Consider the following 288,067-nt stretch of genomic DNA (forward strand, 5'->3'; position numbering starts at 1 on the left):
ATGTTATAAGCCCTGCCCATATACTGTAGGTCTGCCTCTGCTCAGGTGGGTGTGGGTGAAATATTACGCAATGCCATAAGGTGGCACGCACGCACGCACGCACGCACGCACGCACGCACGCACGCACGCACGCACGCACGCACGCACGCACGCACACACACACACACACACACACACACACACACACAGGTGATGGAACATCACATACCGACACACACACACACACACGTACATCACATACGGGTGTCTGTGATGTTGGGGGGGGGGGTGGCACAGCACTGCATATAAAACAACTGGACAATGGCTTTAGAGAAAGGGAGGAGGGGGTTTCGACAGAGCAGGACAGACATGAGGGCTTCTCTAGTAACTCTACACATGCACCTGCTTTCATACTTGATGTTGTTCTGTCATTCCTCCCCTCCTCTGTCTTCCTCTGCGCCCTCCTCTTCTTCTTGTGAGTTACAGGCTCAGTTTAATCTCAACAGAATGTACAAGCCTGGAGACGTGGTTCTGGGAGGGTTGTTTCCGATCCACTTCTCCTATGTGTTCCCTGAGCTGTCTTTCACCTCCGAGCCACAGGACCCCACCTGCTATGGGTGAGTAATCTGAGTATCACACATACGGTAGCAAGCAGGCGGTCCCGCCTATAGCTATAAAGTGGAGGAGAGAGAGCATATCCTAATTTAAAATGTGTCTAGTTCACAGGATTAGAAACAATGTAGCACCCAAATATGTCAGTGACTATACTTTTCAAAGGTTATAGTGATACTCACAGGCACTACACCAGAGGGAGCCCTACTGATTTTAAACCCTGCCATTTTCACAGAAATATGGGAAAAAAACATAATTTCTATACTCGGCAGAAGTTCAGTGAAATGGCTTGCCTTCCAGCCTCAAGTTGATCAGTTCCTTTGAAAACTTTAAAAAGATGGTTGCGCGATAACATGTCCTAATTTAAATGTTAAGTATACTGACATTTTTTGTGTAGAATATATAAATAACAAAATGGGGGGAAAAAAAGACAATCCAGTTTTATTTGGTCGGTTTTTCAATGAAATTGTTCTTTTTTTTGTGTTTTTGTTTTATGTTTTGTTTGTTTTTTGTCTCCTGGCAAAATACAAAGGTATCTTGTTTGTATCTGTTTTGTATTGTTGTTCCCCATCCCCTTTCCCCAAGAGGACCACAACGGCTTTCTTGTGACTCTATCCTTTTGAATGTATATTCAATAAAGTAAATCAATCGATCAATCAATAGCCAGACATCTATTCCACAATCTCTGAATGCTATTAGAGATTCTGGAACTATACACCTACTGAATGTTATTAGAGAGTCTAGACCTATACAACTCTCACTCCAGGGGGCCGCATTGCATATTACTGTCGTAGAAAGAATAGCTGATCTACAAGCTCAAAAAGCGTCGCACCGCGACGTATTTTGAGCTTCTAGATCAGCTAGTTTTGCTATATTTCAATTGAAATTCTGAATAATCTTTTGCTATTTTTTTTTAATTGGAATCCCGAAAAGTAATATTTGTATTTAATTTCAAATGCCGTTGAACTGCCTTAAATTATAGTTATGTTAACATTAGTACAAATGCATTGGACGTGAAAAAAACATTCTAAAACTACTCATTAAGCTAATTCAATTTAGACATCATTAAAGTCATGTTTTGCATGTTTGAAAATGTAACAAATTGAAATCAATCATCATCATCATCATCATTCGAGTGCCCTCGAGATCTGCGACACAAGCTGCTTCCACTGCAGGTCTCATTGTTGCTGATTGCCACACCAAGTTCATTCACAGTCAGTCCTGTGTCCCTGTACTACTCATTAAGCTAATTCAATTTAGACTAAAGTCATTAAAGTCACGTTTTGCACGTTTGAAAATGTAACACATTGAAATCAATAATATATCGCATAACCTGCGGGCCACAATAAGTGATGGTGGGGGGGGCCGCCATTTGCCCATGTATGCCATAGTTAGTATAACCATGTTGTTTATTTCCACAAAGGTGAAAGTGAAAAGACAACTGTAGTGTAGTGTAGTGCGTAGTGCATAGTGAAAAGATAACCGATAACAAGATTATTGCTTTGCGTTATAGTTTCAACATCGCCATGTTCAGATGGGCCCAGACCATGGCGTTCGCCGTGGCAGAGATCAACGAGAACCCCGGCCTGCTGCCCAACGTCACCCTGGGATACCGCCTCTACGACACCTGCTACACCATCGGAGTGGCGTTCGGCGGAGCGCTGTCGCTGGTCAGCGGGAGAGAGGAGCACTTCCGGCTGGACGAGAGCTGCGCGGGCTTTCCGCCGGTGCTCGGCGTCGTGGGCGACAGTTGGTCGGCGCAGTCCGTCGCCATCTCCAGCGTGGTGGGCTTGTACCGAGTGCCCATGGTGAGTTAGCATGCTTATGCTAGTCATCTTTATAGCGTGGTGGTGTGTCAGACTCATGACTGTATAGGATTGTTAAAGGGCAAGACCACTTTTTTAGAGGTTTGGGTTGTTTTCTCACCTTATTATGGGCAAATTATTACATTCCATGAGTTAATTCGCTTCCATTGTAGCGGGGAAACGGCTCTCAAAGTCACTCTTTTAGCACATAAACGAACGCAACAAAAGCTGATTCTGACAGTTTATGACATCAGGAAAGCTCATGCGGTTTTATTTTTAATAAAAAATGTAAACTTTGTCTTGTTTTGAGTAATTTGTGTAGAAAGAAGAACGGAGCGAAATAACTCATGGAATGGAATAGTTTGCCCATAATAAGTTAAGAAAACAACCCAAACCTCTCAAAAAGTGGTCTTACCCTTTAACACATGCACCCGTATGTTACAGTACAGTGGTGTGTTTTCCAGGTCAGTTACTATGTTACAGTGCAGACGTGTGGTGTGTTTTCCAGGTCAGTTACTATGTTACAGTACAGACGTGTGGTGTGTTTTCCAGGTCAGTTACCATGCCATGTGCTCCTGTCTGAGTGACCGGATTAAACATCCGTCCTTCTTCAGAACGGTCATAACTAACACCGTCCAGGTGAATGTTCCACACTCTCCACTGACTCCATGGCAAATTCTTAATTTTCTTGTTTAACACATCATTATATTAATGTTCTTATTTTGATATTGAATGTCAAGTCTCCAGGTTTTCTTAAGAATATATGTATGACACTGATTAACTACTATACGACACTATATGGCACATTAGTGCTGGTGGTTCTCAAATGTTTTATAATAAGGACCCCCTTAACTCAGATATTGTACAAATGGAACCAAATGGACACATAGATAAAAAAAAAATGCAGCCACACACAAAACATCAGTGACAAACAAAAATGCATAACAGAGGGAGACACAACACAGACAGACAGACAGACGGACGGACGGACGGACGGACAGACAGACAGCTATTTATTCTATTTCTTCATCCAACCAGGTGCAAGCTATGCTCCAGATTATGCGACGGTTCGAGTGGACCTGGTTCGGGTTGCTCTATCACGATGACGACTTTGGCCACGACGCGTTCCACATCTTCCAGTCCGAACTGGCTCGGACCGGATGGGGGTGCCTGGCCTACGCGGAGCCTATTCCCTTGGACAGCAATCCCGCCGGACTGCAGAGGATCGTCTCTGTGGTGAAGACCTCCACAGCGCGCGTGGTGGCCGTCATCGAAAACGGGATCCGTGCGATTAAACTCATGGACGAGGTTGGGAGGTTACATGAAATGGGTTATATTGGAGTGATGATTGAAACTCTTTATTATGAATAATAACCCCTCAAGATGTACTGCATAGCATCTTGCTTTCGAGGGGGTCCTCTACTCAAATTAAATGCTCAGTAATTATGTATATTTAACGTCTCTTTTAAAAAAAAAAAATTATCCCACGATTTTGTAACCCAGTTTTCTTTTCACCCAGTGCCAATTATCTAATGTAATCCTGGGCGCTACACTTCCTCTGCCAACCTGGGGGGGCAGCGGACTGACCTCATGCCTCCTTCTATGCATGAGAAGTCCAAGCTGCTTCTTTTCACCTGACAGAGGGGAATTTCCCCGGACGGACGTAGCGCGTGGAAGGGACACGTTATTCCGACCAGTTCCTTTCCCCTCCATCAGGCGCCCTGGCTGGCCAGGTGGAGGTAGTTTTAGAGACCAGGATTACAGCATGTTTTTGTGAGGGTATCTACCCTAGGGGACACGTGGAGAACATGCAAACTCCACACAGAAAGGCCCTATCGCCAACCCCCGCCTTGGGTATGGGCACTGATGACGCGGAGGAGGGAACACGCCGCCAGTGCCCACAGCGTCCCCAGCGGGAATCGAACCCAGGACCTTTTAGCTGTGAGGCGACAGCACTACCAACTGTGCCACCTTATTTAACGTCTCTACACAAAACAAACTTCCTTCTTTAATCCCCAAACATCTTGGCTCCCATCGACAGATGGCAGATTACCGCCCACCCTAGAGCCTGATGGGCCTCCCTGACGCTTCTTCCAGTTACTGTAAGGGGGAGTTTTTCGTTGCCACTGTCGTTAAAGCAATGCTTGCTCAGGGTGGGTCTCTGCTCTACATGTAAAGTCTCTTGAGACAACTTGTTGTCATTTTGACACTTGGATACAATTTAATTTAATGTAAGTAACTGCTTTCCAAATTTGTGCAGGCCCTGGGTAAGCAAACTGGCCTGGCGGGGAGGGGGCGCATGCATTGGTCCGACATACTAACGGTGCAAAATGTAACAGTCCGACACATGCGTGGCTCCCGACATGTGCTGCCGGTTAAGACACATACGTGGCTTCCCTGTGAGGTTGAGGTTAGGGTTAGGTTAGAGTTTGTGGTAGCCGGGGTGTCGGACTAAAATCAAGTTGTTGTTGTTGATGTCATAAATGTTCTTTCTTGTTGTTGACGATGATCTCAATCAGGTGGTGAGACAGAAGGTGACAGGTCTCCAGTGGGTAGCTGGCGTGCAGTTCATAGAACACTCCAACGACCACAGCCCTGGGGTCTACATCCCCTACCTGAGGGGCAGCCTGGGGGTCTCCATCCGCCGTGGAGACATACCAGGCCTCAGGGACTTCCTGCTGAAAATACGGCCCGGAAACGACCCCGACAACAGCCACGAAAACACCTTGGTGAGTGTTTGTTTGCTTCCAAAGCTCAAAGTGTTTCGTCGGGATGTCGCGCTTATGGTCAGTCCCCAGTGTGACAACCCACATAGCTATAAACATTTTGTCAGAATGTAGACTATAGAGCTTAAGAGTGTGATTGTCCTGGAGAGTCTATTGCCAGTCATGCCCTTGTGGCTGCGGAGTCTACAGCTTCTGTATTATTACATGCTGGCTGTCCCCAAGATTAACTTAGTATATTTAAGCTGACATTTCAATTGTATGTCCTTTTTTAAATATTGTTTCAAAGAAAGGAGGTTGCACGGCTCGTAGCCATGATGAAACAATTATTTTTTTAACCAGTTTTTTTTAAATATTCAACAAGGTATTATAGGTCTTGATTTTGTTTCTGCAGGTGAGGCAGTTTTGGGAGCACACGTTTCAGTGTAAATTTTCACCCCTTCCCCCAGAGTGGATGGATGCTGGTGGAAGGGTGTGTAATGGACAAGAGGACCTGGGGACAGCAGAAACTAAACTCCTGGATGTGTCTGACCTCAGGGGCGAGTATAATGTGTACAAGGCTGCGTATGCTCTGGCCCACGCCCTCCATGACATGTTGCAGTGTGTGCCAGGAAGAGGGCCTTTCACTGGGCACAGCTGTGCCACTTTACAGACAATACAGCCATGGCAGGTGAAATTACAGTTCGCTAGAGTTTCCAGTTGGAACACTTACTGACATACAAGGATGAAACTAGTAATAATCGTCTTGAAATGATGCAGGCCTATATACGTTTCTACTTTATGTATTTGTTTGTTTGTTTGTTTGTTTGTTTATTTAATTATTAAATGTTGTGTCTATCCATCCATCTTCAACCGCTTATCTAGAGTCAGGTTGTGGGATAGCTCCATACGTCCCTTTCAAGAGCAACATTAGCCTTCCTCCTGGGTGATCCTAAAGGCCGATTGTATCCACAGTCGTATTCTTTCGGTCATGACCTACACTTCATGGCCATAGGTCAGAGTAGGAAAGAAGATTGCTCAGTAGACAGAGAGCTTTGCCTTCTGGCTCAGCACAGCGACTGCAATACCGCTCTTTGTGCTCCGATTCTCTGGCTGTTCTCCTCTCCGTCCTCCCCTAAATCATGAACAAGACCCCGAGATACTTCTTTACCTGAGGCAAAGTCTTGTTCCCTACTTGGAGTGCACAATCCACAGTCCTGCTGAGAACCATGGCCTCAGATATGGAGATACTGATCCTCATCCCAGTATCCCAGCCCACCATTCGCAAAAAGCAGTGAAGCAACTCTTAGCTCACCAAACCGTATACCCTCTCCACCACGACTTTGCATCAAGATCCTGTTCATGAATATTACAAACAGGGACAAAGCGAAGCCCTGGTGGAGGCAAATCCCCACCAGAAATGCATCTGACTTACTACCGAACACAGCGACACAGCTCCTGCCCTGGGGAATATAATATTGGATTGCGCCCATAACAAGATCCCCCTCAATCCATATTGCCACAGAGCCTCCCTCAACATTTCCCAGGAAGGCTGAGTAATGTGTGATGTGTCTATAGTTGACAGACTCTGGTCCGTCTTTTTAAACAGTGGGACCACTACCCCGGTCTGCCACTCCTTCGGCCTAGACTTACACACAATGTTGAAAAGACGTGTCAACCAAGACAGCACGTCACCACCCAGAGACCTGGATCTCGTCAACCCCCCAGAGCTTCGCCACTGTGGGAGTTGCTTAACTACCTCAGTGACTTCCTCCCGGGAGATTGATGCCGGTCCCCCGTCATCCTCCAGCTCTGCCCCTGTCCGAGAGGGTGGATCTGATCTCATTGCGCTCAGGCGTGTTCCTCAAAGTGTTCCTTCCAGCGCCCGACAACTTCCTGATTGGAAGTTGTCGAGTGCCATCTCTTCTGTACACAGCCTGGATGGTTCTTCACTTTCTCCTCCTACCATTTCCGATAGTTTTCCAGAAGCACGTTGGTGTCGCTCAAAAGTCCTTCTCCATAGATTATCCGAACTGTTTTGCCTCTGTTACGGCCATGGCAGCATGAACATTGTCCATACCTATTTAAGGTCACCAACCTCCACAGGGATGTCAGAGGAGCCCAGCCGGAGAGGGGAGTTAAAGTCATTCCCAGTTCATTCGCGCTACACAATTGGGTTTGCCAGGTCAGTTCCCCCACCATCTGAACCAAGTGATAAGTTGACAGTTCAGCCCCTCTCTTCACCCGAGTGTCCAAAACATACAGCCTCAGAGAACATAAGATCTGTTCTTCCATAGCATACGGTCAATTTAAATCTTTGATTGCAGACTAACCCCCAAGTGTCTGCAACTGTTTTTAAACATGCATGCTACATCACACGATGAGGAAATGTTGCTGTTCTGTTTTTGTTTATTTCTTTGAAATCTTGTAAGATGTTGTATCTCGACAACACTGCAAATGAGGGTGACCTCAATGTCTTTCGAGATTTTTTTTTTCTTTTTTGGATGAATGAATGAGATCAGATACGATTACACAATCAATCATTTACCTTCGGCCTAGGATGCTATCCCTGCTCTGGTACCAGAGCATGAGTCTCCATGTTTGAATGTTTGGGGTTTGTTATAGTCAATCCATGACTAGCACAGAAGTCCAATAACAAGTCGCCACAGTGTCACAATTGTATATATATGGTACACCTTATAGTGTTTTTAAGTGTATTTTTCCTACCATTTGTCACCATTTATAGCTTGTGTATTACCTGCAAGATATCAACTTCACCACATCAGCTGGTGATCAAGTATCATTTAATGAGAATAGTGAAGCCTCACCAATCGTTGATGTCATGAACTTGGCGTGGCTCGCAGATGGAAGCACAAAGGTTCAGAATGTAGGTTTGTACAAGAAGTCAGAATCAGCAAGAGAAGAACTCATCCTCGATGAAGACAGAATCTTCTGGAACTCTGAAACCAACAAGGTCACTTTGGCTTTCTAAAATACCTGATGTTGAGCACATGATGTAAATGCAATTTAGTTTAGAGTTTAGACTGACACTGATCACTGTTGCTTTCCTCTGTAGCCTCCTCGGCTAGTGTGCAGTGAGAGCTGTTCCCCTGGAACCCGTGTGGCCAGAAGGAAAGGAGAACCTGTCTGCTGCTTTGACTGCATCGCTTGTTCTGAGGGAGAGATCAGCAATGAGACTGGTAGGTTCATATTATGTATGTAGAGTAGGTTATCTTCAGGCTGATACTGTCTCTTTGATCATCTTTTCTTTGTTAGACTCTACAGAGTGCACAAGTTGCCCAGAGGACTTCTGGTCCAGTCCCCAGCGTGACCACTGTGTCCCCAAGAGTGTGGAGTTCCTCTCCTACCACGAGCCCTTGGGAATCTCCTTGACAACCATCTCATTGATAGGCACACTATTCTGTGCCATTGTCATGGGCATATTCATCTATTATCGAGACACACCCATGGTGCGCGCCAACAACTCAGAACTCAGCTTTCAACTTCTGATGTCACTCAAACTGTGTTTCTTGTGTTCACTCCTGTTCATTGGCCGCCCCAGACTCTGGACTTGTCAGCTGAGGCATGCAACATTTGGGATCAGCTTTGTGCTGTGTGTCTCCTGTATCCTGGTAAAGACTATGGTGGTGTTGGCTGTGTTCAAGGCCTCCAAGCCTGGGGGTGCAGACATTCTGAGGTTTTTCGGCACAATACAGCAGAGAGGAACAGTTCTGGCTCTCACTTCCATCCAGGCAATAATCTGCATAGCCTGGCTTGTGTCTGCCTCACCGACTCCTCATAAAAACACACAATACAACAGTGATAAGATAGTCTATGAGTGTGAAGTGGGATCAACAGTTGGTTTTGCAGTGTTACTAGGTTATATTGGTTTACTGGCACTCCTCAGCTTCCTCCTAGCGTTCATGGCAAGGAATCTTCCAGATAACTTCAATGAAGCCAAGTTGATCACCTTCAGCATGTTGATCTTCTGTGCCGTGTGGATAGCCTTCATCCCGGCATATATCAGCTCTCCGGGCAAATATGCAGATGTGGTGGAGGTATTTGCTATTTTAGCTTCTAGTTTTGGCATCTTGGTGGCGCTGTTTGGACCAAAGTGTTACATAATCCTTTTGAAACCTGATAGAAACACTAAGAAGTCCATCATGGGACGCAGTGCCACCACGACGTAGAAGAAGAAATTCAATGATAAATTGATTATTATATTATATTATATTATAATGTTTATATAATATATTTGATTTCTGATCACCTTGTTATGTAGTAATATATTCTGTTTTTATTCAAAAAAATCTAATCAGAGATCCAAACATCTATTGTCTATAATTAAGAATGTTGAATTGAAAGGTTCAGCTTAGCCTTAAAGGCGCAGTGAAACGGAAATGGTGAACAACATGAAAATGGTGTTTCCACATGAAACACCGGTCTGAAGTTTCTGAACCAATCAGAGTGTCGCATCCCTTCAGGCGATGGGACGGTAGCTAGGGACGGTAGCTATGCTATGCGCTACAGCGTGGTATGTGTTTGTTTACAAATCAGACGGTCGCCCAGCACAACCAGTTTACTGTTATGTGGCTTATTTCTACCCTATAATGTTTTCAGAAACATATTTTAGCGTGATGATTAAGTTGAAACCGAGTAATACACTGTCTGAATGTTATCTTGAATGGAAATAAAAACGGAGTAATCTGTAATCAGAAGCAGCTGTGTTGCATGGATGCGCAGACATGGGGAATTAAACTGGTGAGCTTCATTTTTATTGGCTTTTATCGATGTGTATCTCTACACGTCATCACGCAGCACGTTTTCGTTTTAATAAATAAATAATACAATCGTTTTTATGGACCTTTGATATAAAAACACACAGAAATGAGAATTTTCCCATTTTTTTGGCATCCATTGTTAGGTATGCCCATATGATGACCACGGATATGGTCTAAAAGTGTGAAAAACGTCTTTTTCATTTCACTGCGCCTTTAAAGATATTTGTTGACTTTAGACCTATATAGATTGTAAAGAATTGCACCTCTTCATTATCTGTGGGTCAAATGGGAGACAAATTATGTATTTAAAATTTGCAAAGTTATAGCTATTATAGTCTATAACAGCATTATTTTTTTATTTTGATAGCATCTGTTTTCATTGGGTAAAAGCTGCTTTGTGTGATACCGTTTCACACCACTGGTCACAACAATCTGTGAATAAATTCCTTACCAAGAAATGTCTTCATCAATGTGCTTGTAAAGGTGTCTAAACACATCTCACAATATCACAAAGACTGAAATTCAGTTTCCAAATCTGAAATCTGTGACAGCTGCTGAAAGTTGGGGTCCCATGACCTTATGGAAAAAAGTAACTCAAATGTTTTACTTGAGTAAAAGTATCAATGCTGTAATATAGAAAGTGTACTTGTTGAGTAAAAGTACAAAAGTGTTGCCATGCATCAAAATGTACTTCAATTACCAAAAGTACAGAATGTCTCATCAAGTTTTAAAATAGGTTCAAAATAGCAGATCTACACGCTGGCTATTTTGAAGTGGTTAATGCATGGTTTGTAAATTGTAATAATAATCAAAATCTACAAAGTAAAGGAACTAAAGTTTTCAAATAAATGCAGTGCATTAAAAGTACAATATTTGTCTAAATTTACTTAGTTACTTCCCACTGCGTTAAATTAATGTGACTTATTGTGGCATATTTAAAACACACCTTTCATTTTTTAAGGGGAGCTAGCCCCTCCTATATACAGCTTTTGTCCTCGCACGGCTCAATATTTTGACATTGACAATGAAAGGAGAAATTAAGGTCAAATGTCAGCCAAATATTACTTTAGGCACGTGCCCACGGGCCCTTGGGCACAATTAAGGGGCCTAAAAAAAAGAAATGTCACTGCTAATCCGAATGAAATAAATGGTGTCTAAAAAGATTAGTGTTTTATTGTTGGTGAGAATTAAGGCAGCTGAAAAGTGCAACATGTGTAAAGCAGCAACAATGCGCTTGATTGGCTGTAGTTCAAGGTGGGTGGGCCCACTGGGCCAGGGGTTCTCAATGTTTTTGGCCGGAAATGCTTTGGCAATGACTCGGGACCCCCACCCCCCTCCTGACCCCCAATATAAATGGACTGCTACAATAACCTTAATAATAGAGACAAATAAATACTGAAACCAAATATAATCATTAGGGAAGGTGTATGCATGTACTGTGTACTATGTAAACTCTTCAAACTCTTCCAAAATAATTTGGCGACCCCCCGAGGGGTCGAGACCCACGGGTTGACCCACTTGACCTCATACTAGGCTGTATGAGGTCAAGTAGAGAGGTGATTCTGGTGCAATAAAAGACGTATACGCCCGCCATCCAGCATTGCTTTGTTTTCATTCTGCATGCGTATAGTGCGTCAGGTGGCTTGACAAAAAAAGCTAAAAACACTGAAATACACTGGTGCTTACTATGTGGGTCAAATAAAATTAATGTGTTCGTTACTGCCTGGCTGTCACTCTGGGGTGGTGTAGGCGACCGGGAATAGGCCAATAAAACAGCATAAAACCATGCCAAAACTGCCCAAAACAGCCAAGATTTTGTGCCGCGTGATACACGCGCACACAAAGATTTACACAAGCTTCAGTGCCCTGCAGGGGCCCTCAGAGGTGTTAATCCGGCCCTGCCATGGGCAACTTTGACGATGGAGAGGGCCACTATAATGCCACACTCACTCCAGAGGGAAACGTTGCTACTATTACTGTCGTAAGCAAAAATAGCCGATCTACAAGCTAAGATCAGCTTTTTTTTTCCTATATTTGAATTGAATTATTTTATTTGCTGGAATCCTGAAAAGTAACATTCTTATTTTATTTCAAATGCATTTATACTTGTGTTAACTTTATCAACTTAATGCATTGGACATAAAAAAGACAATAACAATTTCAAATACTATAGTCTTGAAATAGTCAAATAGTCATATAGACTGAAGTAATTAAAGCGGGTCATTGTAACAGCTGAAATCAATAGTATATCAGTGTTAACCATGAGGGCCACATTAAGTGAAGGTGAGGGCCGCATGTGGGCCCTGGGGCCGCCAGTTACCCATGCATGATGTGTACGATGATAAGAGCGCCCCTCACTTCACATCACACGGCTTGTATTTTCTTTATATAGTTAGCAACCGTGTTGCTATATGATGATTCAACTGTAATAAACAGACAGCTTATCAGACGTGAGAACACGACCGTACAGTACATCATCCCATGGTTTCTATCAACAGAACGCCTCGTAGCAACACTGACGTCCATCAGTGTGTCTCCAGAGAGACGACTGCTGCACGCTGTGTCCACGTACTCACGTCCAGCCTAACACAGCTTTCTCCTGGACATTCAAGTCTGATACTTTCTGCACCAAGGTTATAATAGTTGTGTATATGCTTCAGTTTTAGTTTAGTTTTGAATATGATTTTCATCTAATTTAGTTATTTTTGTTAAGGCAGCAGGTTTGCTAGTTTTAATTCATTTATTTATTTTGTTTCAATGCTTAGTTTTTGGTTTAGTTTCTATTAGTTGTAGTGGGTTTTTTGTTGCATACTTTGGTGTGTCAGGTGAAGGATTCAAAAAGGTCAGTAAATAGTAGGCCTATTGTGTAATAACAACTTAACAAAAGATACCATTTAAAAAAAGATATCTATTAAATTCGGTTACGGTTGGTAATGAGACTAAAACTAAGGCAAATTTGTCTATACTTCCTGTTTGTTTTAGTTACTTTAGTAAACACACTGACACAATACAGTTTCAGATCAGTTAGTTATCACTTTTGAATTTTTATTATAGTTTTTATTTAGTTCTTAGTTATTTTTTTGTTCTTTTTCATTATTGCGTGTTATGTCCACGTTCAGTCTAACTAACTGCTTTCTCCGGAACATTCAAGAACAGTCTGATATGTTCTGCACAGACAGGACGAGGATAATGTCCGCTGACAGAGTCCATCTCCTGGTGCTTTTGTGCTCGTGGATGATGCAAGGTGAGTACTATACACGCTGCTGGAGTGTATTTTGTATTTACTGTATAGGCCTATACTGTACTATAAAGGCATGTATGTGTACATGCTGGAAACTAAACTAATCCCATCGTCCCTAATAGGCATAATAGGTCATAATAGGCGAGCGTTTGTAGAAAATAGCCGTGTTGTGGCCTTGTAGATCGGCTATTTTGGGGCAAAGAGATTTGGGGCTCCATTTTCTTCACCGCTAAACCCCTTATCCCTAAACTTCTTTGCCTTTTTTTACTATTTCGAAAAACATTTTTGAATAGTTCAACTAGCCAATCTACATTGACACGTTGTGAGCTTGTATTGGCCATTTTAACTATTCAAAAATGTTTTGCAAAATAGGCAAAAAAGGTTTAGGGATAGTTTAGGGATAAGGGGTTTAGCGGTGACGAAAATGGAGCCCCATGATGGTGTATTTTGTATTTACTGTAGGTCTATACTGTACTATAAAGACATGTATGTGTATATGCTGGAAACTGTGGCCTTGTAGATCGGCTATTTTGGGGCAAAGAGATTTGGTGTAGAGGGGGAAAGAATTAAGGCTACAGACCCCGGTCAACTGGAGAATATTGAAATGTAGGTTTCCTCAAAAATGTAAAAAATTAATAAATACAAAATAAAATAAATAAGAAAGACAAAATATCTTACATTTTATGACTAGGGAAAATAGCAGATCTACAGGGTAATCAATGCAGATTTTTATTTTTTCCTATATTTTTATACGTGTGGGTCCCTACAGAGTAGAGTCAAACGTACAATATTTCTGTTTAATGTAAGTAGCGGTCATCAGCTTGCAAAAAATAAATAAATAATGATCGATTATTTTCCAGGCGGGGTTGCAGAGCTGTCTCTGCCGGGTCTTCCGGCGATGGTGAGCCTGCCCGAGAACAGTCCTGCCGGGACTCCGGTCCACGTGTTCCGCGTCACCGTGCTGACCCCGGGCGTCTCCCTGGAAACGGGCTTCCCTGTCATCGTCAACCCTGACCCGCTGACCACCGCCTTCACCGTGTCCATGAGCAACGGCTCACATGCTCTGGTGAGCACCCCGTTTGGTGGGGGGTAAAGTACCCACATGTACGTAACCCTAGAACACTAAACACGGGTGATTTTCACGTGGAGAATAAAATTTTGGTTATTGCCATAATGTCGCTGATGGGTGGGTCTTTCAGTCACTTCATGATGCTCAGTGACATCATAATGTTGCTGATGTCTGAGGTGGGTGGGTCTTTCAGTCACTTCATGATGCTCAGTGACATCATAATGTTGCTGATGTCTGAGGTGGGCGGGTCTTTCAGTCACTTCATGATGCTCAGTGACATCATAATGTTGCTGATGTCTGAGGTGGGTGGGTCTTTCAGTCACTTCATGATGCTCAGTGACATCATAATGTCGCTGATGTCTGAGGTGGGCGGGTCTTTCAGTACCTTCATGATGCTCAGTGACATCATAGAAGGTAGGTTTAGTTTCCCTGCCCACATCCCTGGTTTTTTCTACAGGCAGGTGTTCGGGTGAATTTCACCCGTGTTTAGTGATAGAGTGATAGAGAAAATATACACCCACTATGGACTTTTCTTTTTTTTCCTTCACCGGACCATTCTCACATGTCCCACGAATGGATGGACCAAAGGAGCAGTTCCCAGCTTTTTTAGGAATATATTTAAAATAATATGCAAGTTTTTCACTGATGTTGCCCCCATATGATAGGGCCCCCCAATGATACTATATTATATATATTTGTTTTTTTGTGAAACATCATTGTGGAATATTAAAGAAGAGTAGGCAGGAGAAGGGCGTACACCAATATTAATGAGGTGCTAAAGGCCTAAGGCGATGAATAACGGAAAGAGAAGAGCCGCACACTCATAGCCACGATGCTGGAAGTTTATTAACAGAAACCAACGTTTCGACCTGTAAGGCCATCTATTGCTGTATACATTTTGATGAGAAATATTTTTATGGAATATTGTTTAAGAGACCCCCAGAAGAGAAGGTTTTTTTTCTCCAAAAATAGTAGGTGTATAAGCTTGCAGCATGGCACAAAGCTTGATCTGCTATTTTTGAGTAGCCAACAAAAAAGACACTTGTTGATGCTTTTCCTCGTATGGCTGACTGTATAGGTGTCAGTGACGGGAACCTCAGAGCTGGACTTTGAGTCCTTCCCAAACCGCTATGTCCTCCACATGGTGGCGCTGGACAGCGGAGGGGACAGCGTCATGGAGACCCTGACCGTCGTCCTGCGAGACGAAGACGAACCGCCCGCCTTTCACCATGAAGGTTCTGTACTCACTAAACCTTTCACCATGAAGGTTCTACTCACTAAACCTTTCACCATGAAGGTTCTGTATTCACTAAACCTTTCACCATGAAGGTTCTACTCACTAAACCTTTCACCATGAAGGTTCTACTCACTAAACCTTTCACCATGAAGGTTCTACTCACTAAACCTTTCACCATGAAGGTTCTATACTCATTAAACCTTTCACCATAATATGAAGGGGAAATAAACACTCTATAGCAATGATTACTGTCACACTATAGAGCTTCACAGTCCCGACCCCTCCTGAGGACCAGAAGTGAATTCCCCGTACATTTTCCTCATAGAGTTTTAAAAAAGTATTTATATAAAGACGTTTACACCGTGGACAAAGCCAACTCGAGAAATCATGACAGTAAACACAATGTTTTGGGCCGATAAAATAATTTGTACGAATAAAAACATGGCAGTATAGAACACTTTTTGTTCCGTTTCTCGTCTTACAAATTATTTGATCAGCGAAAAACATTGTGTTTATTTGTCATGATGTGTCACAACTCGAGTTGGCTTTGCTTTTGTCGTAATTGTCTTTAATTGTCACTTCTGGTTCTAGCGTCGTCATGAAAGGGGGCAGACTGCGACGCTCTATAGATAGAGCTTCACCACTAGCTTATATAGGCCCACTGCATGTGCCATGTGCATCTGTGTAGTAGGTCACAGTGTCCATGCAGTGGCCAATACATTTCGTACATGTATTTGTCTTACAGAGACAACACTGTACATAGTAGAGAAATCTGCCCCAGGAAACCTCTACTGCCCCACTGTGTCCGACCCGGAGGACAAGCCTCTGACTGTAAGACTGACCTTTCATCACATAATGCATTCTATTTGTCCATTCCAAAATGTTGTGTTATAGTGTGTACGTACGTGCGTGCGTGCGTTTCTGTATGCCCGTGTGTGTGTTTGCGCGCGTACACGTGCGCGTGCATGTGTGTGTTTTTTTACAGTTCAGCCTGTCCCCTCCCACTCCTGGCTTTGACATTGACCCAGCATCAGGAGTCATTTTCACCACCAAGCAGTTTGACTTTGAGACAGACCCCACCAGGTAATATATACAGTTGGACTACCAGTCAGACCCCACCAGGTAAAATAGACACGGTCTGTCGTCTGACAGGGATTAGCTAGCTAGGGTCTGTGGTTACATGCGTTTGTGGGCATCCATGACATGAAACAGATGGATAATATTGCTCTCTGATCCACAGTTATGTATATAATAAACATCAGTATAAATGATGGAACCTGTCTGTCTTTCTGTCTCTCTCTCAGCTACATATTGAACATCAGCATGAGTGATGGAACTCACACCGTGTGGAAAATGCTGATTGTCCACGTCCTGAACAGGCACGACAACAAGCCTACCTTCTTAAAGTGAGTGAGTGGGAGATGGGTGCATGGGGCCGAGAAAGGCCCTTAAGCGAATAGTCTAATATTTTCGGTGGTGAGGTGACCACCGAACTACAACATGACGTCACTGAGCCGCAGTGAAGAGCAAACCCCAGCCCTTCCCTCTGTTCTTACTCACCACCGCTCCACGTTATTACAGCTCCGGTAGTCACCTCACCACCTGAGCGGTGGTCACCTCACCACCGAAAATCCAGACTATGAATAGGCCTTTATTGTTTGAGATAATAAGGATTTTTCATAATCTTCTATCATTTCCAACATTGAAAAAAAGAATCAAACATTTGATCAAAAGTAGCATAAATAGTAGATCAGTTATTTCTACTATTTTGCAAATGTTTTGGAAAGAAAATATATATATATATTAAAATGTATTAAATGTGTCAGCCATTTCTTTGTATATTTCAGGTGTTTGTCATGTCTGCCCCATGCAAACTGTAACGCTCCAATGTCCAATGCCAAGAAAACACAATTAAATTGCAATGTCATACGTCACAATTAATCGTCAACTTTGTATTCGTGACAGCTCTATCGACAAGCAGCTTAATTGGTTGAAGTCACCTATATTTTTGTTTCTTGTTTCTTATATTATGATCCAAAAGCACTGTGTACAGTACTGTGTGTGTGTGTGTGTGTGTGTGTGTGTGTGTGTGTGAGTGCATGTTGTGCAGTACGATTACCTCGTTCACCCTGCGTGAGGAGTTGACTCCGGGGTTCATCGTGGCGAACATCACGGCTGTGGTTCCTGATCTGGAGGACGGTTACATCACGTACACCATCACCGATAACGAGTACATGTCTATAGACACATGTGAGTCTGAACTGTCTACTATTAATGATAATAACTAGCTGTCTATAGACACATGTGAGTGAAGTGTTCACTATTACTGATAATAACTAGCAGTCTATAGACACATGTGAGTGAAGTGTTCACTATTACTGATAATAACTAGCAGTCTATAGACACATGTGAGTGAAGTGTTCACTATTACTGATAATAACTAGCAGTCTATAGACACATGTGAGTCTGAACTGTTCACTATGATAACAACTAGCAGTCTATAGACACATGTGAGTCTGAACTGTTCACTATGATAACAACTATATCACTATAACTGATGACAAGTAGGAAAGTCCGTGAAAGAATTCACTTAAATTGCACGCTCCGTTCATGATTTGAGGCTTTTTGTTCAAAACGGGCCAATCCTGCAAAACTTTGAAACCCAATGTTAGCCAACTAGGATGGAATCTGAAATACCGGACAGATCCGTCTTGTACACATGACTATAGAGATAAGTGTGCAACAATTTGCAATTTTTGGACAGAATAGTAATATAAAACAAGGTGTTTTTCAACAGTCGGCCTCCTGGTGGCGCTATAACAGGCCGTTCTGGAAATTTTGTTGGCATCCAGGGAGTGTGTGCGCAAAATTTGGCATCGACCGGATTAACGGTGCCGGAGATTAGCTGGTAACAGACAGAGGGAGGGACGGACACACACACACACACACGCGGATGGAGTGCTAAACATACTCTCTCCCCATACCTTTGGCCTGGTGGAGACAATAACTAGCATGTCTATAGAGTATAGACACATGCGAGTCTGAACTATTCACTATGATTGTCACTCTGACCTGAAAAATAGCAAATAAAGATACTGAAAAAGAATCTCCGGACAGTCCTTGGTCGGATGCAGAGAAGAAGTGGTTATTTTTATTCCAAATTTTCACACAGACGACCAGTGATCAAAATGGAAAATAGAACAAAAGTATTTACAGCACTATTACTGGTCAGCATGGCCCTCGGTCTTCACACCTAGCCTCTGTCCCAGTCTTAATCATCATGCGAAGAGAAAAAAACCTGGTCACAACCTTAGGCGCAGAGACGCTATCGGTCCTGAAGTATCGTTCCGGAACATCCGACAGATGTATTTCCCCTGGAAACGATATTATTCCGACCAATCACAACACTTGTTTCATTCACGGATAATGTAAACTGATTTGTAAAACGTTAACGTCATTTCCTTGAGCCGCACTTCCTACAAAATCCCACAACTTCCACACAAAACAAATGTACACACAGTGTCGCATATATTACTCAACAAAATACCCACATAATAATATGAACATGATAATTAGAGTACTGAATTTCCCTACTTTAAACAAACTAATGTTGGCATGTCCCCTACACAAACCCACATCAATCAAGCAACTCAAACAAGTTGAGTCTCTGCAACATAAACAAGAATTCAAACTTCAACCCTGTTCAATTCAGTGTCAGTAGTATAGGCTGAACTGCCACAAAAACTACAGTAGCTGTCTATAGAGCGTCGCAGTCCCTCCCCCTTTCAGAACGACGAGTGGCCCAGGAAATGATTCTACATTTATTTTCTCCATAGGCTTTTCAAAACGTATTTATTTAAAGACCTTTTAAGCGTCGTACGAAGCCAACTCTTGTCGTGACAAACCATGACAACACACACAATATTTTGGACCAAACAAATAATTACAAAGAAGAAAAACAACAAAAAAAGTGTTGTAACCTGCCGTTTTTTTCTACTTTCTAATTCTTTGTTTGGCCCGAAAAATTGATTGATTGATCACGACAAGAGTTACTTGTCGTGATCTATGAGGTCTATGAGGTCTATGAGGAAAATGAACGGGGATTTATTTTCCGGGTCTCTCTCGAGGGGGCGGGACTGCAACGCCGGCCCCTTTCAGAACGATGAGTGACCCAGGAAATGATTCTCCATTCATTTTCTCCATAGGCTTTTCGAAAAGTATTTATATAAAGACGGTTACGCCGCGGACGCTGCGGACTGCGACGCTCTAGTCTATAGACAGTATTAGACACATGTGTTGTCCTTTCAGGGAATTTCAGCCCCCATGCCTCTCTAACACTCTCTGCCCGATCCGTGTTCCAGACAGCGGCGTCCTGTGGGTCTCGGGCAGGATGGACCGTGACAGCGGACCCCTCAGGGACCACCCCACCCTGGCGCTGACGGTGACGGCCACGCTGGGGGGCCACTCTGAGCCCCGGCCCCTGACCAACACCCTGGCCCTGGAGGTCACCGTCACCGACCGCAACGACAACCCCCCCGCCTGTGTGCCTGCTGCCAGCAGGTTGCACTCATACACTATACTTAACACATTCCCCGGCAGTTGACGTAGATCTACATTATTCGGCGGTCTATACCGCCGTTGACGTGGATAGATCTGCGTCAAACGGTCCTTTATAGTGGTTCATGATAGCTCACGTTCATAATGCTACATACATGAAGCACGAAGTACAGTAAGCAAGGTCGATGGCCGCACGCATCGCACTCGTTGTTGTAAACATATTTTCAAATGCCTTTAATTAATGCTGGCAGAAGCAATATTACACGAGAGGGTGTGCTTTACCGTGAATCTTGGCACGACTTTAGGCGAGTTCTGTATTAGCAGCACTGAAGTGAAGTAAATGCTCTTGGTTACTTTACACCACTGATTATTTAAAGGTGTAGTGAAATGAAAAATATGTTTTTTTATGTTTTTAGACCACATCCATGGTCATCATGAGCATACCTAACAATGGATGCCAAAAAATGGGTACATTTGAATTTTTGTGTATTTCTATCACAACACATACTGTATATAATATCTGAAAACATTATAGTATAGGGTAGAAATAAGCCACAAAGCACTGAACTGGTACAGCTGGCCGACTATCTGACATGTAAACAAACATACTACATGCGTCCTGCGTGTAGCATAGCTACCGCGCCTAGCTACCGTCCCATTGCCTGAAGGGATGCGACGCTCTGATTGGTTCAGAAACGTCAGAGCCACGTCACTACACCTTTAAACATTTATTTTATTTTAGCGTTGTCTATTCCACAACGCGACTTTAACTCTGCTACATTTGAAATAGAAATATTGTACTTTTGTTTACATGTTTGCTAGTCTCCCTGCATGCCATTGTGACAGGGAAACAAACGCCATTGTGTTTATGTTTGTTTGTGTCCATGTCAGGGTGGAGCTTCTGGAGACAGCGGAGGCGGGGTCTGTCGTCACCACGGTAACGTGTACAGACAACGACGTGGAGCTCAGCTTCACGCAGTACGAGCTGACCGGACTGTCCTGTCTCGACTGCAAGATGATCTTTGCCCTGGACCCCAGAACACCCAATCACATTGTGGTAAATCCATTGATCGTCTTATCTCAAACTAAAGGGCAGTCCATACCGTCTCCGACCACCAAACTTTTCGTAGGAAAGATCAGACTTAAATTTTTTCTCCGAAGTAGAGTTCGGCGAGTCACAACATCTGGGAGTGCAGCTTTCAGAACAAAAATTCGGAGGAATGCGTTTCAGAAGTTGCGAGTGACGTCATGTTGTAGTTGTACCGGAGCTTTCCGACGAAAAGTTTGATGGTCGGAGAGAGTATGGACTGCCCATAAGGCTCCGTCGGACCCCCTGTGGGTGCTTGGAGCCACACTTTAGTCTAAATTTCATCATTCTTTAAGTAGCATGTGACGATTCTGAATCCATTCCAAACATTAGTTTCGCACAAATGTGCTGACCTCATCACATTTGTGATGACGGCTATGGCTGTTTTGTGCAAAACTAATGCTTGGAATGGATTCAGAATCATGAAAACCCCCTAGTTTCATTTGTCACATGTTACTTAAAGAATTATGAAATTTGGACTTTTAAAGGTATATATTCAGTGATTTCAAATTTATTTCAAATATCACTTATTTTTTTGTTTTGTTCTGATAATCCTCCCTACTATAGAGTGTGCTGACCATATAAGGAGTTCTTCCCTGTCCCCAGTTAACCCTATAGGTGGCCCAGCCTTCATCCAATCAGGATAGAGAGGGGCCTTCCGGCAATCATGATCGAGCAGGGGCGGGCCTTGGTGTGCGTACTGTTGGCCTGTCGCGTGTCCCCCCACTGTAATGAGTGCATGTGCATCTTGTTACCGGGGTGGACCGGGGTTTTTTCCAAATCACCCAAATCACTGAATACTCCTTTAATGGTATGGTCACATACAGTATTATGTAAATAACTCAAATTGCTCAACTTGCAACTTTTTAGCAACCAAGCTTAATCTCATCTGCTAAACTATAGGATGACAAAAAGTTTACATTAAACAACATTTCTGGGTCTAACATGGGACCTATGGGGGCTTGCCGTAGACACATCGATATGGGGTCCCTGGCACAAAACTATACTCCACACCAAAAAAGGTTTCAAATCAGCATTAGCCCCTCCCTGTCCACCTCCTCCACAGCTGGCCGCTGACCTGGACTTTGAGCTTGAAGCCAACCTGCTGGACAAACGCGAATACAGACTGATGGTCAGCGCTCGGGACAAGAACCACACCTCTCTGACAGGTAAGAACCTACACCTCTCGGACAGGTAAGAACCTACACCTCTCTGACAGGTAAGAACCTACATCTCTCTGACAGGTAAATAACCTACACCTCTCTGACAGGTAAGAACATACACCTCTCTGACAGGTAAGAACCTACACCTCTGACAGGTAAGAACCTACACCTCTCTGACAGGTAAGAACCTACACCTCTCTGACAGGTAAGAACACACCTCTGACAGGTAAGAACCTACACCTCTCTGACAGGTAAGAACTTACACCTCTCTGACAGGTAAGAATACACCTCTGACAGGTAAGAACCTACACCTCTCTGACAGGTAAGAACACACCTCTGACAGGTAAGAACCTACACCTCTCTGACAGGTAAGAACTTACACCTCTCTGACAGTTAAGAACACACCTCTAACAGGTAAGAACCTACACCTCTCTGACAGGTAAGAAACCAGGTAAGAACCTACACCTCTCTGACAGGTAAGAACTTACACCTCTCTGACATAAGAACACACGTCTCTGACAGGTACACAAACACACTGTTTCAAGTGCTCCAATGTCTGGCTTTCACTCATGATGTCATGTGGAAGCCAAGTCTATGGACTTTTAATGTTTGCTTTATTAAGCAGCCCACCCCCCGTTTTGAGCATCCCCACACCAGTGGTAGTCAAGTCTATATGGACTTGACTAAAATGTGACTAAAACTGAGTCTGTCTGTCTGTCTGTCTGTCTGTCTGTCTGTCTGTCTGTGTCATCGCTCTTCACAGGAAGTGCGTTTGTCTTCGTGACGGTGACTGCAGTGAACGAGTTCCGTCCTGTCTTCAATCCTGCAAGTGCATCGTATTTCTTCAGCGTCTCGGAGCTTCTCGACCGTACGTATAAAATCTAAAGCTCTACCTTGTCGATGGAAGCAAAAAATAATAATCACTTAAGTTCTTAGTCATCGGTATCAGAATGAAAACAATATTTCCCGGGCTTAGTTTTTTTTTTTTCTTACATTTTTTTATTTCCACCCATCTTCAACCGCTTATCTGTAGTCGTGTCGCGGGGGCAACAGCTCCACCGGAGAGCTCCGGACTTCCCTCTCCAGAGCAACATTAATAACTTCATTCCATAAGAGCTCCTTCATTCTGGGGGAGGCATTCCAAGGCTCGTTTGGAGATATAATCCCCCCCGTCTGATCCTTGGTCTGCCCCTGCAGGGGTCTCCTCCCAGTCGAGGACCTCCCTATAGGGAGACGCTCGGGGGGCATCCTAACCTAAGCTGGCTCCTTTCCAGGCGAAAGGGAAATGTCAGGCACCCGTTTGAGAAAAGTAATTTTGTCCGCTTGTATCCGCAACCTTATTCTTTCGGTCACATGAGCCACACTTCATGACCATTGGTGAGAATTGGAACGAAGATTGCTCGGTGATATTATATTATCACAATTGTTGCTGCCTGTAAATCTTAATGTATCAGAATAACCACAACAAGTGTCTGTGTGGTTTTTGTCCAATCAGGAGGGGCCGTGATCGGGTCTGTGTCGGCCACAGACGACGACCTCCCTCCCACTCCCGTCACTTACACGCTGGTGTCTGCAGGGGGCGCCGGCGCAGCGTCCTCCAACATCTTCTTCGTGGACCCCGGGCGGGGGAGCATCAGCCTGCTGACCCGACCCGACTACGAGACCACCCGATCCTACCGGCTGCTCATCAGGGCCTCGGACGGAGACCCGCACAGACCGCTGTCTGCTACCGCTACGGTGAAACACTGACACCCAGTGGTTCGATATGAACATGACACACACACACACAGACCGCTGTCTGCTACCGCTACGGTGAAACACTGACAGACACCCAGTGGTTCATTATGAACATAACCTCAATTTATTTCAATTCAATTCAAGGGGTTTTATTGGCATGAGGCAATATACTTCTACATTGCCAAAGCAAAAAGGGAAACAATTTTATGATCAAAACAAAACGTACCATGTACCGAAATCTCTCGATGCAGATTCATGCAAAGGTGGTTCTGTTCCACTTGATATCCCGCTCTGATATCACAGTTTTCAAACTCTCCTTTGGTGATATGTGTGTCTGATGTCTTGGTACAGTGGACAGACAGTATGTGTGTCTGATGTCTTGATACAGTGGACAGTATGTGTCTCTGATGTCTTGGTACAGTGGACAGTATGTCTCTGATGTTTTGGTACAGTGGACAGTATGTGTCTCTGATGTCTTGGTACAGTGGACAGTATGTCTCTGATGTTTTGGTACAGTGGACAGTATGTGTCTCTGATGTCTTGGTACAGTGGACAGACAGTATGTGTGTCTGATGTCTTGGTACAGTGGACAGACAGTATGTGTGTCTGATGTCTTGGTACAGTGGACAGTATATGTCTCTGATGTTTTGGTACAGTGGACCGTATGTGTCTCTGATGTCTTGGTACAGTGGGCAGACAATATGTGTCTCTGATGTCTTGGTACAGTGGGCAGACAATATGTGTCTCTGATGTCTTGGTACAGTGGACAGGCCGGCTACCTTACTTCGGTTTTTCGCTTCAGGTTACCGTTAACATCACCGAGGCCAACGACGAGCCTCCGCTGTGCGGGCCCAACCGGACCACCCTGATGGTCCCCAAAGGTCAGAGGTCAGGCACAAATGTCCAGGGCTTCATGCTGTCCTGCACGGACAAGGACTCACCCCCCCAGTCCTTCATCTACACCATCTCCGGTAATGTCACCACCACCAAATATTATGGTCATCATGCATCTATACGCACACACGCATGCACAACACCAGGGGAAACTAGTACAATAACTAGAAATGCACTCTGTCGAGCTGCCAACTTGCACTTTGCACACAAGCCGGCCTACATGAATGGCCTACTTGTGCGCAAGCAGAGCGCGCCATGAGGTGCGCTCACCACTGCTGGTACGACTGCTGCTCTGAGTCCGTCTATAGGTTTGAAATACAGCAGTGGTCAGTGGTCCCTCGTTGCCCGGTGGAGTACACCGACATACACACATACCCAGCCGAATACATATACCCCCTATTGACCTCATACCAATTTTGAAACGTACTTTAGTTACGTCATGGAGAACAGCGGCTTCTCATTGACTGGTGGAATGTACCGACATACTGTAATACCCTGATTGGCAGAGCGACACCACCGACATACACAGCCGATTACAAGTATAGAGCGTCGCAGTCCCGCCCCCTTTCATGACCACGCCAGGCCCAGGAAATTATTCCCAATGCATTTTCCCACATTTCAAAGCGTATTTATTTAAAGACGGTTAAACCGCGGACAAAGCCAACTCGAGTCGTGACAAATAATCACAATAAACACAATATTTTGGACCAAACAAATATTTACAAAGAAGAAAAGTTTTAACCTGCCGTTTTTTTTCTTCTTTCTAATTCTTTGTTCGGCCCAAAATAATGTGTTTGTTGACATGATTTGTCACAACTCGAGTTGGCTTTGTATGAGACTTAAAAGGTCTTTAAATAAATACTTTTTGAAAAGTCTATGAGGAAAATGAACGGGGAATCATTTCCTGGGCCCTGGTAGGGGGCGGGACTGCAACGCTCTATTGCGCAAGAAACTAGTACAAAAGGCCCGTTACAGAAACACAGAGTCTCAGATGAGTGTCGTATATGGTGTCGTCCTCCAGGGGGCAGCAACCTCAACAACCACTTTGTGTTCTCCCCGTCGGCGGGCTCCAACGTGACCAGGCTGCTGCTGAACGAGCCCTACGACTTCGAAGGCGGCGCCGACACCGTGTGGCGCTACAGCCTCACCGTGCTCGTGTCTGACGGGAACCTGAGGGCCGGGGGGGGTGCCCGGCGCTCCGTGGCCCCCCCGGGGAGCCCCGGGTACCGCGCCGCTCGGACGCAGACGGGCACGGTCATCATCGACATCCAGGTGTATGACCCGGACCTCGTTACGGTCATCACCACCACCACCGTAAGTCCGGGAGCAGCAGACACTAACTAAGTACATTTCAGTGAAATATTGGATTGAAAATTTCAGGCCACGTAGCAAATATTCTTTGACACATAATTTATGGGCATGATATGGGATGTCCCGAACACGTTTTTCTGCTCCCGATCATTTGATTTGGAGTATCTGCCGATATAGATTTTCCCCGGTCCAATATTTATCTTTTCGAGGGGCGCTAGGCCCTACTATGCCCAGCTTTTGTGTGTTCGTGTCAATCATAGCGATGATTTGATTGGCTGATCAGCTCACCCCATAGCAATGATTTGATTGGCTGAGCAAAGTAGGCTACGCATTGAGGATAAAAAGGTGACAGAAAAGTGAGGACGGAAAAGTGAGGACGCAAATTGTGATTGGCCGGAATGAGCTTGTTGTTCACTTCACACGGGTGTGATTTTTATAGAACACTTAAGCCATATCACAACATCCAGTCTAATACCATGATATGGTTATAATATTGATACTAGGGATGTCCTTTTTATTTTTTTGCTCCCGATCCGATTCAGATCACTTGAAAATGGCGTGATCGGCACAGATTTCCGATCACGTGGTCAGATCGGGACAAACCTAGTCATGATTCATTCACCAGGAGCCTGGATGGCTTGTTTCCAATGTCACGCTATCAGACATACGCCATGCTATAAGAACTATGTCACGCTAACAGACCTACGCCATGCTATAAGAACTACGTCACGCTAACAGACCTACGCCATGGTATAATAACTACGTCACGCTAACAGTCCTACGCCATGCTATAAGAACTATGTCACGCTAATAGACCTACGTCATGCTATAAGAACTACGACACGCTAACAGCTAACAGACGTAAGTCATGCTGACAGAGCTAACAGACGTAAGTCATGCTGACAGAGCTAACAGACGTAAGTCATGCTAACAGAGCTAACAGATTTGCATCGCGATAACGGTGCTAACAGATAAGTCATGCTAATAGAACTCACAGACATAAGTCATGCTAACAGAGCTAACAGATGTACATAACGGTTCCTCGGCAGCCTAGCGTGACCTACATCACGCTGACAGAGAACACGTTCAGCATGGCGGACTGGTACGTCTGGTTCATCATGGCTCTGGGCCTCATGCTGCTGCTTCCCCTACTGGTCTACCTGCTGTACTGCTGCTGTCGCTGGCTCTCCACCCTGGACCTCAGCTGCTGTGAGCCCAGGACAAAACTGTGAGTTTATATACAGTAAGCTGCAGTGAGCCCAGGTCATGTATTTTCGTACAGTAACTATGTATACCATATATCATGAAAGAGTGTTGCACAAAAGTAATGAAAATAGCCAACGCATTGTGGGCTTGTTGCTCGGCTAGTTTTAAAAGGCTTTTTTAATGTTTTTTTGACAATATATGTATTACCGTCACTGTATTAAAGGAGATAAGGCAGGAAACCTTTGCTACTAAAAGGTGTGTGAGCATAGCAGCAATGCAGCCAATGTGCATTAGGACATGTTAGTCAAGGTGCTATGGTGCTTCCAACTGAGTGCGCTGAGGAGACAGTGAATAGTAGGCCTACGTGGAATGATGGTTGTTGACACTTCACTTGTCCTGTTTTACAGCCTCACAGAAGAAGAACCTGGTAAGAGTGAACCTTAATTGTCACGCATGCACGCACGCACACGCACACGCACGCACGCACCCACGCACACACACGCACACACACACACACACACACACACACACACACACACACAGGATACTTCTATCTGACAGCGCTTGTTTCTGTCCCGTTGCAGAACCTATGCAGTCAGACGTCTTCCTGGTAAGAACATCGTCCTTGTCTCTACATGTGTTTACGATGTGTAACGCCCAGGATTCAACGGGGAAGATATTAGGCATTTTGTCATCAGTCTGAGACACTATATACTTACTGTACTGCTACTGTTATGGCCTGGCTCTAAAGCCCACAAGAAAAATGGGTAAATGGGTAAGTGTTTTATTAACAACAATGAATGAAATAAATCTTAGAACTAGTTTCCAACTGAAGCTATCGGGAAAAATTCTGCCCAAAACTGATATGAGGAGAAGGATCAACATATGGAATGTCAGAACAGCTCGGCTCCATATATGCAATTATGCATGAGATGTCGCGTATAAGGGTTTGAGGTCTGAGGTTAGATTTAGAGTTGCTGGCTAATTCTGATGACATCAGGCATCTCCATGTATTGGCATTCCCATATGGGCTTAATATGATGATGATGTCACGAAGCATGGCCATATATGAAGATATGGGGTGACGGACAGGACGGACTGTCTGATGGGAAATGCACGTTTTCATAGTAAATGCGACCTGGGGTCGCAATAACGTGATTTCACATACTTCCTTCCGTTTCAGGAAGTGACAAAGATCCACACAGTGTTTGATGGAGAGGAGGTGGATCCAGGTATATACACACAGTAGGCTACTATATTTCTAAGGTTATTTGAGTTCTAAATTTTAACCTTTGCGTACTAACTATTACACCTAGGACTTTTTGAATGAACGAACGAACGAATGAATCAATCAATCAGAGCTGTTTTACAAACCACCATTAGTCTGTGCCTCTGTGTTTTGATGTCCTGCCTCAAAAAAAAATGAAAAAAGAGAAAATGTCGTGTGTGTGTGTGTGTTTGTGTGTGTGTGTGTGTGTGCGCGTTAGTGTCAAACAGGGTGTATGAGTACAACAGCAAGTCTGGAGCGCGACGCTGGAAGGACCACAGCGTTGCACCCTCCCTGCCTGCAGGTGGCAGCACACTGATGACATCATCACGCAGCACCCTGATGACATCGCAGGCTGAAACGGGCCCCGCCCAGCAGCCACAGAACAGAAGTGGGGGGAGGCCGCCAACACGATTGGACGGCCCGATCACGTGACCGCCTCAGACGCGTGAACGTCACGATGACGTAAATAGAGCAGCGAAGTCTGACGCTATCCCCCTATGCTCAGCTTTGTGTGTGCGTGTGATATTTACAGATGGTTTGATTGATGAATGGTGAGGGCGGAACATTTAAGACAATTGTGATTGGCCAGAATGACAGAGAAGTGGAGAGAGAGCGAGTGCAATGTCCGGAACCAGAGTCAGCCCCTGGGGAACTCTTTTTGAGTGGTGCAACCACTCCTACATCCAGCAATGTCCGTGTACCTGTTTGTTTGTTTGTTTGTGTAGGTAGGTGAATGAGCACGAGTGGTGTGCGCATGCGTGAAATTGGAACGAGAGAAGTATGTGACATGGCTGCCACCTGCTGGACGCAAATCCAACTTCTGACTGCCACGGTCTGTGGGGGTGATTTAGAGGCTGCGCACGCAGCACAGAAACAGGATTGATATCCATAATAAAGCTAATCTGACGGAGCAGAGAGAGAGAGAGAGAGAGAGAGAGAGAGAGAGAGAGAGAGAGAGAGAGAGAGGAGGGGGGAGAGAGGGGAGTTGCACCACTCGGTTCACACAGGTGTGATTTTTTTTGTAAGTTTGGGTCCCATGAGTCCCTTCCTAGAAACGTAATGGAGTACAATATCTCTAGAGTGAAAAAAGAAATACTTTTATATACTTAAATACCATAATTTTATGGTCACGTCAGCTGTCAGTCTTGAATGAAAACAATGATTTGACTTGTTACGTTGTTTCTAATACAAAATAAACACGTAAAATAAATTAATGAAAACGTTTATTTCACTTCATTTACAAATTACAACAACTCCCCAAGTCAAAAGTTCATACAAAAGTTTTCATATCTGACTGGATGTAATTTCATCTGGAAGACAACTGAATCTATTACTTGTGATCAGCAATCAAATATCTATATTATAAATGTAATAATAAATTGTTTTGAAATGTACAGAAGATATATTATCATTGAATTGTCTTGGTGGCACCTCGACCCATGATGGATTTCTTAGTGTTTCTTTCAGGTTTCAAAAGCATTATGTAACACTTTGGTCCAAACAGTGCCACCAAAATGCCAAAACTAGATGCTAGAATAGCAAATACTTCGACCACATCTGCATATTTGCCTGGAGAGCTGATATATGCTGGGATGAAGGCTATCCACACGGCACAGAAGATCAGCATGCTGAAGGTGATCAACTTGGCTTCATTGAAGTTATCTGGAAGATTCCTAGCCATGAACGCTAAGACAAAGCTGACGAGTGCAAGTAAACCGATATAACCTAGTAACACTGCAAAACCAACTGTTGACCCCACTTCGCACTCATAGACTATCTTATCACTGTAGTAGTCTGTGTTTTTATAAGGAGTCGGTGAGGCAGATACAAGCCAGGCTATGCAGATTATTGCCTGGATGGAAGTAAGAGTAAGAACTGTTCCTCTCTGCTGTATTGTACCGAAGAATTTCATAATATCTGCACCCCCAGGCTTGGAGGCCTTGAACACGGCCAACACCACCATAGTCTTTACCAGGATACACGAGACACACAGCACAAAGCTTATCCCAAATGCTGCATGCCTCAGCTGACAAGTCCAGAGTCTTGGATGTCCAATGAATAGAAGTGAACACAAGAAACAGAGTTTCAGTGACATCAGAATTTGGAAGCTGAGTTCTGAGTTGTTGGCGCGCACCATGGGTGTGTCTCGATAATAGACGAAGATTCCCAGGACAATGGCACAGATGAGCGTTCCTAACAATGAGATGGTTGTCAAGGAGATACCCAGGCCCTCGTGGTAGGAGAGGAACTCCAAGCTCTTAGGGACACAGTGGTCACGCTGGGGACTGGACCAGAAGTCCTCTGGACAGCTGGTGCACTCTGTAGAGTCTGAGAGAAGAGAAGATTAAAGGGACAGACAAGTACATGACAATCGTAAAATAATAACCTACTGTTCTTATAGCTATATAATATGAACCTACCAGTCTCATTGCTGATCTCTCCCTCAGAGCAAGGGATGCAGTCAAAGCAGCAGACAGGTTCTCCTTTCCTCCTGGCCAGACGGGTTCCAGGGGAGCAGCTCTCACTGCACACTGACCGAAGAGGCTACGGAGGAAAGTAACAATGATCAGTTCCAGTCCAATCTAAATTACATTCACATCATGAGCCCAACATGAGGTATTGTAGGCTTTGTAGCCAGCCAAAATGGACCTTTTTTGTTTCAAAGTTCCAGAAGATTCTGTCTTCATCGAGGATGAGTTCTTCACCGGCGGAGGTCGACTTCTTGTAAAAACCTACATGCTGAACCTTTGTGCTTCCATCTGGGAGCCATGCCAAGTTCATGACATCACATATTGGTGAGGCATCACTGTTATCATCAAATGATACTTGATCACCAACTGATGTGGTGAAGTTGATCTTTCGCAAATAATACACAAGCTAGCAAAGGTGACAAAAGAAATTATGAAGACCAAGAGACACAATATTCAAACGTGAAATATATCCAACTAGAAACTCTAGTAAACTGTGTATTACTGTCACACCTGCCATGGCTGGACTGTCTGCAACGTGGCACAGCTGTGCCCAGTGAAAGGCCCTCTTCCTGGCACACACTGCAGCATGTCGTGGAGGGCGTGGGCCAGAGAGTACACAGCCTTGTACACGGTCACCTCTATCCTGAGGTCAGACACATCCAGAAGTTTACTTTCTGCCGTCCCCAGGTCCTCTTGTCCAGTACACACCCTTCCATCAGCATCCACCCACTCTGACGGAAGGGGTGCAAATTTACACTGAAACGTGTGCTCCCAAAACTGCCTCACCTGAAGAAACAAATGTAATATTTAAACATAAATATAATAATTGTAAACCATTACATTCTCCCATTCACACACGCACGGACACACACACACACACACACACACACACACACACACACACACACACACACACACATTCACACACCGAACACAGATGAGACCATGCAAGGCACGGTTATCTTGCTCAAGGTACCTTGTGAATATTTAAAACCAGTCATCAGATTGAAAGCTGAAATAGTCAATTAATCTTGTGAATAGACAAATGTCGACAAATGGACGTTTAGGTCCACCCATATGACACCTCCGTGACATTCGTAGCATTCTTGTGTTGACATCATCCAGAGCCTTTTACTGCTCTAATGTGAGCGTCCATGTCTCTGCCTCATACAATAAATACTGACTTCACTGCAGCTATGGACAGCCAACTCTTGAGGTCTTCTCCCATTTTTCCCCACACTCTCCTCATACCATGCAGGTGTTCCAGACAAGTAACCTCCGAACCTTCATATCCTGTTCTGTTGAAGGCAGAGATATCTGAAGTCCTCGACTGCCTCGAGCACCATCCCATCGGCAGTGGCACTGATGTTTTTCCATGTGTTAAATGCCAATACTTTTCTTGGCATCGAGCTTGAGGTCGATCTTCCTGCACTATATTCATCCATCCATCTTCAACCGATTATCCGTAGTCGGGTCGCGGGGGGCTCCACCAGAGCGTCCCAGAGTTCCCTATCCAGAGAAACATTAGTGACTTCCTCCTGGGGGACCCAAAGATGTTCCAAGGCCAGTGAGTCAATGTGTTTCCTCCAACTGCGCCTTGGTCTGCCCCGGGAGTCTCCTCCCAGTGGAACATGCCCCGAGGACCTCCCTAGGGAGACGCCCGAGAGGCATCCTAACCAGATGCGCGAACCACCTAAGCTGGCTCCTTTCCAGGCGAAGAAGCAGCGACTACTATATTTCTACTGCCAGTAGTAGTTCCTTTCTCTGCTGTATCCGAGACTAGGGCAAAGTCTGTAATCGTGATGGAATGCACTCGCCTAGTCTTCCTCTGAACCAGTGTGAATCCCGATGTGTCCTCCTTGTCACTGCGTGTCTCAGGACATGGTCCATTGCTACAACGGACTCTCTACGTGGGTCAGGGTGTCGCCTCGGAAGGATGCCCGCGATTATCTCAAACTCTTTGGTGTCACCAACTAGCTGTGGCTTGCCTCGATGATCGGGACCATCTGCCCAGGACCTCCCATAGGCCCGGAGAATGTTCATGAGTGAATGCTTGGGCCTGCACCATTTGGCTAGACAGAGGGCCCGAGATGGGATGGATGTGCATGTAAAGGTGATGCAATAGAGTAGTTTCACATTATGTAATTGGCATTTGAGTAGGACTTCATGAATGCAAAAGAGAGGATGCATCTAGGAGATTCAATAGCTCCAACAATCAAGTTGTACTGATACTGAACAAAGGTAAGCCAAATGTAAACCTCTGCTTCTCAAGCTTGTTTTCATTCCAAGGACCCCAAGCTAGTTGGTTGGCTTATTTGGATAATCATACTGTAGGTGGCCGTCACTGATCCAGTGATCCATTCCAACTGAAATCTCGTTTTTCCCTCACATCTTCTTCTCTTTCAACTCTGACCTCCATGGTGCTGAATATAAGTTATAATATAAGTTGCCAAATCAATGTGTTTTTGTATTTGTATTTTTGCATTACTGCGTGTGTGCGGGCTACGTGATCTGCACATTCTTTTTGACTAGACATTATGGAGTCTAAGCACCGTTTCAAATGCGACACGTTGAGCTGCGTTCCTAAAAAAAAAATAAGATCACCTTGAACGTTGATATTGAACAGGAAAAACAAAACCATGCTCACTATGATGTTCTGGTGGCTGTTGTCCATGTCGTTTTCGGGATGCACTTTCACCAAGAAGTCCTGTAGGCCTGGTATCTCTCCGCGGTGTATCTCGACGCCCAGGGTGCCTCTCAGGTAGGGCATGAAGCGAGGGTCCCGGAGGTTTGGGTCCGCTAAGAAATCCACACCGGCTACCCACTGTAGGCCGGTGACCTTCTGCCTCACCACCTGTTGATTGTGAAGTACGACCTTTAGAGCATTTTCTATTAGGGATGTCCCGATTTTTTTGTTCCCGATCCGATAACGATAGAATAATAGAGAATAATATTTATGATAATAAAAATAAAATAAAATAACTTATTTTATCTCGTGTTGTTAATAGCAGACTCCTCACTTGCAGTTTGGGCAACTCCAAAGGAAACTCCACATGACCCAATATTGTATTTACCTGCCATAGTGTCAACCCCTTACCCCCGTGTCAGATCTGTGGTTAAAGACTGGCATATTTGCCGATACCGATATGATCCGATATGACCAAAAAGGGCCGAAACTGATACTTTTTCCAATACCGACACAGTATCGGGACATCTACAAAAATTATATTGCAGTATTGCTGCTTTCACTTAAGTAAAGAATGTGAGAGTGATTTTTTTCCACCACTAGAGTTGCTCCAATCAATCAATCAATCAATCAATCACATCGTCATGTCATGGTCATCCCAACCTCGTCCATGAGTTTCAGCGCCCGGATGCCGTGCTCGATGACGGCGACCACGCGCGCCGTGGAGCTCTTCACGGCGGAGACGATGCTCCGCAGCCGGGCGGGGTCGCTGTCCCAGGGCAGCAGCCCCACGTAGGCCAGGCAGCCCAGGCCCGAGCGGGACAGCTCGGCCTCCAGCAGCTGGCCCGCGTCGCGGCCGTACGCGTCGTCACTGTACAGGAAGCCCACCCACGTCCAGCCGAAACGCCTCATGATCTGCAGCATGGCTCGCACCTGCAGAGAATGAATGGTATTGATTAATTGGAGGGAATTAAGTCCTTAAAGCTTCCATTATGTAACTTGTGTCACGGCCCCTTGGCCTGGCCTGCAGGGCCTATGCTGTCTATATGGTGTACTGCCCTGTCTGTGTATTCTCCCACAGATCATGTGGGCGTCGGCCCACTTGAGACAACTCGTTAGGAGCACCTGATCAGTGCTCCTGGAAATCCTATAAAGAGGGCTTGCCAGCCATTCTCTTGGTCCCACTCAGATGACAGCACCCTTCTGTTTACTGCTCCTCACCATTTGATTTACACACTACAACACACCTTCACCATATTAACCACACATCCACACTGACACCACTGATCTTACTGACTACCACATCTCATACATTCTGTAAGCATTATCATTTATATTAAGTATTATTAGTTATCTCTTACGAATAAATTATTGTTATTTTGAACACTGCTCTGTGTCCTCCTCAATTTGTCATGGCCCAACGGGCCGGGTTATGACACTTGACTCTTCTATATCCGGGATTTGAGGCTTGAGTGCTTAATTATTTTTGTTTTGCCATTGAGTTAATAGAGCCGGTGTGCTCGCTCAGGGGATACGTTGAATCTTGAGTGAAGTTGTTTTAGACTCAGATCCGGTGTCTATTGGGTTATATATTGTATAAATCACAATAAGTTATATTGTATTAACATACTCTACCATACTGATTGGACAACATTACATTTTATTCATGAAAAATAAGTTACGTAGTGCCACTTCACAGTGTGGTATACATCATTGACCTTTGACAACCAGATGTCAGTGAATCTCCTACCCAGATTCCACAGCGAAATGATCTAAAGATTATCTTACAGGCTCCAGAAGTTATACCATAAATTATCTAAAGATTATCCTACAGGATCCAGAAGTTAAACACACCATACTTATGGTTGCTGTTGGGCAGAAATCTCTTATCTCCATATTCTAACATTTTGTGTTGTTGTTTTTTGTGAATTAATGCTCTATTTGATCACAATACAAAAAATAATATAGCAGATCCACAAGCTCTGGGACGCAGCGCGAAGCGACGCATTTTGATCTTGTAGATCTGCTACTTTTGCCGTTTTAGAATTTGAATCCTGGTGTTTTGATTGATTGATTGATTGATTGATTGATTTACTGAAGTATGTATTAACAGTTTGCAGAATTACAGTACATTCCAAGCACAACTCAATACAAAACTGTGGACAACACCATAAAGCATTACACTTGTTTACAATAGGGTCCACCATTTTCAATTCATAACATTTAGAGGACAAAAAAACATTAACAGTGAGGGGAAAAGGGGTGGGGGTGGGGGAATTTGATTTTACTGGGGCCAGTTTCGAATTGCAGCCGTCCGTAGGAGCCCTTTGAGAGCAGTTTTGAAGGAGTCAAGGTATTTGCATGTCTTAATGACTATTGGTAGAGCGTTAACGGTTGTGTATTGAGTTGTGATTGAAATGTACTGAAATTCTCCAATCTGTTAATTAATACATTCTTCATCAATCAATCCAGTTAATGTTTCCACCTGGCAGAGGAAACATGAGGTGATATGCATCATGCAATGTCAACTCACACCCACTAGAGGGGGGTGTTTGTCAAGTCAAGTGTGTACTTGGTTCACCTGGATGGCGCTGCTTATGATGGTTCTGAAGAAGGAAGGGTACTGTTGCCGGTCGCTGAGACAGGAGCACATGGCCCAGTAACTTATCTGAAACACACAGGAGCACGTGGCCCAGTAACCTATCTGAAACACACAGGAACACATGGCCCAGTAACCTATCTGAAACACGTGGCCCAGTAACTTATTAAGTTTTACAATATTTGCCTCTGAGATGTAGTGGAGTAAAAGTAAAAATATTGGAAATCTTAGATACTCAAGTAAAGTAGCCTACAAATATACCTAAAAAAATTGTACAGTAAAATTGTACAGTAGGCCTATTCAAGAAAATGTATATTCTCCAGTCTCCACCACTGCCGAAAGACACACAATACCACACTCTATACAGTATGTGGTTCTCAAACGTTTTCATGAAGAACCCCCAGAATTATTATTTGTTTGGTCACGAACCCCCCCATCTGAAAATATGTTGTTCCAGGGACCCCCCCGGAAGCAAAGACTTTAGTTGAAAACACACATTTTCACGACTTTTCAAAAATCATGTTGAAAAATAGCAGATGTACAAGTTCATAGTGCGGCACGCTCTGCATTGCAATGCATCACACTTTTCTATATCAGTCAATGCAAGCAGTCAGTAGGCTACTGAACAACATACTTTATTTACAATTATATATAGGCCTACGCAGTATTATAATTATCTGTTATATATTCATATCAATTATATTCAGCCTTCGATTGTCGATTATGGCACATTGCTGCATTGCAGTGCTACATGGCCAAATTGCGATGCATTGCTGAATCATTTATTTTTACACCAATATACTAAACACACACTTGATACAAATACGTAAATGAATGAATGAATTCATGAATCAATCAATCCACATTATTGACTGCACCCTTATTTTCTATCGATGACAATTCATGGAGATTTTGGTTTTTTGTCACATTCCTAAACCAACATTTTGACCCTTTGACTCTCGCTTAGTAATGCAAAAAAAATAAAGGATTCATGCGGCATGCAATTGACCCTTTGCTATAAGCCCACCCAATTCACTCAATTGTTTCTCCCCCATTGAGATGCATGATAAATGACAGGATTTTTTTTGGACACAATTAAATCGTTAATCGCAATTATTCAGTGAGTTCAAATTTGCAATAGTGACAAAAACAAGCTTAGGTCAGGATTTTGAAGGCGTTCTTTGGATTGGCCTCAATGGGGGATGTCCCGATCATGTTTTTATTTTTTTGCTCCCGATCCGATGATTTTGAGTATTTGCCAATAACAATTTTACCCGATCCAATATTTATATTTTCATAGAACACTATGCCATATCACAAGTTTCACAACAGTATATACAATATCCAAAATCATGTTCGAATATATATACTTTCAGAGCGAACGTTTTTAACTCAAATCTTTGCTTCTGGGGGCGGGGGGGGGGGTCCCTGGACCAACATTTTCAGAAGGGGGTCGGCGGCCAATTACATATATTTGACATGAAAATGTTTGAGAACAACTGGCATAGAAACATGGGTTTTTCCTCAGGATTTAGAAGGCATTTTGTAGAATCGGTCTCGGTTCGAAATGGCTTCACTCACCAGGGGCACTCTGTACAAACCCACCACACTGGAGATGGGTTCACTTACCAGGGGCACTCTGTACAAACCCACCACACTGGAGATGGCGATGGAATTGGCCGAGGACTCGGCGCCAACGATGCCGAGCGCCGGAGGCGAGCCCACGCAGCCGCCGTCGACCAATCGGAAGCGCTCCTCTCTCCCGCTGATCAGCGAGAAGGCGGAGCGGAAGCCGACTCCGAGCGAGTAGCAGGTGTCGTAGAGGTCGTAGCCCAGGGTGACGTTGGGCAGCAGGCCGGGGTCACTGTTGATCTCCGATATGGCAAACGCCATGGTCTGGCCCTGTCGGAACACGTCCATGCTGAAGCTATAACGCAACAAAATGGCCACTTTATAAACAGGGCTGGGCACAAAGAAAATACCCATTCTTAACCCATTTAAGCCATTCCGGCCTGACGTCGAGATTATAAATGTCTTCTAAATCATGACAATTTTCTGAAAGATTTGAGGCACATTTTAACGATTTTTCAAAAATAGCAGATCTACAAGCTCATAGCGCGCCACCGAGTGGCGCGCTATGAGCTTGTAGATCTGCAATTTTTCAATAGCTAAATTATAACATAATGTTTGAAACACCAAAAGGGGTCTCCGCCCAGAATGGGTTTTTAATGTAAAATGTTAAAAATGTAATTGCAATGTTCAGAATTGATTTTTACCCGTTTTACCCGACTGACTTTCTGCATTGAACTGTATGATTATATTGTTTATAGAGAATTGTTTTAAAATGTTATAGTATTATATAGGCCTGGGCCGTGGGCTCAGCGGTCCAGGCACCTACTTGGCTGGTAATCCCTCCATAAAAAAATGCCGAAAGCCAAAAAAATAAATAATAATAATAGTTTGAGTATAATAAAAGCAGCTTGCTAAGTAAATTGCAATAAACTGCAATATCGAATCGAAACGAATCGAATCACAATATTATAATTAAGAATCGCAATATAATTAAGATTCACAAAGTAAATGGAAGGTATGGATATCGTATCGAATCGGGAGGTAAGTACCCCTATTTATAATCTTCACGTTTCTCATCTCAAAAACCAATGTAATATATGAGCAATGAAACAGCTGTACAGTCTTCCATCACAAATCACACAGCCAGCAAGTAAATCAGATTTTAACCCATGTTGGACTAAGGTAGATTAAAAAAATGTCTAAATCATGACAGTTTTCTGAAACCTTTTTCATGTCAAGGACACCCCGGATTATCTGTATTTGGCCACGGACCCCCATCTCAAAATATGTTGTTCCAGGGACCCCCCCCCCCCACCCGCAGAAGCAAATATTTGAGTTAGAAACGTTCGCTCTGAAAGAATATATATTCAAAGATTTGCACCACATTTTCAAGAAGAAAATGCAGATCTACAAGCTCATAGCGCGCGCTATGAGCTTGTAACATAATAACATAATGCTTACCAAAAGGGGTTCCCGTCCTGATATAGATTCAAAATAAATTAAAAAAATATCATCTAATATGTCATCTGCTTTTTGATTATGGATAGCACACACTGCACACTGTTTAAAATAAAGCAAGAAGCTACAAGAGAATGGCTGAGAGGCGCGGTGAGGCACGGTGCGGTGAGGCAAGGCAACATGTTTTTAATTTTTCAATAATGACATATATAGGCCTCCAAGACTTGCATATATGTTATTTTGCAGTAGCTAAAGTGTTAAGCGAAAAGGCCTTGTGCACGCACCTACAAGGACAGGTGCGTCGGAGCCGGCAAACCAAATCCGAATCATGAGAAGAAAAGCGTCCCGCACATCGTCTTCACTTATAGAGCAGTTGTTTTATTCAGATGACTAAAATAAATCTTAAATAAACCCTTTTCTTCTCAGTAGCTAAAGTTTAAAATAATGGTTAAAAGCTAGAGGTGACACACAGGTCTAAATGGGTTAAAGAGAAGGGGAACACATTTGAGAATGATTTAAAACAATGTGCTACACTTTAAACCCGTTAAACCAAAAATCACATGGCATTTTAGCCAACTATATAAACTAAAAACTAAACACCTTTGAGACGACTAAAAACAAAAAGATTGTCAAAAGGCTCGACATTTTGCTGTGTCATATATTTATACCCACCCATAGCAAACGGGGTCCTGTTGCTCGGAGGTGAACGACAGATCAGGGAAGACGGGTGAGAGGTGGAAATCAAACAACCCTCCCAGAACCACGTCTCCAGGCTTGTACATTCTGTTGAGATTAAACTGAGCCTGTAACTCACAAGAAGAAGAGGAGGAAGGCGCAGAGGAAGACAGAGGAGAGGAGGAATGACAGAACAACATCAAGTGTGAAAGCAGGTGTATGTGTAGAGTTACTAGAGAAGCCCTCATGTCTGTCCTGCTCTGTCGAAACCCCCTCCTCCCTTTCTCTCTAAAGCCATTGTCCAGTTTTATACGTTTTATACGCAGTGCTGTGCCACCCCTCCAATGTATATGTTTCACAACAGCCATCAGCAATGTGGCATCCCCTGTGTGTGTGTGTGTGTGTGTGTGTGTGGGTGCGTGCGTGTGCCACCTTATGGAATTACGTAATCTTTCACAACACACCCACCTGAGCAGAGGCATAGAAGTGGAGGCCGCCGGGTTTAGCATACATTATGTGCCATTTTCAGAACTCGACATGGCACGTCATGCCTTTGGCAAGACAGTGTCAGTAAATTGTCAGACGGTTTGTCAGTGAGAAAGGAGGGCATTTTGCAAAGGTGTTATGTATGTATATGATTTTATTTTACAATGAAAAGCAGTGTTGAAAAGGGACACTTTGTGACAAAAGAGAAGAATTAGCAAGGCTAAACTAGTATTTCCAGAAGAAAGTGCAAGAAAAGTACAGGAAAGACTGAAGGGTTGGAATGGCACATCTGCATTAATAATACATCAATTATATGATGATAATGATGTTGAGTGTCCTGTAATGCAGGCCCGGATTAGACACAGCCTGGCAATTCTGGCAGATGCCAGAAGGGCTCCGCAGTTATGGGGCCTTGGGCTGAGCCAAAAGAAAAAGTAATAAAAAAAGATGTGGGCCAGTGAAGACCATAAAATGCCAGGGACGATTTTCTGTGCCAGTCCGTGCCTGCTGCAATGTGTCAGTATATATATAGATATTAGGTTTCGTTTACATGGACAATATTCATTCATTCAGAATGAATGAATGAATTCCGAACAGAGGTTTGATTCATATTAACTGTTTACATGGAACCTGGATAAAAGTATTCCTCATTCCTCATTCGTTTACATGACCAAAGCATTGTGCTTTGGTCATGTAAGCACTACTAAATTAATGCATGTGTAACCTTGGCAGAACTAGACATAATGGACATATTCTACCGAATCGGTTCAAATTGTGTCACATTTGTATGCTATTTTGGAAAACCTTTTACCATATTCATGTTGCATTAAGGGACACATATTTAGTAAAGGCACACTCAATTAATCATTTATTGTAATATCTTTCCTCTCTCAAAATGTGTCACTACACTATTGACACGGACCCTGTATACCCAGGGGGCAAAGGGGGTTAACCTGTGTAGTCTATTAAGTGTTCATAATGGTGGATATACAGTATACCAGGCAGGTTTATAAGAAAGATAGGGTCCAGGCATTGTCCTTTTCTTTCCAATATAGAGTTTATTACAAGATCAGCCGAATCATGACAGACAGGTGAAAAGTTTCCTGAAAAGCAAAGTCCATTCAACCACGAGGCATCTTATATACTGAGTGTCTACATGCATGTAGCCTACTAGTGCATGTGAATCCCGTGCATGTGCGTGCATGTGTGTGTGAGAGAGAGAGAGAGAGAGAGAGAGAGAGAGAGAGAGAGAGAGTGTGTGTGTGTGTGTGTGTGTGTGTGTGTGTGTGTGTGTGTGTGTGTGTCCTAACTCAGGCCATAATTATAACCATGTGCTGGCATAGTCCGATAGACTTCCTGTGGGAGCCAACCACATGTTAACTCTGGCCTCCCCCTGTTGATCACTCAAGGCTCAAGCCATATCTCAAGAACAGGGGCTCACTTTAAACATGGACTATGTGAACCTACATCTAAACAACAACTCCTTATGTTGCACTGTGAAATACATGACATAACATTGTGATATGGATGTAAGTACAGGTGTTTCTATATGTGTATTTATGACTTGATGAGAACAGAAACATCTTAAGACATATAGTCAAGGTTTTGTAGTACTCCCTCTGAAGGGGGAGGGGTGGTTTGGTTTGTGAACGGTGATCCCCCTGTATGCCCAATTTGAGTCTATCCAGATGTTAGTTAGAGGCAGTCAGAGCACTTTGGGCCTCTCCACATCTCCTTAAAAAAACCCAAATATGTACGAGCTGCGTTCGCTTCCCGCGTTTGCGCGTCTTACTGGTATATAGATATGCCTATATGCATGTCTGGGCGCCAATATACTACACCTGCATTTGCCATGACCTCAAAGGTTGTCCAACAGAAATAATATCTATGACCCCGTAGGATCACAACCTATGTGGACAACCCGGTCATTTTTTTGCTTGAAATCCAATATGGCCGCCACAATATTAGACCGTATTAGATATAATGGGGATGAATAGGGCAACATTTTAAACTGAGGAATATTTCCACAAAACTTCAGGGGTTGATCAATGATATAAATACGAATTTATTTTGTATTGCAAGTTTCCATGAAATCCAATATGGCCGCCACAATATGGCCGCCATGATATTAGCACTCAGAATAGGTTTGGCTCTAACTTCTGAACGAGATGAGCTAGAAATGCAAACTTGGTGTCTATTTCATGGTTTCTGACCATGAGAGACTCAATGGAATACCTATTTTTATTATTGGGTGTGTCTGGACCCTTATTGTGCATATTTACAATATGGTGGCTACCCGAAATTGTGCTTTATCCATGATTTCTACCATGATTGTTGACTGTTTTGGTAAACACAAGCAATATTAATCCATTGGCTAAGATGTATGGCCCAGAAGGGAGTGGGACATATATATTTGAGCTTGCATATTGTCAATATGGCTGCAAACGTGAACAAGAAAAGATCCTATGTAGAGTTGTACAACTTCAGCTGTAGGGCAATCAAAATTCACAAAGAATCAATGCGGATAACAGGACATAAAGTGCAGTGTGTGGATGGGAGTGAAGAGGTTGGCTATACGGTCTTCATATTCACCTTTGTTGTGCTGCCCTGCCTGGTTCTATGGCCAGGTGGAAATAATCTATGAGAACTAGAGGAGTAATGATAAAGGCTGCAGGCTGCATATAAAACATTGCTATTCACAAATTGCTACTGCGCTAGAAGCAAACATTACGGAAGCACTGCACAACATCCTCATCAACAGACTCCATGAAACCCACAAACAACATCTTGATGATAAGGCTTGCAGCCAGAAAAAGCAGCACCAACAAGTCAAGCAAAAGCTTGGCTTGTCCTGCTCACTGACAATGATTACATCCTAGCATGCTGGGCAGAGCACTTAAGTGAACTCTTAAACAGATAATCCTCAATTTCCGAAGAGGCACGATACACCCCAGCTGCCAATCAATGAATGTCAACATAAATGGAGGAAATCCCAACATAAACAGTAGAACGAAACCAAAAAACCAGAGGAATGTCTTTCTGCAAAGAAACACCGCAGCACAATAATATATGTGACTAATAGAGGGAAATGATGACTAAATATTTAAATACTTATTTGAAATATGATATATGATATAGTAGGGGAGAGCCGCCTTGGATGTAACGCGTCACGGTTGTAACATGGACGTTATCTCTTGATTGGTCAACGCCACCATGACGCCATCGCGTCAGTATGTGTACAGCAACGTACTCTACGTGCCCAGGAAGTTTGAAGTGTTTACCTTCATCCTGCGGGGAGCTATTGGCGAAAAACTGACTTTTTTCAAAATGCGTATAATTTTACACCTAGAGTATTTGTGTGCTACAAGTTTTTTCTTTGGTGTTGGTGAATAAAAATCCACATGGATGTCTTCATGCTTATGTTCTTCATTAGTTTGCATCGTGTTTAGACGGAATTCACGTTCATTCTGGTCTGTAAGCAACGGCAAAGAAAACTTCGGAGGGAGGGTCAATTGTAACATGTGTTACAAATGGTCCGCTTCCATTCAATGCCATTATAAGTAATATTTACATATTTGACATATTGGCCAATATTATATGTTTTAAAATTGTATTGTATTGTGTAGTGTATTCTAAAATTAGTTTAGGGTTGTATAACATTGTACAACTCAATCAATCAAACGTTTGTTTAATCAATGTATTTCCCCATTGAACTGAAAAAAAATCCCAAACTGGTACACCCGATACTATTTAATATTTCCCAATATGTTTGATACATTTTCTTATCACATCCATGGTATGAAAACAATGCTAAGGAGTTGCTTCAATGAAATATAATTGCTTTAAGCTGAAAACGATATGTTTAATGGTGTTTTTTAGCGTTGTTACATTTATACTCCATGCTGTTACAATTAATCCGATATGCGCAGCAAATGTAACACTGAAACAGCGTCCACGTTCGGTTTAATAACTCCCGACCTGTTTTATCAAAAAAAAACTTGAAGTGGTTTATGGTAGCTGACATGTGTAGGTCCGTTGCCTGAAAATATTACATGTGTAGCTAAACGGATCTCCGAGTAAAAAAATGAAACGTGCAAAATGTTACATCCGTGGCGGCTCTCCCCTACTTTATTGTCAGTTCACACTGAAATTTGTCTTGCGACACAGCAGCCAAGTATGCAGAACACATATACAAATACAAAGAACAGGACAATTTACATACATAAAGACATGAGCAATATCCACCGCTTAGATTATCCTGTGGCTACTACATCTCCTGATTAAGCCTCAAGGTCGAATGGTAGACAAAGGACCTCTTTAGTCTGACCTTATTGTATGCTGTTACACCATATCTCCTTCCTGAAGGTAGCAACCTATATTCTCCATACAACACATGCTTAGTATTAGAGGTGATATTCCTTGCTAACCTTAGGATGCTGTCATCATAATGGATGTATAAAGTTTCTGAAGTTGTTGTCCAACAATCTTTGAACAAATGTTCAGTTGTTGCAGCAGTTGTGACTTTAGGGCTGCAGACAGACATCCATACCAGGTGGTACTACAGTACTGAAGAACACTCATAATAACAGAAGTGAAAAACAAAAGAAGAATCCGTCTACTAGCACCGAAGGATCTTAGACGGGAAGGAAGTAGATTCTTTGCTTTGTTTTCTTACACACTGAATCAATCTAATCTTTCCATGACAAAAGGTGGTCTATTACTACTCCTAGGTATTTGTACGAACATACCTGGTTGATCGGTTCACCATGAATAGTAATGGGGGATCTGTGTATCTCTGGTGGTGTACCAAAAACAATCTCTTCTGTCTTTTTTGTGTTAATGATGAGAGCGTTGTTATCACTCCATTCAACCACCTTATTTACTCTGTGTTGGTGCAGTCCAGGATCACTGGAACTATCTAGGAGAGAGATCAAAACTGTATCATCTGAGTATTTTAGAATGTATTGGTCTGGTGTGTCAGTGCGACATTCAGACAGGCATTCCTCAATACGACAGCTGTCAGTATAGAGGGTGAAAAGTACAGCTGAGCTCACACAACCCTGGGGAGCACCAACATTAGTAGTTAATGCTGATGAGAGGGTTGTGTTCACTTTCACTGAAGAAAAGTCTAAGAATAGCACTCTCGCATGATTCTTATTTGACTTATCTAGGTGTTTTGTAATTAAGTGGACCAGTGTCACAACCGCATCCTCTGTAGGCTATATCACCTTTAAGTCTCTCGTGGTCAGAAACCATGAGTTTGTATTTCTAGCTCACCTGGTTCAGAATTTAGAGCCAAACCTATTTTCTGGGTGCTAGTACTGTGCACCCATATTGGATGTCATGGAAACTTGCAATACAAAACATGTTTGTATTCATATCATTGATCAACCTGTGAAGTTTCGTGAAAATATCCCTCAGTTAAAAATGTGTCACCCCCATTATATACTGTATAGGCTAATGGGGGCTAATATTGTGGTGGCCATATTGGATTTCCAGCAAAAAATCTATACCGGTGTGTCCATATAGGTTGTGATTCTATTGGGTCATAGATATTATTTCTGGTGGACAACAAATTATGGCAAATGCAGGTATCCAAAAAAGGGGTGGAAAAGTAAAGTCTCATTTATTTTTCACGTTTGCAGCCATTTTGACAATATGCAAGCTCAAGAATATATGTCCCTTCTGTGCAATGAATCTTAGCCAATGGATTAATATTGCTTGTGTTTGTCAACTCAAAACAGTCAACAATTATGGTATAAATCATGGTAAAGCACTACTCCGGGTAGCCACCATCTTGTAAATATGCACAATAAGGGTCCAGACACACCCAATAATAAAAATAGGTATTCCATTGAGTCTATCATGGTCAGAAACCATGAAAAATACACAAAGTTAGCATTTCTAGCTCATCTCGTTCAGAAGTTAGTGAAGAAATACACTCCTCAATGTCAAATAGTTTTGTTAATGACAAAGATGAAGAAGCCCTGCAGTACAAACAAACAATCATAGAAAAACATTAACTAAAATAAGCAGGCTAATTATCACAAGAAAATGTATATAAGCAAACATTTACTCACATAAGAGTGTAAATAAAAGAAAGAGGCAAAAACGATATCATAGTTCCATAACACAAACAAACTTATAGTTATTAGGTGAAGAACCTCCAACCAACACAACATGCATCTCTGAATGTGAACATGAAACTGAAAACAAACAAAATGGCTCTCTACGTACCTTCACTCTACAGAACAGGAAAGCTAAAGAGATACTGCCCTAGTGGACGGCAGAGAACCCTTCAGTTAGAGCCAAACCTATTTTCTGGGTGCTAATATTATGGCGGCCATATTGTGGTGGCCATATTGGATTTCATGGAAACTTGCAATACAAAAAATGTTCGTATTTATATCATTGATCAACCTGTGAAGTTTCGTGGACATATCCCTCAGTTTAAAACTTTGCCCTATTCGCCCCCATTAAAACTAATAGGGGCTAATTGGGGCGGCCATATTGGATTTCCAGCAAAAAGAAAAATTGTGATCATAGATATTATTTCTGGTGGACAACCTTTGAGGTCATGGCAAATGCAGGTTTCCTAAAAAAAGGGTGGTTTTCCCCCTGGGTAGTAGGTAGTTCCACAATTAAATACATTTAAATTGATTACAAAATATGTTGAATTATTGAGAGTAATCTAAACGCAATATTCTTTGTAAAATGTATATAAAGTTGATTGTATTGATTTCAGCATTTTTTGTAGTTGGAAGACATGGCAGAAAGACTCAGGCATGGCAGGACACTCATAGGAAGACATATGTGACCGGTGTCAAGATAGGTTCCTTTTTTATGTTTTATGTTTTGCATATTGTATATCCGAGACTTATGATGATCCTTCCTTATTATATATATACTTACCACTGTTGATTAGATATATGATCCTGTATGTGAGCCAGGGGGGCAGTCAGACAGATATTTTGTGAAGCCACTAAGGAAATCGGGACTTCCTGATATATATAATGGCCTGTTGTGGCGCTGTCATTGGGCCCAGAAAAACCCATATCTCCATAGAGGTCCATGTATTTGGGCCCAAATTCACCTAGACTGTATTACCTTAATAAACATGGTCATGGATACTTTCTGCTTCCAGTCACTAGTTTAAAGTCTCATTTCTCATGTCATAATATTCTTTTTGGAAAATTATGGGACCCATTTATTTAAAAAATGACCATAAAGTCGAGTATGTTCTGAGGGGTGTGGCTACCGTTACAGTCTATGATCGGGAGCCACCCCCCGGTTCGAGTCAAAATAAAAACCAACGAAGAAGAATAGGGGAAGTCCCGCCTCATTGTCTGGGCCAGCCAATGGCCAGCTGGGCCTAAACGGATCTAGAAAGATGGCGATTTACAATTCAAGGACTGACCATAGAGTATTAAAAGGATAGAGACTGAACTGGCACGAAGCTCCGCCCCCTCCGCTATTCATGTCAGTGGAAGTTGCTCAGTGGCGTTTTGAAGCACCCGGAAGGCTGCCGGAAGGACCGTCTATTCCCGCATTTTTTCGCTGATTCAGCATTTGGACACCAAATTTTGGTGTCCAAATGCGGAAGTGCAGCTGGGCTTTAACATTGGGCGCTCGGTTGCACAGGGTTTCCTCGTCAAGAATCCACGGGTCCGCCTGCAGTCCTTCCTCTTACCACTAGGGCCCAGCGCTTCAACATTGGAGTGCAGCTGGCCCCTTGGGACTGACAGGCTTCATCTTACGTCCCCGGTCCATATCAGACCCGGATAACGCTTTGTCCATATTTTTTTTACAGTCTATGGTCATTCCCCAGTTCTGTTCTTCTCATTGCCTCCTGCACCTCCCCCCCCCCCCCCCCCACCCCATTTCTATCTCTGGGACCCCCAATTTATATTGTAAAACCAATGTTAATTTAACTCTGAGAGTGTACAAATGCAACCAAAACTATCATTTAGCACCCCCTGGAACTCTCTCAAGGACCCCATGGTGGTCCCCGGACCCCACTTTGGGAACCACTGCTGTATGCTGAGAGTGGGAGGAGAGTGGGCTGGTCCTCCTGCTTATGTAACTGTTCTGTTCTGTCCGGTGTTGATCTGGATTCTTGGGAGTTTAGCCAGGAAGCGGAGCAGAGGACTGTGGCTCAAGAAAGACCACAAAATGTCAGCAAGTAAAGTCACATCCCACTCGGTAAATGCGGGCCTTAAATGTGGACCGTTAAAGTGGACCGAAGGAGATGAACTATTTGAGGTTTTCAAAAGAGAGATGGCGTCCAACAGTGTTCCAGCCGCGGAGTCAGAGGAGCGACAGCCAGAGATCTACCAGGCAGCCCTTCTGAAGCAGCCTGTGATAAAGTTGCACATAGGTATGTGCATCTCCCTGTACACTTTATTTTTCATCTTCAACAGAAAAGCACATGCACACAAATGTTGTCGGAAATCGAAGGAGTGACGTTATATGGCTCTAAATCAACTGTTGATATTGCACAATGTGTGTGAGCGTCCGTGCGTGCGTGCGTGGGTTGGTGTGTGTGCATGCGACAGACAGAGTTTTGATTGATTGATTGAAATATTTATTAACAGTTTGCAGAATTTCAAGCACAAACTCAATACAAAGACTGTTAACTGAGTGGACGACCCAATTAAACATTAGGCCTACACTTGTTTACAACAGGGTCCACCATGTTCAATTCATCAAAACATTTAGAGACATACAAAAGAGACAAAGAAAGGAAAGGTAGGCCTGGCCTACTATGTTTACCCAGGGTAACTGGACTATAAGCATACTTGTTTACAGCCAGGCCCTGCTTATTTCATAGAACATTTAATCGTGTGTGTGTGTGTGTGTGTGTGTGTGTGTGTGTGTGTGTGTGTGATGGGCCAATGGTTAAAAAAAAAAGTTAAGCTTTGAAGTGAATAGTGACATCTGCTGGCGAAATGCTATACTGCATTTAATTTAGGCAGCAGAGAGTGAAACACTTACTACAGGACACAGCAAAACTTTAGTAAACCTATATTATTAGATTAGAATTTTTTTGTGAAATCTTAGAAGGAATGTACTCACAATAACACACAATAGTGTTTTGTATGGAGCAGTGTGATATACAGTATGTTCGTATGATGGGGAAATATTTGACACATCTAATGTATTGCTTATGGCCAATTAATAAATTCATGTCAGATTTAATTTAATACTTTGTATTGCACAGATGCACATTGCAATGTTGATTGAACGTATTGATTAAATAACGTTTAGTTACAAATATAGATGTTCCACTTTCGTCTACTGCATTGCATCAAAATAATTGCAGTACCCCACCCTAGGTTTGAACTCTCGACCCTCCGCTTACGAGTCCAGCACGCAACGGACAAGCCACGGAAGTAATTTACTGATAGGGTTTCCCTGTAGGTGTTATCATGGTTGCGCAAGCCGATCCGTGGCAACTCAAAGTATTGAACCAGTTCGAGGAAATGAACCAGTCACTGCTTCGGACGTCATTGGTCACGTGACTTTTTACTTACTGAAGCAAGCTTCGAAGCAGTGGTTCATTATGCAAATGAAGGTGGGGTTTGAAGCTTGTGTCGGAGCTTCAGTATCAGACGCCTATCACTAGTGTGTGTGTGTGTGTGTGTGTGTGTGTGTGTGTGTGTGTGTGTGTGTGTGTGTGTGTTTTCAAGGTTCAAGGTCTTTACAAAAAATACAGGACAACAAGAGACATGAGACACCATAGCATAAACAGAGGTCTGGGCGCATCTAGTGCAGGTATAGAATCAAAGATAAAAAATAAGAAAGGCTACATCAGAAAAAAGTGCTAGGATATAAAGTGCCGGCATAAAGTGCATATCATCACCATGTTACTGGCAGCGTTGACTGCACGAATCGAGGCAGGGACAAAGGAGTGCTTATATCTGTTGTTTTTGACAACGGGTGCACCCAGCCGACGGCACGATGGCAACAGCCTGTACTCTGAGTCGAGTGGATGGGCATTATCCTGCCGAATGGCCCTGGCCTTCATGAGCAGCTGTCTATTGTAGAAAGGCTCTCCAACTGGATGCCAGTAATTTTGGAGGCAGTTTTCACAACTTGTATCTTTAATGGCGAGGTTACCATACCAACAGATGATAGAGAAGGAGATAACAGAGTGTACATAGGCACTGTAGAACAGTTTCATCAGGTCTCTGTCGACATTAAATCTGGCTAATTTCCTTAAGCAGAAAAGGCGTTGCTGGCCCTTCTTACACAGCATGTCAGTGTTTACTAGGGATGCACGATAATTATCGTCCCGATAATTTTCGACCCGATATTAGCAATTATGACGTCATCCCGATAAATTCGATAACATTATAATAGCGCCGATAATATACTTTATATGGGCTCGAAATTGCGATAATTTTGGACGCAAATGCGCCTGAAATTTTATCTGTGCGACATAAAAATATAGTTGGTAGCAACTATGGGACTACCAATCATTTCTGTGGTGCGCCCAAACGCTCCCCGAGTCGCCAATCTCTCCGGAGGAACGGCTGAGACGAGAGAGAGAGAGACGCTTCTCCACTCTGTCTGTTGCAGTGTGTAGTTCCATAGCAGGCTAATAGCCCCACCTGCTTGTCCTCTCTATCTCCCCTCTCTCATTTCACTCACTGACTCGCATTCATACGAACGGTGACTGTCTGAGCTCAGCAGCTGACGTCTGACGAGCGCGTATTGGTGCTCGTTCATTCATCGCGCTGTTGAATGCGTGTCACTCGTTACCGGTTGTAGTTTATTAATTTGCTCCAGTTGTGTAGCATTGTGAAACGCGACGTGACTGTTTTGGTTGAGAAATGTAGAAGTAGTAGCTGTTTGGCTACATGATGCTACAGACCATGCTACAGACCATGCTAATGACTTGTATTGTATTGTATTGTATTGTATACTTTATTAGTCTCCCGAGGAAGAAATTTGTCTTAGACAAAGGGCCCGCATGCAAGCGTAACCCTAGTCCATGTCGCCACAGTGCAGCGCCAAATACATCTTTCTTGCATCATAGAAAAAAAGAAAGAAAGAGAGAATGGGGGATGGGGGGGGGGAGCAGATGGAGGGGGGGGGGGGTGAAGACATCATAACACATACAGTTGCATTGTGTAGGCACGGAAGCTTGGGTGGGGGGTTTGTTTAGGGTCGGGGGCTTGGGCCAGGCACAAAAAAGCTCTCTTCCTACGCAAGCCATCGAAGGGATGGGCTGCGCGGGGGGAGGAAAAAAAAGATACCTAGCTGCCGGGGGGGGGGGGGGGGGGGGGGGGGGGGGTAGAAGGCGGTTGTGTGTAAGACATGTGTGTCCATGAGAACAGTTCGGTGGAAAGTTCATTTCCCATGTGTTTGTGTAAGTGTGTGTTCCTGGCATATCTCCCCAAGGTCATGTCACGTTGCCTCAAAGTCCTGCGTTATCATGGCAGTTCAGTGGAAACGAACACGGCCCATAGTCTGAAGACACAACAACAGGTGTCAGGGAGGGTGGGGGTTGAGGTGGGGGGGGGGGGGACTTATATGCTAACAACAACAACGTCTATCACTGGAACTTGGATAGTGTTGTACTTGTGTTTACACACGCACACACACAGACAATAGTGGTTCTCAAAGTGGGATCCGGGGAGTCAGAGTTTACAAATGGAACGAAATGGACCCTAACAGGTCCATTTGGTTCCATTTGTACCCTCTCAGAGTCTCACATTGATTTTACGATATAAATAAAAAAATATAAATTGAGGTCCCTTGTGTAAATGGCATTAAATGGGGGGTCAGTATAGCCTAATGCATGTCAAACTGGGTGTCCTTGAAATAAAAATGAGAATCACTGCTAGAGCCCTGGCATATATTTTCAAATGGGGGTCTGTGGGCTAACAATTTGGGGTCCTTGCTCCTTGACATGGAAAAGTTTTGAGGCCAACTGACCGGACACACACAGACATTCACAGACATTATATTGTTGTTTTTATTAATTAAAAAAAATTCACACCTGTGTGAAGTGAGGGGCACTCTTATCATCATACGTCATCTGGCCAATCACAATTTGCTCTGGGACTCCCAATTTATATTGTAAAATCAATGTTATTTTTACTCTGAGCGTGTACAACTGGAAATGTTACATTTGTACACTCTCAGAGTTACAGACCCATAAGGGTCCATTTGGTTCCTAACTATATAATTTAGCTGGGGACCCCCTGGAACTCCCTCAGGTACCCCTGGGGGTCCCCGAACCCCACTTTGGGAACCACTGATATAGCCTACTATACTGTAATTGCTTAGGTCAAAGCTGTGTTACATGTACCGTTACTCACTAGTATGTATTTTTTATTCATGTCTATATATTTTTATTATCGGTTATCGTATCGGTATCGGTCTTGAGAAGCAAGAAGTTCTCGATATCGGTATCGGTTTAAAAAAAATCAATATCGTGCACCCCTAGTGTTTACATCAAATTTCAATTTGCTGTCAATAATCGTACCCAGGTATTTATAACTGGGTACGATTTCCACTGACTGGCCACAGATATCAGTGTTCTGGGTGGGATGGGGACCACGTCTGAAGTCAATACAGAGCTCTTTTGTTTTTGAGATGTTTAATTCAAGGAACGCATCATTGCAGCAGGAAAATAAGTCCTCTGTGACCTGGCCATGCCCAACCTCGTCATTGTCGAGAAGGCTGACAATGACTGAGTCGTACGCATATTACATAATAAAGCGGTTGTCGTGATTTCTGGGACAGTCGTCCGTGTACAAAATAAACAAAAACGCAGAAAGAACACAGCCCTGTGGCGAACCAGTGGAGGTGGGCAGAAGGCTAGACACTGTGTCATTCACCCTTAAACATTGAGATCTGATGGTTAAAAAGTCAAGGATCCAGCCCACCAGACATGGGTCCACACTGAAGGTGTTCATTCATTTCTCAACAAGAACATGGGGCAGCGGGGCTGGATCGTATCGTAACGTGTGTGTGTGTGTGTGTGTGTGTGTGTGTGTGTGTGTGTGTGTGTGTGGGGGGTCATCAGGCAGGCCAGGAAGTTAGTTAGTTTCTAGTTGCTGCTGTCATCCTAAATGTAGAACATTATCAGTTGCTAATACAACACAGCTTGCATGTTATTTTAAAACATGTTATGTTTTTTCTCTCTCCTCATTCTCCATCCCAGATGTCTGTCACCAGATAATTCATACAGGAGAGAAGCCCTATGCCTGTGACCAGTGTGGGACTAGGTTCAACCAGAGCAGTGCTCTCAAACGTCACCAGAAAATGCATATAGGAGAGAAGCCCTATGCCTGTGACCAATGTGGGACTAGGTTCAGCAGTAGGGGACATCTAGAACAACACCAGATAATTCATACAGGAGAGAAGCCCTATGCCTGTGACCAATGTGGGACTAGGTTCAGCACGAGCACTGCTCTCAAACAACACCAGATGATTCATACAGGAGAGAAGCCCTATGCCTGTGACCAATGTGGGACTAGGTTCAGAAGTAGGGGACATCTAGAACAACACCAGATAATTCATACAGGAGAGAAGCCCTATGCCTGTGACCAATGTGGGACTAGGTTCAGCACGAGCACTGCTCTCAAACAACACCAGATGATTCATACAGGAGAGAAGCCCTATGCCTGTGACCAATGTGGGACTAGTTTCAGCCAGAGCAGTCATCTCAAATTTCACCAGAGAATTCATACAAGAGAGAAGCCCTTTGCCTGTGACCAGTGTGGGGAACAGTTCAAATCGAGCGGTGAGCTAAAAATACACCAGATAATTCATACAGGAGAGAAGCCCTATGTCTGTGACCAGTGTGGGACTAGGTTCAACCAGAGCAGTGCTCTCAAACGTCACCAGAAAATGCATATAGGAGAGAAGCCCTATGCCTGTGACCAATGTGGGACTAGGTTCAGCCAGAGGGGACATCTAGAACAACACCAGAGAATTCATACAGGAGAGAAGCCCTATGCCTGTGACCAGTGTGGGACTAGGTTCAACAAGAGCAGTGCTCTCAAATGTCACCAGAAAATGCATATAGGAGAGAAGCCCTATGCCTGTGACCAATGTGGGACTAGGTTCAGCCAGAGGGGACATCTAGAACAACACCAGAGAATTCATACAGGAGAGAAGCCCTATGCCTGTGACCAGTGTGGGACTAAGTTCAGCACGAGCACTGCTCTCAAACAACACCAGAGAATTCATACAGGAGAGAAGCCCTATGCCTGTGACCAATGCGGGACTAGGTTCAGCCAGAGGGGACATCTAGAACAACACCAGAGAATTCATACAGGAGAGAAGCCCTATGCCTGTGACCAGTGTGGGACTAAGTTCAGCACGAGCACTGCTCTCAAACAACACCAGAGAATTCATACAGGAGAGAAGCCCTATGCCTGTGACCAATGTGGGACTAGGTTCAACAAGAGCAGTCATCTCAAACAACACCAGAGAATTCATACAGGAGAGAAGCCCTATGCCTGTGACCAATGTGGGACTAGGTTCAACAAGAGCAGTCATCTCAAACAACACCAGAGAATTCATACAGGAGAGAAGCCCTATGCCTGTGACCAATGTGGGACTAGGTTCAACCAGAGCAGTGCTCTCAAACAACACCAGATGATTCATACAGGAGAGAAGCCCTATGCCTGTGACCAATGTGGGAAACGGTTCATCACGAGCAGTGTTCTCAAACATCACCAGCTAATTCATACAGGAGAGAAGCCCTATGCCTGTGACCAGTGTGGGAAACGGTTCAACCAGAGCAGTGTTCTCAAACATCACCAGAGAATTCATACAGGAGAGAAGCCCTATGCCTGTGACCAATGTGGGACTAGGTTCAACAAGAGCAGTGCTCTCAAACAACACCAGATGATTCATACAGGAGAGAAGCCCTATGCCTGTGACCAATGTGGGACTAGGTTCAGAAGTAGGGGACATCTAGAACAACACCAGAGAATTCATACAGGAGAGAAGCCCTATGCCTGTGACCAATGTGGGACTAGGTTCAACCAGAGCAGTGCTCTCAAACAACACCAGATGATTCATACAGGAGAGAAGCCCTATGCCTGTGACCAATGTGGGAAACGGTTCATCACGAGCAGTGTTCTCAAACATCACCAGCTAATTCATACAGGAGAGAAGCCCTATGCCTGTGACCAGTGTGGGACTAGGTTCAACAAGAGCAGTGCTCTCAAACGTCACCAGAAAATGCATATAGGAGAGAAGCCCTATGCCTGTGACCAATGTGGGACTAGGTTCAGCCAGAGGGGACATCTAGAACAACACCAGAGAATTCATACAGGAGAGAAGCCCTATGCCTGTGACCAGTGTGGGACTAAGTTCAGCACGAGCACTGCTCTCAAACAACACCAGAGAATTCATACAGGAGAGAAGCCCTATGCCTGTGACCAATGTGGGACTAGGTTCAACCAGAGCAGTGCTCTCAAACAACACCAGATGATTCATACAGGAGAGAAGCCCTATGCCTGTGACCAATGTGGGAAACGGTTCATCACGAGCAGTGTTCTCAAACATCACCAGCTAATTCATACAGGAGAGAAGCCCTATGCCTGTGACCAGTGTGGGAAACGGTTCAACCAGAGCAGTGCTCTCAAATGTCACCAGAAAATTCATATAGGAGAGAAGCCCTATACTCCAATGTAGGACTAGGTTCAGCAGTAGGGGACATCTAGAACAACACCAGATAATTAATACAGGAGAGAAGCCCTATGCCTGTGACCAATGTGGGACTAGGTTCAGCACGAGCACTGCTCTCAAACAACACCAGATGATTCATACAGGAGAGAAGCCATGCCTGTGACCAGTGTGGGACTAGGTTCAGCACGAGCACTGCTCTCAAACAACACCAGATGATTCATACAGGAGAGAAGCCCTATGCCTGTGACCAATATGGGACTAGGTTCAGCACGAGCAGTGTTCTCAAACGTCACCAGATAATTCATGCAGGAGAGAAGCCCTATACCTGTGACCAGTGTGGGAAACGGTTCAGCCAGAAGGGTGATCTCAAAAGCCATGAGATAACTCATAGAGGAGAGAAGACCTACCACTGACAGTTGAGGAGTCCTACTACTCACTTAATTACCTTTTATTATTATATTATATCATAACTTTCAGCGACACAGTGGATTAAAGTTACCATGGAAATGTCATGATCGTATAATGTTGAATGTTGAAAACGTTGGTCTTTAAGGTCAGGTGTGATTATATGATGATAGTATACTTATTGTCAGTCTTTCTCTTTTTCTTGTATGCGTTGTGACCATCTGACCGTTGGTGTCAAAAAGGCAAGAACGCATATCTCAGGAAATAAATAATTATATTTATTTCCTGAGAGATGCGTTCTTGCCTTTTTCACTAGGTGTAATGGTGTAGAAATGCCATTCATATCCCACTTGTTTTTAAAAAATTATATTATTATTATTTCTTTAAGGCAGATAGATCTGTGATGGATGAGCAAAATGTCCCCTGTTGCCATCCTTACAGTCGATCCAGTGGCATGCCTCCTTTGTCCTGGCCCACATCTTCTCTGTCCATACAGAAAATGGCGAGCTCACCTCCACTTTGTTCGAGCCAGGAATCGTAGTGGAGGATGAGGGTAGAGGAATGCTCATTCCTCACAGTGTGCTCATGTGCAGCTACCATCTCTATGCTGAAAAAAGGAAACATTAGATACCATTAGAAACTGGGGCTGCACAGAGTTGTTTCAGCATCAACATCACAATATATCATGTGAAGGTTACATTTAATCCCCCCCCCCCCCCACACCTTTCTCCCCCTCACTGTATAATATGTATTTTCCCTTTTTACCTCCTTTATGATGAATTCCTGTTCTGTTCTTTGGCTATATATAGAAGTGTCTATTTGTACGTCTCTAAATGTTTTGATGAATTGAAGAAGGTGGACCCTCTTGTAAACAAGCGTAATGCTTTATTTTCACAGTTTTGATTGATTGAAACCTTCATTTCAGGGGAATCCAATTGAGACCAGTCTCTTTTTTTCAATTGCGCTCTGTATACAGACAAGAACCAATCACCAATGATTTCACATACATGACATGTACACAAGTTAACAGTAATTCTGCAAACTGTTAATACATATTAAATCAATCAATCAAACAATACCATGGTGCTAAAACGTCACATGAAGTCTGTGTGTCAATGTCTATAATGCATACTTGTACTGTAATGTATTGGCTTTAATACATATATTATGCTATACTAGGGCTCCCCCTGTTGACAACTGTTGTCATGTACTATAATTTGTTTATAACAATGCATGAATCATTACAATAAATAAGTACTAACAATCAATAACTTGTGCATTGTAATCTGATCACAATGAAGGCGACTAAGTGTGTTTTTATAAAGCTGACTTTGAAGGTCCAGTATCACAATATTGTGATATATTGTGTAAGTGGATTCCTATAGAGAAGTCCAGTCAGATTCTTAAGTTGGCAGAATTGTCCGTAAGCATGTTCTTATGATGATGAATCCAAATCCTCGTAACTTGAAGGGGTGTGCCAGTTCATTCAAATTATCATAGACGCACCACGTATCCTAATTAGCATCCTAATTACCATAGGGAACCACCCCACCAATCCCATATAAGGCATTGGGAATTCACTTTCCTTTTTTTTTTTTATATATATATTTTTTATCCCACGATTTTGTAACCCATTTTTCACCCCTGTGCCAATCATCTACTGTGATCCTGGGCTCTACACACCCTCCGCCAACCTGGGGAGAGCAACGGACTTAACTCATGCTCCCTTCATGCCTGAGTGTCCAAGTTGCTCCTTTACACCTGACAGGGGGGAGTTTCCCTGGTTGGACGTAGCGCGTGGAAGGAACACGTTATTCCAACCAGTTCCTTTCCCCTCCATCAGGCGCGGGAATTCACTTTCTACCTGTGTTCACCCAGGTGGGTGTGGTTTTGCATGACTCCATGGCCTTGCCTGCAGTCACACCTGTGTGTGATTGCAGCACACAGAAATCACAGGACCTCACACACAGAAATAAAGTTGAATGAAGTAAAGAATACCTAAACTAAAGTCTAAATATGGTGGAACACCAGATTCCAAACATTAAAAATCAATAGTGCTGTGGAGGTTACTGAAGTGAACAGACATTTTCATATTTTCAATATTCATGAATGTATTTTATTATTTATCTCACAATAGTCAACTTTCACCACTAGACATCAATGTAAATTTGGCTGATATTGGCATATTATCCATATGTCATGTTCAGAAGTAGTGGATAGTAGTGGATATAAAACATTTTAGCACTCGAGGGTGGGTATGGAGGGGCTTGAAGGCAGCAACTGCTTGGTATGTAATGGTGAGGCAATAGGGGTGTTGAAGGTGATATGGTGGTTGAGGGGTGGGATAGGGGGGCTTACAGGAAAATGGAGGTGGTGGCTGTTGGTATGGGGTGGGGGTGTATGGGGGGGGGGGGGAATGATGGCGGGTGGGGTGGTGGTGGGTATGGTGTGTTTGTTTGGGTTGGGTTGTAAACTCTAAACCAGTGGTTCTCAAACATTTTCATATCAAGGACCCACATTGACATGCATTCTGCAGACCCCCATGTGAAAATATTTTCTGCTAGGGAAATGTTTTGAAGATTTATCAAAAATGTTTCCCAAATAGCTGATCTAACAAGCTCAAAATGGGCAGTAATGGGACGCGTTTGTGAGCTTGTAGATTGGCTATTTTCAAAGTATAAAATGGGATTAAAGAGGTGAAATGTTCAATATTTTGCTGTGGACTGCCTGGAACTTCCCCAAGGACCCTTTGAGGTCCTCAGACCAAACTTTGAGCATCATGCAGAGGGTGCTGTTTTTCCTTTGTTTTCAGGTTGCTATAAGAACAAAAAAGGCACCCTAAGAGTTCTCCACAGTGTGCATATATATATATTCTTTTTATTTTGGGCATGGTGTTAGGTTAGGTATGGTATAGTATAAGGTTTTCAAAAACCATCGCAAACTAGTTGGGTTCGCCCCCTAGTGGACTTTTTGCAATGAATCTAATAATAAATGGGTCAGTACGGCCTATATGGTTACAAATGTAAATAATTGATAAAAGTGATTTTCCAATGGATTATATTAGTATTGGGTATGCTAAATAACATGCCTTTTTTGAAAACTACATAATTGTTATGATTTTCTATGTATTAAATCCCAGTTTATAGGCATTGTAAACTCACGGCAGCCATCGTGGACAATAAGTCCAATGCTCATAATAGTAGGCTATTATCTTTGTATGCATTATAATCACTGTTAATGTAGAGACTATGCTGTGTGATAATTTAGACCTGAGGCTGATTTTAAAAAATGGCTACGAAAATGGCAAAGATTTGAGTGTTTTTGTTCGCTCTGAAAGGATATATATTTACAGCTTTGCGCCACATTTTCAGAATTGTTCAAAAATGCAGATCTACAAGCTCTTAGATCTGCTGTTTTCTTTTTCTTTTTTATCCCACGATTGTGTAACCCAATTTTTCACCCAGTGTCAATTATCTAATGTAATCCTGGGTGCTACACTTCCTCTGTCAACCTGGGGGGGCAGCGGACTGACCTCATGCTTCCTTCTATGCACGAGGAGTCCAAGCTGCTTCTTTTCAACTGACTGAGGGGAGTTTGAGTTTTCCTGCCAGATGTAGTGTGTGGAAGGAACTTGTTATTCCGACCAGTTCCTTTCCCCTCCAGGCGCCCCAGTTGGCCAGAGGGAGGTAGTTTAGAGACCAGGATTACCGCATGTTTTTTGCGAGGGTACCTACCCTAGGGGACACGGGGGAGAACATGCAAACTCCACACAGAAAGGCCATTTCGCCATATGAGCACTGATGACGCGGAGGAGAGAACACGCCCCCAGGACCCACAGTGTCCCCAGGGGGAATCGAACCCAGGTCCTTCTAGCTGTAAGGCGACAGCTCTACCGACTGTGCCCCCGGCCCGATCTGCTATTTTTCCACAGCTAAAGTATAACATGATGCTTTAAACACCAAAAGGAGTTCCCGTCCTGAATGGGTTAAAGGTTAAAGTCCTACTATTTGTTACGTACGTTGCTGTATGCGAGATTTCTTCTCCGTAGTTGACACATCTCTTGGAGCGGTGAGCTACAGCCGTGCCAATCTCAGGAATCATTTGTAGTTGATCTAACCCCCCAATCCAACCCTTGATGCTGAGTGCCAAGCAGGGACTGAACCCCCAATCCAACCCTTGATGCTGATAGCCAAGCAGGGACTGACCCCCCCAATCCAACCCATTGATGCTGAGGGCCAAACAGAGACTGACACCACAATCCAACCGTGCCAAGCAGGGACTGACCCCCCAATCCAACCGTTGAGTGTGGGAGAGACATTGGGTCCCATTTTTATAGTCTTTCATGGTATGTGTACGGATATAATTAAACTTTGCTGTTTCATAACTTTGTCTAACTATTGATTCAACCCTCCGTAAAGGAGTTAACGAACAGGTATGGGTAATCCGTGATTTAACACAACCGTTATATTACTCAAACACACACTTCCTCCAAGTTGCAATAAAGGCTCGTGTGGCAGGATGGGCGTGAGCGTTCCCACGCTGTCACGTCCCATCCTCCGCCCACTGATTAGGGCTAGATTGTATCAGCGGCTTTATAAGGTGACGCGTCGGCCGTGTTTGTCAGCTGTCTGTCTCTCCCCTCTACACTGCTGGTGGGTGACACAGGCTCTACGGGTTCGAGTCATCCCCTGCTGTCCCGTGGCGTGTGGTGAAACAGCACCGCGCCACCTAGTATACTGCTTTACCTGGCTACCGCTGCAGTGGGTACAACGCCAGTGCACGTTGGTATCATTAACGCGGGGCCGGCACCACACCTGCTGCTTTGCTGCACCTATTCATTTGATCCACACTCGGACTGCAGTGTGTGAGAAGGCGCAACCCACGGCCACGAGTGGTCCTCTTGTTGATCGTGTTGACTCAATGCCCTGTTGATTGTAGCCCATAGCGGCCGTCTTCTTATTCTGCATATTATAACATATTCCTCTCTATATTGGCTTGTGTATATATATATAGATACTTAGTGCTGTATTATATATATTACAACTAGGCCCACTATAGGCCGGAGAGAGATCACTGTTATTATCCTGCACCATACTTGCCCCTGCGACAAGCTAATCTATCTATCCGTCTTACAGGACCGGTACCGGGGACAGCCACGCTGGAGCAGAGTACAGCCGTCCAGTGGTGGTGGTAAAGCCCTTTTCTTTGAGTTTGTTGTGTTGTGCTTTATTTTGAGTTGCTGTGTCGCATATTGCCACCACCCTGGATAGGTGAGCCTGCCAGCTCGCCTCCTCCCCCCGGTACTGGCTTGTAGTGGTGTGATATAGATATATATCACCCATTCTTGAGATAAGGGACAAAACTTTTTTCAAACTGGATTTTTTTTTTTTTAAGATACATTCAAATCAAATAGATGTATTTGTAGACACAGGTCTCAACTACCAATCTTGAGAAGGAACAGGTTTTTCGCATAACATTTCTTTCTAAAATGGGACATTTATGCACTTAATACCTGATTCATGTCAACTCCGTCAGACACACTAAAATCCCTTTTAATTGAATTTTATCATTTCAACAATAATATAAAGTCCTCAGTTATCTTATAATGGCTTTCAGTAATCAAGTTAAGTAATACAAATCTTTTAATATTATTTTGTTCCAATATCACACTATTATGAAATATCCAATTTCTCAAAACCGTCATTTCAACCTTTATTTTCAATATTATAACATGAAAACCATGTAAAAAAAAATAATAATAATCATTACGTATCATTTCAGTTGGTGTTTCAATACATAAGCACAAAAGATTTGACAGCGAATTTTCTATTTCTTTGGAAATTAACAAAAACATCACGGGACGAACGTCTGACGGAGTTGACGAACATCTGACGGAGTTGACAAGTTTAACTGATTTAGGTTCTAGACCACCTAGGATCTTGATTCTGGTGACTAATCCCACATTTTCAAGGATGAGGAATACAGTGGTACTATTTAGATTTGCCCTGCGAACATGGCAGCCATTTTTCAAAATGGCCGCCAACTTTCTGTTATTTCCCAATAACTCAAGTTCTACACCACCTAGGATCTTGATTCTGGTGACTAATCATACATTTTCAAGGATGTGGGATACATTGGTACTATTTAGATTTGTCCTGTGACCATGGTAGACATTTTTCAAAATGGCCGCCAACTTTCTGTTATTTCCCAATAACTCAAGTTCTACACCACCTAGGATCTTGATTCTGGTGACTAATCATACATTTTCAAGGGTGAGGAATACAGTTGTACTATTTAGATTTATCCTGTGACCATGGATGGTAGACATTTTCAAAAATGGTGGACCTGCTATTATTTTACCAATTTACTCAGGGAATATTATCAGAATAATATAAAATCTGTGAATACATTTCTTACCAAGAATGTTCATCACCAATGTTTGTAAAGGTGTCTACTAACATATCCCACATTGGTTTCTATTTGACCACCCTAGGGGCATGTTTGACAGCTGCTGAAAGTTGGGTACCATCAACAACCAATATAAGGCTAAATGTTCTAAATTTCATTATGCTTTAAGTAGCATGTGGCATGTCAAACTAGGGGCTTTTCATGATTCTGGATCCATTCCAAGCATTAGTTTTGCACAAAAAACACTACGTTGGCTAAAAACGGCCATAGCCATCATCACAGATGTGATGAGGTCAGCACATGTCGGCACATTTGGGCAAGTGGCTATGGCCAAACTAGGGGGTCTATGGCCAAACTAGGGGTCAAACTCCTTGGGCTAAATTCGGTGAGGTGAACAGTGAGCAGTGAACAGTGAGCGAAAGACTGAAGACAGAAGATTTGGCTTCAGGACCATCAGGCAGGATGTGCAGACACTGAAGGCATCAGTGTCTTTCTCTGTGTCCCCAGCATGTCAACCAAAGCAATGTTACCAAATCAAAGGAGCCTTCACCTCATGTCACCTGGGGCTGGGTGAGCAATCGTATCCTGTATCTAAACTCACAACTAAATATAGACACTTGGCCAGACTGCCGTTTGAAAGGGTCAAACCCCTCATCCTGATTGGGGAAGACCACCCCACCTAATCACACCAACCGAACAAGTGAGGTTGGGGCCTCCAGGTGGGCCAGCAGCCATCTGCACAAGACTGGGCTGGACCCTGCAGGAAAGCAATCTCCAGCCAAGACAATGTAAGTTGACTATAACAGAGCCCCAGAACACAGAGCTCAGGAGAAGGATGGAGAAACACTGGCAGGAGGCCACCAAGATACAATGCCCCAGAGACCCAGAGTGTGCCACCACTGGCAGTAAGGAGATCAACTGCTGCAGCAAAGATGTCATGAAAGGCAAGTCTCCACCAAAAAAAACCCTGAACCTAATCGGGGTGTCAAGAGACCAAAGTTTCTCCCCCACAGTTCCCTGCAGTGGCCAGTGAAGTCAAACTGTGCATCTGTACCTGAAAGGGGCAAGTCAAAGGCCAGAAAGCCCACCTCCTTTTAATGTCCTGTCAGTAGAAACTCAACCTGCACCTGAAATAAGCCCTTACCTCTCCCAGAGAAATTCATCCTTGAAAATGTAATGATTAGTCGCCAGAATCAAGATCCTTGGTGGTCTAAAACTTGAGTTATTGGTAAAATAACAGCAGGTTGGTGGTCATTTTGAAAAACAATGGCTGCCATGGTCACAGGACAAATCTAAATAGTACCACTGTATTTCTCATCTTTTAAAATGTATGATTAGTCGCCAAAATCAAGATCCTAGGTGGTCTAAAACTTGAGTTATTGTAAAATAACAGCAGGTGGCGGCCATTTTGGAAAAAAAATGGCTGCTATGGTCACAGGACAAATCTAAATATTACCAATGTACCCCACATCCTTGAAAATGTATGATTAGTCACCAGAATCAAGATCCTAGGTGGTGTAGAACTTGAGTTATTGTAAAATAACATCAGGTGGCGGCTCTTTTGTAATATGGCTGCCATGGTCACCACGAGACAAATCTGTGATGGCCCCATAGCCAAAAATGTTCCTTAAGGCATGCTCTAACTGTGTGGCAAATTGGAATACTGCCCATTATTCAAAAACAATAATTTTATTGTTTTAGGAACACTTTTGTCAACTCCGTCAGATACACGTCAACTCCGTCAGACACAAAATCTGACGGAGTTGACGTCTGACGGAGTTGACAAAATGGCATTTGTTTTCATCTTAACCCTCTTTAGTACAATGTAGCCATTTTGTTTTTGCTTAATTTTGTTAGCTAAACCTAACCCCTAAACTAAAATAATAAACATTATTTTGGAATTCTTAACAAAGATCATAAAAATGTGCAGACGGAGTTGACATGTAAAAGCTGTGACCACATTGTTATCAACATTGTTTGTTTAAAATATCAAACAATTGAATGCTTGTCAGACCAGGTACTCCACTGTTGCAACAACTATAAATGGGACTTGGAAAAGGAGTCTTCAGGCTAAATCTGTCGACAATATTTTCTGATTAATTTAAGACTTTTAAAAAAACCTGACGGAGTTGACGGAGACGTGGGACGAACATTTGATATGAGATATTTAATAGAAAATATAAATTAAAATTAACTGTGTATATTATTTGCTATGTTGTTGACAATCTACTTTAATTTAGTATGTATATTTATGTGATTGTGACAGTATTAGACACTTTTTTGGCAGTTTGAAATTGTGGCCACTTGCTGGGGACAGGCTAAATACAGGCCTTTTTGGGTACAGGGCCTGCTTTTAACTAATTCAGATGGAATATGAAAACAATTATAATGAAATTAAGGGCATAATAATACACAACTGTATTACACTTAACTTTGCAAGTGCTTTTATTTTTATGAATTAATTTATTTTTTTAGATAAAATAAGGCTCTTATGTGTGGGACATGTTTTTTCCACTTTTGTCCCTCATCTCAAGAATGAGTGATATATATATATATATATAAATGTATTTGTGTATTGCATATATATAATATATCTCCATGCTCTAGCACTTTATAACCCGTATAGCACTTTAGACCTTATTTATTGAACTGTATTCTTGCTACATGAAATACCTTATTTATTGAACTGTATTCTTGCTACATGAAATACCTACTTGATTGACTGTTTTATACCTTTTTATATTGTTAAAACCAATTAATTTAATAAAGACTTTTCTATATTGGTACACACGTTTCTGCCTTGCCTAATTATACGGTATACTGAACCTGTGTTTGGGAGTCATTACGTGCTCCGGGTGTCCAGTATTGCATTTAGTAAATATCTCCTGGGGCGCAATTCCCCAGGTGGCGTAGTTGGCTACCTTAAGCAATACCACCTTACCACACTCGCAAACAATCACCTATTTTCCGGCCATTTTATTACTACAATCTCATAACACACTCATACACGTACAAACACACTTCTACTAAACTTGTGTACAGTAAAAGCGTTATTTGCCTTGTCTGGCCCGTGTTTAGATATAGTTCAATAGCTTCCACAACTGATTGTTCTTATCATTTATCACAAGATTCAGAGGTCGCGACGTTAGTCGCGTTAGTGGCATTAGCAGGTAATAAACTGAAACACAAAGAAACACAACATATACTATTAATTCACAGATCTGACGACTGCACAAGCGTATCATTATGACAGAGTATTTAACCGTACTTATTAACACATTATAAAAACTTACGCAAACGCCATGTCTCCTGCTCATTACATTGTCTTTAGAATGAACTGGAAAAGACACGCGACTATAGTATATCCTGTTAAAAAGCACGCCTCTTGACATCAGATACTTCCTACCATTGTACCATTGTCATCAATCATTGACTTCACTGTGTCCCACTAGTATATGCACCGCATTCCTCTAGTCTAGTAGTAGCATAAACACATTTTACCTCCCAATTAACTGTATTAATATCTACATCCCTGAGATACTGTAATTGGTTGATAAGAGGATTTCTGTTCTTATATAACACAGAGTATTTTCTGTAGAGGCAGTGAACTTCATTAGTAGCACTAACATCTAACATATACAACACAACATGAAGTTACAAATATAAGCTGGGTCGGCACTTAATACTATAATGAGCCCACCACCCGGAATAAACGCGACAGTATGACTCTGCCGGGGATCGAACCCCGACCTCCCAGTTTCAGGGCAGACACTCTAACCACAAGTCCACTGAGCTGGTGGTTTTCTGAGTGTTTTTAAGTCAAGTTATAAATAGAAAACAATGTGTTATGCATGATAAAAGCATTGTAAGTATTTATGAGTATAACAGTTATACGATGCTATAGTTGCGAACGCAGTGATTGCGAACGCAGTGATTGTGAACGCAGTGAGCAGTAAGTTACTAACTACCGGTATATAAACTGGCCTAAACTGTTTGTCTGTCTGTGTGTCTGTGTGTGTGTCACGCTGTAACACCACCGGCCCGCCACCAGAGGGCACAGCTGTATCAAACACACAACATGTTTTAATCTATATATATAAAAAAGAGAACTTTAAAAAACCCTTAAAAGTATGTAATTTATTCTAATTGTTGTATTTGCAATTTACGAGCTGCGTTCGCTTCCCGCGTCCGTGCGTCTTACTTGTATAATGGCTTCATGGGACATATACAGTAACACAATTAATCTATACAGGCCAAAGAGTCGATGTGATGTCACTGATCACATGACCCCAAGTTCTACGACGTCCAGTTCTAGGCTAAACAGAACGCTGAACAGAAGGGGGGTTGGGGGGACGACGACGACTTAATTATTATTTCCGCACAACAACTCTATAGGTAACAGTATATATTAATGACATACTGTACGTAGTTCAAAAATGAGTGGTATTCCCCTTGAACTTCTCTTAACTCATAGAATGCTGAAAGCGTTTTTAAACGTTTTATTATAGCCAAGCGCAAGAAGCGCATAACGTTTTTATACGTTTTATGGTCCAAAAAACGTTTTTTTATTGATTACTATAGTTCAACTATATTTGCGCCCGGACAACTCATAATGTAACACCGATCGGCTCTAAAAAGAGTTAAAACCCCCCCCTGCTGAAAAGAGGTGTTGGTCTGAGAAGCGTCTGGCACCGCCTATTGGTTGGTCTATGCGAGGACGTACGACGTAATGGATACGGCCGTCCGGCATAGACCAACGCAGATGTCAGGGGATCTAAAATGGATGGGACAATGCTCTTGTTTGTGTGAATACACTCGATTCCCCCTCCCCTCCTGTTTCTACATGGTTTCTCCCGAGGGAGAATGGTGGGGGGGGGGGTCTCTTCCTCTTGGATCGCATTGGCAGTTCCCCCCCCACTCCCGAGTCCCCACTGCTTTCAACTGCAAGGCTTGCACTCTCATTGTCGGAACAAGATACAACGCGATTTGCTCTCTGCCCGTATATAAACCTGCAACGATCGGCATTTGATTTCATAACGTAACGTTTGCCAGACACATGTGGAGTTAGTCATGGACAGATTGCACATCATTATCGAGGGCCCGCCATGATACGTTGGTCGCTGATCGCAAGCCGTACTGCTGCTGCTGCTGCGCTGCTGCGCTGCTCGCATCCAACCATCCAATCCATCCCCCTTTCTCGTTACAACAGGCTATTATAAACTCACCGTCGAGCAGCCTGCCCTGCACCTAATGTGATAAAATGAACGGCAGGACAAAATCGGATCGATTATTATCTGTCTATCAGCAACATACGGGTGTTTGTCTTGCAACGACAGGTGGTGCTTTCTCGTTTTTTTTCTTCCAAATACGTTGACGTGCTGCTTCTGCTGCTGCCGCATCCATCTCGTTGTTTTTCTTGTTTTTTTTCCCAAACATGTCCAGACACAATCCGATCCAGTCTCGCGTCTCACCTTATAGATACGCGAGACTGGATCGATGAGGTTAGTGGTATGTCTGGACATGTTTGGAGCGGCACACGACAATCGACAATAATGTTGATTATGCAAGATCATTTCCTCAAAGCCTAGTTGCCCCCCCCCCCCCCCCCGTTACTGCGATTGTTTGTAGCTCGAATCACAGAATGAGTTCAATGAGCGTAGGGAGAGGGCACATATGGGGCTACGATTGAAGAAAGTTTCCAAGTCCGTTTTATGATCAGATAATGTGCATCAAGACTCTCTGCTTTCATAAGAAAAAAACTAATACTGTAATTGCGAATGCAATGAGCACTTACTATGAGACCTAGCAGATCACGTCTGTCTGTCTGTCTGTCTGTCTGTCTGTCTGTCTGTGTGTGTGTGTGTGTGTGTGTGTGTCTGTCTGTCCCGCTTACTGTATATGTGGACCTGGCCCTTTTGTGCCCATATATGGAGCTGAGTGATTTGTGAGTCATGGTGACATGAGTGTGATGGCGTGGTCCTGCTTTGGGGACTCCTTATATGGTTATGGCTGAGTCATGGTGACATGAGTGTGATGGCGTCTTTTGTGACCATATATGGAGCTGGCGTGGTCCAAGCACTAACTATGACACCCTGCAGATCATGTCTGTAATTTATTCTAATTGTTATTGCAATTTACGATCTGCGTTCGCTTTCCGCGTTCGCGCGTCTTACTCGTAATAATAAAAATCACACCCCTGTGAAGTGAGCAGTGCAATGTTGTGAAGTGAGCAGTGCAACATTGCACTGCTCACTTCACTGGGGTGTGATTTCTATTATTATTACAGTATTAGTATTTTTCTTATGAAAGCAGAGAGTATTCTGTTTCATACGGTATATAGTATGTACATGTCGCTATAGGCCTTATTTTGTGAATATTTAGTTGTTAGGTCCATGCTCTCTAAAATTATCTTTTTCAGAGAACTTTAGAGATGGCATGGGCCTGAATAACTATTATTCACAAAATAAGGCCTATAGCGACATGTACATACTATATACCGTATGAAACAGTCGACTCTCTGCTTTCATAAGAAAAATACTAATACTGTAATAATAATAAAAATCACACCCCTGTGAAGTGAGCAGTGCAATTGCACTGCTCACTTCACAGGGGTGTGATTTTTCTGGGTGGTATTTTTCTTATGAAAGCAGAGAGTCTACTGTTTCATACGGTATATAGTATGTACATGTCGCTATAGGCCTTATTTTGTGAATAATAGTTCTTCGGGTCCATGCCTTCTCTAAAGTTCTCTGGTGGGCGCAAGCTGCATTCAATAGCCAATTAGTGACAAACTGTATATGTGTACAATGTGTACTGTTTTCCTCCTAAAAGTAGACATTCAGGGCTTTCATTCGGTATATGGTTTGTATAGGATATTATTTGTGCTCAATTTTATATCGGTCTTTTGAACTAAAAAAACTGAACTGAAATGTCTGTCAACTTCAGGCCTCCATATCTCTGTTGTTTTTTTTCACAAGCAGCGTGCAGGCAAAAGCAGGTGTTAGAAAAAGGTCAATATCTCCAGAATGGAAGATGGTAGAATCATAAATTTTTTTTAAATTGAAGTGGACAAGTTGGGCTTTCTTTTTATTTATGCGATTGTGATTCTCGCTATAAGAGGCCCCTCGCTGTGGGCCCCCCAAAAAGCTCAAAAAGCCCATGTTAAGCCTTCAGCACCAGTAAGCCAGGGTCCGCTAGAACCTGTAGCAGTCAATGTGTTAAAAAGGAGTGTAACTGTAGAAAAGAGTCATCCTGGTGAGCAGCAACAACCCTCCCCTGGCCTTTTCCATGGGTTGGACCCACCCACCTCACGTGCTGTCACTCCCTCTCAATCACCAATCACACCTGCTCTCACTCCTCAATCAGTGGCCAGCTACATATACTGCCTGAGTGCCTGTCCATGCAGTCATTGTTTGGAAGCAGCAGCAGCAACCAGCTGAGAGCCCTCTGCTCTGGAGTCTCAGCAGGCCACGTTATGCGTCACTGAAGTGAGTCCAGTTAAATTCATGAATGCATATGTTGTACTTTATTGGGTTGTGATGACTAGATAATGACTATTATAGCTACTTGCTTGCCTTGAAGCTTATAGTATAGATGTGTTTGTAGCTACTTGCTTGCCTTGAGGCTCAGAGTATAGATATGTTTGTGTAATACTAATGCACTAATGTGCTTGGCCTATTGTGAGCTTCAGGGAAATGCAATGATCACAAACCTTAGAGAATATTCACCTGGTGTATTGTTTAAATGTTGTTGGATTGTATAATAATTATGTGTTTCTATCTTTCATAGTAAAAAACCATAACTGTGAAGCCTCACCACCTCCTTGCTCATCTCAAATGCTCATGTGTGCAACGGAACAATAAAAGGCTTTGATGGAACTCTTTGTATGCATTCTTGCCGATGCACCATGGTGATGCTAAATATCCTGTGAACCTAGAACTCTTATCTATTTAATAGTAACAACCTAGCTGGTCCCCCTGACAACACACGTTATTATGAAGATTTCCGTGCCCACCACAAAACAAACCAATAACGTCCATGACACAAATATAATATTTATATATATATACAATAATGAAAATAAAACACAAAGTAATGATGCATAATAATTCTGGGAGTTAAGGAGTGCATTATATACGATATAAATTGTGCGTTTTGTTTTGTGTCCAGATGCCGACCTGAAAATGTAGTTGAATGTGTGCGTGATGTGATGAGGAAAATGTATGTGTTGCACTCACCACGTACAGGCTGTTTTGTTTAGTTCAATGTTCAATTTGTGTTTGTGTTTTTGTGCAGTTCACTGGTTATTGTGTTGCATCTGTAGTAGGACGTGTGATCGTTCCTACGATAACGGTTGCACCGTATTATATTGTTCTTTATATTTAATTATCTTTGTTTGACACACTGATCAAAGTCCCACCGAGTTGTCGACAGCCGGGGAGAGTCACCCATTTGGTGAAATATTGAGAAAGTTTTACGTATTTAAACAGTGTAACAATGAACCTTATTATGTATGAATATCTGCATGTGATCCGTAGTATACTAAGGTATAACATGTGATCCGTATGTAGTAAGGTAAAACACAACACATGCATGTCCCTGTTTCAGAACGTCTATGCACCTTTTTAATCAAAGGTTACAATTTAAAAATGATCAAGAGAAAGAGAGAGAGCTTTGCTCATCACGATGATCAACAGAAGACGATGGTGTGTGTGTGTGTGTGCGCGCGCGTGTCCGTGCATGTGGCCCATGCAGGGATGATGAAACAGCGACCCAACAGGTGTAGGATGTTGGAAGATAATTAATTATCGACGTCTAATGACTGAGGGTAACGAGTCACTGGAGATCTGCTCAAAACACATCATTCAAATGAACGAACATGTTAACAGTTAAATAGTCATTAAATTAAATTAAATGAATGAACAACATACAGAGATGGACAGCAGTTACATATGAATTAAAGTAATAAAACATTTTAATTACATGTATGAACAACACGTGAGTGTCAATACAACACAACTATAAAACGTTTAAACGTCTAAACATTCAGGTCTGGTGAGCAATTTGTTGCTAACACCTGCATGCATGGGACAAGCTTCCACCAGGCTGCTCAAGTGGATCCGTTCTACACCTTCCACCATATATTGTTCTTTTCTGAATCCTATTGAGGAGTTATTTTCAGCTTGGAAAGGTGGAAAGTATATGAATGGAACCCATAAGCCGGGTCCCACTGCTCCAGGCCGGGTGCATGCTTTAGTTCCGACATAAACCATTGGTCCGAACGACAACCTATACGTCCTCAAACCCTGACCTAACCATAACTATGGAGCCATTTCAGGGCCAAAAGTTTTGATCATTTATTAAAAACAGTTGACGAAAAAACATTTAAATTGAAGTGGAAAAATAAGAATTGAAACCGAAAGTCTCACATTTGTATCTTGAACTTTGAAAAATAAAAAAACGTATTCAAAAGTTTTTTTTCAGTTCAAATGTATTTTTGATTTGAATCTAAATATATTTCGATTTTTGAGTAAATTATTATTTTTCAGTTTCAGATCTTATTTTTACGGATTCAAATCATATTTTTACGGATTCAAATCTTTTTTTTTCGGCTTCAGATTTTATTTATTTTTTCGCCTCTAACTTTTCTCACTTTCAGGTCGAAAACTTTTACGTCTTGTTTTGGCCCTGAAGTTGCCTGGGGGCGCGGCCTCAACCGAGAGGGGCGTGGAATCCTGATTGACAGGTCCCCCCCTGTGTAGAGTGTAGAGGCCTCTACTCTCTGTGTTGCTCCATGCCACCCAGCGTTGGGCAGAGGCCTCTACTCTGTGTTGCACCATGATGCCACCCAGCGTTGGGCAGAGGCCTCTACTCTGTGTTGCACCATGATGCCACCCAGCGTTGGGCAGAGGCCTCTACTCTGTGTTGCACCATGATGCCACCCAGCGTTGGGCAGAGGCCTCTACTCTGTGTTGCACTATGATGCCACCCAGCGTTGGGCAGAGGCCTCTACTCTCTGTGTTGCACCATGATGCCACCCAGCGTTGGGCAGAGGCCTCTACTCTGTGTTGCACCATGATGCCACCCAGCGTTGGGCAGAGGCCTCTACTCTGTGTTGCACCATGATGCCACCCAGCGTTGGGCAGAGGCCTCTACTCTCTGTGTTGCACCATGATGCCACCCAGCGTTGGGCAGAGGCCTCTACTCTCTGTGTTGCACCATGATGCCACCCAGCGTTGGGCAGAGGCCTCTACTCTCTGTGTTGCACCATGATGCCACCCAGCGTTGGGCAGAGTCTACACAGGGGGGGGACCTGTCAATCAGGATTCCACGCCCCTCTCGGGTAGAGGCCTCTGCCCAACGCTGGGTGGCGTCATGGTGCAACACAGAGTAGAGGCCTCTGCCCAACGCTGGGTGGCATCATGGTGCAACACAGAGTAGAGGCCTCTGCCCAACGCTGGGTGGCATCATGATGCAACACAGAGAGTAGAGGCCTCTGCCCAACGCTGGGTGGCATCATGGTGCAACACAGAGAGTAGAGGCCTCTGCCCAACGCTGGGTGGCATCATGGTGCAACACAGAGAGTAGAGGCCTCTGCCCAACGCTGGGTGGCATCATGGTGCAACACAGAGAGTAGAGGCCTCTGCCCAACGCTGGGTGGCATCATGGTGCAACACAGAGAGTAGAGGCCTCTGCCCAACGCTGGGTGGCATGGAGCAACACAGAGAGTAGAGGCGTGTGTGTGTGTGTGTGTGTGTGTGTGTGTGTGTGTGACAGACAGAGACAGCTGCAGTCATCAGGGAAGCCAGGAATGTTCAGCCAATCTCTGCCTATATATCGCTGTCGTCCTAAATGTAGAACATTATCAGTTGGTATATGACATATTTTCATATATTATATTTAACGCTACTGTGTTTTACCCTAAGTCAAGTGGAGAGCCATATATTTTCTGAGGTGGTACTTGGTGAAAAAAAGTTGAGCACCACTGCTCTACAGTATAAAAAGAGAGAGGTAAGTATTGGGTATGTCTTTTTTTCAACCAAGGTTCATGTTTTAGGTTGTTATTAGAGAAAGTAAAAGTTTAGTGTATTTTATTTTTATTCTTTTTGTTTTCTCCATTCGCTGCTATCTAGCTATTTTTAGCTATTTATGACAGGTGGCTATTAGCGTTTTTAGCTATTTACGTTTTGGGCGATTTCTTTATTGTTATTTACTATAGTCCTACTACTATACACCCAAGGAAATTACATCTGGCCACAGTATAGTTTTTTTGTTGGTGTGTCTGAACGAACACCTGGAACCGGGCTGCCATAATGTGTCGTATGCTCAATATGTCAGTTTGTCACGTCCTCCTTCACATTCAATAGACCTGGCAATCTTTTGTGGCCAGATGTAATTTCCTGGGGTCTTGTAGGACTATAGTAAATATTAATGAAGAGAAATGTAGCGGCCAAAAAATAATAATAGCTAAAATCGTTAAAACAAAAGAAAGCAGCCAATTAAAAAAAAAGAACACTCACCTTTTACTTTCTCTAATAACCTAAAACTTTTAGTTTTTAGTTACTATTACTTTGTATAGATTTTGATTATTATTACATAACATGCGTTAACCCCTATATTTAAACTTGGGCTATTTGCAAATAGCAGATCTACAAGCTCACAACACATTGTGACATGCATGTGTGGTGTCCTTGTAGATCTGTTATTTTAACGATATTTTTAATTGAAATTGAACTGTGAAATTGAACTCTGAGTTACAGACCCATAAGGGTCCATTTGGTTCCAAACTTATCATTTAGCTGGGGACCCACTGGAGATCCCTCAGGGACCCCTGGGGGTCCCCGGACCCCACTTTGGGAACCACTTAGCTTAGCTCTACCACTTAACTTAGCTCTACGCTGAGAATGGGAGGAGCTGGTCCTCCTGCTTATGTAACTACTGTTCTGTTCTGTCTGGTGTTGATCTGGGAGTTTAGCCAGGAAGCGGAGCAGAGGTCGTACTGTGGCTAAAGACCACAAAATGTCAGCAAGTAAAGTCACATCATCCCACTCGGTAAATGCGGGCCTCAAAAGTGGACCATCGAAGTGGACCGAAGGAGATGAACTATTTGGGTTTTTCAAAAGAGAGATGGCGTCCAACAGTGTTCCAGCCGCTGCGTCAGAGGAGCGACAGCCAGAGATCTACCAGGCAGCCCTGCTGAAGCAGCCTGTGATAAAGTTACACAGCATAGGTAGGCCTATGTGCATGTTTCTATGTCCCTGTACACTTTATTTTTAATCTTCACAGAAAGCAAATGTACACAAATGAGTTAATAGCTCATTTGTGTTGTGTTTGTGTGTGTGTGTTTGTGTGTGTGTGTGTGTGTGTGTGTGTGTGTGTGTGTGCATCTGTGTGTGCGTGTGTGTGTGTGCATGTGCGTGCGTGCGTGTGCGTGCGTGTGTGTGTGTGTGTGTGTGTGTGTGTGTGTGTGTGTGTGTGTGTGTGTGTGTGTGTGTGTGTGTGTGTGTGTGTGTGTGTGTGTGTGTGTGTGTGTGTGTGTGTGTGACAGACAGAGACAGCTGCAGTCATCAGGCAGGCCAGGAATGTTCCAACAGCCAATCTCTGCCTAGTTGATGCTGTCGTCCTAAATGTAGAACATTATCAGTTGGTAATACAACACAGCTTGCATGTTATTTTTTAACATTTCATGTTTTTTCTCTCTCCTCATTCTCTATCCCAGATGTCTGTCCTGCCAAACTCAAACAAATCAATAGAAGAAATGGACACCTCAAACATCACCAAGGAATTCATACAGGCTTGAAGCCCTGTGACCAGTGTGGGACTAGGTTCAGCACGAGCAGTGCTCTCAAACTTCACCAGAGAATTCATACAGGAGAGAAGCCCTTTGCATGTGACCAGTGTGGGACTATGTTCAGCCAGAGGGGTAATCTCAAACAACACCAGAGAATTCATACAAGAGAGAAGCCCTTTGCCTGTGACCAGTGTGGGACTAGGTTCAACCAGAGCAGTAGCCTCAAACAACACCAGATGATTCATACAGGAGAGAAGCCCTACCACTGTGAACAGTGTGGGACTAGGTTCAGCAAAAGCAGTGCTCTCAAACTTCACCAGAGAATTCATACAGGAGATAAGCCCTATGCCTGTGACCAATGTGGGACTAGGTTCAGCCAGAGCAGTAATCTCAAACTTCACCAGAGAATTCATACAGGAGAGAAGCCCTTTGCCTGTGACCAGTGTGGGAAACAGTTCAAATCGAGCGGTGAGCTAAACATACACCAGATAATTCATACAGGACAGAAGCCCTACCACTGTGAACAGTGTGGGGCTGGGTTCAGCACGAGCAGTGCTCTCAAACTTCACCTTCATAATTCATACAGGAGAGAAGCCCTATGCCTGTGACCAGTGTGGGACTATGTTCAGCCAGAGGGGACAGCTCAAACAACACCAGATAATTCATACAGGAGAGAAGCCCTTCCACTGTGACCAGTGTGGGACTAGGTTCAGCCACAGCGGTCACCTTAAACATCACCAGATGATTCATACAGGAGAGAAGCCCTACCACTGTGACCAGTGTGGGACTAAGTTCAGAACGAGTAGTAAACTAAAAATACACCATAGAATTCATACAGGAGAGAAGCCCTTCCACTGTGACCAGTGTGGGACTAGGTTCAGCACGAGGGGTAATCTCAAACAACACCAGATGATTCATACAGGATTGAAGCCCTACCATTGTGAACAGTGTGGGACTGGGTTCAGCACGAGCAGTGCTCTCAAACTTCACCAGATAATTCATACAGGGGAAAAGCCCTATACCTGTGACCAGTGTGGGACTAGGTTCAGCCAGAGGGGTACTCTCGAACAACACCAGAGAATTCATACAGGAGAGAAGCCCTATGCCTGTGACCAGTGTGGGAAACAGTTCAGTAGCGGCAGTAATCTGAAACGACACCATGTGATTCATACAGGAGAGAAGCCCTACCACTGTGACCAGTTTGGGACTAGGTGCAGCACGATATAATGTTGAATGTTGAAAACTGGTGTGATATATGACGAGTAAGACGCGCAAATGCGGGAAGCGAACGCAGCTCGTACATATTTGGGTTTTGGACGTATAGCTGCTTTGGGGACTCCTTATATGGTGCCCCTTTTGTGCCCATATATGGAGCTGAGTGGACCTGGCCCCTTTTGTGCCCATATATGGAGCTGAGTGATTGCTGATGCAACACACTCCATATTTGGATAGCGGGACAGACAGACAGACAGACAGACAGACAGACAGACAGACAGACAGACAGACACACAGACATGATCTGCTAGGTCTCATAGTAAGTGCTCACTGCGTTCGCAATAAACTAGAACTGCACTCTGCCGAGTGCATACTCGGTACTTTCGACCGCTACAAACCGCTACAAACTGTCAAATCTCAGTTTCTGCCTCTATGTATGTCATTTGTAAGTTGAATAGCGGTATACTGTGGTTACTTTGCGCCCTATGCACCGTCCCAGCCTTTTCGATGCGTATGCACCGTCCCATCAATGACTAATGACTAGACATACGTATACATATACATTATATGATTATACTATATAGAGTATGTAGTTGTAATTTGATTAGCAGTATACTGTGGTTACTTGGTGCCAAAAAGTGACAACTGTTTTTTTCAACCGTTTTTATGTGTATGCAAATCTGTGCCTGGTTTGCTGGGACCAGATACCACATTACGTCATCGTTGAGAGCTGGGACCAGAGTACATGGTGTGTATATGTATGACTAGCTCTCAGTGATGACGTAAGAGAAATGGTCATCTGTGTAATCTGGTTCCAGCAGACCAGGCACAGATTTACAAATTACAAATCACATTACAACTACATACAGAATATGTAGTTGTAATTTGATTAGCAGTATACAGTGGTTACTTGGTTCCAAAAAGTGACAGCCGTTTTTTTCAACCGTTTTTATGTGTATGCAAATCTGTGCCTGGTTTGCTGGGACCAGATACCACATTACGTCATCGTTGAGAGCTGGGACCAGAGTACATGGTGTGTATATGTATGACTAGCTCTCAGTGATGACGTAATGTGGTATCTGGTCCCAGCAAAACAGGCACAGATTTGCATACACATAAAAACGGTTGAAAAAGACGGCTGTCACTTTGAAGAGACCAAGCGAAATTATTACTTGCGCGCTCTGCTTGCGCAAGTAATACTGCTTACTGTCAGTCTTTCTCTTTGTCGTGTATGCGTTGTGACCATCTGACCATTGGTGTATAATTATTTCTTTCCTGAGATGTGTTCTTGCCTTTTTCACAAAGTGTAATGGTGTAGAAATGCCATTCATATCCCACTTTTATTTTTATTATTATTATTCTTTAAAGCAAATAGATCTGTGATGGATGCGCAAAAGTTGCACCCCAGTTTCCCTTCCTTACAGTCGATCCAGTGGTATGCCTCCTTTTTCCTGGCCCACATCTTCTCTGTCCATACAGAAAATGGCGAGCTCACCTCCACTTTGTTAAGGCTCATTCATAGTCTGGATTTTCGGTGGTGAGGTGACCTGCACCGCTCCCGTGGTGAGGTGACCACCGAAGCTGAAATAACGTTGAGCGGTGGTCAGTAAAAACAGAGGGAAGGGCTGGGGCGGTGGTTTGCTCTTCACCGCGGCTCGTGGTGTCATGTTGTAGTTAGGTGGTCACCTCACCACCGAAAAGCCATAGTATGAATAACGCTTCAGAGTCAGGAATTGCAGTGGAGGATGAGGGTAGAGGAATGCTCATTCCAGGTGTGCAGCTACCATTTCTCTGCTGAAAAAAAGGAAACATTAGATACCATTAGAAACTGGGGCTGCACAATATAGGCTATTGTTTCAGCATCAACATCTCAACACATGCAAAGGTTACATTTCATCCCCCCCCCCCCCCACCCCCACGTTTCTTTTCCATTTTTACCTCCTTTATGAATTCGTGTTCTGTTCTTTGGCTATATAGAATTGTCTATTTGTACGTCTCTAAGCGTTTTGATGAGTTGAACAAGGTGGAACCTCTTATAAAAAAGTGTAATGCTTTATTGGGTCGTCCACTCACAGTTATCGGTCTTTGTATTGAGTTGTGCTTGAAATGTACTGTAATTCTGTTAATAGATATTTCAATCAATCATACATTACCATGGTGCTTAAACGTCCCATGAAGTCTGTGTGTCAATGTCTATATTGCATACTTGTACTATAATTTGTTTATAACAATGCGTTAATTAATCATTATAATAAAAAAGTACTAACAATCAATAACTTGTGCATTGTAATCTTATCACAATGAAGGCGACTAAGTGTGTTTTTATAATGCTGACTGTGAAGGTCCAGTATCACAATATTATACCAGAGGGGAGAGTTTGAGTTTCCCTGCCAGACATAGCGTGCAGAAGGAATTCCCAGCAGTTCCTTTCCCCTCCATCAGACGCCCCGGTTGGCCAGGGGGAGGTAGTTTAGAGACCAGGATTACTAAATGTTTTTCGCAAGGGTAGGTTAGGGTTAGAACATGAAAACTCCACACAGAAAGGCCCTTTTGCCAACCCCGCCATAATATGGCGGGGTTGGCAAAAGGGCCTTGGCATTATGAGCACTGATGACGCGGAGGAGAGAACACGCCCCCCAGCGCCCACAGCGCCCCCAGTGGGAATCGAACCCAGGACCTTCTAGCTGTGAGGCGACAGCACCACCGACTGTGCCCCCGATCTGATATTTTTCAACAGCAAGGCCACTGAGCTGGTGGTTTTCTGAGTGTTTTTAAATCAAGTTATACATAGAAAACACTGTGTTATGCATGATAAAAGCATTGTGGGTATTTATGAGTATAACAGTTATACGATGGCCTACATGGGACGTATACAGTAAGTATTACCAAACAACACAATTACTCTACAGGCCAAAGAGTACATCGACGTGATGTCACTGATCACATGACCCCAAGTTCTACGACCTCCAGTTCTAGGCTAAACAGAACAACTAAAGATTTCCGGGCCCACCACAAAACAAACCGTCAATGAAACCAATGTAGCACCCCAACAGCCTGGCTAACTGGGGTGTGTTTGAGTTCGTAATAATGGACCCAGACAACGTGTTAAACCAAAAGGGAAAAAAGCACTTTAATTGTTTTTTGTCTTTTTTAGTTTTTATATCTATGAAGAAATCCCTTTTTTTAAAAGTGAAAGTGTTTTTTACTAAAGTAACAAAAATCGTAAACAAAATAAATAAAGAAAAGAAAAGACAGATCGTTATAAAATATTAGACAAGGCTTATTGACCTTCTAAACTAATACAATACACAATACTCAAACTATTAACAACTATCAAATATAGCTGGTATACTTATGTGAACTCTTTGACAACACAAAATGAAATAATATCTAACCCAATTCCTTTCAATTGTTTGCAAACCTAAACTGTTCCCTATCTCTCTCCCTGACTATGAAACCCAAAGGTGTTTGTAAAATGACCTTCTACCCATGAACTTAAACCATAACACTGAACCTTAGATTGAATGGGACGTTACGTGTAAGACAGACTGTGGGCCCACACACACACGCACGCACGCATTCACACACACACACACTACGTTGCAGGCCTGTGCGTCGTCACTCCCGCGATGCGATGATTCTGGTCCCCGCAGCAGCTCCAAACTGACACAGTTCAACTCACAGTTTGTTGTAGACTCAGTACTGGCAATGCACACGTTTCAAACGGCAACACAAGCTGGGCTCCCGGTACGGAACAGTCCTCTCCAAGCCGACGTCTCGACAATCGCGACTGGTTGTTCTCCGTCCAGTAGACTCCACGCTCGTAATAACAAACGCTGAACTCTCTCGTCCACAACGTTTGCGCACCGTAAACGTCTCTTACACTACACGCACATGATGTCCAACAGTAAACATATACTGGAGTTTGTCAGAAAACGTCGGTAACAAACTATTTAAATGTTTTGTACAGTTCTTAAATCTTTCTCTCTCCAAAAACGTCTCTCCTCGTTTCTCCTCCTTTTCCTTCCCCTCTCCACTTCCTCCTTCCTCTCTCTCGCCTCCTCCTCCCTCAAACCCACAGCCAATTGCCGTCGGTGGTACTCACTAAAACCTTTATTGTCCAATCTTGAACACCCACACATACCCACATTCACACAACATAAAACCACACTCTGTAGTCTTTGCTTAATTCTTATTAAAGGATTCAGTTTAACCCCTTGTTTCCCACCCGGGCTACACTCTCCCCTGTCTAAAAGATTTGATGTCCTCATCAAATTAAAGTTTTAGATCCCTGACCAAAGGAATTATTAAAACACTCAGGACACAAGGCAAGAGGATGGCACCAGACGGTTTTGCATGGGTCACAACTGGAATCTCTGTCGGTAACGCTTCCCACCAACACCTCGTGGCTTAGGACTGTCAACGTCTGGTTAGAGGGTGTCCCAAGTTCATCATAACACAGTTTTACTACTGGTTTCTTCACTCTCCGTGAACGTTCCACTGGAAACTCCTCTTCCTCTGCGACTTCATCCACCTGCACATCTGCTCCTCCTCCAAAATCTCCATCGGTTTCTGAATCAGAACTGGGAGTTAGGTCAGCATCCTCCGGTTCAGGAATAAGAATCTGATCACCATCCAGAATGTCTACTCCTGCTAGAGTTCTGGGTGGGGAAGCAACATGTACTTCATTTGTGACTTGACTTGGTTGTCTAGGGCAGAACTCAGGCTGTGACAACCAATCTCTCCACTCTGCTACTGGTAGGGATGGCTCATCATCATAATCAGACTCTGACCCGATAGAAACATCATCATCAATCTGTGCCGGACCTTGAGCTTGTCTCTGCTGTGCTCTAGTCACTGCTTTCGGAGGAGGCTCTGGCCCATTACTGTCCACTGGCATTCTCACTAGATAACCAATGGGTAACAGATGGTTACGATGCACTGTCTTCACTACCCCATTTCCAACTTCCGGTTTCACATGATAGACTGGAAGGTTAGGCATCTTTCCAACCACAATGTAGGGCACAGACCTCCATTTATCTTTCAACTTGTGCTTTCCAGTGATCCCGAAGTTTCTCAACAGCACTCGGTCTCCTTCATCCAGGACTTGTTCTTTAACAAGTTTGTCATGGGCATGTTTGTTCCGGTTGTGATTCTTGTCAGCAGCTTCGGTAGCAAGTTGATATGCTTTCTGGAGGTCTGCCTTCAACTTCGTAACATACTGCTGGTGCGTCACACCGTTCTCTCTGTCCTCCGCCACTCCGAAACAGATGTCCACTGGCAGTCGAGCCTCTCTCCCGAACATCAGCAAATAGGGGGAGTAACCAGTTGCGTCGTTTCGGGTACAATTGTAGGCATGCACCATGTGGCTGATACTCTGACTCCATTTCTGCTTTTGCTTCGGATCCAAAGTTCCAAGCATGGATAGGAGGGTGCGGTTAAATCTCTCAGGTTGAGGGTCTCCCTGAGGATGGTAAGGTGTGGTTCTTGACTTGCGGACACCCAACATCCTCAGCAGGTCTTGGATTAGCTTACTCTCAAAGTCCCGCCCCTGATCTGAGTGAATACGTGCAGGGAGTCCGTAGTGTACGAAATACCGTTCACAGAGAATCTTCGCTACCGTCGTCGCTTTCTGATCTCTTGCGGGAAACGCTTGGGCGTATCTTGTAAAATGATCCGTCACAACAAGGACATTCGCCAACCCCTGGGAATCAGGTTCAAGGGACAAGAAATCAATACAGACCAGGTCAAGGGGACCTTTACTGGTTATCTGGTTCAACAACGCCGCTCTCTGAGGGGGCGTCTTGCGTGTAACACACCGGCCACAGTTCCTGATGTATTGTGCCACCTCTGCTCCCATCTTCGGCCAATAAAACCGGTCTCTCACAAGTTCAATTGTCTTGTCCATGCCCAGATGTCCAGACTCATCGTGGAGAGATCTGAGCACGCTGGGAACATATTCTCTAGGGAGGACAAGTTGATGTATTTTCATACCAGCTGGTCTCTCCGTTACTCGGTAAAGCAGCCCATCCTCTATCAATAACTTGCTTGCTTCTCGCTGCAATAGTGCGATGTCAGGATCCCCGCCCTTAACTGAGTGGATCGGGTGCCCATTTTCGACTGCTTTCTTCACAGAACCGATGACCCTGTCTGTATCTTGAGCTCGTATAAGGTCTTGGCGACTTATCTGGGCCAAACTTCCAACCCCCACCCGGGTGGGAAAAGCATAACCCTCCGGGATGGCATCAGGGGACACTCCTAACACTTCTGCACAGTTGAAAAACTCTACCGGCACCTTTCCACATCTGACTGGTTTACACAGTGCTTGGACACTTTCAAGGGTAACATCCTGCCACTCAACATCTGAATCTGGCAACGGATTTCGTGACAGTAGGTCAGCGTCAATATTGCTGCTCCCTGGCTTGTACTGAAGGGTGAAATTGTACGTAGAGTGTGCAGCAAGCCACCGATGGCCAGTCGCATTCAGCTTGGCGGTGGTGAGGATATAGGTTAGAGGATTGTTGTCAGTCCTCACATTGAAACTCGCTCCATACAAGTAATCATGAAATTTATCAACTACCGCCCATTTAAGTGCCAAGAATTCGAGCTGATGGACTGCGTAGTTCTTTTCAGATGAGCTCAATTTTCTGCTAGCAAAAGCAACCGGTCTCAACCCTTCTGGGTGTTCTTGGTTGAGCACAGCCCCTAAACCCTTAAAGCTGGCATCGATGTGTAACACATAAGGCTTCGATGGATCAGCAAATGCTAGAACAGGAGCATTGGTGAGGCACTGGATTATTTTAGCAAAAGCCTCTGTGCAGGACTCATCCCACCGGTCACCAAAAGGTTCCTTCACTTTGTAGTAAACCTTTTCTGGTATCTTGGCTGCTTTCCTCTTCTTCTGGGTTGGAGGGTAGCCCTTGCAGAGCTCTGTAAGAGATCGGACTATGATGGAGTAGTTCTTAATGAAACGGCGGAAATATCCACAGAACCCTAGAAAGGATTGTAACGAGGGAAGATCGGTGGGTTGAATCCAGTGGGCTACTGCACTGGTCTTAGCAGGGTCGGTGGCAATCCCATTCTCAGAGACAATATGTCCCACATAGGTGACTTCTGGCTTGCAAAACTGACACTTGTCTATGGACAACTTCAGCCCCATCTCCTCCAATCTGTCGAGCACCTTGAGGAGTCTTTGTTCATGCTCTTCCAGGGATTTGCCGAAAACAATTAAATCATCCAAGTATACTATGACCTCCAGCATGTGCATGTCCCCCACTGCCTTCTCCATCAGTCTTTGAAAAGTCGCCGGGGCACCTGTAATACCCTGGGGCATTCGTTCAAACTGATAGAACCCCAGTGGACAGATAAAAGCGGTCTTCTCCTTATCCTCTTCCGCCATTGGGATCTGATAGTAACCACTGCGCAAGTCTAGGACTGAAAACCACTTGCTTCCAGCCAAACTGTCCAAAGCATCATCAATGCGTGGCACTGTGTACTGGTCTGGGATGGTTCTTCGGTTCAGAGTTCGATAATCGATGCACATACGCAACTGCCCTGACTTCTTCCGGGCGAGGACAATGGGCGAAGCATAGGGGCTCCTTGATTCCTTTATTAAACCTGCTGCCAGCATTCCTTGAAGGTGGCGTCTAAGGTCATCTAGGTCCGAAAGTGATATGCGACGAGACCTTTCTCTGAATGGGGAATCGTCAGTTACTCGGATACGATGTGCCACTCCCTTGGCCTTTCCAATGTCCCATTCATCAATCGAGAACACGTTGGACCTCTCAGAGAGTTTCCGGCTCAGTCGTTCTTTCCACTCATTCGGGATAGGGGAATCTTTCAAATCAAACGACACATCCAACGTTGGTCGAGTCTCTGCTTTTGGACTTGAACCTTCGGTCACCATATCGACTACCTGCAGATACGCAATCACTGTGCCTCGGGGAATGGAGGTTGTCTTTAAGGACTCATTCTTCAACAGCACTAGAAACTGGTTCTTGTTCATGTTCTTGGCAAACAGGACAGTCGGCTGTACGAACACACTGGGTGGAAAAGCTGGTGAATGAGCCCGTTCTGTGATGAGGATGCTGTCCTCTACAATGTGTTTCTCAATAACTCTACATGAAGCTATATGCTCACTGCCGGCAGGGATTACAAGGGGCCCAGGGCCGGGCCACTTCACTTCAGCTACGGGACCGTCCATAGGATGGACTTTGTGAAGCGTGGGGGCATGTAAGGGATGGTGCTGATCTGGAACACATACTCTTGCCAACCCAATGTTCGTGATGTCTCCAGTGGAAGTGAAAGGCCTGACTTTGTGCACATTGGTACCAATCAAAACAGGGACGTTATCAGAGCAACGGGGATCTGGGCAAACCAAGGCAAGAACTGGGACTGACTTGGCCTTGCCGGGGGTCTTCTCTGGGATCTCCATTTCAATTTGGATGTAGCCTCTGTAGGGATAGCTGCCCTCTGATTCACTAAGACCCCAGATGGATAGACCACTGACTGGATGCAGGGGGACATGTGACAGGTTCTTGACATACCAACTGTCAAAGATTATTGTGACTTGGGACCCACTGTCAAGGAGTGCAGTGCAGGTTTTGCCCTCCACTTTCACGCAAGCTGTGGAGGGCGGCCCTACTAGTCCCTCTGGCAGACTGTTAAACTGGGACTCCACGGCACTTCTCCGCACATTTGCATTAAATTGCGGCTGTTCTGCATTTGTAGCAGCCCTCGCCCCTTCATGGTTGGCCTTCAGCTGTCGTTGAGAACGGACTAATTTCTGTATCACTTTTTGATAATTTTCTGGAGCACTACACCTAGTGGCGACATGTCCATCTTCACCACATCGGTAGCAGAAAAACCCATCTGAGTCCCTTGGTGTCGACCCTCTCTGTCGACGAAGGCTGGGGGAAGGATCTTGATCTGGTTGTGCTTGTTTGACTACCGCAGTAGGTCGGACTGGCATAACAGAGACCTTTTTCCTCAGTCTTTTCACTTCCTTCTTTAGCGCTTTAAAGTCTTTATCTCCACCCGAGTCTTCCTCCTCAGTGCTGGCTGCCGATTCTGAGGCAAATCGTGTAGGAGGTTGTGAAAAGGACTGTTGGACTATTGGTGGAGCTGTAAGTTCAGCGACTTGGGCTTTCAGTTCTTGTATCTCTGCTCTGAGATCTTTTACTTCCCCGTCTGCTGGTGCTGTGATCGTTTTAACATGTACTGATTTTGTGGGGTGCAACTTGTGACAAGAAGCTTCATACTCCTCCTCAATGCGGATCTCATTTAACAACTGCAAAAAGGTAGGCGGGTTCACTCTGCGCTCTCTAAGGCGGAGATTTAGGAGCATCATGTCAGACCTAGTGGCTCCTTTGATCAGTTGGTCAAGGCGTGCTTTATCTGCTGAGACCGGTGGCAAACCTCCCTTTTGGATGACTTTTTTCAGAGCACCCTCCATTCGTCTCAGGAATGCTGAAAGCTTCTCATTTGAGTGCTGGCACAGCATTCTAAACGCAAAATAGAGTTCTTCTCCTGTTTCCACTGTGCCAAAGGTGTTCTCAATCACATCTATGTACTCAGTAGGAGTTGCATCAGGGTTGTTGAAACGAACAGCTTGCAAGATCTCCAGTGCAGGACCCTTTACACTTTCCATGATTTTCATTCTCTTTTCTTTGTTTGGTCGATCACACTCCTCAATCATGAGTCGAGCTTGTTCAATCCAACTATCCAGCTGCTCTTCTCCAGTGGGTGTGGGGAGGACACCAGAGAAGGGTCGCAGCCTCCGGTATGAACTACTGTCACTGGTGGATTTAGAATATGTTCTCAGCATTATGTCTCCCACAGCTCTAATAATATCTTCTGGTGTGGATGTTTGGAGTGTAAGAGCAGGGCCAGGTGACTGTAGCTCAGGGCTAACTTCAGGGTCAAAGGACTGTGGCTCTGACACAGCTCCTCCGGTTCCAAAGATCCTCCATGGCGTGCTACCACCTGCTGGTAACACATCCAATTGAAGCGTTTGTGTGTCGACTGGCTCCTTGCATTCACATAGGACAGTTAGTCCTTTACACTGAGGGTCAAACATCCTTCCTCTGACCCGAACACGTCCAAGAGCTTTTATGGACTGCAAGGTTGTTTCAATGGTATCGATCTCTGTGTTTTCTGGGACATCTTTGACCAATATGGCACGTGCAGGGTCAAGGCCTTCTCCTTTACACCAATGCAGTAGTTGTGCCATTGTGTCCTTTGTGTATAACCCAATCTGCACTGTACTGTGGTAAAGGCCTATTTAATTCCACGTTGTATTTTGGTAAGTTAAACCAACTTTTTTTTTTTTTTTTTTTTGGAAAAACTATGTAGTTGTCTGGGCCAGACTGTCTAATATTAATTTGATCTCAGCAGTGCCTCCATTTATGTAGCACCCCAACAGCCTGGCTAACTGGGGTGTGTTTGAGTTCGTAATAATGGACCCAGACAACGTGTTAAACCAAAAGGGAAAAAAGCACTTTAATTGTTTTTTGTCTTTTTTAGTTTTTATATCTATGAAGAAATCCCTTTTTTTAAAAGTGAAAGTGTTTTTTACTAAAGTAACAAAAATCGTAAACAAAATAAATAAAGAAAAGAAAAGACAGATCGTTATAAAATATTAGACAAGGCTTATTGACCTTCTAAACTAATACAATACACAATACTCAAACTATTAACAACTATCAAATATAGCTGGTATACTTATGTGAACTCTTTGACAACACAAAATGAAATAATATCTAACCCAATTCCTTTCAATTGTTTGCAAACCTAAACTGTTCCCTATCTCTCTCCCTGACTATGAAACCCAAAGGTGTTTGTAAAATGACCTTCTACCCATGAACTTAAACCATAACACTGAACCTTAGATTGAATGGGACGTTACGTGTAAGACAGACTGTGGGCCCACACACACACGCACGCACGCATTCACACACACACACACTACGTTGCAGGCCTGTGCGTCGTCACTCCCGCGATGCGATGATTCTGGTCCCCGCAGTAGCTCCAAACTGACACAGTTCAACTCACAGTTTGTTGTAGACTCAGTACTGGCAATGCACACGTTTCAAACGGCAACACAAGCTGGGCTCCCGGTACGGAACAGTCCTCTCCAAGCCGACGTCTCGACAATCGCGACTGGTTGTTCTCCGTCCAGTAGACTCCACGCTCGTAATAACAAACGCTGAACTCTCTCGTCCACAACGTTTGCGCACCGTAAACGTCTCTTACACTACACGCACATGATGTCCAACAGTAAACATATACTGGAGTTTGTCAGAAAACGTCGGTAACAAACTATTTAAATGTTTTGTACAGTTCTTAAATCTTTCTCTCTCCAAAAACGTCTCTCCTCGTTTCTCCTCCTTTTCCTTCCCCTCTCCACTTCCTCCTTCCTCTCTCTCGCCTCCTCCTCCCTCAAACCCACAGCCAATTGCCGTCGGTGGTACTCACTAAAACCTTTATTGTCCAATCTTGAACACCCACACATACCCACATTCACACAACATAAAACCACACTCTGTAGTCTTTGCTTAATTCTTATTAAAGGATTCAGTTTAACCCCTTGTTTCCCACCCGGGCTACACCAATATTATACAATAATGAAAATAAAACTGTTACGGTTCGCTCTCCATCACCTCCACATCCATGTGCTGTGATTGATCTGTGCCAGTCAGCGCCACTAGAGGGTCTCAGAGCACTTCACAGCACACCTCAACGCAGGTGTTCCCCAGCTCCTAGCTCCACACCTGAGGGACATCTGCAATCACCTCCTGAGGCTACAAGAGCCAGCCCCGCCCGGAGCTCTGTGCCAGTTCTTCCCCAGTCTACGGTTGGTAAAGTTAGACAGCCAGACGTATAGGCCCTGAGTGTTTAGAGTTAGACAGTTAAACGTCACGCGGTTACTGTGCCTTTGTTCTCTACTCTGTGGACCTGCCATTGACTCACCTTCTATTCTCCTCTCCAGTGTTTCCGGGTCCCGAGCTCTGTGAAGCAGCCTACAGACCCCTGCACCTCCTTTCCCCCCCCGTGTTTGTGAATAAAGATCCGCCCGGGTGGGCTTTACTCTGCTTTGCCTCTCCTTGTTGTGCATTTGGGTCACACCACACCGAGTCATAACAAAAACAAAGTAATGATGAATAATCATTATGGCAGTTAAAGAGTGAATATTATATTTTGTTTTCTTTTGTGTCCGGATGCCGGCCTGAACATGTATAGGAGATGAAATGTATGCGCTGCACTTTTAGTTAGTTTATTTATCTCAGTCATTTACAGTACAGTACATTTCAGAATGAGGGTTACAGAATAACAGTTTGACTGAAAAGGTTTGGGCTGAAGCCGAAGCTTATTATGCCCACCTTATTAATGATTCTCACCGCGTACAGGCTGTTTTGTTTAGTGATTTTTCTATTTTCAACTTGGTGTGTTTGTTTCTGTGCAGTCCACTGGTTATTTTGTTGAATCTGTAGTACTCATACAGAGATGGACAACAGTTAAATATATAATTAAATTAATTTAAAATTAAATGTATGAACAACACGTGAGTGCCAATACAACTATTCTAATGTCTAAACATTCAGGTCTGGTAAGCAATTTGTTGGTACCTGCTGACCACATAGATGACCCACAGTGGATCGATGTTTTCATCTGGGACAATGTGAGCTTCCACCGGGCTGCTCAAGTGTCCGTTCTACACCTTCCACCATATTGTTCTTTTCTGAATCCTATTGAGGAGTTATTTTCAGCTTGGAAAGGTGGAAAGTATATGAATGGAACCCATAAGCCGGGTCCCACTGCTCCAGGCCGGTTGCATGCTTTAGTTCCGACATAAACCATTGGTCTGAACGACGTCCTCAAACCCTGACCTAACCATAACCGCAAGTGTGATAGAGTGATATAGCTGGGATCCATGGCAGTGATCCAGATGGACAATTCATTTAACAAATAAATAAGCCTTCTGTAAACTGAAACCGTTTTGTGATGTTCTGTGATTCAGATTTAATAGTTAAAAGGAGAACAGAGTCAGAATAGATCAGTGCATCTGTAATCTACAACTTCACACTTGGGGTTGGTAATCGATTGGTCACGTCTGTAGAGGGAGCAAGTGAGAGAGTGCAGGCTTGTTGTTTCATTCTCATACTGCTGACAGAGAAGAAACACTGTGTCCAGCGTTCTTACTGAGATCTCCCCTTTTACAGGTATAAAAATTGCATTTCTGTTCATGACTGATTGCATAGGGGGGCCTGTTTAGAGGCAAAAGACCAGTCGTTTCCACTTCAGCCTAACAGACTAAAATGTCCCATAAAAATGTCATTTTTATGTGAACGTGTATGCTATTTGTATACAGCTGTGACTCTGTCTCCAAGACAATTTATTTCTCAAGGGAGACAAATAAAGACAACCTTGAACCTTGTCCCAGGTTGGCAGAGCTGGGTGAGCTAAGCTCAGGCTATGGCTCCATCTCTTTCCTGCCCTGCCTGGTATGGACAGGTCTGTAAAGAAGGATTTTGTGAAAGTTTTCTGTGAGACTACTTACGAGTGTCAGCAGCCTATTAATGCACTACAGTGTGCAGTTTAGGGAGCGAGCGCTGAGCGCCCTCTCGGGTTAGCTGTTGTCCCGTTTGTAGGTGAGACTAACAAAATCCCTTGGGATCAGATGGCCATTATAGCACACTATACAGGGTATGGCTTATTGTTTATTGAATGGATCCCCATTAGCTGATGCCGAGGCGACAGCTAATCTTCCGTGGGTCCATATAAAATAGACATACAAAAAGTACATGAATACATGTATTGTTGGTGTTGCGCCAGCTTACACGCCTGTGATGTAGCCTAGTTCGGTATTGTGGATCTGGGTTCAGTGACACAAACAGAACGTGCTGGGTCAGTCGAATGTTTCCTTTTATGTTGGGCAGTCATCATAGCGCACTATACTGTCGTATTTCTGGCAAGGCGTCAGCTCACGCGACAGTGGTGTAGTTCTGTCACAGACAGGACGTGCTGTGTCTGTCCGACGTTTGTTTAAAGGCAAATTAGGCAGGCATTATAGCGCACTATACTGTCGTATTGCTGGCGGGGCGCCTGCTTACACGACCGTGGTGTAGTTCTGTCTGTGGATCTGGTTCCCCAGTGACACAGACATGACATGCTGGGTCTGCCAGGAAGTATGCCTGAATCTCAGCCATTGGCACACTATACGGCGTATTGCTGACGGGGTCAGCTCATGCGTCCGTGGTGTAGTTTCACGGTGGAGCCGGGCTCAGTGACACAGCAGAGTGTGCTGTGGCTGTCGGGCAGAGCACACGATACAGTATACAGTGTGTCACAGTGAGCCGTTTACGCACCTAGGTGTGACTCTGCGGGGTAGAATCCGGTTACCGGTCTGAAACCACAGAGAAAGCTCTTCTCATCCAGAGAAGTCACGAAGTCATGGCTGTCTAGGCGCAGCTAGCCAACACAGGGCTATTTTGTCAATGCCACCGTCACCTGCTTACACGGCGCTTCAGTGACCATAAGGGCCCTGACCTTATTGAGGAGCTACAGCGACTGGCTTCAAGCTTCCCAGGCAGTAGCAGCGGGCAAGACTATTCTGGTGTGGCGCCATCGGTTGCCACAGTCCGAGCTGCAGCAGGAGGGCCGAGCTCGTCCAATGAAGCTGCCTGTTTAGCCATTGGCCTTGTTAGGCCAGGAGGTCAGTGCATTGCTCCAACAAGCTAAGAAGACTTGTGCAGATGACCAGATGCAGGAGGTGATGGCAGGAATGCTCCATCTTGAGCAATGAGCAACTTGCCTCAACGGCTCCTCAGGCTGCGCAACCCCAGTTAGGTTTGGCAGCTCCAGGGGCCTACGGGTCCGGTTGGAGGCCAACCGGCGGGGTATGGCTAGATGTGCTCAGCACACCGAGCCCACTCCTCAGTCCTGACAGTTCAGGGAACCCAGCCCATGCTGTCTCTCGAGACAGTGGCGGTTAATTCAGGTGGACCCCTGAGTAGGTTCCACCATGTCATGGGTTGTATCTCTCTCAAGGTCGTCCTCAGACGAGCCCTCCATCGTCGTTTCCAGTCATCCTGGTTCTCCACCTGGCCAGTTTGTTGGTACTTTGCGCTCCTGTGTCGTTCTTGAGTACATCCACGTATGTTAGCGTGGGACGTCCTCGTGACCGTGTGTTGGATCCCACAGCACTAGTTTGCTGGCTGGCATCTCTTGGCAGTTGAGCCAGCTGGTGCCTCCGCCCCTTAGGGCTGAGGGCGGCCACGGTGCACTGCGTCCCCCCGGCTCCCCTGAACATGCGGCCAGTGCATTATCTGTCCTTTACGGTCAGGCACTATGCAGGCGTATTGCTGACAGTGTCAGGTTACATGTACGTGTATAGTTACGTCGGTTCACACAGCAGAGTGTGACAAGACTGTCAGGGGGGAGCAGAACCGCCAGAAGGGTGTATTACGGCATGGCCGTTAAGCGCCTGGGTGTAACTGTGTGGGGGAAACCGGTTATCGGAGCCACGGAGTGAGCTCCCTCCTCGTCCAGGGGTAATGGGCTATGCCAGTGACCTTGTGACACGGCGGACCACTGTCCCACACAAGGGCAACACAAGGATCACCCAGTTACTGAAGGGTGCTCGCACATTAGGTCGGCAGTCCCCCCACGGGAGGTGGTACTGTCTGCCTTGCGGCATGAGCCAATTAAGCGTGGACACTTGGGTGGCTTCTCGCAGGACAGCATTCTTGTTGTTAGCCACAAGAATGTCCCTATCAGTTCATGAAGGATGCTGCCACTTCCTACATGGCAATGGTTAGGTGGTGCTGGCACCAATCCCTGCATTCTATACCATACGGCCTGATCAGAGTATGAGACAGTCAGCCTGTTGAGTTGCACCCTTCCCACCCTCCTAAGCAGGGTGGTGAAGCAGGATTGCAGTCACGGTTGGGCCCTGTCAGGGCCTCTAATGGGCCAAACTGTTTTAAGCAGATGGTCTCCAAGACTGGGCTCCCTCATTGGGTTGTGAAACAATCTAGCAGGCATATAGGTGGGCAGGGATGTGGGCACAATCTGTGCAGGGCCTTGTGGCCCATGCACTGATGACGAGATGTCCCTCTATCTGAGATCTGTGTGACGGATTATACCAGTGTGGTATCCATGTGGCAGCCAGCACCCTCCTCACTGAGTGTGCTGGGCTCCGCATCAGGACAAGCTTCAACAGTCTGTTGGCCTACTGTCCGACGGGCTGACTTGAGTGGGAGTGCATGACTGTAGACTGCAGTAACCTGGTTACATTTCCCGAATGGCACCCTGGTGCTCAGAGGAGCTCAGGTTAGGTCGTTAGCCCTGGAGGCTCTATGATGAGCCCCCTTAAAATCGTTTAGTCAGTGAGCCTGACATGCTGTCACTCAAGACAGCAGTATTATATAGTCACGTCTGCAAGGAGAAATGTGGGAGTTGCGAGCGCTGTCAACCCATAACACGCTCGGCCGGGTGATGGAGTAGTTTTACACCTCGACCCAACCTTCTCCCCAAGGTTCTCTCAGGGGCACATCTCAATCAGGTGATTGAGCTCTGTCCTCTCTTTGCATGCAGACGGATGAAGTGTGCAGACAGAGCTGGTCACCCACTGCCCCGCTAGAGCATTGGAGTTGTATGTCAGGGCCACACGTAGGCCCACAACGTGACGGACCAGCGCTTTGTGTGTTTTAGCAGGGGTGCTCGGGTAGACCACAGTCGAAGGCTGGACGGTCCCACCGCATCACAGGGGTGATCCAACAGGGACAAGCAGGCAGGAGTGCCACTGTCGCCTGGAAGGCAGGCACACTCTGCCCATGGGACGACAGCCCCCTGGTTGCTGTAGAATGGTGTACTGTATCTCTGACAGAGATCTACATCTCTGTCTACATTCACCCTGTCCTACCGATGGAACGTGGTGGCATCCACTCCCCCTGTGGGAGTCGCTCCTGCGTGCTACTCAGCGGTAGGGTCACCGGCACCTTGACCGGACAGGTCGGCCGGGCATCTGACGGGCTGGCTTGAGCAGCCCTTCACCCCGGTGGTCACTGGCCTAGCATTGTGCTGGGCCAGCTGAGCCTAGGTGGCGTCTTGCGCCTAGGCCACGAGTATTACTTACTTGGTATGAATACTGAAGTTTTGGAGCATTTTTGCCATCGCCTGTGGCTCACCACTTATAGGCTCAGATGGAATTCAGGTTAAACTGCCGCGGGCTGCCGCGGGGGAAGCTTGTCTGCATGCTTATTTCCTTGCGGTGTGTCTTAGAGAGTTCCCGTACATATTGGATAATATGTAGTGGAGAGGCAGTCTCGAACACGATAGAGAACGGAGGGTTACACTGTAACCCAGGTTCTCTGAGTGGAGAGACTGGCTCTCCACGAAAGAGCCACTCCGAAATTCGTGTCAATCAAGAGTTAATCTAAGTGGCCATGCCCAGATGGGGCTTAAATAGCCCGCTGATTGGCATCTGGGCAGGGCCACCATAGGTGATGTGTCTTAAAGAGATATCCATGAACACTGCCCCGTGGGGTCAGTTCCCGTACATATTGAATAATATGTAGTGGAGAGCCAGTCTCTCCTCTCAGAGAACCTGGGTTACAGTGTAACCCTCCGTTATTTATTTATGATCCACACTTTGATATTTGTAGACATTTTTGATTTGCATTTTTACAATTCGTAAAATAATATGAAAAACGCATTATTTTTTGTGGTGCACAAAAAAATCTACAAATCATGAAACACGTTGAGTTAATGTTTTGTGGTGCACAAAATAAATACAAGTTATGAAACACGAGTACAAATAATAATGGCACTAAAATCACTCCATATATTTATTTCCTTTATTGCACACACTTGTGTGTTATTGCCTTCTAAAGGGTATTTTATGAGATTGCCTGGAATTACCACACAGTACAAAAAAGTAAATAACAAACAAAAGAGCCTTTATTTGTGACTGCACAGCCATTATTTATGCTGAGGGAACTGTTCATGTGTACCGTCACTTTAAAAGTGTAATGTATATGTGACAGGTGGGATATTAGGACCTGGGGCCACCACTGCCACCAGTGTAATAAACCTTGTCTCAGGTATGAGAAATGTAAAGAGCCCGCCCTACAGAATATTTCCACTGTGAGCATTTAATGATGGAGGCAGAACATCCCATGTACAATTTCACAATATGGATATTTTATTAAATAACTGGTACAACAATAATAAATTGCCAGTTATATAACTCATCCCCAACCACTACAACCCCATTAAAGCACAGTACAATTCATTGATGGAATGCCATCATCCGATGGACTTTCAAAGCATTAATTAATAATAACATATGTTTTATACAATAATAGTTATTGTATAAAACTAAACCAATCGCAACTTCACAAAATGTATTTATTGGCCACACGACGCCTCATGTCGTCAGTTTAGTGCCCTACACAATAGACTTGTTTGCCATTCGATTGTTGTTAAAATAACTCTAAACAAAGTTAAAAGTCCATATACTTGGCTGCCATATGATGTAATCTCAAAAGCTTTTTTTGGTCAGGTCAAGGACACCTTATTAGTGGAAGATTTAAGGGCGATTTTTTTGCCGTTAACTTCAAGTCATGATGCAGAGAACCTCTTTGGCATGGAAGTACCTTAGGATCATAGGAAAAGATTTATCCAAAGACACAAGCTGCATCACCTTTCATTTCTGAATTATACACCTTTTTCAAAATGGCCGCCACCATTTACAGCAATACAGCATAGCCCGTATCTTTGCTTCCGTTAGACCTATAATAATAATATTGCTGCCAAAGTATACATTTTTAGGGTCAAGGAATCCAATTAAATAGATTTCAAGACTAAAAAATCGAAAAGTTTTCTCGTTACCATGACAACGGGGGTAAAATATGCACATTTCATTCGAAAACATACGTTTTAACAGGGTAACTTTACCCCCCCTTATCCACTAAAACTTTCATTTAGTTTCCTCTTTGGCATGGAAGTACCTTAGGGTCATAGGAAAAGATTTATCCAAAGACACAAGCTGCATCACCTTTCATTTCTGAATTATACACCTTTTTCAAAATGGCCGCCACCATTTACAGCAATACAGCATAGCCCGTATCTTTGCTTCTGTTCGAGCTATAATAATAATATTGCTGCCAAAGTATACATTTTTAGGGTCAAGGAATCCAATTAAATAGATTTCAAGAATAAAAAACCCAATAGTTTTCTCGTTACCATGACAATAGCTGTTAAATATGCGAATTGAAATCGTAAAATACGTTTTAACAGGGTAACTTTCCACCCCTCACCCCTAAAACTTTTATTTAGTTTTCCCTTTGGCATGGAAGTGCCTTAGGGCAATTGGAAAAGATTTATCCAAAGAGACGAGTTGCATCACCCTTCATTTACGAAATATACAAATTTTTAAAATGGCCGCCACCATTTACAATAATACAGCAGATGTAATATTTTTGCTTCTGTTATAAAATTTTGCTCATTTCCACTCATATCATCATACATCATCAGCCAATCAGCTGAGCACATTCCGTGCTCATGCACACACGTACACACAAAGCTGTGTATATAGGAGCGCCGCTAAAAAACCCCCAATGTTTTTCTCATTACCATCACCATCCATCCATCCATCCATCTTCAACCGCTTATCCGTAGTCGGGTCGCGGGGGCAACAGCTCCACCAGAGAGCTCCAGACTTCCGGGGGGATTCTGAGACGTTCCAAGGCCAGTGAGTCGATGTGTTTCCTCCAACTGCGCCTTGGTCTGCCCCGGGGTCTCTTCCCAGTGGGACATGCGTCGAGGACCTCCCTAGGGAGGCGCCCGAGAGGCATCCTAACCAGATACGCAAACCACCCCAGCTGACTCCGAAGGCGAAGGAGCAGCGGTTCTACTCCGAGTCTCTCTCGTGTGACTGAACTTCACACCCTATCTCTAAGGGAGATGCCAGCCACCCGTCGAAGAAAACTCATTTTGGCCGCTTGTATTCGTGACCTTATTCTTTCGGTCATGACCCACACTTCATCACCATAGGTGAGAGTAGGAACACTTCATGGCCATAGGTGAGAGTAGGAACGAAGATTGCTCGGTAGACAGAGAGCTTTGCCTTCTGGCTCAACTCTCTTTTTGTCACAACAGTGCGGTACAGCGACTGCAATACCGCCCCTGCCGCTCCGATTCTCCGGCTGATCTCCTTGTCCGTCCTCCCCTCACTCGTGAACAAGACCCCGAGATACTTGAACTTTTTCACCTGGGGTAATGCCTCGTTCCCTACCGACTGCACAATCCACCGGTTTCCTGCTGAGAACCATGGCCTCAGATTTGGAGACGCAGACCATCACAATTGTAATTAATCAAATAAGTCTCAACAAGGTGACATTACATTTTCCCCAGCATTGCACAATACAGCGGTTCCCTGCTGAGTACCATGGCCTCAGATTTGGAGATGCTGATCCTCTTCCTATGGCCACCACACACTCGACAACATAATCTGCAAAAAGCAGTGAAGCAACCCTTAGCTCCCCGAAGCATATACCCTCTCCTCCACGACTGCGTCTCGAGATCCTTCCCTGTCAGGTCACCGGGGCAACAGCTCCACCAGAGCTACAGACTTCCCTCTCACATTAGTAACTTCCTCCTGGGGGATTCAGAGGCGTTCCAAGGCCAATGAATTGTTGTAATCCCTCCATCTCATCCTTGGTCTTCCCAGGGGTCTCCTCCCAGTGGGACGTGCATCGAGGACCTCCCTATAGGGAGATGCCCGATAAGCATCCTAACCAGATGCCCGAACCACCTAAGATGGCTCCTTTCCAAGAGAATAAGCAGCGACTCTACTCTGAGTCTCTCTCGCGTGACTGAACTTCTCACCCAATCTGTCCCTATGTTGAAAATAGGTGTCAAGTGTCAACCAATCCCCTCAACACCCAGAGCCTTCAGCATTTCTCGACGGATCTCACCAACCTCTGGGGCTTTTCCACTGTGGAGTTGCGTAACTGGCTGTCCCGAGTCTCCCGGGATAACATATACTGACCATAAATGTTATGGTCAGCCCATGATTGGCACAGAAGTCCAATAACAAGCCACCACTCTGGTTCAGATCAGGGAGATCGTTCCTCCCAAACACGCCACTCCCAAGTGTCTGTCATTGCCCACGTACGTTGAAGACCCCCAGTAAGACTACAGAATCCCCCACAACAGGTGCCCCAAATGCTGCATGTCAGAGCATACATGGCTCTCTGCAAATACTTGTCTCGTATACATTATGTGAATAGGATTTGCAACCCCATTGTCATGGTATTGACCCTATGTACACTTTGAAGTTTATCATTATAGCTTTAACAGAAGCAAAGGTCCCATACCTTTGCTTCTGCTGTATTACTTCAAATGGTCATATTTTACCCCTGTTGTCATGGTAATGAGAGAACTAATTGGATTTTTTGTCTTGAATACATAAATGTACACTTTGACACCAATTTCATCATTTTAGCTCTAACAGAAACAAAGATATGGGCTATGCTGTATTGCTGTATATGGCGGCGGCCATTTTTTATTTCAGAAATGAAGAGTGATTATTATTATTATTATTTGTCTCTTTGGATGTCTTTCCTATGACCCTAAGGTACTTCATGCAAGAGGGAAAACAAAAAGAATTAGGGGGTGAGGGGGTGGAAAGTTACTGTTAAAACGTATTTTCTTAATTACATTTGCATATTTTACCCCTGTTGTCATGGTAACGAGAAAACTATTGGGATTTTTAGACTTGAAATTGATTTTATTGGATTCCTTGACTCCAAAAATGTACACTTTGATATAAATCTTTTTATTATAGCTCTAACAGAAGCAAAGATATGGGCTATGCTGTATTGCTGTAAATGGTGTCGGCCATTTTGAAAAACGTGTATATTTCAGAAATGAAAGGTGATGCAGCTTGTGTCTTTGGATAAATCTTTTCCTATGACCCTAAGGTACTTCCATGCCAAAGAGGAAACCAAATGAAAGTTTTAGTGGGTGAGGGGGGCTAAAGTTACCCTGTAAAAATGTATTTTTTGAATGAAATTTGCACTATTTACCCCTGTTGTCATCGTAACGAGAAAACTATTGGGGTTTTTAAACTTGAAATTGATTTTATTGGATTCATTGACCCCAAAAATGTACACTTTGACGTAAATATTTTTATTATAGCTTTAACAGAAGCAAAGATATGGGCTATGCTGTATTTCTGTAAATGGTGGTGGCCATTTGGAAAAACGTGTATATTTCAGAAATGAAAGGTGATGCAGCTTGTGTCTTTGGATAAATATTTTCCTATGACCCTAAGGTACTTCCATGCCAAAGAGGAAACTAAATGAAAGCTTTAGTGGGTGAGGGGGGGTAAAGTTACCCTGTTAAAACTTATTTTTTCGAATGAAATTTGCATATTTTACCCCTGTACCCCATGGTAACGAGAAAACTATTGGGTTTTTTATTCTTGAAATCTATTTAATTGGATTCCTTGACCCTAAAAATGTATACTTTGGCAGCAATATTATTATTATAGCTCTAACAGAAGCAAAGATATGGGGTATGGTGTAATAGTGGGTTATTGTCGGCGGCCATTTTGAAAAACATGTATATTTCATAAATGAAGGGTGATGCAGCTTGTGTCTTTGGATAAATCTTTTAGTATGACCCTAAGGTAATTCCATACCAAAGGGTTTCTCTGCATCATGACTTGAAGTCAAACGTGTCTTAAATCTTCCACTATATAGCTGAGACAGAGATGAAGCAGGGACCCACCCCCACCCCCTACATATTGTATAAAACTGTGTTGCAGATTAAACGTTTTCATAGATGGCGTTATATAGACTTGTTTGACAGCATCAGACATTTAACCACTTGTCTTAAACCCTCAATACCTTTTGTCTCTGTACTTGGTCTGCTCTTTACCCCCCTCAGACACCACGCGTTGCACTGTGAGCTGGTAGATATGGGATGCCATATAATATGGTTCAAGTGGTTAATGTATAGGCTGCCCCTCTGTAGTACAGATTTATTTATCTGTGGAACCGAGTCAAACATAATTTTATGCCTCAATTTATACAATCCCGGTTACCACTGGCCAGGGTGAGTTGACCAGGGGCCACTGGCCAGGGTGAGTTGACCAGGGGCCACTAGCCAGGGTGAGTTGACCAGGGGCCACTGGCCAGGGTGAGTTGACCAGGGTGAGTTGACCAGGGGCCACTGGCCAGGGTGAGTTGACCAGGGACCACTGGCCAGGGTGAGTTGACCAGGGGCCACTGGCCAGGGTGAGTTGACCAGGGGCCACTGGCCAGGGTGAGTTAACCAGGGGCCACTGGCCAGGGTGAGTTGACCAAGGGCCACTGGCCAGGGTGAGTTGACCAGGGGCCACTGGCCAGGGTGAGTTGACCAGGGGCCACTGGCCAGGGTGAGTTGACCAGGGTGAGTTGACCAGGGGCCACTGGCCAGGGTGAGTTGACCAAGGGCCACTGGCCAGGGTGAGTTGACCAGGGACCACTGGCCAGGGTGAGTTGACCAGGGGCCAGTGGCCGGGTGAGTTGACCAGGGGCCACTGGCCAGGGTGAGTTGACCAGGGGCCACTGGCCAGGGTGAGTTGACCAGGGGCCACTGGCCAGGGTGAGTTGACCAGGGATCACTGGCCAGGGTGAGTTGATTGCGAACGCAGTGAGCACTTACTACCAGTAAGACGCGCAAACGCGGGAAGCGAACGCAGCTGAGACCCTGCAGATCATGTCTGTCTGTCTGTCTGTCGGTCTGTCTGTGTGTCTGTCCCGCTGTTACTGTATATGTGGACCTGGCCCCTTTTGTGCCCATATATGGAGCTGAGTGGACCTGGCCCCTTTTGTGCCCATATATGGAGCTGAGTGGACCTGGCCCCTTTTGTGCCCATATATGGAGCTGAGTGATTGCTGATGCAACACACTCCATATTTGGATAGCGGGACAGACACACGGACACACGGACACACGGACAGACAGACATGATCTGCTAGGTCTCATAGTAAGTGTTCACTGCGTTCGCAATCACTGCGTTCGCAATCACTGCGTTCGCAATGAGACCTAGCAGATCATGTCTGTGTGTCTGTGTGTGCCTGTGTCCCCCCTTTGTGCCCATATATGGAGCTACGTCCAAATATGGAGTGTGTTGCATCATGTCTGTCTGTCTGTCTGTCTGTCTGTGTGTCCGTGTGTCACACTTTTGTGCCCATATATGGAGCTGCTTTGGGGACTCCTTATATGGTTATGGCTGAGTCATGGTGACAACATAAATATGTACGAGCTGCGTTCGCTTCCCGCGTTTGCGCGTCTTACTGGTATTCAACTATCTGATCGCTGTTAAACTGTATCGTTACACCCCTTCAAAGGTCTTTCACAGCATCCAGGTTTGTCATTATCAACACCTGGTTATGGTCTGACATCACAGACTCCAACTACAGTTGATGGTCTGACATCACATACTCCACATTTGAGTATGACTCACCTACAACTCCACAGCTGGCACACATCAGCATCAGAGACACACGCTGTAGTGTAGCAGGTCCCAGTCTTTGAGCAGTATTTATAAACAATGCTTTTGTTGGATATTATAGAAAGCCTGAAGGAGAACCCTTATTTCGGGGCTGGGTTCGGACTGGTCGGCATGGGAACGGTGCTGGCCGCGGCTCGGAGGGGAGCCCAGGTGGGGATGATCTTCTTCCGCCGGAACTACATGATGACCCTGGAGGTTCCGAGCGGGGACAAGAGCTACCGCTGGCTGCTGAGCTGGATCTCCAAGCACGCGCGGCGCACCCAGCACCTCAGCGTGGAGACGTCCTACTCGCAGCACGAGAGCGGACGCGTGCTCACACAGTTCCACCTCCACCCCAGTCCCGGGAAACACATCATCTGGTATGGGAGCAAGTGGATCCGAGTGGAGAGGACCAGAGACAAAGCGACGGTGGTGGATCTCCAGACACAAGCGCCATGGGAGTCGCTCACCTTCACCGCTCTGAGCAGAGACAGGCGGATGTTCATCAACATCTTACAAGAAGCTCATGAGCTGGCCCTCAAGCAGGAGGAGGGTCGCACGCTCATCTACACAGCCATGGGGGCCGAGTGGAGGCCATTCGGGTTCCCGCGCCGATGCCGGCCCCTGGGCTCTGTGGTGCTGGATGCGGGCGTAGCCGAGGGGCTCCTGGAAGACGTGAAGGAGTTCACCGGGAACCCTGCGTGGTATGCGGACCGAGGAATCCCCTACAGGCGAGGGTATCTGTTGTACGGGCCTCCGGGTTGTGGAAAGAGCAGTTTCATCACGGCGCTGGCCGGGGAGCTGGGTTACAGCATCTGCCTGCTGAGCCTGAGTGACCGGAGCCTCTCCGACGACCGCCTGCACCACCTGCTGAGCGCCGCGCCCCAGCAGAGCATCGTGCTGCTGGAGGACGTGGACGCGGCCTTCGTGAACCGAGTCCTTTCGCCCACAGAGAACCCTCTGGCCTACCAGGGAATGGGACGTCTCACCTTTAGCGGTCTGCTCAATGCATTAGACGGTGTGGCCTCGTCCGAGGCCAGAGTGGTCTTCATGACCACCAACTTCGTGGACAGGCTGGACGCGGCGCTGATCCGGCCAGGCCGTGTGGACGTCAAGCAGGAGGTGGGTCACTGCACGCGCTGGCAGCTCGCCCAAATGTTCCGACGCTTCTACCACGAGTGGCTACCGGCCGAAGCCGAGCGGTTCGCTCAGTGTGCCACGGCCGCCCACCGTGAGATCAGCGCCGCCGAGATCCAAGGACACTTAATGTTGTACAAAACGGACGCTGCAGGAGCTATAGACAACGTGGACAAAATTAAGACAAAATTAAGTGATGAGCTCTAATCTATGCCATATGTGGAAGGAATTCCACCATTTTCTAGCTATGGGACAGACCTCAATTTAATGGGATTTCTATCTCTGGGACCCCAATTTATATTGTAAAACCAATGTTAATTGAACTCTGAGAGTGTACAAATTTGTACATGTGTACACTCTCACAGTTACAAACCCATAAGGGTCCATTTGGTTCCTAACTATCATTTAGCTGGGGACCCCCTGGATCTCCCTCAAGGACCCCTGGGGGTCCCCGGATGACCGCTCTGGGCTATGGTAGAGGTACATGCATTTTGTATTGAGTTTGTGCTTGGAATGTATAGGCTACTGTAATTCTGCAAACTGTTAATACATATTTAAATGGATCAATCAAATGAATTAATTAAGCCCCAAGACTCTGTCTTCCTCTTTGGCCCTGGGCTAAGGAGTGGTCAGTGTGTGTGTGTGTGTGTGTGTGTGTGTGTGTGTGTGTGTGATCCTGTAGGTTCACACTCTATAACATACGACGAATTAGACCGTTCCTCACCCAGGAGTCAGCCCAGCTCCTAATCCAGACAACAGTCTTGTCAAAACTTGAGTATTGTAACTCCCTCCTTACTGGCCTACCGGTATGTGCACTTAAGCCTCTCCAGCTGATCCAAAATGCCGCAGCTCGCTTGGTCTTCAACCAGCCAAAATTATCACATGTCTCCCCCCTGCTCCGCTCCCTCCACTGGCTCCCGCTCGCTGCCCGCACAGAATACAAAACTCTGATGCTGGCATTCAAAGCAACCAAAGGTATGGCTCCCCCATATCTTGCAAGTATGATCGAACCCTACAAACCCTCCCGCGCACTCAGATCAGCCAACGCAGGGAAGCTGGAAGTACCCTCACTAAAAACGCTCCACACGTCCCAAACTCTTCTCCCTTCTGGCTCCAAAACTGTGGAATGCACTTCCCATTGCAGTCAGAACTGCAGCATCACTCCCAATCTTCCGCCGTAGTCTGAAAACCCACCTTTTCAGACTCCATCATGGCCCATAGCACTTACCCTACCCCCTTGGATAGCATTTCTGTAGACTTAGATAGCATTTGATACAGACTTATAGCATGTTATGTAGACAGCACTATAATTGCATTGTATGTAGTCATAGCACGTCATAGTACATATGTATAGCATAGTAGTATATGTATAGTTTATATATGTATAGTTTCATTATATAGATATTCCACTGTTACTTTCTTAGCTTACGCATGTTTCATGATAAATGTTTTTTATGTGATGTATTCCCATGCTTTTTTGTTCTTGCTTAATGTAAGTCGCTCTGGATTAAGATCGTCTGCTAAATGCCTAAATTGTAAATTGTAAATTGTAAATTGTGTGTGTGTGTGTGTGTGTGTGTGTGTGTGTGTGTGTGTTTTACTGGATGAGCGACTTTAAGCAACGGCGGCAGTGCTCGATACTTAAACCTGCTGGACCGTCGCCGCCCCCTTTCTACTGCGGCAGAAACTACACTTAAGGTCACATTCTCACCGAATACTTCGGGTCAACAAGTACGTTTATAAACAGTACACACTGGTGGTACTTCTCAGTGGTGGAAACTGGAAAGTACTCTACAAGTAAAAGTCCAGAATTAAAAATGTACTAGTACAAATACAAAAGTATTGGTATCAACTCAACTTTTTGACTTATAGTCAGTTTGTCCTAATGTTGTTGTTTTGTTGTTTTTTATTTTTATTTATTTTTTATAATGTTATGTCAGTTTGGTAAAGTTTGTCCTTTGTAATGGTTTGTTAAGTAAGTAACTGTACGTGAAAAAATATTGTGTGTGTGTGTGTGTGTGTGTGTGTGTGTGTGTGTGTGTGTGTGTGCGTGCGTGCGTGCGTGCGTGCGTGTGTGACTTGCAATATGTTTGTGACTTGCAGTATATGTTTCTTTTCCCTTTTTGCTTCCTTTATGATGAATTCCTGTTCTGTTCTTTAACTATATAGAAGTGTCTATTTGTACGTCTCTAAATGTTTTGATGAATTGAACATGGTGGACCCTGTTGACAGTGTGACTGTCAATCTATATGGAATAACAAAGCTTTGGTGATTATACTTAGCCCGTATGTGTGTTCAGTCCATGTGCACGTGCACATGGTTGGTTGAGTGTATGCGTGCATGCGTGCAGCCAGGGCGTCACACTCATTCAGAACATCCTTACTCTCACAGATCCGTGATTTCATGCCCCCACCTTTGTCTGTCTGTTTTATTTTGTAGTACATTTGTGTGTCTTCTGTTAATGGAGGGAAGAAGTTAATAATATAAATAACATCAGATGGTACATTTCTCATGTGAAATTGCTGTAAAGGCCCCCAAAACGTTCCCCAAGGGCCAAGGGCCCCCAAACTATATGCGCGCAGCCTACTCAATGCGTAGGCCTATGGGCGGAGAATTTGGGATTCTTTGCATATTTAATTTGCTGTGGTTTGCCTTCACACTGTCATTCGCAGAAAATGGAAACGCAGCAGGCCTTTATCCCATTCATAAACTAGCCTACACAGTGAAATCTATGGTTACGTTATCTACACTCATAACGTGCCGTACAGTCTCTGTATTGAGTTTGTGCTTGAAATGTACTGTAATTCTACAAACTGTTAATAAATATTTCAATCAATCAATCAACCGTCTGGGACTGGACGCCCCTCTCTCTCTCTACGCACGCAGCCGCCACGCACTGTTATTTTGGGCATGGAGGCACTAGCACTGAGCGCACTCAACTCCCCAGTCCCCACACAGTGACAGCACTCCATGTTTACGGCACGCACAGACAGACAGACAGACAGACAGACAGACAGACAGACAGACAGACAGACAGACAGACAGCATATTCTGTAGGCTATAATAATAGGCTGCACTGCAGTGTTTTTATGTGTTTCCTTAAGCAATTGATTAATGTACTGAGTCTTCCTCATTTCGATCAGGGCTTCAGTCTCATCATTCGACCACGTCTATCCACGGTAACTATGCTATAACGTGACATCTTTGCGCTGCGTAAAATATGCATTCTCCGTCTCCAACTGTGTTCAGCTCCTCGCCCGCCACATTATTGCACATTGCATTCACACCTGCACCGAATCGTAATCAAGTGCGATTGGAAGCGAAGCGAAACCCCCGGTTTTTGCTCGGAGTAGAATGCGGCTCTTTGATACGCATTAGCTATCGAATGAGCCTAATTTAATTCACACCTGCCAAACGATCAAGTGCACTTTCTGACAATGCGCAGCAGCAGGATTCGTTTTAATTGCAGCAAATCTCTCTGGTGTGAATGTCACCTTCCACGCAGTCACCTCTCTCTTAAAGTTATGCTGTGTAATGTGTTGGCATGCTCTGAATGAAGAAATAACACTATGATGCCACATGTCATATTAACCATGTTTATTAAAACGTTTTTTTTAGAATAACACAGATTGCTCCAGTATATAGGCTACCTTCCTCTTTCCACTGATGATCATGTCCAGTGCATGTATTGTAAGCAATATCGGCAAGTTAGCTCACGCGCGACGCGGTGTTTTAACAATACTAATAAACAACTAGAAAGGCAGTTCCTGTAGAAACTGCGTGGGCTCGCATAAATTGCAATGTATAAAGTTTTTGCCGTGTCAAGTTTGAAACTCGGGGACCGGAGTAATAGTGTTCCCATTGGTGGTCTAAATCCATAATCAAAATTTCGGGACTGTAGCATATTGTAAACAAAAGTAGAAAATGTATTAAAGCTGAAGTAAAAGTTAAAAAAAAGTATGAACATTTGGAAAAACTATAGTTTAAGCATAAATAACTGCATAAAGCGGAATAAAGTATGTGGAAGCTGTAGAAGTGTTTTTAAAAGTTTTTCTTTAAATGAAAAAAAAAAAATCTTTATTAAAAAAATTCAAGTTTTTTCTTTTAAGTAAAAAAAAAAAAAGAGGTTAAAGTTTTTTTTTTTTTAAGTTTTCATTTTTTTCAAAAAATTACATTTTTTTCAAAAAATTACTTTTTTTTCAAAATAATACTTTTTTTTCAAAATAATACTTTTTTTTCAAAATAATACTTTTTTTTCAAAATAATACTTTTTTTGGAAAAAATACTTTTTTTTGGAAAAAATACTTTTTTTTGGAAAAAATACTTTTTTTCATTTTTTTGCGTGCGTGCGTGCGTGCACTTGCGAGAGCTGTGTAAAGGCCAGCCAATAGGAAGACAGGGTGTGTGTGTGCGTGTGTGCGTGCGTGCGTGCTCTTGCGAGAGCTGTGTAAAGGCCAGCCAATTGCACAAATAGCAGACCTACAAGCTCACAAGGTATCGCAGAGCAACTCATTGAGATCTTGTAACTTTAATGTCAGCCCTGTAATTAAGCCCTTATATGTCTCAGCTGTGGAAGTAAAAGACTTCCAAGTTCTATGCCAGTACTATGACTGGGAGATTACAATGGTTCTGAAGGGGGGAAAACTATGCCCCGAACAAATTGCTCTATCGCAAAAAGTAAAAGTCGAATGCAAATATTTTTTTCGCTGTGAGTGGCCTGAGATATTGAGGTACACCATGTGCGATTGTGGTGTTGGTACGATTGAAAATGTGGTTATAAGAGCGAGTTAAGAATTGTCAGCGTGATAATTTCCTCGTAAGAATTATACAATGGAGGTCAATGAGCAGATTGACTGTTTTTGTGTCACTTAAAAGGCCGTAGTTCACATTCTGTATGTCTCTGTGCTTTGGTGGTCACATTGTGTGAAAGAGGACATGTGTGGCTACAAAATGACAAAAGAACATGCGTGTAAAATGAATACTTTGGCCGGGACGACAATTTGTTTGGTAAATTTTCAAGGAAAGAATTTCAGTTTCCACACTCTAGTCAAAGAGGCCCCGCACTCTAAGATGGCACTAATTAGCCGAAACGGCCTGCGATTGAACTGCGATTTCGGAAAAACCGTTCAACGTATTCGAATACGGTTTGAACCATCCAGAGTCCAGAGTCGTGTGAGCGTTCTAAAGTTTAAATCACGTTTCTACGACAAAGTATGCCAGAGTAATGAGGCTGCAAAAGTGAGGTTGATTTAGAGATAAATCCCATTCATTGTCTATGGGAGGCAAAAACTATAAATAAAGTTAAATATTTTAAAAAGTATAAACTTTTTCAAAACAACTTTTTCACCAATGAAAGTTCAAAGATAGATGAACATTATAAAGTTTGAATGAAGTTTCAAAGTGAAAGTATGACGGAGTAATAAGAGCTCAAAAAGGTTAACTGTGAAAAATGGGACCTTTCTTCCATCGACTCTCATTATAAAGGATGTTAAAAAAAGTTAAAAAGTTAAAAAGTATAAAAAGTATAAAACTTTGTAAAAATTAAAATACAAGCCACAATCACTTCAAAGAGCTGAACAGTTTGAAGTTTGAACTAAATTTCTAGCATAAAGTATGTGGAAGTAGTAGGGTGTCAAAAAAACGGCGGAATAAATAAATGAATAAATAAATATAGGCTGGCAATAACTAGTGTGTGCTCGCTGTAGCGAGCCCACAATAATGTGTTTGACACATGTATGCTGCATGGACGCGTGACCATGGCAAGTTGGCAACCAATGTCGCCGGAGGCTGTTTGCTTAACGATGTTGTTTTGACAGCTACGGAGTAGGCTACGGCGTGGGCGTCAGACTCACAGCCGCCGCACTTCCTTGTAGTGGACTTCGTAGCGGAGCGTCCTGAGTCCCTATATTCTAGTATTCCTTCCTTGGTTCTCTGGGGCGTCGGGACTCAGTGTAACGATGGCGTCTCTCTCTCTCTCGGTCACACTAGAGACGGGTTGTTGCGGTTGGACGATGAGGATGTATTTCTACATGTTGGTGATGATACTGTGGAGCAGACCCAGCGGTTACTACACATTACCTGTGACAGGTAATGTTTTTTTTGTTTTATCGTAGATGTTGAAGGATGTTTTGCTTGTAGCCTACTGATGTATATTGGAACTACAATTCACATTAAATATAGCTTAGATAACAGTTTTAGGTTGTTTCTGTTCAAATGAGAGACAGGCATGTTTATACAGGATCCATGGGCATTGGGCAGGAGGGATTTTTAGTATAGACCCTAAAGATCTGACCTGTTGATACTGTAGCAGCATGCTGATAGCAAGCAGCTGCACCTAGGCCTACTGTGCTTGCTGTTGTCCTTCCTGGTAAACATACCTTATTTGGACATGCGTGGACCCCCACTACCTTTACAGCTGTTGTCTTTCATGTCTTTGTTTTGAGTTGTATTTAAAGTCTACTGAAATGTCTATCTGTGTGTGAGTTCTCCACAAGCCGTGGTTCCACTTAAAAATAGGCCATTCATTTTTTCCCTGTGAGATTTAAAAAATATATTTACCGTAAAAAAATTAGCTTATATTTTAAGCTTATAGAATCAAGTCATCCTGGATCGGTGAATCGTGACTATACATTTTATTTTATTTTATTATAATTATATGCTATACTATATTTAATACATACTCTTTGTTTAGCCGTTTTAAATTACTCTCCCCACGTCACTTGTATAGCCCCCAAAATTGACACTAATTGAGCACCATTTGAAAAGCTATGCCAGGGACCCCCATAAGACCCCAGGGACCCCCATAAGAGAAGACTTTTTACAGCTTAATGTCAAGGACCCCCAGTTTGACATGCATTCGTCTACGGACCCCCATTTAATGGCATTTCTGTCTCTGGGACCCCCAATTTATATTGTAGCCTACAATCAATGTTAATTTAACTGACCCGTTAGGGTCCATTTGTACACTCTCAGAGTTACAGACCCATAAGGGTCCATTTGGTTCCATTTGTACACTCTCAGAGTTACAGACCCATAAGGGTCCATTTGGTTCCAAACTATCATTTAGCTGGGGACCCCCTGGAACTCCCTCAAGGACCCCCCGGACCCCACTTTGGGAACCACTGGTATAGCTCATGTGACAGCATTGTGTTTTTAGGACTCCACCAAGTCAAAGGTCAACGGGTCCTCTCAACCTGTGTTGTGTTTTTAGGACAACACCAGGTCAACGGGTCCTCTCAACCTGTGCTGGCCAGACTGGGAGGAGATGCCATCCTTCCGTGTCTCGTTGACCCTCCGCTCAACATGGAGAGACGGTCAGTGTTGTGGACCAGAGCTGACCTGAACCCACAAAACGTTTACGTTTTCCAAGATGGCCGTCACATTACCAGCTCCGTGAACCTCTTGTACAAACGGAGGACGTTCCTGTTTCACGAGGAGCTGCAACACGGTAACATCTCCCTGAAGCTGACCGGGGTGAGGCTCTTGGACGTCGGGACCTACCGCTGTCTCGTTCCACACGTGGGCTACAGTACCATCCAGCTCCGTCTTGGTAAGATTTCATGTTCATATTCATAACCAGTGTTGGGCCTTTTTTTTAAGTGGTTATTCTGGGCTTTGAAAAAAAAACACTAAAGAACACCCACGTGTATTGATTTAAAGCTGGAGGGCCAAGTGATGACCGAGTGACGTACCTTCCACCACGAGGCAGAGGCGGCATCCGCGTGGAGATGTTCCCAGACTACGGCTCTGTTCCTGAAGGCGTCACCAGCATCCTGTGGAGGCACGGACGCAACTTGGTAGCGGACTGGGATCTGGGTCATGGTCGGGATTACTACGGGACGTATAGAGACCGCTCCACACTGGACCCAGACACCGGGCGGCTGGTCATCGACAACATGACCGCAGAAGACGTCGGGCTGTATTCTGTGGAGCTCAACGGCAGACTTCAGGGCAAGACTTACCAGCTTAAAGAGATGAGTAAGTATATGACTCGTCGTCATGGATCTGTTATTGTCTGTCCTTTATGATTTGTTCTACTCCCCTGGTGCACCGCAGCGATACGGGGCTTCAGGTCCCTGACAGGAAATATGTTCAGATGGGGGTCCGCAGACGAATACATTCATTTTGGGGGGTTATGGCATGAAAATGAGAACCACTGGTTTATACAACATTGAGAAACAAGCCCAACTGAGCAACTACACTTTAGAAACAAGACTAAATAAACAACTACACTTTAGAAACAAGACTAAATAAACAACTACACTTTAGAAACAAGACCAAATAAACAACTACACTTTAGAAACAAGACCAAATAAACACTACACTTTAGAAACAAGACCAAATAAACAACTACACTTTAGAAACAAGACCAAATAAACAACTACACTTTAGAAACAAGACCAAATAAACAACTACACTTTAGAAACAAGACCAAATAAACAACTACACTTTAGAAACAAGACCAAATAAACAACTACACTTTAGAAACAAGACCAAATAAACAACTACACATTAGAAACAAGACCAAATAAACAACTACACTTTAGAAACAAGACCAAATAAACAACTACACTTTAGAAACGAGACCAAATAAACAACTACACTTTAGAAACGAGACCAAATAAACAACTACACTTTAGAAACGAGACCAAATAAACAACTACACTTTAGAAACGAGACCAAATAAACAACTACACTTTAGAAACGAGACCAAATAAACAACTACACTTTAGAAACGAGACCAAATAAACAACTACACTTTAGAAACGAGACCAAATAAACAACTACACTTTAGAAACGAGACCAAATAAACAACTACACTTTAGAAACAAGACCAAATAAACAACTACACTTTAGAAACAAGACCAAATAAACAACTACACTTTAGAAACAAGACCAAATAAACAACTACACTTTAGAAACAAGACCAAATAAACAACTACACATTAGAAACAAGACCAAATAAACAACTACACTTTAGAAACAAGACCAAATAAACAACTACACTTTAGAAACAAGACCAAATAAACAACTACACTTTAGAAACAAGACCAAATAAACAACTACACATTAGAAACAAGACCAAATAAACAACTACACTTTAGAAACAAGACCAAATAAACACTACACTTTAGAAAAGGTCGACGGCACAGTCATACACAGGAGGAGTATGACTGCGCCATTAAAAAAAAAAGGATAACTTTATTTATTTATTTTACACCAGTTTACACCAATTAATTTTTTTTCAGAGATTTTCTTTTCTATTTATGTTTTCTATTTCTGTCTTTCAGCTAAAGGACCAACAGCCAGAGGATTAAGACGTGGGATTATTGTTACTCTCTTCATGTACGCAGTAGCACTGGCAACTTTAATCTGGTACAAGAAACCTCGTGAGTCTTTCATTTATTTTTAACTAGATTTATTTACAATCTATATAAATCCATCCATCTCTGTGTCATTATGTGAAGACGAAAATGATCCTATAGTCAGTGTCTCCTCACTGACCAATCACTGTCTCACATCTCACTGACCAATCACTGTCTCACATCTCACTGACCAATCACTGCCTCACATTTCAGCTTTGACAGAAGAAGAGAAGAAAAGACGACACAGAGCTGCCAAACTGAGAGTGTGTGTGTGTGTGTGTGTGTGTGTGTGTGTGTGTGTGTGTGTGTGTGTGTGTGTGTGTGTGTGTGTGTGTGTGTGTGTGTCGAGAGACAAGGCTGTTAAACATAGAATTGCTTTGTTCACTACAGGTCTGTTGAAGAGAACACCAGGATATCGTCACATCACTTACTATGAAGAGCAGCTTCAACGCAACATGAACAACACATATCTGAGTGTAGATTTGGGCACACAGTCTGAGGTCGTGTTTGAAAACGTCTTCGCTCCGCTCTACAATGTAGACATCGAAAGAACAGACATCCACAGCCATCATGAGGCCAGACAGATGGAGATGAAGAAGGCAAGAGAGGAAATCCAACTGGGTCAGATGTTCAAAGACCTTTCTGGACGAATCATAAGAACAGTGCTGACCGTTGGCTGTGCAGGAATTGGGAAAACGATCCTCGTACACAAATTTATGTTCGACTGGGCCAAGAAATGTTTCCCCCAAGACCTACACCTCGTGTTCCCGCTCAAGTTCCGCCAGTTAAATATGCTCAAGGGAAAAAACTTTACTTTGGCACAGCTAATTCACTGCTGCATCAAGGAAACCAGTTTTATCGAGGAAGACGTTCTTAATCTTATCTTCACTAAAGTGCAGAAGTCAGGAGACTACAGCAACAGCCCCTTCAAAGTCATGTTTGTTCTGGATGGTTATGATGAAAATAATTTTCAGTTTGATTTCAGCAAAGAAATTGGCCTCATGAATGTCAACAACTCTTACCCAGTGAAAGATCTCCTTGTAAACCTAATCAAGGGGAAGCTCCTCCCCTCTGCTCTCATCTGGATAACCTCGCGACCTGTAGCAGCCAATCAGATCCCTAAGAAGTTTGTAAACAGGATGACAGAAGTACGAGGGTTCATCAGCGATGACCAGAAGAAGGAGTTCTTCGAGAAGACGTTCAGTGATGAGAACCAGGCCAGATCAATCCTCTCACAGATCAAAGAATCAAAGATCCTCCTCACTATGTGTGAAATCCCAGTCTTCTGTTGGATCCTTGCTACCGTTGTGAAGGACATGGTGAAGAACATGGGGGCGACATTCAGGCTGCCCAAAACCCTGGTTGAGCTGTTCTGCCACTTCCTGATGGGTGAGATACAGCGGGAGAATCCTGCACTAGGCGAGGCAGACAGAGGGAAGCTCATAAAGGATGCAGGGAAAGTTCTTCTGAAGCTGGGCAAGCTGGCGTTTCACCAACTGGTCAAAGGCAACATCATTTTCAATGAGGAGGACCTGAAAGAGTGCAGTCTTGATGTGAAGGACTTGAAAAACCTGGGCTTTTGCACAAAGTTCTTCAAAGAAGACGATGTGTTCTTCCTCCAAACGGTCTACTGCTTCGTTCATCTGAGCTTCCAGGAGTTTCTGGCTGCAGTCTACCTGTCCCACTGTTTCACTCAGAAGAACAAGAGGCAAATGCCCAAACAGAGAAACAAGAAGATTGAGGTCCTGAAAGCATTCCTGGGAGACCGCAATTTCAACAGTGACAGTTCCCTGTCTGACTTCCTGAAGGCTGCTATGAAGAAAAACCTGAAGAGTGAGAGTGGACAACTGGACCTCTTTGTCCGCTTCCTTCATGGTCTCTCACTGCAGTCCAACCAGAGTCTGTTAGGAGGTCTGCTGGGTCAGACAGAGAACCGTCCAGAGGAGATCCAGAGAGTCATCGAGAACCTGAAGGAGATGAATGATCGCCGTGCCTCTCCTGACAGATGTATCAACATCTTCCACTGTCTGATGGAGATGAACGACCCGTCAGTCAGTCGGGGGATCCAACAGTACCTGGAGTCAGAGAACAGCTCAGGGAAGGAACTCTCTGTGCCCCAGTGTTCAGCTCTGGCCTCCATGCTGCAGATGTCAGAGGAGGTTCTGGAGGAGTTGGACCTGCAGAAATACAACACATCACAGGAGGGGCGACGGAGACTGGTCCCAGCTGTGAAGAACTGCAAAACAGCCAGGTTAGTAGTGTGGATGTTAACATGTTAGATCACTATATAGTATATACTTCATTCATTCATTCATTCATTCATTCATTCATTCATTCATTCATTCAATAAATAACATAGAGAGAGAGAGAGAGAGAGAGAGAGAGAGAGAGACTCACTTCATATTTATATTGCAATCCAATTCAAGTGTGATTAGTGTTTAGTATATTTAGTGATATCAGGGTGATTTTGCCATGGCATGCGGTCGTACAGACTGTTCATCTGTTGACAGAACATTTCTACACTTCACTGCCATACAGTGGAACAACAGCAGCGAGTTGGGATCGTTTTCATTATTTAATGTTTGTATTACAATCAAATGACAACAGTGGAAAATATGTAAAATATGTTTTACTCACTGCCGCTATTTGCTTAGCTAGAAAAGTATCCAAACACACACACATTTCAGACAGCACCACAGGGAACCTCCTTGACGGTGAACATGGTCTGTTCTGTTTTGATCATCTCTGATTTTACATTGAATCTGTAATTACAGACTTGTTGGCTGTGGCCTCGGAGAGGAACACGTTGAAGTTGTGGCTTCAGCTCTCGGCTCCAATCCGTCCCATTTGAGAGAACTGGACCTGAGTGGAAACGGCTTGAAGGATTCTGGACTGGATCTCATCTGTGCTGCACTGAAGAGCCCAAACTGTTGTCTGGAGACTCTCAGGTCAGATTAATTTAACATTTTTATTTGTATTTGGTTAAGTAAAGTTCTGTTATAGTAAGTGATTATAATGTAGTTATGATGGTGGTAGTATTTGAAGAGTGTGGATGAGGTTAATATCATGGTAACTCACACTGACCATAATATTGATAAGATACAGTGACTAATGTATGTAGTCTTTATGCTGAGATACCACATTTAAAACCTAAACACCTCTGAGTGGTTCAATGTGTTATGTTGTCAGAGTGTCATCCCCTAGTTTTGAATGATATTTATATTAACTATTTTGCTGCTATTTAAGTTTATAAACGTAGCGAGGCTAACGGTGCCTAATGGTGCTAACGACACGTATGTGCGTAGACAACCGTATACTCCATATATGAAAGCGTAGTAGCTTAGAGCAGGAACCCCTTTTGGTGTTTTAACCCATTTTGGGCGGGAACCCCTTTTGGTTCTTTAACTAAGCATTAATGTTATACTTTAGCTATTAAAAAATAGCAGATCTACAAGCTCATAGGTCTCATAGAGCTTGTAGGTCTGCTATTTTTAGAAAAATCGTTAAAATGTGGCGCAAATCATTGAATATATATTTCAGAGCGAACATTTTTAACTAAAATATTTGCTTCTGGGGGGTCCCTGGAACTACATATTTTCAGATGGTGGTCCGTGGTAACCTGACGCTGCCAGATCCAAAAAGCTTGCTACACAAATTTGTTTCACAGCTTATTTGGATCTGGGATCGCGGAAGCAAATTCGATGACGGGGCTGTTCCTTTTTTTCAAGATACATGGTAGATGATTGGATGGGAGCGTCTGTCTATCACCGTGTGGGCGTGCAAACACAACCAATCATATCGACGTGTCTATATACCGTCACATCCGCATCCCGCCTTTAGCTCACGCTGATTGGTTCGGTACGAAGCAGATCTGACTCAGGGCTCAACTCCGTCAGAGATCCCAGATGAGTGTTGTGTTGGGGAATATGTTTCCGCAATACCGCCCTCATCTGGCAGCGTCAGGTTAGGTCCGTGGCCCAATAGAGAGAATTCTGGGGGTCCTTGACATGAAAAAGGTTGAGCACCACTGAGAAACATAGGTTTTTCAGAAAAATGTTTAGAAGCCTTTTTTTTAATCGACCTCAGTCCAAAATGGGCCAATAGCGTTTCTGTGCTTGCTCAGTATGAAGAAAGTGTCCAGAGATATGAGGGACTGACTGAGACAGACTATCCTTCAGTAGACAGGCTTTTATTTACGTTCGCATCGGCAGAGTAGAGAGAGAAAGACGTGTGTGTGTGTGTGTGTGTGTGTGTGTGTGTGTGTGTGTGTGTGTGTGTGTGTGTGTGTGTGTGGGCCAATCACAATGTGTGTGGGCCAATCACAATGATTGTCACATAGGAGGAACAATGATAAACTGTAGCCTCGCATGGCCAGCGTTGGGATGTACCAACTACAAGTGAAAGAAACAGAGGGGTATTATTAGACAAAGTTTGACTGAATTTAAAAAAGCTGCAGTAAAACATGTATATATAAAAGACTATTTTATTATCAGAATTGGATCACCCTCCCTTGGACTCGAAATACAATTAGCTCACCCTCCCTCTGACTTAGAACATGCCATTGTGATTCACATTGAATGTGATTCACATTGAATGTGATCCACATTGAATGTGATTCACATTGAATGTGATCCACATTGAATGTGATTCACATGCAATAATTCACATGCAATGTGAATCACATTCTCTTGCTCTCTCTCTCTCTCTCTCTCTCTCTCTCTCTCTCTCTCTCTCTCTCATCTGGTTGTATTCTTCATTTAGACTGGAGAACTGCTGGTTGTCAGAGAGATGCTGTGAAGTTCTGGCCTCAGCTCTAACTTCTAATCCCTCCCTCCATCTGAGAGAATTGGACGTGAGTCTCAACATGGTGAATGAGTCGGGAATGAAGATGCTGCTCTCTGCTGGGCTGGAGAATCTCAAGTGAGTAGACCCTGTTGTGGGGCCCGGTTTACAGCAGAACCCTTTACTATGTGTGGGTAATGTTTGTGGGGCATCACCACTATTTTACTAGTTTCAGACATGTGATGATTGATGCATTGTTGTTCTACTTCCTACAGAGTGAAACACTGTAGTGTCAGCTAGTGGAGACGTTGTGTTAGACAGTCAGACATTGATGCATTGTTGTTCTACTTCCTACAGAGTGAAACATGGTGGAGAAGATCGGTTCAATCCTCATCTCATTCAAGGACGTGAGTATCTCTCACTATTGACATCTTATACAGAGTTTTTTAACACCTACTGTATAGTTTGGTAAACTTCAGGGCTGTAGTTGTAACATTGTTGGCTGGGTTTGCTTTCACATTGTAGTTTGTCAAGCACGCAGTCTGGCGCGCACACAGTGCATCTTCAGGCGTGTGCGTGTTGGTCAAACAAGGATTTCATACTCCTTAGTGACACGTTGCAGACAACTACAGCCTTGGCTGAGAGATAAAGCCAGTCAATAGAAATATGTGGGAGATCGGAATGACAAACACTCACTCACGTGTTCTCACTCACATATTTGAATGTGGGCCAGATATGGTAGGCCTGAGGCCTATTAACATCCTATGGCAGGCAAAGATGTCAAAGATGTCAAACTTCCATTATGTTTTAACCCATTCTGGGAGGGAACCCCTTTTGGTGTTTTAAAGCATTATGTTATACTTTAGCTATTGAAAAATAGCAGATCTACAAGCTCATAGCGCGGCACCGAGTGCCACGCTATGAGCTTGTAGGTCTGCTATTTTTGAAAAATCGTGGAAAATGCCTCAAATCTTTGAATATAAATTATTACAGAGTGAACATTTTAACTCAAATCTTTGCTTAGGGGAGGGGGAGGGGGGGTCACTGGAACAACATATTTTCAGATGGGGGGGGGGGGGGTGGAGCCATGAAGTAGCATGTGACATGTCAAACAGCCATAGCCACTTGCCCAAAATGTGCTGACCTCATCACATTTGTCATGACGTCTATGGCCGTTTTTAGCCCAAGGAGTGTTTTTCTTGTGCAAAACTAATGCCTGGAATGTATTCAGAATGATGAAAACCCCTTAGTTTTACATGTCACACGCTACTTAAAGCATGAGGAAAGTTTGACATGTTAATAATAATAAAAAAGAAAGCCCAATAGTGACAGCCGGTCAGCAAGTGGGTTCATGAATGTATGAATATAGACAATAGTTCAGGCCAATGAAAAAGACTATATACCAAATATCCCACTTTAACCCATTCTGGTGTTTCAAGCATTATGTTATACTTTAGCTATTGAAAAATAGCAGATCTACAAGCTCATAGCTTGTAGACCAAATATGTTGGTCCCTGGAACAACATATTTTCAGATGGGGGTCGGTGGCGAAATACATATATTATTGGGGGTCCTTGACATGGAAAAGGTTGAGAACGACTGACATAAAAACATGAGGTTTCTTCAGAAAACTGTCAGGATTTAGAAGACATTTGTAGAATCATCCTCGGGTCTAAATGGGTTTAATCAGGCCTACATTTACCTTGCCGACATCACTTCGCCTCTGACATTTAATGTAATAATATTTGGACTGCTGGACAGCTGACAGTAGGCTCTCTTCACCCTGTAAAACAATTCTCTGCGAATGGTTTTACTACTGCCACATGTGGACGGTGTGTGTAACTACAGAGGCTTTAGGGAATGGTTTTACTACTGCCCCATGTGGACGGTGTGTGTAACTACAGAGGCTTTAGGGAATGGTTTTACTACTGCCACATGTGGACGGTGTGTGTAACTACAGAGGCTTTAGTGAATGGTTTTACTACTGCCCCATGTGGACGGTGTGTGTAACTACAGAGGCTTTAGGGAATGGTTTTACTACTGCCACATGTGGACGGTGTGTGTAACTACAGAGGCTTTAGGGAATGGTTTTACTACTGCCCCATGTGGACGGTGTGTGTAACTACAGAGGCTTTAGGGAATGGTTTTACTACTGCCCCATGTGGACGGTGTGTGTAACTACAGAGGCTTTTGGGAATGGTTTTACTACTGCCCCATGTGGACGGTGTGTGTAACTACAGAGGCTTTAGGGAATGGTTTTACTACTGCCCCATGTGGACGGTGTGTGTAACTACAGAGGCTTTAGGGAAACAGGTTTGCTTCTAAATGTGATCAATACATTTTTCATGTCAAGGACCCCAACAATGATATGTAACTAGTCCTTACCCGTTATGACAGGGGTAACCAACCGGGGGTTCGCGAGCTACCGGTAGCTCGCGGGAACCTTTCGAGTCGATCGCGAAGTGTCAGACCCATTGGAATGCAAATGCTTGCCTTTCAGGCTGCCTTTATATCCTACTCGTCTCTTTGAAAACGCTTCTGATTGTGATTGTGGGTGGGGGGGGGGGTGGGGGGGGGGCGGATGACGGGGACCAAACGGCCGTGAAAAGTTGACTTCACTGACTGATTTATAAACGGCTTCAGTGTTACTTCCATGTTGCGTAGCACTGTCCAATCTTTGGTATCTTTGGCAGCAGCAGCTGTAGGCTATTTTGTCACGATCGCGTTAATGAAACCAAACGCTACACGCGGTGCAGGATTATTATTTCATGTGAATCATGTCAAAATGAAAAGATGATGATGTGGTTGGCACACAGCGCAGCAGCAGCGCAGCACAGCAGCCCGAGAACACAATAAGAAATATAACATTATTATTATTATTCTCCTCCTCCTCCTCCAACAACTCGATAACGTTCTCATTTTAGTTTGTTACTCATTTTCTGAGCCATGCAAATAAACAACAACCAGCACTGACTGGAGACGGAGAGGTTCATGTGCCCTGCGCGTAAAGCTTAGCCAGAAACAGGACAGTCATTGCGTCAGCATGGATGTAGCCTCGGAAACCCAGACGTTATATTTCCAGCACAGAGGTGAGGGGGGGTATCGCACGCTGAGAGCCACATACACAGCTGCATTTGGTTTTTAATTAAGGGCGCGTTCTGAATATACCAGTCTGCAATGCAAACTAATAGGCGAGTGCACTCCAGGGCATATGCAAAGGGAAAGAATGACTTCTGTCCGTGACAATAATCAATGCTACAGTTTGAATTCTGTACACACGCACACATAGAGCAAAAAATATGATAAATATGAAATATGAAAACTTGTTGAAGTACAACGCATGAGTCAAGTAGCTGCTTTTGTATCAAACCCTCTCCTCTTTACTGAGCCTACTGTCATTGAACTGCTGTCCGATAAAATGCAGGATGTGTTTGCATTAACTTCAGATATTTAAATGGAGATTATTGGATTAGTAAGTGACTGTCACCTGCAGGTCAGAGCTAAAGAGAAGGAATTTTGGTCTCTTGTGAGCAGAGAAGTATCCCCTGATTGTGTCGTGTGCACTGAAGCTGCATGCCTACTTTGGTTCCACGTACTTATGTGAAATGGCCTTTTCACAAATGAAAATAATAAAATCCAAGTTTAGAACTCGTATGACTGACTCACATCTTAATGACACCTTCAGACTGGCAATCACTAAATATGAACCAGATTTCAAAACGCTTGCAGATAAAGTGCAGTCACAGCAGTCTCATTAAAGGTGGGCTGACCCTGAGAGTATGTCACCATATCTGTGCAAATATATATGGTCATGTTATGCCTATGTCATTTGAACATCTGCCAATGTGAATATTCATTGAAATGAGAAACAAAATATTTCTAATACTAATTATTTCTAATTTGTCTTAATATTTTTTGACATTGATAATATAACTTACTATAAGTATTTATTCTAATTTAAAGGAGAACTGACACGCCCCTCGGGAGCTAATAACTGCTATCAAACAATGCTATCATGATTCTGACGTCAGAGTGGCGAAAGCTTTCCCCAACGACTTCTATGCGGGCTCGCCGGGCTTGGTGGCCGTGGTAGCATAGCAACTTATGCTACTATTTTGGTGTCACATTTAGCTTGAATACTGGGTGAAAGTCTCATTCAAAAAATTAATTTTTCGCAACATTGTTCAGGTGAACTGTGTGTTTATGCTTGTTCATTGTAATAATCAATATCGCTATGATTATTTTATTTATCGCCGCGTCGCTCCGCATGACAACATACAGTCTAGCCCGTCTCAGATGCAGGCTGCACACACACGGACGGACGGACGGTCTCTGGTCAGGTCCCCGCATTGAACTGGGCATGTGTGGCACGCACACACACACACGGCTATAGTGCATGACAGCGGGGAAGAGAGCTACAGACGCCCGAGGCAGATTCCGTGCCATTGCGTGTGTGTGTGTGTGTGTGTGTGTGTGTGTGTGTGTGTGTGTGTGTGCGTACACACATGCGACGCGGCGATAAATAAAATAATCATAGCGATATTGATTATTACAATGAACAAGCATAAACACACAGTTCACCTGAACAATGTTGCGAAAAATTAATTTTTTGAATGAGACTTTCACCCAGTATTCAAGCTAAATGTGACACCAAAATAGTAGCATAAGTTGCTATGCTGTGTGTGTACACACATGCCCAGTCCCCCGTAGAGGCTCATGATCTCGTCCGCAAGACTATGCCTCGGCATAGCGATATTTATTATTACAATGAATACAAACATAAACACACTATAGTTCACTTGAACAATGTTGTGGTAACTAACTACGGTATTACAGAGTGAGAGCGAGGGTGTACATGTCAGCCTGCGGCTGAGAGGGGAAAAGAACAGTAGTCGCGCTGCTCTCACAGCGGCCAGACAACAGCAGACCGTCCGTAGTCGCGACTGTCGCGCTGCGGGGCTGAGAGGTCTCAGAGCGGGCAGACAGGGGTGTTGGCGACCGGGGGAACATGGGACTCCAGTCCAAAATTTGCGCTTGTGCTGCAGTTCCCCTAAAAAACCCCACGCCAACCTCAATTGCATTCAAACTAAGCATTTCTGGCGAAAAAATAATTTTTTTCAATTACATTTATAGCCAATATGACGCTAAATGTACCGTCAAAAACGCTAGCCTGACCTATAGCCACTTGTTGCTAGCGCCGTAGCCCCGTTTCAAACTGTTTCAAACTGTTTTTAGTCAGACCACGTGATGTGCTGTACCACCCATATTAATTTCGGGGCATGTCAGCGGACCTTTAAGCTTTAGTCTTTGTGTGGATGTGTGCACATGCATTGAGCCTGTCAAATAGCAACAAAACAAGTGTTTTTTCTAACACGTTTTAGTGGTAGATCTTGGCTTACAATTGGGAATAAAATGGGCTCTTGGGCTTGAAGAGGTTGGTTACCACTGCGTTATGAGATATCCCCCTTGTGGCCGTGGGGGATACTGTGCCCTGGGTGCGTTTTCACATTTTTTATTCACCAATAAATTAATTTATTGGTGAATTAAAATCAAATTAATTTAATTATTAACCCTCTCGGTAGCAAATATTTGAGTTAAAAACGTTCACTCTGTAATAATATATATTCAAAGATGTGAGGTGTGTGTGTGTGTGTGTGTGTGTGTGTGTGTGTGTGTGTGTGTGTCAGTGAATGATGTACTTAATGGTTACTGTTTGTTTTCTCATCAGATTCCCAGCGTCTCTCACTGGACCCAAACACAGCAAACTGTAAACTCACTCTGTCTGAGGACAACAGGAAGGTCACACGGGTGAGGGGACAGAGTCATCAGTATCCTGATCACCCAGAGAGGTTTGATCTCTGGCCTCAGGTTCTGACTGCAGAGAGTGTGAGGGAACGCTGCTACTCTGAGGTAGAGTGCAGTGGAGACGTTACTATAGCAGGGACTGACAGAGCAATCAGCAGGAAAGAAGCTGGTGATGACTGTTGGCTTGGAGGGAATGGCATGTCATGGAGTCTGTGTTGTGATGGTGACAGTTACTCTGTCAGCCACAATGGTCAGAGCACTGACCTCCCTGTCGGTCCCTCTAGACGCTCCATCAGAGCAGCAGTGGATGCTGACCCTGAGGTCAGGGAGGTCGGGGTCTGCAGAGCAGCAGTGTATGTGGACCGTCCCGCTGGGACTCTGTCCTTCTATGACGTGTCCTCAGAGAACACTCTGACCCACCTGTACACCATCACGTCCACTGAACCCCTCTGTGTTGGGTTCTGGTTGTTGGGGCCTGGCTCCTCAGTGTTTCTGTGTGAGCAGAGATAGAGTCTCGATGTGAGCGAGGGTCACATCAGGTCGCCATGGTTACTCCACATGTCTGAGTGAGTCCAGGTTGTCATGGTTACCACCGCCGCCAGTACGCCTGACATCATGCACTCCATATTTGGTCATGAGTGACTCCTCATGACATCATGGTGACATCACACTGATGATGTATATAAGAAGCACAGTGACAATCTGTCAATCAAACCTTGATGTGCTAAAGACCCCAAGATAGGGTTTGACCTCCGACCTCCACATTGATAGGGTTTGACCTCTGACCTCCAGGTTGCTAGGGTTTGACCCCTGACCTCCAGCTGAACATATTTTGTTCCAGGAATTTCCAAATTGTACATAAGTAGAATCGATGCGCGCTCCAGTCCAGGGGAAACAAATATATATCCTTTAATAAATGCACCACGTCTGTGTGTGTGCACGTGTGTACGCACGTCTACGTCTGTGTGTGTGCACGTGTGTGTACGCACATCCACGTAACTGGAGAACTCTTCGCCCCACTGACTTCTAGTCAGTGTCCATGCAAGGTTCCCAACTTGCATCGTTCCCAAGTCGGCCGACGGGACATTTAGAATGGAAGCGTTACCCACGTCTCATTGGACAGCGTTACAATGTCTCAGGCTTTACCCACGTCTCATTGGACAGCGTTACAATGCCTCGGGCTTTACCCACGTCTCATTGGACAGCGTTACAATGCCTCTGGCTTTACCCACGTCTCATTGGACAGCGTTACAATGCCTCTGGCTTTACCCACGTCTCATTGGACAGCGTTACAATGCCTCTGGCTTTACCCACGTCTCATTGGACAGCGTTACAATGTCTCAGGCTTTACCCACGTCTCATTGGACAGCGTTACAATGCCTCAGGCTTTACCCACGTCTCATTGGACAGCGTTACAATGCCTCAGGTAACCAAAAGAAACAACCAAAAACATCACGGGAGGATCCATTAGCCGTTTGCTGACTTCCTGGTGACGACCCGGGGTAATTTTCACCTTTAAAACAAAGACCTTGGCAAGGAGAGAACAGGTGGCAGTGAAAGAGTTTTAACTGATAGAATGCACAGCATACACCTGCTGCTACTTTATGTCTGATCTCAGGTTCATGAATATGTAGATTTATACCTCATTAATGTACGAATATGTAGATGTATACCTCATTAATGTATGAATATGAAGATTTCTACCTGATCTCAGGTTAATGTATGAATATGTAGATTCATACCTCATTAATGTATGAATATGTAGATTTCTACCTCATCTCAGGTTAACGTATGAATATGGAGATATATACCTCATTGTCGCGTTTATTCCGGGTGGTGGGCTCATTATAGTATTAAGTGCCGACCCAGCTTATATTTGTAACTTCATGTTGTGTTGTATATGTTAGATGTTAGTGCTACTAAGGAAGTTCACTGCCTCTACAGAAAATACTCTGTGTTATATAAGAACAGAAATCCTCTTATCAACCAATTACAGTATCTCAGGGATGTAGATATTAATACAGTTAATTGGGAGGTAAAATGTGTTTATGCTACTACTAGAGGAATGCGGTGCGTATACTAGTGGGACACAGTGAAGTCAATAATTGATGACAATGGTATAGGAGGTATCAGATATCAAGAGGCGTGCTTTTAACAGGGTATACTAGCAGGAGCGTGACTTTTCCAGTTCATTCTAAAGACAATGTAATGAGCAGGAGACATGGCGTTTGCGTAAGTCTTTATAATGTGTTAATAAGTACGGTTAAATACTCTGTGATAATGATACGCTTGTGCAGTCGCTAGATCTGTGAATTAATAGTATATGTTTTGTTTCTTTGTGTTTCAGTTTATTACCTGCTAATGCCACTAACGCGCCTAATGTCGCGACCTCTGAATCTTGTGATAATGATAAGAACAATTAGTTGTGGAAGCTATTGAACTATATCTAAACACGGGCCAGACAAGGCAAATAAGGCTTTTACTGTACACAAGTTTAGTAGAAGTGTGTTTGTACGTGTATGAGTGTGTTATGAGATTGTAGTAATAAAATGGCCGGAAAATAAGTGATTGTTTGCGAGCCTTTATTGCAACTTAGATTAAGTGTGTGTTTGAGTAATATAGCGGTGTGTGTTTAACTCACGAATTACCCATCGTTAACTCCTTTACGGAGGGTTGAATCAATAGTTAAACAAAGTTATGAAACAGCAAAGTTTAATTATATCCGTACACTCATTGATGTATGAAATTATGTAGATCTATACCTCATCTCAGGTTAATGTATGAATATGTAGATTCATACCTCATTAATGTATGAATATGTAGATTTATACCTCATTAATGTATGAATATGTAGATCTATACCTCATCTCAGGTTTATTTGTGAATTTTAAGATTTTTTTGGTCTTTGTTTTTCTTCATCTCCTTCAAATGTGTTTCAAAATAGCAGATCAACAAACTCACAACCGTCTCAACCAATCTAGTAGCATGCAGCCTGCCTGGTTACTGCTCCTAGTTATCACTAGTTATCACTAGTTAATCCTTTTTTTTAATGAAATGATTCATCCCCAAGGCCGCGCTGTGAGGCCAACACTCGTTTACGTTAACAATTTAAATGAACATATAATGTACTATACAGTATATGGCCTGGAGATTAACAAATAGCAGCTTAACATTTTAGAGTTTAGACTAGCTTAAACCACTGACTTGTTCTTGTTCAAAAACACAAGCATGTCCACGTGCTCAGGGGTAAGGCGAGTGCGAAGCCTATTTAATATCAATCCCGCAGCAGAGAAAACTCTCTCTGCCGGCACAGATGTTGCGGGAACGCACAGGTAACCTCTTGCTAAACGTGACAGTTTCTTATACCTGTTCTCGTGTAGTTCCCACCACAGACCCGGGGTCTTGTGCGGGAGAGATGGTGTCTTACCGCAGGTAACGCTCCATTTCGACCTGAACAGACAAAGCGGCATCCGCAGCGAAATAATCTTCCCCGAAGTCAATCATTGCGTCCACATGTTTTGCTCTTTTTTTCGGTGGGTGCAGCAGCGACCAACTCCGCCACATCTTCGTCCGGCTCCCCCTCAACAGTAGTAGCTGGCCCAGCAGCATCCAAGTCCTAGGTTACTTACAGGCACACGTAAGCGAGACCACATCAGCCCTGTACTAGCCTCCCCTCCACTGGCTTCCTGTGCGATACAGGATTGACTTTAAAGTATTGCTCTTTGTCTTTAAGTGTCTAAATGGTTTGGCACCCAGTTATTTATCTGAGCTGCTGAAACCCTATGCTCCGACACGGACGCTCAGGTCCTCTGACCAGCTTCTCCTGGTGGTGCCTAAAACCAGGCTGAAGCTCAGAGGTTACCGAGCTTTTGCAGTGGCAGCTCCCAAGCTCTGGAATGAGCTGCCTCTGCACACAAGACAAGCCCCCACCCTCCAGGTGTTTAAGTCACGCCTCAAGACTTACCTTTATTCCTTGGCTTTTCCAAGCACAGTATGAGATGTTTCGATGTTTAATGTGACACTGTGCATGTTGTTCGTGGTTGTTTTTGTGGTTTTTAAATGAAGTTGTGTTTTTTTAATGTTTTACTGTAAAGCACTTTGGTACAACGTTGTTGTTTTAAAATGTGCTATATAAATAAAGATGGTATGGTAAGTCCGGGAGCTTTGACAAGAGAGCAGTGACATTTTCATGAACAGCTGCTCTCATCTCCTCGGTGGTGTACTTCAGATGTTTGTGACGTGGATCCAAAAAAGAACCGATCATAGCCGCTTTCTTAGACACCGACTGGACCTTGTCTGGCCTGTCGAGATCCATGCGAGAGCGGAGAGACTCTGCCACCTTGGTTTTGAATTCCCGCACCTTCGTCAGCTTGCAGTTGCAGATCCCTGATTGATTAAATTATACTTTATTAATATTAATATTAACAGTTTGCAAATTGCAATGGCACAGCATGGATACGTAATAGGCTTATACAAAATAATGCTATTTATTTAGTATTTTAATTTCACATTTCACATTTTTACCTGGAGAGCAGAGTGGCTGTGATTGGATATTGGTTGAGATGGCTATCTTTAGGGCACGTAGAACGGGCAACAACTCCTCGATAAGGTTCCAGTTTGCATCAGTAGGCTCCAGGGTGCGCGCATCGGAGAGTGAAGTGACGTCACGGTCCGACAGTGCCGAGGACACGGCCCATCTCTGCTCCAGTAACCGCTCGAACATGTCATAGATGGAATTCCATCTAGTCTTGCAGTGTTGGATGAGACGGTGGTCATGTCCCTCGGCTGCTGCCTGGCCTTGAGCGCAGTCGTCGCCACGGTGCTGTGATTAAAATGGAATACGAGACGAGCTGCAGCCCCCAACAGCACTAGAGCCAATTTGAAGCCGTCATTGATGGCCAATTGGAGTGTGTGTGCAAAGCACCGATGCGACTCCCAATCCAGGTAACGAGTGTGTGCCAACACAATATCAGTCTTCAAAATAGTGAGCGGTAATTGTCACATAGGACTCTGTAGTCAAACCTGTCCATGCGTCAGTGGTAAGAGAGAGACGTTCGTGGCTTTGGTCAAAATCTCACGGAGTGAGGCGGCCACCTGATGATAGGATCCCTCCAATCGGGTTGTCATTGTTGAGCGACAGGGCACGGTATATTCTGGTTCTGCGAATGCCATCGGGGCACGGAAGCCTTTACCCTCGACAAAGCTAACTGGCACGGTATCTTCAGCTATCATCTTTGCTGTCAACTGTGTGAGCCTTTCAGCCCGCTGAGGGTCACAGTGGCGAGGCTGCACTGTAAAGTTGTCCATGTGGCGTTGGGGCTTTCTTTGGCTGTGGATGTTTGCTGAGCATGTGAGTTGACATCGCCGATGTAGATGAGTGATATGCATACTTTTGCACACGTTTGTTGTCATCAATCTTCACAAAAAAGTCCCACACAACACTCCTAACTGCAGCTGCCATATTTCACGCGGCGCGGTATTTATTTACTTTGCTGTGGGCAAGCAGGAAGTAAACGCAGATGCGCAGTGCGCACATGAGAGGACTCTGAGAAGACATGCACTAGAGTAGCACAGACCCGCGCAGCACAGACATGTTCAGACACACACACCCATAGCCTGTAAGGCCTCCAGTTCCCGCTCCCATTTTGAAAACAGTTACTTTATAACGTTTTTGAAAAAGCCATTACAAAATAATAATAATATTATTAAAAAAAGAAGATTTTTCGACTCGTCCATTTTGAGTCGCCGTGAGCACTAGTCGAAAATCGAGTCGATTTTCAACTTTTTTCAACATCCCTACTCAGAATCCACTACTCCTGAATGAAGTGTCTGGTGCTGGGAGTCTGGTCCAAAGCACAGGTCCTGGCTGTACTCGTGGTGAGAGCAGGAGTGGACCTGGTGAGACGTAGGAGGGGCCCGGACTGGAGTCAACCCACAGAGCCTAGTCCCTCCACCTGGTCTTTCCCTAGTGGGTCTGATCGAGGGTAGCCTCGGAAACCCAGACATTTTTATTTCCAGGGAGAAAAGAAAGTCTGGGGCAGAGTCCACTTCAATTCGGCATACAGTAGCGCAAGCGTCGGTCTCTCTCTGCTGATTTATGATCGTCTGCACCTTTGTTAAATCGACGTACACACACACACACACACTCTCCTGTCTGTCGCTCTAATTAATTAGTCTCATGTCCTGCGGTCTAGTTTCTCCCGGCGGATACTGCCGGGAGCTGCCTATGCCATAGAAAGCATAGCTGAGTTCCAGTCTAGATCGAGGGTAGCTACTGGGACGTGAGTCGGGACTTACTCGGCTGGGTCACCCGAGTGAGGGGTATGATATGTTCGCGAGACCCTGCACCCCAATGACCTTGGGATACATCACTGAGGATACCAGGTGCAGCTACCGTAAATCCTCCAATAAACTCCTCCTTTCTATTAATTACCGAGCCCCTATTAATCACCGGTGATGGCGTTGAATTAAGTAAATAAATTCCGGCCTCCTTTTATGAGCCGGGGTTTTTTGTGTTGTTTTTTTTTTCAAGTGCCGTATCTGTTACTTTCGCTGCTCTGGCTGGGTGTGCCTGCCTGTCACGTCAGCGTCCACTGTCCAGATGCCGTGGCCGCGGTGCTCGGCTCGCACACAATACAACAAAGTTAATAACTTCGGGAGAGAGCCCCCACAGATCTGCCCTTCATGCAACGAACGTTGGTTAAACGGCAGATCGATGAGCGCATGGGGGGTTTTGCAGCCTGGCGCAGCCCCATGCGCCTTTTGGATCTCTCATTTTATGGAAAGAACGTAGCCTACCACCGGTATGCTGTTAGCTTGTTGCTAACGGGACACCGTTAGCAACAAGTCTCTCTCTCTCAGACGTTCTCTCTCTCTCTCTCTCTCTCGTGCGCGTTAGAGAGAGACGCTCTCTCTAACGCGTCTCTCTCTCTCTCTCTCTCGCGCGCGCGTTAGAGAGAGACACTCTCTCTAACACGTCTCTCTCTCTCTCCCTCCCGTTGAAGCACTGCAGTATTGCACTGTTCTGATTTGATATATGAAATAGCCTATCATACATTTTATTTTTATGTTATTATTTGCATCTGAACTTGTCAGTAGCCTAACTGTAGGCCTTTACCACAGTACTGTGGTAGTCTATCTCAGTTGAAGTTATATACCGGTATATTGAATGTGACCAGATTTGACTGAGGGACTGCCATTGTATTTTTCTTTGTTTCATGTCATATGAAAGCAGGTAATCATATAGCTTCAAATGACATAGCAGGGAATCATATAGCTTCAAAGGACATTGGTTATTCAAGTTAAATTGATGTGTTGATGTTATTATGGTATTTACCATAGGCAATATGCCAATAATGGAAAAACAGTTAAAATGACCATTGAGCACCTGCAACTGCACTGTTCAATATTTCACAAGGACTTTGTTTCAATAGGCTATGAGCCCAATACATTTTACTGTGTTCTAACTGACCCAAAATGTGATTTGTTCATTATCATCAGTTTGAAAATTAGAAATAAAATTCCTCCTTCTTATAGCTGCCTCCTTCCAATAAAAGCCCGGGATCGGTTGAGACAAATAATATCCCGGGTTCCTAAAAGAGGATTTAAGGTATGTGATGTATTTTCGTTCTTTCATTCTAACGAGAATAAAGGGTCATTCAGCAACTAACGATAAATATATAGTTTGGTAACTCATGTTCCCCCAAAAGACAGACAGACACACAGCATGCTGGTGCTCGTGCCGCTACGAAAGTATAGCCCAACAGGTTTGAACCCATAATCATGTATAGCAATTAAGATTTTTGGCATAAATGGTCATCGATCAGCAACAGACACTTCATTCAGGAGTGGTGGATTCTTGAGCCACAATGGTGCTGCAGGCTCCACCTGGGCAACGGTGGTGCTGCAGGCTCCACCTGGGCAACGGTGGTGCTGCAGGCTCCACCTGGGCAACGGTGGTGCTGCAGGCTCCACCTGGACAACGGTGGTGCTGCAGGCTCCACCTGGGCAACGGTGGTGCTGCAGGCTCCACCTGGACAACGGTGGTTGTGACAACTGTCACCCGTCTCTCCGGTGGTCACCAGACTACTCCTGGTTGTTCAGTAAACAGTAAACCCACCAGTAAAAAGTTCTTTCTACTGGTGATTTCCACAGAGCACCACAGGGAGAGGTCTACCTTATCTAGAGAGATTGCCTCCAAAAGACATTCAACGTTGTCAGAGGAACAACCAGAGGTGGACCAGAGACGTGGACAGTTTGATGCGAAGATGCAACCTGTAGTAAAGTTGTACCTTATAGGTATGTGCTGTTTTATTTACCTACTTGCATAAAGGGATATTTCACTTTCAAAATAACTGTGGGTAATGTCATCGTCTACTCAGGCTTTTGTGAACTGGACAGTTTTTAATATGCTCCATTCAGTATTTAGATATTTTATATTTGTAGGAGCCAAAATATACATTTAGTTTGTTGTTTATTCTATTTGTTTATTTTTTTCCCACGCTTGGGTTTTCAATGTGCCACAGCCCTTACCTGATTGATGAGCTCCTGCTGTGTGTCTGCTAATCATTTTGCATTTTATGTCAGCTGTGTCTGGGCAGTGGCATTCAGTGAGAGAATGGGGGTGAGCTCTAGGCTCAATATTTTCTGTTGACTGTTTAATCGTTTATCTTTTGATCGTTTATACCAACAGAGTACGTTTTCATTAATCAACATTTTCAGTACATTCTTGGACCTTGTTTATTTGTCAATAAATCACCTTAACTACAATAAGTACTGAATACGCGTTAATTTTTTTATTTGTAATATGTGCGAAAAATACAATGAAGGGGGCTGTTGTCATGCTCGCTATTCACTCACATGTTTATTATTATAGTTTTTCTAGTGGCCTTTAGAGAGGGACAGCTGAATGGGTAGAGACTAGAGAGCCCGTCTAGGAAACGGAAGGTTGTTGTTAGGTCTGCAGTGGGTCCCAGAACCCACTGGTGGGAGTCCTAATACAAATTGTATTTTTTGAGAAATTGTAATCTTAAACCCGTGTTTGACATTATTGCATTCATGCAAATCATCAACTAAACATAGTGTAATTTTAAGACCTTGAGTATTGGATCATCTTTGTTGAAACTTAAACCTGTTTGAGTGTTTGTGTCAATTATTGTTTTCAGTTTTCTTCATTTTTGTAGTGTTCTTTTGTCATAACTATAAGGCCAAACGGAATCTGCAGGGTTTGTTTCTGTTTTTCTGCTGTGATTCCGGAGGAAAATCTGCGGCATTCTGTGGGGTGTTTTTTTATTTTTTAGGTTTTAGACAGTTATCCAGGACTATAATCAATGTGTTTGGAGCAAAAATAACTCTAAACAAGCTAAATAAAGTACCACTCGCATGCACGCACACACACACACACTCACACATTTTCACTTTATCTCGCTCGCACGCACGCTCTCTCCAAACAGACACACTCTCTCTTTCGCTTCCTCTTGCACAGTCGCGGTGCTCAGCTCTTGGAGCGATCGATGACGCAGCTGGCACATTTTTATTTATTCTTTACTTCATGATGTTAACCTAAACCAGCTAGTAAATACAATAGTAGCCTAAATGCTACTTACCCAAACCACTCGCCTTCCTGTTTTTATGCTTCAAGTTCAGAGGCTCGACAACGGCGGTAATCCATGAGTGTTGGCAAACAACACCCCCCGTCCAATTAAGTCAAGTACCAGTCAGCTCCTCTGCAAATAAATCTTTCGACATCTTTTGATAAAGTTATATAATAGTATCATCCAGTCGGTCCAGACCAGCTCACAACATATTAGTCAGCAATGCGGGGAGGGGCAGGGTGCGTCCACTGCAGCTTAACCCAAATAAATCACGCTGGCCGGTAAAGTAAACTACAAGATGAACGTGTTCAAATTCCGCTGTAATTCCGCTGAGTTTTCATCGGAACACTTCGGCCGCGTATTGCGTTCAGGCCTGGTCATAACCTTCTGTTGAACACTTAATACGTATTTGTAACTATTCAAATGCCTCTATGTCCGCTCTAGTAACTATTCAAATGCAACATTGTTTTCAATACAATACAAACAAAATATGAAAGACATGTACATGATTTTTTACTTGGACAATGTTCATGTCCAAAGGACAAGAGGCTCAAAAATGAAATGTCAACCCTTTGATTTCGAAATGGATTCCTCCAACACTACCAAAGCTATGAAACAGGAAACACTACGTTGGAAAAATGCAAAGTTCAAACATGAAATGTTTTTTCTCTCTTTGTGTCTTTTTTCTAGTCGTCCCGCACCTCCCTGTGTGTAAAGAGGAGAGGAGCTCCAGTCTGGTCCAGGAGGAACCACAACCACCACAGATTAAAGAAGAACAAGAGGAGCTACTTCAAGGACCAATGGAGGCTGATGGGTCAACATTGACATTACAAGCATTGAAAAGTGAAGATGTTCATGATAATGAAAACGGAAAGACAGAGCCTGTAGCCGGCACCTCAACTCAACACATGAAAACACAAGCTGATGTAGAGGACTGTGGAAAATCACAACCAACTGGTGATGACCAGCTCCTCTCTTCACACTGTTCAGAATCTGACACTGAAGACAGTGATGAGGGGCAGGAGCCCAGTGAAGGTCAGTCAACTTTAAACACACTGAAATCACACAAGACAAATGTGGAAGAGCAAAGATTGTCTTTGAGCAGCAAGCTGTCCAAGGACCTGAAATTGTCAAAACAAACTCACTCCATGAGGAGTCACACAGGGAAGAAACGCTTTAGTTGTACAGACTGTGGCAAATGTTTTAATCGGAAGTATAATCTGACGATGCACACAAGGATTCATACAGGGGAAAAGCCCTTTACTTGTAACATGTGTGGTAAACGCTTTGCTCACCGTGTTAATCTAAAATCACACATGAGGACTCATACAGGGGAAAAGTCCTTTACTAAGTCCTTTACTTGTAACATGTGTGGTAAAGGATTTACACAAAAATATAAAAAATTACACATGAGGACTCATACAGGGGAAAAGCCCTTTACTTGTAACGTGTGTGGTAAAGGCTTTGCTCAAAGTGGTCGTCTAAAAACACACATGAGGACTCATACAGGGGAAAAGCCCTTTACTTGTAACTTGTGTGTTAAAGGCTTTGCTCATAGTGGTGGTCTAAAATCACACATGATGACTCATACAGGGGAAAAGCCCTTCACTTGTACAGTTTGTGGTAAAGGCTTTATTCAGAGTGGTGAACTAAAATCACACATGAGGACTCATACAGGGGAAAAGCCCTTCACTTGTACAGTTTGTGGTAAAGGCTTTATTCAGAGTGGTAGTCTAAAATCACACATGATGACTCATACAGGGGAAAAGCCCTTTACTTGTAACATCTGTGGTAAAGGCTTTGCACACAGTCGTGAACTAAAATCACACATGATGACTCATACAGGGGAAAAGCCCTTCACTTGTACAGTTTGTGGTAAAGGCTTTATTCAGAGTGGTAGTCTAAAATCACACATGCGGACTCATACAGGGGAAAAACCCTTTACTTGTAACGTGTGTGGTAAAGGCTTTGCTCATAGTGGTGGTCTAAAATCACACATGAAGACTCATACAGGGGGAAAGCCCATAGATGAATGAGGACTCATACAGGGGGCGGGGACCCTTAGGTCCTGTTAGTGGCAAATGATTGGGTCAAAATGCACATCTGAGGATAATGAGGAGGAATCGTACAGGGAAGAAGTGGTTAGTTGTAATAGTAATAAATTCACATTTTCCCATTTGAGTTGACACATGATATAACATACAATCGAATGATCATTCAGATCAGACTGGCAGTGTTGTTGTCTCTCTGCTTCTCTGGGATGTTGACTCATGGCACTTTACCAGACTCCATGCTGTCTGTCGTTCTGGTTCCCATACTAAAAGACAAAGCTGGGAAAGTAGGAAGTATAGATAACTACAGACTAGGGATGTCAGTAACGGATAGTTTCCCAGCCGGTTAGCCGATAGGATTAACCGGGTCATTAACGGATAGTTTTTTTTTCTTTTTAATAGGCTACCCCAAATGTAATATGCATGTATAGGCTACATAATTAAAGTTGGTAGACGAATGGTATACATTTATTTATGCTCCTTTTTAAAAGACAAACAAAAAAGCAACATTTAACAATATAAATAAATTGTTGTCAATAAACAACGCATCGCATCTGCATGATGCATGCATCTGCGTGTCTACAGTTCAGACTCAGAGGTCCGCCGGTTCTAGTCCAAAACATAAATAAATCCAGTCCAGATCAGAGCAACCTATACCTACATATAAAGCCACTCGACGCATGGGCTAAGCCTTTTTTTATTATTAAGGAAGATCAGCATGAATGTCACCGTGTTCTGTTTGTTGACTTTTCGCTGACGAGAAAACCCTCAAACATCGATAGCACATGGCTAACTTGTTAGCCGTGCCAGTGTGGGGACTGATAGGAGGAGGAGGAGGAGGAAGCGGCAGCGGCTGTAAACGTTCTCCCTCCAGTCCAAATGTGGCCAATAATGGATTTAATAATGTAGGTCTCTGCATCTCGTCTTGCTGTCAGCCTGTCACTCGCTTACATTTTGACTACCGCAAAGCTACCGTTGTAGGCTTGTAGCCAACTAGCCATTGAAGTACAACAGAGAACTGTGGGACATTGAGGGCAAAAAACAGAGCCCGAGCGCTGTTCATGCAGCCTGTAGTGTGACAAGCTGGGCGGCGCAAATAGCAATTTTAGGCATGTGTGCAACATGACAACTGTTTTAAAGTATTGTACAGTGACAACTACAGTCTCTGTAATGTTTATGTTGTACTATTACTAAAAACGATTTAAAATAAAGGGATTTAAGATCAGAACACGCATTTAGTATTATGCAAATTAACCGTTAAAGCTGATAAAAAATATCCGGATGTTTCTTAACGGTCGGCTAACCGGTTAGCCGGTTAACCCCTGACATCCCTACTACAGACCCATAGCTCTCGCCAGTATTGTGTCCAAAGTACTAGAAAAACGAATCCTTGATAGATTAAGTATATATATATTCCACCACTGACAATCAGTTTGGCTTCAAGCCCAAACATAGTACAGACTTATATATTTATGCTCTGAAAGAAGAAGTGGAGACCTATAGAAGGCAGGGCTCTACTATGCTGGTTGGTTTTATTGATGCGTCGGGAGCTTTTGACCGAATCCATCACTACAAGCTTTTTAATAAGCTCAAGCTTAGGGGTGTGCCAAACTGTTTACTACGCATTCTTGTCTACTGGTATGCTAACCAGAAAATGCAGGTAAAATGGGGGAGCACATTATCCACCCCTTTCAGGGTGGGTAATGGTGTCCGGCAGGGGGGGATTTTATCCTCTTTTATCCTCTTCAATTTATATATGGACGGCCTGTCAATGCAGCTGGGGGGGTGCAGAACAGGTTGTATGATGGGTGATAGTCTAACTAATCATTCTATGTACGCGGATGACCTTGCCATACTTTCCCCTAGTAGCAGTGGGTTCCAACAGCTACTCAATATTTGCACAAATTACGGTATAGAGCACCGAAATCCTGACGTAACTCGCTCATCCCGACGATTCCCCTGGTTCGCGGAAGTAATTTCTCTATGGAGAATAACATGGGGTGATCTTATTATCGTCTACTATAAGCGTTGTGGTCCAAAAATAAACAAGCTGTCTCAGCGTTATTGTTAGGGAGGTGTCTCTGTTTCGTTTGCAACAGTCAGTCACTCATATATGATACAGTCTGCTTCTAGCGAAAATCTAACTAATTCAGCAGCAGTAACATTAGCGTTTTCTCTCAGTCAGTTGATTCTTCATATTCATATGAGTGAAGCGGCCGGGGTGACATGTTTATTTTTCAAACACAGTTGTTATATGAGGCGATCTAAAATCGCCTCAATGGGGATTTCAATGCAACTAAACAAATACATGAACCTGGGGACTGACGCCCTCTACTGAAAGTGACGTCAGACTTCGGTGCTCTATTGACTTTGATATTCAGTATAATGCCAAGAAGAGCATGATACTCGTATGTAGAACTAAAGAAGATCTGGAACTTAAGTTTCCTGCCTTTCATCTGTCTGGTGTGTCCAAGATTACAAAATATCTTGGGCATGTCATAACAGATACCGGCTTAGAGGATGACAAGGACATGTTTAGACAGAGGAGAATGCTATATGTACAAGCCAACATGTTGGTCCGTAAATTTCACCATTGTACTACGGATGTTAAGGTAAACCTCTTTAGAGCTTATTGCACCCCTCTCTACACAGCTCCACTGTGGGTGAAGTACAAGAAGGAGAGTATACGCAAACTGCAAGTAGCCTATAATGACTGTCTTCGTATCCTGTTGAAAAAACCCAGGAGCCAGTGGGCTTTTCTGTTCATTGGGACTCACTACGTTCATGGCTCTGTTGAGGAACCTGATATTCATGAGCAGGCTCGATCGCTCACTGAATGGACTCATTGGACAGATGACAGACCCAGGCCGTAGTTCTGTAAGGTACACTTCTACCATCGGAGGACACTGGCATGAGTGCCTCGCCTAGAGTAGTAACCTGTGGGGATGGGTAAATGTACTGTATTATTTTTATTTTTTTGTTGTATTCTATTATGTGATGTACTGTCTTGCCTTGTGGGCCACGAGCCTGTAATAAAGTTTATATATTCATTCTATTCCAGGATGACAATGACAAGTGGTAGATACTAAAGTCGTGGAATCACATAATCTGACACTATCAACATGACCACCACAATTTAGTTTCTTAAGTATCTTTTGTATGTAAAACCTATATACACATGTCACAAAAAGTTGTTGTCTTCGGTAGATTATTTCTCTATTGTAACTGTTTAATTATACCGTTGAATGTTTCAGACATTAACCCATCTTGGGGCGGGAACCCCGTTTGGTGTTTTAAGCATTATATTATACTTTAGCCATAAAAGAATAGCAGATCTGCAAGCTCATAGCGCAGCACCAAGTGCCGCGCTACGAGCTTGTAGGTCTGCTATTTTGTTTTTAATCGTGAAAATGTGGCGCAAATCTTTGAATATGTATTCTTTCAGAGTGAATGTTTTTAACTCAAATCTTTGCTTCTGGGGGGGGGGGGGGGGTGTCCCTGCAACTACATATTTTCAGATGGGGGTCGGCGGCCAATTACATATAATCTTGGGGGTCCTTGACGTGAAAATGTTTGAAACATAGGGTTTTTCAGATTACTGTCAGGATTTAGAAAACATTTTGTAGAATGGTTCCCAGGTCAACGGGTTAACCAGGTCAACATGGGTTAACCTTTTGTACGTTTTTGGGAAGCTGTGGGTCATGACCGGAAGAATAAGGTCGCGAATAAAAAAAAATTGTCTTAGTTTTAGTCGACAAAAACAACACTGCCGGTACCACTACTTTATCGTAGGGGTGGCGCGATTATGAAATTATGACCGTTAGCCCACCTCTTATTATTTGCAGGGTCATATCTGCCAATACCGATTCTGGCTGATTCCGATATTTTACAGAGGAACCACAATGGAAACAAGCCTATAGGGCCCTATAGGGGCTTGGCCCAAAGCCTGATAATAAAGTATTCAATCAACTGAATGAGATGAGTGCACAAATTAAATGTAAGTTTAATTTTACTTAGATTTGACATATCTGCTTTTGTTCTAGGCTAGAAGTACTAGAAACCTTTGATAAATATTGAACTCTATGATGATTTTTTACACCCATTCATTTAATTTCTTTGCTGGTGAAAACCGATTAAATAATGAAGCAATATTACACAAGAGGGGGTGGTTTAACGTCATTAATGCCTGCGATGCTGCAGGAACGAGCCCGAGTTCCGAAAATGGAACGACATATTTCCAGATGGGGGCCCGCGGTAACCTGACGCTGCCAGATGTGGGCGGTATTGGGTAACCATATGTTCCCCAACACAGCAACCATCTGGGATCTCTCAGGGAGTTGAGCTAACACCGAACCGCTCCACACCGAAACAATCAGCGTGAGCTAAGGGGCGGGATATGTGCGAAACCGGATGTGAAGCTATATATAGACACGTCGATATGATTGGTTGTGTTTGCACGCCCACACGGTGATAGACAGACGGTCCCATCCAATCATCTACCAAGTATCTTGGAAAAAAAGGAACAGCCCCGTCATCGAATTTGCTTCCGAGATCCCGGATCCCAATGAGCTGTGAAACAAATTTGTGTAGCAAGCTTCTTGGATCTGGCAGCGTCGGGTTAGGCCCGCGGCCAAATACAGATAATTCTGGGGGTTCTTGACATGAAAAAGGTTTGAGAACCACTGACATAGAAACACATGTTTCTGAAAACTTTAACAATTTAGAAGGCATTTGTAGAATCTAGTGTCAGTCAGGTCTAAATGGGTTAAGTAAAAGTATAAATACTGCAATGTAAACGTACTCCGCTACAGGTAGAAGTCCCGTATTCAAAGTGTGCTCGAGTAAAAGTACAACCGTATTGGCATCAAAATGTACTTGAAGCACTAAAAGTAAAGGTACTCAGTCAAGTGTTCATGAAACGTTGCAGTATTATGGTGTAGAGGGTCATGCCAAATAACGCTGAAACAAGTCTTGTCCAGAAGCACTTCAAAATGAACCGCTTCAACCCTATGGATGGACAGTGGGCTTAGTTTTCTGGACCCACTGAAAAATCTACCATTTTTCCCCTTAGAGATTTACAAAAGAAATATTGATATAAATTAGTTTAAGCCTATAGAATCCAACCATCTAAGATCCTTGTGAATCACGACCATATATATAAAACCTTTGATTCTGAAAAACCTTTCCATTTTGAACAATGTGACAAGAGCTTCTCCCAGATGCTACGCTGACAAGACACCAGTGTCTACACAGCGGAGAAAGACCTTATTGCTGTAAACAGTGTTACAAGAGTTTCATTCATATTGTTTACGGACACACCTGCGTATCCACACTGGAGAAAAACCTTACCACTGCAAACATTGCGACAAGAGTTTCATTGACATATGTTGTTTACGGACACACCTGCATATCCACACTGGAGAAAAACCTTACCACTGCAAACATTGTGACAAGAGTTTCAGTCAGTCAGGTACTCTGCAGGCACACCAGCGTCGTCTCCACCAGTGTTAATTTCGTCGACTAAGACAAAAAATGTTCGTTGACTACCTTTTTTCACTGATGAAAACTAAATGGAAACTAAAGGAAAACTAAGCTATGGTGACTAAAACTAAGACTAAATATACCAATATATATCCAGTATAAGTCATTTTACAATTAGTTACATGGAGATCTGTGTATGTGCCTGTGTGTGTGTGTGTGTGTGTGTGTGTGTGTGTGTGTGTGTGTGTGTGTGTGTGTGTGTGTGTGTGTGTGTGTGTGAAGACTGGCTGGAAATTGCACAGGTGAACGTAGTTGGCCTCATTAGGCCCACTGGCAGAGCCTGACCAGAGCCTTTTTGTGGTAGTTCTGGAGTTAGCGTGGGTCCGACCGAGTCGACTGACTCGATACCGGGCACTGCACTCCCTGTGGGAGGTGTGGAACACGTGTGTCGAATTTGAAGTCGGTGGGGTGAACGGTTCTCAAGTTACGTGCATTACAACCACACACACACACACACACACACACACACACACACACACGCACACACACAGAGACGTGGCACATTTATAGTAGGATTGTGATGATAGCACAGTACCACCAACACGCTGCTTGTACTTATGTTGTTATGTATACATTAGTGACAAATAAAACTCTGATTCTTCATTCTGTAAATGTTTGACAGTCTTAACCTGCGCTCAGTAGAGTGGTGTCCATCCCTTAAGCTAAGAGGAGGATCCATGGACCGGTCACTCTTCATGGAGTTACAGCTGCATATGGCACAGGAGAAAACATATTTACTTTATTGGGACTAGAACCATTTACATGGCACTCCTTATTTAACTAAATAATGTGTTGTTTTTCATTCTGACCTCAGATCAGTAGAGTGGTGTCCATCCTTAAAGTTAATATGACGATCCATGGACCAGTCACTCTTCATGGAGTTATAGTTGGGTAGAAGAGGTTGTGGACTCTGCTCATGGACCCTGATGGACTGGTCACTCTGGTCACTCTGCTCACTCTGCTCACTCTGGTCACTCTGCTCATGGACCCTGACAGAAAGACATGATGAAGAATATTTAGTTTATTAGGACCAAGATCCAGTGTTAGACTGCCCACTGCGGTCCCATCGCTAGTCGCGTTAGAATGTATCTCTCCCGTTGTGGTCGATCGCCTCGGGGATGTTTTGGCTACATGTTGCTACTTCAGCTACTTCCCAAAATGGCGCGGAGCCACCTTGAAATAGGCCCTGAAGAAACAAATGGCTGGGCTTCCTGATTTAATGGTTACAAATACCCCCCGGGCGTTTGGGGTGTTAACTAAATAATGTGTGGTGTTTTCATTCTGACCTCGGGTCAGTAGAGTGGTGTCCTTCTTTGAAGTTAAACGGTATTCCCATGGACTGGTCACTCTTCATAGAGGTCCAGCTGGGTGTCTGCTCATGGACCCTGATGAAGAACATTTAGTTTATTAGGACCATAAACACTCATATGTTGTACCTCATGATATCTGATCAGTAGAGTTTAACTAAATAATGTGTGGGGTTTTCATTCTGACCTCGGGTCAGTAGAGTGGTGTCCATCTTTGAAGTTAAACGGTATTCCCATGGACTGGTCACTCTGGTCACTCTTGTTACTCTGCTCATGGACCCTGACAGAAAGATATGATGAAGGATATTTACTTTATTAGGACAACGGTTATAATTTATATTTTGTGCCCACATTTCTCCCCGTGTCTAGTAGATAGATAGAGTTGTTTTGTATTAAAGTGTCCTACATCATAAGATGCCCAGCCCGCACGGGCTTACAAGACACTCACAAAATTGTACATTATATAATAATACATATACACAAATAGACAGTTAACTCATGGATACATCGTTCTCCAACGTAACTGCCATGCTTTCTCTATAAGATTTCCAAAAACAAAAACTTCATTACTGAACAACCAATTTAACATAAAACACTCAGACATCCAAAACAGATCTGGGTTCTTATCCTGATTTTTTTTCAAATAAAACGTTTCTTAAATCATGGTATATAGTGGACAATAGAAAACAAAATGAAACTCATCCTCTACAACTCCCAGGTCACACAAAACTACAACTCCCAGGTCACAAAGAGCACACAGTCACTGCTCCTCAGGATCTGCCAACCTCAACTGCCAGAGGTAAAGCACCAGATCTTAACTGGGTCCTCTTTTTAAATTAAATGCAACATAAGGTCTAGTAAATGTACTCAGGTACTGTCCACTATATATATATATATATATATATATATATATATATATATATATATATATATAGATCTAGTAAAAGTACTCATGGCTGCTTTTAGAGGCCACGCCCCCTTCCTCTCTCTCCACAGACTCACTCATGGTGGAGCAGAGACCTTCACACACACACACACACACACACACACACACGCACAACATGTCCCAACATGTCACGGGATTCTCATTGGCCGACAAGATGGCTTCCCCCCCCCCCCTCCCTAGTAGAAAACAGTGGATTGGCTCGTATAAAGTACATGAAATATTAACAACCACCTCACTAGTTCTGTGGAAAATAACTTAATACAATATAACATTAAAACATTGTCCGATGTGGTACAAATATCAATACAATACATACCTGTCTGCGTGTGCGTGTGTCTGTATCTCTGTCTGCGTGTGTGTGTGTGTGTGTGTGTGTGTCTGTCTGTCTGCGTGTCTGTCAACTCTACAGACGAATAGCACAACAGTATAAGACTAGAACTGCACTCTGCCGAGTGCATACTTGCTTGTTGCACACTAGTTGGCCTACTAGTGCGCAAGCAGAGCGCGCACAAATACTTTCGACCGCTACAAACCGCTACAAACTGTCAAATCTCAGTTTCTGCCTCTATGTATATGTCATTTGTAAGTTGATTAGCGGTATACTGTGGTTACTTTGCGCCCTATGCACCGTCCCAGCCTTTTCGATGCGTATGCACCGTCCCAGCAATGACTAATGACTAGACATACGTATACATATACATTATACTATATAGAGTATGTAGTTGTAATTTGATTAGCAGTATACTGTGGTTACTTGGTGCCAAAAAGTGACAGCCAGTTTCTTTCAACCGTTTTTATGTGTATGCAAGTCTGTGCCTGGTTTGCTGGGACCAGATACCACATTACGTCATCGTTGAGAGCTGGGACCAGAGTACATGGTGTGTATATGTATGACTAGCACTCAGTGATGACGTAAGACAAAATGGTCATCTGTGTAATCTGGTCCCAGCAGACCAGGCACAGATTTACAAATTACAAATCACATTACAACTACATACAGAGTATGTAGTTGTAATTTGATTAGCAGTATACTGTGGTTACTTGGTTCCAAAAAGTGACGGCCAGTTTTTTTCAACCGTTTTTATGTGTATGCAAGTCTGTGCCTGGTTTGCTGGGACCAGATACCACATTACGTCATCGCTGAGAGCTGGGACCAGAGTACATGGTGTGTATATGTATGACTAGCTCTCAGTGATGACGTAATGTGGTATCTGGTCCCAGCAAAACAGGCACAGATTTGCATACACATAAAAACGGTTGAAAAAGACGGCTGTCACTTTGAAGAGACCAAGCAAAAGTATTACTTGCGCGCTCTGCTTGTGCAAGTAATAAAGGGTTATGGGTGCAGAAACCGACCTTTGACTTCCTCCTTCAGGCTGGTTTAGATTATTAAATTACTTTTTATCACCTGCAGTTTAAAGCTTATGAACTATGTCACTATGCCAGGGGTTCTCACCCTGTGGGTCGCGACCCCTCGGGGGGTCCCCAAATGATTATTTATTTTAAAGGAAAAAAGGGAAAAACTGTTTTTTTCTTTTTCTTTACTGAATAGTTGCCAAATTGAAATTTAGAGTTTACACATCTCTTAACCCATTTTGGTCGATAAAAAAAAGGCTTCTAAATCCTATACATTTCTTCTGAAAAACCTATGTTTCTACAGTATGCCAGTGGTGCTCAACCTTTTTCAGGTCAAGGACCCCCAGAATTATCTCTATTGGGCCATCTCAAAATATTTAGTTCCAGGGACCCCCCCCCCCCCCCCCCCCCCCGAAGCAACTATTTTAGTTTAAAATGTTTGCTCTGAAATATATTATTCAATGATTTGTGCCACATTTTAACAATTCAATTAAATTCAAAAAATAGCAGACCTACAAGCTCTTTATGATGTAATCCCACAGTAGCACTGTCACGGTCTGTCTGTCTGTCTGTCTGTCCCCACATTCCATTCCTTCTCTCAGTCCTGGTCTCACACCTGGTCTTAGTCAAGGACTGTCTAAAGAGGACAAGAAGCGAAGACCGTAAGGGCGCCGCCATGTTGATCACATGGTGCTCCATGGAAGGAAAGAAACATGCGCAATGGGCTTTATGCAGCCTTGGTCTGCAACTGCACATGTTCCTTTCCTTCCATGGAGCACCATGTGATCAACATGGCGGCGCCCTTGCGGTCTTCGCTTCTTGTCCTCTTTAGACAGTCCTTGGTCTTAGTCCTGGTCTCACACCTGATCTTAGTCTTGGTCTCACACCTGCTCAGTTCTATGATATTTCTCTGATATTTTTTCTAAGTGTCGGAGTTTGGAAGCACTCGTTTTTATCAACGGGTTGTGCTGCTGCCGCCCCCATGATGTGAACATTTGAACCAGGCGGTACGCAGGGCTGTTCAGTCACTTTGACGAGCGCTTCCAAACTCCAACAAAATAGAAAAAGAATCACCTGCACAGAATGTCTTGACAGGAAGTAGCTCATAACATGTCTACATGGATTTGTATTAAACAAAAGCTTTACAGATTGAAAGAGGATAATTCAAGCTTTGCCCTACAGCTGCAATGTTGGTGAGTCGTTTTAATACAAGCAGATCGCAAATTGGATGAATGGGGAGTCAATGGAGGGTGTGTGCAACTCTAGATTCATCCCATTATATAAGCAGCTGGTACAAATCTAGAGTTGCAAATTGCGGCTATAATGTACCCAGCTTTCATGCTGTAGGCTACTGAGGGATTGTATGTTTAGATTAATGTGTAGACACTGAAGGAGTCAAAGAATGTATTAATCATGGCCTTAACAGGTATCACACAGAGTGATACAATCTTTTCCTCGTGCTTCTGGAAACACTGGAGGAAATGTTTAATAAATAATAATGTTTTTGAATTGATATAGATCTTTATCGAGTGAAAATAGTCTGTTACGTAGGCTACATCTATCTCTGTGTTCTTTGTATTGTCTGTCTTGTTTCTGTGTTTTGTTTGTGGACCCACTGTGTCTGAAATAAAGTTCATCATCATCATGAATTAGAACGTCTTGACTTGTTTTGACGCCATAGAAAGAAACCCATTCTAGTCATTCACCACAGGTTACCATGTTACTTGTCTTTGACTTTACTGACATCTACAGGTGGTATTCTAGTATTACACAATACCAAGTGATACCAGACAGAGCGACGTGTTGTGAGCTTGTAGATCTTCTGCATAGGTTTAGGATAGAGGTGAAAAGAGCAGACCAAGTACAGAGCCTTGTAAGGTCAAGTTTACTAAGTATACGGAGAGTTTTCAACTCTGGGTTTGTTCATTAACTAATTGGACCAAACAAAAGGCCAATGGAAATGCGACCCAGACTATTAGGCTAGTAGGCCTATTACTTAATTTGTAAGCATCTATGTCTATGGATACAATCTAACCAAATCATTTACATTTATATGAATATTATATTCCAAAGATGAGAAGGAATGAGAATGTCCCACCACACCACTTGATGGTAACTGTTATCTTTATTTGCACGGTGTAAAAACAAACAAAACTAAAATGTATTTCTGTTAAAAAAACCCCAATAATAATAAAACTTTATTTGTACAGCACCTTTCATGACATGAAATGCAGCTCAAAGTGCTTTACAGAACAATGGAGAAAAAAGAAACGAAAAGCAAGGCATAAACATTAAAAACAAGCATAGCAGTAATGCAATACAATGAGGACATGAATAACACAAAATTAAAAGATCAATTAAAAGCAATGTTGTAGAAGTGGGTCTTGAGCTGTGCTTTAAAAATGTCTACAGAGGCTGCCTGTCGAAGGTACAGTACTGTACATACAGTATTTATTCTTTTCTTTCTTTCTTTTGTGATTATTTGAATTTTGTCATGTCATGATTATTGAATTGAATACACGGTACCTGAATGGAAACAAGACCGCAAGGACCTTTTTTCGTCAAAAAGTGTTTGATCACTGTGCTGTTTTGATTGATTGAAATATTTATTAACAGTTTGCAGAATTACAGTACATTTCAAGCACAAACTCAATACAAAGACTTTTGACTGTGAGTGGACGACCCAATTAAGCATTACACTTGTTTACAAGAGGGTCCACCATGTTCAATTCATCAAAACATTTAGAGACGTACAAATAGACACTTCTATATAGTTAAAGAACAGAACAGAATTCATCATAAAGGAAGCAAAAAGGGAAAAGAAACATATACAGTGAGGGAAAAAGTCACTGCTATAACTACAGTATCACACACACACACACACATATATATATATATATATATATATATATATGAAGAAGACTACTATTAACAAACAATGCAATAAGGAGCCGCAATAAAACATTTTAAATAATTAAATTTGAAGTGAGGACATTACCTGTCTAAGCAAACATTTACATCTGCAAATGTGCGATCTGCAGCTGCAATTATACTACACAACATGTTTTATGCAGGCCTACTTTCAGCAGTCAAACTCAGACAATCAACTTAGTTTAGTCTTTTTATTGAAGAGAATTCACAGAATAATGAAAATATACAGAAAAGGCCAATAAAACAATAATGAAAATCGATGCTTCACAGCTAGGGCTGCACGATTATGACACCATGACCCATAATGCTTCACAGGGCTGCACGATTATGACATCATGACCCATAATGCTTCACAGGGCTGCACGATTATGACATCATGACCCATAATGCTTCACAGCTATAGGGCTGCACGATTATGACATCATGACCCATAATGCTTCACAGCTAGGGGCTGCACGATTATGACATCATGACCCATAATGCTTCACAGCTAGGGCTGCACGATTATGACATCATGACCCATAATGCTTCACAGGGCTGCACGATTATGACATCATGACCCATAATGCTTCACAGCTAGGGGCTGCACGATTATGACATCATGACCATAATGCTTCACAGCTAGGGGCTGCACGATTATGACATCATGACCATAATGCTTCACAGCTAGGGCTGCACGATTATGACATCATGACCCATAATGCTTCACAGGGCTGCACGATTATGACATCATGACCCATAATGCTTCACAGCTAGGGCTGCACGATTATGACATCATGACCCATAATGCGATCTCCGATCATCCACAGGGTCATATCTGCCGATACCCATTCAGACCCATTCCGATATTATCCCATTCTGACCTGAGATCAGATTCTAAAAAAATGTCTGTTTGAAAATGACAGTTTTCTGAAAAAGCTATGTTTCTATGTCAGTCGTTCTTCGATTCTTTTCAAAAAATTGGCGCGCTACGAGCTTGTAGATCTGCTATTTTTAAATAGCTAAAGCATAACGTAATGCTAACAGACAAAACGGGTTCCCGCCTAAAAGTGGTTATACAGGGACCACAATGGAAACAAGCCTATAGGGCCTATAGGGGGCTTATTGGCCCAAAGCCTGTTAATAAAGTAATCAATCAATCAATCAATCAATCAATCAATAAAAAGCCTGTACTCTGTTTCCACACCTGAATGAGACGAGTACACACATTAAATGTAGAGTTATTTTTCATTCGGTGAAAACCGGTTCAATAATCAGTATTAGGGCCGATTCATACTCCTATTTTACCTGTTTCGGCGCTGTAGTGCCAAAATGATTTCGCCTGTCAGAAATTTTCAGTAGCACTGAAGAGACGACTTTAGGACTTTAATCGTGCATCCCTGCTCAAAACTGGACCTAGGAGCCCCTCAAAGAAAGACAAAAATCACACCTGTGTGAAGTGAGCGGCGCTCTAATCATCATACATCATCATCATCAAGAATGGTGGTCCCTTATTGGCCGAGGTTTTCCACCGACATGCATGATGCTGATTGGCTCAGAGATACATAATGATGACGTAAGTTCTCCGTTCATTGATTGGCTCAGACACATGATGACGTAAGTTCTCCGTTCATTGATTGGCTCAGAGACACATAATGATGTGTAAATGAGTCTGTTTGATGAGGGCTAGGTGCACAGAAAAATGACATACCAAAAATTCTCCATTATTGCCAAAGATTTATTTCGTAAATCAATTCCAAAAATAATGCTCCAAAAAATGCCTCAGGAAAAAAATATTTCTTGCACAAAAACAAAAATATAACTCCAAAAATGAAAACAACAAACTTACATGATATATGCTTAAATTCAAGCACCCAGTCTGGACGTTACCAGTCCTAACACTGTCTTAGGGCAGAACTTCCCGCCTTATGCCCACTCTTTCCATGTCTCACCATGGATTGACTACATGAAGTCCAACTCAGGCCTCTCCCTAGTGGCCCATACCAACTGTCTAAAGACAGGTTTCCCCAAAGCATTCACTTACCCAACTAGTGAACATGTAACCTAGAAACATTTCCAGACATTTCCAGTATAATTGTCAATCCTAAAATGATTAACAAACCAGGTTTTAAATAACCCGTCCCGTTGCAATCATTTTAAATAATATGTATTGCCAGACCCAGACACCCCTGCAACATGGTGCAACCCAATTGAACCCTCCACCTATAAAAGGAGCAGTGGATGCAGTTGGACTCTTTTGTGAAACTTTGACCAGGAAATGAGGATGGTGTGAGTAGTGGGTGTTTGACAACATAGTAATGGTAACTTAAAACTGTTTGACTTTGAAAGAAATAAAAGTATGTTGTCTGTCCAAATGATTAAATTAAATGAACGAAATATGTATATAAAACTGTAGAACAAGCCAAGATCAACTGATTGCTAACTTTAGCCGGCATGGTTAGCAATCAGTGTTTGATAATGACCATTGACTGAGATGTGGGAATACTGAGTAGGCTATGAAATGAGGTTATGATGAACAGAAAATGAAATACAAAATTATGTGTGGCTCAAGAAGAAATGTCCTTATCACATGATGACGTCATTGTTAATTGGCATCAGACATTAACCACCTCCGGATACACTTTGGCCATTTGAAAAATAGCAGATCTACAAGCTCATAATGTTTTGCGAAAAAAGAAAAAAAAAACGTATACATTTGAAAACGTGTGAAATGGGACAGTCTGCATAATGAGTACTTTTGACGTTTACTCAGTAGCAGAGTAGCTCTACATGTTGACGTTTACTCAGTAGCAGAGTAGTTATACATGTTGACGTTTACTCAGTAGCAGAGTAGTTCAGGTTTAGGTTTATTTATTTAGCATAAAGTACAAAAAATAGACAATAACATATCAAAGAAACTAAAATACAATGCAAGGAAAGGAAGAAGCCAGAAGGCTTATATGGAATCCTTTCCTGAAGGAAGAGGTCATTGGTTTAAAAGATTAAAAGTTCATAAAGAACAGTAAATAAGTCTACAAGTTGTCAAAGGGGGGCAGCTGTGCAGTAAAGAAATAAAAACACAGACTGCACAAAAAACTACATTTTTAGTAGTAGTTCTACATTGCAGCAATGGTACTTTTCCCCCCCACCACGTGACATCACAGGGGGAGGAGTCATAAGGAATCGACACGCACAACAAAGACGTGCGTTGGAGCGTCGAGCACCGCTCAGAAAACCTCTTGTGATCACAGGATGATCAGAGGAGCAGAGTTTATACCGCCATTATTAAAACAGGGACAGAAGTATGGATATAGTCTCTCAGTGAAGGAGCAGCCAGTGAAGGAGTAGAGGAGAACTCTGGCCTCCACGTCATAAAAGGAGACCAGACCCTCCTCATAATCCACAAACACTCCCACTGTCTGGAGCTTCTCTCTAACAGGGAGGAGGACAGCAGGGCCAGCACAAGCCTCGTACTCATTTCCATTCCTCAACACTATAGTCCAGTAACCATTGTTGGGGGTCAGTGGGATGTTTCCCTTCCTGTTGATGGACTCTCTGGCCACTCCTAGATCCCACTCAGTCTTACTTTTAACCTGAACCTCAAAGTAAAACCTTCCTGAGGAGAATCCTTGTTTTCCTAAGACACAGACACATGTATCAAATCTCTCTTTGTTGTTTGGGAGATTCTTCATTATGTTTCCAGTATACACTTGTTTTCCATCGTCAGACAGGATGAGTTTAGGATGTGCTGTATCAGGATCCAGAGTCACATCCACTGCAGATCTTCTCCTCACTTCTGCCTCCTCCAGTTCTTTAATACGAGCCTTTAATTCAAATCAATGATATTATACATTCATTTATGATAATATTCATATACTCGTACTTATTACTCTTACTCAGTGATTCTCAACGTTGTGCATTTAGAGGACCCCCAGTTGGTATAAATTACACCATGGACCCCAAGTTGGTATAAATTAGACCATGGACCCCCAGTTGGTATAAATTAGACCATGGACCCCCAGCTGGTATAAATTACACCATGGACCCCCAGTTGGTATAAATTAGACCATGGACCCCCAGTTGGTATAAATTACACCATGGACCCCCAGCTGGTATAAATTACACCATGGACGTGGATAAACATTAAAATCATAATTTACTGTTATTTTCTAATGTAAAATCCAGGGTTCCACCGCTCGTAACACGCTAAACCCGCTATTTGTTTAATCTGTTTAATAATCTGTTTTAAAATAATTAAAAATAAAGAGCGGATTTGTCCCGGACCTGGTGACGAAACCGGAAATCAAGTCATCCTCTGGGCTGCTGCTAGGGCTTCTGGGAAATTGAGCCCAAAGCAAGTGGACGGGCCGTTTGTTTAGACTACAACATGCTGTTCACTGTGGTTTCCTTTCGCATTCTCACGTCTTCTGATCATAACAAACCAACAGACCATTTTTATCTTCTGATCATAACAAACCAACAGACCATTTTTATCTTCTGATCATAACAAACCAACAGACCATTTTTATCTTCTGATCATAACAAACCAACAGACCATTTTTATCTTCTGATCATAACAAACCAACAGACCATTTTTATCTTCTGATCATAACAAACCAACAGACCATTTTTCGCCAGGTTTCCGTGGTTGAAAACTGCAAATACTTCAGCGTTATGCTCTAAAGGTAATAAAACAATCTCGGCAGCGTATAATATTTGATTAAATAGCGGGGAACGCGGGTTACGCAGTAGAAATGTTTAATTGTAATTATTACATAGGTGATATACTGTACATGTAGTTCAAAACATTAGTAGATGTTGCTATTTTGCCACTTAAACGATACACATATTATTGAACATGTATTACTTTTTTGACGTTCCTTTAGGCCATAGCATTTTCTTTTACGTGGACTGACTATTGGGCTGCAAGTCCTTAAATGGTAAATGGTGCATTTATATAGTGCCTTTATCCAAGGCGCTTTACAGAGATTGTGCTTTACATTCACCCATTCACACACCGATGGCGGTGGAAACCATGCAAGGCACCAACCTGCACATCAGGAGCAATTAGGGGTTCAGAGTCTTGCTCAAGGACACTTTGACACTAATACTGGGGGAGCCCGGGTTCGAACTGGCAACCTTGCGGTTACCATCTGGCCACTCTACCGCTGATCCACCACCGCCACCGACCCTGACAGTCCTTAGCTGTCCAGAGACTGTCTTTGGATCAGACTGTCTGGTAATAGTGACATATTCATGTACAATTAAATCACCTGCTGCTCTGTGATCTTGTGGTCAGATTGCTGCTTGTCTCTCTGCAGGTCCATGATGGATTCCTGGGAGCGTTTCAGGTCCTCCTCCAGCTTCCTGTTGTCTCTCTCAGCTCTCTCCAGGTCCAGATGGAGGTCATCTCTCTGCTTCTCCACGTTGCTACGAGCAGCATGCTCAGCGTTCAGCTCCTCCTGTACTTCTTTAATACGAGCCTGGAATTCAAATCAATCAATGATATTAGGTTAACTCTTACTTTTGTGACGGTTCCCTATACTGTGTATATTTCCGTTTGGTTCCTAGGACTTGGGGAGCGGTGTGAGATCTTGGTTTTGCAGCTCTCCTACACAAACTTCTTCCAACATTTTACTAATACATCCAAGTTGCACACACACCATACTCATGAATACACACACTACACTACTCACCTTGCTGATTTCCACAAATCTGTGTATTCCTAGGTTGTTTATTTCATTCAGATTAGTTTTAATAATTACAATTTAACTTTCTACACCCTCTTTTTTTGCTATGGTCCTTAATTGTCCCCCCCCTTAGGCCAGAGTCATAACACTTTGTATTAATTATTTTAAGGAGAAAAAAAATACCTGCTTCTCTTTGATTGTCTTCTGTAGATGAACAGAAGATTGTGCATCTCCAATCTTATCCAGAAGAAAGGTTATTTCATCCGTATTCCTGTGGACCACAATACATCATAACGTTATTCTACAGCAGAACATGTATCGTTTTTTTTTGTTTTTTTTTTTAAACCTGTACGGCGCCTTATAAATAAAATGTATTATTATTATTATTATTATTATTATTAACACTAGCCTGGCTCCAGCCCTGAATCGCTAGCCACGGCCATTCAAAAATAAACAGATGTTCTGGTGATTCAGGTCTGGTGACTCTGTCTATTGGTAAACAGTAGAGTGACGAAGATGCTCGGCGTCAATTTCTTTGCTACAATTTTGATTGGTCGGTGTGAACCAATCGCTGAAGACTGCTGCTTTGGCAACGGCATAACAAAATTCAGACGGAGTGTCAGGCTAGTAGAATGCAGTATGTTAGAGTCATTCTACAGTATGTTCGAGTCATTCTACAGTATGTTGTCATTCTACAGTATGTTAGAGTCATTCTACAGTATGTTAGAGTCATTATACAGTATGTTAGAGTCATTCTACAGTATGTTGTCATTCTACAGTATGTTAGAGTCATTCTACAGTATGTTAGAGTCGTTCTACAGTATGTTGTCATTCTACAGTATGTTGTCATTCTACAGTATGTTAGAGTCATTCTACAGTATGTTAGAGTCATTCTACAGTATGTTAGAGTCATTCTACGGGTAGGTTTTTCTACGTGTCATTTCATGCTGTGGTCCACATTACTCCTTCTTCTCATTCTGCAGGTCCATGATGGATTTCTGGGAGCGTTGCAGGTCCTCCACCAGGTCCATGATGGATTCCTGGGAGCGTTTCAGCTCCTCCTGCAGGTCCAGACGGAGCTTCCTCTCTTTCTCCAGAGAACCCTCCAAATGAACAACAATACATTTTTGTACATCGTTATTCATTACAGCCATAAACACCGGCGATGAAAACATCAGGGTATTTTTCAACGCATCATTTTCATTGAATTGGTATCGAGAAAAGATGTTGTAAAGTGACTCACCGGTTCCGTTTGTTGCTCCTGATCACACTGACCATCGAGACCGTTCTTCTGGTGGTCTCTGTGGAGGAGTCACGCACGCACGCACGCACATCATTATATGATAGAAACTCAATATGAACAGAAACGTATAAGCCATGTATGTGATTTCCTATATACTGATTGCGTCCAAAGGTCACAGAAAACCTAGAATGCCCGGGGGGGGGGGGGATTTGTAACCATTCAATCAGGACGCCCGGCGATTTGTTTCTTCAAGGCCCGTTGAAGAGCCCTCCATCGTCGTTTCCAGTCATCTCGGTTCTCCATACATCCGGCCAGTTCGTTGGTACTTTGCACTCCTGCATCGCTCTTGAGTACATCCACATATGTTAGCGCGGGGCGTCCTCGTGATCGATGCCCGTGTGTTGGTTCCCAGAGCACCAGTTTGCTGGCTGGCAGTTCTTGATGCCTTTGGCAGTGTCCTGCTAGTCTCATTCTCCTGGCTGCTATTTTCTGGCTCACCCTTGGTAATCCCTCATACAGTGTCATGTTAGTGACATGTACAGTCTTGCTGATGTTAAGTACTGCACGCAGCATTCTGGTGTAGCACCCGTCAAGGGACTTCTGCAGGGTTGGCTTCAGGGTCCAGCATTCACTGCCGTATAGGAGAACAGACTCCACTGTTGCGTAGAAGAAGCTGAGTTTTACCCCGAGGCGATCGACAACAACGGGACGGACCGTCGAAAACATCATCCGCTAAAATGGAGGGGGACCACTTTGGATGATCAGTGACAGAGCATGTGACATCATCAGGGATCAGTGAGAGAGCATGTGACATCATCAGGGACAGAGATCCCTGATGTCATCAATATTAAGCCCATATATGGAGATCCCTGATGTCATCAATATTGGCCAGAAACTCTACATCTGACTTCAAACATCAAGCCCTTAGATCTCCTTATATGGAGCTGACCTTTTCTGATATTCCATATGTTGATCTTTCCCCATCCATCCTTCCTCTTCGATGTCTCCCTGTTGACTGATACCTGTCCATTTAAACTCTAGACGGGCCTGTTGACTGATACCTGTCCATTTAAACTCTAGACGGGCCTGTTGACCGATACCTGTCCATTTAAACTCTAGACGGGCCTGTTGACCGATACCTGTCTGATAACTGGCAGAGCCTGACCAGAGCCTTTTTGTGGTAGTTCTGGAGTTAGCGTGGGTCCGACCGAGTCGACCGACTCGATACCGGGCACTGCACTCCCTGTGGGGGGTGTGGAACACGTGTGTCGAATTTGAAGTCGGTGGGGTGAACGGTTCTCAAGTTACGTGCATTACAACCACACACACACACGCACACGCACACGCGCACACACACACACACACACACACACACACACACACACACACACACACACACAAGCACACACACACACGCACACGCACACGCACACACACACAGAGACGTGGCACATTTATAGTAGGATTGTGATGATAGCACAGTCCCACCAACACGCTGCTTGTACTTATGTATACGTATGTATACTTATGTACAAATAAAACTCTGATTCTTCATTCTTTAATGTTTGACAGTCTAACCTGCGCTCAGTAGAGTGGTGTCCATCCCTTAAGCTAAGAGGAGGATCCATGGACCGGTCACTCTTCATGGAGTTACAGCTGCATATGGTACAGGAGAAAACATATTTACGTTATTAGGACTAAAACCATTTACATGGCACTCCTTATTTAACTAAATAATGTGTTGTTTTTCATTCTGACCTCAGATCAGTAGAGTGGTGTCCATCCCTTAAACTAAGAGGAGGATCCATGGACCGGTCACTCTTCATGGATTTACAGCTGCATATGGTACAGCAGAAAACATATTTACGTTATTAGGACTAAAACCATTTACATGGCACTCCTTATTTAACTAAATAATGTGTTGTTCTGACCTCAGATCAGTAGAGTGGTGTCCATCTTTGAAGTTCAAAGGATGTCCAATGGACGAGTCACTCTGGTCACCCTGGTCACTCTGCTCGTGGACCCTGACAGAAAGATATGATGAAGGATATTTACTTTATTAGGACAACGGTTATAATTTATATGTTGTGCCTCACATTTTCCCCCGTGTCTAGTAAAGTAAATTACCTCTCATGTTGGTCAGAGTCAGAATGGCTGCTTTTAGAGGCCACGCCCCCTTCCTCTCTCTCCACAGACTCACTCATGGTGGAGCAGAGACCTTTACACACACACACACACCCCCCCCCAGAAACAACTGTCAAAATGTTTGCTCTGAAATATATATTCAATGATTTGTGCCACATTTTAACGATTTTTCAAAAATAGCAGACCTACAAGCTCTATGATGTAATCCCACAGTACCACTGTCACGGTCTGTCTGTCTGTCTGTCGTGTCCACACTTCAGCCACTCCCACATCCCATTCCTTCTCTCAGTCCCGGTCTCACACCTGCTCACACTCCCTCATCAGCCCAACAGTGCCACGCCCCTTTCACACCCGACAACATTTCCCCAATCAACCCATTACCCACCTGGACTCATTTCACACACACTCGCTGTCAGGTTATACCTTGTCACTGTGTTTGGTCTCGCTTGTTCTTGGACTCTGCGGTTTGGGACATCCTGCTTTACTGCCCGCATTTCTACACAGTAAGCCTCGTATTTGTTTGGACTGCTGCTGTTCTCCTGCCTGGTTGTTACTGTATGATTTGGACTGCTGCTGTTCTCCTGCCTGGTTGTTACTGTATGATTTGGACTGCTGCTGTTCCCCTGCCTGGTTGTTACTGTATGATTTGGACTGCTGCTGTTCTCCTGCCTGGTTGTTACTGTATGATTTGGACTGCTGCTGTTCTCCTGCCTGGTTGTTACTGTATGATTTGGACTGCTGCTGTTCTCCTGCCTGGTTGTTACTGTATGATTTGGACTGCTGCTGTTCTCCTGCCTGGTTGTTACTGTATGATTTGGACTGCTGCTGTTCTCCTGCCTGGTTGTTACTGTATGATTTGGACTGCTGCTGTTCTCCTGCCTGGTTGTTACTGTATGATTTGGACTGCTGCTGTTCTCCTGCCTGGTTGTTACTGTATGATTTGGACTGCTGCTGTTCTCCTGCCTGGTTGTTACTGTATGATTTGGACTGCTGCTGTTCTCCTGCCTGGTTGTTACTGTATGATTTGGACTGCTGCTGTTCTCCTGCCTGGTTGTTACTGTATGATTTGGACTGCTGCTGTTCTCCTGCCTGGTTGTTACTGTATGATTTGGACTGCTGCTGTTCTCCTGCCTGGTTGTTACTGTATGATTTGGACTGCTGCCGTTCCCCTGCCTGGTTGTTACTGTATGATTTGGACTGCTGCTGTTCTCCTGCCTGGTTGTTACTGTATGATTTGGACTGCTGCCGTTCTCCTGCCTGGTTGTTACTGTATGATTTGGACTGCTGCCGTTCTCCTGCCTGGTTGTTACTGTATGATTTGGACTGCTGCTGTTCTCCTGCCTGGTTGTTACTGTATGATTTGGACTGCTGCTGTTCTCCTGCCTGGTTGTTACTGTATGATTTGGACTGCTGCTGTTCTCCTGCCTGGTTGTTACTGTATGATTTGGACTGCTGCCGTTCCCCTGCCTGGTTGTTACTGTATGATTTGGACTGCTGCTGTTCTCCTGCCTGGTTGTTACTGTATGATTTGGACTGCTGCCGTTCTCCTGCCTGGTTGTTACTGTATGATTTGGACTGCTGCTGTTCTCCTGCCTGGTTGTTACTGTATGATTTGGACTGCTGCTGTTCTCCTGCCTGGTTGTTACTGTATGATTTGGACTGCTGCTGTTCTCCTGCCTGGTTGTTACTGTATGATTTGGACTGCTGCTGTTCTCCTGCCTGGTTGTTACTGTATGATTTGGACTGCTGCTGTTCTCCTGCCTGGTTGTTACTGTATGATTTGGACTGCTGCTGTTCTCCTGCCTGGTTGTTACTGTATGATTTGGACTGCTGCTGTTCTCCTGCCTGGTTGTTACTGTATGATTTGGACTGCTGCTGTTCTCCTGCCTGGTTGTTACTGTATGATTTGGACTGCTGCTGTTCTCCTGCCTGGTTGTTACTGTATGATTTGGACTGCTGCCGTTCCCCTGCCTGGTTGTTACTGTATGATTTGGACTGCTGCTGTTCTCCTGCCTGGTTGTTACTGTATGATTTGGACTGCTGCCGTTCCCCTGCCTGGTTGTTACTGTATGAGTTGGACTGCTGCTGTTCTCCTGCCTGGTTGTTACTGTATGATTTGCCTATTTTCAGTTATAAAATTCTTAAATCTACTCTGTCTATACTGTGGCTTTGCATCCTGGGTTCAATCTAAACCTCACTCCTGACAACCACTTTGATATGCATTAGTACTGTACCGCTGTACTGTACCACTGTACCACTTTGATATGCATTAGTACTGTACCACTGTACTGTACCACTGTACTGGACCACTGTACCACTTTGATATGCATTAGTACTGTACCACTGTACTGTACCACTGTAAAACCACCACTGTTAACTCTATAGCCTAATGGTAGGCCCACACCCCCAGTGTAAAACCACCACTGTTAACTCTATAGCCTAATGGTAGGTTAACTCTATAGCCTAATGGTAGGTTAACTCTATAGCCTAATGGTAGGTTAACTCTATAGCCTAATGGTAGGTTAACTCTATAGCCTAATGGTAGGCCTACACCGAAGGGATTCAATTCATGTCTCTCCTGTGCCACTAACATGAGGTACGCCCTGCCAACAGCCATTAAGAAATCTCTAAAACGACATTAGAGCTACGGCCCAGAGCTGGTAGAGGGTTCTGATTGGTTCAGACATTAGAGCTACGGCCCAGAGCTGGTAGGGTTCTGATTGGTTTAGACATTAGAGCTACGGCCCAGAGCTGGTAGGGTTCTGATTGGTTTAGACATTAGAGCTACGGCTCAGAGCTGGTAGGGTTCCGATTGGTTTAGACATTAGAGCTACGGCCCAGAGCTGGTAGGGTTCTGATTGGTTTAGACAGATTTTAATCAGGATGTCTTCAATTGATGATTCTATTAATTACAATTTAGGCATTTATCAGACTCTCAGTGGAATATCTATATAATTAATCTAGTATATAAACTATACTATAGTCTATACATACTATAAAGTGCTATGACTTGACTATATAAAATGCAATTATAGTGCTGTATAATTATACGTAACATGCTATAAGACTGTATAACATGCTATCTAAGTCTACATAAAGTTTTATATAATTGACGAAACCATTCTCAGTCCATTCACCAGGTTACCATGTGAGTTGTCCTTGACTTTACTGACATCTACAGGTGGTATTCGAGTATTGCACACAACCAAGTGTTGTTATAGTTTCACTACTTAAAAAAACACAAAAAATACATCACAATTCTTCAAAAAATGTAGACCGGAAGGCTGACAGGCTGTCATGGTGGCGGCGCGTTTCACTCGCGAGGCTCGGCGTCCCTTCAATGCATCCAAATTAGTGATTATATGGCTACTTTTTTTCTTCCAGATGCTGCTCTTCCGCGTTATCATATACTCGGCAAGAGCTTTTGGGCATCGGCTCACAACAAGGGCTAAACACTTCCGCAAATCCAGCGAAGCTCTACCCCGAACGGCTTCCACTATATAGCCTCTTCCTCGCTAACGTGCGGTCTCTGGAGCCAAAAATTGATATACTACAGCTGTGGATAAACACTTGTAAATGGTTTGGGGACTGCAATGTTATGATCATGACTGAAACGTGGTTAGGGGACCACATTATTAACAAGGTTGTCGACTTACCAGGACGCTGTCTTTTCAGGGCAGATAGAACTGATGACGGCAGTGATTCCAACTATAAGACCAAAGGGGGCGGTCTGTGTATTTACATAAACACCGCTTGGTGCACGGACAATGCCCAAATCGGGAGCCACTGTTCTGCAAACATTGAATATCTCATGGTCAAATGTAGACCTTTCTATTTGCCTAGAGAATTTTCAGTTATCATCATAATTGCAGCTTATATCCCACCTGACGCAAATGCTAAAGAAGCAATGAAAGTTATGTATGCTGCAATTAGCAAAGTACAGAACACTCTCCCAGAGGCAGTTGTTATTACTGGAGGTGACTTTAACCACTCTAAATTAAAGACTGTCCTCCCCAGATTCTACCAACATGTGTCCTGCCCATAGACTGTAAAAAATATGGACAAAGCGTCCCGCGGGTCTAACGTGAACGTAAAATGAAGCCTGTCAGTCCTTGCAATGGAAGTCGCCATCTTTCTAGATCCGTTTTGGCCCAGTTCAGGCCAGCTGGCCCATTGGCTGGCCCAGACAACGAGGCGGGACTTCCCCCTTCTTCTTCGTTGGTTTTTATTTTGACTCGAGTGGGTGGGGGATCCCGTTCATAGACTGTAACGGTAGCCACGCCCCTCAGAACATGCGCGACTTTATGGTCATTTTTCTAATAAATGGGACCATAATTTTCCAAAAAGAATATTATGACATTAGAAATGAGACTTTAAACTAGTGACTGGAAGCAAAAAGTATTCATGACCATGTTTATTAAGGTAATACAGTCTAGGTGAAGTTGGGCCCAAATACATGGACTTCTATGGGGCTATGGGTTTTTTTGAGCCCAATGAGAGCGCCACAACAGGCCATTATATGAACTTTCATTTCCTTAGTGGCTTCACAAAATATCCGTCTGACTGCCCCCCTGGTCCTGCCCCACTATTGGGGATAACATATTGGACCATGTCTATACCAACCACGGGCGTCATGTTTTAATAAAGTTAGTGAGTGCTCACAGTCCCGCCCCTAGCCACGCCCCCTGCCCCAGAGTTTTTTTTCTTTTCATTTCGTACTTTATTTACAGTTTGCTAATGAAGAGTAGCCTATACTCTGAATATATTCTTTCAAATGAGGTTTGGCCTTATATCAAACATACATGCTCAGTTTTTTTTATTCATACATTTGCAACTATTTTTATAAAGGTTGTAAGTACTACACATCAGTGAAATTAATGATGTATATTTCCTACCAACTTAAGAGAGAGAACTGACGACGGTGCAGGCAAATGAAAGTTTCCAAGTCCATTTTATTATCAAGAGTGTACAAAAACAGCAGATTACAACCAAATAAAAATCCCTGAGGAGATTGGGTCACTCCTCAATTTGAATTACAGTGCATTTCGCATTCAAGAGCCCACTATTCAATGCGAGACTTTTTTGCTATGATGTTGGAATCCGTTTGCCCCTTGGAAATAAAGCTTCCCCCCAGAAGTTCCAGACCAATATCTACGTAGTGATGTTATTCTCAAGTAATATCTACGGCCCAGGGGTGCCCAAAAGGTAGATCACAATCTACCAGTAGATCACACAGGCTGTGCAGGTAGATCAATCTAGATTTAGATTAGTCCCTAAAGAATATTTAATTTAAATATATAAAAAACAATTTGCCACCTGCCACTTGAGTTAAAGGTGACTTGATTGATTGACAAAAGGGGCCTGTATGCTTTTGTTGAGCTGATCATTTTGAAAGTAGCTCTCACGTCATAAAAGTGTGGTCACCCCTGATCTACAAGCTCAAGCGTGACGCGTTGTGGGCTTGTAGATCGGCTATTTTCAAGTGTAAAAAACAATAAGTACGACGGCCCGCCAAAATACATTTTGTTCGACTAAATCAACTGTAGATTTAACTAGTGTCGACTAACACTAAGACATTCCAGGTGACTAAAATGTGACTAAAACTAAATAAACTATTCAAGAGACTGAGTAAAACTAAAATCAAAATTTGCTGCCAAAAACAACACTGTTCTCCACCACACCTGGGGGAAACCTAACCACCATAAACGGTTTGATACGAAATAGCTGTCCACAAAAATTCTGCATTCGGGGCACGGTGGCACAGTTGGTAGTGCTGTCGCCTGACAGCTAGAAAGTCCTGGGTTTGATTCCTGCTGGGGACGCTGTGGGTGCTGGGGGCGTCATCAGTGCCCATACCTGAGGCGGGGTGGGCAAAAGGGCCTTTCTGTGTGGAGTTCACATGTTCTCCCCGTGTCCCCTAGGGTAGGTACCCTCACATGTTCTCCCTGTGTCCCCTAGGCCTATAGGGTAGGTACCCTCACAAAAGACATGCAGTAATACTGGTCTAAACTACCTCCCCCTGGCCAGCTGGGGCTCCCCCCTGTCAAGGTGTAAAGGAGCAACTTGGGCACTCAGGCATGAAGGAAGCATGAGTTCAAGTCCGTTGCTCTCCCGAGGTTGGCGGAGGGTGTGTAGAACCCAGGATCACATTAGGTCATTGACACAGGGGTGAAAAATGGGTTACAAAAATCGTGGGAAAGAATGCTGCGTTCACATTGGCAGATGCAAAAGATACAAAGATTAAATAAAGATGCAAAGCTACACGGTGCATTTGTATCTTTGTAGCTGAAGTTCATAGCGGTCAACGTGATCGGAAGTCGGGGGCCGATCACATTTATTGCTTGACCCCGTCTTATCGCTGCTTGCAGCTATATTTTCTTCTTCATCTTCTTCTTCTTCCGGTTTTCGCGGAACTTGGCATTATGGTATAGAGGGCTATGCCAAACGGTGAAAACATGAAGCCCACGACCATTGGCCAAAGGGTGGCGCTATAGCACTCAATTGACCTTGTATACCTTCTTAAACACATTTCTACACTGATTGGCACTGATTTTGCAAAACTTCGCAATATGCTAGAGTGCTATGCCTTCAACGGTGAGGCCCACAACCATTGGCCAAAGGGTGGCGCTATAGCACTCAAGTGAAAATTCTAATATCCAATCCAATCCACTTTATTTATATAGCACGTTTCACAACTCAGAGTTTACAAAGTGCTGTACAGGAGAAAAATAAAAACAAATGCACTAAAGCTACCACACAGAATCATTAATCTGATTGATTGACAATAAAATGACCCAAAATATTTTTGAAAAGTGAAATGCTCCTTTAACATGAACCATGGTAGCTTGACTGTTTATTTCCATTGTGGTCCTGTGGGTGTAGAACAACAGCAGGCAATACCCAGGTGTTTGTGCGTGTGTGTGTGTGCGTGCATGCGTGCGTGTGTTTACCACTGATGACATGTGGTCCAGGGATGATGAAACAGCGACCCAACAGGTGTAGGCCGTTGGAAGATAATTAATTATCCACGTCTAACGACTGAGGGTAACGAGTCACTGGAGATCTGCTCAAAACACGCACAAATTAATGAACATGCGTCACACAGATTGATTGATTGATTCTTTATTGCAGACTCAGGGGAATCCATATCACAGTACAGCACAATAGATAAAAAGAATAATAATATAGAAAGAAATATACAATAAAAAGAGTTCCACCATATTCAGTTTTGAACACAGACAAGTTCGCCAATGGTTCCACAGTCTGGAGGAGAACCTGACAGAACTACGTACCATGTTAGTGATGACATTAATGATGTAATTTACTGACTCAGATACCCTACACATGAATTTGTACATAAGATTGCGTAGCACAGCAGAGCAGGTGGGAACTCCAACACTGACAAACATTTGACTTGCACTGGAGCTTCTTGGAGCTCTCAGAAGCAGCCTCATACAGTCATTGTATGCCACTGTCAATCGCCTGATACTGGCCTGCTTGTAGCGGCACCACAGGTGGGCGGTGTACAGGGGTGTACAAAAGGATTTAAAAAGTGAGATCTTCACTGGTACTGAGCACACTGAGCACACAGCATGTTTCCTTGCGCATACAACATCCGACGCTGTCTAAATATATCCTTGTCATCAGAGAGTTAATTCATTCGAGATGATGTGGCCCAAATATTTAATCTCACTGCAGACACTAAGGATAGAGCCAGAGAGATAAAAATCAGGAAAGGTTAAATGTCTGTCTTCCCTGCTACGGACAATCATAATCTTGCTCTTTTTTGCATTATATTTAATGTCAAAGTCAGCCCCGTACTGTGAGCATGCACTCAGCAGCTGTTGAAAGCCAGCACTATAAGGACTAAAGATGACCAAATCATCTGCGTACATCAGGTGATTAACTAGCAGGTTTCCAACCCTACACCCTGTACCACAAGCATTTAATTCTGTAGATAAATCATCCATATAGACATTAAAAAGAAAGGGGGATAAAATCCCATCCTGCCTGACGCCATTGTTTACCCCAAAAGGAGCAGAGGTTTCTCATGATTGATGAGATCAAAGGCTCTCGAAGCATCAATAAAACACATAAACATGGTCGAATTGTGTCCATTATATTTATCTAAAATGTCTTTGAGCGCAAAAATACACATGTCTGTGCCATGCTTGCGCTTAAAGCCAAATTGGTTGTCTGTAGACACAATGTATTTCTCAAGTCTACTGAGAATGATTCTTTCCAAAACTTTGGACAAGACGCTGGCTAAGGCTATGGGCCTATAATTATCTGAGCTGTTCAGCTTGCCTACTTTGTCTTTGATGACTGGCACTAGCACCACAGAGAGCATAGATTTAGGTAAAATCCCGTGAACAAAGAAGCCTGTAAAGCACATTGCGATTATACGTAGGACACAGTTTCTCACTGGCACATTTAAGATGTTCAGCTGTTAGGTTGTCAGGGCCACCCACAGGCCTTGTTATCACCCAACTTCAGAACAACTTCATAAATCTCCCCAGGAGTGACAATGACATCATCATTCAATTCTGCATTATCCACTACGAACTGATTACTTTTCACACAGTTGAACAGTTCTGAATAATGTTTCTGCCATAACTGTGCAATTGCATCAGAGCCACTTACCCCATCAATATTAGATGGGAGACATGTTTTACAATTATTTATATTTCTTATTTCCTTCCAAAAGTCATTTACATTATTCTTTTGCAGCTTCTTAGCCAGAGAATCTGACCTCATTGTGTTTTCATTCCTTTTGATGAAACGAAGGGCACATTTGAAGTCAGTATTGGTGCGTTTTTTCATTTCGAACAGAGGTCCATGTCTCTCTTTGCCTGCCTCGGCCCATTTTTTAAAAGCATTTCTAGCCTCTAGATGGAGCTCTTGTACATGGTCATTCCACCCTGGCTTGGCATTAAATATTTTGGCCTTGTGTTTACAGAGAGCCCTGCTGGAGATGCACAGAGACGCCACAATAGATTCATACAGGGAACATAATGCATTACAATGAATAGGGTTTTTGCAGTGCATATCTCTACACATTACCACATCTTTTGGAACATTGATATTACCCAACAAGGCATCTGAGTGGTTCAAATATTTATCAAGATCTCTCTTGCACAATTTAGACCAGTCTATTTTACCCATACTTGCGCTGTTATCCACCGGCAGCAATATTGGTAAGTTGCCTGTATTTAATACCACACGAAATGGTATGTGGTCAGTGGTAGCCAAATCATACTCAATTTCCATTGATTCAATAGAGTCATGGGCATCCATTGTACAGAGGCAGTGATCCAGCCAGGAAGTGCTGTGCCAAGCCTCGCTTATATAAGTATAACTATTAGCTGGTAACAGTATCTTACTAGATAAAATCAAACCACTGTCTGAACAGAAGTCTATTAAATGATTGCCAAATAAAGATTTTGCATCAGTTACGTCAGCATTCAGGTCACCAACCACATAGATGGAGGTGGAAGGATTATCCTGAATAAAATACATAATGAATGCCCTTCTACTGAGATACTCATCCTCATTTTGATAGCACTCATACGGAGTGTAGACAATATTCACAATAATTAACTTTTTATCATTACAGCACAGCTCTATCCCAACAGCCCAGTCCACTCCCAGCCTATAATGACATTAACCAACTGGTCATATTTCTTATTCCACAGAGTTGCAACTCCCCCTGGGATCCTCCCTCGAACCACTTTAGAACACAGATCGGTGGTGGATTCCCCCGCCCCGTGAAAATCCTTATGGATAGAGTTTAGACCTTCCAGATCTTGTTTAGCCAGGAATGTCTCCTGGACACACAAAACGTCACAACTCTCCAACAGTTTGTCCACAACAATACGCCGTGATTCATCCGTTTCACTGTGGCCAACACGCAGCCCTCGCGCATTGTAGGATACAACACTGAAGTTCATGTTCATGTTCATGTTCATAGTGATTGATGTGTCACAGTGACTATGCAGTCGCAGATAGACTCTCATTCCGAGCAGCAGGTATATCGCTCCCCCCCGCGCTGCTATTAGGCTTTAGCCCACGAGCCTCATAATAGCGGCGGACATAAATCCCAGCTGGCCACAGTTTGGGATCAAACATTTCCTCAACACTATTACATTCGGCGGTAATGTGAAATGAACCGAATCTACTGTGGGGTGACTCGATTTTGCGGCATGTCATTGTCTTATTCTCCAGTTTCTCTGTTAGATAATTACGTATAGTATCCGCATCCAGAAGAGGGGAGAATCGAGTAGCAAACACACTCACCAGTTTGGTTGTCACCACTGCGATGTTGCTTTCCGTGCCCGTGCCAACTATGCCAGGGTTCTTCTGCTCACGTTTCAAGTTTGCTTGCTTGTTGTGATTGGGTCGCGCTGCTGCTGCCACCGGCTTCTTGTGCCCTTCCTTCACGACAACGCTCCACTGTTGGGACTGTAGTTGCGAACGTGGCGATGCAGTTGTAATGACACCTGTCACATCCACCACTTCCTCTTGTTGGTCGCCATCCGCGAGCCCTGCATGAATGACCCCCACTCGTGAAGTACTGGGGGTTCCACCAGAGCCCAAACCCGCCGGGACAACGAGCCGTAGCTCCCCGGCGCTAGACGTTAGCTCATGTTGGTGAGTAGTAGTACCAGAGCCTAAACCCGCCGGGACAACGAGCCGTAGCTCCCCGGCGCTAGACGTTAGCTCCTGTTGGTGAGCAGGGGCTGTTAGCGGGCACACCCCCTCCTGTGCAGTGACAGCCCTGCTGTCAGTGACAGCTGTCACCCGGCGATCTAGGGCCGCAACAATAGCACCGAGGTTCACACTCACATCTGTCTGTGTTTCGAGTGACCTCCTCAGACCAGAAACATCATGGCTCAGCTGCTCCATTCTGCTTAGCAGCGCCGAGACGTCCATATTGCCGAACCCCACAGGTGGTAGCTCATCCAGGTAGTGTGAGACAAACCGGGGAATATTTTCTCCGAGCTCATTGAATGCTTTCAAACAGGCCTTGACGTTTTTTAGGTCCTTCTGTGGGCCTTTGTGCATAACATTACGCGAGGTGGTATTTGGGCAGAGCTCAAACAGCAACTGCTTGGATTCCTCAATCCACTGGGATGAAAAGTTGTTTGTTGTCAGCATCACAATTTCATCATGACTCAGTGTCTTCATTTTGATCACAATAAAATGTAAAAGTTCGTCTTCCACAATCACCTTTCCATCCTCCGTTTTGTATATATCGGGTTTTGAGCGAGGGCAAGTAGAGCCTCCTCCATCAGCACGCACACCCGCCATTGTCTGTCACATGCCACGTCACCAGCCTGATTCGAACCCTGACGTGGACGTGGTGAGAGAGAGGAGAGGCGAGGTACACAGAGATGGGCAACAGTTAAATATTAATTAAATTAAATTAAATTAATGAACAACGTGAGTGTCGTGGACAACAGTTAAATATTAATTAAATGAATAAACAATATTTTAAAAAGGTATAATCAGTGATTTCACTTAATTCATATATTTTCATGGAGTTCCTCCCTGTCCCCAGTTAGCCAGGTGGCCCAGCCTTCATCCAATCAGGATAGAGAGGAGGGTCTTCCGCCAATCATGTCACGTGTGAGTGTGTGTGTGTGTGTGTGTGTGTGTGTGTGTGTGTGTGTCTCTCCCCCTCACAGGTCAAGTCAGTCTGTGATTGATTGTGCAATATACAATGCAGTTAGAAGGTATGCATATGCAGTATGCATAAAGTGAGTGGCAAATTAAAGTGAGTTTAATGTTGTTTAAGATAGGAGTTTTCCCTTTTGGATGTATGGAAGGAAAAAAGTCCTGTCTGACAGCCCATATAGGCTACATCCAAACAGAAAACCTGATTGACAGCCCATACATCCAAAAGGGAAAAGTCCTTGTCTTTAACAACGTTAAACTCACTTTGCCACTCACTTATATGCATGTGCATGCCCTCTATAACTGCATTGTCTGGCTATTGCAAAATCAGACTAACCTGACCTCTGTAAGGGAGAGACACAAACACTTCTAAAAGTTGTGCAACATTTCCAACAACAGGATTGAAACCAAAAGGTTCCACATTCAGTTCTCATAGTTACGTAAGAAATCCATTCGGTTCATTTCAGTTAATCTTTCAGTTCCACATATTGAGGGTTTATTCATTTAAGTTATGTTTTAGTTGTTTTAGAAAGACTTAAAATACTTTTTCACTTAAAAACACGTTCACCGTCTCCTTTAGCTTTTGTGTGCATTTTTTTGAATAATTTGTTCAGACATGCTCCCGCCATTTACAATGAGTCTAACATGGTTAACTTGGAGCTTAAAGTGGAACATAGGCTTGTGTGGGAGGTCAAGGTCAAGGTAAACTTTATTGTCCACAAGGGAAATTTGTCTTGGGCTTTCACCCCAGCTACAGCCACACATAAAACATCAATGACAACAAAAATACATTACAGAGGAAGACACAACATTACACAATTGCACACAGGATGGTGTGTCTGATACAACATACTGTACAGCTGCTTCTAAATATTGAATCAAGCATCTTAGAAACTGTCTGGGGTACACGGGGGGGGGGGGGGGGGGGTCCTCCAAATAATTGTGGGGGTCCCCAGATGACTAGCGTATTAATGTGCAACATTGTTTTCTCACTCAACAGTAAAGAAACCAACAAAGTGCACACATAGGCCAGGGTTGATATTTATAGTCGACTCATTGCCCCCGCCGGCTAATGCATTTTATGCGTCCGTTATTGAGGGTCGCTATAGCCCCTCATTTGCCCAGTTTGAGTGTTTGTGCGTTTGTGTGAACTAGGGCTTTCACTTCTAGTGATTTTTACTAGTTGACTAGTTGCCTACATAAAAATAAATAAAAAACAAAATGTTTTTTTAATAAGAGTTATACATTTAAAAACTGTGTAGCCTACATTGGTGACTATAACTCTAATCTAGTCAACTAGATCAACTAGTCAACTAGTACCAACAGGTCGACTACTGGATTTACTAGTCGACTAGTTGAATAGTCGACTAGTTGCTTAAAGCCCTAGTGTAAACTGTAAACGAACATTGAAGACACAAACTTTTGTCTTGAAGACAAATGTTGGCGTAACACAAACATTGAAGACTAAAGTGAGGACGCAAATTGTGATTGGCCAGAATGAGATGGTGATAATGATATGATGAGCGCCCCTCACTTCACACGGGTGTGATGATGTTTTAATGTGACAAGTAGGCCTATGAGTTGTAATAGTAGGCCTATAGTAGTAATAGACTAATAGTAGTTTAGCAGCAGCACATTTACATGAATATGTCCCTTTATACTCAGTTGTTGTTGCATTAGGTTTAGTAGCTAGCTGTAGCGGTGTAGCCTGTAGCAGTAAAAATAGCAGCAGCATCAGGGTATATTAACATTAGTTTCTTACCTTCCAGGTTCAAAATAAACACCTTTATGTGTTTTTCTTTCAATCAGAGCTGTGTGTGTGTCTACTCGCGTGGCATCTTGCCACACAGCTGTGGCCTAATTAAAGGTTTTCCTGGTGGAAAGCCTGGTGACACGAAGTTAAATTAAAGGTAACTATGGTGCAATTTTCCAAGTCGACCAGTGGGGGGCGACTTTTAGTCATAAATCAAATGAAATGTCTCCTAACAGTACAGTGAAACATAATTATATTTAGGAATCGGCTTTGAGTTCCATTTGTATGTGGGGAAAATTATATTTTGTAAGCTACAGTTTTCTGTTTTCTGGTGAATGTGATATTGACACGAAAATAAAATTTTTAAATGTCAAATATTATGTGAAAACAGTTCAGACACCACTGCTGCTCTGATACTATCACCTTTTTCATTGTGATAAATAATTAACTTAAAGTGTAATTTGTCCATCATTAATAATAGAGGTAATGTTCTTCACAATGGAGACATAGATATAGACCAGTGGTTCCCAAACGGTGGGTCGGGACCCATTTTATGGTCATGGCTCCATGCATTTTTATGGGTCGAGAGTAAATATCCCTTTATTTAAGAATTAAGAATTTCATAACTAAATAAATACAAATCTAAGAAATGGCATGACTTAGACGAAACATAATAATTAATAAGTTGTGAAAATAAAATTAAAATAAATTAAAAATCTAAAAGCTTGAGAGTGGCTATTTTCAGTGGTTTCTGTCCCAGAGAGACATAACATTTCGAGTGAGGGAAAAAAATTAATAAATTAGTTTTCATTGTGAAACCAATAACGTGTCCACTGTAGCTATTATAGTTTATTATAATGAATGTCTCTGAAAGTGCTTTACAATGGGGACACTCTGACATGATGGCACCAGTAAACACATGGATTATATTTATTTCATGCTTTTTTTATGGAGACTCGGTACAAGGAGGCAAGGAAGCAACCAGGTGCTCAGGAGGTGTGCAGGTATACAACACATAGAAATAGTAAAAAGGTGCTCCCAGAATAGCGTGTGTGCATAGAGCCTGCAGCTGCTATGTCTTGGTGGCAGCTCGACCCATGATGGACTTCTTGGTGTTTCTCTCAGGTTTTAAAAGCATTATATAACACTTTGGCCCAAACAGTGCCAGCAAGAGGCCAAAGCTAGATGCCAAAATAGCAAATACCTCCACCACATCTGCATATTTGCCCGGAGAGCTGATATATGCTGGGATGAAGGCTATCCACACGGCACAGAAGATCAACATGCTGAAGGTGATCAACTTGGCTTCATTGAAGTTATCCGGAAGATTCCTCGCCATGAACGCTAGCAGGAAGCTGACGAGTGCCAGTAAACCGATATAACAGTAAACCGATATAACCTAGTAACACTGCAAAACCAACTGTTGATCCCACCGCACACTCATAGACTATCTTATCACTGTTGTATTCTGTGTTTTTATGAGGAGTCGGTGAGGCAGACACAAGCCAAGCTGTGCAGATTATTGCCTGGATGGAAGTAAGAGTAAGGACTGTTCCTCTCTGCTGTATTGTACCGAAGAACTTCAGGATGTCTGAACTCCCAGGCTTGGAGGCCCTGAACACAGCCAACACCACCATAGTCTTTACCAGGATACACGAGACACACAGCACAAAGCTGATCCCAAACACTGCATGCCTCAGCTGACAAGTCCAGAGTCTTGGGCGACCGATGAACAGAAGTGAGCATGAGAAACATAGTATGAGTGACAACAACAGTTGAAAGCTGAGTTCTGAGTTGTTGGCGCGCACCATGGGCGTGTCTCTGTGATACATGAAGATTCCCAGGACAACGGCACAGATAATTGTGCCTAGCAATGAGATGAATGTCAAGGAGATACCCAGCGGCTCGTGGTAGGAGAGGAACTCCACGCTCTTGGGGACACAGTGGTCACGCTGGGGACTGGACCAGAAGTCGTCTGGACAACTGGTGCACTCTGTAGAGTCTAAGAAAGAAGAGAATGGAATGGACAAGTATCAGCCATAAAGATAACTTACTCGACCTAGCCAAATAATATGAACCTACCAGTCTCATTGCTGATCTCTCCCTCAGAGCAAGGGATGCAGTCAAAGCAGCAGACGGGTTCTCCTTTCCTCCTGGCCAGACGGGTTCCAGGGGAACAGCTCTCACTGCACACTGACCGAAGAGGCTACGGAGGAAAGTAACAATGATCAGTTCCAGTCCAATCTAAATTACATTCACATCATGAGCTCCACATGAGCTATTTTAGAAAGTGACCTTTGTGGATTCAAAGCTCCAGAAGATTCTGTCTTCGTCGAGGATGAGTTCTTCACCTGCGGAGGCTGACTTCTTCACCACACCTACAGTGTGAACCTCTGCGCTTCCATCTGGGAGCCACACCCAGTTCAATATATCATATATTGGTAAAGCATCGCCATTCTCATCAAATGATACTTGATCACCAAATGACGTGGTGAAGTTGACCTTCTCCAGGTAATACGCAAGCTAGAAATGGTGATGAGCAGAATTGTGAAGAGCCAAAAACTTTAACAAGTTACATTGAGAGACAACCCATTCGGACTGTACATTTACTGTCAGGCAATTCATGTTACTTTACTACAAGACAATTAACTGACTATGTCCATTGTCTATGCTTTTACCAGTGTCATATTTACAAAATGCATTCGTATTCTAGAAGTCTGAATCAATATAGAAAGATTAGCAGCAAGTATACTGTTAATCACATCTGTGTTGCTTTCCGCAGCTAATTTTGATTTTAGTTTTAGTCATAGTCTCTTCAAATAGTTTTCATTTAGTTTCAGTCACATTTTAGTCACCTGTGGGTCGCGACCAAGTTATTTTGGGGGGTCCCCAAATTATTTTCAATTTGTTGATATATTTAGTTTTAGTCATCATAGCTTAGTTTTCATTTAGTTTCCATTTCGTTTTTGCCAGTGACAAAAGGTAGTCGACGAACATTTTTCGTCGTAGTTTTAGTAGACGAAAACAACACCGAATCACACCTGCCATGGCTGGACTGTCTGCAACGAGGCACAGCTGTGCCCAGTGAAAGGCCCTCTCCCTGGCACACACTGCAGCATGTCATGGAGGGCGTGGGCCACAGCGTACACAGCCTTGTACACACAGTACTCTGCCCTGAGGTTCGAAACGTCCAGAAGGGCACTCCCTGATGACGCCAGGTCCTCTTGCCCAGTACACACGCTTCCACCAGCATCCGCCCACTCCGACGGTAGGGGTGCAAATTTACACTGAAACGTGTGCTCCCAAAACTTCCGCGCCTGGAGAAACGAAATAAAAGATGTATTAACTCATTCGCCGATATCGCTGCCCTCTAGTGGCTTAATTAAAACTCGGAGAAACGCCACCAATGTAAGTCAGCGGAAAACCGTGTTATTTTGAAGGTCGTTCACCCGGAAACAGAAGACAGGAGGTGTTCAAATCGTCTGCGTAACATGTTATTGAATTCACCCAAAACGTACATTTTGTAACCGCGATCATAAACGCTTTAGTTATGAGCCGCAAATCAAGCTCGTTTTTCAGCTTGGATAACAAATACGAGGATTAAAAAATATATATCACATCATAAGCCCGCTTTTCACTTTTTCCCCCTGCTTACTTCCATCGCACGGCAACCGGAGCAACACAAATGGGTGCAGAACAGTGTTATGAAATGCAATCAATAAATATATTTAAAAAATATGTCAGAAGACGATCTAGGCAGTGAGGAAATAATAATATAATAATTATGAAAGAACAGACATGACTTTGGAAAGTGCTAAATTACAACAACAAAAAATGCCTTACTATTGAATTTTCATGGCTGTTGTCGGGGTCACTTCCAGGATGTATCTTGGACAAGAAGTCCTTGTAACCTGGTAACACTCCACGGCGGACGTCAATGCCCAGCATGCCTCTCAGGTACGGCATGAACTCCGGAGTCTGGAGATTAGCGTCGTTTGTCCAGGCCACGTCGCCTATCCACTGCAGACCTGTGACATTCTGCCTCACCACCTGCAGTGATTGTGAGTTGATATTGTTATTATTAGGCAGCAGTGTTGGGAAGTGTGGGGTGCATCAGGCCTGGGACTGGCCACATAACGCACCAGACATTATGTCCGGTGGGGGGGGGGGGGGGGTAATCAGTAGTGGGCCGGTCTGGGTCAAATGTTAAATTAGTTTGTCTGTTTCAGTGTAGTTGCCTTTTCGGTTGTGTATAATTTATGTTGTTCTGTATAAAAGTGCTGGTATTAAGGAGCTTACATGTATTTCAAGTACCAGCTCAGTGGCCTTGTGGTTAGAGTGTCCGCCCTGAGACTGGGAGGTCGGGGTTCAATACCTGGCCGGGTCATACCAAAGACTCTAAAAATGGGACCCAGTGCCTCCCTGCTTGACACTCAGCATCAAGGGTTGGATTGGGGGTAACTTAAGTCCCTGTGACATACTAGCGTCATGTCCAGGGCGTGTACTTGTACATCAAGCTGCCTCACGCTACAGAAACAGGAGATAGGCTCCTGCCCTATGGGCCTCATGGCTCGGCAAGGCTACTTAATTACTTATGTATTTCAAGTATGTGCCTCAACCAGGAAAGTCAGTAGAGTACCTGCGCTGTGGTTGTGGTGGGCCAGTCTGGGCCCAAAAATGTCAGTGCCGAATTGTTGTCTCAGTCCAAGCCCTGGGGTGCATACGTCGGTTAGACAGTCCGTTAGCCATTAGTCCGACAACACCGTGGCCGGTTGAAACTGACCCGTGGCTCCCGAATTGCATGGCAGGTTAAAACTAACCCTTGGCTATAGGTTTAGGGTTTGGTTTTGGGCATTATAGGGTGTCGGACTAATAATGCCTGCCAGAAATGTACGTCGGAACCAAACGCTGCATGCACCGGTTAAACTGCATCGTTAAACCCGTAATATTCAACAAGCCTATATATAAACCTCCTCTATGAGATCGACCATGTAGTTCCCGTAGGCGAAGGCGATGGCCACGCGAGCTGTGGACGTTTTCATCACGCCGACGATCCTCCGCAGCTCCGCGGGGTCGCTGTCCAGGGCCAGGCCCTCCGAGTAGGCCAGGCAGCCCAGACCGGACCGGGCCAGGTCCGACTGGAAGAGCCGCGCGGCGTTGCCGCCATACTCGTCGTCGATGTACAGAACTCCTACCCAGGTCCACTTGAACCGCGTTATAATCTGCAGCACGGCTTCCACCTGATGAGAATAAGATTGATTATTAGATTAATAATCACGTATTGGTAAAACGTTCCAGCCTGCTTTGCTGCGTTCCGTGATTTGTGACCAAATTTGACTGAGGCGCTGCCATTGGATTTTTTTTTCTTTTTCTTTTTTTCATGTTTGATTGATTGATTGATTGATTGATTGATAATTTTATTAGACAATTTTTGATGCAAAAAGTACAGGGTACAGTCAAGCACAGCATTGGTCCAAAAGGATGGTACCGAAGAAAGACCTTGCGGTCATGTCATATATATGAAAGCAGGGAATCATATAGCTTATTGCATATTGGTTGTTCAGTTTGACCCACTAGTTTTGGAGATAAGGCATATAGAGTAATGCCCTGGACCCTGACTACTTCAAATGGATGTCTTTGTCGAGTATGTGGAACATGAACTACTACCAACAAACACGTCTATTGTCAGTGGAGGTTCACCTGGAATGCATTACTGGGGATCGTTCTGAAGAAGGAAGGGAACTGCTTCCGGTCGCTCAGAAAGGAGCTCAAGGCATGGTAACTGACCTGCGAAAGGAACAAACACATACACGCTGCGACCGCGGCCTGACTCTCTCTGAGCTTCTGGAACCTTTAGAGCCCAGATAGAGCTCTAACTATAGGCCCCATTTACACCGATCCGATTGGTTTAAATGAGTCACATGACTCATTTAAGGCGAGACATGGCAGGTGATGGTCATGATTTTTTTAAGTTTGGGCTATTTTGCTTCCTAAACATGTTTTCTTTCAAACTGAAGCAAATTAAACATTCAAAATACAGATTTAGATGTTTATTTTAGTAGTTTATTTTAGCCAATGACAGCTCGTTTTGCTAGGTGAAAAAACAACCTCTCAATTTTCATGATTGGTTGTTGGTAGCCTACAAAGGAAGTGACCATATTTGGATCAAACCACAGTCAGCTCGAGGTCCAGACCTTTCCAATGATTTCCAAGTCCAAGAATTATGTATAGATCACAGTGATTGATATTTAATGTTACAATGTTATCCAATGTAAAAACATCTTAATATCACACCAAATAATATAGTCCCCTTTTCCATTAAAGGGAAATCTGCTTTATCTTTCAAGAAATATAAGGGGACAAAATAATGTGAAAATAATAATATATTCAAAGATTTGCACAAATTTTCAAAATGTTTCTAAATATTTTCAAAAATATATTTCTTATTTTAGCCATACTATCGTCATGTTTTAAATAAATGGAAAATGCCAATACACACACACACACACACACACACACACACACACACACACACACTTGTCAATGGCGTTTTTAATGTTTGTCTAGACAAGACAAACATTAAACAATAAAGGTCCAGGATGAATCAATCGTGGAACACGGATGCATTGAGCTCTGACCTTATGAGAACGTGGCTCATGCCTCCATTCTAAATCTCCCTGCTCCACTCACATGCTCTGCCTGTACGTAAATACAGTAATATCTGCTCTGCCTTTAAAGCTTAAAAACACAGTCGACATTGTACATCATATCATAATTGTAAATGAGCAAATAACCAACATTAAGTACATCATTTGCTGTCGGGGCAGACACCGTGCATCCATACTCTAACTCGTTGTGCTTTGTGTTTCTTCGTAATTTAGTGCCCTACTTGATCATACTGCAGCGTCACTTCAAACGTATCAAAAGTAGCAGATCTACAAGCGCGAATTGTGGCACGAAGCCAGACGTTTATATAGAGCTTGTAAATCTGCCACCTAATTTTGCTAAATTTGAACTTGAATCCCGAAAAGTAACCGTTTTGAGGTTTTCCGCACCCGACAGAGACGATCGATCTATCAAATGTTAAAAGAAAATCTGAGTATGAAACTTACCAGGGGCACTCTGTACAAACCTAATATCCTAGAGATGGTGATGGACGCTATGGAGGTGGCGTCGCCCACGATGCAGAGCAACGATGAGCCGGCGCAGCTCTCGTCCAGCCGGAAGCGCTCCTCTCTCCCGCTGATGAGCGAGAACGCCGAGCGGAACGCCACGCCCAGCGTGAGGCAGCTGTCGTAGATGCTGTAGCCCAGCGTGACGTTGGGCAGCAGGCCGGGGTTCCTGTTGATCTCGTCGATGGCGAAGGGCATGGTCTGGGCCCAGCGGTACCATCCGATGTGGAAACTATAACACACACGCACATGACACGACGTCACTATATGAGGCATGGTCTGGGCCAAGCGGTACCATCCGATGTGGAAACTATAACACACACGCATGACACGACGTCACTATATGAGGCATGGTCTGGGCCAAGCGGTACCATCCGATGTGGAAACTATAACACACACGCATGACACGACGTCACTATATGAGGCATGGTCTGGGCCCAGCGGTACCATCCGATGTGGAAACTATAACACACACGCACATGACACAACGTCACTATATGAGGCATGGTCTGGGCCCAGCGGTACCATCCGATGTGGAAACTATAGCACACACATGTCACAACGTCGCTATGACCTCCTGTACCTGGTGTTGTTTTCGTCGACTAAAACGAAGACGAAAAATGTCCGTCGACTATACCTTTTTCCACTGACGAAAACTAAATGGAAACTACATGAAAAACTAAGCTATGACGACTAAAACTAAGACTAAATATACTGACGATTTCGTCAACAAATAAATTCTAGACTAAAATGTTAGGAAGGGAAACCCTAAACCTAAACCCTAAACCCTAAACTCATTTCTAATATTATTCTCAGTTAAACAAAATAAAAAGAACTGCCACACCGAGCGGTCGGCATGAGGTCGGCGGGGGAAAAGAGCGAGGGCGAGATGGATAATGGGCGACGGTACCTGTTACAGTCGAAATGCACGGCATCAACTGCTGAATTGCATCGTTACTTTATAGCACCTTTTGTCACATCAACAGTACAGATAAGTATGTAAATCTGTCCCCTAAAGATATACAGTTTGTCACGATGGAGAACTGGAGAGAATATTTGCTTCCATTCGGACAGGCTGAAAATAACTTTTATACTTGGCATTTAACTAGGCCTACCTAAACCCTGTGCAGCATTTATGTCGTGGGAGGAACATGCACCAAACATAGCAGATCTACAAGTTCACAATGCGTCACATCTGCAAGCTCACAATGTGTCACGATGTGACACATTGTGACTTGTGAGCCCGTAGATTTTTCAAGAAGAGACTTTTTACTTTTTATTTTACTAAGCACAGAGGGTCTCAAGTGGTTAAACTGAAATGACATTTGATATTATCAAAGTGTTCTGAGGCACCCCCAGCCAGGACTTGTGTCAAGGCACCCTAGGGTGACACAGTAGCACCCACGCTGAGAAACCCTGCACTGTAACCTTATTGCCTGTGTCAAAATATCGAGCATCAACTAAGCCTATTCCGTATATTCATTAAAACAAGTCCCATGTTCTCCTCAACTATGCCTATCACCGTACCCATATATTCATTAAAACAAGTCCCCTGTTCTCTTCACCTAAGCCTATACTACCGTACCCATAGGGTGACCAGAAGCCCCCCCTTTGCGTGGGACAGTCCCTCATTGCCAAGACTTTTCAGGCCTCCCACAAATTGAGACCCTATATATGCCATGCACATTGTGACTGCCAGGCAGCAGCGGTCAAATGCCCTAATAGCTATAGTCCCCTAGTAGTTGGCTTTGTGTTGTGAAGCTCTCAATTCGTGAAAGATGTGTTTTAAAAAAATGAAAAAATAACATGAGAAATATGCCCCTAGGCTACAGTACCAAGTCGGCCATATTACCACCCACATGACTAGAACAGTGACGTGCAGAGAGTATTACATGAGGCAAGGGCTGAAATCCAGTAAGAGGACACTTTTGGACAAAAAAATTGAAAATAGCAGATCTACAAGCTCAGCTATTTTCTGGGGTGCAACCCAGCAATCTTTAGCTAGTGGAGATGCGGTGTTACGACATGGATTTCTAAACAAATTTGTTCAACACTGTGTTCAAGTTCAGGAAACTACTGGGAAAAAGCAATTCTCCTGAATGCTGCCTTCTGGCATGGCATGGCATGGAAAGGAAAGGATTTGGCATTTGCATTTCTTTCACCATAGTAAATGTGGTCGTATCAAAAATGATAGGAAATATTATAGGCCTATGGTCGAATATCACATCAAGGCATTTACTTAAGAAGTAGCCTGGGGTCCATCTATGCTTTCTATGGCATAGGCAGCTCCCGGCAGGATCCACCGGGGAATCTAGACTCAGCTGCGCGACATGAAACTAATTCATTAGAACTACAGAGGGAGAGAGGAGTGTGTGTGTGTGTGTGTGTGTGTGTGTGTGTGTGTGTGTGTGTGTGTGCGTGTACGTGTGTGCGTCAATTTGGTTGTGTTGTATGTGAGATAGATACCCACCCATAGCATGTGGGCTCGCGTGGCTCGGCGGTGAAGGGCAGCTCAGGGAAGAGGGAGGAGAAGTGGATCGGAAACAAGCCTCCCAGAACCACGTCTCCAGGCTTGTACATTCTGTTGAGGTTCAACTGAGCCTGTAACTCACAGGAGGAGGAAGAGGAGGAGGACGACGCAGAGGAAGACAGAGGAGAGGAGGAATGACAGAACAACATCAAGTATGAAAGCAGGTGCATGTGTCGAGAAGCCCTCATGTCCTCCACTGCCTGTCGCCCACCTTCCCCCAAATAATGTGTCCCGTTGTGGCGCTTTATAGACCGTGCCGTGCCCAGTGCCATCCTCCCCCCCCCCCCCCCCCCCCCCAGCTGTGCCAACGTGTGCCATTATGTAATGTGGGCAGAGCCAGAAGAGTACCCATAGGGGCGAGAAGCCCCTGATTGCAGCCCGCAGATCGGGGCGGGGCTTCTCCTAGGAGGAGTGGGCGGGGTTATGGAGGAGGAGTGGGTGGGGTTTTGAGAGGAGTGGGTGGGGTCACCCCCTATGGTTACACCCAGCCCCTTGAGTGAAGGGTACAATACTTATTACATTATCAATGTTTATAAGTTAAATACCGAAATTAAACTAAAAATAATTACCGGTATGTATAAATTAGCCTATATTTTATTTAAGACATAGTAAAAATCGCTAATCAAAAAATCATAGGCTACTACTGATTAAAATTCTTAGTAATAATGAATGTTTATAGTTTAATATAATATAACAATACCGAAATTATTTATAGGCCTAAATGGTAAATGGTGCATTTATATAGTGCCTTTATCTAAATAAATCTAAATCTATCTAATCTAAATCCTGATATAAAAAGCTTGTTTCATGGTAGGCCTACAATGTCTTATAACAATGGAATCAGCATGATATAACGTAATAATGGAAAATTTCATACAGATGACATCAATAGTCCAATAATAATAATACTAATACTACTACTGCTACTACTACTACTACTACTAATAATAATAAAGTTGTGCAATTGCTATAGTCTGGCAACCAGATTATTGCCCACTCACAATATGTTGCGTATTGAGATAAACACGCGCGCGCACACGCACACGCGCACGCACACACACACACACACACACACAAGCTGTGCCTATTGTAGAGCAGCTGTATATCAAGGTGAGTTACTGTACCAGTGCCAGTGTCTGTTTACTATGACAAATGAAACACTTTAGTCTGTCTGTATACACTATGTACACTAATGTTTTTAATGCGACTGTACTTTTTTTTATTGTGTTGTGTTATGAATACAAGGGACCTCAGACATCTTGGCACCTTTTTTGGGATGACTGGATCCTTGATGAGTACTTTCTAATTCTAATCTTCAATATGATTTAATTTATAGCACTCTGAGAGTCCCTGTGAGTGACAAGTGCAATACAAATAAAATATGAACAACAAATTACCTCTTATAGTGACTTATGTACTCACTGTATAATGGATTTTAATGCATTTTAAGAGTGACTATAAAGCATTATAAAATGATTGCAATGTCTTACAACTATGATATTTAACATAGATAGAAACTGTCATTACACAATGTTTTGTGTTATGAGTGCGTATAGAACTGTGTTATATGCATTTCATGATGCATTTATACTTGGCCTTATAATGATTTATAACACATTGGCTGGATGTACAATTATAGAACGCCTTTATCCAAGGCTCTTTACATAGATTGTGCATTACATTCACCCATTTACACATGAGGAATTAAACTGCAAGGCACTAACGTTTCAGTGTCTTGCTCAAGGACACTTCGACACTAACTCTAGCCCGGGTTTGAACTGGGAACCTTGTGGTTGCCATCTAGCCATCCACGACAACAATGTGTTATAAATCAGTATAAGGCCAAGTATAAATGCATCATGAAATGCATATAACACAGTTCTATACGCACTCATAACACAAAACATTGTGTAATGACAGTTTCTATCTATGTTAAATATCATAGTTGTAAGACATTGCAATCATTTTATAATGCTTTATAGTCACTCTTAAAATGCATTAAAATCCATTATACAGTGAGTACACAAGTCACTATAAGAGGTAATTTGTTGTTCATATTTTATTTGTATTGCACTTGTCACTCACAGGGACTCTCAGAGTGCTATAAATTAAATCATATTGAAGATTAGAATTAGAAGGTACTCATCAAGGATCCAGTCATCCCCAAAAAGGTGCCAAGATGTCTGAGGTCCCTTGTATTCATAACACAACACAATAAAAAAATGTACAGTCGCATTAAAAACATTAGTGTACATAGTGTATACAGACAGACTATAGTGTTTCATTTGTCATAGTAAACAGACACTGGCACTGGTACAGTAACTCACCTTGATATACAGCTGCTCTACAATAGGCACAGCTTGTGTGTGTGTGTGTGTGTGTGTGTGTGTGTGTGTGTGTGTGTGTGTGTGTGTGTGCGCGTGCGTGTGTGCGTGTTTATCTCAATACGCAACATATTGTGAGTGGGCAATAATCTGGTTGCCAGACTATAGCAATTGCACAACTTTATTATTATTATTATTAGTAGTAGTATTAGTATTAGTATTAGTATTAGTATTAGTATTAGTATTATTATTATTGGACTATTGATGTCATCTGTATGAAATTTTCCATTATTACGTTATATCATGCTGATTCCATTGTTATAAGACATTGTAGGCCTACCATGAAACAAGCTTTTTATATCAGGATTTAGATTAGATAGATTTAGATTTATTTAGATAAAGGCACTATATAAATGCACCATTTACCATTTAGGCCTATAAAGAAGACTTTTAATCAGTAGTAGCCTATGATTTTTTGATTAGCGATTTTTACTATGTCTTAAATAAAATATAGGCTAATTTATACATAATTATTTTTAGTTTAATTTCGGTATTTAACTTATAAACATTGATAATGAATAAGTATTGTACCCTTCACTCAAGGGGCTGGGTGTAACCCCACCCACTCCTCTCAAAACCCCACCCACTCCTCCTCCATAACCCCGCCCACTCCTCCTGGGAGAAGCCCCGCCCCGATCTGCGGGCTGCATTCAGGGGTACATGATAGGGGCAGGGCACGGCATAGCATTAAAGGACCACTTCGCCACTTTTCAATGTATCTTCACTAGAATTTCGCCGCACACTACTGAGTTTTTAAACTCAGTAGTGTGCCCTGCACACAGCGCACACTCGCAATTGCAGCTGGAGGGCGACGCGACACACACACACACACACACACACACACACACCAACGATGCACGGGCGTGCAAACGATTAAGCACGCACAGGCAAATGTTTGGAGAAGCTGACATGCACACACACACCGGGCGATGTATGGATAAATCAGTGAGATTTGGGAAAAGCACAGAAAGAACCAACGATGCACGGGCGTGCAAACGATTAAGCACGCACAGGCAAATGTTTGGAGAAGCTGAGAAGCACACGCATGCAACATGCTGGCGTTTGGCGTGTATTGAGAAAGTGCGGTGCGTTTTCTTCGTGGCATGATGCAAGAGGATTGTTACAGGATTCTATAGGTCACCAGTTTTGGTGTGACACACACGGCTTCCACATTTAGCTTCATACTGGGTGAAAGTGTCCTTCCAAAAATGATTTTTTTCGCTCGAAATTCTTATTCACAATGACATTGAGTTGAGGTGTTTGTGTTTTTAGGGTAATTGTTGCATAAGCGCTATGTCGCACTCGAGTCCCGTGACCCGGGCCATCTCCCTCCCCTCCCCTGTGTCTGAAGCAGCTAGCATGGAAGCTATATGGATTATGGAACCTTTCCCTCCGATTGCACACAACCATGCCGTTATCCACGCGTCCATCCGATAGCCCTCCAGGAAGGGCAGAATCCATTTTGACCGCTTTTAATGTAAATGTCCCATCCACTGAGCAAAAGCGATATAAGCGCCTTATTCATTCATTCGATTCATTTGGGTGTGGGGCTGTGCAGTGCTGTGGGCTTTCTGACGGAGCTGCTGCTGCTGACGCTGTTCGAGTCGCTCTCTATGGAGAAGTATAGAGTAGGCGTGGCACAGCATTAGAAGGGCACAGCAAATTCACGACATTGAGGGGTAGAAACCATCCCGGTCGCGTGGTTCATCTAACGCGTGTGTCACTGTGAAGGACTACATCGTGTGTTTCTGTGGTAATCAACTCACGTTAGGTCTGCGCAGCGTGTGTGTGTGCGTGTGTGTGTGTGTGTGTGTGTGTGTGAAATCCACGCCAAAGCGATCGTTAAAACTACTGGCCAAAATGTCATACAAAACACAACACCTAAAATCGGAATGTTATTGTGACCTATTGAGCACAAACAGACCATCATGATTTGCTTGCTGGACCTATAATTAATTTATTTGCATTAAATTTCCACTCGCCCATCTAAATAAAAAGCAAGATGGCCGATTGTGAGACTGTGAAAAGTAGTGTGGGGGCGGGCCTGGTGGGCCTATGAGAACACAGAGCAGTGTTGCCAGGTTTGCGAATTGTAAGCGAGTTGTATAGTGTGTGTAAGTAGCGTGGTTAATAGGCCTTGTTTCTGGCCCTGTTGGCCTTGTTTCTGGCCCTGTTGGGGCAACAGCATATGTCCACCAGTTATGCTCACACGTTTTGACGCTTCTGATTGGTTCCCAACTTCACAATTGTAATAATAGATATACTATAAACTTGACCCTGTAAAAAAAAAAAAAAAAATCACCTAGTGATATTTGTCAGGTGAAAGAGTCTGTCTCCATTGTGTTGCGGTGGTTTCGTTTTCATGAGCTTTCACCTGACAAAGAAGATGAGAAAAATACTTTCTGAAGATTCTGAAACAATGTCCCATGGCCGTTTAGGACTGACTCAGGTTTTCTGAAATCCAGCGGAACGGTAGAACGGACTCTATACGTGCTATTCTTAAATGGATAACCTCAGTGAACTATATGCCTAAACGGTTAAACCTGCCCTGACTTTTTTTGCCCGGGTTTAGTGCATCATCACATGGGGACACAGAGGGGCTGGTGACCAGGGGAGTTCGCAGAACTGCCACAATGCAACAGTTACCCCCAACAGTTTCATACTAATTCGCTATAGAAATTCATCATTTCTGAATGCCATATTTAGCCAGTACGAGCACAAATGTCCCGTTTACTGCTATGGCGGCATCCATCTTTGTTGTGAAAAGGGAACAAATCTCTTGCAATGTCCCGCACCATATTTGCATACTGGGCCATGGTTGGTTAGAGCCTGGTTCCAGACGAATCTGGTTGGTCCTCCACTATTTCGGGGTCCGTGAAGTCCTCCCACAATTGAGCGACACCAGACTCAATCTGCCTGGGGCAATATGCATTGCAAACTAGAAAAAGTGCCCCTTGGGGCACAGGTCTCCACCAGACCAGGTCAGGATGTGGCCTCCTGTTGGCGCTATAATAGGCCAATGTGAAAAGGGTGCCATTTATTCTTAAGCCTTAATTAATTATAATTTGAGGCATTTTATTCCAAAAATGTGTTTAGCAAAAATACACCTGTTGGTGGCGCTATAACAGGCCAATGTGAAAAGTGTGTTAGGAAAGTGTGTTAAAGATTTCACGTAAATTGCACGCTGCGTTCATGATTTGAGGCTTTTTATTCAAAACAGGCTAATCCTGCAAACTTTGAAAGACAATGTTAGTACCGGTAATATAAAAAAATGTGTCGTCCTTCTGGTGGCGCTATAAAAGCTAGATGTGCTAAATGCAGGTCAAAGGTTTGTCCTTGGCCTCTAGGGAGCGTGCACGCAAGTTATAGGTAATAAATGTGAAAAGCTGCCTCATGGTGGCGCTATAACAGGCCGTTATGAAAAAATTGGGGCAGAGGTTCATCTTTGGCAACCAGGGTGTTTGTGTGTGTGCGTGCACTCAAAGTTTGGCATCGACCGAGTTAGCGGTGCCGGAGATTAGCTGGTAACAGACGGACGGAGTGCAAAACATACTCTCCCCATGCCTTCAGCTGGTGGAGACAATAAGGCCGATTGAAGGCTGGATATGCGAGGCTAGCGTAGCCCTATACATTGCGGTGCAGTGTGCGTATAGAACTACATCGGGGTGCAGTGTGCGCATAGAACTACATTAGGGTGCAGTGGGATGCACTCCCAATCTTCTGCTGTAGTCTGAAAACCCACCTCTTCAGACTCCATCTTAGCCCGTAGGCCTTTGCCCTAGCCTCTACGACCATAGTTAGTTAGTTACTTTATTGACACAAATGTATAAAACATTGGGTCCAAACAATAATTAAAAAAAACATGAATCAAAAACATTAAAATATACAATACACAATAGAGAATCCCTTTACAACAGGAGCTTTCTATTGCTCCATACAGGCGTAAAAGTACTTAGTCCCTTTCCACCACTGTAAACGCGCGACGGAGCGTACCTCGATCATGCGTGTAATGCCGTTGATATTGTGCGGTTGCCACCGATGAGACGTCGTCCTCCCCTGGCGTGCCAATTTACAACTTCCCGTGACTATACAGGCTCACGAGTCATAGTCTCCAAGCGATTCAGACTGATGCAATCTAACAGCTTTCACTGCTAAAAAGAGGTGGAACATTTTGATAATAATGACCCGATGACGTGTTCTGCCCCGGTGGCCAGGAGGGGGGAGACATTATTTTCTCCCTTCGAGGGCCCGGCCTCAAAGGACCTTATAGGACCTGACCCGGCCACGGCTTCCCGCGCCGGTAATTTGTTTTGTCACATACACAGAGCTATGTGTGAGGAAGGCCATGTGCAGAATCCACCAATCCACCATCTCTTTGAACTCCTGCCATCTGGTAGTACAACCACCGTGTCTCTCCTCTCCGGAATAATCCTTATACTTTATTGCAATACTGTCAAAAGGAGTCCGTGTTGCAGAACTGGTGATTTAATAAACAAAATAATAATTCAGCCAGGGTTCTAATTCTGTATCCAATCTCCGTAGTGAACCAACAAAGTAAATATCTCTCTTCCTCTCAATAATGCGACCGCTTCCCTGCACACCAGAACAGAAAGTAAACACAAGATGTCCCATAATACTCCTCGTCCCAGCCTCAGCCCGCCAACAAAGTTAAAGGAACAATCCCCCTGTATATACGTACCTTAGGGTTACAGTAAGAGGTTCAAGACCTTACGAAGAGGAAGCACCAGCAGCGCGGGCGTCGGTCCGACCAACACTTTATTCCACCAAACCCTGCATCAGGACACTGAATGCTTGCCATATACAGCCCCCCATGAAGGCCAACATCCTGAGAGATGAATAGTAGAGATGTTCCGATCATGCTTTTCTTGCTACGCATCTGATTCCGATCATTTGATGTTGAGCATCTGCCAATTCCCGATCCGATATTTATATTTTTATATTTTATATACACTTATACTTGTACAATATACAAAATCACAGACAATATCCAGTCTAATCTCATGATATGGATATACTATAGGGACATGTTGTTGCGGAGCATTTGCCTATATAAAGTAGGCCCACACACAGTGGTGTCATTGCTGTACATTGGTATCTGGAATGTACAGTATAATGCTGTTGCTGCAGGGTGAACTATATGGGTGTAGCATATAGTATAATGGATGTTTTATAGGCTGCTCGCCCCAAATTCACCGGTAACGCCACCGGCCTATTTCCGATTACCCAATCCGATCGGGACAACCCTAGTAACGTGTCCGGCCCATTAATGTAGCTTTTAGCGTAGGTTCAGTAAGGAAGATCCAAACCATTCCATAATAGTCTACGTCATTTCCGTTCCCGCGCTGTCAAAGCTCGTTCATTCACAAAACCAAGCGCGAGCACTTTTCGCATTCTTTAAAATGCCTCAAGTCTCAGTCTAACCTGTCATTCTCCTTTCAGCCAGCGACCAACCCTGCACCTCCATCCCCAGCTCCACCTTGCTAAAATCCTGGAGCCGAAGGGGAAGTGGGCCTTGCATCTGCTCTACCACCATCAGCGTCTATAGACTCCATGGGGGGACGGTTCTCTCCCTATCAATTTTATGCCTGCTAAAATGCTCATGGAGTCTACTCGCCAAAGCAATCTTTTGCAATAAACATTTTTGTTATTTTGCCCCGCTCCAATGCTGCCAAAAGATTCCTTTCTAATAAACATTGTTATATCATATTGGTGTGATCTCTCCTTTATTGAACTAACCTTATCGCAAACCTTAACCATAACCGCACGTGGAAGCCACGGGGTGAGTCTAAACCGGCCACGTATTCGGTCTAACGGCATGCAGGACTAATGGGCAAGTCCCCAGATGACCACCATGCAGACCCTACTGCTTCAGTGCTTTCATAATACAAGAATTGAAGAATAGTTGTCAATGTATAGCTCTGGTGAGATATTGCTACATTACATGGCATGCAGTGCACAAGATTATTTTTGATATCGAAGGACTATAGTTCACCCCACCAAGCCTTGAATTCATGGAGATTTCTTTAGATTTTGTCAAATTCCTAAGCCGACCGGCGGAATCTATTATTACTATCGAATTATTGGCTCAGGATTCGGAATGTGACCAAAATGAACACACGTCTTCAAGAATTCAAGGCTCCGTGGGCTGTGTGATAAATGAATTCAAGGCTCCGTGGGGTGTGTCATAAATTAATTCAAGGCTTTGTGGCGTGTGTAATAAATTAATTCAAGGCTTCGTGGGGTGTATAATAAATCAATTTAAGGCTTCGTGGGGTGTGTAATAAATGAATTCAAGGCTTCATGGGGTGTGTAATTGACAGAAAAAACTTCTCCATTAATGTATGTCGTGCCCTGCCCCCCTTAGAGGTACGTAATGTAAACTGCAAACGTCTGTCTGCCCAGGTGGCCGTTATGAACGATTACATAATGACAGGAAGTTGGCACGGGCGGCGGGGGGTGGGGGTTGGGGGGGGTCACAGCACCGTTTATAAAACTTAGCAACTGTTCAGGAGGATTTAGAAAACGGGGGTGTTAGACAGAGAAGGAGGAGGAGGAGGAGAGTCATGATGAGGTCTTCTCTAGACACACAGCACCCGCTTCCATACCTGTACCTGTACTTGATATCGTTCTCTTCCTTCTCTCCTATGTCTTGCTCACCTCCCTCCTCCTCCTCCTCCTCCTCCTCCTCTTCTTCCTGTGAGCTACAGGCTCGCTTGAACCTCAACAGGATCCACAAGGACGGAGACTTCATTCTGGGAGGCTTGTTCGAGATGCACCTCTCCTCCGTGTTCCCCGCGCTGTCTTTCACCTCCCGGCAGCAGGACCCCATTTGCTATGAGTGAGTATTTATAGGTTTAGGTTTATTTATTTAGCATGTAGTAGGCTACAATAAATAGACAATAACATATCAAAGAACAAAAATACAATGCAAGGAAGAAAGCCAGAAGGCTTATTTTGAATCCTTTCCTATAGGAAGAGGTCATTGGTTTAAAAGATTAAAAGTTCATAAAGAACAGTACATAAGTCTACAAGTTGGCAAAGGGGGGCAGCTGTGCAGTAAAGAAATAAAAACACAGACTGCACAAAAAACAGAAATAAACAATACAACAACAAACACACAAAAGAAAATATAACGCATCAAGGTATAAGCAAATGCAACAGCAAGCAAGAGAACAGGGACATTGTTTTTTTTTTTTTTTTTTTTTTATGTGTTGTTGTACCATAAGATTATTTGGTGTTTATTGTTTTACAAGGATCCATATCTCTGCTGTCGGGAAGAAAACACCAAACTCCAAAATGTTCATTTTCCATGCAGAAAATGAAAAATATGCATTTTCCAGGAAATGAAGAAAAACACACATGAAAGGTGAAAACAATGATGATTTAACGTTTGTCGCTATGTAATGACGATATGGGACCCTGACGAAGGCTTGTAGCCGAAACGTGTTGGTCCTCACATTTATTTATGATCTTTGCCATGCCATAAAATAAAAGCTATTTTTCACTTCACTGGAACAGAGTGCCCCCTTTTTTATCTTCATGTTTGAACCCTCACCAACGACCACCTGCATCCATTTCACACACAAAGGACCACGGCAGAGCTTCCTTCCTCTATTTAACTGAAATGCAGCTCAAAGTGCTTTAGAGAGCAATGGAGAAAGAGAGAAAAGAAAAGCAACGCATAAAACAATAAAAAATAATAGCATTAATGCAATACAGTGAGGACATGAATAACAAAAGAAATTCAAAGATCAATTCAAAACAAGAGTGTAGAGGTCTTGAGCTGTGCTTTAAAAGTGTCTACAGAGGCTGCCTGTCGAAGGTACAGTGGGATTTTGTTCCACGTCGTCGGCCCGTAGAAGTAAAAAGCTGCTTCACCGTGTTTTTTAGTTGCCCTTTTTTTAGGCAAAGCGAGTGGAAGACCTTAGTGGGGCGGTTTGGGACATATTTAGGCAGGCAGTGAAGGTGCGAGACCATTGAGAGCTTTATAAACAAGTAAAATAATTTTAAAATCAATCCTAAAAACAACCGGAAGCTTATATATATTTAACATATATTGCATATTGAGAGGGGGAGTTAGTTCCTTTAGCAGACAGTTTGAGGGCCCAAGGGTTTCATCGGTTCAATATTTGTTTTAACCAACACACAGACATAAAGGATGTCCAATGGCACTGATTTATGATGAAAAAAAGTATCAACATCCTAAAAAAAAAAGTTCAATGTTTCCTCCCTGACAGCAACGATTATGCAAGGTTACTGTGGCATAGGGATGGGACGGTAACCGTTTATCTAAGCATTAATAATAATTAATCGTATTGTGGCGATGATAATTTATCGCGAAATTGTCCTTCGTCATACAATTGGCTTTTGTTGAGCTGCAAATTCAGTATACCACTTAAATTCTCTGCACGTGTACCGGTACAAAAACATTTAGCACACTCTACATTCTACAAGCTGATGTGAGCTTGTTTAGCTCGAACATTCTCAAGTTGTTAATATTTCTGAGTCTGAAGCATATTTTGATCACCGCGATAATATAGTTCATCACAAATATATTTATTTTCATCATTAGGACTGGGACTTTAACTGATAAATTAAAATGAATTATTTACGGAAACAATGATAAAAAAGTGAAAAAATAACTAGTATTCTAATCGCGCTTAGTTTTTGCACCACAGAACCTTTCTCACTGGACGGATTTTCAGGCGTACCGATCATACTGGTGCACACAATGGGAGAATAAGCCGATCAGAGCGCTTTGCTTGGCCCAGTGGATGATGGGAAATGTAGTGTATATACAAAATAAATCACATTTATTCACTCGTATACCAAAACACGTTTTAATTGAAACAAATGCTTCTCAGGTCAAACATTGACATGATATTAAAATGCAATTAATTTTGATTAATAATTCAAGCTAATTTTTGTATTTTTTTATCGAGTCACAGCCCTAATTTTCGCATGTTCCCATCCCTACACACACGGACCCTGTGGCATGTTGCCGTGTCTTAAAGGGGCATTCCACTCATTTTCAACATTTTACTATATCATTAATATACCTTAGAGCTGTTGTGTGGGAATAATAAAAAGTCCCCCCCATTATGTGTTTCCTAGAACTGGATGGTATGAAAAAAATCATTAACATGGTGAATTCACATCGTGATGATGTCATCAAGAGGTTATTCACCATGTTAATGATTTTTGGAATGGTTGGGGGGGGGGGGGGGGGGGGCATTTTTATTATTCCCACACAACAGCTCTAAGGTATATTATTAATGACATAGTAAAATGTTGAAAATGAGTGGTATTCCCCTTTAAAGCTTCCACGTAGAAGGGTTCCGCTGGGCCCAGACCATGGCGTTTGCCATCGCGGAGATCAACGGGAACCCCGGCCTGCTGCCCAACGTCACCCTGGGCTACGCCCTCTACGACAACTGCGTCACGCTGGGCGTGGCGTTCCGCTCGGCGCTGTCCCTGATCAGCGGGAGAGAGGAGCGCTTTCGGTTGGACGACGAGAGCTGCAGTGTCGGCTCTCCTCCGGCCCTAGGACTTGTGGGTGATCACTCATCGCACTCCATCGCCATATCTAGTATATTAGGTTTGTACAGAGTGCCCCTGGTGAGTATATGTATTAAACATAAAAAAAAAAAAAAAAAGCCCTGGCAAATGTATAAAATTATTTTTTAAATAGCATCTACAAGCTTTTAATCTAATGAGTATTACGAATGACATGTTCTGTTGTAAGTAGTTAATTCCGTTTCTGACAATGCCCTGGCAATCTATACTGAGCTGTTCTGTTTCTGACAATGCCCTGACAATCTACTGAACTGCCAACGGCAGGACAGGTGATTCAAGTTCTCAGACGGCACATCTATGGCCATTACAGAACAGATGTTTTGTGCCTTCAACAGGTCAGTTACTATGCCTTGTGCTCGTGTCTGAGCGACCGGAACCACTTCCCTTCCTTCTTCAGAACGATCCCCAGTAATGCATTCCAGGTGAACAACCACTGACAATAGACGTGTTGTTGGTATATCTAGTATGGTTCATGTTCCACATACTACCACATACACATACATCGTTCCTTTCTATATTGTGTGTAATTGATACTATATATCACCTCCCGTGTACTTGTGTGTATTCGTGCCGGAGCTGAAGGAATCTGTTGAGCGCATTAAAATATAACAATACTCGCTGTAGACCTTTTCTTAGGATATTCACTGATCTATACCACATACCGCATGTGTTTGGTTAGACGCACAACAGTCCGACAGGCATTAGTCCGATAACCCTATACGCTACGGCCTATACGCCCAAACCCTAACCTAAAACCCTAACCGCACGCGGAAGCCAAGGGGGAGTCTTAACCTGGCCATGTATGTGTCTTAACCGGCCACGCATGTCTGGAGCCAAAGGTGAGTCTTAAAGGACCACTTCACCACTATTCAACCTATCTATAGGTCCTCAATGTTCATGATAAAATGGCTAAAAAATATTCTACTCAGTCTGTGTCTCATAGGAGGGCTGTGGGCAGTTCAGACATATGTCCACCGTAGTGACATCATCGATGGGGAGTCCAAGCTATAAATAGAAACGGCTAAAAATGCAATAATGGAAGCCATCGTTCTCACTTCTCACGATAATACAAATCTAAATATATACTGCATTTTTTTTATCTTATCTTGTTTTAAAAACAATTCTGCCTAACGATGATGTCACTGGTGGTCGGGTTTCGGAACTGCCCCCAGCCCTCCTATGAGACACAGACCAAATAGAAAAAGAAATGTGTGGTATTTTATCATGAACATTAAGGACCAATTACATGAAGATAGGTTCAAACTTGGTGACGTGGTCCTTTAACTGGCCACGCATGTCTGGCCCCCACGGGTGAGTCTTAACCGGTCACACATATTGTCGGACTGTTGCATGTCGTACTGTTAGTGCGTCTTACCGACGTTTGCCCCCCCCCTCCCACCGGCCACACATGCGTGAAACGCCTATTCTCTATCAAGGTGGAAGCTATGCTCCAGATCATGAGGCGGTTCCAGTGGACCTGGGCGGGATTGCTGATCAGCGACGACGCCTACGGTCGCGACGCGGCGCGCATCTTCCAGTCGGAGCTGCGGGCCCGGCCGGGTCTGGGCTGCCTGGCCTACCTGGAGGCTCTGCCCTGGGACAGCGACCCGGCCCAACTGAACAGGATCGTCTCCGTCATGAAGACCTCCACGGCCCGCGTGGTCATCGTCTACGTCTATGGCATCCGCATGGTTAAGCTCATGGAGGAGGTTTGGGGTCACGAATATTATTATATAAATACGATCCATGTTAGGCCCACATCACTGCACCCAATGATTCTCCATGAGTATATGTGACTAAATTTGGACTGCCATTGGATTTGTTTGGAATTTTAGTTTTTTCCATGAGGGACTCATAGCTTCAAATTGACAAATTGGTTGTTCAGTTTTGGAAATATGGCTTATAGAGTAATGTCTTGCAGAAAATAGCGAGTTGAGAAAACAGGCTTGAAAGGTTCACTTCTGTGGACTCTAACATTACACCTAGCTAGCATTTATTTAATATTTATTTCAGCTCTGACACTTATTTCAGACATGCTCTAGTATGTGAAGAGTCTGCCTGTGCTATTAACTAATTAACTTTTTCTCCTTTGGTGAAAAGCTGGAATTTGCGCGATGGCAGTCTCTCAGTCATATCTGGTCACATACACGATCCACGTTAGGCCAACATCACCGCACCAATGATTCTCCATGCAAAACCTTGCAACCTAACTGTTACATGCAGTTGCTTGAAACCGTTATCCCCAATGGCAGTTGCAAGGAGTTGCATTGGTGTGACATGTCCTTAAAACTGTTTTGTTGCTTGCTTGCTTAATTGATTGATTGAATAATTGATTAGACAAAAATGGGGGCTTGAGCCCCTGCCCTTTTACCCGCAAATGCCCCTCCTTCCCATGCCATATTGGAATTAAGGCAGCATTAAGGAGCATTGCTTTTTTCCCCCCGGAGTCTCCTGAACTTCAACTCTAGGCTAGTTGTCCGAGTCTGGCAGTGCGGGTTCGACTCCCGATCCCGACGGCCTTTACTGCATGTCACTCCCCCCCATCTCTCTCCCCCATTTACTGTCAGCCTACTGTCTGTCCCTCTATAAATAAATAAAATGACATAAAGGCGAAAGCCGCAAAAGAAAACATTTAAAAAAAGAAAACATTAAAAAAAAAAAACATTTAAAAAAAGAAAACATTAAAAAAAAAACATTTAAAAAAGGAAATCCATGTCGTTACACCACATACATCTCCATTAGCTAAAGAGTGCTGGGTTGCGTCCCCGGCGACAATAACTGTTCTACAAGCTCTCTTGAGAGCTTGTAGGTCTGCTATTTTCGCAATTTCTTTGTCCAAAAGTGCCCTCTTCATATGGGGTTTCAGCCCCTGCCCCTCTCTCTACTCTAACACTCTCTGCCATGTCCCTGGTCCCAACAGGTGGTGAGGCAGCGCGTGGCGGGTCTGCAGTGGATCGCCGACGCGGGCTGGGCCAACGACCACAACCTGCAGACTCCTCACTTCATGCCGTACCTCGGGGGCACGCTGGGCGTCGCCGTCCGCCAGGGAGAGATCCCGGGTCTCAGGGACTTCCTGTCCAAGTTACGTCCCGGAAATGACAGTCACGGAAATTCACTGGTGAGTCTTTTTGTGTGTGTGTGTGTGTGTGTGTGTGTGTGTGTGTGTGTGTGTGTGTGTGTGTGTTTTGGTTCGGATATACACAGCAGGTTCGAGCGGGGTCGTCCTAGAGCGTTATATGGGCACCGGGCCTCAATGTTACGATTGTTTTCTCCACAATGTAAGAATAAATAAATAATGAACATTCACTGTCGCGGCGGTGGCCCTGGGGGTAGAGTGGCTGGGTGGTAACCGTAAGGTTGCCAGTTCGAACCCGGGCTCCCCCAGAGTTACTGTCGAAGTGTCCTTGAGCAAGATACTGAACCCCTAATTGCTCCTGATGTGCTGGTTGGTGGCGCCTTGCATGGTTTCCGCTGCCATCGGTGTATGCATGTGTGTGTGTGCGTGAATGGGTGAATGTAATGCACAATCTCTGTAAAGTGCCTTGGATAAAGGTGCTATATAAATGCACCATTTACCATTTAGACCTATACGTTTACTGTACCTTGTACAGTAAACGTAAATGTGTTGTTTATGCCCATGCCCAAAATAAATGGTGGTGAGGTGACCACCAGAGCTGTAATAACGTGGAGCGGTGGTGAGTAAAAACAGAGAGAAGGGCTGGGGCGGTGGTTTTCTCTTCACCGCGGCTCAGTGACGTCATGCTATAGTTGCGGTGGTCACCTCACCACCGATAAATCAGACTATGAATAACGCTTAAAGGACCACTTCACCACTTTTCAACATATCTTCATATAATAGGTCCTCACTAATGTTCATGATAAAATATCACCATTTTTTCTACGCAGTCTGTGTCTCATAGGAGGGCTCTGAGCAGTTCAGAAACCTGTCCACCAGTGACATCATCGATGGGGAATCCAAGTTATTAGAAATGGCAGGCTTTATTTTCCTGAAAAGTTGCAATGCGAAAATGGAAGCCATCGTTCTCACGAATCACGATAATACACATTTAAATATCTTGAAAAGAAAATCTTGTTTAAAAATAAATCTGCCTAACGATGATGTCACTGGTGGACGCGTTTCTGAGCAGCCCTCCTATGAGACACAAGTAGGAAAAAGATTGTTCTATTTTATCATGCACATTATTTATATGAAGATAGGTTGAAAAGTGGTGACACGTGGTAGCATGTCTGAGAGGTCATTTTGACCTTTTCTTTTTTATTTTGAAGTTTATTATCTTTGAATTATTATCATGAAGCTTTCAGAAGGTTCCCCTTCCATGACCATCATCGTCCATCACCATTCTATCATCTCAGAAATGTTTGACATCTGAAAAAAATTCTAAATATGAATTTAAGCACATGCTACTTGTGTCTCATTTCACTTAAGTCATGCTAGTGTTAAGTCTCCTATACTTGTTTCTTCAGGTGAGGCAGTTTTGGGAGCACACGTTCCGGTGTAAGTTTGCACCCCTTCCGTCGGAGTGGGCGGGTGCTGGTGGAAGGGTGTGTACTGGACGAGAGGACCTGGGGACGGCCGACACCACACTGCTGGACGTGTCCGATCTCAGGCTAGAGTACAACGTGTACAAGGCTGTGTATGCTCTGGCCCACGCCCTGCACGACATGCTGCAGTGTGTGCCAGGAAGAGGGCCTTTCACTGGGCACAGCTGTGCCTCGTTGCAGACAGTCCAGCCATGGCAGGTGTGATATTATCAATTTAGTGTTTCCAGTTTGGTTTCATTTAGGGCACCGGCCTATTATCTTAGTTAGTTAGTTAGTTATTTCATTTATTGTCCACGTGTGGGAATTTGTCTTCGGTCTCAATGATAGTAAAACCACAAACAGCAACAATAACAGTAACAACAATTATTATTATTATTATAACACAATTATTTTCATGGCAAAAATGCAGGACAACAGTGGCAAATACAGTACATTACAGTACAGTACAAAAAACGAATCTAGCGAGACATGGTATCATATTGGCATTAGGAATGAAAGATTTTTTAAAGATGTTACGGTTAGCTAAATTAGTACAGTTTATGTTGTATACTGCAATGATGCGATTAATACAATATATTGCTCTTTGTGATTTTGATCATCACTATTTCTAGCTTGTGTATTACCTGGAAAAGATCAACTTCACCACGTCATTTGGTGATCAAGTATCATTTGATGAGAATGGCAATGCCCTACCAATATGTGATGTCATGAACTGGGCATGGCTCCCTGATGGAAGCACAGAGTTTCACAATGTAGGTGTGTTCAAGAAATCCGCCTCCGCAGGTGAACAACTCATCCTTGATGAAGACAGAATCATATGGAGCTTTGAATCCGCAAAGGTCAATTTCGCTTTCCAAAATATCTAATTCCATGATGTAAAATGTAGTTCAGTTTAGACTGAAACTGATCATTGTTACTTTCCTCCGTAGCCGCCTCGGTCAGTGTGCAGTGAGAGCTGTTCCGCTGGAACCCGTGTGGCCAGAAGGAAAGGAGAACCTGTCTGCTGCTTTGACTGCATCGCTTGTTCTGAGGGAGAGATCAGCAATGAGACTGGTAGGTTCATATTATGTAGCTAAGAACATCTTTAGGATTATGATGTCCTTGTCACTTTGGTTTTCTTTGCTTTCTTAGACTCTACAGAGTGCACCAGTTGTCCAGAGGACTTCTGGTCCAGTCCCCAACGTGACCACTGTGTCCCCAAGAGCATGGAGTTCCTCTCCTACCACGAGCCCCTGGGTATGTCCTTGACAACCATCTCATTGCTAGGCACAATTATCTGTGCCATTGTCCTAGGAATCTTCGTCTATCATCGAAGCACACCCATGGTGCGCGCCAACAACTCAGAACTCAGCTTCCTTCTCTTGTTGTCACTCAAACTGTGTTTCCTGTGTTCACTCCTGTTCATTGGCCGTCCCAGGCTCTGGACTTGTCAGCTGAGGCATGCAGCATTTGGGATCAGCTTTGTGCTCTGTGTCTCGTGTATCCTGGTAAAGACTATGGTGGTGTTGGCTGTGTTCAAGGCCTCCAAGCCTGGGGGTGCAGACATTATGAAGTGGTTTGGGGCTATGCAGCAGAGAGGAACAGTTCTGGCCCTTACTTTCATCCAGGCAATAATCTGCATAGCCTGGCTTGTGTCTGCCTCACCAACTCCTCATAAAAACACACAATACCACAGTGATAAGATAGTCTATGAGTGTGCGGTGGGATCAACAGTTGGTTTTGCAGTGTTACTAGGTTATATTGGTTTACTGGCACTCCTCAGCTTCCTCCTAGCATTCATGGCAAGGAATCTTCCGGATAACTTCAATGAAGCCAAGTTGATCACCTTCAGCATGTTGATATTCTGTGCCGTGTGGATAGCCTTCATCCCAGCATATATCAGCTCTCCAGGCAAATACGCAGATGTGGTGGAGGTATTTGCTATTTTAGCTTCTAGTTTTGGCATCTTGGTGGCGCTGTTTGGACCAAAGTGTTACATCATTATTTTGAAACCTGAAAGAAACACTAAGAAGTCCATTATGGGTCGAGCTGCCACCAATATGTAGAAAAACAAATTGTAGATTGGCGATGTTCGACGTACAATACCGCCCTGCATCCAAGTATAAACCCATTTATTTTAACTCATGAGCCGTACGCTTGGCACCAGACAGTCGCAGAACGAGTTCCGTCAGGAATATCAGTTATCAGATCCACTTTCACATCCACTCATTAAACCACACACCCAATTTATTCTCAGACCACCCTCATCTGGAGGTTACACACTCCTTGCTTGCTTTTGCTGCTGCTCTAACCACTGCTGTCTTTCTCAAACACTTCACCACCCCAGCTACCACCTGTTGTTTTGGATCTGCTGTTTATGTACGAGAGTCAGAGAGAGAGTCCCTATGGTCGGGAGATGCACTTTATCAGAGTATCCGAAAAGCAGTTCCAATTCGTCGCCAAACCATAATAGAATAAATATATTGCTAATTTTCTATTTAATAAAAAATGTACATGACTTGCCCTGACTGAAACTAAACAAATCAAGTGTCTGTCTGTTGTTATTGCAGTGAATGAATAGGGATCATATAATACAGCAGCATTTCATCATGAGCCTATCTGTAGTAGGCCTTCTGTATAGGCCTAATCATTTTTGCCCATGCCACGTCTGAATTTCACAAATTAATTAGACTAGTATAGGGCAGGGCCTAAATGCAAATAATAGCATTTTCATTCATTAAAATAAACTAGTGTGATAACATTATAGTCTAGTAGCCAGCCCATATAGCCCCATTGTGAACCCGGACATGTTGAGTACACCAAGGTTTTATGTTAGAAATGTTTTATGTTATACAGTGAGGGGAAAAGGGGGATTCAGATTTTACAGGGCCAGTTTCGAATTGCAGCCGTCCGTAGGTGCCCTTTGAGAGCGGTTTTGAAGGAGTCAAGGGATTCACATGTCTTAATGACTGTTGGTAGGGCTTTCCACATTTTGGTGGCATAGGAGCGAAAATAATTTAGTCCCTTGTTTGTGCCGAATCTGGGTTGTACATGGTTCGTTGCACTCCCTCTGGTGTTGTGGGTGTAGACTTCATTAACATTAAGGAAGCATCTAGACAGGTACATGGGTATCTTGGTGGTGTATCGAATCTTGTGGACCAGACCCATTGCAAGATGCTGTACTCTGTCGTCGACCCTAAGCCATTCCAGCCTGTCAAAGTGGGCAGGGGTGAGGTCCACTCCTGCTCTCACCAGGTCCAGGAGCGTTACACCAGACACTTCATTCAGTAGTGGTGGATTCTTGAGCCGCAATGGTTCTGCAGGCTCCACCTGGGCAACGGTGGTGCTGCAGGCTCTGCTTGAATGGTCCTCCTAAAGGCCTCACCGAGAGGTCTGCTCGGCTTCTTCTCCCATTGTGTGCACCGATATGATTGGTGTGCCTGAAATTAGTCCAGTGAGAAAGGTTCTGTGATGCAAACAATAATACACGATCATATGAAACGGGCAGATATGGACAAGACCTTAGTTTTTCCATTGTATGATGATGTCACTTTCCAAGAGACCAAGAGAGTCATATAGCACCTGCATGTATCCAGCATTTGTGACATGTAGCACCGGTTTGGCTGTGGCCTTAGGGGACCCCCGGGGTACCCCGACATGGTGTGGCCCCCAGGGGACCCCAACATGGCCCCAACATGTTCCACTTACATTTCTCCTTAAGTGGTAAATGTCGCATTTATATAGCTTTTTTGTGCATTACATTCACCCATTTAGACAGTGGTGGCGGAGGGAACCATGCGGTACCAACCTGCACACCAGGAGCAATTAGGGGTTCAGAGTCTTGCTCAAGGACACTTCGACATTAACTCTGGGGGAGCCCGAGATCGAACTGGGAACCTTGCAGTTCCCATCTGGCCACTCTACCCTGACCCACTGCCGCCCCTAGTGAATTCCCAAGAGAAAGACAGCCCGAACATCTATACAATTGTAGAATTGAAGAAAACCGAAGAGAAAGTTATGTTGCGTAAACATATCAGCACTTAAATGTGCCTAAGACTGTTAGTGTGCACAGATTCTGTTCTTACCGAAGAACACAGCACAGCTAAGAAAACATTGGTGTATGCCAACATCTTCTTGAAAACTGTGCAAATGGGAGAACAAATTTGGCTGGTGAATGAGGCCCACAGACAGTCTCCGGCCTTCAGGTTCAGTGACAGAAGAGATGACATAAGCAGTATGTGAGTGACAGCCTCTGGCACAGGCTCAAAGTTCCCAAGTGACCTACATGTCTTCAGAGGCCGGGGCCCCATGATGCAACAGACCTGAAAGACAATGACGGGTTCCAGTGGGAACTCAGACGCAGGATTAGCATGTTGTTGCTAGCTGGTTAACATGCGGCTGCAGGTGTGAGGGGGGAAACAATGGCGAAGCCTGAGGCATTGTCAACTCCCAAAAGACAGTCCCTTAGCACAGGGGTGATGCCATCTGAACACTCACACTAACATGGTGTTGTTGTTTTTAATGAACCCAGGACTCAGATACAGTATGGCCTATACATACATCAACAGGCCATGTAAAAGCCATGCAGTTTGTTTAACCCATTAATTCCTGAGACCCAGGTGTGGTTAGAATATTGGGTCGCGCACACCAAGACTGCATTTCTATAATTTATTCTTGCATTTTGAACAGGAGACAAACGTTTTGGCTATCCAGCCTTCATCAGTGTGGAGAGTGACTGAATGTGAGTTCATTTTAAAGGAGTCTTGACATAGTGCTATGTCTAGCACTATGTCACAACTCCTTTAAAATGAACTTACATTCAGTCACTTTCATTCAGTCACTCTCCACACTGATGAAGGCTGGATAGCCGAAACGTTTGTCTCCTGTCCAAAATGCAAGAATAAATCATTGAAATGCAGTTTTATGGTGTGTGCGACCCATTACTGTTATTTATTGGATATGATTTGAACGAGTAACCTAAAGTCAAAGCATCAAAGTCATCACATGAAGAGTAAATGTGGTTAGAATATTGAAATAATACATCTTCAGTGCGGCTTCAATGCGGCTTCAGTTCAGGTGGATCACTACGCCACCTGAAAACCAGGCATACTTAATGAACTGGTGGGTGTGGCCACATAAAAACATAATTTTAACCCTTTCTGTACACTCCTTTTTAGAGATTGTCCGTCATTTCCATCCTTTAAGTACAATCCAAAAAATGGTTACTCGACAACCAAACCTGTGATAATGTATGGTCTAATAGTCTAGTGCAGTGGTCCTCACAAGGCGGAACCACCTCTCTGCGGAACATGGACAAATAAAAATAACGTGCGAGTTACCGCAACCGCGACTTGAATAAGGGCCTTTCTCGGCCCCACCCTTCTCCCACTGTTTATATTGTGTTTAGTTTCCAAGATGGCCACAGTACCAGGAGGGGGTGGGGCGGCGGTGAGCGGGCGGGGTCGACATATGCCCTTACTGAGCTGCATTCAAGACACTTGCCTTGTGTCTGACACCTGCACACAGCTTTGGTGGATGTGTTCTGCCCCCCCCCCCCTCCCCCCCATCAAACAAAAAGTTTGGTCAAACCATACGGGCTTCCATTGGAAATGCATTGGAGCGGCCAATAAACACAGACACAAGACAGGTGTCTTGAATGTGTGAACGCAGCCCAGTAAGGGCATATGTTAACCCCATCCGCTCACCTCCGCCCCACCCCCTCCTGGTGATGCGGCCATCTTGGAAACTAAACACAATATAAACAATTGGAGAGGGGTGTGGAAAGGCCCTTGTTCTCCGTTTTATTCACTGAATGCAGCTCTGGCTGTTGTAGTGATCGACTGACACACACACACACACACACACACACACACACACACACACACACACACCACTGTTGACCAGGTGGTGTCTGGTTAGGATGCCTGTCAGGCGTCTCCCTAGGGATGTCCTCGATGCACGTCCCACTGGAAGGAGACCCCGGGAAAGACCACGGATCAGATGGAGGAAACACATCGACTCACTGGCCTTATTGGAACACCTCGGGATCCCCCAGGAGGAAGTTACTAATGTTGCTCTGGACAGGGAGGTCTGGAAATCTCTGCTGGAGCTGGTGCCCCCGCGACCCGACTACGGATAAGCAGTTGAAGATGGATGGATGGATGGATGGATAGTTATGGGTATCAGTGGGAGAAGAACAGAGCACTCTGATGAAGAGCCGAGAGGCTCGAAACGTCACTTCCATGGTGTAAAAGAACAATTAATAAACCTTATTTAAGTTTTGGAAGTTGGAGCATCATCCAGTGGGCAGACCTTTTCTTTCTTTATTCATCAGTGGGAGCCAATACGGATGTGTTGACAGGGAGGGACGTCCCACCAGCTTCCCGGTTCAAATGCTATCGATACAAAATCACATATAATCAGATCACCGCATGGTTTCAACGGTCGCCTATTCTGACCTACCAAGATCTCAGTCGCTCGGAAACTAAATTCCGTTTAGTTTTAGACACATTTTAGTCATCTGAAATGAGGGCACTCTCGCTGCTCAATGCCCCCAGCATTATGAAGCACAAATATCTATTTGTTTTACTTATGTACAGTACTTAAGCAGTACTTAGTCACCTTCCATCACTGAAGATAACTGGGGATAAATGGAGATTGAGATTGAACCCACTAATGAGAACGTGTCGCATCCAGGACACACGCCTGACTGTCCAAATTGTTAGCCGTTAGGTTGTTGCCATGCAACAGCATGTGTTGTGCTTGACATCAGAGAGCTCACAGCTATGTCAGATCTTGTACGAGGTCATCCTAAAGAGATTTAGACGTCCGGGAGACTTGTGTCGCGTGGCGGACTTCAATTCACTTCAAAGACAGACTCGATACAGTGCCAAGAGAGTTGTGCTTCTGAGATTAGGCGAGCAGATGGACACATCTTCCATTTCCCAACAGAAGTCAGTCCACATCACGTCCATGTTTGGAAGCAAGGATGCCGTGGAAGGGACGGGGCCCCGACATTCCCAGCCGCATGTCCTCGACTGTTCCGAGTGTTCGTATGCCTTCGTATCCGACGTCTTCCTCCAAACACACATGAACAGGACTCCCAACGACGTCTACTGCAGAAAGCTGAGAAACGGACCCAGCGCCAAGTCGGCGGCTTGTCGGCAAATGACCAGCTCTCAACCTTACAGTCATCAGCAGTTGGTCAAGATTTTGACTCAGTCTGGAGTAGTAAAGACACATCAGCCGACTTGCAATCCCTTGGGTCACCTGAATACACTCCGGCGTATCCATGCTGAAAAAAGCCTTTTCCACTTTGTAACCGGTCAGAAACAAGGAGACACGGACAGACCGAGATGTTACGGTCATAAACAGTTCACGAGGACATTAACTCGGCCGGTAGCAGCAAAGACCCATCAGCTGACTTGCGTCGGACAGAAAACTCACGACTCTAAACCCCCTGTCGTGACTTTCAGCCGCTTGGGTCACCCGAACACGCGCATCAGCCCCGTAGGCAAGCGTTTCCTTTGCGAACAGTGTGACAAGAGCTTCGCTCGGCTAGGCACCCTGAACAGACACCAGCGCATACACACCGGGGAGAGACCTTTCCGATGTACGCTGTGCGACAAGAGCTTCAATCAGTTGGACCACCTGAAGATTCACCGGCGTCGCCACACCGGAGAAAAGCCCTTCCGCTGCGAGACGTGCGACAGGAGCTTCAGTCAGAGGGTGGTTCTCAAGAGACACCAGCGCATCCACACGGGAGAGAGGCCCTTCCGATGTACGCAGTGCGACACGACTTTCAGCCGCTTAGCGTCGCTCAGGAGACACCAACGGGTCCACGCGGGTGAAAGACCTGCCATATGAATGTAGAATGTAGCCCACGGTCCAACCGGTATTGGCAGCAAAAGTGGCCAAGCACTTAGTGGTGTGTTCTACGGGTGCAGTACTTAGTTTGGACAGTTTTTGGTTTAGACTAGTCATTGGTTAGACCAGTCATTAGTCCTACAACTAGAACCTATCTCAAACCCTCACCCTAAACCTAACCTCCCACGGGGCAGCACACCTAAACCTAACCTTCACCCATGTCTAACCAATGACTAGTCTAAACTAAGTATGCACCCCGTGTTCTACCGTGTTTTTTACTGGATAGTATTATTAATAATCTTTATTGTCCCGAAGGATGTTCGTCTTCACAGTTCTGTTCAAACAAACCACCCACATCAACAACACATACTGTACTGTAACACCAAGACAATAACACAAACATGAGGTCCCCACTGTATACAGAACCATCCTTTCCGCGGGGAAGTTTCTTTAATGCTGCGATGGCTGAACTGAAACGGACCCTTTTTACACGTCAAGGTTCTGAGGTTAGAAAAAAGTCATAGAGGAGAGTTGTATTAGTGAAGAGAGACGTCAAATGGGGAGATATACGCGCAGCAAAGGTCGTCATTTGACAGATGACGGTCTCCCAAGATGGAGTAAGTAAGTCACCCTTTGCCGAGCCATGAGACCCCATTATCCATTTGCTGACCGCGGCCTTCTTGCCATCGGAGTTTGGAAGCACTCGTTTTCAGTAAAGCAACGTCCTGCTGCCTCCTGCATGCAAATTCAAAACAGGTGTTATGCAGGGCGGTTTTATGAAACAAACAGTTTGAGGATAGAAAGAGGATAATTCAAGCTTTTCGTACAGCTGCAACGTTGTCGAGTTTGACGTTGTGCAATACAATCATGAATGGACGTTGGGATCAATGGGATGTTGCACCTTGTTAGCAGTAGCACCTTGCCATTAACTTATATGGTAAAATGGCCGCGGTCTGCATATGGTCCATAGGGCAGGAGCCATGAGGCCCCATAGGGCAGGCAGGAGCCATGGGGCCGCTGAGCCACTGAGCCGGCCGGATCGAATGAGATGATGTATGATGATAAGAACGCCCCTCACGTCACACGGGTGAGATTATTAGCTTTTGTACGTCACTTGGTTAGTTAGTTAGTTGTATTGTTTCTTTGCTTTTCCATTTATGGCTCCTTTCTGTCTTCTATGAATTATTTTCCGCTTCCGTTTCTTAATGTGAAGATTTTCCCACGTTCGGTTACAGTTGTATTGTCTCTTTCCTTTGGCCGTCCTGGCTTGTTTCTTGTATGAAACAAAAATGATTACAATATATATTTATATCATAACTGCCCTAAACAAACGTATTTCACATACGTTTGCGTGCGTGATTGATATTTCAAACGCGGCTCGATGTGTTGTGGTGATCAAAGGTACCTTGGGTTTTTGTTTCTCATGTAAACGTGTGGTTTATTTGTGTAGCCTCCTATAGGTTTGTAATTGTTTTAGTATCTGTTAGTTGTAAATCAGCCAATAGGAAGAAGTCATACAGCATGGCGAGTCAGCATTGTAGTTCTGGTGCAAATGACAAGAATGTAATTGTTAGCCGTATACATGATGCCTGTAAATTACAGTAATGTCACAAAACCACAACTAACACATTGACTTCTATTCCTAATGCATGCATACTATGCTTGACTTACTTGACTTTAGTCTATACATTATAGTAAGCCTACCATTTGATGCTGTTATTTTATCTATAGGCTATGGCACCCCCAGTGTAAAATCCTCAGTGTTAATTTAACTCTATAGCCTAATGGTACACCAAATAAAGGATTACATTCATGTCGCTTCTATGCCACTAAAATGTGGAACACCCTGCCAACAGCCAGTTAGAAATGCAGAATCATTATTTGGATTTTCGCTACACAAAGAGGCTGGTCTGTATTTCATGCAAGCACAGGAAGTCAAAACGGCATTATATGGACTAGAGCTAGTAGGGTTCTATAAAAGAGTCTGCTTTAGACAGATATTAATCAGGATGTCTTGATGATTCTATTAATTGAGGTGATAGAGAAAGTAAACCATTCTAACAATGACTTGAGAGTCATTCACCCGGTTACCATGTTACTTGTCCTTGACTTTACTGACATCTACAGGTGGCATTTGAGTATTACACAATACCGGTTGTTTTCTCTGCTTAGTTTTTCACTACTTCAAAATGTTAAAAAAGAAAAAGAAAAAAACGAACAAAAAAACAAATAAATAAACATCACAATTCTTCAAATAAATGTGTTATTTACTCGCGACCCATACAAATGTTTTGGGGAAACAGTGACCTATCGTATAATAAAGAGACGTCAAATTGATTGAATTTAATCCTTTATTAACAACATTATTAGGCAGTACAGGTCAGAGGTCACGCTGAAAGGATGCATATCGGCCGATGGCGATTTTCCGATCCGATATTTTTATAGAACATTTTTAATATCATGATATGGATATACGTAGTATTTATTGATACTAGGGATGTCCCGATCATGTTTTTTCACACCAGATCCGATTCTGATCGTTTGAAAATGATGCGATCGGCCCCGTTTCTCCATCGAATCCGGACAACCGTTCAAGATTCAATAATTTATTTGCCATGTCAACAAGTTGATAGGAATTTGTCTTGGTTCATACTCAACATATACAGACAACCATAGATACACAAACAAGAAGGACAATACAATACAAAAACCAGCAGCATAGGCAATTACATTCAGTTTTTTTAAGTGCTATATGCATAGGCTATATCTATGAGTTCAGATGTCTAATGGCTATGGGGTAAGTGCTATCCCTGAAGCGACATGTTGAGCTCTGGATACTTCTATATCTCCTGCCTGATGGGAGGAGATTGAAGAGGTGATGTGCAGGATGGGAGTTGTCTGCAATGATTTTATTTGCCTTCCTAATTATTCTGGTGGAATAGAGTGAGGAAAGTCAAACCAGACAAGCATGGAGAAGGTTAGAACACTTTCAATAGTGGCCCTGCAGAAGTGAGTCATGGCTGCTTGGCTGACTTTAAACTTCTTAAGCTGCCGCAAGAAATAGAGACGCTGGTGTGATTGACCTATTATGAGACTGGTGTTAAGATCCCATGATAAGGATTCATGAATGGTGGTCCTACATTAGAAGACAACCGTCCTACATTAGAAGACAACCGTCCTACATTAGAATACATACGAGACAAGATCTTGTCTCGTATGTATTCTAATGTAGGACGGTTGTCCTCTATTGTCGAAAATAGAGGACAACCATCCTACATTAGAATACATACGACCATCATACAATATATTAACACAAGTGTACATCTGTCATGCATGTGCACACGCGCGCACACACACACACACACACACAGCTCTGAGCGTCATGTAATGGTGATGTGAAACAAACGGTGCCAACACAAACATGAAACGCCATTAACAATAAAGAGTAAATGACACATTATGACGTAAACTTTCCCTTCATTGTCAATGGCGTTTACAAAACAAACATTAAACCTGTAGTGTGTATAGGAGGGGCTGGCGCCCCTCAAAAACAAATCACATAAAATATCAGCATTAGACAAAAGAAAATCACACCCGTGTGAAGTGAGGGGCGCTCTAATCATCACACATCATCTCATTCCGGCCAATCATAATTTGCGTCCTCACCTTCGCCATCAATGTTTGTGTTTGGACACACCCTCAAAGAAAAATAATCACATACAATATCAGCATTAGACAAAAATAAAACAATAATCACACTTGTGTGAAGTGAGCGGTGCCAATTATCATGCTGATGATGTATAGATGCAGTGGTGTAAACTATCCGAGTGCATTTACTTATACTGTACTTAAGTACAATTTTGAGGTATTTGCACTTTACTTGAGCAGGTAAAATTGTCTGTACTTTTAATTCTACTCCACTACATCTCAGAGGAAAATATCATACTTCTTACTCCACTACTATTTTGATAACCTTAGTTACTTTGTAGATTTTGATTATTATTACAAAACATACATTCACCACTTCAGCCCTGGACACATTTTGGCCATTTGAAAACAGCAGATCTACAAGCTCACGTGCGTCACGGGGGAAAAAAAGTATACATTTGAAAACGTGTGGAATGGGACATTCTGAATAATGAGTACTTTTACTTTTGGTACTTGAAGTACATTTTTGAAGCCAATACGGTTGTACTTTTACTCCATATTGACATTTATTTAGTAGCAGAGTATAGTTCTACATTGCAGTATTGGTACTTTTACTTATTAAGTAAAAAATGTCGGTACCTTTTTTTCCCACCAGTCATAAGGAATCGACACACAACAAAGACACGCGTTGGAGCGTCGAGCACTGCTCAAACAAACCATTGTGATCACATGATGATCAGAGGAGCAGAGTTTATACCATCCTCATTCAAAGCGGGACTGAAGAATGGATATAGTTTCTCAGTGAAGGTGCAGCCAGTGAAAGAGTAGAGGTGAACTCTGGCCTCCACATCATGGAAGGAGACCAGACCCCCCTCATAGTCCACAAACACTCCCACTGTCTGGACCTCCTCTCTTACAGGGAGGGGGACAGGAGGGTCAGCACGAGCCACGTACTCATTTCCATTCCTCAGCCATATATTCCAGTAACCATTGCTGGGCTTATATGGGGGTATGGTGTCTGCTTCGTTCCTGTCGATGGACTCTCTGGCCACTCCTAGAGTCCACTCAGTCTTCCTTTTAACCTGAACCTCAAAGTAAAATCTTCCTGAGGAGAAGCTTTGTTTTCCTAAGACACAGGCACGGACACAGAATCTCTCTGCATTGCTTGTAAAATAATAATTCCATACGTTTTTCGTGAGATTCCATATGCCTTCGGTGCCAAAACTCACTTGTTTTCCATCGTCAGACAGGATGAGTGCATGCTGTGCTGTATCAGGATCCAGAACCACATTCACTGCATAGCTTCTCCTCAATTCTGCTTCCTCCAGTTCTATAATACGACCCTTTAATTCAAATCAATGATATTATAGATTAAACTTGTGATAATGAGTGATTCTCAACGTTGTGCATTTCAAGGACCCCCAGTTGGATATAAATTAGACCACATGGACCCCAGTTGATGTCATTTATTGAAATCTCTGTGTCCCCAATCTACACTGTAAAATGCTCAGTGTTAATTAACCCCTAGGCTACTGAACCCGGAAATTACGGAATTAATCGAAAAATATAAACATGCCATATACGGAGGAAACGGAATGTATTGACTGTCAGTTATTTGGGCTTCAAAGGAGCAAAAATTAGCATTTCTTCGCTAATATCGCTAATGTTGGATGTAATCTACCAAAAAACTGCCGAAATCCGCGTGATCGTGCGCCATCGCGCACGCGCGCCGTCTCTATGTGCGTCGCTGTGAAAAATGTGATATTTTGCGATGTTTTGGGGTTGATTTGAGGTTAATTTGACTTAGTTATAAAAAATATAGCATATAGCTTAGCATCCCGAGAGTCACTCTAGTGAGGGGGTCAAGATACTGCCGGATGTTGATGATCGTTGAACCGGAAGTGACTCCCCTAGATTCCTCTATTTTTGTCAAAATCAGCATAATGGTGCATTCTCGCCATCTGGTGGCAATACCGGAGAAGACACTAGGGTTGTCATTGTCATGTAAACGAACTATTCAAACCATCAGATCTTTCTATTATTGTTAAAATGATGAATTAAAAATAAGCCAATTTGTTACCCAAACAAAAAAATTGGGATTGGTACTCTCAGTGTACAAATGGAACCAAATGAACCTGTAAGGGTCCATTTGGTTCCATGTGTTACACTCTCAGAGTTACAGACCTGTATGTAAGGGTCAAATTGTTACCCTGGTGGTCCTCAGACACAACATTGGGAACCAGTGAAAGAAATCATAATTTACTGTAATTGTCTTATGTAAAATGTAAATACCGGCTTATTTAAATATCTCTGCAGATCCATGATGGAGCGTTTCAGGTCCTCCTGCAGGTCCATGCGGAGCTTCTTCTCTTGCTCCAGAGAACCCTTCAAATGAACAACAATACATTTCATCATTCAGTATTAACATGACAGTTCAAGACATCTTTTGAACACCTCCAGAACTTTTAAAACTGTCCCGGACAGCCCCCCATATGGACATGTCCGGGGAAAAGGGAACGTATGGTCAGCCTAACTTATATCAAATTAAAATACCTGGTCAGATTGCTGCTTGTCTCTCTGCAGATCCATGATGGATTCCTGGGAGCGTTTCAGGTCCTCCTCCAGCTTCCTGTTGTCTCTCTCAGCTCTCTCCAGGTCCAGATGGAGGTCATCTCTCTGCTTCTCCACGTTGCAACGAGCAGCATGCTCAGCGTCCAGCTCTTCCTGCACTTCTTTAATACGAGCCTGGAATTCAAATCAATCGATGAACATTATAGGTTAACTCTTACTTTTGTGACGGTTCCCTATACTGTGCATACCTCAATATGTAGGCCTAGTTCACTAAGCTTTTGGTGCACTTTGGATTACGAGGTTATGTTGTTTGCTTTGCATTTCTATTGATGGTTCTGTTTGGTTCCTATAGGACTTGTGAATATGGTCGTCAGGATAATTGGTGAGAACCTGGGCCTTTAAAAAGCCTGCTCCCCAGTCCTTTGGCAGATCTTGGTTTTGCACCTCTCCTACATGCACTTCTTCCAACATTTTACTAATACATCCAAGTTGCACACACAACACATTCCACTCATGAATACACACACTACACTACTCACCTTACTGATTTACACACTACATTTTTTGTTGCTATGGTCCTTAACCCCCTAGGCCACTTTTAATGAATGATTTTAAGGAGAAAATAAATACCTGCTTCTCTTTGATTGTCTTCTGTAGATGAACAGAAGATTGTGCATCTTCAATCTTATTCAGAAGAAAGGTTATTTCCTCCACATTCCTGTGGACCACAATACATCATAACGTTATTCTACAGCAGAACACTAGCCTGGCACCAGCCCTGAATAGCGATTCAGGGCTGGTGCCAGGCTGGTGCCACGGCCATTAAAAAGAAAATCACACACGTGTGAACTGAGTGGTGCAATTCCCCCCCCCCCCCCCCCCCCCCCTCTCTCTCTCTCTCTCTCTCTCATTAGAGACACAGCACTACCCCTCTCTCTGTTTCTGGCGCCCCCTACTGGTATAAATAAGTAACATACTCGTGCTCATTGACGTACACAAACGGGTACACTCATTCACGTACACAAACAGGTACACGGACATTGCTGGTTGTAGGAGTGGTTGCACCACTCAAAAAAAGGTTTTCTGGTGATTCAGGTCTGGTGACTCCGTCTATTCGTATACTCCCAGACAGTTGAGAAGATGCAAGATGCAGCTAAGAGCAGGGTTTTTTAGACAGCTGGTGGATGGAAAATGAAGCTTGAATGAAGTTAAATTTTCCGTCCACCAGCGGGTTAAAAACCAGTAAGTGACTCATGCCCTTAGCTGCATCTTGCATTTTCGTGACGCGACTGTCTGGATGCAGGTTGAGGCAGTGTCAAGGTCCATTTAAACGGGTGCTCGTTCCGTGCACACGCCCGCGGCTCACCAGACCTGGATTCTGTTTAGCTTCTTTTTTTTTTACGCTTGCGTTGTCGCGTTCCTCTTGAGCAGAGCTGTCGTTGATCCAGGTGACAACGTCTGCATTCTTTTCGCTGCCCGTTTGAAAGCACCTTTAAGCGTTATTCATAATCTTATAGATTTTTGGTGGTGAGGTGACCACCGAACTACAACATGACGTCACAAGCCACGGTGAAGAGCAAACCACCGCCATCGCCCGAGCCCTTAAATATCTCTATCGCTTAACGTTATTTCAGCTCCGGTGGTCAACTCACCACCGAAAATCCAGACTATGAATGAGCCTTTAGTCTGCATCGAAAATCTGAAAATCTGATTGGCCATCAGCGTGGCCTCAGCTCGATGACGTCAAACAACACACATGGCTGCCCCCCACTGCGGTAACGTGCGACCGTAACGATCAGGATATTAAATCTCCCTATGATAAATATAGTTAATTTTTTACAGAAACAACGTTTTTGAAACATCATCGTCCAACATAATCCCCGACTGTGTTTGTTGACATGCTAGCTAGCTCTCGCTGACTGTGTTAGAAACCGGGTTAGCCACGTGATTGACAACGACGTCACTTGCGTTGCTACTATTTTGATTGGTTGGTGTGAACCAATCGCCGAAGACTGTTGCTTTGGCAACGCCCGTCCCGGAAACGGCTGCCGTGGGACGGGATTTCAGTCTGAATATTTGAACTTTTAACTAAATGAAAGTGTCAGGCTAATATAATGCAGTATGTTAGAGACATTCTACGGGTAGGTTATTCTACATCTCATTTCATGCTGTGGTCCACATTACTTCTTGATCTCCTCCTCCTGCTCTGTGATCTTGTGGTCAGATTGCTGCTTGTCTCTCTTCAGATCCAAGATGGATTGCTGGGAGCGTTTCAGGTCCTCCTGCAGGTCCATGCGGAGCTTCTTCTCTTGCTCCAGAGAACCCTCCAAACACACATACATTTGTACATCGTTATTCATTACAACCATAAACACGGGGGATCAAAACATCATTTTCTATGTCCAGCTTTTAGTGTTTGTGCACAAACTTTGTCCTACACAAACATTAAGAAAAGATGTTGTAAACTGCCTCACCACATCCTTTTGCTGGTGGTCTCTGTAGAGGAATCGCACACGCGCAGGCACGCACGCACACGCAGATGCACACACACGCACACGCGCACACACACAGAAGCTATTATTTGATAGAAACTCAACTTTGATGAGACACTGATACAGTAGGATCATACATTGCATTTTTGTGTTTTTGACATTTCTGTAAATAGATAAGCCTTTGTACCTGTACTATCTAGACATGCAATATTAGTATTACACATAATTAGGTCTGGATCACTGACAGAACACCATGGATGAGACACGCAAGCACACAAACTTTACCATACATGGACAGTTAAAGGCATCTCAGAGGCCAACACACAATCATACTGACCTACGATTTGTCACACACGTTACCGCAGTGAACTTTGTTCTCCGCATTTGACCCATCTCTTGGAGCAGTGAGCCGCAGCCAAGGAGCTGCAGCTGTGCTGCGCTCGGGAATAATTTGATTATTTGATTACTAGATTTAACCCCCCAATCCAACCCTTTGATGTTGAGTGCCAAACAGGGGGGCATTGGGTCCCATTTTTACAGTCTTTGGTATGACCCGGCCGGGGATCGAACCCCCGACCTCCCAGTTTCAGGGTGGACACTCTAACCACAAGGCCACTGTCTGGTCACTGTCTGTGCATAGTGCATTATACACACTCATGGTAATTCCCCCTATAAGTAGTATGGTTGAACAGATAGACTGTAAGGGACTCAGAGATGAAGTGAGGGACTCGGACTGGAGATGGACTTGCAACATGAACTGGCGGACTGGCAGCGGACTTAGATAGTCTGTCCCTCGCACCGGACACACCATGTCAGCCAGATTGACATGTAACCTTTTCTAAGAAACCATGTTTACTGAAGAGTAGGGATGGAGCTCGTTACGTTTTTAGTGATAACGAGCAGCTTATTGACCAGGCTTATCGAGCCCACTATCGAGCATTTTCTATTATTTTGTGGAAAAATGGGAGACTACATATTCTGAACAGAACCACTGTATTTTACTAGGGCCTTCAAATACAGACGGAAGGCAATTGACCTTTTTACTTTTGGAAAATAATATTGAAGAATCTGTTAACTAAAAATATATACAGTCACTTTAAAAGTGTAATTTTGGCAGGTATCAATACACTTTTAGACCGACATGTTTGTGCCAGCGTGGACGATAACATTTATTTATTGATCGCCTCTTGTCTTGATTGTTTACACATGACGTCATGGGCCGCTATGCTCCATAACAGGCTTGATAAGCCCAAAGATTATTGATAACGGGTACTCGATAAGCCCAAAGCTTATTGATACCGGGTACTGGATAAGCCCAAAGCTTATAGATAACGGGTAATCGATAAGCCCAAAGCTTATTGATACCGGGTAATCGATAAGCCCAAAGCTTATAGATAATGGGTACTCGATAAGCCCAAAGCTTATTGATACCGGGTACTCGATAAGCCCAAAGCTTATTGATAACGGGTACTTGATAACCCCAATGCATATTGATACCGGTTACTCGATAAGCCCAAAGCTTACTCGATAAGCCCAAAGCTTATAGTTATAGATAACGGGACTCGATAAGTCCAAAGCTTATTGATGACGGGTACTGGATAAACCCAAAGATTATTGATACCGGGTACTCAGGTTTCAATCCCTACTGAAGAGACTTTACGACCCGAGTCTCCCCGTTTCTCTTTATTACATCCAGTAGTTTTTTTATTTTGTCCTACTTTTGTATTATTATTCTAGCACAGTTCTGTGGAACAAGTCCTACCACCATTCTGCTGCTTGTACTTAAATACAAATAAAACCTTCTTGATTCTTCATTCTGTAAATGTTTGACACTCTAACCTGTGCTCAGTAGAGTGGTGTCCATCCTTTAAGCTAAGAGGAGGATCCATGGACCAGTCACTCTTCACGGAGTTAGAGCTGCATGGTACAGGAGAGGAAACATATTTAGTTTATTAGGACTAGAACCACTTACATATAACAGACCAGCATCAGTCTTTCCCTGTGTGAAGTGCGGAAGAAAGCCGTCGCACGGTAGGCCTATATATGTCACTGTCGCATCCCTTGAGGTTTTCAATATGATTCATTCAGTTTCGTTATGTATTTAGTGTAGCACCCCAACAGCCTGGCTAACTGGGGTGTGTTTGAGTTCGTAATAATGGACCCAGACAACGTTTTAAACCAAAAGGGAAAAAGCACTTTAATTGTTTTTTGTCTTTTTTAGTTTTTAATCTATAAAGAATCCCTTCTTTTAAATGTGAAAGTGTTTTTTTTTTTAAAGCAACAAAAATCGTAAACAAAATAAATAAAGAAAAGACAGATCTTATAAAATACTAGACAAGGCTTATTGACCTTCTAAAATAATACAATACACAATACTCAAAATATTACAACTACTATCAAATATAGCTGGTATACTTATGTGAACTCTTTGATAACACAAAATGAAATACTGTCTAACCCAATTCCTTTCAATTGTTTTCAAAAACCTAAACTGTTCCCTATCTCTCTCCCTGACTATGAAACCCAAAAGTAGTTGTAAAGTTACCTTTAAACCATAACACTGAACCTTAGATTGAATGGGACGTTACGTGTAAAACAGACTGTGGGCCAACACACACACGCACGCATTCACACACACACACACACACACACACACACACTACGTTGCAGGCCTGTGCGTCGTCACTCCCGCGATGCGATGATTCCGGTCCCGCAGCAGCTCCAAACAGACACAGTTCAACTGACTGTAGACTCAGTCAGTACTGGCAATGACACACGTTTCAAACAGCAACACAAGCTGGGCTCCCGGTACGGAACAGTCCTCTCCAAGCCGACGTCTCGACAATCGCGACTGATGTTGTTCTCCGTCCAGTAGACTCCACGCTCATAATAACAAACGCTGAACTCTCTCGTCCACAACGTTTGCGCACCGTAAACGTCTCTTACACTACATGCACATGATGTCCAACAGGAGTTTGTCAGAAAACGTCGGTAACAAACTATTTAAATGTTTTGTACAGTTCTTAAATCTTTCTCTCTCCAAAACCGTCTCTCCTCGTTCCTTCTCCTTGCCTTTTTTAGCAGCGTCTAGTGAACAGATCTAATTAACAGATTTAAGACTTCCGGTGGACGATCTCTTCAAAATAAGAGTATCCTCTAGAGTGTGGAAAAAAAGTTTAATTTGCACATTAAAACTACAAATTAAGCATTTAAATGATGCTATATGATGCTATAAGACACACATTCTGTGTAAAAATAAGTAATTAAATAATAATAATAATAATAAAGTTATCTAAATGGATAAATGCTATTCACTGGAGTGCATGGACTTTATAAAGTGGACACTGGACAAAAGACGGCTCCACGAGGCAACTATCTGGACATACCCACGCGTTCGGGGAGATGTCCTCTACCACACCCCACTCTCCGCTAAGCGGGAGAGGTGTAAAATTCACACCAGCAGAGCTTCTACTGGGGTCAATGCTCAAAACAGTACCGTTTCCGGACCCAGAATGGACACTGGACAAAAGACGGCCCCGCGAGGCAACTATCTGGACATACCCACACGTTCGGGGAGATGTCCTCTACCACACCCCACTCTCCGCTAAGCGGGAGAGGTGTAAAATGCACAGCAGCAGAGCTTATACTGGGGTCAATGCTCAAAACAGTACCGTTTCCGGACCCAGAATGGACACTGGACAAAGAGGCCTCCGCGAGGCAACTATCTGGACATACCCACGCGTTCGGGGAGATGTCCTCTACCACACCCCACTCTCCGCTAAGCGGGAGAGGTGTAAAATTCACAGCAGCAGAGCTTCTAATGGGGTCAATGCTCAAAAATGTACCCTTTTTCGGACCCAGAATGGACACTGGACAAAGAGGCCTCCGCGAGGCAACTATCTGGACATACCCACGTGTTCAGCCCCAACCATCGCTGCACTGCACCAGAGGCTGAGATGGAAGAAGAAGTCGAAGAAGCCGCTCTCTGAAAAGCTAAGTACTGCTGGGTTGATGGATTTGGTTCAGGGCTGCCATGCCATAGTCTCAGGAGAAGTGATGCAGGAGAGAGAGAGTGGAAGAGGCAGAGAGAGACAGGTGGAGAGATTCAGAGACAGGCAGGTGGAAGAGAGGAAGTTTGGAACAGGCAGAGAGAGACAGGGGGAGAGATTCAGAGACAGGCAGGTGGAAGAGAGGAAGTTTGGAACAGGCAGAGAGAGACAGGGGGAGAGATTCAGAGACAGGCAGGTGGAAGAGAGGAAGTTTGGAACAGGCAGAGAGAGACAGGGGGAGAGATTCAGAGACAGGCAGGTGGAAGAGAGGAAGTTTGGAACAGGCAGAGGGAGACAGGGGGAGAGATTCAGAGACAGGCAGGGAGAGGCAAAACAGTTGGAGTTGGGGTTAGTGGTATAGCCCCATATAAATGATGTGGTGGCAGCAAAGTAGTGGATTATCTTCACATTGCTACAGCAATACATGCAGTGCAAAAACAACATAACGAATTAAATAGCAGCTTCTGGAAAGACGTTGCAGAAAAACTTGGTTGGCCAATTGACATCTCCCCGAACGCGTGGGTATGTCCAGATAGTTGCTTCGCGGAGCCGTCTTTTGTCCAGTGTCCATTCTGGGTCCGGCAACGGTACTGTTTTGAGCATTGACCCCAGTAGAAGCTCTGCTGCTGTGAATTTTACACCTCTCCCGCTTAGCGGAGAGTGGGGTGTGGTAGAGGACATCTCCCCGAACGCGTGGGTATGTCCAGATAGTTGCCTCGCGGAGCCGTCTTTTGTCCAGTGTCCATTCTGGGTCCGGAAACGGTACTGTTTTGAGCATTGACCCCAGTAGAAGCTCTGCTGCTGTGAATTTTACACCTCTCCCGCTTAGCGGAGAGTGGGGTGTGGTAGAGGACATCTCCCCGAACGCGTGGGTATGTCCAGATAGTTGCCTCGCGGAGCCGTCTTTTGTCCAGTGTCCACTTTATAAAGTCCATACACTCCAGTGAATAGCATTTATCCATTTAGATAACTTTTTTATGTTATTTAATTACTTATTTTTACACAGAAACATAATGTGTGTCTTTACAATAACTGTAATGTAATAATAATACTAATAATGTAATGTAAAAAAATAATAATTAACGAATTAAATAACCTTTTTTTATTCTGAAGGCAACCGGATGTCTTAAATCTGCTAGCTCTCAGACAGGAAGTTCTAAATTTGCTCATTGGACAGAGCCAAAACTTTTCTCCTTTCCACTTCCTTCCTCCTTCCTCTCTCTCGCCTCCTCCTCCTCCCCAAAACCCACAGCCAATTACCGTTGGTGGTACTCACTAAAACCTTTATTGTCCAATCTTGAACACCCACACATACCCACATTCACACAACATAAAACCACACTCCGTAGTCTTTGCTTAAAGGATTCAGTTTAACCCCTTGTTTCCCACCCGGGCTACATTAGCATTTGTGGGAAATTATCCAAACAGCATCTTGCGAGACTAATTATTAATACTCATCTGGAGAATTCACTAGGTTGTTGAAAATGTCACTCCTCCATTTAGCTGGGTTATTCAGCCAAGATAATTATGCAACAAGTTGACAGCGGTAAAGCCCACTGTCGGAGCTCTGCGGTAGGTAGAACATATTAGTAAGCCTGTGACATGTTCAAAATATAGACATGAATGAACAAAGTCAGTCGGGATCAGGATGTATTATTGAGAATTCCACTGTTCAAAGTCGGTGCTCGTATAGCCTCATAAAGGCAGGGACGTCCCTTAAAAGCAACAGGTTCTCTGTCTGCCGTCTCGCCTCTGCTCCGTTAACATTATGGGTAACTTGTTCAAGTGGTAAAATAAATGTGAAATACATCCTCTATTGAAAAACAACAAGATATGTTGACAAAGACACTTCATATACATTTGGAAACATATTTTTATTCAAATCAATATATTCTTCATTATTTTAAAAGTAGGCTAAATACAGTTGAATTGCAATGGGCTTCTATGGGCTGGCCTGCAGTACACCGTTGTAATGGACCAGAAGTGGGGCCGCTGTCTCATTTGGGGGGCGTGAAATGTTGTCGTCCCCGTGTGTCTCTATACAACATCAGCTGTATAGATCAAAACTCAGTAGTGGAGCTTTTGCTTAGCATCCCAAAAGAACTACACTTCCCTGCAGAGTCAAAACATAAAATGGCCGCTGCTCATTAAGAGCACCTGCAGACTTTAAAAGGCCACACAAACAGAAACCAGGGAGAGAAGGGAGGGCGAAGGCAGACGCATGGACGGGATGGCCGAAGGATGTTTTTGTCCCACAAGTCCGTGCAGGCGCTCCTGCAGGAGGAGCGAGAGAAGGGAAATGAGAGGAGGGAGCATGAGCAGGCGCTCTGGGTCACCACGGAATTGTCCTGTCTCACCGCCGCGGGGAGAGAAAGTATATGGAGTTCGGAGTCGGAGGAAGGGGAAATTGCGTCAAAGGAATCAGACCGCGGAATTCAATATGCAGAGGACGATATGAGAGGCTACCAAGAGAGGAAAAGAAAAAGGGACGAGTTAGACAGTGCAGGAAGCAAAGACAGCCTTAATGCTACATTTGTTGTTGGAATGAAAGCGGTGACTAGAACAGACGGTATTTTCAGCAATCAACATGCAGTAGCAAAGTTCATAGAGGGAAAAGTTGGACAAATACGGTCATTGAGAGCTACAAGGAGTGGGATTGTGATAATTGAATGTGTATCCAAGAAGCAGATGAAGGAAGTCTTGAGGATCACGGAGTTGGAGAATCATAGCATTGTATCATGTTTCCGAATGGGAGAGAAGCAACATAGGAAAGGGGTTATCAGTGCAGTACCACTGAATCTAGATATTGGATTGTTTGATGACGTTGATGGTGTGGTTGAATTCAGGAGGTTGACACGGTTCAGAGACGGGATGAAGGAGGAAAGTAACTCAATTTGTGTGACTTTTGAAGGCAAACTGCCTAAAATAGTTTATCTTGGGTACATCAGCTACAGAGTCAGGCCATACGAACAAGCGCCACTCAGGTGCTTCTGTTGCCAGGATTATGGCCATGTTGCTGCGGTGTGCAGAGGAGCCAGTAGATGCAGGAGATGTGAAAAGAGTGCATCGATCTGAAATGTGATGTGGAAGAATTACCGGAGAGGTGCATCCATTGTGAAGGAAACCATGGTGCAGGAGCGGCAATATGTCCTAAAAGAGTTAAGGAAGTTAAAATAAATAAGATAAGGAAAGAAAAGAGAATTACATACGCTGAAGCTGTGAGGAGGCTGGATGGGACTGAAACTGTGCATGTTGTGCAGCGTGAACCAGAGCAGAATATGAAGGAAACGGGTGAACCAAACATTTGCTGTGACAAGAAGAGATTCCTGGCATTCATAGCCATGGTTATAAACTGTGCTGTGGAAATTCCACGGAAATCAGAGAGGATCAAGATGGTGCTTGAGGCAGCCAGGAGGTTCCTGGGCGTGGAGGATATAAGTGGAGAAGAATTGAATGATACACTGAAAGAAGAATTTGCACAGCCATCTCAGGCCTTAGGGCCTGGGATGTAGGGAATGGACAGAAACTGAAGGGGAGCTAGTCGGGGTTTTGATTTATTTTATTTTATTTTATTTTCGATATAAAGTTAATGTTACTGTTGGAATATGATCTTTATTATGTATATATATTTTATTATTGAGTTCTCTTATTGTGAAGCCAGACCGGAAGTGATTGTTGACTAATCTGTATATAACCAGGTGTAAATAAATCTGTCAGTGACTTGTCGTACTGATCCAGCAACAGCTGATGCCTCCTGGTGTGATATTTATTTACTCTAGTGTTATTCCTCCGTCTACTATTTCTTCACTTTATATTTCTGGTACAACACGCAGTATTACAGCTGTGAAACTCAACAGGTTATGGGCCCAGAGAGACCGGATTTATTTACGAGGTGAAAAGTTTGTTGTCGGCGTGCTTTGCCAAACTAGTCTCGAGTTAGGCTAACAACAGAAGAACGGAACCATGCGGGCTGATTCGAGTGGTCAGACTCATTGGTCAAGATTGGGTTTCGACGGAGATGCTGAGAGATATATACTGTGGGAGACGAGGATGTTGGGACATTTGAGACTACAGGGGTTGAAGGATATCGTCCTAAAAGATCTCGAGCCACCCGTTCAGGGTGAAGAAGTTGATGTGCCCTACGAAGACAAGAACGCTATGGCATATGGAGAGCTGGTCCAGTTTTTGGACAGCAAGAGCCTGTCGCTGATTACACGAGCAGCGACGGATGATGGACGCAAGGCACTAAAGATCTTGAGAGCCTTTTATACAGTCAAAGTGCCGGCTGCAGCAGCATCAGGAAATGACGGTGTCATGAGCGCCCAGATCCGAGTGCCGCAGCCGTCTATGTCTATGCTACATGAAAGTCCTGATGATGACCAGCGAGGGACGGTGAGCGTTGGTGACGGTAGGATGTGCTACAGATGCGGCGTGAGAGGCCACATCGCCAAAATGTGCGAACGCCTGGAGTGGTGTGAATACTGTCAACGTTCTACACACCGGTACGCGGTCTGCAGAAGGAGGAGACAACAGCGGCGAGATGAGGCACGGAGAGTGTCGGAGAAGAAGAACAGCGAGCACGAGTACTCATTCGGGGTGAGAGACTGTGATGCCGAAGTTCAACAAGTGAGAGCCGAACGAGGACATCGTGATCGTGAGAGACAGACGGGTCTGATGGTCGACACAAGAGCGACTTCCCATGTCATCACGGACATCACAAAGTTCACAAGTTTCGACGGCAGTTTCCAGCCTAAAGAACACTGTATGGAGTTGGCTGACGGTACGAGATGTCGGGGAGTGGCGGAGCGCAGAGGAGATGCAAAGGTGATCCTGATCGACAGCAGGGGGCAGCGCCACACAACTACCCTGAGACGGGCATTATACATTCCTACATATCCACAGGACATGTTTTCGGTGCAAGCAGCAACCACCAGAGGTGCCACTGTTATTTTCCAGAAAGGTAACAATGTTCTGAAGTGCAGAGATACCAGGTTCAAAATATATTTGTACAACAGAATGTATTATTTGAACACAGTGAACGACCAGAAATGTATGGCTAATGCTAATGGTAAAGTGCAGACGCACAGGTTGAAGTGTGTGATCCCACCCATTGTAGAGCGCCAGACTGTTAATGATGATGATGATGATGATGATTTATATGTGCCGAGATGGAGGGGTAGGTCAAAGATAAATACTCCACTCCTACCACGAGGGCAGGTTCAGCAGCAAGTGCACGAGGCTGTAGTAGCTACACCTCAGGCAAACCAGACTGTGCAGGTTCAGCAGCAAGTGCACGAGGCTGTAGTAGCTACACCTCAGGCAAACCAGTCAGATGAGGGCGAGGCTAAAGATGAGGCTAAACAGCAGACACGTTACCCTTCCAGAGTGAGGATGAAGCCAGCCTATTTGAGTGACTATGTAACTGTCAGTGCAGAAAAGGTCCCGACGAACATGGACTATTCCTACAGCTACAGGTTAAGAGTCAGACAGCCAGAGGGCAAGAAAACAGTGGGGGAAGCAAGCAAGAAAGCAGTGGGGGACAGAAACGGGATGGTGCATGATTATTGGACTAAAAATCACACTAGTACTCAAAACCCAGCTATGCAGAAGAAAATGAGAACACAAAAGAAACCAAAGAGAAAGAAATGTTCATTTGTGTTAGAGTGATCTCATTTTGTGATTTATTTAATCTGCTATTTATTATTAAGTATTTGAAGAAGAGTAATATGTGTATCTAACTTTATTATTGAAACCAGTAATGACAACATGATGACGGATGTCAAAGGTTTAACTTGAGTGTGTTACAGAAGTGTTTTGATTTGTTTGAAGAGATTATGCATTTTGTATTATATGGTGAAGAGAGGGGAGAAAATAATGTATATAAGAGATATTTATGAAGAAGAAAATATATCCAATGTGCGATCAAGTGGGGGTGTTGGAATATGATCTTTATTATGTATATATATTTTATTATTGAGTTCTCTTATTGTGAAGCCAGACCGGAAGTGATTGTTGACTAATCTGTATATAACCAGGTGTAAATAAATCTGTCAGTGACTTGTCGTACTGATCCAGCAACAGCTGATGCCTCCTGGTGTGATATTTATTTACTCTAGTGTTATTCCTCCGTCTACTATTTCTTCACTTTATATTTCTGGTACAACACGTATTACAGCTGTGAAACTCAACAGTTACATACTCTTGTACAGTAGGTGGCGGTATACACCTTTATGTTGGTTGTGATCCGCCATAAAACTGAGAGAAGAAGAAGAACCAGGGAGAGAACACCATGGGTAATTGGGTATATGTGACACCAAAAGTAAGTTTTTATATATTAGAAGCAAAAAGGAGGGAAAGGGGTGAAGTAGATCTGGTTGGTGTGTTTAGCAGTTATGTGGAAAGAGAGTATGGTGAACATATACAGATCTTCACAGATGGATCAGTAGACCCAGAGACGGGTAGAACAGGGACAGCCTTTGTAGTCCCTAGGGTAAACTGTGCAAGATACAGACGGGCGCCAGATAAACTGGGGGTATACACAGTTGAGATTTATGCAATATTAATGGCGTTACAGTGGGTGGAGGAGGCAAGACCGGAAAATGTGGTGGTGTGCAGTGAAGATCTATTGTATCGAGTGCTTCACATGCACCATAACTTGATACAAAAGGGAGTAGAGATACAGTTCATGTGGGTACCAGCGCATGTGGGGATTGAGGGAAATGAGACCGCAGATATGCTGGCCAAGGAAGCACTGCTAAGTGAGGAAATAGAGGTGGAAATTCATATAAGTAAAGCAGAGGCTAAGTCAGTGGTATGGAAGAAGGTGATGGAAGAATGGCAGCAAAGATGGGATTGGAACAGGAAAAGGAAGGCATTACTACAGCAGCCAAAGTAAAGTGGGTGGAAGTAGAAAGTACATAATGGTTGCAGGAGAAAGGAAGTAGTAATAACACGGCTAAAGTTGGGACATAGTGCGTTAAACAAAACACTGAAGGTGATGGGCAAACATCCTACAGGCCTATGTGAACACTGTCAGGAGGAGGAGTCGGTGGAGCATGCCATTATGGACTGTAGACAGTATCAGAGAGAAGGAGAGAGTATGGTGGAAGAGCTGAGAGGGCTGGGAGTTGAAGAAATCACTAAGTTAATTGGTGCAGCAGAGGATAATACGGGGAGAGGCACGGTGATCAGGTTTATTAAAGAAACTGGGTTATGGGATAGACTGTAAGTAAGCAAGAGTAACAGAAGGGGGCGGTAATGCAACTATTTGGATGCCAACCGCCATAAAACCCCATGAAGAAGAAGAACCAGGGAGAGAAGAAGCTCAAGGTCTTTCAGGAGTCGAGTTCAGCCCCAAAGACGCCAATGGTCTGTACATTTATTCAACTGCTTATTCTATTTCTGCTTAATGTGGTTAAATCCAGGCTAATTGTGTGTTTAGTAGCTTCAACTGCTTCAGTCTGAAGTGGGGAAGGAACACATTAACTTGCTTGAGAGTTGGATCTAATTTATGTTTAAAAGTATCTCTTTACAAAATAAGACCAAGTTAGAAATGTTAAAATGATTTAAGAATTTGAAAGACTACTAAAAATGTGGACAATTCATGTTGTAACTGCCGATGTCAGTTGGTTCATTTAACTTCAGTCATGTCTTTACTTTGAAGTTTGTTATTTTTCTTTGTTTATTTGTGTTGTCTTATTTTGACACTTCCTGTAGACTTAGGGTACCTTTATTGTGAAACTTCCTGTTAGAGTGCATATATATAGTTGAAGCATGTTGGCTTCACTCACCTCAGACACTCAGTCAGAGTGAGACACAGCATGTTGAAGCAGCAGAGCCACATGGTATGAGACTTGTTTGTTTGCAACTTCATGTTTAACCCAGTTGATTGATATTGTTGACATGTTTTGTAGATTCAGTATGTAGTTTTGTAGATTCAGTATACAGTTTGTAGATTCAGTTTCAGTACATAATGTGAAGCTGTTTATATTGTTTACAGTGCCTGCTTTTGCTGTGTCCGATGTGCCAAGTATCGGTTATCCCAAGATTGTTGGTATGAAGTTCAAGGTGGCATTCGATTAGCGGAGCGAGGTATATGATTTGTTTGCTCTGTTTTGGGTTCATTCATTTCCTTTAGGTCTAATTAATTGTATTGTGGGTTGATGGTTCGTTTGGTATATCTCTGTTATGGACTTATGGTACATTCTTGGTAATTTATTGGTCTACTCTTGAAATGATTGAGTTATCGTATCACTGCATTAATTACGTAACTTAACCATTTTATTTATTGTACTATTGAAAGTGAGATGTAATGGACAGATGTTATTGTTGTTGAAGACTATGAGAAAGATGTCATGATTGTAATAGTATTTATATTCTATTTTTGTAGTTTTCACGGTGTACCAGGGAACATCTTCTGTGCTGAAGACAAATAAACCACACCCGTTGAGACCATCCACTTCTTATTATTTCACAAACCGAGGGCGCTTACACATATAGTGAAGAGAGACGGCAAATGGGGAGATATACGCGCAGCAAAGGTCGTCATTTGACAGATGACGGTCTCCCAAGATGGAGTAAGTAAGTCACCCTTTGCCGAGCCATGAGACCCCATTATCCATTTGCTGACCGCGGCCTTCTTGCCATCAGAGTTTGGAAGCACTCGTTTTCAGTAAAGCAACGTCCTGCTGCCTCCTGCATGCAAATTCAAAACAGGTGCTATGCAGGGCGGTTTTATGAAACAAACAGTTTGAGGATAGAAAGAGGATAATTCAAGCTTTTCGTACAGCAGCAATGTTGGTGAGTTTGACGTTGTGCAATACAATCATGAATGGACGTTGGGATCAATGGGATGTTGCACCTTGTTAGCAGTAGCACCTTGCCATTAACTTATATGGTAAAATGGCCGCGGTCTGCATATGGTCCATAGGGCAGGAGCCATGAGGCCCCATAGGGCAGGCAGGAGCCATGGGGCCGCTGAGCCACTGAGCCGGCCGGATCGAATGAGATGATGTATGATGATAAGAACGCCCCTCACGTCACACGGGTGAGATTATTAGCTTTTGTACGTCACTTGGTTAGTTAGTTAGTTGTATTGTTTCTTTGCTTTTCCATTTATGGCTCCTTTCTGTCTTCTATGAATTATTTTCCGGTTCTGTTTCTTAATGTGAAGATTTTCCCAAGTTTGGTTACAGTTGTATTGTCTCTTTCCTTTGGCCGTCCTGGCTTGTTTCTTGTATGAAACAAAAATGATTACAATATATATTTATATCATAACTGCCCTAAACAAACGTATTTCACATACGTTTGCGTGCCTGCGTGATTGATATTTCAAACGCGGCTCGATGTGTTGTGGTGATCAAAGGGGTAACAAGAACACTCGGCGGATTTACCCTTTTTGCCGACTTCTCAAGACAAGTCGGCAAACCGTGGAGAATATTCGGCAGAATCTGAAGAAGAGTCGTCGCGCGGCGAATCTTCTTAAGATTCTGCCGAATATTCTCCACGTTTCGGGGCACTTTCAGCAGCTGCAAGTTTCTGAATGTTAGCTACTGTGCTAACGATGCTAAAGCAACACAACCAAAACAGACGCTAACACTGAGGAGCTAAAGTAAACGTGACGTTGTTGTGATTAAACATGCTTTCCTTTTCTGGCCGATCGATATAATTCAACTAAACTGCGGGAGAAACACAGATGTACAAGCCCAACGTGCCGTGCATTGCGGCGGGTAGATAACTTGTAGATCTGCTACTTCCAGCGCAGGAAGGGCGCATGCTTATGAGTGACGCTCTTTAACTATGCATTCAGCCAGCCAGTGACAGACTCACAAGAGTAACACAGAAGTTGACAGAACACACACGCACTGCAGCAGACGGAATGCACAGGCAGATCCGACAAAACTTTGCACACATCTGTGCTTTGCCTTTCATCCACGCTTCCATAGCCTTTTAAATCTTATTTCCCATCCACGGGCACAAGCAACGTGATATCAGCAGCTTCCACCCGATCTGTGGTGTTGTTGTGTTGACGAGGGAAGCTACTAACTAGCATGGGAGCTAACGTTAGTTTCATATGTACTTTGCATCCGTTCCCCAACCCCTCACACTCGCTGGTGCGTTACACGGGCAGACACAAAGACGAATGGGAATATCATTTCTATCTATAAGGACAAAGAGCAAAGAGCAAAAATTGCTCTTTTGCAATGTGAAAGAAATGCCACCGAATTCTTAATTATTTTCCTTCTCTATATGGGCACACTTGTGAAAGCTGAATGCTTTTATTGATCTGCTGTCTGATCAGCGTGCATGATCATCATGCAGTAGCTAGATGCGCGCTCCAGTGCCGAGATTTCTTCCCGTTTCTGCGACTCTTCGTCACTTTCCGTCCGAGTTCTCAGACAGAACTCGGACCGGAAAGTGACGAAGAGTCGGCGAAAGGGGAAGAAATCTCGGCAAAGATGAAGAAGAGTCGGCGACCCGAGTTCTCCAGTATTCATCAAAGGTACCTTGGGTTTTTGTTTCTCATGTAAACGTGTGGTTTATTTGTGTAGCCTCCTATAGGTTTGTAATTGTTTTAGTATCTGTTAGTTGTAAATCAGCCAATAGGAAGAAGTCATACAGCATGGCGAGTCAGCATTGTAGTTCTTATATGGTGCAAATGACAAGAATGTAATTGTTAGCCGTATGCACGATGCCTGTAAATTACAGTATGATGCGGCTAATTACAGTAATGTCACAAAACCACAACCAACACATTGGCCTGTATTTTGAGTGTCTTAAGTACCAGGTCTTATTCCCTAACTTGAGTAAACTAAAGACCTGGAGGCGTGATCAATGCCATTTGGCTATTCTGAGTGGCCAAAGAGCATTGATCACGCCTCCAGGTCTTTATTTTACTCAAGTTAGGGAATAAGACCTGGTACTTAAGACACGCAAAATACAGCCCATTGACTTCTATTCCTAATGCATGCATACTATGCTTGACTTACTTGACTTTAGTCTATACATTATAGTAAGCCTACCATTTGATGCTGTTATTTTATCTATAGGCTATGGCACCCCCAGTGTAAAATCCTCAGTGTTAATTTAACTCTATAGCCTAATGGTACACCAAACAAAGGATTACATTCATGTCGCTTCTATGCCACTAAAATGTGGAACGCCCTGCCAACAGCCAGTTAGAAATGCAGAATCATTATTTGGATTTTCGCTACACAAAGAGGCTGGTCTGTATTCCATGCAAGCACAGGAAGTCAAAACGGCATTATATGGACCAGAGCTAGTAGGGTTCTATAAAAGAGTCTGCTTTAGACAGATATTAATCAGGATGTATTGATGCTTTAGACAGATATTAATCAGGATGTCTTGATGATTCTATTAATTGAGGTGATAGAGAAAGTAAACCATTCTAACAATGACTTGATAGTCATTCACCCGGTTACCATGTTACTTGTCCTTGACTTTACTGACATCTACAGGTGGCATTTGAGTATTACACAATACCGGTTGTTTTCTCTGCTTAGTTTTTCACTACTTCAAAATGTTAAAAAAGAAAAAGAAAAAAACGAACCAAAAAACTAATAAATAAACATCACAATTCTTCCAAAAAATGTGTTATTTGTTTTGGGGTAACAGTGACCTATCGTATATAAAATAAAGAGACGTCAAATTGATGGAATGAATCCTTTATTAACAACATTATTAGGCAGTACAGGTCAGAGGTCACGCTGAAAGGATGCATATCGGCCGATGGCGATTTTCCGATCCGATATTTTTATAGAACATTTTAATATCATGATATGGATATAGTATTTATTGATACTAGCGATGTCCCGATCATGTTTTTTCACACCCGATCCGATTCTGATCGTTTGAAAATGATGCGATCGGCCCCGTTTCTCCATCGAATCCGGACAACCGTTCAAGATTCAATAATTTATTTGCCAACAAGTTGATAGGAATTTGTCTTGGTTCATACTCAACATATACAGACAAACATAGATACACAAACAAGAAGGACAATACAATACAAAAACCAGCAGCATAGGCAATTACATTCAGTTTTTTAAAGTGCTATATGCATATATCTATGCGTTCAGATGTCTAATGGGTACGGGGTAAGTGCTATCCCTGAAGCGACATGTTGAGCGAGGTGAGTGAGTGAGGAAAGTGTAGGGAGGCTACATCCTACTGTATGTTTTTTGATGCGCGACGTACTACTCTTTCCAGCTTTGATTTGTCTTGAGAGGTTGTGTGACCAAACCAGACAAGCATGGAGAAGGTTAGAACACTTTCAATAGTGGCCCTGTAGAAGTGAGTCATGGCTGCTTGGCTGACTTTAAACTTCTTAAGCTGCCGCAAGAAATAGAGACGCTGGTGTGATTTACCTATTATGAGACTGGTGTTAAGATCCCATGATAAGGATTCATGAATGGTGGTCCCGAGGAACCGTAAGGAGGAAACTCTTTCTACCTCTTCCCCATTGATGAAGAGGGGGGGGGTCCTACATTAGAAGACAACCGTCCTACATTAGAGGACAACCGTCCTACATTAGAGGAAACTGTCCTACATTAGAATACATACGAGACAATAGAGGACAACCATCCTACATTAGAATATACTAGAATTTCGCCGCCCTTCGGGAGGCTCATCCTAGTGTCGTTGCAGCGCAATATGGGAAGAAGGAAATTGCGGGAGTTGACAGACTCCACTTCATGTTTCAGCTGTGTTTTTAAACTCGGTAGTGTGCCCTTCACATGTAGTAACGGATGGGTTATACATTATTATAATACTGTACTGCACTCCTTAGTATTGCACTGTACTGTAATGTTGTCCTCTGTACTGTACGTCTTTACTGTACTGTACTGTTGTTAGTGTTATTGTTGTTTTTCTTATAATGATTATTATTATTATTGTTATTATTATTACATGCATTATTGTTCTGATGTGAGCTTGTTTGTAAATGAGTGAGTTTACAAAGAAGCGTATTGTTATTATTATGATTATTATTATTAGTATTGTTATTGTGATTATTACATGGATTATTGTTGTGATGTGAGCTTGTAAATGAGTGAGTTTACAGGTGATCACATCTTTTTGCTCACATGTTTTCACTTGTATAAATTTTGAGAAAGGGATAAAGAACTACACACATCAAATGCTTCAACTTATCAATCAATGGCATTGATCTAAAAAATATATATTTAATTATTGACATTTTTAGAAACAAATAAATAGGCTAGTTACAGTAGCTAAGCTGCCCACTTAAGCACCCTGACCACACCCAGCACAATGACATTAGCACCCCTGGCTAGTTACAGTAGCTGGCCACTTAAGCACCCTGACCACTGCAACAATTACAGTAGCACCCCTCCCCACCCCAAGGATGGCCTATAGGTGAGGAATGTTGTTTTTCCAGTTCTAGATGGGAGATCATTAAGATGCTGCTGGATCCTGTATTAAGATGCATCCTTACTTCCTTCCTTTCAAGCAAGGGAATGTAATTGAATGCCTGGAAATGTACCATTGTTTTGTCTGTAACTATAGAGTTTTTTCTACTTTTGATCTAAGGGGGCAAAGAGGTTGATTTAGGGGGGGAAACACCCCTTTACCCCCCCCCCCCCCCCCCCCCCGTGGCGCCAGGCCTGCAAATCCAAAAGTAGTGTGAATATTACTTTATAAAGTCCATGCACTCTAGTGAATAGCATTTATCCATTTAGATATATTTAATTACTTATTTTTACACAGGAACATACAATAACTGTAATGTAACAATAATACAGTGTGACACACACGGCTTCCACATTTAGCTTCATACTGGGTGAAAGTGTCATTCCAAAAATTATTTTTTCGCTCGAAATTGTTATTCACAATGACATTGAGTTGAAGTGTTTGTGTTTTTAGGGTAATTGTTGCATAAGCGCTATTTCGCACTCGAGTCCCGTGAGCCGGGCCATCTCCCTCCCCTCCCCTGTGTCTGAAGCAGCTAGCATGGATTATGGAACCTTTCCCTCCGATTGCACACAACCATGCCGTTATCCACGCGTCCATCCGATTGCTGATGTCCCATCCACTGAGCAAAAGCGATATAAGCGCCTTATTCATTCACACACACACATGCACGCACGCACACACACGGCCGCCTGCAGACCCAGCTCCCAGCGAGTGCTGCTGCTGCAAGCAGTGAGTGTAGAGTAGGCGTGGCGCAGCATTAGAAGGGCGCAGCAAATACGACATTGAGGGGTAGAAACCATCCCGGGCGCGTGGTTCATGTAACATGTGTGTCACTGTGAAAGACTGGCCCCATTAAGTGAACGTAGTTGGCGTAGTAGACGCCAACATGACGATTTTGACGTAGGCTGTTGAGGTAGAGCAATAACAGCGTGTTTGATAAAAGTAATATATTTGCAGAGTAAATAAGACAATTGAACGGCTAAAAAATAGCCTATGTTAATTCTGGGAGTGTGGCGAATTTATTTTGCATATAGAGATGTGTGGTAAAAGTGTGGTTCGGTCGGAGATAGAGCACAAAGAAACGGCCATGTGCTTATGTACCCCCTGTCTATTAGGGTAGCAGGATACGAGACCATCATACAATATATTAACACAAGTGTACATCTGTCATGCATGTGCACACGCGCGCGCACACACACACACACACACACACACACACACACACACACACACACAGCTCTGAGCGTCATGTAATGGTGATAACGGTGCCAACACAAACATGAAACGCCATTAACAATAAAGAGTAAATGACACATTATGACGTAAACTTTCCCTTTATTGTCAATGGCGTTTACAAAACAAACGTTAAACCTATGTATAGGAGGGGCTGGTGCCCCTCAAAAACAAATCACATAAAATATCAGCATTAGACAAAAGAAAATCACACCCGTGTGAAGTGAGGAGCGCTCTAATCATCATACATCAGCTCATTCCGGCCAATCATAATTTGCGTCCTCACCTTCGTCATCAATGTTTGTGTTTAGACACACCCTCAAAGAAAAATAATCACATACAATTTCAGCATTAGACAAAAATAAAACAATAATCACACTTGTGTGAAGTGAGCGGTGCCAATTATCATGCTGATGATGTATAGATGCAGTGGTGTAAACTATCCGAGTACGTTTACTTAAGTACTGTATTTAAGTACAATTCTGAGGTATTTGCACTTTACTTTTACTTTAAAATTGTCTGTACTTTTAATTCTACTACACTACATCTCAGAGGAAAATATCATACTTTTTACTCCACTACATGTATTTGTTTTTTTAAATATATTTTTTATCCCACGGTTTTGTAACCAATTTTTCACCCCTGTGCCAATCATCTACTGTGATCCTGGGCTCTACACACCCTCCGCCAACCTAGGGAGAGCAACGGACTTAACTCATGCTCCCTTCATGCCTGAGTGTCCAAGTTGCTCCTTTACACCTGACAGGGGGGAGTTTCCCTGGTTGGACGTAGCGCGTGGAAGGAACACGTTATTCCAACCAGTTCCTTTCCCCTCCATCAGGCGCCCCGGCTGGCCAGGGGGAGGCAGTTTAGAGACCAGGATTACTGCATGTTTTTGTGAGGGTATCTACCCTAGGGGACACGGGGAGAACATGCAAACTCCACACTACATGTATTTGATAACCTTAGTTACTTTGTAGATTTTGATTATTATTACAAAACATATACATTCACCACTTCAGCCCTGGACACATTTTGGCCATTTGAAAACAGCAGATCTACAAGCTCACAATGCGTCACGGGGGAAAAAAAGTATACATTTGAAAACGTGTGGAATGGGACATTCTGAATAATGAGTACTTACATTTACATTTTTGAAGCCAATACGGTTGTACTTTTACTCCATATTGACATTTATTTAGTAGCAGAGTATAGTTCTACATTGCACTATTGGTACTTTTACTTATTAAGTAAAAAATGTCGGTACCTTTTTTTCCCACCAGTCAAAAGGAATCGACACACAACAAAGACACGCGTTGGAGCGTCGAGCACTGCTCAAACAAACCATTGTGATCACATGATGATCAGAGGAGCAGAGTTCATACCATCCTCATTCAAAGCGGGACAGAAGTATGGATATAGTTTCTCAGTGAAGGTGCAGCCAGTGAAAGAGTAGAGGTGAACTGTGGCCTCCACATCATGGAAGGAGACCAGACCCTCCTCATAATCCACAAACACTCCCACTGTCTGGAGCTTCTCTCTTACAGGGAGGAGGACAGGAGGGTCAGCACGAGCCCGGTACTCATTTCCATTCCTCAGACTTATATTCCAGTAACCATTGCTGGGGGTAGATACGCTGCCTCTTTCCTTCCTGTTGATGGACTCTCTGGCCACTCCTAGAGTCCACCCAGTCTTCCTTTTAACCTGAACCTCAAAGTAAAATCTTCCTGAGGAGAAGCTTTGTTTTCCTAAGACACTGCAATGGATAAAGAATCTCTCTGGGTTCATTGTAAAATAATGATTCCATACGTTTTTCGTGAGATTCCATATGCCTGGGGCAAAACTCACTTGTTTTCCATCGTCAGACAGGATGAGTTCATGATGTGCTGTGTGAGGATCCAGAACCACATTCACTGCATAGCTTCTCCTCACTTCTGCTTCCTCCAGTTCTATAATATGACCCTTTAATTCAAATCAATGATATTATAGATTAAACTTGTGATAATGAGTGATTCTCAACGTTGTGCATTTCAAGGACGACCAGTTGGATATAAATTAGACCGCATGGACCCAGTGTTGCCAACTTAGCGGATTTGTCGCCATATTTAGCTTCTTTCCAGACCCCCCTAGCGACTGAATTAGTGAAAAGCTTCTGGCGAGAAATCTAGCTTTTTTTCCTCAGTGAATTGGGGACAAATCGTGTTGACAGGCGCCAGATATGCGCCAGAGATAAAATCCAAACAGTGTAAAAAAACAGTGTCACGCAGCCACCACGGTAAGGTGATGGTCCTTGGAGAGGATTTTATTTTTTGTTGTTTTTTAATGGGTAGGGGTTTTTCGACGCAGCAGCTGCAGAGGCACTCTGTGCTGTGGTCTGAACTCTGAAATTTCGCTGCTCGTTTAAACTCATTGTAATATAAAAAAAACAGCAAGAGATGATACAAAATAAAAACATAAATGACAATTTTTTTTCTGGGCTGGCTACATATTTTCGTTGCTAGGGGCGCCTAAAAGTCGCTAGGGACGCAAAAAAGTCGCTAGGGGCGGCGCGCGCTACGCGCGCGCATATCCCACCCCTGGCGACTTTCAGCTACTTTTCGAGGAGCCACTAGCTACTTCCGTTAGTGGAGAGTTGGCAACACTGCATGGACCCCAGTTGATGTCATTTATTAAAATCTCTGTGTCCCCAATCTACACTGTAAAATGCTCAGTGTTAATTAAACTCTCAGTGTACAAATGGAACCAAATTAACCTGTAAGGGTCCATTTGGTTCCATGTGTTACACTCTCAGAGTTACAGACCTGTATGCAAGGGTCAATTTGTTACCCTGGTGGTCCTCAGACACAACATTGGGAACCAGTGAAAAAAATCATAATTTACTGTAATTTTTTTATGTAAAATGTAAATACCGGCTTATTTAAATATCTCTGCAGATCCATGATGGAGCGTTTCAGGTCCTCCTGCAGGTCCATGCGGAGCTTCTTCTCTTGCTCCAGAGAACCCTTCAAATGAACAACAATACATTTCATCATTCAGTAAACATGACAGTTCAAGACATCTTTTGAACACCTCTAGAACTTATAAAACCGTCCCGGACAGCCCCCCATAAGAGGACAAGTCCGGGGAAAAGGGAACGTATGGTCAGCCTAACTTATGTCAAATTAAAATACCTGCTGCTCTGTGATCTTGTGGTCAGATTGCTGCTTGTCTCTCTGCAGATCCATGATGGATTCCTGGGAGTGTTTCAGGTCCTCCTCCAGGTTTCTGTTGTCTCTCTCAGCTCTCTCCAGGTCCAGATGGAGGTCATATCTCTGCTTCTCCACGTTGCTACGAGCAGCATGCTCAGCGTCCATCTCTTCCTGCACTTCTTTAATACGAGCCTGGAATTCAAATCAATCGATGACATTAGGTTAAAAGAGAATTCCATACTAAAAGGCTTTCTTACCTTTCTTTGTAGTTTTTAGTCCCCATCAAAGAGGTCCAGGTGTTATTTTGTGCAAAAGCTTCTCATTGGCTATTTCCCCTACCTAAATGAATTGCATTGAATTGAATGGGATGTATGGGGTGTTAAGCTAATTCGCTTATTTCCATCGCTCAAAATTATATTTTTTTGTATATATCGTCTCTTCATAATTAAATAATAACCCAAGCGGCACACTCTACTACTTATTTCGATGGAAATAAGCAAATTAGCACAACACCCCATACATCCCATTCAATTAAATGCAATTCATGTAGGGCTTATGGTAGGGGAAATAGCCAATAAGGAGCTTTTGCACAAAATAACACCTGGACCTCTTTGATGGGGACGTAACAACTACAAAGAAAGGTAAGAAAGCCTTTTAGTATGGAATTCTCCTTTAACTCTTACTTTTGTGATGGTTCCCTATACTGTGCATATTTCAATATGTAGGCCTAGTTCACTAAGCTTATGGTGCACTTTGGATTACGAGGTTATGTTGTTTGCTTTGCATTTCTATTGATGGTTCTGTTTGGTTCCTATAGGACTTGTGAGGATGGTCGTCAGGATAATTGGTGAGCACCTGGCTGGGCCTTTAAAAAGCCTGCTCCCCATGGGCATAGCTTGAACTTGAAATGTAGGTAGAAATGTAGGTAGTACAGCAAGTATATTGCTGCTCCACTAGACCACGTTACTGTACCAAACATAATTATACCAAATACTGTGCAACACGCAACAACAACAAGCGTGCAGCCGAAAAACAAAAGACTGCATCCTTTAAAACCGAATATTCCATCCACGCATGCTTCTTGTGATAGAAGGTGGGTGGGTGGGTGGGGGGTTTGTTGTGTCCAAACTTCCCGGACACGGTGGTTGTTCTGCCGGGTGCTGTGACTGCTCTGCTGGGGGTGCGGGAGGCAGGCGGGGCGGCTGCCTCCACCTCCACCCTCTCTGACTGACTGACTCACTTCCGTCGCAAGTCATTACGAAAATAAAATAATGTGACATGATGACCACTCTAAAATGAATGTATTGTAAAACAAAACATAATATAATTCAGATTTGTTTCTCACAATTATTATAATTATTATTAAAATAAAAATAATCTTGAACTTTTCTTTTCTTTCTAAAAAAACAATTTCACCCCCGGCCATCAGGGACAACCCCTGCACCCCCCCAAGCTACGCCCATGCTGCTCCCCAGTCCTTTGTTACACTCTCAGAGTTACAGATCTTTACTGTTATTTTTTCATGTAAAATGTAAATACCTGCTGCTCTGTGATCTTGTGGTCAGATTGCTGCTTGTCTCTCTGCAGATCCATGATGGATTCCTGGGAGCGTTTCAGATCCTCCTGCAAGTCCATGCGGAGCTTTTTCTCTTGCTCCAGAGAACCCTCCAAATGAACAACAATATACATTTCATCATTCAGTAAACATGACAGTTCAAGACATCTTTTGAACACCTCTAGAACTTATAAAACCGTCCCGGACAGCCCCCCATAAGAGGACTTCTCCGGGGAAAAGGGGAGGGGACGTATGGTCAGCCTAACTTATGTAAAATTTAAATACCTGCTGCTCTGTGATCTTGTGGTCAGATTGCTGCTTGTCTCTCTGCAGAACCATGATGGATTCCTGGGAGAGTTTCAGATCCTCCTGCAGGTCCATGCGGAGCTTCTTCTCTTGCTCCAGAGAACCCTCCAAATTAACAACAATATACATTTCATCATTCTGTAAACATAACAGTTCAAAACATCACATTCACTTGCATATTTACAACTAATTTACAACATGTGGTTGTATTTATTGAAGGTTTGAAAATGCAGGTAAATGCACGGGTGTAATGGTAATAGTGTGCTGTGGTAGGCACTCGACACAGTGCAGTTCTAGTTTAGAACTGCACCCAGTCGAGTGCCTATACTAGCTTGCAGAGCACGCAAGTACTGTCGACCACTACAAACTGTCAAATCTCAGTTTCTCTGTGAAGGAACGTTTGAAATGTTGAATTATTAGTAAAAAAGTAGTATTATGAAGTATGGTAGAAGTTTCTATCTATAAAGGAAATACAGTTTTATCAGTTTTTAGTTTCTTAAAGAAAAATAAAGCATCTATATGATGAAAAAAAAGATAATTATATAAACTGAAATAAAATATGTTATCACGTATACAGTATAATTATTTAATTATTTATTTTAAATTGTCAATTGCTTTAAATGTACTTAATGTTGGACTTTTAATCCTGATATTAATACTAAATGCCTCTGTGTATTATGTAATTTGTAAGTTGATTAGCGGTATACTGTGGTTACTTTGCGCCACTTTTGATGCGTATGCACCGTCCCAGCATATGACGACAGGGTATAACTGTATAACTATAGCTCTCAATTATGACGTAATAAAGATGTGGATTAAAGGACCCAATGCCAGAGTGTAATTGGTTTTCGATGGTGACGTAATGACGATATGTTTTAGTGTCTATTGATGGTTCCATTTGGTTCCTATAGGACTTGTGAGGATGGTCGTCAGGATAATTGGTGAGCACCTGGGCCTTTAAAAGCCTGCTCCCCAGTCCTTTGTTACACACTCAGAGTTACAGATATTTACTGTTATTTTTTCATGTAAAATGTAAATACCTGCTGCTCTGTGATCTTGTGGTCAGATTGCTGCTTGTCTCTCTGCAGATCCATGATGGATTCCTGGGAGCGTTTCAGGTCCTCCTGCAAGTCCATGCGGAGCTTCTTCTCTTGCTCCAGAGAACCCTCCAAATGAACAACAATACATTTAATAGAGGCATACTATGGTCCGACGGAGCATTGGTTCAACGTGCGTCCGCAACTCGGACTAGCGTCTGCTCCCGTGCTTGCGGTTATGGTTAGGTTAGGGTTTGAGGTGGGTTGTCGTTTTTCGGACCAATGACTAGTCGGACCAATCACATGACCTTCAGTATTAACATGACAGTTCAAAACATCTTTTGAACACCTCAAGAACTTATAAAACCATCCCGGACAGCCCCCCAATAAGAGGACATGTCCGGGGAAAAGGGAACGTATGGTCAGCCTAACTTATGTCAAATTAAAATACCTGCTGCTCTGTGATCTTGTGGTCAGATTGCTGCTTGTCTCTCTGCAGATCCATGATGGATTCCTGGGAGCGTTTCAGGTCCTCCTCCAGCTTTCTGTTGTCTCTCTCAGCTCTCTCCAGGTCCAGATGGAGGTCATCTCTCTGCTTCTCCACGTTGCAACGAGCAGCATGCTCAGCGTCCAGCTCTTCCTGCACTTCTTTAATACGAGCCTGGAATTCAAATCAATCGATGAACATTATAGGTTAACTCTTACTTCTGTGATGGTTCCCTATACTGTGCATACCTCAATATGTAGGCCTAGTTCACTAAGCTTTTGGTGCACTTTGGATTACGAGGTTATGTTGTTTGCTTTGCATTTCTATTGATGGTTCTGTTTGGTTCCTATAAGACTTGTGAGGATGGTCGTCAGGATAATTGGTGAGAACCTGGGCCTTTAAAAAGCCTGCTCCCCAGTCCTTTGGCAGATCTTGGTTTTGCACCTCTCCTACATGCACTTCTTCCAACATTTTACTAATACATCCAAGTTGCACACACAACACTTTCCACTCATGAATACACACACTACACTACTCACCTTACTGATTTACACACTACATCTGTTCATTGCTAGGTTGTTTATTTCATTCAGATTATTTTAATAATTACAATTTAACCTTTTACACGGCGTCTCCCCTCTTTTTTGTTGTTGTTGCTATGGTCCTTAATTGGCACCCCCTAGGCCCCCTTTTAATTAATGATTTAAGGAGAAAAAAATACCTGCTTCTCTTTGATTGTCTTCTGTAGATGAACAGAAGATTGTGCATCTTCAATCTTATTCAGAAGAAAAGTTATTTCCTCCACATTCCTGTGGACCACAATACATTATAATGTTATTCTACAGCAGAACACTAGCCTGGCTCCAGCCCTGAATCGCCATTCAAAAAAATATATTTTCTGGTGATTCAGGACTGGTGACTCTGTCTATTCGTATACTCCCAGACAGTTGAGAAGATGCAAGATGCAACGTCTGCATTCTTCGCTGCCCGTTTGAAAGCACCCTTAAGCGTTATTCATAGTCTGGATTTTCGGTGCTGAGGTGACCACCGAACTACAACATGACGTCACGAGCCGCGGTGAAGAGCAAGCCACCGCCCCACCCCTTAATTACTTGCGCAAGCAGAGCGCGCAAGTAATAATTTCGCTTAGTCTCTTCAAAGTGACAGCCAAGTTTTTTTCAACCGTTTTTATGTGTATGCAAGTCTGTGCCTGTTTTGCTGGGACCAGATACCACATTATGTCATCACTGAGAGCTAGTCATACATACATATACACACCATGTACTCTGGTCCCAGCTCTCAACGATGACGTAATGTGGTATCTGGTCCCAGCAAACCAGGCACAGACTTGCATACACATAAAAACGGTTGAAAAAAACTTGGCTGTCACTTTTTGGAACCAAGTAACCACAGTATACTGCTAATCAAATTACAACTACATACTCTGTATGTAGTTGTAATGTGATTTGTAATTTGTAAATCTGTGCCTGGTCTGCTGGGACCAGACTACACAGATGACCATATCTCTTACGTCATCACTGAGAGCTAGTCATACATATATACACCATGTACTCTGGTCCCAGCTCTCAACGATGACGTAATGTGGTATCTGGTCCCAGCAAACCAGGCACAGACTTGCATACACATAAAAACGGTTGAAAAAAACTTGGCTGTCACTTTTTGGAACCAAGTAACCACAGTATACTGCTAATCAAATTACAACTACATACTCTATATGTAGTTGTAATGTGATTTGTAATTTGTAAATCTGTGCCTGGTCTGCTGGGACCAGACTACAAAGATGACCATATCTCTTACGTCATCACTGAGAGCTAGTCATACATATACACACCATGTACTCTGGTCCCAGCTCTCAACGATGACGTAATGTGGTATCTGGTCCCAGCAAACCAGGCACAGATTTGCATACACAAAAAAACGGTTGAAAAAGACGGCTGTCACTTTTTGGCACCAAGTAACCACAGTATACTGCTAATCAAATTACAACTACATACTCTATATAGTATAATGTATATGTATACGTATGTCTAGTCATTAGTCATTGCTGGGACGGTGCATACGCATCGAAAAGGCTGGGACGGTGCATAGGGCGCAAAGTAACCACAGTATACCGCTAATCAACTTACAAATGACATATACATAGAGGCAGAAACTGAGATTTGACAGTTTGTAGCGGTTTGTAGCGGTCGAAAGTACTTGCGCGCTCTGCTTGCGCACTAGTAGGCCTAGTGTGCAACAAGCAAGTATGCACTCGGCAGAGTGCAGTTCTAGTTCTCTCTGTTTTTACTCGCTCAACGTTATTTCAGCTCTGGTGGTCACCTCACCACCGAAAATCCAGACTATGAATGAACCTTTTGTCTGCATCGAAAATCTGATGCAGTGGCTGATTGGCCATCAGCGTGGCCTCAACTCGATGACGTCAAACAACACACTAAATCTCCCTATGATATAGTTTATTTTTACAGAAACAACATTTTTGAAACATCATCGTCCAACATAATCCCCGACTGTGTTTGTTTACATGCTAGCTAGCTCTCGCTGACTGTGTTAGCAACCGGGTTAGCCACGTGATTGACAACGACGTCACTTGCGTTGCTACTATTTTGATTGGTTGGTGTGAACCAATCGCCGAAGACTGTTGCTTTGGCAACGCCTGTCCCGGAAACGGCTGCTGTGGGGACGGGCTTTCAGTCTGAATATTTGAACTTTTAACTAAATGAAAATTCAGACGGAGTGTCAGGCTAATAGAATGCAGTATGTTAGAGACATTCTACGGGTAGGTTATTCTACATCTCATTTCATGCTGTGGTCCACATTACTTCTTGTTCTCCTCCTCCAGCTTTCTGCTGTCTCTCTTCAGATCCAAGATGGATTGCTGGGAGCGTTTCAGGTCCTCCTGCAGGTCCATGCGGAGCTTCTTCTCTTGCTCCAGAGAACCCTCCAAATGAACAACACACATACATTTGTACATCGTTATTCATTACAACCATAAACACAGGGGATCAAAACATCATTTTCTATGTCCAGCTTTTAGTGTTTGTGCACAAACTTTCTCCTACACAAACATTAAGAAAAGATGTTGTAAACTGCCTCACCACATCCTTCTGCTGGTGGTCTCTGTAGAGGAATCGCACACGCGCAGGCACGCACGCACACACACGCAGATGCACACACACGCACACGCGCACACACAGAAGCTATTATTTGATAGAAACTCAACTTTGATGAGACACTGATACAGTAGGATCATACATTGCATTTTTGTGTTTTTGACATTTCTGTAAATAGATAAGCCTTTGTACCTGTACTATCTAGACATGCAATATTAGTATTACACATAATTAGGTCTGGATCACTGACAGAACACCATGGATGAGACACGCAAGCACACAAACTTTACCATACATGGACAGTTAAAGGCATCTCAGAGGCCAACCACACAATCATACTGACCTACGATTTGTCACACACGTTACCGCAGTGAAATTTGTTCTCCGCATTTGACCCATCTCTCGGAGCAGTGAGCCGCAGCCAAGGAGCTGCAGCTGTGCCGCACTCGGGAATCATCATTTGATTAGTAGATTTGACCCCCCAATCCAACCCTTTGATGTTGAGTGCCAAACAGGGGGGCATTGGGTCCCATTTTTACAGTCTTTGGTATGACCCGGCCGGGGATCGAACCCCCGACCTCCCAGTTTCAGGGTGGACACTCTAACCACAAGGCCACTGTCTGGTCACTGTCTGTGCATAGTGCATACACACTCATGGTAATTCCCCCTATAAGTAGTATGGTTGAACAGATAGACTGTAAGGGACTCAGAGATGAAGTGAGGGACTCGGACTGGAGATGGACTTGCAACATGAACTGGCGGACTGGCAGCGGACTTAGATAGTCTGTCCCTCGCACCGGACACACCATGTCAGCCACATGTAACCTTTTCTAAGAAACCATGTTTACTGAAGAGTAGGTATGGAGCTCGTTACGTTTTTAGTGATAACGAGCAGCTTATTGACCAGGCTTATCGAGCCCACTATCGAGCATTTTCTATTATTTTGTGGAAAAATGGGAGACTACATATTCTGAACAGAACCACTGTATTTTACTAGGGCCTTCAAATACAGACGGAAGGCAATTGACCTTTTTACTTTTGGAAAATAATATTGAAGAATCTGTTAACTAAAAATATATACAGTCACTTTAAATTTAAATTTTGGCAGGTATCAATACACTTTTAGACCGACATGTTTGTGCCAGCGTGGACGATAACATTTATTTATTGATCGCCTCTTGTCTTGATTGTTTACACATGACGTCATGGGCCGCTTTGCTCGATAACAGGCTTGATAAGCCCAAAGATTATTGATAACGCGTACTCAATAAGCCCAAAGCTTATTGATACCGGGTACTGGATAAGCCCAAAGCTTATAGATAACGGGTAATCGATAAGCCCAAAGCTTATTGATACCGGGTACTCGATAAGCCCAAAGCTTATTGATACCGGGTACTCGATAAGCCCAAAGCTTATTGATAACGGGTACTTGATAAGCCCAATGCATATTGATACCGGTTACTCGATAAGCCCAAAGCTTACTCGATAAGCCCAAAGCTTATAGTTATAGATAACGGGACTCGATAAGTCCAAAGCTTATTGATGACGGGTACTGGATAAACCCAAAGATTATTGATACCGGGTACTCAGGTTTCAATCCCTACTGAAGAGACTTTACGACCCGAGTCTCCCCGTTTCTCTTTATTACATCCAGTAGTTTTTTTATTTTGTCCTACTTTTGTATTATTATTCTAGCACAGTTCTGTGGAACAAGTCCTACCACCATTCTGCTGCTTGTACTTAAATACAAATAAAACCTTCTTGATTCTTCATTCTGTAAATGTTTGACACTCTAACCTGTGCTCAGTAGAGTGGTGTTCATCCTTTAAGCTAAGAGGAGGATCCATGGACCAGTCACTCTTCACGGAGTTAGAGCTGCATGGTACAGGAGAGGAAACATATTTAGTTTATTAGGACTAGAACCACTTACATATAACAGACCAGCATCAGTCTTTCCCTGTGTGAAGTGCGGAAGGGAGTGCGAAAGCCGTCGCACGGTATATATATGTCACGGTCGCATCCCTTGAGGTTTTCAATACGATTCATTCAGTTTCGTTATGTATGTAGTATTCGTGGGAAATTATCCAAACAGCATCTTGCAAGACTAATTATTAATACTCATCTGGAGAATTCACTAGGTTGTTGAAAATGTCACTCCTCCATTTAGCTGGGTTATTTTCCCAACTTATTCAGCCAAGATAATTATGCAACAAGTTGACAGCGGTAAAACCCACTGTCGGAGCTCTGCGGTATAGGTAGAACATATTAGTAAGCCTGTGACATGTTCAAAATATAGACATGAATGAACAAAGTCAGTCGGGATCAGGATGTATTATTGAGAATTCCACTGTTCAAAGTCGACGCTCGTAGCCTCATAAAGGCAGGGACGTCCCTTAAAAGCGACAGGTTCTCTGTCTGCCGTCTCGCCTCTGCTCCGTTAACATTATGGGTAACTTGTTCAAGTGGTAAAATAAATGTGAAATACATCCTCTATTGAAAAACAACAAGATATGTTGACAAAGACAATTCATATACATTTCGAAACATATTTTTATTCAAATCAATATATTCTTCATTATTTTAAAAGTAGGCTAATACAGTTGAATTGCAATGGGCTTCTATGGGCTGGCCTGCAGTACACCGTTGTAACGGACCAGAAGTGGGGCCGCTGTCTCATTTGGGGGCGTGAAGTGTTGTCGTCCCTGTGTGTCTCTATACAACAACAGCTGTAGACATGGGGGGCAGTCAGACAGATATTTTGTGAAGCCACAAGGAAATCGGGATTTCCTGAAAGTTCATATAATGGCCTGTTGTGGCGCTGTCATTGGGCCCAAAAAAACCCATAGCCCCATAGAAGTCCATGTATTTGGGCCCAACTTCACCTAGACTGTATTACCTTAATAAACATGGTCATGAATACTTTTTCCAGTCTTCCAGTCACTAGTTTAAAGTCTCATTTCTAATGTCATAATATTCTTTTTGGAAAATTACGGTCCCATTTATTTAAAAAAAATGACCATAAAGTCGCGCATGTTCTGAGGGGCGTGGCTACCGTTACAGTCTATGAACGGGATCCCCCACCCACTCGAGTCAAAATAAATACCAACGAAGCCAATGGGCCAGCTGGGCCCAAACGGATCTAGAAAGATGGCGACTTCCATTGCAAGGACTGACAGGCTTCATTTTACGTTCATGTTAGACCCGGGGAACGCTTTGTCCATATTTTTTACAGTCTATGCTGTAGACACGGCTTCAGTTCAGATGGGTGGTGCTAAGATGAAAACCACGTATAACTAATGAACTGTTGGGTGTGGCCACATACAAACTTTCTGCACACTTTTTTAAAGAGGAAAATATTCCTCCTATTGTATAGGAGGTCTTTCATCCTGACCTCAGAACAGTAGAGTGGTGTCCATCTTTGAAGTGTAAAGGTTTTCCTATGGACTGGTCACTCTTCATAGAGTTACAGCTGGGTGGACTCTGCTCATGGACCCTGACAGAAAGACATGATGGAGGATATTTTTGTTTATTAGGATTGCAAATTCCAGCTTTTCACCAGAGGAACAAATTAGTTAATAGCACAGGCAGACTCCTAAGTCTCTAAGTGTCAGAGCTGACATCAACATGTAAATATGAAATAAATGCTTAAACATGTAGCTATAGGTGTAATGTTAGAGACCACAGAAGTGAACCTTTCAAGTTCTCAACTCGCTGTTTTCTGCAAGACATTACTCTATACGCCATATCTCCAAAACTGGTGGGTCAAACTGAACAACCAATATGTCAATTTGAAGCTATGATTCCCTGCTTTCATATGACATGAAATCCAATGGCAGTCCCTGAGTCAAATGTGGTCACATATGTTGTACTGAAGCACTGAGAAAACTGTTGCGCCTTTCTTCGTCCTTTTTTTCTCTTTAAACTTGACTACGGTAGCGGTGGTCTCAAAAACATAAGGGAACTTTGACAGAAAAAGAAAAATCAAAAAGTGATTATATAAGTCTGTCAACATGTGATGTATGCAATATTTTTGTTTCTTATATAACTTTGATTTTGTATATTTATCTCTTCTGTAATGTCCACGCCCACAATCAGGTGATGTCACCAATTAGTAATGCACAGCACCTGAGCTGTATTGTTTGGAAGCTGTTTAAAAGCAAGTTCTTTGTCTGTAAAAAACCATAGCACTGACGAAGGTCTGAGGACCGAAAACGTTTTGCTTTTTAATCTCACCATGAGCACAGAGCACCATGAGCACAGCATCTTAAAATAAAAGAAATTTTATTTTTCTAAGTCTCAAGTCTAAGGAGTTTTACTTCTTTGTTTATACGGTGAGCGAGTCTTTTTCTGTCAAAGTTCACATAATGTTGTACCTCATGATATCTTGCTCATATCTTGCTCAGTAGAGTTTAACTAAATAATGTGTGGGGGTTTTATTCTGACCTCAGATCAGTAGAGTGCAGGTGTCCATCTTCAAAGTGAAGAGGATGACCGATGGACTGGTCACTCTTCATAGAGGTCCAGCTGGGAACAGGAGGCTGTGGACTCTGCTCATGGACCCTGACAGAAAGACATGATGGAGGATATTTAGTTCATTATTAGGACCACGGTTATCATTTAATATATTGTACCTCCTTATCATCTCTGCTCAATAGAGTTGAACTCTTATTGGACTTTGGTTCCAACAGCGTGGTCCAACCCGACCTGCACTTAGCATTCTATAGCGTTTACAGTACTTATAGTTTCATTTTACAGATATATTACTGTTAGACTGATGATAGTTTAAGTCATGACCCTATACGGTCATAAGCGACTTACAGTAAGCCAGAACAACACAAGGTGATACTTCAAATTTACATTAAGGCCTTCTCTTAATTTCCTTTTGCATACCTTATTCCAGGGTTCCCCAATTACTTTTCCTTAAGGGCCATATTTTGACTATAGGGTACCAGGCTGGGGGCCGAGTCGGCAAGCACGAGGTCAAGGTCTTCCCCTGAAAATACATTTTCAGGGCAAGACCCCATTTGAAAAGGATGCCCAGTTTGACATGCATAGGCTACTGACCCCCATTTAATGCCATTTATATCTGGGACCCCCCCCCCCCCCCCCCAAGGGGGCCGCAAATGGCCCACGGGTCGCCTATTGGGGAACCCTGCCTTATTCTATGTTTTGATGATATGTGTATGTGTTCATGTTGTGCTTGCTGTTATTTAATGATATCTTGTTGTAGCTGTGACTATGTTGTTGTTGTTTTTTACCCTGCTATGTAAAGCACTTTGTGACTATGACTTGAAAATGTGCTATATAAATAAATGCATTATCATTATCAAATGCATAGAAATAGACAGTAATCTAGGCCCTAGACGACTAGTTCTATGCATTTGATGAGTCACCTTGTGTTGTTCTTGCTTGTTGTAAATCGCTCTGGATTAAGAGTGTCTGATAAAAGACCACTACACTGTAAATTGTAATAGTAGGCTAAAGTATAAAAGATTGTGTTGTTTTCATTCTGACCTCTGACCAGTGGAGTATTGTCCATTATCTTTGAAGACAACAGGTTCTTCCTTCGACTTAGAGCTGAGTACAGGAGACATTTAGTTTATCAGGGTTAAAGTTATCATTCAATCATTACATATTTAGTTCATCAGTGTTAATGCTACCATTTATAAGTCTATTTACTTTAGATCTCTGAATCAATGTGTTGTTTTAATTGTGACCTCTGATCAGCAGACTGTTAGGGCGAGGACTGCCCATGAGTTAGTCTGACCTACGTGGCCGGTTAAGACTGAGGTTAGCGACCTACGTGGCCGGTTAAGACTGAGGTTAGGGTTAGCGACCTACGTGGCTGGCTGACTGAGGTTAGGGTTAGTGACCTACGTCGCTGGCTGACTGAGGTTACCCTTGAAGCCTTGAATTCATGGAGATTGTATTGTTTTTGTTCCAACCCATATAAGTTACTGGCAAGGTGCTACCTACAGTAGGTGCAACTTCCATTGGCAGCCCATTCATCCAAACAGAAAAGTCCTATCTGATTGTATTAAACAACGTCAAACTCGCCAACATTGCAGCTGTACGGAAAGCTTGAATTATTCTCTTTCTATCCTCAAAGTGTTTGTTTCATAAAAATCCACTGTAGACATGTTATGAGCTACTTCATGTCCTTGCAGGTGATTCTTTTTCTAAGTGCTGGAGTTCGGAAGGGCTCGTTAGATATCACTCAACTGACCTGTGTACCGCACCTGTTTTGAATTATCACATAATGCAAGAGGCATCAGTGACGTTGCTTTACTGAAAACGAGTGCTTCCAAACTCTGATGGAAACATGGCCGGCGGTCTGCAGATGGGCAATACTGGAGGCTCTGACAGTCATCAAATTAGGCTTAGAAATGCAGCAACAACATAGACATTTGTATCTTAAGTACAGTAATCTAGTAGATGTACTTAAGTACTGTCCAGTATAGATGTGTAAACTACAGTAATCTAGTAGTAGATGCACGTAGGTACTGATCACTATAAATTACCTTTCATGTTGGTCAGAGTCAGAATGGCTGCTTTTAGAGGCCACGCCCCCTTCCTCTCTCTCCACAGACTCACTCATGGTGGAGCAGAGACCTTTACACACGCGCACACACACACACACACACACACGCACACGCACACGCACACGCACGCGCACACACACACACACACAGACACACTCACACATGTGCATGCACACACGCACGCACACACACGCACACACACACACACACACACATGCATGCACGCACGCACGCATGCACAACATGCAATCCAATGCAATGCAATGCAATAATAAACACATAATTTATACCGTAGCTAAACTAATAAAACCAACATTTCGTAGCCTATAACTTTAAGATATACACCTGAATAAAGCTAAACCGTGAAACCAAAATGTCACGGGATATTCTCAATGGCCGACAAGTAGAAAACATTGGATTGGCTCACATACAGTATTATGAAACATTAACAACCGGTTGCCTTACTAGTTCTGGGGAAATGAACATAATACAATATAACTTTAAAACATTGTCCAATGTGGTACAAATATCAATAAAATACATACCTGTCTGTGTGTCCGTCTGCCTGTGTGTCCGTCTGCCTGTGTGTGTGTGTGTGTGTGTGTGTGTGTGTGTGTGTGTGTGTGTGTGTCTGTGTGTCTCTCTGCGTGTCTGTCTGTGTGTCAACTCTATATACGCGTATAAACACAACAGTAAGACAAAGTTGCGTGTATTATCGGGTGCAGAAATCGACCTTTGTCTTCCTTCAGGCTGGTTTAGATATGATGGTAATTACTTTGTTGCTTTTTACGACCAGCAGCAGTTACAGCTTATGAACTTTATGTCACTATGCCAGGGGTTCTCAACCTGTGGGTTGCGACCCCTCGGGGTGGGGGGGGCTAATTATTTATTTACCCAGGGAAGTAGCTGAGCACAGGTGCTCATTTTCAGCAACGCCCTGCACAACGCCCTGCACATAGAAACACACAGACAGACACACACGCACACACACACATTAAACCTGGGAGCTGACCAGTACAGCCACAGTCTTAGGTCACATTTCCACCTAATACTTCGGTAGACTCGATGCGTATGGGCGGAGAAATGGGATTCTTGCATATTTAATTTGCTGCGGTTTGCCTTCACACTGTCATCCGCAGCAATTGGAAACGCAGCAGGGGGGACCTTTATCAATGTGTTCCATTCATAAACTAGCCTATACACAGTGAAATCTATGGTGATAAAATTATACTCATATAACGTGCATGTGTCGTGCCATCTGGGACTGGACCCCCCCCTCTCTCTCTCGCTCTCTCACTATACGCACCCAGCCACACACTGTTGGTTTTGGGCATGGAGGCACAGCGCTGAGCGCACTGATATAACAGACAGCAGCGCAAAATGTTTACAAGTTTATCGAGATGAAAGTCCCAGCTCCCCAGTCCCCACACAGTGACAGCACTCCATGTTTACGGCACGCACAGACAGACAGAATATTCTGTAGGCTATAATACTATTACACTGCAGTGTTTTCATGTGTTTTCTTAAGCAATTGATTAATGTACTCGTCCTCATTTCGATCAGGGCAAAGTCTCCTCATTCGACCTAACGGGACATCTTTGCGCTGCGTAAAATATGCGTTCTCCGTCTCCAACTGCATGTGTTCAGGTTCCAGGTTCACCCGCCACATTATTTGCTTCATTTCCTTTATTCACTGCGGATTGCATTCACACCTGCACTGAATCGTAATCAAGTGCGATTGGAAGCGAAGCGAAACCCCCATTTTTTGGCTCGGTGTAGAATGCGGTTCTTTGATAGGCATTAGGATTCGAATGAGCCTTCACACCTGCCAAACGAAGTGCACTTTCTGAAGATCTGTTTTAATCGCAGCAAAGCTCTCTGGTGTGAATGTGACCTTATACTGTTGGCCACTAAGCAGCTCCAGGTGGAGCAGTTGGGGGTTCAGTGCCTTGCTCAAGGGCACTTCAGCAGTGTTGGGTGAGTGATGACAATCACTTCCCCCACCCAGATTTTTCCTGCTCGTCCGGGGAATCGAACCGGCAACCTTTCGGCAACAAGGGGGCTCCTCTAACCCTTAGGCCACCGCTGCCCCAAAATATCATACTGCCTTCTTGTGTTTTAAATCCTCTCTTCCTTCCGTTAAACTGCGTTAAACATGTACTTTCCTGTGCCTTTTCCCCTGCAAACGGTGAATAAAGTTGGTCAATCAATCAATCAATCAATCAATCAATCAATCAATAAATCTGTTAGAACAGTGGTTTTCAACCCTTTTCATATCAAGGCCCATTATGTATTCAGCATTTGAGCCACGGACCACCATTGGACGACATTTAGCCTGTCAGCCACAAGACTTACATTTTGTCCACATAATTCCATGCTGTATTGATGTTGGTACCATAGGAGAGACATGAGGGAATAATTGTACATGCTCTAATTGTGTATAGACATTATTGTAAATTATTGCAGAATAATGCAGGTGTTTAACAATAATTTAACTCTTGAGAGGGTAAAATGAAATCAAATGGACCCGTGAGGGTCCACCTGAGACCCCTCCTCAAGGACCGGTGGTCCCGGACCACATGGTTTAAAAACCACAGCGTCAGAAAACGAAACATTCCAAGAGCTCCTACGGCCACTGAATCTCTGAAGAGGAGGAAGAGCTACCAGGAAGTGAAAGCACACATTCCACCACACACACACAGTCACACACACACACACATACACTGCAGGTTGTGCACACAGCTATCAGATTAGGATTTATGATATGTATAGTCAGAAATGTATCATTATTGCCAACAGTCAGCACGCACGCACGCACGCACGCACACACACACACACACACACACACACACACACACACACACACACACACACACACACACACACACACACACACACACACACACACACTGCTGGTCTCAACTGCAGGTTGAAAAGGCCCTCAGCTCTGAATTCGGTAGAATCTGCACATAGACTCTTGACGTGCTATAGTGTCCTATTCCACTGTTGCTATACACGTTTTAAATCAAGCTTTAATTTATTTTTGGGGAAAGCCGTTCTACAAGCTCACATCACATCACGACATGTTACTGAGTTTGTATAGATTAGCAATTCTCTTTTGTTTTTAGCCTAAAATGACATGCCCAAAATCAGAAATTGGCCACGATTGGTGATTGGCCGTTATTCACTCCAAATAACTCGATCGGTGATCGGCAATTTGCCCTATCTGGAGAAACTGATCTTTTACACCATTTAAGTGGTATAACTGTCAATCAGATATAGTATAATATAATTTTGCATCTTTGTGACAGGCCAAAACAGTATCCCCTTGCTCCGCACACACACAACAGTTTTGACGTGGGTTTTGACATAATCCTTTTGGAAATATAAAGATTTTCCCCTTACACAGAAGATCGGTATCGGCCGATCATGAGAAAAACAAACGGTGATTGGGATCGGCCCCAAAAAATCTGATCGGAGCATCCCTACCCAAATATTGGTATAGGCCTTATATGTCAGGTTTAAAGTATTTAGCTATAGTTAGCCAGCGAGACTGGTGAGTTATCCATTCTGACAGGTGTCAGTCTTGAGACAGGAATTAGATTGGCATAATGTATGTTCCAAGTATACTGTATTCCATGTTTGGGATTTCAATAATTGGGTCTTTTATCAGTACAGTTGCAGAAGAGAAAGGGCCACTACTGAGGTGGATGGGTCACATTAGGTTATTACTAGCCTGGGTAAACCCCTCCCCCCTCGCCAGATTTTCATGAAATGTTGTCCAGCAGGGGGAGTGGGTTTAACCAGGCTAGGTTATTACAGGACATAGTTCTACAAGCTATACAAGCTAAACTAGTTTTGTGTTTGTCAATGTACTGTAGCTTACAGTATATAGTTGTGGTTTCCATGAAGGTGCGGTGCTACCGTCTATTTTGAAAGTACAGTATGCAGATTAAACCATACCAGAGAGTCAAAATACACGATGAGTGACTAATGAAAGGCCTGGCAGGATTTAAAGGAATCCAGTGTCACAGTAGTTTGATGGAGGATCGAGTGTCTCCATGAATGATGCTTGTTGCGTGTTATTATAATGTAGTTGTTATTGTTAATATTGGACACTTTGTGGTGTACTTTGTAGGCCTACTACTCTTGCTAAAGATACGTATGCTGTATAAAGGCCTAATACTCTGGCTCAGGGGTGTCCAAACTTTTTTCAAAGGGGGCCATTAGAAAATATTAAAACACCCAAGGGCCAACCAACTATATCTCCTGACATAATGTAGCGTCGGACTAGTCTATAACAAAGTCATAATGTAGCGTCGGACTAGTCTATAACAAAGTCACATACATGTGCATCGCATTTAAACGATTCTATTGAACTCATCATATCATCATCAATTTCATATCAATGGTCTTTTGTCGGGTGTGAACAAAAAGTGTCTCTCAGCCTTTTTTCAGCAATATGTCACATTACCAAATGTAACCAGACGAGCAACGTAGAAATAATAATACAAGGAAGAAGGAACAAGGAACACTTGAAATTTATATTCTGGGAAATGCCCAGGTTAAAAAACTTGAATGCCTCCCCCTAGCCAGCCGGGGCGCCTGGAGGGGAAAGGAACTGGTTCCTTTCCACGCGCTATACGTCCAACCAGGGAAACTCCCCCCTGTCAGGTGCAAAGGAGCAACTTGGACACTCAGGCATGAAGGAAGCATGAGTTCAAGTCCGTTGCTCTCCCCTTGTCCCCCATATATGGGGACTAGGTTGGCGGAGGGTGTGTAAAGCCCAGGATCACATTAGATAATTGACACACGGGTGAAAAATGTGTTACAAAATCACGGGATAAAATATATATATATTTAAAAAAAAGTACTGTACTGTTGGGCGGGGCCGTCCATAATACAATTGAGGTATGAAGCTGCGGGCCGTATGACATTTATCCCAGGGCCGCATTTGGCCCGCAGGCCGCACTTTGGACACCCCTGCTCTAGCTGCTGGACACTGGGCGCGTTTTTCGGAAAACCGATGGAGAAACGCCGCTATGGGGACATTTAGGCCTACCGCATATGTCTTTAGCAGGACTAGTAGGCCTACTGCCATCAGGAGTATATTAGGCCTATAGCATAGCAAACAGCTGCACACGTTCACTTTCACTTGCATTTCTGGGAAATGGCATGATCTGCACGCACGCACGCACGCGCACACACACACACACACACACACACACACACACACACTCCCTACCCCTCTCTCTCTCTCTCTCTCTCTCCCTTTAAGAGGCTCCCGCTGAATAGATTGCAGCACAGCTCACAGCTCACACTCTGTCCAATCGTTTGGGAGCAGCGTCAGACTCAAGTTCAACAGGGTAAGTCACACGCAGACTTCTTCTAATCCACTGCTCCGGTGGTGGATTTTTCATTGTTAAGGACCTCGATAACTCGATGCCTCGAGTGTGCAAAATAGAATGTAAAGATAATGCAATTCTATTCAAATAAAGCCTAAATGTAATTATTCGTCACAATAATAATAATAATAATAATAATAACTTGGATTTATATAGCGCCTTTCAAGAAACCCAAGGATGCTTAGGTCACAAGAGATCCTATAGCTGTCTTGGTGGGTCATTCAAGTATTCGGTTGCCATTTGTGTCCCCAGGGGTGATAATAAGCAACAGTAACAAGTCACACTAATTCCACAAAGCTTATCTTTTAGGCTACTATTAAAGGTTTTCCAACATAGAAAAATAATAGAATATTTGTATCTCAGAGTGAAACAAATATAAAATAATCCTTTTGATTTCAGTAGAAGTTTATATGCTAAAATCCCATGTCCCCTGTACGTTTTTTTCCCCAGCTTCATTTACATTTACTGGGAACATTTTGAATAAAGCATTAAGCTTGACAATAATTCTTATGCCTGGTGAGTGGTCACATCACCTCCCCTGTGTCCATTGCTTTTACAGTATATGGTTGTGGACTTATTGTAGGTCTGCTACTTTTGCAATAAAAAGTAAATCGAAAGTGAACAGTCATGAGAAAAACAACCGGTGATCGGGATCGGTCCCAAAGAATCTGATCGGAGCATCCCTACCCAAAATTGGCATGTCAGGTTTAAAGTATTTAGCTATAGTTAGCCAGCGAGACTGGTGAGTTATCCATACTGGCAGGTGTCAGTCCTGAGACAGGAATTAGATTGTATGTTTCAAGTATATTCCATGTTTGGGATTTCAATAATTGGGTCTTTTATCAGTATGGCCTACAGTTGCAGGAGAGAAAGGGCCGCTTATAGGTGAATGGGTGCACATCAAATAGGTTATTACAGGATCAAGTTCTACAAGCTAAACTAAACTATTTTTGTGTTTGTGTTTGTCAACGTACTGTAGATTACAGTACATAAGTTGTACCAATGGCTCGTCAATCATCTTCACAAACATCAGACACAAGTCATGCAACCAGCATGTCCATGAGTTCACTATCCAGTGATTGGGGCGACAGCGACGACCCTGACTGGTCTGACTCGTCCAACGTCGACTTAACTGACATTCCACATGGATCCATCTATTACTTCCGCTGCCAGGGTCCATATTACAAGGTCGGCATGACCAAGCGAGACATCGAGGTGAGGCTCAAGGAACACGTGAGGAACCCAGACCCGACGCTGAGACCGAGACAACGCGGAGAGATCAAAGTGCTTCTGTGCGACAACGTGTGGCAGGCCGAGACGAGCATCCTCCGCGACAAGAACACGCCTGACCCTGAACACGGCAGGGAATACTTTCGGAAGGATATCGGAGGCGTTATCGATCGGGTTGTCGCGGCGGTCAACTCGCGGAAATTGGGCATTTCATATTATGAGTTAAATGCCGCAAACAAGATCGTGAGAGTGTACAAGTAGTTTGGTGGAAGTATGTAATGTATTGGCTTTAATACATATATTATGCTATACTAGGGCTCCCCCTGTTGACAACTGTTGTTTTGTTCATTCCAGCACACTGCGCATGTGCACCAACCCATGTATGCTCCCGTTTTCAGTTTCAGTTTCAGTTCGTTTTCAGTAAATAACCAGGCATCTAAACACTACTAGTGCTGTGTCCGTGTCCATTCAATAATACTACTACTGAGAACCCGATATATTACAAAGTACATATAGTCAGAATGCAAACTATACAGTAGAAAGGTTCACTCGCGCAGCACACATCTATATAGGCCAGCTGGGGACATGCCCTGCATGGCCTGCATGCAAATAGGCCTACTATAGCTATACTGCTTTATATACCATCATGACATTGTACTTGACAATTAATGATCATACCATTAATTAATGATTTTATTGTTGGTTTTTTTTCCTGTAAATCATTTAAAAAAAATAATCTGCATTGAAAAAAATGACAGATGGAAAATAATGATGAAATATATGACGTTATAATTTTCATTTCATCCAGTTGTTTTAGAAACATAAACTATTCTTCTTGTCTAACGGTTATGAGAAGTGGTATACCTTAAATATTGGGACCAGGTAAATATGTACATGCAATTAATTAATGTTACTACTACAGTAATAATACTGGTGTGTGTGTGTGTGTGTGTGTGTGTGTGTGTGTGTGTGTGTGTGTGTGTGTGTGCGCGTGCGCGCAAAATAAAACCAGTTCTACATTGTCTTCTGCCTCCCTCTACAGTCTACACACTTATGCAAACATAAACAAAAAATTCTTCATTGATATGAATTGTACGTAGGCTAGTACAAGGTAAAACATATAATCAAAATGCTAATTCTGCTTTAAGTGATGTAAATATTAAGATTATTTGAAGTTATGTGAAGTGTATTACTGTACCATGTTTTTTTTTTTGTTCTTGCTTACTCACTCTGCAGAGTTAAAGAGGCTAAGAGCATCTGCTAAATGCCTAAATTGTAAATTGTAAATGTGAAAGTGAAAGTGTGTGAAGCTCTTTTATGGTTCAAAATTAATTAAACTATAATGGAGGCGGTTCAGTCTATACATTTAGAAACTTTACATAGTTCAAATCAAGTGATTAAAGCATCAAAGTATCATCACTGGAGGTAACCAACCCAGTTCATTGAATTTGTACTTTTAGTAGTAGTTTTAAAGGGGGTGTCAGTGATTTCAGTCAAAAACCCTTAGGTTTCGTTTTTGCCTTGGGACACAGGCTTTCATCCAATCAGGATAGAGAACAAAAACGAAACCTAAGGTTTTTTGACCCCCAGGGGTTAACTGGGGACAGGGAGGAACTCCATATGGTCAGCACACTCTATAGAAGAGAGGATTATCACAACAAAACAAAAAAATAAGTGATATTTGAATTAAGTGAAATCACTGACTCTACCTTTAAGGTTGGTTAATAATTAGTTACATCATGGGCTGCATTTCAGAGAGTTCCATGAAACATGAGGTCTGACAACGTTTTTAGACCCTGAGGTTATTAGAATAATAACCCTTTTTTACCGTTCCATCCTGGTTAGATTGCCTCGGAACAGAATAACAAAATAGTCATATTTAGCTAGTAGGTCTGGGTTCTAGAAGGCATGCAGGATGCAGGAATAACAGTCAATAAGTTTAGGGAGGTCTACTGACCATGGTTCATATTGTCTCTTTCTGTCATGTCTTTACTTTGGTTTACTGTAATTTTTGTTTTGATTGTATTGTTGTATTGTGCTTTCTGCTTTGGCAACGTACACATATGTTTTCTCATGCCAATAATGATTGATTGATTGATTGATTGATTGATGCATTTATTAACAGATTGGAGAATTGCAGTAGGCTACATTTCAAGTACAACTCAATACAAAGCTGTTTACTGTGGACGACACCCCTTTGAAGCCCTTTGAACTGAATTGAATTGTATGTGGCGCCACCCAGTGGAACAATTATGTACACCGCAATCGATCTGACTGTGTACATTTGGGAAGCTTAAAAAAGAAGTGAAGAATCACAATTATGGCTGTTTGAAAAGGTTCCTGTTTGATATATATATATATATATATAGTCCAGTGTGTTTCAACCCTTTTCATATCAAGGTCCATTATTTATTCAGCTTTTTAAGCCACGGACCACCATTTGAGGAGATGTCAGAAACAAGACTGATTGGGTCATCATTGGATAACAATGTGTCACAATTCCATATCGAAATGTTGATTGATTATTTTTACGTTATCTAATTGTGTAGACTTCTTGTAAATGAAGTAAAGCAGATGTTTAACACTAATTTAACTCTTGGGAATGAAATCTGAAATGAAACCAGATGAACCCGCCGTCCGTACCGTCGGAGGCGGCTGCCGCCACCACTATTGAGATGATGCCCATGAGCATGCCAGCCACTATGAAACTCGACAGGCCCTTCCTGGTCTTCATCCTGGAGCACTCCACCGGGAGCATCCTCTTCATGGGAAAGATCAGCAATCCTACTGCCGCGTAGAAGGAATGAGTCAAGAAGATGTCGTCGCACCCATTGACAATGTATGACAAATACAGTAAAAACTATTGAGTAGAATGCAGCCCTTTTTGTCTTGTCATGTTTTTTTTTGTTTTACCTTTTTGTTTGTAACCTTGTATGTATGTTTTCTTGAAATCCTTTTTCAATAAAATAAGTGAAAGAAGATGCCGTCGCCTGCATCCTGTTGAAATCTCTCTCATTCGGATTGATTTAAAACTGAGAAAATAAAGTTTCCTCTTTCTCAGAGTTAAATTAACACCATATTTTACCGTGTATACCCTTCACATCTTCTGTGTTTAAAAAGTAGTTGTCCTTTAGTTATAATCTGGAGGTATAGTTTTTGTTTAAGGGGAGTAAGTGAAGTGTCTTAAATGGCTCTATTTTCATGCAGTGTTTTTGTTCATTAATAGTCTCCCTGTCTATCCAGCTATTTAGTAAACCAATTTGATCCATCAGGACAGAGGGCTCATATAGGATATAGGATAATCAAGTGGAAATTATTAAAAGTCAAAATTGGGATAGGAACACTTTACTTAACAATATCAGACAATATATTAGCGGAATATAAACTACGGTAAACTAAAAACATTTGTTTTATCAATAGTGCAAACATGATAGCTTCAGTGATGAACATTCAGTTTCCAATGCACCTTTTCCAATGCACCTTTTGTCCTCACAGAATGTGAAGACCATTAAGACAGTTTAATAGGTCAGGTTTCACCTGACACTTTTGTCAAACTAACAAACTCAAACTGAAGTTATTACACAAACGTCAAGTGTGTGTGTGTGTGTGTGTGTGTGTGTGTGTGTGTGTGTGTGTGTGTGTGTGTGTGTGTGTGTGTGTGTGTTTTCATATTGAAAAGTTGATGGTTTCATTTTGGGATGGTAATTGGCATTATGCAATTACCGACCTTAGATTGAGTCTGTAATTTATAATGTAATAATGATTTAAGGTTTTTATTCACCACGTATGTTCTAATACAGTGGGCAGGCCACCATAATATCACTATTTATAAGAAATGCATTTCTTTCAGATAACTATTTCTCATGTGTGTAAGTAACCATACCATGCTAAATATAGAAGTTCGAATCAAACATTTGTAACTGAAAGAAACACTTTCTCCACACTTATACTGTAGCTGTTTGTAGGCTGCACGAATTATCTGTCCAACTGTTCCATCTAGTGGTCAGAATGTATAGGAAGCCGTTTAGGTCTTAACTGCATATATGCATACTTTTCTTCTAAGCTGAATTATATAAAGTGTGAAAGTGTTTTTTTTTGACGTGCCAAAATCTGCCATTGAGCCCCATTATAAATGTCTCAATGTCCAAAAGATTCATTTTCAGGCAAACGTGTCAAAGTTTGGAGGTTCTATACATTAGGTGTAGTTTGTGATATTCTATTGCCATTGACAATGCTTTGGGCGTTCACAAACTACAAAACATTTCAAAGTCAAAAGTTCCTAGCCTGGCTAATAAGCCAGACCCAATCAGCCTCCCCAAGGACCCCCTGGAACCTCCCCAAGGACCCCCTGGAGCCTCCCCAAGGACCCCTGGAGCCTCCCCAAGGACCCCCTGGAACCTCCCCAAGGACCCCTGGAGCCTCCCCAAGGACCCCTGGAGCCTCCCCAAGGACCCCCTGGAACCTCCCCATGGACCCCCTGGAACCTCCCCAAGGACCCCTGCTGCTGGGGACCCCCTGGAACCTCCACATAGGACCCCTGCTGCTGGGGACCCCGTGGAACCTCCCCAATAGGACCCCTAGCTGCTTCATATATTTACTCCATGTGTCCATTGATACTGGTTTTAAATAGACAATTTTATTCAAATAATTATACCGTACAAGAATGCATGAAACAAAATTGCTTTAAGAAGCTTTATATCAAATTCTATATGTCCAAACCGTCCGTCCGTCTGTCTGTCAACTGCTGACCCTGAACTGAAATAATAAAAAGGATATAAAAAAAAGAGAATAGTAGGCTACAAAGTTGATTTTGTTTTTATTTTAAAAAAAAGTATATCAATTTCATAACTGTGGAAAAACTGTTGTGTATAACAAACTGAAAGATAAAGGACAGGTACATTTACTAATGTTAATGTTTTTGTATATTTTCTTTTGTGGATTTTCCCATGTTCTTTAGTAGGCTACATGACAAAGGAACATGGATACTGTTCTGTCATTCAAGTGCTGTGGATGATATAAAACATTTGAAAGGGGAAGCTGTTTAATTCTCAACTGTTCTGGATCTCATTATTTACAACACAAGTTATGAGCTTTCTATCTATCACCTCTGCTGGAACAATCCATCATCGCAGTTTCTGTTTACCCTGAGCATGTGCAAACCTCCCGCAGGAGACCGGGCCGCACCAAGCCTGGATAATGTAGCCTGTACTGCTTTGGCAATGTAAACGTATGTTTTCTCATGCCAATAAAGCCCTTTGAATTGTATGTTGTGTGCGTGTGTGTGTGTGCGTGTGTGTGTGTGTGTGTGTGTGTGTCTGTGTGTGTGCGTGTACGACTGTACGTGTGTGTGTGTGTGTGTGTGTGTGTGTGTGTGTGTGTGTGCGTGTACGACTGTACGTGTGTGTGCGTGTGTGTGCGTGTGTGTGTGTGTGTGTGTGTGTGCGCGCACACAGCTGCAGTGGATTGATTGATTGACCCATTCACTCTGACGGACCATCGGGACCAATGACGGACGGACTTCCATGTGACGTAGATGAACATCCCGGATGCAGTGGGCGGGGATTTAGACTTAAATAGGAACGGGCATGAGGCACTGCAGGGTGTCTGGTGTCCGCCCTGTTTCAAGGTAAGAAATGTTTGTTAGAGAAGCACATGGAGGGGTTTAGCCTCCTTAAAGTAAACAGGCTATTGTTTAAACATTGTTTGTTTGACTGTTGATGGTTTATTGTGACAACAATCTGAGGAATGTTTGTCCTTTTTTGAGAAGGAAACAAACAAAGCAAACACTGTTTTAAACTAAACGGTGGTGTAAAGTAAAGTAAATCATTATATTTACTGAAGTACCGCATGTGGACAGTATTGTACTTTTATAATCTATTATTTGGAAACTTGACTACTAGTGTCTTTTGTAGATTTGAATTATTACAAAACATGATCTACATTTAGCTGCAATTCTAGATTTTTTTTAAATGGGATGAATCTATCTTGCAATGCCGTCCATTAACCTCTCATTGATCCAAATTACTTTTACTTTTGCTTGTATGAAATTACATTACAGCTCTAGGCCAAGCTTGAATTATCCTCTTTCTATCTTCAAAGTGTTTGTTTGATAAAAATCCACAGACATGTTATGAGTTACTTTCTGTCAAGAAGTTCCATGCTCTGATATTTTTTCTAAGTGTTGGAGTTTGGAAGTAGCCTACTCGTTTTTATTAACCGGTCGCGCTGCTGCCTCCTGCATACTGCATATACTCCTGACTTTGACAAGCGCTTCCAATGATCACCTGCACATAATTTCTTGACAAAGTAGATCATAATGTGATGAAGTTTTTCTCCTCTGGGGGAAAAGCTGGAATTTGCGCGATGGCAGGCTTTCAGTCAAACATCATGTCTAGATTTATGAAATGAATGCTTTGCAGATAGAGGATATAATCAAAGCTTTCCCTACAGCTGCAATGTTAGTGAATTTAACGTTGTTTAATACAAGCAGATTGGAAATGCAATTTGGTTCAATGGGATGTCAATGGAGGGTATTGCAACTCTAGATTCATCCGCTCATTAAAATGTGTGGCTAACCTACATTGTCATACAGCCATATTCTGGCCATTTGAAACAAGTGGCTGATCTACAAACTCACAATGCATTGCAATGAGTCACATTGAACTTCTAGATCTGCCATTTTCAAATGTTTTTGTTTTTATTTTTTCAAATGGGACATACTGTATATTTTTGGTCATGTTGAAGTACATTTTGATGAATGAATATTTAAAACTAATATAGATTAAGAAATAATACAATGCAAACCTTTGCTTCCTTCCGCCTCATCTTCACAGGTGATAGAGATGTGTGGCCTTTCTATTTGTGCGTTTGCGGCACTGTTGGCTGTGGCTCTGGCCATGCTACACAGTGGAGACCACATGGGCCACGCTGAGAAGTTGTCTCCCCCAAACGCTGACTTTGCCTTTGCCCTCTACAAGAACCTGCGTGCCAAGGCTGCCGCCCGCGAGAACATCTTCTACTCCCCGCTGGGCATCTCAACCGCCCTTGCGATGCTGGCCACAGGAGCCAGAGGTGACACCCACGACCAGATGTTCAGCACCCTGGGCTACAACAACATGTCGCAGGCCCAGGTGAACGAGGCTTACGAGCACCTCATTCACGCGCTCGCTCACCAGCACGACGCCCAGCAGCTGGACATCGGCAACGCCGTGGCCCTGCGCCAAGGCTTCAAGAACCCGGAGGAGTTCCTCGCGGACATCAAGCAATACTATGCCAGCGAGGCCATGTTCGTCGACTTTGCCAATGCGGCTGGAGCCCTAGCCCAGATCAACGGTTTCATTGCTAATAAGACCCAGGACAAGATCACAGACCTGCTGACCTCTTTGGACGCTGACACGGCCATGGTGCTGATCAACTATGTCTTCTTCAGAGGTAGGAGATGCATCATTCACAAGCATTTGTGTGCAACAAACTCATTAATGCAGAGACGTACACAACAAGCTTTGGTTGATTGCCTGCGTGGCAGTTGCTGCGTGTATTTTATATACCTTGGCAACTGCATGTCATAAATCCTCCACGCTCTCAGACAACATCTAAAGTTAAACTGTGGTCGACTGGTGCATTGAACGTCTGTTGGTAAACATAATTAGATTTTGTTTTTTATAAGGATATACAGTGCGTGAGACAGCAACAATGCACTGGTATTACATCCTTATGCCCTGCAAACATAGATGATTATGGATTATACTGGAATCTATTTGAATTTTATTACTCAGTCTCTATAATTTAATCTTCCCTCCACACAGCAAAATAATGAATGGCAATAATAAAAAAACAAACCCATGATAGTCAATATTTGCTCTCTTATACAGTACCAATTCTCAGTGTTCATTTATCCATTTGTAGAGAGTGTACCGATGTAATAAAATAGACCCCCAAGTGTCCATTTGGCTACATCTGTACACTCCGTGAGTTGAATTAACACCAGCATTAAATGTGGCCTCGTACAGGGAAGTGGGAGAAACCATTTGAGGCCTCGCGGACATATAAGGAAGACTTCAAGGTGGACGACGCCTTGACAGTCAAGGTGGACATGATGGAGAGGACCGGCCGCTACGACTTCTACCAGGACCTGACGAACCACACCTCTGTCATCCTGTTGCCCTACAAGAGCAACACCTCCATGATGATCGTACTGCCTGACGAGGGCAAGATGCAGGAGGTGGAGGCAAACATCAACAAGGACTACATCAAATGCTGGCAAGACTCCCTCTTCATGAGGTAAAAGGGTTTGCTTTTTTAACGATTGTATGAGTTTCTGGGAAAGGTTTTTGTTGAATTTGTTCAGTTCGAGGTTAGCCTGATATACACTGTAAAATCCTTAGTGTTCATTTAATTTAACTCTTAAACCCAAATCGCCCCATGCTGCTAGTCCAAACTCCTGGTAACAAAACAGTTTAAAGGTCAACCACACCAAGGCAACTGCCATTGGGGGTAATGATTGTAAGAAGTTGCATGTTGCAACAAATGGTCATGTGTGAAGCAGTGGTTCTCAAACATTTGAACCCAACATTGACACTTATTTGGCCACAAATGTGTGAAAGGAGTTTGTGGCAGGCACCTCCTTAGTAGAAGGGGGTTCAATTGGCCCCCCAAAAACCATATGCAAAGTCTGTCTACTCACTCTGGGCTATGGACAGAGTCAGAAACCACGATGACATCATCAATGGGGATTTGGATTCCTGGCAAATTTTCATTAGCATTCTGAAATGGCTATTCTATACTAATAAAATAATATAATACAAATAAAAGGTTTAACATCTTGTTTGAAATGACCAAATGTGCCTAGTGATAATGGTGAAGTGGTCCCTTAAGTGTTTTAAACTGTTCCTGGGGGTCCCCAGACCCAGATTTTGAGATCCAGTGCCATCTAGGTCTATCAACTAAATTAACGTTATGGATTATATTCTGTATGCATGATTGAGTCAGCCACCAGTTTGTTCAGTTAAATGTATAAACCGTATAGTGTATAATGTATGGAGGGTCTCAGCGCTTTTTCAGTTGCCATCACCCTCTCTATGGAACTCAAACTGAACCCACCCTCTCATCTTTAAATACTGCCCTCAAAACTGAACCCAAGCCTTCCCCAACCAATCCTGTATTTTCTGTATTATTATTTTCGGTGAGTGCTTGTCGGAATTTGGAGCCTGTATTTTAATTTTCTTACAAACGGCATAACACTGACTTTCACTGAATTTCATGTGTGCTCCAGCTCGGTGGATCTGTTCCTGCCCAAGTTTAAGATCTCAGCTTCCGCCTCCCTGGAGGGCACATTGAAGGAGATGGGCATCACCGATGCTTTCGGAGATACCGCCGACTTCTCCGGCATCTCTGTGGAGCCAAGGCTCAAGGTCTCCAAGGTAGGACAGCCGAAGATGTGCATCATATGGTTCTTACAGGAGAAAAATGCCTTGTGATCTATGTGAAAAGTTGAAATATATGATATATATAAATGGGCATGAACAGTTTCATAATTATGTACTTGCAGAGTTGTGCTTAATTTATCATCCGTCCTATGATGAAGTCCTTCTTGTAGATCGGCAATTCTATTTCCATTTGTACGACAAAGATCTTTTCACCACACCTTCCTGGTTCTTCTACAGGTGTCCCATAAGGCCGTTCTGAGCGTGGATGAGACGGGAACGGAGGCGGCTGCCGCCACCACTATTGAGATGATGCCCATGAGCATGCCACGCACTATGAAACTCGACAGGCCCTTCCTGGTCTTCATCCTGGAGCACGCCACCGGGAGCATCCTCTTCATGGGAAAGATCAGCAATCCTACTGCCGCGTAGAAGGAATGAGTCAAGAAGATGTCGTCGCACCCATTGACAATGTATGACAAAAACAAATTCAGTAAAAACTATTGAGTAGAATGCAGCCCTTTTTGTCTTGTCATGTTTTTTTAGTTTTACCTTTTTGTTTGTAACCTTGTATGTATGTTTTCTTGAAATCCTTTTTCAATAAAATAAGTGAGAAGATGCCGTCGCCTGCATCCTGTTGAAATCTCTCTCATTCGGATTGATTTAAATCTGAGAAAATAAAGTTTCCTCTTTCTCAGAGTTAAATTAACACTATATTTTACCGTGTATACCCTTCACATCTTCTGTGTTTAAAAAGTAGTTGTCCTTTAGTTATAATCTGGAGGTATAGTTTTTGTTTAAGGGGAGTAAGTGAAGTGTCTTAAATGGCTCTATATTCATTGCTATGCAGTGTTTTTGTTCATTAATAGTCTCCCTGTCTATCCAGCTATTTAGTAAACCAATTTGATCCATCAGGACAGAGGGCTCATAGGATATAGGATAATCAAGTGGAAATTATTAAAAGTCAAAATTGGGATAGGAACACTTTACTTAACAATATCAGACAATATATTAGCGGAATATAAACTACGGTAAACTAAAAACATTTGTTTTATCAATAGTGCAAACATGATAGCTTCAGTGATGAACATTCAGTTTCCAATGCACCTTTTCCAATGCACCTTTTGTCCTCACAGAATGTGAAGACCATTAAGACAGCTTAATAGGTCAGGTTTCACCTGACACTTTTGTCAAACTAACAAACTCAAACTGAAGTTATTACACAAACGTCAAGTGTGTGTGTGTGTGTTTTCATATTGAAAAGTTGATGGTTTCATTTTGGGATGGTAATTGGCATTATGCAATTACCGACCTTAGATTGAGTCTGTAATTTATAATCTAATAATGATTTAAGGTTTTTATTCACCACATATGTTCTAATACAGTGGGCAGGCCACCATAATATCACTATTTATAAGAAATGCATTTCTTTCAGATAACTATCTCATGTGTGTAAGTAACCATACCATGCTAAATATAGAAGTTCGAATCAAACATTTGTAACTGAAAGAAACACTTTCTCCACACTTATACTGTAGCTGTTTGTATAGGCTGCACAAATTATCTGTCCAACTGTTCCATCTAGTGGTCAGAATGTATAGGAAGCCGTTTAGGTCTTAACTGCATATATGCATACTTTTCTTCTAAGCTGAATTATATAAAGTGTGAAAGTGATTTTTTTTGACGTGCCAAAATCTGCCATTGAGCCCCATTATAAATGTCTCAATGTCCAAAAGATTCATTTTCAGGCAAACGTGTCAAAGTTTGGAGGTTCTATACATTAGGTGTAGTTTGTGATATTCTATTGCCATTGACAATGCTTTGGGCGTTCACAAACTACAAAACATTTCAAAGTCAAAAGTTTCTAGCCTGGCTAATAAGCCAGACCCAATCAGCCTCCCCAAGGACCCCCTGGAACCTCCCCAAGGACCCCCTGGAGCATCCCCAAGGACCCCTGGAGCCTCCCCAAGGACCCCCTGGAACCTCCCCAAGGACCCCTGCTGCTGGGGACCCCCTGGAACCTCCACATAGGACCCCTGCTGCTGGGGACCCCGTGGAACCTCCCCAATAGGACCCCTAGCTGCTTCATATATTTACTCCATGTGTCCATTGATACTGGTTTTAAATAGACAATTTTATTCAAATAATTATACCGTACAAGAATGCATGAAACAAAATTGCTTTAAGAAGCTTTATATCAAATTCTATATGTCCAAACCGTCCGTCCGTCTGTCTGTAAACTGCTGACCCTGAACTGAAATAATAAAAAGGATATTAAAAAAAGAGAATAGTACAAAGTTGATTTTGTTTTTATTTAAAAAAAAGTATATCAATTTCATAACTGTGGAAAAACTGTTGTGTATAACAAACTGAAAGATAAAGGACAGGTACATTTACTAATGTTAATGTTTTTGTATATTTTCTTTTGTGGATTTTCCCATGTTCTTTAGTAGGCTACATGACAAAGGAACACGGACACTGTTCTGTCATTCAAGTGCTGTGGATGATATAAAACATTTGAAAGGGGAAGCTGTTTAATTCTCAACTGTTCTGGATCTCATTATTTACAACACAAGTTATGAGCTTTCTATCTATCACCTCTGCTGGAACAATCCATCATCGCAGTTTCTGTTTACCCTGAGCATGTGCAAACTTCCCGCAGGAGACCGGGCCGCACCAAGCCTGGATAATGTAGCCTGTACAGTGTACTGCTTTGGCAATGTAAACGTATGTTTTCTCATGCCAATAAAGCCCTTTGAATTGTATGTGTGTGTGTGTGTATGTGTGTGTGTGTGTGTGTGTGTGTGTGTGCGCGTGTACGACTGTACGTGTGTGTGTGTGTGTGTGTGTGTGTGTGTGTGTGTGTGTGTGTGTGTGTGTGTGTGTGTGTGCGCACACAGCTGCAGTGGATTGATTGATTGACCCATTCACTCTGACGGACCATCGGGACCAATGACGGACGGACTTCCATGTGACGTAGATGAACATCCCGGATGCAGTGGGCGGGGATTTAGACTTAAATAGGAACGGGCATGAGGCACTGCAGGGTGTCTGGTGTCCGCCCTGTTTCAAGGTAAGAAATGTTTGTTAGAGAAGCACATGGAGGGGTTTAGCCTCCTTAAAGTAAACAGGTTATTGTTTAAACATTGTTTGTTTGACTGTTGATGGTTTATTGTGACAACAATCTGAGGAATGTTTGTCCTTTTTTGAGAAGGAAACAAACAAAGCAAACACTGTTTTAAACTAAACGGTGGTGTAAAGTAAAGTAAATCCTTATATTTACTGAAGTACCGCATGTGGACAGTATTGTACTTTTATAATCTATTATTTGGAAACTTGACTACTAGTGTCTTTTGTAGATTTGAATTATTACAAAACATGATCTACATTTAGCTGCAATTTGCAATTCTAGATTTTTTTTAAATGGGATGAATCTATCTTGCAATAGCGTCCATTAACCTCTCATTGATCCAAATTACTTTTACTTTTGCTTGTATGAAATTACATTACAGCTCTAGGCCAAGCTTGAATTATCCTCTTTCTATCTTCAAAGTGTTTGTTTGATAAAAATCCACAGACATGTTATGAGTTACTTTCTGTCAAGAAGTTCCATGCTCTGATATTTTTTCTAAGTGTTGGAGTTTGGAAGTAGCCTACTCGTTTTTATTAACCGGTCGCGCTGCTGCCTCCTGCATACTGCATATACTCCTGACTTTGACAAGCGCTTCCAATAATCACCTGCACATAATTTCTTGACAAAGTAGATCATAATGTGATGAAGTTTTTCTCCTCTGGGGGAAAAGCTGGAATTTGCGCGATGGCAGGCTTTCAGTCAAACATCATGTCTAGATTTATGAAATGAATGCTTTGCAGATAGAGGATATAATCAAAGCTTTCCCTACAGCTGCAATGTTAGTGAATTTAACGTTGTTTAATACAAGCAGATTGGAAATGCAATTTGGTTCAATGGGATGTCAATGGAGGGTATTGCAACTCTAGATTCATCCGCTCATTAAAATTTGTGGCTAACCTACATTGTCAATTGTCATACAGCCATATTCTGGCCATTTGAAACAAGTGGCTGATCTACAAACTCACAATGCATTGCAATGAGTCACATTGAACTTCTAGATCTGCCATTTTCAAATGTTTTTGTATTTATTTTTTCAAATGGGACATACTGTATATTTTTGGTCATGTTGAAGTACATTTTGCTGAATGAATATTTAAAACTAATATAGATTAAGAAATGATACAATGCAAACCTTTGATTCCTTCCGCCTCATCTTCACAGGTGATAGAGATGTGTGGTCTTTCTATTTGTGCGTTTGCGGCACTGTTGGCTGTGGCTCTGGCCATGCTACACAGTGGAGACCACATGGGCCACGCTGAGAAGTTGTCTCCCCCAAACGCTGACTTTGCCTTTGCCCTCTACAAGAACCTGCATGCCAAGGCTGCCGCCGGCGAGAACATCTTCTACTCCCCGCTGGGCATCTCAACCGCCCTTGCGATGCTGGCCACAGGAGCCAGAGGTGACACCCACGACCAGATGTTCAGCACCCTGGGCTACAACAACATGTCGCAGGCCCAGGTGAACGAGGCTTACGAGCACCTCATTCACGCGCTCGCTCACCAGCACGACGCCCAGCAGCTGGACATCGGCAACGCCGTGGCCCTGCGCCAAGGCTTCAAGAACCCGGAGGAGTTCCTCGCGGACATCAAGCAATACTATGCCAGCGAGGCCATGTTCGTCGACTTTGCCAATGTGGCTGGAGCCCTAGCCCAGATCAACGGTTTCATTGCTAATAAGACCCAGGACAAGATCACAGACCTGCTGACCTCTTTGGACGCTGACACGGCCATGGTGCTGATCAACTATGTCTTCTTCAGAGGTAGGAGATGCATCATTCACAAGCATTTGTGTGCAACAAACTCATTAATGCAGAGACGTACACAACAAGCTTTGGTTGATTGCCTGCGTGGCAGTTGCTGCGTGTATTACCTTGGCAACTGCATGTCATGAAAATCCTCCACGCTCTCAGACAACATCTAAAGTTAAACTGTGGTCGACTGGTGCATTGAACGTCTGTTGGTAAACATAATTAGATTTTTTTATAAGGATATACAGTGCGTGAGACAGCAACAATGCACTGGTATTACATCCTTATGCCCTGCAAACATAGATGATTATGGATTATACTGGAATCTATTTGAATTTTATTACTCAGTCTCTATAATTTAATCTTCCCTCCACACAGCAAAAGAATGAATGGCAATAATAAAAAAACAAACCCATGATAGTCAATATTTGCTCTCTTATACAGTACCAATTCTCAGTGTTCATTTATCCATTTGTAGAGAGTGTACCGATGTAATAAAATAGACCCCCAAGTGTCCATTTGGCTACATCGGTACACTCCGTGAGTTGAATTAACACCAGCATTAAATGTGGCCTCGTACAGGGAAGTGGGAGAAACCATTTGAGGCCTCGCGGACATATAAGGAAGACTTCAAGGTGGACGACGCCTTGACAGTCAAGGTGGACATGATGGAGAGGACCGGCCGCTACGACTTCTACCAGGACGTGAAGAACCACACCTCTGTCATCCTGTTGCCCTACAAGAGCAACACCTCCATGATGATCGTACTGCCTGACGAGGGCAAGATGCAGGAGGTGGAGGCAAACATCAACAAGGACTACATCAAATGCTGGCAAGACTCCCTCTTCATGAGGTAAAAGGTTTTGCTTTTGTTTTTTGTATGAGTTTCTGGGAAAGGTTTTTGTTGAATTTGTTCAGTTCGAGGTTAGCCTGATATACACTGTAAAATCCTTAGTGTTCATTTAATTTAACTCTTAAACCCAAATCGCCCCATGCTGCTAGTCCAAACTCCTGGTAACAAAACAGTTTAAAGGTCAACCACACCAAGGCAACTGCCATTGGGGGTAATGATTGTAAGAAGTTGCATGTTGCAACAAATGGTCATGTGTGAAGCAGTGGTTCTCAAACATTTGAACCCAACATTGACACTTATTTGGCCACAAATGTGTGAAAGGAGTTTGTGGCAGGCACCTCCTTAGTAGAAGGGGGTTCAATTGGCCCCCCAAAAACCATATGCAAAGTCTGTCTACTCACTCTGGGCTATGGACAGAGTCAGAAACCACGATGACATCATCAATGGGGATTTGGATTCCTGGCAAATTTTCATTAGCATTCTGAAATGGCTATTCTATACTAATAAAATAATATAATTAAAATAAAAGGTTTAACATCTTGTTTGAAATGACCAAATGTGCCTAGTGATAATGGTGAAGTGGTCCCTTAAGTGTTTTAAACTGTTCCTGGGGGTCCCCAGACCCAGATTTTGAGAACCAGTGCCATCTAGGTCTATCAACTAAATTAACGTTATGGATTATATTGTGTATGCATGATTGAGTCAGCCACCAGTTTGTTCAGTTAAATGTATAAACCGTATGTTTAGTGTATAATGTATGGAGGGTCTCGGCGCTTTTTCAGTTACCATCACCCTCTCTATGGAACTCAAACTGAACCCACCCTCTCATCTTTAAATACTGCCCTCAAAACTGAACCCAAGCCTTCCCCAACCAATCCCGTATTTTCTGTATTATTATTTTCGGTGAGTGCTTGTCGGAATTTGGAGCCTGTATTTTAATTTTCTTACAAACGGCATAACACTGACTTTCACTGAATTTCATGTGTGCTCCAGCTCGGTGGATCTGTTCCTGCCCAAGTTTAAGATCTCAGCTTCCGCCTCCCTGGAGGGCACATTGAAGGAGATGGGCATCACCGATGCTTTCGGAGATACCGCCGACTTCTCCGGCATCTCTGTGGAGCCAAGGCTCAAGGTCTCCAAGGTAGGACAGCCGAAGATGTGCATCATATGGTTCTTGCAGGAGAAAAATGCCTTGTGATCTATGTGGAAATAATGGGTGTATGTGAAAAGTTGAAATGTATGATGGGCATGAACAGTTTCATAATTATGTACTTGCAGAGTTGTGCTTAATTTATCATCCGTCCTATGATGAAGTCCTTCTTGTAGATCGGCAATTCTATTTCCATTTGTACGACAAAGATCTTTTCACCACACCTTCCTGGTTCTTCTACAGGTGTCCCATAAGGCCGTTCTGAGCGTGGATGAGACGGGAACGGAGGCGGCTGCCGCCACCACTATTGAGATGATGCCCATGAGCATGCCACGCACTATGAAACTCGACAGGCCCTTCCTGGTCTTCATCCTGGAGCACTCCACCGGGAGCATCCTCTTCATGGGAAAGATCAGCAATCCTACTGCCGCGTAGAAGGAATGAGTCAAGAAGATGTCGTCGCACCCATTGACAATGTATGACAAATACAGTAAAAACTATTGAGTAGAATGCAGCCCTTTTTGTCTTGTCATGTTTTTTTTAGTTTTACCTTTTTGTTTGTAACCTTGTATGTATGTTTTCTAGAAATCCTTTTTCAATAAAATAAGTGAAAGAAGATGCCGTCGCCTGCATCCTGTTGAAATCTCTCTCATTCGGATTGATTTAAATCTGAGAAAATAAAGTTTCCTCTTTCTCAGAGTTAAATTAACACTATATTTTACCGTGTATACCCTTCACATCTTCTGTGTTTAAAAAGTAGTTGTCCTTTAGTTATAATCTGGAGGTATAGTTTTTGTTTAAGGGGAGTAAGTGAAGTGTATTAAATGGCTCTATATTCATTGCTATGCAGTGTTTTTGTTCATTAATAGTCTCCCTGTCTATCCAGCTATTTAGTAAACCAATTTGATCCATCAGGACAGAGGGCTCATAGATAATCAAGTGGAAATTATTAAAAGTCAAAATTGGGATAGGAACACTTTACTTAACAATATCAGACAATATATTAGCGGAATATAAACTACGGTAAACTAAAAACATTTGTTTTATCAATAGTGCAAACATGATAGCTTCACCATTAAGACAGCTTAATAGGTCAGGTTTCACCTGACACTTTTGTCAAACTAACAAACTCAAACTGAAGTTATTACACAAACGTCAAGTGTGTGTGTGTGTGTGTTTTCATATTGAAAAGTTGATGGTTTCATTTTGGGATGGTAATTGGCATTATGCAATTACCGACCTTAGATTGAGTCTGTAATTTATAATGTATTAATGATTTAAGGTTTTTATTCACCACGTATGTTCTAATACAGTGGGCAGGCCACCATAATATCACTATTTATAAGAAATGCATTTCTTTCAGATAACTATTTCTCATGTGTGTAAGTAACCATACCATGCTAAATATAGAAGTTCGAATCAAACATTTGTAACTGAAAAACACTTTCTCCACACTTATACTGTAGCTGTTTGTATAGGCTGCACGAATTATCTGTCCAACTGTTCCATCTAGTGGTCAGAATGTATAGGAAGCCGTTTAGGTCTTAACTGCATATATGCATACTTTTCTTCTAAGCTGAATTATATAAAGTGTGAAAGTGATTTTTTTTTGACGTGCCAAAATCTGCCATTGAGCCCCATTATAAATGTCTCAATGTCCAAAAGATTCATTTTCAGGCAAGCGTGTCAAAGGTTGGAGGTTCTATACATTAGGTGTAGTTTGTGATATTCTATTGCCATTGACAATGCTTTGGGCGTTCACAAACTACAAAACATTTCAAAGTCAAAAGTTCCTAGCCTGGCTAATAAGCCAGACCCAATCAGCCTCCCCAATTAAGGACCCCCTGGAACCTCCCCAAGGACCCCCTGGAGCCTCCCCAAGGACCCCCTGGAACCTCCCCAAGGACCCCTGCTGCTGGGGACCCCCTGGAACCTCCACATAGGACCCCTGCTGCTGGGGACCCCCTGGAACCTCCCCAATAGGACCCCTAGCTGCTTCATATATTTACTCCATGTGTCCATTGATACTGGTTTTAAATAGACAATTTTATTCAAATAATTATACCGTACAAGAATGCATGAAACAAAATTGCTTTAAGAAGCTTTATATCAAATTCTATATGTCCAAACCGTCCGTCCGTCTGTCTGTCAACTGCTGACCCTGAACTGAAATAATAAAAAGGATATAAAAAAAAGAGAATAGTACAAAGTTGATTTTGTTTTTATTTAAAAAAAAGTATATCAATTTCATAACTGTGGAAAAACTGTTGTGTATAACAAACTGAAAGATAAAGGACAGGTACATTTACTAATGTTAATGTTTTTGTATATTTTCTTTTGTGGATTTTCCCATGTTCTTTAGTAGGCTACATGACAAAGGAACATGGATACTGTTCTGTCATTCAAGTGCTGTGGATGATATAAAACATTTGAAAGGGGAAGCTGTTTAATTCTCAACTGTTCTGGATCTCATTATTTACAACACAAGTTATGAGCTTTCTATCTATCACCTCTGCTGGAACAATCCATCATCGCAGTTTCTGTTTACCCTGAGCATGTGCAAACCTCCCGCAGGAGACCGGGCCGCACCAAGCCTGGATAATGTAGCCTGTAGGCTACAGTGTACTGCTTTGGCAATGTAAACATATGTTTTCTCATGCCAATAAAGCCCTTTGAATTGTATGTTGTGTGCGTGTGTGTGACACACACACGCACACACACACACACACACACACTGTGTGTGTGTGTGTGTGTGTGTGTGTGTGCGCGTGTGTGTGTGTGTGTGTGTGTGTGTGTGTGTGTTTGTGTGTGTGCGTGTACGACTGTACGTTCTTCTTTCGTGTATCATCCTCAAATGTCCAACTCAGTATCGAGTAGCCACGCCCTTGTCTCTGGTCCCACGTGGAAGAGGCCGGCCTCTGAAGGAGGTCTGTACAGGGGGCAGGTGTTAATTATGTGTTCGGCAGATTGCTCGGGCTCGTCGCACTCGCATGCTGCACTGTCCGCCAAGCCCCAGCTCTTCATTGCTGATTTGAAGCAGACTGTACGGGTGCGTGTGCGTGTGTGTGTGTGCGTGTGTGTGTGTGTGTGTGTGTGTGTGTGTGTGTGTGTGCGCACACAGCTGCAGTGGATTGATTGATTGACCCATTCACTCTGACGGACCATCGGGACCAATGACGGACGGACTTCCATGTGACGTTGATGAACATCCCGGATGCAGTGGGCGGGGATTTAGACTTAAATAGGAACGGGCATGCGCACTGCAGGGTGTCTGGTGTCCGCCCTGTTTCAAGGTAAGAGATGTTTGTTAGAGAAGCACATGGAGGGGTTTAGCCTCCTTAAAGTAAACGGGTTATTGTTTAAACATTGTTTGTTTGACTGTTGATGGTTTATTGTGACAACAATCTGAGGAATGTTTGTCCTTTTTTGAGAAGGAAACAAACAAAGCAAACACTGTTTTAAACTAAACAGTGGTGTAAAGTAAATCATTATATTTACTGAAGTACTGCATGTGGACAGTATTGTACTTTTATAATCTATTATTTGGAAACTTGACTACTAGTGTCTTTTGTAGATTTGAATTATTACAAAACATGATCTACATTTAGCTGCAATTTGCAATTCTAGATTTTTTTTAAATGGGATGAATCTATCTTGCAATATGCGTCCATTAACCTCTCATTGATCCAAATTACTTTTACTTTTGCTTGTATGAAATTACATTACAGCTCTAGGCCAAGCTTGAATTATCCTCTTTCTATCTTCAAAGTGTTTGTTTGATAAAAATCCACAGACATGTTATGAGTTACTTTCTGTCAAGAAGTTCCATGCTCTGATATTTTTTTTAAGTGTTGGAGTTTGGAAGTAGCCTACTCGTTTTTATTAACCGGTCGTGCTGCTGCCTCCTGCATACTGCATATACTCCTGACTTTGACAAGCGCTTCCAATAATCACCTGCACATAATTTCTTGACAAAGTAGATCATAATGTGATGAAGTTTTTCTCCTCTGGGGGAAAAGCTGGAATTTGCGCGATGGCAGGCTTTCAGTCAAACATCATGTCTAGATTTATGAAATGAATGCTTTGCAGATAGAGGATATAATCAAAGCTTTCCCTACAGCTGCAATGTTAGTGAATTTAACGTTGTTTAATACAAGCAGATTGGAAATGCAATTTGGTTCAATGGGATGTCAATGGAGGGTATTGCAACTCTAGATTCATCCGCTCATTAAAATTTGTGGCTAACCTACATTGTCATACAGGCATATTCTGGCCATTTGAAACAAGTGGCTGATCTACAAACTCACAATGCATTGCAATGAGTCACATTGAACTTCTAGATCTGCCATTTTCAAATGTTTTTGTTTTTATTTTTCCAAATGGGACATACTGTATATTTTTGGTCATGTTGAAGTACATTTTGATGAATGAATATTTAAAACTAATATAGATTAAGAAATAATACAATGCAAACCTTTGATTCCTTCCGCCTCATCTTCACAGGTGATAGAGATGTGTGGCCTTTCTATTTGTGCGTTTGCGGCACTGTTGGCTGTGGCTCTGGCCATGCTACACAGTGGAGACCACATGGGCCACGCTGAGAAGTTGTCTCCCCCAAACGCTGACTTTGCCTTTGCCCTCTACAAGAACCTGCGTGCCAAGGCTGCCGCCGGCGAGAACATCTTCTACTCCCCGCTGGGCATCTCAACCGCCCTTGCGATGCTGGCCACAGGAGCCAGAGGTGACACCCACGACCAGATGTTCAGCACCCTGGGCTACAACAACATGTCGCAGGCCCAGGTGAACGAGGCTTACGAGCACCTCATTCACGCGCTCGCTCACCAGCACGACGCCCAGCAGCTGGACATCGGCAACGCCGTGGCCCTGCGCCAAGGCTTCAAGAACCCGGAGGAGTTCCTCGCGGACATCAAGCAATACTATGCCAGCGAGGCCATGTTCGTCGACTTTGCCAATGTGGCTGGAGCCCTAGCCCAGATCAACGGTTTCATTGCTAATAAGACCCAGGACAAGATCACAGACCTGCTGACCTCTTTGGACGCTGACACGGCCATGGTGCTGATCAACTATGTCTTCTTCAGAGGTAGGAGATGCATCATTCACAAGCATTTGTGTGCAACTAACTCATTAATGCAGAGACGTACACAACATGCTTTGGTTGATTGCCTGCGTGGCAGTTGCTGCGTGTATTTTATATACCTTGGCAACTGCATGTCATGAAAATCCTCCACGCTCTCAGACAACATCTAAAGTTAAACTGTGGTCGACTGGTGCATTGAACGTCTGTTGGTAAACATAATTAGATTTTGTTTTTTATAAGGATATACAGTGCGTGAGACAGCAACAATGCACTGGTATTACATCCTTATGCCCTGCAAACATAGATGATTATGGATTATACTGTAATCTATTTGAATTTTATTACTCGGTCTCTATAATTTAATCTTCCCTCCACACAGCAAAAGAATGAATGGCAATAATAAAAAAACAAACCCATGATAGTCAATATTTGCTCTCTTATACAGTACCAATTCTCAGTGTTCATTTATCCATTTGTAGAGAGTGTACCGATGTAATAAAATAGACCCCCAAGTGTCCATTTGGCTACATCTGTACACTCCGTGAGTTGAATTAACACCAGCATTAAATGTGGCCTCGTACAGGGAAGTGGGAGAAACCATTTGAGGCCTCGCGGACATATAAGGAAGACTTCAAGGTGGACGACGCCTTGACAGTCAAGGTGGACATGATGGAGAGGACCGGCCGCTACGACTTCTACCAGGACCTGACGAACCACACCTCTGTCATCCTGTTGCCCTACAAGAGCAACACCTCCATGATGATCGTACTGCCTGACGAGGGCAAGATGCAGGAGGTGGAGGCAAACATCAACAAGGACTACATCAAATGCTGGCAAGACTCCCTCTTCATGAGGTAAAAGGGTTTGCTTTTGTTTTTTGTATGAGTTTCTGGGAAAGGTTTTTGTTGAATTTGTTCAGTTCGAGGTTAGCCTGATATACACTGTAAAATCCTTAGTGTTCATTTAATTTAACTCTTAAACCCAAATCGCCCCATGCTACTAGTCCAAACTCCTGGTAACAAAACAGTTTAAAGGTCAACCACACCAAGGCAACTGCCATTGGGGGTAATGATTGTAAGAAGTTGCATTTTGCAACAAATGGTCATGTGTGAAGCGGTGGTTATCAAACATTTGAACCCAACATTGACACTTATTTGGCCACAAATGTGTGAAAGGAGTTTGTGGCAGGCACCTCCTTAGTAGAAGGGGGTTCAATTGGCCCCCCAAAAACCATATGCAAAGTCTGTCTACTCACTCTGGGCTATGGACAGAGTCAGAAACCACGATGACATCATCAATGGGGATTTGGATTCCTGGCAAATTTTCATTAGCATTCTGAAATGGCTATTCTATACTAATAAAATAATATAATACAAATAAAAGGTTTAACATCTTGTTTGAAATGACCAAATGTGCCTAGTGATAATGGTGAAGTGGTCCCTTAAGTGTTTTAAACTGTTCCTGGGGGTCCCCAGACCCAGATTTTGAGAACCAGTGCCATCTAGGTCTATCAACTAAATTAACGTTATGGATTATATTGTGTATGCATGATTGAGTCAGCCACCAGTTTGTTCAGTTAAATGTATAAACCGTATGTTTAGTGTATAATGTATGGAGGGTCTCGGCGCTTTTTCAGTTGCCATCACCCTCTCTATGGAACTCAAACTGAACCCACCCTCTCATCTTTAAATACTGCCCTCAAAACTGAACCCAAGCCTTCCCCAACCATTTTTTTCTGTATTATTATTTTCGGTGAGTGCTTGTCGGAATTTGGAGCCTGTATTTTAATTTTCTTACAAACGGCATAACACTGACTTTCACTGAATTTCATGTGTGCTCCAGCTCGGTGGATCTGTTCCTGCCCAAGTTTAAGATCTCAGCTTCCGCCTCCCTGGAGGGCACATTGAAGGAGATGGGCATCACCGATGCTTTCGGAGATACCGCCGACTTCTCCGGCATCTCTGTGGAGCCAAGGCTCAAGGTCTCCAAGGTAGGACAGCCGAAGATGTGCATCATATGGTTCTTACAGGAGAAAAATGCCTTGTGATCTATGTGGAAATAATGGGTGTATGTGAAAAGTTGAAATATATGATCTATATAAATGGGCATGAACAGTTTCATAATTATGTACTTGCAGAGTTGTGCTTAATTTATCATCCGTCCTATGATGAAGTCCTTCTTGTAGATCGGCAATTCTATTTCCATTTGTACGACAAAGATCTTTTCACCACACCTTCCTGGTTCTTCTACAGGTGTCCCATAAGGCCGTTCTGAGCGTGGATGAGACGGGAACGGAGGCGGCTGCCGCCACCACTATTGAGATGATGCCCATGAGCATGCCACACACTATGAAACTCGACAGGCCCTTCCTGGTCTTCATCCTGGAGCACTCCACCGGGAGCATCCTCTTCATGGGAAAGATCAGCAATCCTACTGCCGCGTAGAAGGAATGAGTCAAGAAGATGTCGTCGCACCCATTGACAATGTATGACAAAACCAAAAACAAATACAGTAAAAACTATTGAGTAGAATGCAGCCTTTTTGTCTTGTCATGTTTTTTTAGTTTTACCTTTTTGTTTGTAACCTTGTATGTATGTTTTCTTGAAATCCTTTTTCAATAAAATAAGTGAAAGAAGATGCCGTCGCCTGCATCCTGTTGAAATCTCTCTCATTCGGATTGATTTAAATCTGAGAAAATAAAGTTTCCTCTTTCTCAGAGTTAAATTAACACTATATTTTACCGTGTATACCCTTCACATCTTCTGTGTTTTAAAAGTAGTTGTCCTTTAGTTATAATCTGGAGGTATAGTTTTTGTTTAAGGGGAGTAAGTGAATTGATTGATTGAAATCTTTATTAACAGTTTGCAGAATTACAGTACATTTCAAGCACAAACTCAATACAAAGACTGTTAACTGTGAGTGGACGACCCAATTAAGCCTTACACTTGTTTATAACAGGGTCCACATTGTTCAATTCATCAAAACATTTAGAGACAAACAAATAGACACTTCTATGTAGTTAAGAACAGAACAGGAATTCATCATATAGGAAGCGAAAAGGGGAAAATATATATATACAGTGAGGGGAACAGGGGGATAAAAGAAAACGAAAGACAGAGTGTAGGGCGCCTGCACACAACACCATGCGTTGATGCCATGTGTGCATATGTGCAGGCACCCAACACCACGTCCATACAAAAACATAGTACAATCCATAGTACAAAGACAGAGTGTAGGGCGCCTGCACACAACACCATGCGTTTATGCCATGTGTGCATATGTGCAGGCACCCAACACCACGTCCATACAAAAACATAGTACAATCCAGATAAAAATTCAGCTTTTACAGAGGCCAGTTTCGAATTGCAGCCATCCGTAGGTGCCCTTTGAGAGCAGTTTTGAAGGAGCCAAGGGATTCACATGTCTTAATGACTGTTGGTAGGGCGTTCCACATTTTGGTCGCATAGGAGCGAAAAGAATTTAGCCCCTTGTTTGTGCCGAATCTGGGTTGTACATGGTTTGTTGCACTCCCTCTGGTGTTGTGGGTGTGGACTTCGTTTACATTAAGGAAGTATTTAGACAGGTACATGGGTATCTTGGTGGTGTATCTAATCTTGTGGACCAGACCCATTGCAAGATGCTGTACTCTGTCGTCGACCCTAAGCCATCCCAGCCTGTCAAAGTGGGCAGGGGTGAGGTGGGTTCGGGGGGTGAGGCCAAGTAGGAGCCTGACCAGTTTGTTTTGGGAGGTCTGGAGCCTTGTTTTAAGGGCCTTTGAGGTGCTGTGGTACCAGGAGGTGGATGCATAGTCAAAGAAACCTTGTACGAGGGCTCCTGTTAAGGTCTTCAAGGTGTTTTTGTCGACCAGTGAGGAGATCCTGTAGAGGAATCTTGTTCTTTGATTGACTTTTTTGATTACGTTGGTGGCCATCTTATCACCGGAAAGATTGGCCTCCAGGATGGAACCTAGGTAGGTAATTTGATCCTTCCGTGTGATAATATCATCACCAACTCTAACCAAGAAGCCATCTGCCTTTTTGAGATTACTATTTGATCCGAAGAGAATGGATTCAGTTTTTCCCAGGTGTAAGGATAGTTTGTTATCAGCGAGGCTGGTGCAGATTCTACCGAGTTCAGAGCTGAGGGTCTTTTCAACCTGCAGTTTGTTCCTGTCCGAGACCAGCAGTGCTGAGTCGTCTGCGAACAGGAACAAGTTGCAGTCACAAGCTGAAGTCATGTCGTTTACATATATTAGGAACAGTAAAGGCCCTAGTATGCTTCCTTGTGGGACGCCACAGCTCACTGGGAGGGGGGGGGACAGTGTTCCGTTCACTTCCACCATCTGTTCTCTCCCCTCCAGGTAGGATTGCATCCAGCTCACTGATGTGCTATCAAAACCAATAGCTTTAAGCTTGTTAACCAGTATGGAGTGGTTCACGGTGTCAAAAGCCTTTTGGAGGTCCAGCATGACCATGCCGCAGTATTTTCCAGCATCCACCTCGTGTTTGATGTGGTCGCTCAAATAGAGAAGGCATGTGTCAGTGGAGTGGGATGTTCTGAAACCAGATTGGAACTCGTACAACAATTTATTAGTGGCAAGATACTTTTCAACCTGTTCATAGACTATTTTTTCCATCACTTTCGAGATGGAGTGAAGTGTCTTAAATGGCTCTATATTCATTGCTATGCAGTGTTTTTGTTCATTAATAGTCTCCCTGTCTATCCAGCTATTTAGTAAACCAATTTGATCCATCAGGACAGAGGGCTCATAGGATATAGGATAATCAAGTGGAAATTATTAAAAGTCAAAATTGGGATAGGAACACTTTACTTAACAATATCAGACAATATATTAGCGGAATATAAACTACGGTAAACTAAAAACATTTGTTTTATCAATAGTGCAAACATGATAGCTTCAGTGATGAACATTCAGTTTCCAATGCACCTTTTCCAATGCACCTTTTGTCCTCACAGAATGTGAAGACCATTAAGACAGCTTAATAGGTCAGGTTTCACCTGACACTTTTGTCAAACTAACAAACTCAAACTGAAGTTATTACACAAACGTCAAGTGTGTGTGTGTGTGTGTGTGTGTTTTCATATTGAAAAGTTGATGGTTTCATTTTGGGATGGTAATTGGCATTATGCAATTACCGACCTTAGATTGAGTCTGTAATTTATAATCTAATAATGATTTAAGGTTTTTATTCACCACATGTTCTAATACAGTGGGCAGGCCACCATAGTATCACTATTTATAAGAAATGCATTTCTTTCAGATAACTATTTCTCATGTGTGTAAGTAACCATACCATGCTAAATATAGAAGTTCGAATCAAACATTTGTAACTGAAAGAAACACTTTCTCCACACTTATACTGTAGCTGTTTGTAGGCTGCACAAATTATCTGTCCAACTGCTCCATCTAGTGGTCAGAATGTATAGGAAGCAGTTTAGGTCTTAACTGCATATATGCATACTTTTCTTCTAAGCTGAATTATATAAAGTGTGAAAGTGATTTTTTTTGACGTGCCAAAATCTGCCATTGAGCCACATTATAAATGTCTCAATGTCCAAAAGATTCATTTTCAGGCAAACGTGTCAAAGTTTGGAGGTTCTATACATTAGGTGTAGTTTGTGATATTCTATTGCCATTGACAATGCTTTGGGCGTTCACAAACTACAAAACATTTCAAAGTCAAAAGTTCCTAGCCTGGCTAATAAGCCAGACCCAATCAGCCTCCCCAAGGACCCCCTGGAACCTCCCCAAGGACCCCCTGGAACCTCCCCAAGGACCCCCTGGAACCTCCCCAAGGACCCCCTGGAGCCTCCCCAAGGACCCCCTGGAACCTCCCCAAGGACCCCCTGGAGCCTCCCCAAGGACCCCCTGGAACCTCCCCAAGGACCCCCTGGAGCCTCCCCAAGGACCCCTGGAGCCTCCCCATGGACCCCCTGGAACCTCCCCAAGGACCCCTGCTGCTGGGGACCCCCTGGAACCTCCACATAGGACCCCTGCTGCTGGGGACCCCCTGGAACCTCCCCAAGGACCCCCTGGAACCTCCCCAAGGACCCCCTGGAACCTCCCCAAGGACCCCTGGAGCCTCCCCAAGGACCCCCTGGAACCTCCCCAAGGACCCCTGCTGCTGGGGACCCCCTGGAACCTCCACATAGGACCCCTGCTGCTGGGGACCCCCTGGAACCTCCCCAATAGGACCCCTAGCTGCTTCATATATTTACTCCATGTGTCCATTGATACTGGTTTTAAATAGACAATTTTATTCAAATAATTATACCGTACAAGAATGCATGAAACAAAATTGCTTTGAGAAGCTTTATATCAAATTCTATATGTCCAAACCGTCCGTCCGTCTGTCTGTCAACTGCTGACCCTGACTGAAATAATAAAAAGGATATAAAAAAAAGACAATAGTACAAAGTTGATTTTGTTTTTATTTAAAAAAAAGTATATCAATTTCATAACTGTGGAAAAACTGTTGTGTATAACAAACTGAAAGATAAAGGACAGGTACATTTACTAATGTTAATGTTTTTGTATATTTTCTTTTGTGGATTTTCCCATGTTCTTTAGTAGGCTACATGACAAAGGAACACGGACACTGTTCTGTCATTCAAGTGCTGTGGATGATATACAACATTTGAAAGGGGAAGCTGTTTCATTCTCAACTGTTCTGGATCTCATTATTTACAACACAAGTTATGAGCTTTCTATCACCTCTGCTGGAACAATCCATCATCACAGTTTCTGTTTACCCTGAGCATGTGCAAACTTCCCGCAGGAGACCGGGCCGCACCAAGCCTGGATAATGTAGCCTGTACAGTGTACTGCTTTGGCAATGTAAACGTATGTTTTCTCATGCCAATAAAGCCCTTTGAATTGTATGTTGCGTGTGTGTGTGTGTGTGTGCGTGTACGACTGTACGTGTGCGTGTGCGTGTGTGTGTGCGTGTGTGTTTGTGTGTGTTTGTGTGTGTGTGTGTGTGTGTGTGTGTGTGTGTGTGCGCGCGCACAGCTGCAGTGGATTGATTGATTGACCCATTCACTCTGACGGACCATCGGGACCAATGACGGACGGACTTCCATGTGACGTAGATGAACATCCCGGATGCAGTGGGCGGGGATTTAGACTTAAATAGGAACGGGCATGCGCACTGCAGGGTGTCTGGTGTCCGCCCTGTTTCAAGGTAAGACATGTTTCTTAGAGAAGCACATGGAGGGGTTTAGCCTCCTTAAAGTAAACAGGTTATTGTTTAAACATTGTTTGTTTGACTGTTGATGGTTTATTGTGACAACAATCTGGGAATGTTTGTCCTTTTTTGAGAAGGAAACAAACAAAGCAAACACTGTTTTAAACTAAACGGTGGTGTAAAGTAAAGTAAATCCTTATATTTACTGAAGTACTGCATGTGGACAGTATTGTACTTTTATAATCTATTATTAATTGGAAACTTGACTACTAGTGTCTTTTGTAGATTTGAATTATTACAAAACATGATCTACATTTAGCTGCAATTTGCAATTCTAGATTTTTTTTAAATGGGATGAATCTATCTTCCAATAGCGTCCATTAACCTCTCATTGATCCAAATTACTTTTACTTTTGCTTGTATGAAATTACATTACAGCTCTAGGCCAAGCTTGAATTATCCTCTTTCTATCTTCAAAGTGTTTGTTTGATAAAAATCCACAGACATGTTATGAGTTACTTTCTGTCAAGAAGTTCCATGCTCTGATATTTTTTCTAAGTGTTGGAGTTTGGAAGTAGCCTACTCGTTTTTATTAACCGGTCGCGCTGCTGCCTCCTGCATACTGCATATACTCCTGACTTTGACAAGCGCTTCCAATAATCACCTGCACATAATTTCTTGACAAAGTAGATCATAATGTGATGAAGTTTTTCTCCTCTGGGGGAAAAGCTGGAATTTGCGCGATGGCAGGCTTTCAGTCAAACATCATGTCTAGATTTATGAAATGAATGCTTTGCAGATAGAGGATATAATCAAAGCTTTCCCTACAGCTGCAATGTTAGTGAATTTAACGTTGTTTAATACAAGCAGATTGGAAATGCAATTTGGTTCAATGGGATGTCAATGGAGGGTATTGCAACTCTAGATTCATCCGCTCATTAAAATTTGTGGCTAACCTACATTGTCAATTGTCATACAGCCATATTCTGGCCATTTGAAACAAGTGGCTGATCTACAAACTCACAATGCATTGCAATGAGTCACATTGAACTTCTAGATCTGCCATTTTCAAATGTTTTTGTTTTTATTTTTTCAAATGGGACATACTGTATATTTTTGGTCATGTTGAAGTACATTTTGATGAATGAATATTTAAAACTAATATAGATTAAGAAATGATACAATGCAAACCTTTGATTCCTTCCGCCTCATCTTCACAGGTGATAGAGATGTGTGGTCTTTCTATTTGTGCGTTTGCGGCACTGTTGGCTGTGGCTCTGGCCATGCTACACAGTGGAGACCACATGGGCCACGCTGAGAAGTTGTCTCCCCCAAACGCTGACTTTGCCTTTGCCCTCTACAAGAACCTGCGTGCCAAGGCTGCCGCCGGCGAGAACATCTTCTACTCCCCGCTGGGCATCTCAACCGCCCTTGCGATGCTGGCCACAGGAGCCAGAGGTGACACCCACGACCAGATGTTCAGCACCCTGGGCTACAACAACATGTCACAGGCCCAGGTGAACGAGGCTTACGAGCACCTCATTCACGCGCTCGCTCACCAGCACGACGCCCAGCAGCTGGACATCGGCAACGCCGTGGCCCTGCGCCAAGGCTTCAAGAACCCAGAGGAGTTCCTCGCGGACATCAAGCAATACTATGCCAGCGAGGCCATGTTCGTCGACTTTGCCAATGTGGCTGGAGCCCTAGCCCAGATCAACGGTTTCATTGCTAATAAGACCCAGGACAAGATCACAGACCTGCTGACCTCTTTGGACGCTGACACGGCCATGGTGCTGATCAACTATGTCTTCTTCAGAGGTAGGAGATGCATCATTCACAAGCATTTGTGTGCAACAAACTCATTAATGCAGAGACGTACACAACAAGCTTTGGTTGAGTGCCTGCGTGGCAGTTGCGTGTATTTTATATACCTTGGCAACTGCATGTCATGAAAATCCTCCACGCTCTCAGACAACATCTAAAGTTAAACTGTGGTCGACTGGTGCATTGAACGTCTGTTGGTAAACATAATTAGATTTTGTTTTTTATAAGGATATACAGTGCGTGAGACAGCAACAATGCACTGGTATTACATCCTTATGCCCTGCAAACATAGATGATTATGGATTATACTGGAATCTATTTGAATTTTATTACTCAGTCTCTAATCTTCCCTCCACACAGCAAAAGAATGAATGGCAATAATAAAAAAACAAACCCATGATAGTCAATATTTGCTCTCTTATACAGTACCAATTCTCAGTGTTCATTTATCCATTTGTAGAGAGTGTACCGATGTAATAAAATAGACCCCCAAGTGTCCATTTGGCTACATCTGTACACTCCGTGAGTTGAATTAACACCAGCATTAAATGTGGCCTCGTACAGGGAAGTGGGAGAAACCATTTGAGGCCTCGCGGACATATAAGGAAGACTTCAAGGTGGACGACGCCTTGACAGTCAAGGTGGACATGATGGAGAGGACCGGCCGCTACGACTTCTACCAGGACCTGACGAACCACACCTCTGTCATCCTGTTGCCCTACAAGAGCAACACCTCCATGATGATCGTACTGCCTGACGAGGGCAAGATGCAGGAGGTGGAGGCAAACATCAACAAGGACTACATCAAATGCTGGCAAGACTCCCTCTTCATGAGGTAAAAGGGTTTGCTTTTGTTTTTTGTATGAGTTTCTGGGAAAGGTTTTTGTTGAATTTGTTCAGTTCGAGGTTAGCCTGATATACACTGTAAAATCCTTAGTGTTCATTTAATTTAACTCTTAAACCCAAATCGCCCCATGCTGCTAGTCCAAACTCCTGGTAACAAAACAGTTTAAAGTTCAACCACACCAAGGCAACTGCCATTGGGGGTAATGATTGTAAGAAGTTGCATGTTGCAACAAATGGTCATGTGTGAAGCAGTGGTTCTCAAACATTTGAACCCAACATTGACACTTATTTGGCCACAAATGTGTGAAAGGAGTTTGTGGCAGGCACCTCCTTAGTAGAAGGGGGTTCAATTGGCCCCCCAAAAACCATATGCAAAGTCTGTCTACTCACTCTGGGCTATGGACAGAGTCAGAAACCACGATGACATCATCAATGGGGATTTGGATTCCTGGCAAATTTTCATTAGCATTCTGAAATGGCTATACTAATAAAATAATATAATACAAATAAAAGGTTTAACATCTTGTTTGAAATGACCAAATGTGCCTAGTGATAATGGTGAAGTGGTCCCTTAAGTGTTTTAAACTGTTCCTGGGGGTCCCCAGACCCAGATTTTGAGAACCAGTGCAATCTAGGTCTATCAACTAAATTAACGTTATGGATTATATTGTGTATGCATGATTGAGTCAGCCACCAGTTTGTTCAGTTAAATGTATAAACCGTATGTTTAGTGTATAATGTATGGAGGGTCTCGGCGCTTTTTCAGTTGCCATCACCCTCTCTATGGAACTCAAACTGAACCCACCCTCTCATCTTTAAATACTGCCCTCAAAACTGAACCCAAGCCTTCCCCCAACCAATCCCGTATTTTCTGTATTATTATTTTCGGTGAGTGCTTGTCGGAATTTGGAGCCTGTATTTTAATTTTCTTACAAACGGCATAACACTGACTTTCACTGAATTTCATGTGTGCTCCAGCTCGGTGGATCTGTTCCTGCCCAAGTTTAAGATCTCAGCTTCCGCCTCCCTGGAGGGCACATTGAAGGAGATGGGCATCACCGATGCTTTCGGAGATACCGCCGACTTCTCCGGCATCTCTGTGGAGCCAAGGCTCAAGGTCTCCAAGGTAGGACAGCCGAAGATGTGCATCATATGGTTCTCACAGGAGAAAAATGCCTTGTGATCTATGTGGAAATAATGGGTGTATGTGAAAAGTTGAAATATATGATATATATAAATGGGCATGAACAGTTTCATAATTATGTACTTTGCAGAGTTGTGCTTAATTTATCATCCGTCCTATGATGAAGTCCTTCTTGTAGATCGGCAATTCTATTTCCATTTGTACGACAAAGATCTTTTCACCACACCTTCCTGGTTCTTCTACAGGTGTCCCATAAGGCCGTTCTGAGCGTGGATGAGACGGGAACGGAGGCGGCTGCCGCCACCACTATTGAGATGATGCCCATGAGCATGCCACGCACTATGAAACTCGACAGGCCCTTCCTGGTCTTCATCCTGGAGCACTCCACCGGGAGCATCCTCTTCATGGGAAAGATCAGCAATCCTACTGCCGCGTAGAAGGAATGAGTCAAAAAGATGTCGTCGCACCCATTGACAATGAATGACAAATACAGTAAAAACTGAGTAGAATGCAGCCCTTTTTGTCTTGTCATGTTTTTTTAGTTTTACCTTTTTGTTTGTAACCTTGTATGTATGTTTTCTTGAAATCCTTTTTCAATAAAATAAGTGAAAGAAGATGCCGTCGCCTGCATCCTGTTGAAATCTCTCTCATTCGGATTGATTTAAAACTGAGAAAATAAAGTTTCCTCTTTCTCAGAGTTAAATTAACACTATATTTTAACGTGTATAGTATACCCTTCACATCTTGTGTTTAAAAAGTAGTTGTCCTTTAGTTATAATCCGCGTACGGGACCAATGTTGGTCTATCCTCAATGGATAAAACCATGTGAACAATTTATCAAAGAAATTGTCAGAAGTATATTAATCTAGTAATTTCTTTCTTCTAAAAATGTGGCTGCAGTATATTAACCAATATTGAGCCAAATTGTTTTTTGTATTATCTTTGCTAACTCAAATCATACTGAATGACCGTTAAGTTGGACGTACACGATTAAGACAAGTTTGCAATATTGTATTAACAATTGCAAAGGTTAAATAATTAATATACAAATAAGACTATTTTCAAAATGGGAAAGTGTTCGATTAGTGAATACATTATCTGTTCAAGTTTAAACTTTTAACATTAAATAGCATGTGGTTCAAGTTACCCCCTTCACTTTGATCAGCTCACCCCTTACCTGGGGCAAATTGAGCCACATGACCTTTTATTTTAAATAAGTCATATTTTCATGGCCCTTTGTCATATAGATGCTTACGTTATACTCATCATTTCCAATGATATAGAAGACATCCTGAAAAAAGACAAGTTGTCCTGGAACTTAGCAAGGCAAAATGAGATGGCAGTAAATCTAAAGATCTACCTTTTTTCAGGATGTCTTCTATATCATTTGAAGTGATTAGTATAAGCATCTATGCTTTAGTTATCCTGGACAACAAAAGCAAAAAGTGGCTCATCTTACTACTCTAGTCTAGGCCTACTTGCCAGCCCATAGAGCCCCATTGTGCATGTGAACCCGGACATGTTGAGTAGCCTACACCAAGGTTTTATGTTGGAAATGTTGAGTATGGTTCCTCAGCATGTAGAAACTGCCGGATGCTAACTTGCATAATATGTTGAGCAACTTTCATAATTGGCATAATATGTGACCATACCATTAACAACCTTTAAAAGGCAAAAAAAATATAGGCCTATATACATTTTTCATCATGCGTTATGTAGCATGTGACGTGTCAAACTAGGCGGTTTTCTTGATGCAACATAATTATGCAAGTTAGCATCCGGCAGTGCTGGGGACCTATACTCAACATTTCTAACATAAAACCTTGGTGTACTCAACATGCCTGGGTTCACATTCTGGCAAGTGGACTATATGTTTGTAACATGTCATTAAATGTTTGATGAATTGAACATGAAGGACACCAAATGGAAACAATCTTCTATTTATATATATATATATATATATATATATATATATATATATATATGTATATATATATATTAGCTTTTTCATTTTAAACATTGACAACACTGAGGACATTATGATCAATAACAACAAAGGAAAAAAGAAGAAAATGCAAATATCATACTGCCTTCTTGGGTTTAAATCCCCTCTTCCTTCCGTTAAACTGTGTTAAACTGTACTTTCCTGTGCCTTTTCCCCTGCAAACTGTTAATAAAGTTGGCCAATCAATCAATCAATCAATCAATCAATCAATCAATCTGTTAGTAGAACAGTGGTTTTCAACCCTTTTCATATCAAGTTCCATTATGTATTCAGCATTTGAGCCACGGACCACCAT

General features: G+C 43.3%; 14 protein-coding genes across 19 annotated transcripts; 10 read left to right on the forward strand and 4 right to left on the reverse strand.

The window, feature by feature from the left end:
* Positions 1-450: 450 nt before the first annotated feature.
* Positions 451-197,216, forward strand: LOC308313869 (extracellular calcium-sensing receptor-like; the record flags this gene model as incomplete). Its single annotated transcript, XM_080761196.1, has 9 exons — positions 451-596; positions 190,353-190,650; positions 190,944-191,030; positions 192,045-192,317; positions 193,529-193,726; positions 195,094-195,369; positions 195,783-196,010; positions 196,101-196,224; positions 196,303-197,216. The coding sequence occupies exons 1-9, from the start codon at positions 487-489 to the stop codon at positions 197,214-197,216; spliced, it is 2,508 nt and encodes an 835-aa protein (XP_080617322.1). The 5' UTR covers positions 451-486.
* LOC308314884 (extracellular calcium-sensing receptor-like) lies at positions 2,139-9,288 on the forward strand (the record flags this gene model as incomplete). The annotated part of the gene is made up of 7 exons (XM_080762654.1): positions 2,139-2,399; positions 3,435-3,704; positions 4,916-5,125; positions 5,514-5,789; positions 7,845-8,072; positions 8,175-8,298; positions 8,375-9,288. 7 exons carry the CDS (start codon positions 2,139-2,141, stop codon positions 9,286-9,288), a joined length of 2,283 nt encoding a protein of 760 aa, XP_080618780.1.
* On the forward strand, positions 14,019-29,083 carry LOC308313806 (cadherin-related family member 3-like; the record flags this gene model as incomplete). Its single annotated transcript, XM_080761134.1, has 21 exons — positions 14,019-14,186; positions 15,268-15,424; positions 16,172-16,257; positions 16,412-16,509; positions 16,731-16,832; positions 17,537-17,676; positions 19,788-19,986; positions 20,875-21,040; positions 22,137-22,239; positions 22,439-22,459; positions 22,556-22,576; positions 22,673-22,684; positions 22,997-23,101; positions 23,729-23,970; positions 24,773-24,941; positions 25,886-26,178; positions 27,225-27,403; positions 27,789-27,808; positions 27,966-27,991; positions 28,565-28,613; positions 28,953-29,083. The coding sequence occupies 21 exons, from the start codon at positions 14,019-14,021 to the stop codon at positions 29,081-29,083; spliced, it is 2,487 nt and encodes an 828-aa protein (XP_080617260.1).
* LOC308313807 (extracellular calcium-sensing receptor-like) lies at positions 30,060-40,625 on the reverse strand (the record flags this gene model as incomplete). Its single annotated transcript, XM_080761135.1, has 9 exons — positions 30,060-30,979; positions 31,072-31,195; positions 31,633-31,853; positions 33,727-33,976; positions 34,472-34,741; positions 36,381-36,512; positions 38,037-38,334; positions 40,110-40,240; positions 40,581-40,625. The coding sequence occupies 9 exons, from the start codon at positions 40,623-40,625 to the stop codon at positions 30,060-30,062; spliced, it is 2,391 nt and encodes a 796-aa protein (XP_080617261.1).
* On the forward strand, positions 48,722-56,895 carry LOC308314167 (uncharacterized protein). Of its 2 annotated transcripts, XM_080761620.1 has the most exons (3): positions 48,722-48,975; positions 53,776-54,427; positions 54,512-56,895. In XM_080761620.1, exons 1-3 carry the CDS (start codon positions 48,771-48,773, stop codon positions 56,262-56,264), a joined length of 2,610 nt encoding a protein of 869 aa, XP_080617746.1. In that variant the 5' UTR covers positions 48,722-48,770; the 3' UTR covers positions 56,265-56,895. The 2 variants fall into 2 exon arrangements, with proteins under 2 accessions (XP_080617746.1, XP_080617745.1); XM_080761619.1 differs by having other exon boundaries at positions 53,776-56,895.
* LOC308313808 (mitochondrial chaperone BCS1-like) lies at positions 101,686-102,969 on the forward strand (the record flags this gene model as incomplete). Its single annotated transcript, XM_080761136.1, has 1 exon — positions 101,686-102,969. One exon carries the CDS (start codon positions 101,686-101,688, stop codon positions 102,967-102,969), a length of 1,284 nt encoding a protein of 427 aa, XP_080617262.1.
* LOC308313809 (CD276 antigen homolog) lies at positions 108,747-112,079 on the forward strand (the record flags this gene model as incomplete). The annotated part of the gene is made up of 4 exons (XM_080761137.1): positions 108,747-108,849; positions 109,973-110,311; positions 110,422-110,768; positions 112,053-112,079. Exons 1-4 carry the CDS (start codon positions 108,774-108,776, stop codon positions 112,077-112,079), a joined length of 789 nt encoding a protein of 262 aa, XP_080617263.1. The 5' UTR covers positions 108,747-108,773.
* On the forward strand, positions 112,526-123,605 carry LOC308314166 (protein NLRC3-like). Its single transcript, XM_080761618.1, has 5 exons — positions 112,526-114,378; positions 114,902-115,075; positions 116,889-117,047; positions 117,267-117,316; positions 122,638-123,605. The coding sequence occupies exons 1-5, from the start codon at positions 112,583-112,585 to the stop codon at positions 123,222-123,224; spliced, it is 2,766 nt and encodes a 921-aa protein (XP_080617744.1). The 5' UTR covers positions 112,526-112,582; the 3' UTR covers positions 123,225-123,605.
* Positions 149,584-155,574, reverse strand: LOC308314174 (uncharacterized protein). Of its 2 annotated transcripts, XM_080761629.1 has the most exons (9): positions 155,479-155,574; positions 155,283-155,375; positions 155,110-155,187; positions 154,930-155,007; positions 153,352-153,409; positions 153,072-153,211; positions 152,292-152,379; positions 151,692-151,901; positions 149,584-150,242 (listed from the first exon to the last, which is right to left on the reverse strand). In XM_080761629.1, the coding sequence occupies exons 1-9, from the start codon at positions 155,553-155,555 to the stop codon at positions 149,664-149,666; spliced, it is 1,401 nt and encodes a 466-aa protein (XP_080617755.1). In that variant the 5' UTR covers positions 155,556-155,574; the 3' UTR covers positions 149,584-149,663. The 2 variants fall into 2 exon arrangements, with proteins under 2 accessions (XP_080617755.1, XP_080617756.1); XM_080761630.1 differs by lacking the exon at positions 155,110-155,187.
* Positions 169,998-187,861, reverse strand: LOC308313810 (extracellular calcium-sensing receptor-like; the record flags this gene model as incomplete). The annotated part of the gene is given in 10 exon segments (XM_080761138.1): positions 169,998-170,306; positions 170,308-170,927; positions 171,008-171,131; positions 171,221-171,448; positions 171,967-172,242; positions 172,769-172,975; positions 173,896-174,165; positions 174,626-174,712; positions 176,038-176,329; positions 187,644-187,861. Coding segments are annotated over 10 exon segments (2,631 nt in total).
* A 9,095-nt stretch (positions 197,217-206,311) lies between the features above and the next one.
* LOC308314120 (zinc finger protein RFP-like) lies at positions 206,312-214,812 on the reverse strand. Of its 2 annotated transcripts, XM_080761532.1 has the most exons (8): positions 214,273-214,812; positions 213,567-213,644; positions 211,710-211,731; positions 211,420-211,559; positions 209,866-209,953; positions 209,218-209,409; positions 208,957-209,049; positions 206,312-208,007 (listed from the first exon to the last, which is right to left on the reverse strand). In XM_080761532.1, the coding sequence occupies exons 2-8, from the start codon at positions 213,614-213,616 to the stop codon at positions 207,390-207,392; spliced, it is 1,203 nt and encodes a 400-aa protein (XP_080617658.1). In that variant the 5' UTR covers positions 213,617-213,644; positions 214,273-214,812; the 3' UTR covers positions 206,312-207,389. The 2 variants fall into 2 exon arrangements, with proteins under 2 accessions (XP_080617658.1, XP_080617657.1); XM_080761531.1 differs by lacking the exons at positions 213,567-213,644; positions 214,273-214,812 and having other exon boundaries at positions 211,710-212,343.
* A 43,988-nt stretch (positions 214,813-258,800) lies between these two features.
* LOC308314882 (alpha-1-antitrypsin homolog) lies at positions 258,801-263,196 on the forward strand (the record flags this gene model as incomplete). The annotated part of the gene is made up of 5 exons (XM_080762652.1): positions 258,801-258,968; positions 260,320-260,773; positions 261,352-261,622; positions 262,614-262,761; positions 263,005-263,196. Exons 1-5 carry the CDS (start codon positions 258,876-258,878, stop codon positions 263,194-263,196), a joined length of 1,158 nt encoding a protein of 385 aa, XP_080618778.1. The 5' UTR covers positions 258,801-258,875.
* Positions 263,197-265,669: 2,473 nt separating this feature from the next.
* LOC308313719 (alpha-1-antitrypsin homolog) lies at positions 265,670-277,380 on the forward strand. Of its 3 annotated transcripts, XR_013963910.1 has the most exons (6): positions 265,670-265,837; positions 267,203-267,656; positions 268,227-268,497; positions 269,491-269,638; positions 269,891-270,190; positions 277,309-277,380. XR_013963910.1 is itself a non-coding variant. In XM_080761006.1 (5 exons), exons 1-5 carry the CDS (start codon positions 265,745-265,747, stop codon positions 277,187-277,189), a joined length of 1,302 nt encoding a protein of 433 aa, XP_080617132.1. In that variant the 5' UTR covers positions 265,670-265,744; the 3' UTR covers positions 277,190-277,380. The 3 variants fall into 3 exon arrangements, 2 of the variants coding, with proteins under 2 accessions (XP_080617132.1, XP_080617133.1); XM_080761006.1 differs by lacking the exons at positions 267,203-267,656; positions 268,227-268,497; positions 269,491-269,638; positions 269,891-270,190 and adding exons at positions 274,151-274,748; positions 275,329-275,599; positions 276,588-276,735 and having other exon boundaries at positions 276,998-277,380; XM_080761007.1 differs by lacking the exon at positions 277,309-277,380 and having other exon boundaries at positions 269,891-270,257.
* Positions 277,381-283,182: 5,802 nt separating this feature from the next.
* On the forward strand, positions 283,183-286,204 carry LOC308313871 (alpha-1-antitrypsin homolog; the record flags this gene model as incomplete). The annotated part of the gene is made up of 4 exons (XM_080761199.1): positions 283,183-283,771; positions 284,342-284,612; positions 285,602-285,749; positions 286,013-286,204. The coding sequence occupies 4 exons, from the start codon at positions 283,183-283,185 to the stop codon at positions 286,202-286,204; spliced, it is 1,200 nt and encodes a 399-aa protein (XP_080617325.1).
* Positions 286,205-288,067: the final 1,863 nt, after the last annotated feature.

This window comes from Protomyctophum bolini (assembly GCF_963924005.1).
Source record: "Protomyctophum bolini genome assembly, chromosome: 4".
Classification (NCBI taxonomy): domain Eukaryota; kingdom Metazoa; phylum Chordata; class Actinopteri; order Myctophiformes; family Myctophidae; genus Protomyctophum; species Protomyctophum bolini.

Bases quoted from the DNA above. Each gene is read 5' to 3' on its own strand.
- LOC308314167 (XM_080761619.1), top strand. From the start codon at position 48,771: ATGTCAGCAAGTAAAGTCACATCCCACTCGGTAAATGCGGGCCTTAAA. The intron at 48,976-53,775 runs GTATGTGCATCT...TCTCCATCCCAG, and splicing joins TGTGATAAAGTTGCACATAG to ATGTCTGTCACCAGATAATT.
- LOC308314166 (XM_080761618.1), top strand. From the start codon at position 112,583: ATGAACAACACATATCTGAGTGTAGATTTGGGCACACAGTCTGAGGTC. The intron at 115,076-116,888 runs GTCAGATTAATT...TTCTTCATTTAG, and splicing joins TGTTGTCTGGAGACTCTCAG to ACTGGAGAACTGCTGGTTGT. The intron at 117,317-122,637 runs GTGAGTATCTCT...TTTTCTCATCAG, and splicing joins TCCTCATCTCATTCAAGGAC to ATTCCCAGCGTCTCTCACTG.
- LOC308314174 (XM_080761629.1), bottom strand. From the start codon at position 155,555: ATGAGTGAGTCTGTGGAGAGAGAGGAAGGGGGCGTGGCCTCTAAAAGC. The intron at 155,008-155,109 runs GTCAGAATGAAA...TACCATATGCAG, and splicing joins CACCACTCTACTGATCTGAG to CTGTAACTCCATGAAGAGTG. The intron at 151,902-152,291 runs GTATTTTTTTTC...TTTGAATTCCAG, and splicing joins AGACAATCAAAGAGAAGCAG to GCTCGTATTAAAGAAGTACA.
- LOC308314120 (XM_080761531.1), bottom strand. From the start codon at position 211,871: ATGCAATGTATGATCCTACTGTATCAGTGTCTCATCAAAGTTGAGTTT. The intron at 209,954-211,419 runs GTAATGTGGACC...TGTGGTCCACAG, and splicing joins CAGGAGGAGGAGATCAAGAA to GAATGTGGAGGAAATAACCT. The intron at 208,008-208,956 runs GTATTTACATTT...TTTGAATTAAAG, and splicing joins AGAGATATTTAAATAAGCCG to GGTCGTATTATAGAACTGGA.
- LOC308313719 (XM_080761006.1), top strand. From the start codon at position 265,745: ATGAACATCCCGGATGCAGTGGGCGGGGATTTAGACTTAAATAGGAAC. The intron at 274,749-275,328 runs GTAGGAGATGCA...GGCCTCGTACAG, and splicing joins CAACTATGTCTTCTTCAGAG to GGAAGTGGGAGAAACCATTT. The intron at 276,736-276,997 runs GTAGGACAGCCG...GTTCTTCTACAG, and splicing joins CAAGGCTCAAGGTCTCCAAG to GTGTCCCATAAGGCCGTTCT.